The 288,358-nt window shown below is 33.5% G+C and overlaps 1 long non-coding RNA gene and 2 other non-coding genes across 3 annotated transcripts; 1 reads left to right on the top strand and 2 right to left on the bottom strand.

Annotated features, from left to right (window-relative positions):
• Nucleotides 1–64,724: 64,724 nt before the first annotated feature.
• LOC134472598 (uncharacterized) lies at nucleotides 64,725–213,425 on the bottom strand. Its single transcript, XR_010042483.1, has 3 exons — nucleotides 213,364–213,425; nucleotides 209,043–209,105; nucleotides 64,725–66,692 (listed from the first exon to the last, which is right to left on the bottom strand). It is a non-coding gene; the product is annotated as an uncharacterized LOC134472598 (long non-coding RNA).
• A 39,025-nt stretch (nucleotides 213,426–252,450) lies between these two features.
• Nucleotides 252,451–252,615, top strand: LOC111756629 (U1 spliceosomal RNA). The gene has a single exon (XR_002791059.1). It is a non-coding gene; the product is annotated as a U1 spliceosomal RNA (small nuclear RNA).
• Nucleotides 252,616–264,089: 11,474 nt separating this feature from the next.
• On the bottom strand, nucleotides 264,090–264,195 carry LOC111756616 (U6 spliceosomal RNA). The gene has a single exon (XR_002791047.1). It is a non-coding gene; the product is annotated as a U6 spliceosomal RNA (small nuclear RNA).
• Nucleotides 264,196–288,358: the final 24,163 nt, after the last annotated feature.

The following is a 288,358-nucleotide window of genomic DNA, read 5'->3' on the forward strand; positions in this document are numbered from 1 at the left end:
CTTTCTCTCAATAAATATATTCTACTCTTAACCTCCGTTGTTCCCAAAATTCATTCTTCGATTTTAGAGAACATGAGCTCATACTGCACATAGTAGGCAGAGATTTTCATTCCCCTATATCATTATGACTTTGTATAGAGTCTGAAAAAAGATAATGACAATTTCTATTTGAAACATGTAGAAAATTAGGCTAACTGACATTAAAGGGATTTTCCAAGTTATTATTTTCCAGATGGAGATTCAGATTTCTGTATTTGTCTTTTCAACTGCATAACTGGGAAAGAATATACATGGGGAAAAATAAAAGACAGGAGTGAATAAAAATCAAAGAAAAGTAGCTGAATGGGTTTAGGAAATTATAAAGGAACCATGAAACAGAACAATGAGAGTAATGAACCGATTGTGTTGTCATGTAAATAAATGCTAGAATTAGAGGTTATTGGGAAGATAAACGAACGTTGCTGAATTTGTTGGCTTTCTTTTGTGAAATAATAAGTGAGCATCATTGAGATGATAGAATGTTTAAGAAAGAAACCATGGAGTGATCATGATGGGTACAGATAACTTTTATACTGTAAAAGAGCATTTATATGTTTTGAATTCTGAGGGAAAATTTAGCGACTACTTTTGAAAAATATTTAACATAATAAACTGAATTTAGTTTACTTTAGTTCATTGCTAATCTAGTTGATTACTAAATACTGATACTAAAAGGCAGAAATTCCCACATAGGAGGTGCATAATGTGACCTCATTATGAAACTTTCTGTGAATTTATATAGAATCTCAAATGATCCTCAAAACCTACTACAAGCTTAATACAGAGTAACAAAGGTAGAAGATTTACAACTTTATCTTCAAATCTCATTACAAAGCTACGGAATGGCTTGGCATTTACATATAAAACCAATACCAAGCATCCAAATAAACTTCTGTATGTACATAGTGAAATAAGCAATCAGAATGGTGTGGCATTTACATATAAAACCAATACCAAGCATCCAAATAAACTTTTCTGTGTACATAGTCAAATAGTTTTCCACAAGAGCTCTCACATTGTTCAGTATGGAAAAGGACAATTTTTTAAACAAATTATTCCGGTAAAAGTGGTGTTTACACAAGAATGAATTTGGACTTACACCATATATAAAAATTAAATCAAAATGCACCAAAGGGTTAAATGTCTGGGATAAAACTATATATCAAGCAAAGTCTCATGATACCTATTTTGGATATTTGTTATGATAGCAAAGCAAATTGACAAAGGAAAAATGAAACATTAGGCTATAATAAAATTGAAAACTTTTCTGCATCAAAGGACATTATCAAAAGGCTGAGGAGGCAATCCTCTGAAAGGGAAAAAATATTTGTAAATTTGATATCGTATAAGTGATTTATATTCAGAACATATAAACTTTTATAGTTCAAAAATAAATGCAAAATGATGATATGGCCAATTAAAAACTAAACAAAGGATTTAAATATATATTTCTCTAAAAAGATATGAAAATAAGGGACATGAAAGTGGGCTCAACATTATTAGTCAGTAAGAAAATTAATGCAAGTTAAAACTGCAATGAGATATTACTTCATACCAATTAGAGCATGTGCTACCTTTTGTTTAAAAAAGAAATAAATTAATAAGCATTAATGAAGGAGTTAAGAAATTACAAAATGTGTTTTGCTGGTAGGAATGTAAAACGATACAGTCGTTGAAAACAGAACGGCATTCCTTCAATGTTAAACATAGAATTAGCATATTCTACATGCATTTCACTTCTGAATGCATACCCAAAAGAAAGGAAAGCAGGAGCTCAAGAAGGTAATGTTCACTGCAGCATTTATTCACAGGAGCCCAAAGACACAAATACCCTAAATGTCCACTGACAAGGGAACACACACACGCACACACACACAGAAAATGCGATACTGTTCAACCAAAGAGGGAAGGGAATTCCAACACATCAAGACATGGATGGAACAAGAAGACATTATATATGAGGTCCTAGAGATGAGAATTTTGTAATTCCTTGGAAAAGATATACTTAGCATAGTCAAATTTATAGAGACAGAAATGATTATGGTGATTTCCAGGCCTAGATATTAGTGGCTACAGAATTTGTTAGTTTGGGAGAAGGAAGAATTCAGGAGATTGTGATATGGTTGAATAGTGATGTGAATGTAATTAAAACTACCAAAATGTATATGTGAGAATGGTTAAAATGGAAACTTTTATATCATGTATACTATATCACAATTTAAAAAGACAAAAGTCTGACGATTAATAAAGTAAGTAGGTTTAGTTTAGAGTATTCTGGAGCAATAGAGAAGTAAAAAGTACAAAATGAACAAGTTTATTGAGTTGAGGACGTGGAAAAGAGCACACAAGCCATGGCGGCTGAGCTGTCTCCTTTGACCCAAAACAGAGAGGCAGAGGGTTACATGTCCCTTTTTGAGAGTGGCACATGGGGTGGGAATTGATGACATGTGAGGAACCGATTGGAATTCTCTGTGTGTGCGAACAGGATGGAGAGTTGCAGGTAGGGCTGAAGAAGAAGCAGGAAGTGGTAAGCATTCCCACTTTGCCCTCCACCACGTTAGACCACCGCCATCATTGCACAGCAATCTATACTAGGGCAAGAACCTTTCATTGAGTAGAAGAGATGCTGAACTCCAAAGCAGTTACAATGAGGGTCGCAGCAGACTGCAAAGGGAAATTTGGACTAAGATCTCTCCTTCCTATCCTTTCTCCCAGTACTTTGCGAACAGTGGCAAGAATTGTTTCACTACCCACATCACACAGATACTGGGTAGAAGCTGCACTAGAAAGAGGAATGCACCTGGATGAGCTTTCCTTCAGAGGCCAATTCTAACGGGGGCATTTCGATGAGAGTAATCAGCCACCAACATTTCCAGCGGTTGGAGGCTCTGAGTGCTTCAACACTCAAGGGCAAATTCGGGCAACACACCACACTACTCCTCTCGGTCTATACTTCTTGATGCCAGCCTTCTGCCATGGCTGAGGCATTGCTCCTTCATACTTAGCAATCTTCAGCAAGTCTCAAAGCTAACCCAGAGGTATGGTGAGTAGCCTCTGTTGCATTGAAATGGAGGTGAGCATCTCCGTATCCATAACCTTTTTCAAATCCAACCAAATACTGCCTATTTTGAGCCAGGACCCTCACAAACCAGTTATTTGCATATTTATATTCCTCTTGTAATGGGTTGCCTGGTTCTGCAGCTCTTTCAGTTCTAAAATGTATTATTACTTCCTATCATAAAGTAATGATAGTATTTATAATAACACCTATACATTTCCTCTATGTCATAGTTGTCTTCCCATTTCCTCTTTCAATGTTATTTTACAAAAATCATTCTTGATTGCTTGATTAGCCTGCAATATATGGAGAGTGAATCTTCTGCTGTTTGATAAGGAAATGGCAACAGTGTTTCTCAGTTTTATTATATGCTTTAAACACAAAGTGTAAAGTTTTATGCCATTCCACAGAACAAGAACCTGTGGTTGAAAACTGTTGATTTGAAAAGAATATAAAGCTAAGAAGTAATAGAGTAATAATTTGGTTGTAAAATCTGTAAATTTCCAAATTATTTACATATTAGTAACATTAATAAAGTTTATCATTAATGGAGCATTTTCTATGTCATGTATATTGTGAAAAACAATGTATTGTAAATTTCATACTTAAAACCCTACTAAAGTGAAATTATCTCTATTTTATACATGATAAAATTTTACCTCATAAAGGCAAATATCCCTAGCGCAAACACAGAGTACCCATTACCTTTAGTTTTTGAAAGTGTCTTGTCGTATAAAAGAGTCTCAGAAATCTTATGTGTTCTAAATTATCAAAAGATAGATTACATTAATGTACATACAGGTGATATATATACATATATACATACATAACATATATATATATATACACATATATACATACATAACATATATATATATATATATATATATATATATATATATTCCAAATTTATAGTTTACTTAAAATCCATGGGATATATATTATATATGGCATAGGTTTGGTTAAGAAATTGTTTGGTTGTATAAACTTATTTCTAAAATGTCTTTAATGCTGCTTTCTTGTAGAATCTTATTTAATTTAGTGTAAAATTTTATTTGAAGCTAAGTATTGGTGGTTGCTACAAATCAAATATTGTTCTTTTCAACTTTGTTTATAAAAGGACAGAAGTGCAAGAAGTAATATGAAATAAAAAGCACTATCACTGAAGTTATTCAGCAAGAGAGTTCAATACTTAGTTATCAATATTTTGAAAGTGATTTTAGAGTAACAGCTTTTAATCTAGATAATTACACTCTGGTGTTATACTAGAAACAGATAATAACAGTATTACCAGTTCTAAAAACATGTCATGTTTGGAAATAGTAGCAGAATTGTGTAACATTTGAAAGTGAAATTTGGTATTAGGTGATCTATAAAAATTGTTTCATTTTATCTTTTTGCAATAAATCGACTCCTATATTTTGGATTGAAATGACCTAGAAAAGATAATTCAATTGAAGAATAAGTTTGAATATTACCATTTGTAAAAAGTAGGGATAGATAACATACAAAACTTTGCCTGGATATTTCTGTATTTTCAATGCATTATGGATCTTTTCCAAATTTGTTGTCCCTACAGAAAAGATAATTCAATATATTAAAAAATCATGCAAATGTTCACGTCACATTACAATTATAAATGCTGTCAGTTGCTAATTAGGTCAATAAAAGAAAAATAAAGTGAATTATACCACAGTAGACAATCTAAACTAAGGAGCTGGTTTTATAACAAAAATTGCAAATGGGTCTAGTGTCCTGATAGGAAACAAAGGACATGCATGTGTGAGGAAACGTGAGCAGAAGTAGGACATGCAACAACTTGTTTATGAAGAATTTGTGTAGCTTCACCAAGCAACACACAAGCTATTATAACTTTATTGTTTCAGAAAATAAGCCTATTATACTCTGCAAATGAAGATACTGACATTTTTGCTGCATTGGTTGAAAAGATTAACAGTTCTCAAAGAACAGTACCAACTGTGCCAAATTAAATATATTAAATTGTGAAGGCTTAATGTTCTGTGTGCCCTCTACTGTAAATGCACGTACAGTGTAGCTTAAATGCCCTCAGTGACTCTGTCGAGATTGCAGTTCCATGCCAATTTTGGAAAAGCAATTTACATCCTTGCTAGTTGGTAATAAACCATTGCAAGATTTGTTTTTCTAAACTATTAATAAGAACATCTGATGTTGATGAAAAGTGAAAGAGGATATATTTACAACCCTAATTATTTTTACTTTAGTCACTCGTATGCTGGGACACCTTGGCATACTTAGGAAAACAAAAATACTGAGTTGACATATTTTTATAATTTTAGTACACAAAATATTTTTCTAATTGATCTTGAGTTCTGATGGTATTCTTCAACTTCTTTGCACTTGAATTTTGTTTATTTTCATATTTTCTTTTTGCTTAAAAAACTTGTCTTCTATATCAATGCAAATTCTATGGAATAAGTTATTGTACCTTTTCCAACTTCATTTAACTTAAAAAATTATTTTCTTTTACATAACTGTAGATTTCCTGGGGTCATAATTTATTTTACCTTTTCAAAATCATTTTCTTCATATACAAGAAATATTGAAATTGATACAAAAGCCACAATTTTGTCCTGAGATTTGAAACAATATTTTAAGGCTTATATTTCAACTTCATTTTGTTAACAGTAAAGGAAACATGTTGCTATTAAGATGCAACTCATGAATTTTTTCTTGTGAATTATGTTACTATAGCATTTTAGAGCATGTATATTAATTGTGTAGCGTACAAAAATACAAAACATGTTAAAATAATACAGCATGTGACAGTAATAATCTGTGTTTCACATTTGTGTTGCACACACTTCTGATGTTTAAGAAACAATACTTGAGAAGCAGACACGTTCTAGGCTTTCAGCAATCACATTGACTTGTTCAGTTCCCTTCTTGTCCCTTACTGACGACAATCAATCATCCTAACCAAACTCATCATTTTATCTCTGAAGACAAAGTTTGGCAGCATATTTTACTATCTCCACAAGAAACACACAATATCCCTAAAAGCTTCCCCTACTTACATTGATGAAAACACAAACCGTAAGGAAACCAGACTTCCTGATTCATAAGTAAGAAAACAGTGCAAACTTTGTGGGGGTTTTTCCAGTCTCTATGTGTGTGGTGGAGTGTGTAATCCTTCCTCTATTCAAGGAAGTCTTCTTTTGCAAATACAAGAACACATTTGTCTGAGTGCTTATATACACATAATTATCAGAGGTGAAATTTGTGCTTAGATTTAACAAGGTATCCTATGTAAATACAGTTTTATAGTTGATATTAGCAGACCATCATGTTATTGGCTTAAAATGGGCTGTTCATAAAGTTAAGAAGTAAGTTGGCTGACCTTAGAAAACATTGAGACCCTCAGTTTTTTGTAACCACTAATTGTAAGATGAAATGAAAGATAAGAAACTAAAAGAGGAGGAAGAGAACTGTGAACACCATGGGAAAGGAACTTTGCTGTCACCTTCTCAGGCTGGTAACAAAAAACATAAAAATAAGTTTAAGTTTCTCCGCAGAGAGGGATGTGATGGATGGCTCAAGCCACACTTTTATTACTTATCCTATTTGTAATGAGTTGTTTAAAACAACTCAGAAAAAAACAGGAAGTTCTGCACCACAAATATACCGATGTTTCTTTTCTCTTCATTTGTAGGGTCATTGATGTTATCACTAATTATTAAAAAGATATGAATCCAACCAAAATGAGGTATCATTCAACTCAGGTTAAAATGGCTATTGTCAAAAAGTAGAAAATAATCCTAGAAGAATGTGATGAGGAGTATTCTCATTCATTGGTAATAGAAATGAAAATTCGTATAAACATTCTGGAAAATAGAAGTTCCTCAAAAAACTAGAAATAAACAAGTGTGTTACCCAACAATCCCAACATGGAATATATATACAAAAAAATTAATGAAGTCAGCGTGTCACAGAGTCATTTGAACTTGCATGTTTATGGTAACACTACTCCCAGCAGTTAGGCTACAGAACCAACCCAAATATCCATCCATGGAAAAGCAGACAAAGAAAATATGTTACATGGAATTCTATTTAGCTATGAAAATAGTGAAATTATTTTATTTGTAGCAACATAGGTGGAACCAGAGGAGTACATTAAGTGAAATAAATCATGCACAAAAAGACCACACATAGTCTCTTTATATGTGAAAGCTAAAGAAATTGATGGCATAAAAAAAAAAAAAAAAAACCTCTTTCCCAGAGACTGGGATGGGTTTCCAGTTACACTGGAGAGAGACACTTGATCCACACAAGAGAAGGATAGTAAAGGAGGCATAATTTGTGAACTCTCCAGTAGTGTGCGCTGACTATGGTTGGCAACAATTAATTGATTATTTCAAAATCTCTAAACAAGGATTTGAAAAACAACTTTCAAAGTCTTTTGAAGAAGCACTTGCCACCATTAATCTATCATCTTGTATTAATTTTCTCATCTGTAAATCTAGTCTTTGAAATTCATCTGCTGTATTTCTGCTTAAGAAGAAAATGTGAACACATATCATCCCATGCTTAAGACGTCTACTGCTTCACCCTTGTATAAAGGAGGGAGAAAAAAGTTTTGGTAACCCTCAAAAAACTACTATAATTATCACATTTACTTTTAGTAAATTAAATTTTTGTGCTTTTAAAATATTTTACAACCCAGATTAAATAAGATTGGAAAGAATTGCTTTGTAAAATATTCTCCATGAAGACCACTGAAACTTTCTTTCTAAAATGAAAGGGATCACTGAAACTGATGTGCATTTCCACGGAGGGGAACTGACCATAGTTTCTACATGATCTGGGTTTCTCAGAGGAAGTCAGAAGGCTGTCATGCTGACAAGGCTCCCTGACTCTTCTGTGAAATAAGTTATGACTCTTCTGTACAAAAATTATCTCTAAATTTAAGTCTTGACTTCTGAAAATTAAGATTTTTTTAAATGTAACAAAGCAGTAATTCAAGACTATAGAAAAGTAATAGGGCCTGGAGATTTAGCTCAGCGGCATAAGTGCCTGCCCTGCAAGCAGGCAGTCGTGAGTTTGATCCCTGGTACCGATAAAAAGGAAAAAGAAAAAAAAAAAAAAAAAAAGAAAAGTAATAAATGCACTTTCAGAAATACAGAACCTGATTTATCATCAATAGCACATACAATTTTAATGAGGAGACGAATAAAGATGCAGTTCAGAAATAAGGAAAATGACCTTGTAAAGATGCAGAGATGCAAGAAGGAAAGTTTAAGAGAAGTTGGTGAACAATGAGGTAAACCTAAAACGTTTGCTCACAGTAACAAACCTACCTGCTACCTGTGTGCTCCACGGAATTTAACAAAAGAGAAAACTAACACATAGCAATGCAGTAGCATATGAAGAAACCTTGACTGAGAGCACTCACTCTAAAATTGACAACAGAGTTAAAATAAATCCAATAAATGATATTAGTACTGTATAAATGTGGTTTAAGAAAAAAAAATAAAATTCTCATTTAAAAATATACATGAATGTAACTGTCCCTCAAGTCACACTAAAATATCTTGATCAAGTTTTCTCTACTTAATATTCTCAATAATAAATATGATTTTGTTGTCTTTGCTTTGTTGTTGCTGAAACTTGGTCCTACTCACATTCCTCACATACTTTAACAGACTCTGAAATGGAATTTTTTATAGTGCCTTTTTCTAACATAATGAATTGTTTTTCTCTGTAAAGAAGATCACAGGTCCTACAAACACAATGTCTCATTCTAGCTAGTGCAGCTCCTGCAGGGAAGTATCAGTGTTATCTTCCAGATCAGCAGGATAAATCTGAATAGCACCAGCTGTGTATTGTCTGAGAAATATTGTTAGATAGTCTTGGAATGCCAAAATGTTGTTTAAAATACTTCCTTGGATCTCTTTTTCTCAACCACAGTTACTAAATAATCCACACCAAGTTTTAAAACTGTACTTTTAGAAATATTTAACAATGGGAAAATGCTATATAAGCATATATAAATATGAGTAAATTATTCATTGAAAACTACAACAGTCCTTCAATTTCATGAACATAAGTATGTCAAAAGATAAGACTTTGTGTACTTCTTTGTTTTGTTTGAAGCATTGTACCATCATTTTTTGAAAAACTTAACATAATGTGTAAAAATGTCTATAGTTCTCTCAGAGTAACTTGGTCTTTATTTACATATTAATATCTAGAACATTGCATGAGGTACAAGTATCATTTCATTCTTTCATCTTTCCAGTTATTAAGATATTACTATTTGTTCATGAATGAACTAGAGTTTTAACTCAGAAAACTTGATTCAGGATGTAGATGACAATAATATTCAGTTAGTCAAGTAAATTTCGAGTTTAGAAAAGCACATATTTTTAAAGTAGCTGGTCATATGATTAATTTTAAAAGAAGTGATATTTTAAAAGTCTCTTTTGGAGAAAATTGTTTTTTAGTCCAATCATCTCCCTCCATTTGTGGACAACCAGGGAAATGTTACACAAAGAGAAGGGATAATTCTTGATGAGCTTGATTTGTGTGCCATGGAGTTTGGAATGTTGATGTGATCTATTTTCATTCTCATTCAGAAAGTCAGTAAGACAAGAGAGATGCACTGTCGAAATTCTGTACTAGTTAAGCTTCTGTAGAGGAAGAAAATCAATGAGAGAGCGAGAGAGAGAGAGAGAGAGAGAGAGAGAGAGAGAGAGACAGAGACAGAGAGAGACAGAGACAGAGACACAGAAACAGAGAGACACTGATTTAGGCAAAGGGATTTATCAGTTAAGCAGATGGAATCAGAGGCTGGATAGTCTACAATGCACAATAGCTAGCTGCCTGAACAAAGAGCAAGAGGATCTAAGAAGCTGGAAGCCTCCAAAAAAGTGAGACAAAGGAAAGAGTGTTGGTCCAAGATTGAAGCACTAGAAGCTCCCAGGAGAGTCACTGGTATGAGTTCACCTTGAAAGGCTTAGAGATAGAGAAGTTGCAGTCTGAGGTCACAGGAAACAGCAGAGGGAAGGACAAACCCACTCCAATGTAAGCAAACTTTTATGCATATGCTGATTTCCTCTTTCTTCCATTTTTTGTTTTTTGTTTTTTCTGGACTTTGAGCCTATTGGATTGTGCCTCCCACAATCATGGCAGGTCTCCTCCCTCACTTTGTGGCCTTACATGATAATCATGTTTGCAAACAGCCTCAGCAAAATTATTCTGAAGTGTATTTTACTTATTCCTAGTTACCCTTAATCCAATCAAGCTGACAATTAAGTTAAGCACCACAGATTCTTTGGTAATGAGTACAGAATTGCCTCCAGAATCTGTCAAGGTGAGTATTTTCTGTGTATTTTGTCATGTGGGAGAGAGAAAATCAGCCTTGAGTTAATGTGAATCCGGCTCAAGAGAATTCTCTGCTATATAAAGAATAAACCAAAGCTTTGTTCTATGTAGGGAACTCCCAACATTCAGGTATTTGTGGGTAATGATATTAAGTGTAATGTTACTCATAGTCCCAAAGAGTCCAGGCATTGTGACTCCAACAATTCCAAGAAGCTCTAATTACACTAGCTAATGAATAAAAAAGGAAAAGAAGTCAGTAGAATAATCTGCCAGATCTATAGAATACCAAATCATTTTAGAACAGTATTAGGTGAAAATTTGTGTAAAAATCTATTCTATTACTTTGTTTATTCTAACTTCAAGGAATTCAAATGGGAAAGAAGATCTTGCCACATCTGTTCCAGACAACATATCACTGGCTGAAGCCAGTCACAATAAATACATAAATTAACTCACAGTTATGAATACTAGCTGGTTCATTATAATTGTGGATGTTTGAATGATTATAACTTAAAGTTCTCACTGGACATATTAGAGTGAACAAAAATTACAAGGTCCTTCCAAATTTTCCTTTAGCGATGAAAACATATTTCTCCTCATTTTTAATGTTAAAGAATAGTGGGAAAAAGTAATAAGCAAGCAAGCTAAAGGAATTCCACAGGTCTATTCAATATCTAAGTGCCACAGCATGAAGGCATTGTTTCTTTCACTCAGTGTAGGTTAGAATGTATTTTAAATGTTAAATCAATTTATTTTCCCTCTAAAGACAGAATGAAATGAGAAAGAAAAACTTGTTCTTTTTTTTTTTTTTTTTCATTCCGTCCTTCTCAGTATCACCATCTGGCAGTTATCCTGTGACAATTACTGGAGAGAAAAAAGTGGCTCTTATCCCAGCAGTCATTGAAGCACACAATAGATATTTAGAAGAAAGAGAATCCCCAATCATATTCAACGCAGATGGCAGAAATGTAAATGGCTGGACAGATCCTTACTTCTTTGTCTTCTGAGTTTCACAAGGCAAACAGCAGAGTTTGATCACTCTCCACTTTGAGTGCAGTGATTAGTCTGAAGCCGGGTCTCTGTGTCTTGACAATGCTGTCATTTGGGGCCCGATGACACTCTGCTGTGGGCCGCCTTGTGTGTCATAGGATATCTAGCAGCAATTCTGGTCTCTACCTTCAGGATTCTGGCAACACTCGATAGTGACAGCTGAAAATATAATCAGATACTGTCAAATATCAGTAAAATCGTCCCTGTCTTACAATGAACATGAAAACTACTGAAATAAAGTGAATCAGATCATATTTTAGAATCTTTATTTGACTCAAATTCAATTATTGAATTTAACTTCACATTTTTAAAATCCATGATAATTTGACACAAAAAGGCTTTTTTTTTTTTTTTTTTGTCTTTTTCGTTTTTATCGGTACCGGGGATCGAACTCACAACCGCCTGCTTGCAAGGCAGGTGCTTATGCCGCTGAGCTAAATCCCCAGCCCCGAAAAGGCTTTTCTTGGTAAATCAAATTTGGAATGACCTGATATACTAAGGGGTATTTGCAAACAAATTCATTTCCCTGAAGATATTAGAACTCTTCAAAGATAGAAAATCTTCATAACATTATTGAAATGTGTTAGATATGTTCATTTCCTTGATTGTAATGATGGTCTTGTATTTTCATGTACTCAAACTCATCAAAGTGTACAAATCAAATGTAGTGTAGTTTGTATATACCAAGTATACCTCAATAAGGCTATTTTTAAAGTTTAAACAAAGTGTCAAAAATTTTGAAAAATACAAAAACATCCTCATAAACTCACTAGTCACTGAAAGTTTAAAGGTATATATTAATTTTATACCTAATTTTACACAAATAATGGGAAAATATTAGTAATCCTAACATAGGTATAATATGGTCAAGACATCTTCCACAGTTTACGTTAATGTCACCAGAAAGGACATAATCTTTCCTGCTACAAGATTCTATTTCTAGTAAAAGCAGCCAAAATAATGTCTTGTACTACATGTTATTTAATCTTTTATACTATTCTGTTATTTAATATTTTATTAAAAATGGCTTGAATACACTGATTCAATGAGATAAGCATAGTTCTATTTTATGACTTAAAAATTCACACCATGTTATATATTTTGTTATAGACTCAACAAAATTAAACATTTAATGTTAAGAACAACTTTTAGCAACTAGATTCTCTTCCTGAAATGGATATAAAAACTGTCAGATCCCTGCCAAACTAGACAGCTATTTTGAGGACAGTCTTGTTTGGGTAACCATAAGCTCACCTCCCTGGTAAATGGTGGCGGTGTGGCAGGCTGTAGCCCTTCCGGGGGAGAATCACCAGTGTCTCCTGAGATCCACACCTTGTTAGAACTTAGGACCCTGGGAAACCAAGCAAGAAGCTCTCCTCCCTGGCAAGTGGCTGTGATATGGCAGAGTACGGCCCTGCCAGGAGGAGAACCACCAGTGTCTTCTGAGATCCACGCCATGTTGGAACTTACGAAGCTGGGAAACCAAGCAACCAGCCTGCCTCTCTGCTAAGCAATAGTGAACCTACCGGTACATGGTCTAGAGTCAAACATCCCACTTCCCTTAATCCCCTTCTTCTATACACCCGTTAGCAAATGGGAACCAGAAATCTGAGCATCTCCTGGAGGCTGACCATAGCAAATAAAGAGGATTTCCTTCTACCATCTCTTTGAAGGCAAATACTTTTATTACTGTTTTGCTCTATTCTGATTAATGGTACTGCTCTATTCAATATTCTGTTTTGATAAGTTCTATAATGTTCTGTATTTCACTTTATTTTTATATATGTGATTGAAAGAACAACTATTATAAATATAAAGAAATATACTGTGATACCTGTTACTGTTATCCCAGTAACCTGCTGTGAAGTTCTGTACCAATTTCACTGTATGATCTTAGTTGGCTATATTCTGTTGTATGTTATTACCTTCAAAATAAAATTAAACAAAAAAATCAAAAGAAAAGTAACTAAGAAAAAGAATTTTAAAAAGTGTAGATCTAGTAAAAATCATTATAATATTGATATAGTTTAGTGAAGATGAACAATCACTATTATATTTTGATATTTTTTTAATAGTGAAAAACCTCAAATATTCAATGAGGATCCTTTTTTAATAAACTGATTACTTCAAACTAGTAAGGAATATTCAATATAATTCAATTCAATATTCAATGTAATTGTATTTAAGTGCACATATTTCTCTGCAAACTCTTATTTCCTCAAGCGAGTCTCATATATTGTCAAACCTCTGTATATAAAAAGTTATGGCACAAGCAATGCACAGATGACATAGTTCTCTGTTCTAATTTCTAACACATGTACAAATAAGAGTTTTGACCTGTGTGTATACCTGCATTTGTGCAATATACATTTCTCTGCATAAAATAAAAACACATTGACTTGTAAATCAAGCCAATATATGAACCTGTTTGTAATCGCCTTTAATTTTTTGATCTACTACATACTATGAACAGTTAACTTATCACTAAATGTTATCATATGTGAAATTTTACATAAAGTTATGGAATTTTGAACTTATAGTATCTGTTTCCTATTGATTAGGGAAAAAACCCTTTCAGTCAAACTGATTTTAATAAGACCCTAATGTTAGTCATATTAAGCCATGGCTAAAAATAATTCCCAAATATTTGCCTCCTCTGGATGACTTTCCAATCATCACACATTGTGCTGAGCATGATACTATGATTGGGGAGATAAAATGCTGCTGCTTCAACAAAAATATTGAAAACTAAGCACTACATAAGTATAAGGGGGAATTTGAGGGACATTAGACATTTCAGGATTATTCCTATGAAACAATGTCCCTTAATACATGGACGATGTTCTTTTATAAACCAGAAAAATTGTTCATAGCTATTCCAGTCCCTATAAACCTCACCTAAATATCCCATATCAAACGCAAATATATGATCATTATACAAATTGTAACTAAAAATGAAGCAAATATTTTGATTTGGGGATGCTAACATACTTAAATGCACAATAGATCACTATGTAAATTAATGGAGAAGTCACTTTAAATGCTATAGATAATGAGGTAAATCTTGAAATAAAATAGAAAATAATTTTGTGTGAAGCATTATGATAGTCCAACAAAAGGACTGTGCAATAAACTAAACTCACTCTCATTAAGCAGATGAAAAATTTTGTCACCAGAGAAAGGCATTTTTATAGTGAAAAATGGAGGTTTAAATTAGACAATCAGCGTCCACCTCTATGACAAGTTTAAAGCTTATTTAATAAATTTCCAATGAAATATTTATAGATGGATACAAATTCTAATTAACCAAGGGGCATTTACAAAGGGAAACTAATAGAGATTCTAACCCATATATTTTTTCATTGATAAAAATAATTACATACATCCCATTGTATTTAGCAGAAAATACAATGGATATTAATGAGACTCTAAATGACATAATGTAATGAGGAAGATGAGCCATGGATTTCTCCTTGTATCACCATAATTTATAGTATTATTTTAGGCTTACTAATATCAGACCAAAACAATTTCTGCCTTTCAGACAAACAGTATTCAGAACAAAATAGTTTTAGAAATTAGAAGTTGAATTGGAGAAATGGTATATAGCTTTCACCATAATATTCCCATTTAGCTACAATCAGTATACTGAACAATATTAGCCCTAATTGCAGTATTTATTAATATGTATAAAAGAAGCCTGTACAGAACATAATTTTATCTTTTTATTAGTCCATCTTTGTGATACAAAATGAAGATTCATTGAAGGTAGTGGATGCATCTCCATGACGCATCTTAATTCTCTTTATGTCTTCTTTCTCTTCCACTCTCCTTCAGTGTTTAACTATGGATAAAAGATCTACCTTACCTCCAGCAAGAGTTGTTTTCACTTTAGTAAGACTCATATGAAAATCTCATAAAGTTCCACACACGCAAATGTTACTATTTGAAAAGATTACAACTTATTTTCTCCCATGATGCCTTCTTCTGGCCTAAGTATAAGAAGGACTGTGTCCTGCATTTTGGGCTCTCAGGTATCAGCGCTGCCAAGAGTGACTCTGTGGGTTAGAATAAATGTAATCACATACTGGTTTTTCTCCAGTTTTCCTCCCATCAATCAATGGGAACTGTTTGTGTATTGTTTGCCCAGAATTCTCTGGCTTCTTCAGTTTACATCATGTTATTCATAAGAATAGGAAGACCTTGAAGAAGATGTACAGGGTGGAGGTAGAATCTGATATGTATACACTCTTATTTGTAAATATTTCCAGGGATAACCTCTTTGAGGAGGTAATTTCCATAAGAAATTGGAATTAAAAGAAGAGGAGAGTCATGGGGATATTTGTAGAGTAAAAGATCTACTTGAGAGAACAACAAATTCAAGGAGCAAAAGGCTTGGACTTTTTGTTATTTTTAAGGAACAGTAAAAAACCCAGTGAAATTGCAGGTAATGAGCAAATATGAGTGGTATAAGAAACAAACAAACAAAAATTAGAAAAAAACAGCAATTGGGAAAGGAAATTTCTGGTAATAAATATTATAGACTGATAATGATGTACACTACTGTGAAGAAGGTATATTGTATTTCTCAGGTAAAAGAGTGTGTATTAATCAGCTCTCATTGCTACAATCAAATACTTGTCATCTACAAATTAACGGAGAGGTTTAACTTGCTCACCATTTCAGAGGTTTTAGTCCATGGTCTGCTGACTCCGTAGCAGGTCATCATGGCAGATGGGCATGACAGAGCAAAGCTGTTTGGGTCATGACAGCCAAAATACAGGGCAGTGGAACAGTACCAGAGAGAAAGTGGATAGATCCAGACAAAATCACTAATGCTGCTTCCTATCAGCTACCCAAACATACCCAAAAGCAAGCCATAGTAATTGTGAGGCATCTCTTAATTCAGTGAAATTTACAATAGGATTAAGAGCTGTTGAAAGAATTAGAGACAAGTGGAATTTTATTACTTTCTTTAAAGGAGTTTCTAGGTTCTGGGTGGACAAAATATAATAGTACAGGAAACAATTATGAATCAGAAGTTCAATAAAGGAGCTATAATGGGCCAAATGAGAACTGATGGTGGCTTTGGCTTCTGATAGACATGGTTAAGATATGGCAGAAAGTTGCAGATATTTTGAAGGCAAAGAATATTAGCTCTAGGAAAGAATGACTTAAAATATGTGGAAAATATTTAATGAGTTATAAAACTGACATCAAAACTACTGTACTCTTAGTCTTTGAATCAGAGACTTGAAAAACCAACATAATAAAAGAACAATATATTAAGACATACTTTAAAGTTCTATTTCAAGCTTATAGAGCCACAAAATATGGGGAAAATGTTAGAAAATTCTTGTTTAAAGTACGCAACTATGGATCCAGACTACCTCATGATACCGCTACCAATGCAGGGATATGTACAATGAATGCGTATATAGATACATCTTTTAATACCACAGAAAAACAAATTGCTATGTTTAGGAAACAAGCAGAGAATCCTTATGTTAGAGAATATTTCATGCAAAATATATTTCAAGCAATGCTTGAAAACACAATTTGAAATTGTTCAATGAAAAACTGAACCCAAGAAGTAGCCTTCAGCCAGAAATCACAACAAGAGCAACTTTGAATTTTAAATGGAGCCACTCTGTCTTGGAATCTGGAGCAAGAAAGAGAGGACGTGGTGTAGGTGGAAACATATGTCATCCGAGGGCAAGTTTAAATCTTCTGGTCCCAATTATCTCTGCAAACAGAAGAAAAAGACAGATGAGAAAACATATAATGGCTATTTGGGCAAGAGTTCTGAGGGGAACAGAGAAGTTTTTAAATCATGACTGAGCAGAATGTACAGGGGACCAAGAAAAGAAACCACACAAGTGAATTTCCAAGAACTCATAGCATGTACCATCTGGAATAAACCAAATATTAAATCTAGCCATTGTTTGTTATATTGGTTTGGTTTTATAGCAACCTGGCAAGTATTAAAATTCAAGTACAAAAATCCAATTTTGAGGATTTATGTATTTTTAAGGTCAAAATATTCTTCATAAGAACACACTTTGTTTGTTTTTGTTTAAGAGCTTTATGAGCCATGCATGGTGGCACATGCCTGGAATCCCAGCACTCAGGAGGTGGGAAGGAGGAGGACTGTCATGAGTTGGAGACCAGCCAGGGTTACATAGTGAATTTGGAAGCTAGCCTGAACTACACAGCAAAGACCTGCCAACCAACCAACAAACAAACAAGCAAGCAAGCAAGCAAGCAAAAGCTGAGTGAATTTAAGTTATTTAACTTTGTAAACTCTAAATTTCCTATTTACACTACTTTGACAAAACGTAATTCATTATGTTATGAGAAGTAAGTTAGATAAAACTAACTGGATTATTATCTGATAAGTGGTAGTAAAAAACTAGTAAGCACTATGTTTGTTATTATTGTTATTATTATTGACATTGTTATTATTGCTATTGAAAGTATATTTTTAAGTGGTAAAAGATAACATGTCAGTGAGAAGACCAGAATTATGCACAAATATTGCCAGACTGTTCATACATAGAGTCCTTGAAATAGAAAGCATAATACAAGGATGTCTCTTTGGTGAATAGAAAAACTAATAAAAGGAGTTTAATTTATCTGTACCTTTCCAAAATGTTAAGACATTTTTATATCATTGTTCTGCTCACTAAATAATGCGTTTTCTAAAGCTCTTGGATTTTTCACACAATTTCAGCAAACAATAAATGATTTTCTTTCAAATATATATTTTTTTTATTTCTTAGAAGGTAACAAAAAAGGCACAATTTACTCCTCCTGTATGGCTCTCTCTGTCTCCCTAAAATGAAGAATTCAAAACAAGATTTGACTCTCCAGTGTGACTTCCACATTTTAATGTTTTGAAGTGTGTACAGTGTCTTCTTTCCATGTATGCACTTCTTTAAAATGAGGGAATCACCATCTTCTACTTAAACATTACCTATGAATTGACAGTCTCTAATTGCATTTCCTAGAGGACCTGTAGTAACTCACTATTCCTAAAAATACTGTCTCTCAGAAATCTTATCAGGTCAAACACAAATGAGGAAAAAAATGATTGAACTTTTCTAGGAAATCTGCATTTTTCACTTCATTAGAATTTATGTTTCCAAGCTTGCTTTTATATAAATTTTAGAATACTCATGGTATGAAACAAAAAACTGTAAATCATATACTTTCTTTGTACCAGCCAGAATCTAATAATAGCTTGAAAACCCAGACAGCATTTTGCTTAAAATCTGTAAAAAGCTCCAAACTTCAAACTCTATATAATAATCCTAAGTAATCTTTGTAAATCACAGGCTGGTTCTCATCAGCGTCTCTCTCTGCATCTCTGGCATTGGGTTTAGGTTGATCTCTTAGATGCCTCAACATAAAGAAGGTCTTTTTCTCCTTAGAGAACAAGAACAAGTTGTTCGTTCCCTTGCGGGAAACTTAGTATCTTTATAAGTAGTATTGTTCTCGTGACTCAAGTGTTTTACTAAATGTCATCTCTTCAGAGAACACAACCTGTTCATATTGGTCTTCTCTATTATACTGCATGTCTCCAACCTGTTCTCCTAGGTACCACTTTTTACAATTGCATTATGTATTATTCAGGATTATTATCTACTAATACACACACACACACACACACACACACACACACACACACACACCACGGCCACAAAGGAGCAGTGACGAGATAGCAAAGATGCTCTTGTCCACTTATAGTCTAGTAACTCATATCCAAGGCACAAACAAAAATAGTTAAGACGAATGAGTATATAAAATATCACCCCTTCCCTTATCCATGTAAAGCATTTATATTGATTAGCAAATAGTATAAATAACTCCAGAAATATTTCTACAAATATCCTTCAATAATATTTGTGTTTATATTTTATTTTATTGTTTATGTAACTTTTCATCTTATGATCTAAATAAAATACCTGAATATGAGACTGGGGAGAAGGTAGGGAAATGTTTAAACTGTGCACAATATTTGATTACAATAACATGTATAAATCTTGTACCAGTGATAAAGTTTTTAAATTCAATTACAAATCTATAGGGAAAATATATTAAATATTATTCATTTACAGTTTAGAGTTGAACTTATTTTTTTTAATCTTCAAGAAAAGGCATAATATGGTTAGGTATGTTCAAAGAAAGCATTTTTGCAAATCTTCAATAAAAATAGTCAGTTTCTCCCTAAATATGTATCAAAATTTAAAAAACACATTACTTTGCAATGTTTAAAAGTTATTTTTTAAACTAATATGATATTTTTAGAATAAACAATGACACTTTTCTGAAAAAGTTTATATAAGCTATCAAGAAATACCCAATTTTGCCTTTGTTATGGGTGGTTTTGCCATTGAGAATGTTTTAACATATATTACTGATGGCTTTAATAATCACATGAGTTTTTTTTTAAAGTAAAAAAAAAATAGACTCCAAATATAGCTTTATGTTATTTCCCTTTGTCTTAACAAAGTCAACTTAATGTAAGTGAACTTTTCCTAAGTAAAAATAATTGTTAGAAAATAACATCATACTTTGCTACAGTGGTCAATTGTGAAGCTGTCAGATGTGTCCACTGAATGACTAAAATCACATGTGAAAAAATTTCTTATTGTTCATGTTCCTACTGAACAAAGAAAATCTGATGGATTGCAATCATTTACATAGCTAGAGAAGAGAAGAATATAAAAAAATCAAATGTATCATTTTAGTCTTCTAACTACAAAGCTATGAAAACTGAACTAAAATAAGAAAACCCTACACTCCATCTAGATTGTGTGCAGCAGCTGTGAATTCAGATTCCACACTTCATCTTTCATTTTGATGTGCATTCTTTTGATCCCCAGAAAGAAATATATTTATAATTTCGGAAAGAATTGCCTCAGAGGTAAGTGGCATCCAAATATTGTTCTGTGGAGATAAAAAATACACAATGTCAGTGGTATTTGGCTGTGGATTGATGATCCATTGTGCAACAATATAGAGACATCATTTCTATAAAACTTGTAATGTTATGGTTTAGGGACTATTTAACCTTTAGCACAAATCATTTTTATTTTCTCACTGGAATTTCAAGCACTTTATTCTATTATATTGTATTTCTTTTTTGTTTTGCCATTTTCTGCACTATGCCCACTGAAAATTCTGGCTTTGGTAAACCATAAACATGGAGAGAATTAGGAGCACAATTGTAAGATAAAATCAAGTAGGAAAAGGTGGAGACTTAATTTTTACAGAAGATGTATTTTTAATGCACAAGAACTTAAAAGTCCATAGTAACAAAATATTTTTAAGATTGAAATAAACTGACTGTATGCATTTTTTGCTGAGTTCTGCCATTTAAGTAGGCTGGGAAAAAAGATAAAGAAGTACACAATATGAAAAAGATTGGCAGCTGTGAGTATTATCTTGGTCATTTTCTCTGTTCAGTGTTGAATTGTTTTGTTTGATTTACTTGAAATCAAATCACTTGACAGTATGTGAAGAGAAGACAGAGAACTCTAACTGATCCTAAAAACAAGAGAAAGGGGAGAGTGAGAGAGATAATTTAATATCTTCAGTACTCTTAGTAACAAATTTTGAGATCTTATGTTATTGCATTACAAAGAGATACATACATTCCTTAAGTAGTTTTTCAGGTAGACTTGAACAAGGATCTGATATAACATGTCTTTTCTGCCCGCTCTGACAGAGGAAAGTTGGAAGTTGGTACACACTGCCAAAGAAAATGAGAAGAACAAAGTGTCATGAGTTCTGCGGGGATACAACCTCTCTCTTTCCTAGTGCACATTTGAATCAGTTCACTTCCAACATGATGATACTGCACATTTCAATTTCTGTATAATGGTGTTTGAGTGGAATCTGCAACTAAGGAGAGCCCTTTGGATACAGGAACAATGGCCATTTTATTCAAGAATAAGCTAAGATGTTAAGATTCCAAATTGCACAATAGGTGAAAAATATAAACCACATTAGTGACATGATTATCATGGGATTATATTTTCATCATTTTAAAGTGTGCCAATTCTTTCTGAGTAACAGTTTTATGTAACATAAATCAATGTTTAAAATCATTAACTTTGCTTGTTTAGAAAACAAATTTGAGGTGTGGTAATTTTCCGAAACCAGCTAATTAATTATTTTCAGGAGTCAGTTTTATCAAAAGAGACACAGAATTGGCAACTATTTGTTTAAGTCAAGTTGTTCGAAACTCATTCAAGGAAATTCTAAGTGAATTCTTTAATTAAATGCATGTCATGTTCAAATTTTTTCCATATATTGAGAAGAATCTAAATGAATATTAAATCATTTCTGCACATGGGAAATACAATAACCTCAATCTACTTAAAAAGGAAGTAAGACTGTGATCTCTCTTTTCATTTTTCTAGGTATCTCATCTCCCGAGATAAAATATTTGGAACTCATAAGTGGTATTTTAGTGGACAGTTATCATGTCTTTGTTTTGGAGAGTTTCTAGAAAGGCTCTCTTACATACATTTCCTTTTACAATAATATTGCAGTGTTCATAATAGTATGTATTATTTGATACAAATAAAAGATTAAAGATAAATTTAGCTATAAGCATTTAAATAAATATATACATTACTACATATATATCTATATAAATATACACATATGACAAACACATAAACATCTAAGATATGACTTTGGTTTGAGAACCAATTATTTCTCAGTTTCTGATAGCATCATTCAAGGGATTTTCCAACATAGCTTAGATGTCTTTTGGTCTCTGTTCAGGATTTGTTAGATGTATAGACTTTTTCAGTATTGAGTTTTTAATTACTAAGAAACAGTAGTACTTGCTTTTATTGAATTGTTCCCAAGGAGAAAAAGATATTTATGAACTAAGATATTTTCTTTCACAAAGTTTTGTATCATGTGTCTTATATTTATAAAGCTACTATAAAGATACATACAAAACTCAAGCATGCCAAAATTATTCCATTTAATGTTTAAAATTGAAGTGGGACAACATAAAACATCTTATAATTCTAACGTGACCCATTGAACCACATTATATGATTTTGTAGTATGAAGACCTTTCAATAAACTTTAAAGTCTGAAACTGTTTTACATTGTGTTTCTCAAATATATAATATTACATATCATTCATGCAGTTCTTTTTAGCTCCAAAAGGTCATTTCTGACAAAAAGTAAGAATTAGGTTTGTTCTTAACAAAAGTACAATTTCAGCTAAATCAACTACATATGATATATATTAGTTATAATTATTATTCAAATTTAATTCAAAAGATATTTATATTGGGAATAGTAATCTAGGGACCTTCATTTATTTCATATTTTCCTGTGATCTAAGAAGAATTTTTATCTTAGATGACATAAATTCATTGCCTTTTATACTTCAGAATATCTGCTTAATATCAAATGACAAATTGTCTAACATTCAGGTTATTCAGCAGATGGTTTTTGAAGCCAAGTGATCACATGTTAGTTGCTAGTTAGTGATGCACTTATAACATGAGTTCCACTTTAAATTATTAGTTATAACAATTTTGGTAAATGATGGTTTGAATGATGGTAACTACTATATTTCAAATAGCATTTAAGAATCATATCCACAATTGACTGATCATTAGGAAACATTACCTTTAGCCATTGATCTTGGTAATATTTAATTAAATACATGTGAATACATATGTGTACCCACACAAACACTTACAATTATTTACTGAGTTTGTCTTGGTCACACACCTTACTTCCACATGTTTCTTGTAACATCATAATTTCATTAATGCTGTTTCACTGATATAAAAAAGCAACAAATGAAAAGAGTACAAATCAGTTACATTTTATTCAATGTAAATTCAGTATGTTCAGCTGTATTTTTAATTATCTAGTTTTTTCTATATGTACATTTTATTTAATAAGAACATCTTCAAAAATTACCATTCTTAAAAGTATTGATCTATGACTTTTTTTTTTCATTTGGGGTATAACTGCCTTATGGAACAGCAAAGCCAGTGCATGTTAGTATCAAAAAATAAGCTACTGTGAAATTTCACTTTTTCCTTTCAGTTCATTAAGTTATTTATGACACATTTTTTACTCATTAAGTTGGTCTCTATTATTGAGGCTTGTTTTGAAATGGTGCTCTGAATATTTTAATGTACACTCATGTTATTTGTAAATCAAATGCAAAAAAATATTATTCAGAGCATTAAAAAATGTGGTCTTTCAATGCTTCTGAAACACCCATCCCTCATCACTTTTTGGTTTAACTTTTAAAAGTACAATTTTTAGAAAAACATGAAAAACTGTTATTTGTTTTTTTTTTAAAAGAAGATTTGCAAACAATACCATTTGGAAATTTTACTGAGTTTCAACATCAAATAAAAAAGGCAAGTGCAAGTCAACAGAATAATGACCAACTACGTAGTACCCAAAGATCACTTAGTTATTGCCAGAAAAAAAGTAGGCTTTCAGTATGAAGCACTTCCACTTTTTTTCAAACAAATCTAGACACTAAGGCTAAAGCCTTATTTATTTCCCATGATTTTTTAAATCTCTGTGAATAAAAAATAAACACATTTAAACAAGATTTGAAACACATTTAAATCAAGATCTGAAACATAAGACTCATAGGGGTAAACTCTACCAAAATAAGAGGCAACCACCTGTCTTAGATTTTTCCAAAATTGACTTGAATATTGGTTTTGGCAAAATAATTCATCCATTTTTGTTATGATTTTTGTTAATCAAGATAAAGACAAAAGTCTCAATTACATCTTAAAGTATGAAGTTACTCCATGACTTCATATGGGCATTAACAACTAATTTAGGCCAAAAATTCTGCAGTGCTAAGTTGTCCAAACTCGATCTTTGGACAGTGTCATAGTGTACCGCATAGTATAGCCTCTGGCATTTTAACAGCAAGGCCAAAAGAATCTCATTAAAAGTTAAATGCATTTGGTAAACATGCAGTATAACCAGTGCCAACTGGGAGATAGAAATCTGATGATTTTGCCAAACTGGTAGAATGATTTTGGTGAGTACATGGAAGAACATGAGAAAGACATTTCATTTCTCTCAGAAATAGTGTCCCCCAATGGTTATCTTACTAAGAAAAGTGAATAAAATAACATTACATATTACACATTCAAAGATAATAGTAAATAACGGAGTAAATTTATGTTAAATAGTATAAATATTTAAGCAACATATCTAACTTGTAGCATTTCAATATTTCCTTTTTCTCAGAAAACAAAATAAAATTCAAATGTTCAAACTAAAATAAGATCAAGCTTTACTAAAAGAATTCATTTTAGGAACTGGGGATTTAGCTCAGCTGCATAAGTGTTTGCCTTCCAAACGTGCAGTCATGAGTTCTATGCCCAGTACCAAAAATTAAAAATTAAAAATTAAAATTAAAAAAAGAAAATTAAAAAAAATTCTTTTTAAATTATCTCATATTATTGGTGGGTACTCTGTAAATTTCTGCTGATTCCTTTTTTTTTTTTTTAAGGAAAAAGAGAAAAACACAAAACAAAACAATGCGGTGTAAGGGTACAAGTAATACAGAACTACAAAAAAAAAAAAAAAAAAAAAAAAAAAAAAAAAAACAGTAAGCAATCACCAGTTAATAGATTACATATTATCATCTTAGAAATAGTTGCTCAAATTCCTTTTGAAAGGGTACAACTTAGAAGCATAGTATCAGATTTCAGCATTATTTTTTCAGCCTAAATACACTAATTTAATCCTTGCTTTATACTAGGTTTGGCTTAAAAGGAGAACCAACAGCATTAAGAGCTCAGCTTTATTATAACTTCTTTGAACCTTTCCAAGTTTGAAATTCCCTTTAAAATCAACATGTACAATGAACATATATATGCGGATAAAAATCACACAGAACCGTCAACTCCTTTTGAGTTACACAAAATGGTGGAGCAAAGGGATAAATTTTCTAATCACTTGGTATTTTTGTCCTTATAAAACATTTAACTGTAAATATATTTTATTACCAAAGACTGGGTGGCTGAGACTACTAACTGAAGATGAAAAGTTCAGTGAGCAGGAGAATGCCAATTTTTGTAAACCTTTCTCCTGAACAACCTTACTCACGATTCCTTTAGTGACAGTCACTCTTTAGCTGACTTATTCTTTCAATGAGTATTTATTGTGTACTCATAAAGAATAAACATTATGCTTATTTTATTTACAGTTAACAAAGCAGACTAAGATCTTTTCCTTGAGTAAATTTTATTTTGAAAAACAGAAAACATACATAACTGAAAAATATGTAAAGATCACACAGTAGTGAGTGCTGTTTAAAAAGTCAGACACAGTAAAGGTATTCAATGGTTGATACTAATCTCTAAAAATACTAGCTAAAGTATCCTTCCTTGAGTGATAGTACGAATCCTTCCTGAAAAGACATTTATATTTCTGTATTTTTCTATTCCCATTTCTTTAATCCCAGTAATAGGTCTTAAATTTTATGTTATGCAATATTAAGAAAAAGAAAACATTTTGAAGACTGAAAAACCTAGAGTATCGGCTTTTGTGTCACCGTATCACAATGTTTCATCATTATATTATGTGTACACCACAGAAAGAGACTACTAATTCCCTAGTATAAACTTACGTGTGGACTTTCATCCTAATAAAACATTTGTTTTTATTTAGTGAACACATTAAGATGGAGGAGATATTCTCACTTTTATTCCCTGTCATCAAATACTAAATCACTCTCTTGTGCATTCTGTTGGTTTAGCCAAGTAAAGATGATTTCTTGAAACTCAGGTTAAAATCCAAGGCTGTGGCTATTAGTCAAGTATAAAGCCTCCAGAGTGAGATTTTCCTCATCCTCACTACTAAACAGGCTAGACAAAAGTGATTTTTCACTTGAATAGTGCAGCTGGGACTGTTGCAGAATATTAACACCGAGAGCAAGTAAGTGGAAGGCTGAAAAGTATGTTTAGAGAAATACCGCATATCAGTGATTAATAAAATGCAAACATGAACCAGTAAAAACAATTACTTCAACACTATACACATTAAACATAAATAGGGAGAATTCCCAGCAAAATCTACATTTAGATTAGAGTTAGATTTAGTTTGGAGTTGGGTTTGGATTTTGATTTAAATATAGCTTTAGATTTAGATTTATATTTCAACTGAAATAACTGCATTTTGCAGGATTATGAGATAACTTAACCTTTATTTCTTTATTTTTTTCTCTAGCTAAACCTATATTCATCATCTTATAGAACTTTTTAAAAATTTGCATGACATATCTCTTAAAGAAAAAGGTACACATTTATCTCCTCATCATAAAAATTTAGCTTTATTTAAATATTAAGGCCATGAGAAAAATTTAAGTAATACATTTCTAACAACTCACATTTACGTAGAAGTGGAAATAAAAACTATATGGACACATACAAAAGCATAAAATATCCATATACAGCGAGGTGTGGTGGTGCACAACTGTAATCCCAGCACATAAGGCTAAGGCAGGAGGATCATTGCAAATTTGAGTCCAGCCTAGACTACAAAGTGAGCTCAAGGCCAGCCTAAACTACATAATGAGATTCTGTTTCAAAAAGACAAAAAAAAAAAAATTGTGTATTCTTATGCTGAGATAAACTCCAGATAGAATTAAAAAAAATTAAAAACTCAAGTCCAGAAGTATATAATCCACATACCAACCACTCTTAACATATACCTAGATGTGTAGGGGGAGTGAGTAGCTCAAGTTGCAAAAAAGAAGCCTTTAGAGGAAGTCTTTGTTTATTAATTAAATAAATTATAACATTCCAACAGGAATATAAAAGATGAACTAGCCACATCACCTTACACTCATTATTTTAAATAAATTCTCAGATGAGAATAAATACACAATACTTACAGCACCTGTATCTTAAATATGTATATCGCTTTTAACATAAGGAAATGGACGTATACCAGGAAAGGGACAAGTGGAAATTAGAAGACAATCATGACAGCTAAATATAGTGAGTACAGCATTTAAAAACAAATACTGATTATCATGAGGTAATTTGAACACAGTACAATCCTTATATTAATGATTCCTATTCTTGGTTTTTACTCCCCATCACTGCAGAGAAGGGGGAAATGGTTAATATTTTAATTTATTTTTATAAATTCTGAGACAGGGTATCTCTTAATTATCCGGACTTGTTATGAACATGTGATTCTCTTGCTTCTGGCTCCTGAGTAGCTGGATTACAGGCATCTGGCAGATGCATTTTTTACTTAACTTTCATTCATGTTAAATACAATTTTATTGCTAGTAATTGAGGTAAATCCTACACTAAATCTATAGCTCAGTATGCCCAAATAGTAGACCTAAGTTTAGTTGGTTATATATGAGGTGGAGGAGAGCTATAGTGTTACCAAAGAGATTTACTATTTCAAAAGCAAGGTATCACAAGAGGTACGAGACAGAATGGGAACAGAAATAATCATCTCACCTGTTCATAATTTATCTAACTGTCATTAATATTTTTAAAGGACTCAAGTAATTATGTCAAAGGACAGACCCACAAAATATGAACATTTCTAATAACTGTAGTTGATAACAAGTCAAGGGATTGATTTTATTCTGACCCCAAGGGACTTAATCTTTCAATTAGGCAAAATGGTCTCCTGGAACAAATTCTTCTCAATATATTTTAATTTTAGCAAATTTGCATGGCTGAATATACATACCTTGTAACTGTGAACCCTAGATGGAAGAATTGTGAATTCTTTGGTTAGTTCTTTCTAAAGATACTCCTCGATTTCTTATCATCTAGAGGCAAAAAAGGAAGGTTGTTTATTTATCAACTCATTTTTCACTCATACTACTAACAAGAATTAATCAGGCAGTGATTAAACTGTCTGGTCAAGCAGGTACCAGGCTGAGTACTGAAACGAGTAAAGTGACTAGAAAATACGCTTTTCTAGAAATTTCTATTTTTAGGCCTAAACTTCAAAGGGAGTTTTAACAACAATCTGGAAGTGAGGAGAAAAGTCAAGAAAATGAAGGAAGAAAGAAAAGGAGAGGAGGAGGGAGAAAGGAGAGAGGAGTAAAGGAGAAAGAAAAGAAAAGAGTAGGAAAAGAATCAAAGAAAAATGTCCTTCATTTTTCAAATCAAAGAAAACAGTCCTTCAGGCAAAGAATTCTTAACATTCGTCTCAAAGTAATGATTAAATACTTCACATCTATTCAGAAGGAAATATCATTTTATTATCAAAAATCATTTTTTAAATTTTAGAAATAATCAGCACTAATTTCTTCTAGAAATTTTGTGAGTAATATTACAGAAGGATAAATTTTCAAAAATGAAAAGGCTCATAAAGTGATTAAAATAGTCATTTGCATGTCATATATTAAGATTCAAATAATCCTTTCAAGTATTTTTTATTTTGATAAGTATCTTTGTCAATTTTAATATGTTGAACAAAATAGAACCATCTTTGAACCTAATCAAGAATAATAAAATCCTGAGGTAAAAAGTTTTTCCCTAAATTTGATGATTAAAGAAATGTGATCTAGGAAATTCTAAACACATTTTTATGAATTAAATTTAGAACTGTCCCACAAAAATTTTTGGAGAGATTTCAATAGTATCCCTTCAAAAGCATCTCTAGATTATACTAAAATGGTCTTTAAAAATTAGTCCATTTTAGACAGAACAAAGTGATCTATCTTAGTATTTACATTTTCTGTTATTTTTTTTTTACTTTTCTATCCATTTAGAAATGCTTCACATAAATAAATATTCACCTTCTTGAGTTATAGCTATTTATATTATCATCCACATCCATTTTAATCTTAAATGTTTCTAAGCATTTATACAAAGTAATATGGAGGACCTCTGAGAATTATTAACCTCTCAACATCCGGAATCTGAGTGTGACTTTAGCTAAACATGTCTGCCATTTTTAGAGTCTCTCTAAACTTAACTTATAGTTTTTCCTCAATGTTTCTTTAGAGAGCTTAGCCACCTAGTCAATTTTCCTTTTGAAAACCTGCCTCAATAGTTTGGAGGGAGGACATGTTAGAAGTATTCAGGTTATCAGGCTGGAGTATAGCTTGACAAGTTGTACACTCAACAAGGTTCATAACTCATCAAATTTTAATTTTTGGTTTTATATATTTTGTAATATTCCTCCTCTTCTAAGTTTTTAATATACTTCATGTTAGAAAAGGAGAAAAAGTAGAATTAGAGAGCATCTACCAGAGATTTTTTTAAAGTTACCTTTTTTTAAAAAGCGTTTCTCACTTAGTGGCTATTACATCAAATGCCATAATGGACAGAATTAACATGTCTATCATTGTCATTATGAATGCTGCTACTTGAAGCATAACTTACAACTGCAAGACTCTATTAAAATATTTTAAATGAAATATTGCATTGAAAAAGTCTCTAAAGTGTGTTATTAAATGGCTCTCATCATTTCATTTTCTGTGAACTTGACAAAAGAAAATTTGTTTCAATGACAGTAGTAGACTTTTACTATTCAAAAGCCACATTTCAAAATGCATAATAATTATAATTATAATTGGTCTAACTTATAATTGGTCTGGATTTTAGCTTTCATTTCTCAAGCTACTCATGCCTCCAAAGAAATTTAACTTGCAATTTTGTGTATAGATATGTCACAAAATGGGTGATTGATAACATCTTCACAAGATTATCTTACAACTAAATAACAGAGAACTTAATTTTGTAACAAAAGAGCTAAGGGATAGGATATTTTGCACATTGTTTTCCTATACCTACAGAAATTACATTGAGATTTTATTCATTTATTTAGATACCTGGAATCGAACTCACAACTTTATGTTTACCAGGCAGGTACTGTGCCGCTGATCTATATCCCTGGCTCCTACACTGAGAATTTAATATAACATTGCCAAACCCTATTGACCAACCCATTTTCTAAACATCATGCATGTTTGTTTGTGTGTGTGTGTGTTTGTGGCTTTAATTGCACTTAATAAATAATGTTATCTTGACCCAACAATGTTATATTTAGTAAGAAGAAACAGAATGCTAGAATACCACATAGACTTTCTTTGGAATTTTTTTTTCCTATCTATGGAGTAAAAGGATACGGCATTAAACCCAAAGAGAAACACAAGTGTGATCTCAAGTGGCTGCATTGTATTGATTATAGCAAAGATAGGAGAGAAAGTTCAAATGGCTCGCAATGCTTGGTCTTGATATAGATGCAACTTGCTGAGAAAGAAATGACTATGAGGTAATGGTGTCATAAATAATTGCTTAAATCATCTCAGTACTATAGAAGCTGAAATTTTGTAAAAGGAGAAAGGCTTATAAAGGTAAAAGCATAGTGAAAGAAAGCTCTTAACATAATTAAGGATTTTTTATTGGAGAGTAGATTTATACAATATGTGGATTTATTTTCTTTAATATGGAACACTGCACAAGTTTGTGTGACTTCTTTGCACTGGGTCCTGACTAATCCTCTCTGCATTGTTCAACTTTAGTATACGTGTTGCTGAAGGGAGCACACACTATGTGCTTTTAATTTGAAATACCTTCTCATTAATAATTACAGGTCAAAGCAGCCTTTACATTTTTTTATTTAAAGGAAAACAAAACAAAACAAAACAAGTATAAGGATACGTGTAATACAGATTTTCAAAAAAAAAAAAACAGTAAGTAAGAAATCACTGGTTAATAGATTACATATTGACATCTTAGAAATAGTTGTTCAAGTTACAGGATTAAAGGACAAAGTGGACATTCAAACAGTGAGACTACAAACAGTTGTGTTCAATGATCCAACAAAAACTTAGTAATAAGGTCATCCAACTTAACACACCTAAACACACTTGCAGTTGTATCCTTAAGAGCAATTCTTTTTTCTCTCTTTTTTACAACAACATTTACACATTTTGGGTTTTATTACTACCATTTTTTTTGAAAGAGAATAAAACCAAATATGACAAAACAAAGCAATCTGTCAAAAGAAAGGATGGACATAGCACGTGATGTAAAAACAGAATGCAAGATAATCAACAAAGGTTACCATAATCCTTCTTGCTACCTAAAAAAAAATGGCTTATATCATTATGTATAATAAAATTGAATAAAACAGTACAGAAAAAGACCAATAAAACCTAAACATTGGAGACATTATAGGACTTCACAAGAAGATAATGGTCAAACCAGAATGGGCATCATAGTGAATCTTATTGCCTTCAAAGTAGTTGCCTATACCCTCAAACTTGATACTGTTAAACAGAACAGAACAGAATAAAATCAATCAAAACAAGATGGTGGGAGAAATGCAGGACTTCAAATCAAGTTAATAGGAAATCAAAAAAGTTACTATAATATATCCTGCTAATTTTTTTTTATTTTTCCCTTAATTTAAAAAAATACTAAAATAAATAAATAAATAATTTGAAAAAAAGGGGGAGGTTGAGAAAAAAGAGGACATAACAACATAACACTACAGGTCAAAGTATAACAATTTCAGCAACCTAGTGCTTCACCACAAGATAGCCCAACTTAATAGTAGTAACCATAGTGTTTCTTTCTTGGAAATATTTGAGTATAACTTCGTACGCTATGGCTTCAAACATATCAAGGCAATGTGAAACCATTCAAGAGAATGAAAGTATTACAGGATATGTAGAACCAGCTAATAGAAAACAAACAATGGTTTCTATATTATCTCTTTGCCTATAAATTTTTTTTGTTTATACTATCACATATAATAAAATACAGTAAGATACAACATGATAAAACCAATGGAGACATAAGAACAACAGTTTGGTGGGACTTCAAAACAAGATCATATTAAAGCAGCATAGCTATTATGATGTCCTGTTTTTTTTTCAAAATAGCTGTTCATATCATCACAGGCAATAATATCAAACAGCCCAGAATAAAGCCATGCCAATTAATGAGTGAAAACTTTATAAGGCTTCAAAACCAAATAATGGGGTTCATGATTACCACATATTTTTATATATTTGAATTATTTCTTACAATAGGGAAACTATTCAGTATTCATATGTGTGTTTGATTTATTTCACTTATGAGTATGGTCTCAAGCTGCATCTATTTATTTATAAATATCTCAATGTGATCCTTCTTTATAGCTGAGTAGTACTCCATTGTATAAAAATACTACAACTTTTTTATCCATTCCTCAGTTGATGGACACTTATGTTGTTTCCAAGATCTGGCTATTACAAATTGTGCTGCTATAAACATAGGTGCACATATATCACTGTGGTATGATGCTTTCAGTTCTTCTGGGTATATGTCTAGAATTAGAATAGCTGAAACAAATGGTAGTTCCAATCCCAGCTTTTTGAGAAATCTTCAGACTAACCTCCACAATGGTTATACCAGTCTACACTCCCACTAACAGTGCAGTAGAGTTCCTTTTTCCCCACAGCCTCTCCAGTATTTGTTGTTGATGTTTTCTTGATCCTGGCCATTCTTTCAGGAGTGAGATGAAAGCTCAGTGTGGTTTTAATTTGCGTTTCTCTAATGGCTAATGATGATGAACATTTTTTATGTATTTAATTGCCATTTGTATTTCTTTATCTTAGAATTGTATATTCATCTCAGATGCCCATTTTTGGATTGGATCTTTGAATTTTGGGGGTCTGATTTTTTTTAATTCTTTATATGTTTTAGACAGAAGTCCTTTGTCTGAGGGAGAGTTCACTAAGATCTTTTCCCAGTTTGTGGGTTTTCTTTTCACTATGCTGGAGATTTCTTTTGATGGGCAGAAACTTTTTGATAAGAGGCGATCCCAGTTATTGATTCTGGGAAGTATTTCCTGTGTGGTTTGACTCTTGTTCATGAATTCTCTATATCCCCTATGTTTTCAAGTTTTCTACGCAATTTGTTTTCTAATAGATTTAGTATTTCTGTTTTAATATTCAGATCTTTGATCCATTTGATTTTAATTTAGTACATGGTGATAGGCTTGTGTCTAGTTTTAGTTTTCTGCATATGGACAACCAGTTTTTCCAACACCATTTATTAAAGAGACTGTCATTCTTCCGTGAAACTGTTTGGCTCCTTTATCAAAGATAAGGTGACTGAGTGTGTTTGTAGTTGTGGTTATATTTTCTAATCTATTCCATAGATCTTTGGCTCTGTTTTGATTCCAGTACCATGTTGATTTTACTACGGTTGCTTTGTAGTATAACTTCAAGTCAGGGATTGTGATGCCTCCTGCTTTGCCTTTGTTGCTTAGAACTGTTTTTGCTATTTTAGGTCTCTTCTCATTCCAGATGAATTTTAGGAGTGATTTCTCAAGATCTATGAGGTATGTTTATGGTATTTTTATTGGGATTGCATTGAATCTGTATAAGAGTTTTGGGAGAACGGCGATTTTCACAATATTTATTCTTCCTCTCCATGATCAAGGGATGTCTTTCCATTTTCTGAGATCCTCTTCAATTTCTCTTTTCAGTGTATGATAATTTTCCCTGCATCCTTTACATTTTTGTTACTAATTTTAACAGCTACATACAGAATTAAAGGGGCTGATGGAATATACACAATTAAATAGTATCCCATCTAATATTATATGATGAAATCGCAGAGTGCTTTTATAAATAGCTGGAAAGCTTTTAAATATAACACTTTTCTAAATATTGAAATCAATATCAACATGTACATTTAAGAAATAAAAGTCCAATAATAGACTTAATGAAGATCATTAAAACACACAGTATAATTTCTAAGATTTATTCCTGCCACTTTTAGGAATGTCTAATGTTAAAAACAGAGTGGAAAAATGAGATGTCATTTATAAACTCCATTTTCATTCTCCAAAATACTTCCTGTTATGGATTAATATCTGATGGTCCACCTAGCACCAGCTGAATTAAAGCAGCATGGGGCTGAGCGTAGATGGTCCTCCTGAGGAAAGTTACCGGCATAAATAGAGACATGGAAAAGATGAATGAGGCATGGATTTCTGTAAGTGTTGCTGTTTTGATCCATGGTTCTCCTGGAGCAGCTGTCTTGACTAACCTCCTCAGTGTGAGTCTGACCATTGTCATCAGAGGAGCTCAGCACCTTGTTGGTGAGAGTGGCTGTGGTTCACCTTGGAGGAGCTCTGGTCCCTACTTGAGCATTGCTTCCTGTCTCCAGAGGAGAAGACACGTGTCATTTAATCTCCCGGACAAATTCATTATGCTGGCTTTCTGCCATGTACTCAACTGTTCTTATCGTCAGAGGAGCTCTGGACCTCCTTGTCGCTGAGGATGGCTGTGGTGCTTTTCAGGACAGTTCTGGTATTTATTATGAGCATTACTTCTTGGCTCCAGTGTAGAGCCCTAAACCTACCAGGACAGCTCCTTCACCCCACTGGCGTAGACTTTCTAGCTTCCACCACTGACTTCGGCCCCCCCCCCCCCAGAGCAGATCTGTAAAACTGACTTGAGTCCTCTCATGGGCTCTAGACCTCCAGTTGGACTCTTAGGAGGCATTTCATGGGTCCTAGGTTTTCATCTGGACTCATGCAGGACATTGTTGTGGGATCCAGGCCCTTGGCTGAATATTTTGAATCTTTAGTGTTATGAACAGATTTTCTTCATTTTCTTGTATTTTACTCTGAGTGACCACCATAAAATAATATTATAAAATCTGTGTCCTGATTCTAATTGTTCTCCTCACAACCCCTCACTACAATACTTCCTGATTGTAATATATAACAGTTTTGTTCATCAAATTTAGTTCAACATTTTGAAATACTTCATTTCTTTTTAACTGGCAATCTAGGCAATAAAAAATATATAGAATCACATGCCTGCTAACTTATTTACATCTATCAATTCATTTAAACTTTCTGAAAAACTCTTGTTGTAGATCCACTTAGTTTTATATTTGAGGTAGCATAGCATAGAGAAGGTAAAAAATTTGCATGAATTTAATCCCATAGCTAGGAAATCCAAGCAGCTGTGGAGGATCACTGCAGGATGGCCCAGCGCTCACCATGGAGACCAGACTCCAGGGTGAAATCTAAAGCCACTCCCCATCCAGGTGACCTCTGACAAGTTGGTTATTTTGACTGTACCTCAGGTTTTCCCTCAGAAAACTAAGGTAAACCCCTGAAACCACTGCTGTTACAGATAGCAGTTATGTTGCTATTGTTCAAGCACAACAAAACAAATACAGAGTGTTTACTAAATAAATAAAAAGTTCTCTTTTTCAAAACTGGATTTTTCAAAAACTGATTTGGTTGCTACTTAGCAGTACTGCCTCCTCACTAGTTGCTCAGAGCTTTTTAATTTTCTCCAGTTAAAACTATCGTACCTTAAGTTGTAGAGGAGGCAATTTGCCAAATTATGCATGGCGTGGAACTGTTAAATTTTTAAAAAATGAAACTCAGTCGAAAAACAGTTAATATAACTCATAATGGCAGAAAACATGGAAAATTTTAATGCATAAGATTGACAGACCATGAACTATTAAGATACCAACTCAAGAAAGACTTTGAAAGTGAAAATCATTGTGTCTAAATTTACTTAAGAAACTGTAACACAATCTATAAAATTCTTCTTGAGTATGATTTTGTCAACTAGATTATTTTTCAAATAATTCTAACTTAAAATATTATTTTCCATACCAGATAGCAAAGTTCTATCATTCTACTTGAAATACTATCAAAATGCTATGAGTTATTTTTAACCTGAGATTAATATCTTTTATTTGCAAGAGGACCTCGTCCTTTAAATATTCTTAAAAGAAACTTGAGTTATTCTAATCATAAAAAAGAAGTAAAATAGTATTATTAAATATAATTTGAAAAGTTGCCAATAAATTAGGTTTAATTCCATTGTTTATCCAGATATTTATTTATTTGTATTATAGAAAATATATTTCATTGTCTAATATAGAGTGAATACACAATAATTTTTTATAAGAACCCTAAAATTCAGATGTTGTTGTAATTCTCCAGTTCTAACACATCAAACAGACCATCGGTGACTGGCTTGATATTTTTAAATCTCTTTGTCTACAGGTCTAAATAATATTAAACTATTAGTGATAGGTTATTCCTATTCATACTTAATTCTCTAATGGCATAGAAGATCTTGTAAATATTAAAGAACATGAAATTAAAATGAACTTCTTAATGTCATTTTACCGTGTAATGAAATTTTGATGTATTAGTGAACAAAATGTTCTAAGAAAATAACAGATGTGTTTAAATTCATTGAAATCATAATTTAAAAGCAATATTTCATACCAAAGAATAATATAAATATAATAAAAATAAATTTGAGACTATTCAGAAAAATATGCTCGCCCCTCACCTCTTTTCCTCTATCTGAGATGAGACCATGTTTGATCAAGTGGGCGATTTCTGGAGGACTCACTGTCTTCTCTAAATGAAAGAAGTGCCAACATCTTTAGCTGAGGAGACCATGGAACTTAAATTATTATCTCACTGTGAAATTTACAACTTTGTAGCTAGATAACCACATATTTTTATTTTGAAACCTAGAAGAAAAGGATATGTTATCCTCATCTTACAAAGTTTCAGCAGAAAAAAGACAAGGAAAGAAGTTCTAAATCACAGTTAGGGCAAATGATACAAACTAACCACATTATATACACATCTGAGAAACTAGAACAAGGTAAACCAGTAAGGCACCAATTACAAAAGAGCATTAACTACAAGTTAAAAGTATGACTCTAAGTTAAAATGTCATGATGAACAGTGAAAAATACTTTCAAAAGTAAAAATATTTAGAAAAATTTCATTCTATATCAAATATAAGAAACATATTCCAGAAATAACACTAAACAGAGAATTAAATCAGGTCTCACAGGGAAATAAGATGGTAATAACTAATAAGTCACTAAGTGTTATGAGTTATTTCTAGATGTTCCCCCACAAAGCTTCAGGTACAGATGTGTGGGGCTGAATGCATCTAAAATGTATTTCATTAATACATTTAATTAATACATTAATACTGCAATTAAGGTGTGTATGTTGAATTGTTCCACTTTTGGAATTTGCATATTCCTGAGTGTGACTGAACAAATTTACTGAAGACAGAAGCCCCAACCTGTGTATTGGGGGCACCACCCCGAAGTCTTGTAGCCTCAGTGGAATAAGAGGGAAAGATGGAAGGAAGCCACATGGAGTCGCTGCTGCTGCTGCTGCTGCTGCTGCTGCTGCTGACGATGATGCTGATCCTGATGCTGACGATGATGCTGATGCTGATGCTCACTGCCTTCTGTGTGCTCCGTATGACTATTTCTCTTCTGTGATGCTCCTCTGTCATTGCCATCATCCTTGAAGCCAGCCAACTATGGACTGAAAGCTCTGCAAACTGTGAGCTGCCGTAGAACTTTTCTCCTTTAACTTTGGGTGTTGAGTATTTTGTTTCAGCCTGCGAATGTCACCAACACAGACTGTGGTACCAGAGAAGTGGGCTTGTTGCTTTGGTATTATCTGGTCATGTATTTCAGGAGCCTCTGGAATTGCCATGCGGGAAGTCTGAAAAGATTTGAAGATGCTGGTTGAAGAGACAGTCCTGTAAAGCTGTAAGCTGAACTTGATGGGATTTTCTAGTCAGACCTTAGTAGATCAGAACGCTAAGAGAAACGTATCTGGTTAACGATCAGGCTCAGGTTTTAGTTAGGAACAAGGCCTCCACCGGCTGTTGGACTCCAGATTATGTGTGCTATTCTTTAACAAAAAATTGATCTGCCTTGTGCTCATATTCAAAGTCTTTGCCTGAGACTGAGATTGAGTGTGACAAACTAATTAATTTGGTAGAAGAAATTTCAAAGCAGTTTAATATAAAGCTTGTAGCATAGCTACCCTTGGGAACTTTTAGCCAGATCTATGTTGAGAATCAAGAAAAAAGCTCCAGCAAAATGATTCAAAAAGTTTTGAACTTGGCCAGAAAGAAAGATCCAGTACAATTATGACTGGTAAACATGAAGTACAAAACTTGGTTGCTGAAAAGCTACAGGATAACAGAAAGGGCAACCTGAACACATCACAAGAACCTACAGGAAAAATGAAACCATAAGTGGAAATCTTGATAGATTTTTTTCCAAATAACATGAACAAAGTAAAGTTTAGAAATAAGCTATTACAAAGCAAGAAATTGGTAAATTCTCTTAGTAGATTCAGCCTTCAAATGGAGAACATATTTATGGACCCACAAAACAAAATAAATATCATGTGATTATACACAATCTCTGATACAATAAATACTTAGGTAAGCCACATATTTAACCTACATAAAAACTAAGTTCATGTATTTTAAGTAACATTTAGGTTAAAAAACAATGAGTCAAAGTGAAACTTTTACTTTAAAAAGAACATTTCCTATTAAATATTTTATTATAGAAATACTATAATGATGAAGAATTTGAAAATCATGTTAGTAGAAAAGTATCTAATAAGCTAAATGAAGAGTGATAAAGAAGATAATACTAATAAAAATATTAATAAGAAAGCAACATAATTTTAACAATGTATATGAGAGAGAGACAGGAAGGATAGGAAGAGAAAGCCTTGTGAGAATCTATGAAAGTCAATCATGCCATTGACTCTACTGGAGTCAGCCTTTTTGCAGTGTGTGTGCATGTGTGTGTGAGTGTGTGCACAATACTGGATCATTATAAATGTGGTTTTTATTTTTTAATTAAAAAAAAGAAAAATACATATTTAGGAATAAATACCTCCAAAAAAAAAAAAAAAAACCAGACAGGAGTCAAATAGTTTCAACTGTAGTAGCAAGCAGAACAAGCCAGAGCAGCCCAGCAAACAGATACAATCTAGATAAATGTATTAATAAATTGTCAAGCCCTCACTTGGGGCTTAGAAGCACTGACATAGTAGTCAGAAAACAAGTTTACTTCCATACGTAGATTATTCTTCAGAGATTTCAATGAGGCCTCAAGAAAACTTAGGAGCAGGGCAAGAGGTTAGGAAAAAAATTAGGAGAGAAGAGAAACAGACATGCTTACAATCATGGTGGGAGAATCTTTTCATATTTCATATTTCATAGAAGATAGTAGTATCTGCTAGAAAAAAATAAAAATGTGTATATTGATGTATTAAATAAGATGATTAACAAATTTGATTTAACCAGAAACTTGGCCTTGACAAGTGTGTGTCTGTGACCCTGTAGTTCCACTCGGGAGAAACTGGAACTGGATGCACAGGTGTGCCACAGCATAGAAGGAAGATTATCAACAGCATCCAGGAGGACATACTCAAATTGCTCACAAATGCTTGATAATTAAGGTATAACACATTTACACTATCTAACCTTGAAAGATAATGAAAATGTGTTACCAATGATAATATGAATAAATATTCCAACATAAGACTAAGTAAACATTCCAGACACACAAGAATATCTAATATATGATGTCACTTAAGCTCATGAAAAATACAGTTAAACTGAAGTACTTAAGAATGAATGATTTCATAAATAAAAGTATAAGCAATGATTATCATGAAATTCCCCATACTGATTAAATTTGAGTGTCAGGTAGAGTAAAATTTTGAGTAAAACACGAGGTTTCTAGATGCTAACTGTGTGTGTGTCTTACCCTCAGTGATCATCAAGCATGTGCTGTACCTCTGGACATTATATTTTGTTTTATTCAGTCATTTTTATATGATGAAGTAATAAATAATTTTAAAATTATGCTTCACAAAACTGTACCAAATATGGCAAGGTATTAATAATAGTTAAATACCCTTGATGTACATAAAGGTGTTTACCATATTATTTTCATTATTTTTTGTTTGACACTTTCATACTAAAATGTTAAAACTGCACTTAGAGTGTAAATATATACAAATGTGTTATCTCTCTGACTACTTTGCCTGTTTTTAAGACTAATGATCAGAATTTATCAAGATCTATCTGAATCTTCTAGTAATGGTTCTAAAGCAGTATAATTGGCCAAAGAAGCTATTAAAAGAAAGTAATGAAATCTAACTAGAAATTTGTCAAACAAAAGATTCTAAAAGATCATTAATAAATGAAGAAATCCTTACCTAATGTCATATTCATTTACAGACTTTAAATGTGAATTAGTTATTAATTCAGGAAAGGCATTTCCTTGTAACTAAACCATTAAACACTTAAACAAATCCTTTAATAGATTTGGATTTAATATTAACATCTGGAGCATACATGTCCAGAGATTATCAATTAGTAAGCTATGTTGTACATCTAACACATGAACTTTGGTGGAAAAAGATTAATAAAAGTTCTAATTCTCATTATCAGAAAGTTTAAAAAATCCAGATTGTAAAAAAGGGCTTTTATGAAGAACAAGAAAATACTCTATTGCTTTTATTTCTATGAATCAACTTGTATCAAATTCTTTCAGCAGTAAAAAAGAAATTTGAACTATTCAGTTTCAGAAGTTCTTAATTTAATACTATATACAACTCAAGACATCTATCTAAGATAACTCAGAATGAGCAGTATGAGTCTTGCCATAAGGAAAGTCCTTGACTAAAACAAAACCTAGAACAATGATGTTTTTTTTTTTTAAATGTGTTTTACATCTCATAACTCAGTCACCCAAAATGTTCCATCTAAACTTATCTATGCCCAAACTCCAGATCACCATTCTCCAGGCCATCTTCTCCAACATCCTCTTTGGCAAAATGTTCTTATTCTACATCTAGTAACTTTGATATATAAACAAAGTCCTTGCATATCTTAAATGACTTCTGTCATGATCCAGGAGTCTCCACATAGGTAGGTATCCATATACACAACCCTGCAGAATATTTTAAAAGTGTCAATGACTGACAAAAGTGCCAGATCACTGACAACTGTGAACATTTATGTGAGTTGGTCTAAGGAATATTCTTTGGGATAACTGTTTACAGTTTCATTAGCTTTTACTGTTGTAGATACAAAAAGATTAAATATGTGCATATATAACTCACAGAGCTATTATCTTTAGTTAACCTATATGGCCTTTTCACACAACATACCACTTAAGTTTCAAGATATTTTTCTTGTTATCTTTTGCAGAAAAATAATTAGAAGAGAAAAATGTTTTAGTTTCTTCTGGTTTCTTCTGATATTAAGAAAAAGAGAAAACAATAGACATGAGAAGCAAGATAAACTACTAGTAAATAAAACTGTATGACCTCTCACCAGATAATGGGCACAGTAAAAAAGAAGACTTTCAAAGGATTTTTACATCAAATTAATTTTTAAAATGATCATATAATTGAAGTTGGCCTAGGTTGTATGAATTTTTATGGAATAAATAGTTACCACATATTTTCCATAGCATTTCAATATTTTCTCTTAATAACCTAAAATGGAAATGGCTAAAATATGTGTTTAAAATATTATTTTCCCATATATGTGTAGAAGACATAATACCAAAATTGAAAGAAAAGCTAAATTGTTAAAGAGAAGTTAGGAAAACACTGTTAGATATTACTCTTACTGAAATATTTGAATATTTATGTAGTCTGTATTCTCTGGCATTTTTAACTAAATAGGGTTTAATCATTCAAATATGCTAGATTTAAGTATTACAAAGATTCTCAATATCAAGGATATTGAGATATGTGTCTTTTACACAACAGTCTTCAATAAAGATGTTGTTTCTGTATTCACCTCATATTACTACATCATTCCTATACACGACAAAGAAAAAGAATTAAACACCATAATCGGTCTTGCATATACACTAATGAATATGACAGCAGTAATTAAAAAAAGTAATTGCATAGTCATTACAAAGATAGTATGTGTAATTTGAATATTATTTAAATAGTTGTAAGTATACAGAAATATTATTATTTCCTGTTACTGTCACAAGCAATTAGATAGAAATGTTATAGGCAGACAGACAGGGCTGGGCCCTCAAAGGAGCCAGAGCAGAAGTTCAAATACCTCACAGCCTTGGAAAAGACTTCTGCTGTGGGCCAGCTCTCAAGATCAAAGGCAAAGCAAATACAACCACATCCTAAGGACAGCCCAAATATTTCTCTGTCACCTCCTGAGGAAATCAGCATCCCCCACCTCAGGAAGAGTCACTGCTGTTAAGCATGTCGGTTTACTGTGTGACTTGCTCCCCCATTTGTTCCTGAATTTTAGGAACAATGGAGGTTAAGAGTAGGAATATTTATCGAGAGAAAGAAAGTTTTTCTCTGAGAGACAGAAGGGGTCCTGAGTGGTTTGCCCTGATTTAATCAATTTTATCTGAGTAATTAATCTTATTGGTTGACCACAGTTCTGTCCCACCTTATGCCACCTTGCAAGTTTCCATATTTCCCTACCCTGCACCCATTTACCTCATGATTTTACTCTACAAAAGTCTTAGAAAAGACAGAGTCCCTGGCAAGGGATCCCTCTCAGGACCCCTTCTGTCTCTCTGACCAAAGCTTTCTTTCTCGCAATAAATATATTCTGCTCTTAACCTCCGTTGTTCCTAAAATTCATTCTTAGTTTTAAAGAACATGAACTTATACTGGACATATAGTAGGTCAGGAGTTTCATTCCATAATATCATTATCTGTGTGACTTTAATTCTGTGTGACTCATTAGATAATAGTCATGACAAAAGGACAGCAAATTTTCAAATGTTCTGTAAACTCAGACTAATTCCAATAAATAAATAATTTTAAATATATAATTTAATTCATAGTTTAAATAAAGCTTGTTATCAAATCCTACTGTGGCTTAAACCTAGATCTGAACAATGATTTTTCTCTTTGTAAAAGAAAATGTCTTATATTGTTAATTTTAGCTAAACACATTTTTTTTTGGTAGGGGGATAATCGTACTCACAATCTCGTGCTTGCCAAGCAGGCACTTATGCCACTGAGCTAATTCCCAAGCCCTAAATACATTTTTATAACTAAAAAATTACCAAGCTTAGTTAATTATAATAAGAATTTTAGTGAACCTAGAAAAATTTAACATCCAATGCTCTTATATTCTTGAAATAGCAAAGAAATTGCCAAGTTCTAATATTTATGCCCGTTTACAATAAAACATTTATTAGTCTTTCCCACTTACCTGAGGAATCATTGATGAAAATTCAAAATGAGGCATGCTTCTTACCATTAAAAAATACAAAATCTCTAGCTATTATAATTTCAATAATAAAAAGCTTCAATAAAATTGTGCAATTTTTCTAATTATACTATCATCATCATCATTAAGAAATAAAGTTACTGTGTTCAAACAGGGGAATTACAATTGTATGATAGAGGAAGTATCCAAAGACCCATGTCTGTCTTCTTTTAAAGCTCAGACTGCCAGAAGGGATCATTGTTGTCTGTGAAAAAGGTTTTGCTACAATACTAGTGTGCTCATTACTGACAAGATGGAGTCAGAACAGCTGTCAGGTTATGCAACTACAATTCGCAGACTGGTAAAAGGACTGTCCCTGTCTTTGGTAGCAATGGCCACAGTGAATTCTTACACTGTATTGCATAATAAATCCATGCCTGCACCCTTTACTGTGTTGCATGAGGTAAGTGAATAGGGACCATGTTTTGCTGATCTCTATTCTATTCTCAGCTGCTGACACACTACCCTGAAAATATGCAACAGATAACAAATGGCTCCAGAGGGAACCAAATGAAAGAGAGAAATAGAGCAGACAAGCCTGCAGAAAAGAAGCTAAAATTTAAGGGTGAAAATTTATGTTTGTTAACACTGGAAGTTTTTAAAGCAAAACAACTTGTCATTCACACATGGATTCATGAGGGTCTCACTGTAAGCAAATAAATGAATTTAATGACACATTACTTAGCTCTTCAGTAGAATTTTAAATTAATTTAAATGTTAAAATTGTTTTTTATCACTTCCTTTTCAGAGTACAATTTTAAATAACATAAATAGCCTCTTATCAAATATCCCTTCTTTGACATATTAGAATTTCAATTGATTCTTGTAGACTACTAGCGAAATTATCTATCAATTATTCTTACGAAGTTGAATGGATAACTTCACCTTTGATACACTCTTCCAGTTCCAAACTCCAAAATGTTTCTTTATAGTCAGTTCTGAACAATCTCCATTTTGCTTAATTCAAAGTGTCTGGGAATAGAAACTTCTAACAGGAACTGGGAGGTGATTAACTGCAGTGGTAGCCACCTCGCATGGCCTGGCATGCACCTACCCTCTCTTTCCCGTGGTTTCTCATTAATATTGTACTAGGTTCAGCAAGAATCAGACTTGCTGGTAACAGGTTAACAGTCTCCCACAGGGAAAAAACATCTATTCAGCTGTCAGGTCTGTAACAGCAGGTTGCACGTTAAGTTATTGCGATCTTTCTTAACATCCTCTTTTTCCCACCAAGCCACACACAGGCAGCTGATGACACTGAAAGAGAATGTATCCTTTATAGTGAAAACCCATCACCCAAGTTCTCTCAGGAAGTGTCCAATTACCCTAGCAACATCGAAAATATCCTACCCAGGCAGTAACCTGCACAGAAGAAATTCTGAACTGAGATTTACGTGGCAAAATATTCCAAGACATATAGAGACATGAATTTTAGGATGCAAAGTTGTTATCATAATAATGGAAATTTCCTGTAAGTGCAAGCTGAAATACAAAATCATTTGCTAAAGGCTGACATAGTGCAGGAGCAAAATTAAACACACAGCCCCTCCTTAGAAGCTTCCTTGAAAAAATATTTGGGATGTCAAGAATGCCTCACTGACAGCATTTATAAAGGCATAAAATATTTTGAATCTCTCTCTCATTTACATAACTATCTTATCATCGATTTCTAAATTTGAGAGTTGATAGCTCTGATTCTTGCAAATGAAAAGATGTCCCAATAATCTTATCTTGTAACTCATCATAGCAGAGCTGATAGCCAAATTATGAACTTAGAAGTTGTTCCTTAAACTGATTATGTCTCTCATTTTTACTTCTAAGATGAAACAATATGTATCAGAAGTAGAAACTGATCAGAAAAGTAGAGGTACTAGTTAATCAAATTAAATTTGGGTTCTAGCATCACACCTAAACTATTAAGATCTTTTCTGAATTCACTTTTCCTTATTTTTTAAAAATATCTCAGTATTAAACTGTAAGTGAATTCAATGTATTTGAAACAGGGATAAAAACCCTTCAGGAATGTGCGGAGTAAACCAACCGTTTGATATAATTCCACAATAAATACATCTAAATTAAATTAAATTAAATTACCTAAACTGCACTAATCTTTTCATTTCTAGTCCCCAGACTGTCTTTGTGAAAACATTTCAGATATAACATTTGAAATACTCATAATATGTTTGTTAGTACCAGTGTTAAAAGCATTATCCAGTAATAAAACTTACATTCCTTTTGTTTGCTTAGAAATTACAACACAAAATAATGTTTTTCTAGGTAAATGTAAACTTTTATCACTGGCTTCAAAGATAAAAAGAATGATGATAACTTCTACAAATGTAAAGCTAATCCTTTCAAATGTCTATAAGTGGAATCAACAGCCATTTTTTGGGGGTGGTACTTGTTTCTTTTTTTTATTTAAAGAGAGAAGAAAAAAAAGAAAGGACATAAAAATAATGCAGTAAAAGGGTACAAATAATACAGTATTTCTAGAAAAAAATATGTACAGTACAAAATCACCAGTTAACAGGCTACACATTATCTTCCCATAAACAGTTGTCCATATCACTAAATTAAAGCATATAAAGTGAACATTCATACAGTGGAATTGGAGACAGTTCCGTTCAATGATCCAATAAAAGCTCAGTTATATGGTTTTCCATCCTACACTCTCGAACATACCTGTGGTTATATCCCTTAGTCCACCTTATTTTCCTCTCTTTTTTACAGTAACAATTAGACTTTTAGGGTTTTATTACTCTCACGGTTCTTATTACTTTTTTGAAGAGAATAAAACCAAATGTGACTAAGCAAAACAGAGTCAGAACAAAAGGGTGGGCATAGCACGTGATGCAAAAATAGAATACCAGGTGATCAAAAGTGGTTACCATTGTGCCTCTTGCTATTTTTAAATTGAGTTGTCTATATCATCAGGTATAATAGAATTGATCAAAACAATATGGAACAAAACCAATATGGTCTACACTGAGGACATTACAGGACTTCAAAAAAAAAAAAAAAACGGATGATAATCCATATTGGGCATCATAGTATATCTTATTGCCTTCAAAGTGATTGCCTATACCCTCAAACTTGATACTATCAAACAAAATAGAATATATAACAATCAGACAGAACAAGATGGGGAGAGCAATACCAGGGTTCAAGTCAGGTTAATAGGACAACAAAAAAGTTACTATATGTCCTGTTATTCTTTAATTTAGTTTTTCCTTAATTAAAAAAAATGGACAAAATAGATTAATTTAAAAATAGGGGAAGACTGAGATAAGAGAGGACATTGTAATAGAACAATGCAGGGCAGAACCGAGCAATTCAAGCATCATTGTGTTTCACCACCAGATAATCTAACATAATAGTAGTCACCATAGTGCCTCTTAGCCATTTTTAATGCTACTAAAACTGTTCTTTTCCCTACTAAAAGATTTTATAAGAAATGTTTCTTTATATAGCTTTTCAACAACCACAGCTACCTTACGTTGATGTAAAAATGAATCAAAAATTTAGAGGCGATCTTGTTAGTGATGATTCTAAAGCATCACAATATTTGTGCACCAATTAAATCACTTTAGTAAAAGATATAAAGTTGATTAATGCAGTAATGTCACCAGAAATGACATTATGATATCAAAAACCATCCTCCTCCATAAAACAATTTGAAATCTATAAAGCTCTTTAATATCTTTCTTATCATTTATTTTATTAGCACATATTTGCTTTACATAGTGATTATATTCCTTGAGGAACACTAGTACATGTTCATAATTTGTTTTTAATTCCCCTTCCTTTCCTTTCCATTCCCTTCATCTCTTGATCCCCTTCCCACTGGGGGGAAAAAAAAAGATCTCTTTCCCTAATTTCTAGTTCCTATATTTCATTTTAGTCTTAATTTTTATTTTGGGTTTCTCATGTAACAGAACCCATGTGATATATAAGCTTGTATGCCCTATGTATTTCACTTAGTATTACTATCAATTTTGGAACAAAAATTTTCCACAATCTAGAGAAAAGAAAATTAATCAAAGTTTTTAATAATCTAAAGAATAGTTCCTCAACAAAATCAGCTAAAAATAAACACTAGCATTTTAATTTGTCATATTTCACATCCTACCTTCAGATTAATGGTGGTCTTACAGGCAAGGAGCATGGGAAAGGAAAGTAAAAAGAATTACTGTGTGTCCTGTCAATGTACCAATCTCGTAAAATGAATATAAATCCTTAAGTAGTATGAATCACTCTATATTAATAAAGGTTTAAAGGTTAATAAGAAGAGCTAGGTGATAGTTTCGCTGTATCACTAGCAGTCTGATACCCTATCATGTCGGAGCAGGGACACACATTGAGACGATCCAAAACCCTATGTGCAGTGCATTATTGACATCTGAACTGTCTGATAGGTTCTAGAAACACGAACAGAGCTCATCTTACTTATTTGAACCGAGTCAAGCTTAATCACTGCAAGTAACTTTTTCCCTGAGGAATTTGCTGAAAATAGTGGCAAAAGTCTGAGACATTGATCAATAGTAGGCTGATAAATAAGGAATAAAGCTTCCAAGGCCCGTGGGAGATGGTCAGGGGCACTGACGTGCATGCCATGGACCCCCAAAAACGGAGAAGATAAATGAAGGACACTTAATCTTTGAAGAAGGGATGCTGGAAACTTCAAATTCATTAAAAAGACTTAATCTACATTCCAGAATTCAAATGCAAGTAAGATAATATTACACACACACACACACACAATCAATACTTTCTTCTTTTATTTAAGAGGTATATAAAACAGTCATTTTACATTATGAACATATAATATACAAAAATGTAAATTTCATTACAATCATAACATGAAAGTTGGTGAAATGAAGGTATATAGCAGACCAGGTCCACAGACTATTTGACTTTTGTGTTAATATGGAGTAGATATTTATAAATTAAGAATGTAATTGTCATCCACAACGTAACCACTAAGAAAACACAAAAATTTAGTTATAGAAAAGAAAAGTAAATTATAATTGTACAACAGAAAATATACATTTAACACAAGACAATATCAATAAAAAAGAAATAGAATTAAAAAGAAATAAACCACGTAAATGATGTGTAGCAAAATGAAAGATAAATAATATAATTAGCATCATATTACATTAAATGTAAATTAAGATAATCATAAGGTAGAAATTTTAAGAAGGTGGTTTTTAAAGCATTAGAAAGCATACTGTTTAAAACAGACACAGTTTAAACTTAAAATATAAAGAACAGTAAAAATAAAATAATAAAATCATACTACATGGACCAAGATCAGATAAAATATACTTTTATGTCAAAATTACAAGCACAGATAAACAGCTTCTGTACAATTATAAAATAAAGAAATGATGCAGTATAGTACTTGTAAACTTCAACAATCCACTCTTAGTAAAGAGTAAAAAATTTGACAAAAGATAAAACACAAATAGAATTTGGACAAAACTATAAACTAAGCAGATCTAACACACTGCTATATAACATTCGCCAATGATTTGTAGAACGTATTTTTCTACAATGGACATTGAATATTAGCCAGAATACATCTTATGTTAAACCATAAAATATCTGAATAAATTTAAAAAGATTGAAATTAAACCATATTTAAACCAGCAAAATCTAGTTAAATTAAATATGAATGATCATCAAAGATTTATCAATATATGCAATTTAATCACAAATCCATAAAACAAATAGGTAAAGAAAGAACTGACAAGGCACATTAGAAAATGCATACAAAAGAAGAAAAATGAAGACAATATCCTAAAACTTATGAGGTGAGGCTAAAGCAATATTTAGCTGGAGAATTTATGCCTATAAATTTATAACTATTTATATGAAGATATAAAAAACATCACTTTAGACTAATTTTTTATCAAAGTATAGTAAAACATAAAAGCAAAGAAAACTTAAATTAGGTAGAAAGAGGGAAACAATATGTTTAGACTAGAGATAAATTAAAGAAAATCAAGAAAACTAAAGTTGTATCTTTGAGAAATAAGTAAGTTTGAGAAATGTTCAGCTTGACTAAATATAAAGGTAGAAAAAGAGAGATGAATCAAGTTCCTAAATTTAGAATCAGAGAGGCCAAAAAAGAAAGGATTGGACAAAGTCTTAGCAAGGTAAAATTGACTAGAAGTGACTGAAAAAGAAATAATCTGCATAAATGTATATAATCAGTTAAGTGACTGAAACATATATAAAGAAACATCACCTATGGGATGGTCCAAAGAACAGGTGATTTCCATGGTGACTTCTAACATATTTTAACAATAATACTAACTCTTTACAAGCTATCCCTAAAATTTATAAAAGGAACATTTTCAAACACATTTTATGAGATCAATATTATCTTCATACCAAAACCAATCAATGGCATGATTAAAAAAAACCCTTACAAATATACTGTCAAAAACTTTCAATAAATACTAGTACACCTAACTTATATATCTCTGAAAGAATTTTACAATGAACATGTGAGTTTACCTCACACTCATAAAGTACCTTCAACCTGTGATAATCATTCAATATAATATATAACATTTACAGAATAAAGACAAAACTTCACAGTCACTTCCCTGAATGCAGAAAAACATTAGCCAAAACTCAATATGCTTTCATGACAATCTCTGAAGATGTACTAGAAAGGAGCTTCCTCAACTTATTACATTTTTTAAAAATTTAAAGTAAAATCAAAAGCAAAACATAAAATCCACATGGGCATTGATAGGATTATTTCCAGAAGATGAAAAATATTTCCAAAAGATGAGGAGTATAAAACAAAAGATGCCTTTATTCTGGGAACACGGGGAGAGAGGACTGGCGCGCTGGCCACTGGAATCTGGCAATCTCTCTCATGGGGACACGTGGCGTGGGGGAATATAAGTAGCCTAAGCTTAGGGCAGTGCCCTAAGGCTATTAGAGATTCACAAGTATTTCACTGGCACACCTGTGGCGCCAGGGGCAGATTCTGAAGGGTGGAGGGGGTATAGGGTTACAGGTAAATTTCTAGGGACGGGGGAGACAGGAGCTCCCTAATTCCAGCTGAGGCTTTTTCTGGCTACAGGGTCCGGTATGGGTCAACAACCCTTTCAGGCATTACACATACTAAAAACAATGGTAAAACAAATAATAAAGATAATGATAAAATACTTAAAATTTTCCCCTTAAAATCACAAACTAGAAGATACTTTTGTCCACTCTGTGTTTCCAATTCTGTTCAACATTATAAGAAAAAAAGGCAGCAATATTGCAAAATTAGACACTAAACTATCTTATTTCACACTCAAAATTCAATATCATTTGCTGGAAAAATCAAAGGAAAGAGAAACCAATAAAACTATGTATCAGTTTATCAAGGTTGAGAGACACAAGACCAATAATGCATAATCAGTGTTTTTATACTCTAATAGTAGGATAATTAAATGTTTTTATTTTTGTTTCAGATTCACTCACAGAACCTGAAAAAATAAAATACTTGAGAATAAACCTATCAAAAGAACTAGAAATCTTCACATGAAACTATAAAACATTTTTTACAAAAATTAAAGATGACTTAAATTTGAAAATATTTCTAGTTAATGGAACAACAGACTTAATACTGGAAAAGTACCACTACTTCCCAAATTAATCTACAGTCCAATGTAATCCCAAACATATCGCAGTCAGATTTTTTTCCTGCAGAAATTAACAAGTAGATCCTAAAATTTATATGTAAGTTAAATAAGTTCTGAATAGCCATAAACATCTTGATTTTGAAGAACAAATGGGGAGAACTCAGGTTCCTTAGGTTAAAATTTACAAATAGTTGGAATAATCATGAAAATGTGCTACTGCCATATTTCAGAAAAACATATCAGTGAAATAAAATTGAGTCAAAACATAAACCATAGTTAATTCAATTTTGTCAAAAGTGCAAGGAAAACAGAATAGAGATGCACTGATTTTTCCACTGTGGTGTACCAGACACCTACCATACAACACAGAGCTACTCAAATGGAATAAAAATTTAACTGTAGCAAAACTTCTTAGAAAACATACACATATTTTTCTGCCCTTAGATTAGGCAATGGTTTCTTAGATATGATAATAAAACCATGACATAAAAAGAAACAGGAAAAGGAAAATCCAGCTCAGGAAATGTTTCTAAAAAGTATACCTTGATTTAGTACAACTATTTTACAAATGTTTTATGTGCTTTGAGCTGTTAGAGTGTTTTGTTTTGTTTTGTTTTGTTTTTGTCTTTTTTCCTTTTTATTGGTACCAGGGATTGAACTCACGACTGCCTGCTCTCAAGGCAGGCGCTTATGCTGCTGAGTTAAACCCCCAGCCCCCTAGAGTGGTTTTTAATCTCAATATGTAACTAACTGTATGAGTTCTTCAAAGATAAATGAATGTGATGCTCAAAAAATGAAAGAGGGAAATAATTGAAATGCATTATGTACATGTGCCAGTTCCTTACGCTGAAAATAATCATTGTGCACTGCAGAAATATATTAATAAAAGTTAAAAAGGGGGGCTGGGGATTTAGCCCAGCGGCATAAGTGCCTGCCTTGCAAGCAGGCAATCGTGACTTCGATCCCTGGTACCGATTTAAAAAATAAATTAAAATAAATAAATAAATAAATAAAAAAGTGAGATCCTAGCCTGCTGAATTGGAGCCCAAAGAACAAAAACCCAGTTGGAAACTGATTAAAATAAATCAAGTTATAAATGAGTAAAAAATATTTGATGAGACCTTTCTCCAAAGAGAATATTCACATGGACAAAAAACAATGAAAAAAACCCTCAATATCATTGTAATAAGAAAAGTTCAAGCCAAAACCACAAGGATGCCATGGAGATATCTACTATGGTGGCAATAATCAAAAGGGGTGTCAAGTTTTAATAAAGATGGAGACACTGGAAGCCTTATTTAATGCTGTTGGAAATGTAAGACAGTACCTGTATTTTGAAAAATAACTTGCTGGTTCCTGAAAACTTAAATATAGTTCTCACATGACCTAGCAACCTCACTGGAGTATACAAAGATCTGAAATACTTGCATACACAACATGCACGTGTACACACACACACACACAAATATAACCTCATACATGACACTTCAGAGTAGTATTATTGGTCCTATCCAAAAATTTAAAAACTAAAATGTTCACCAATTGGTGAATGAAAAAGCAAAATGTAAGTATGTTGCTATGTAAGTATCTTTCTCCCAAAGTACTATGTGCTTATAGGTGGGGTTTTGAGGAGGTGAATGGTCCATGGGGGCATGGCACTGCTCACTGGATTAGTCCACTGACAAGTTTAAAGTTGAATTTTATGCTGGAAGATGAAGCTTGGTCACAGGAAGATGACCACTGGAGGCGTGGTTTGATAGGTTTTTTGAACTCCCTTCTCTCTTGGTCCCTTTTTGCTTCCTGGTGCTATGCTGTGAGCTGTTTCTCCGCTGATTTTCTGCCCTGCATTGAAGCCAGCCAATAATGGACAACAATGGGCTGCAACTTCTACAAACTGTGAGCCAAAATAAACTGTTTCTCCTTACAGTAGTGGGTGTCAGATAGCGTCTGTCAGCAAGACATTTTATATGTATGGCAACATTCATCCATAAAATTAACAAAGTACTAATTATACTGAAACATAGATGACCATTTGAAACCTTGAATATGTTACAGTAAGTGGAGAAAGAATTAGATACAAGAGCCATATATATGATTTCAATTAAAAGTCTAAAATGCAAAAGTCTATAAAGGTAGAAAATGAATAAGAAGGGATGAAAATGAGTAGTGGCTACACATGAAGATGAGGTAAATTTTGGGGTGATGAAAGTATTCTGTAATTAGTGCTGTCAACTGTATAAATTTATAAATACATTAAAAGTTTCTGAATTGCATGTTTTAAGTGAATGAATTCAATGGTATATAAATTATACCTAAATAAAAATTTAACTTCAGTGTTCATCATATTTAATCATCTTTTAAAATTAATCTGTAGTTGAGTATGTGTTAATTCTCTGTTTATCAAACATATATAAGATGGTGTGTTAACTTTACACAGAGCAAGAAGTGCTTACTAAAGTTGATTAAAGCATGCCATTATCTGCCACAGTAACTGTAATATTTCACACATCCAGTAATACAGCACAAATGTTTTAGTGCCCAATTGTGAGTGGTATCAAAATCTATGATTTCACATACTCTTCTATAATAAAATATCATTTGCATAGAGTTTGCTTGGCTTTCAAAAAGTCAGGCATATATCTCTTAATCAGATTGTCTAAGAGAAACAAATCCTCAGCTCTGTGACAGTCCCTGTGTTTAATAGGACAGCTTTTTTACCAGTACATCTTGTGGTGGCTTGTTATTAGCAACAGAACTTGGACACCACAGTTACTGGCTGCTTTCCTCTTTGTTGACCCTGGGTTTGTTTCTGTAGATACTGGGTATCTCTTTTGCCCCTGTACTGTGTGACCTGTGCCCACCTTGCTTTACATCTTTAATTAGAGCTTTCAGCTTATCTGATTCTTGGTTCCCTTTCTCTCCACTGCTTCATTTAAATATATCTACAGCCAGCAGCAGTGTTGAATTAATTTGATATTTCTCATTTCACATCTTTATCAAATTCAATTAGGTTTGTTCTGACCTTTTTGCCATTAGTGTAATATGAGACTCGATGAGACTCAAATAACTGTATATTGTACAGAGACGGAGGTTAATCACTACCTGTGATATAGAAGGAAAATATGCATCGATCACTCAATTATAAATTTGGAAGTAATGATGTTTTCCTTTAGTATTTTCTGAGTTCTCACTGCTTATGAAGAAAACAAATGCTTGGTCTTAAATTCTTTACAAATTTTAAAAATGGTATTAGTCTTGAATCAGTATACTTGTCTTTACACAAAAAAACGTAGTTTACATTTATACTTAAATTGTACTTTCAGTGTGAAGCTCAAAAAGGAATTAGTGTCATATGAATATTATACATGTAGTAACAGTTTTTTTATGCACGTTTGTGAAGAGAATACATGTGTGTCATTCCATTAAGCAAATTATCAAAAATGCTAGGGACAATTCATCTTTAGAGTACGATTTGCATCATGAAAAGCAAGCTGAGAAAACAAAACAAAAAAAAATACTATTCAATTTCAAAAGATTTTGAGTGATTATTTTTCAACCTGATTAACTGAGGAAAATGTTTTGTATTATTCATAATCGTTTGTTTTATTATAACCATGTATGTTAATTTTTCAGCTTTTCCATGGCACTTGTGCATCATGATCTACCCTAACCTCATAGCAATTCTGCAAAGCCGAACGTTTTTACAGTAACTTCTGTCAGTATTGGGAAATGTGAGAGAAATATATGAGTAAAAGTACACACATAAAAAACCCTATGATCAAAATTCTTGTGTATTTTCTTCACACATAATTAGTTTTAAACATGTGTAATAAGAACCACCTGTTTTAAAGTAACATCCCCTACCTGAAAATCTGAAATCAAAAATGCATCAAAATCTACCAATATGAGGCCATAAGTGGGAAATTTTCCATGTTATCCTGTGTGATAGGTCCTCTTCAAAATATAGAAACACTAAAATTATTGTGTAAAATTACCTACAAATTATACATAAAGTTTCTGTTAAACCAAATAACATGTCATGTTTAGACTTGAATCCAATCCACAAATGCCTCACTGTGTATATACAAATTTTGTAAATACCAAAATAATAATAATAATAATAATAATTTTAAAACATTTCCCTGTCCCATGCAATTCAGACAGGATACAGTCAAGCTGTATAATAAAATAAATTACTGTTCTTAAACATGTGAAAGCAAAAATTAGTATGTCTCAATCTCCTTTGAAGATTTTGCAATGCTTATATCTAAATAACTGTATTATTATATGATGGAAATTGAGTTTTGACACTAATGCTTGAAAAGCTTTTTGTTTTGAACATGTTAAAATGAGGATTAAAATAGCATACTAAATAATTTCCAATGCTTGAAATACAATAATAATCTATGTTTATTAATTTTGAGTTATCCATAAACCACAAAAACAAATAATGCTAGCAGATACTAGATTTATTGGAAAAATGACACATGATCTTTAATGTTTAAACTTTGCAAAATATTAACATCCTTTAACCCTATATTTATCTACTTACCATTAGTGTAGTGTTATCTGATAACATTAATGTAAACAATTCATTACTAACACTTTCTACTTAAAATATCCTTTGTCCTTGATTTAAAGCAACAGCCAATTTTTAGCTTTATTACTTAATGTCTACTTCTTATATTTTACTTGGATATCTTTTCTTATTTTCAAGTCAATCTGTCTGAAGAATTTTCATTATCATTTTCCCAAATTAATATCACTTCCATCTTATCCTTCTATCTTTCTGAACTCTTTGTTCCTCTCTTGCCACATACAAATCAATTCATCAAAAAAGTTTATTGCTCTTTTAGAGAAGAAATCTGTCTGGTTGCCATATGCAACATGTGACATATTTTATTCGGCCCATATATATTTTTAATTAGCTCATTTTTTCACTGTTATGGTTTTCATATGCTCATCATTAACAGAATGTTCTTTCCTTTGCTGGTTGATTTCAATTCTTAGAGAAAAAAAAATGTTTACCTAAGGTGGCATCATCTTTGAAGAGCCATAAGAGTTTTGACTAAATCAATAAAAATTCTTCCAAGAACAATTTTGGGTAGGTTGTCTTCAGAAAAATAAAAATAAAAAAAAAACAACCCTGTTATTGTTAATATTGTGAACTACATTAGCAATTTCAAATAGTGAAATTTTTGCTCAATTTAACTGTGGAACTAGCATTATTTCTTATGTGCATATACTTCAGGCCTATAGACATATTTGGACAGAAAGTTAAAGGACAGAAAAAAGATATTTTATACAACCAGGATCAAAAGAAAGCAGAAGGGGCTATTCTTATATCAGACAAAATTGATCTGATGTCAAAATTTGTTAAAATAGATAAAGAAGGATATTTTGTAATGATTAAATGTTGAATTCTTCAAGAAGACATAACAATTATAAAGAAAACATCAGAACTATTAAATTTGCAAATAAAATACTCAAGAAAGAAAACAGGCATATGATAAAATAATGCAGTATCCCAGTTCTAATAATAAATAAAACCACCAAAAGGTGAGCATTCTGAAATAGAAAATTTGAGCACTATCAGATCAATTGAGCTTAATGGACATATACTAAACACTGTACTCAACAACAGCAGAAAACATAAGAAACATGCTCTTGATAGATCTTATGTTAGGTTTTCCAACAAGTCTTCCAACATTTAAAAAAATTAAACTCATACAAAGTATCTTTTCTAGTCACATTGAAATTATATTAGAAATCAATAGCAGAAAGGGAGAGGACCACAGACACAAGCAAATTAAATGGTCCCTCCCTGAACAACCAATGGGTCAAAGGAAAAAATTACAGGGAAATGAAAAACTGTCCTCAGGCAAAATGAAAATTAAAACATATTGCAACAAAATATATGGAATTTAACCTAAAGCATTAGAAAAGATAAATGTGTAGCCAATAGTAAAAGATCTCAACCCGATACTCTAAGTTTATGTCTTAAGTGATTAGTAAACAATAACAAACTGAGTAGAAAAGAAGCATGAGGAAAGGAATGATAAAGAATTGAGAAGAGATAAAGCAAAATAGGGAATATATTAAACAAAGAAAATAAATAAAACCAAGAGTTTCATCTTTGGAAAACTCAGTAAAATGGTAAAACTGTTAGGTAAATGATCAGTAACAACAAAAAAAAGAATATTCAAATAATCAAAACATTTAATGAAAACACTACTTATTTTACAAAAATAAAAATGTCATAAGAAAGTACTCTGAACAATAATAGAACAGTTGGATCACATCATTAATCATTAAATGCAAAATGTTGTATTTCATGCTCATTAGGATGAGTATGATGAAAATGGAACTAGATGTTGGCAAGACTGTGAAGAAACTGGAATCAGAATGCTTTTACATGCAGTATTGAAAACAGTGTGATGGTCCCTTAAACACTGAAATAATATTCTCGTATTATTTAGCAATTCTGGTTTTATAAGATATTTGTAAATCCATGTTCATAGTAGCACGATTTGCCAAAGCCTAAAGGTGGAAGCAAACCAAGTGTCCACACGTAGGATATGGTCAAGCACATACCGTGAACTATTATTCAAACCTAAAAGGGAAGAGAGTTCTGAAAGATGCTTCAACACGGTTGAAACCTGACAAGAGTATCATAAATGAAAAAAAAGACAAATGTAAAATTCTACTTCTACAGGGTATCTAGAATACTGAAATTTGTAGTGGTGGGGAAAAGGTGGTTGCAGACCTAGAAAGAGAAGGATGGGAAGGATAATTTTCTGAGTAAGGGGTGACAGGTTGGGTAGACAAGGTCGTTCAGAGGTAGGTGTTAGTGACAGGTGCACAATACACAGGATGCAGTTCATGTCATTGAGTTGTACACTTACAATGTCTTAAAAATTATTTGGTATATTTTATCACAACAAAACAAACATTTATATCAAAGAATGAAAAGTAGAATTTAACTTTTATTTCATTTGCTTTTACTTTTATTAAGCACCTATTCTTGCATAATTAATATTACATAAAATTAAAAGGAACATGTTAGAAATGGAGATACCTCCAGAAGATCTTAAGCCCAGTGATACTTGTTCACCAGCTCTGAGGCATTTTCATTATCATAATAAATTATATAATCATTATGTAATTATCTATAATTATAACATCATGTAGCTATAATTATAACTAAATGAACATCTCCTAAGCAACTAAAATATGCCAGAGGCTATACAAAATGAAAATATATTTTATTGGCTTTGTCCCTTTCTAATTTTGGCTAGACTGTGTGCTTTCTTTATCTTTTGATGCCAAAAGAACGTACTCTTAGAGTATAAACTTTATCTAAGGTTTTCCTATTCTATATTCACTTTATAAACATTAAAAGTTTTCAGTGTATCTTAAAGTGGCCCACTTGAAAAAAGAGAGAGGCCGTCATACTAATTCTTATGCAATTTATTTAAAAAATTTCCCAAAGTATTTATACTTTTGGAACTGAAAATAGATGTCTTATTAAAATATTTTAAAATTACATAAGAAGAAAAACACAAAACCTTGAAGGCAAATAGAGGGAGTTTCGAAATGTGTGTAATGTGCTTTGATGAGGAGAATCAAAGGATTGCAGATTTAATCACATGCAGAACTTTAAAGTCTAATTATAGAAGTCCATCATCTGAAGCCAATGGCCAGAAAACTAATTCTGACTCGTAAATGTAACTGAATTGAAGTTCGTTTTGCACAAGAATGATCTGAGCCTCATAGAGACATGGTTGTCTCAGTACTTTGCTCCATTTACTTCGTTGGCAAAAAACTGAAGGGATATTTTTAAAAAGTTTGCAAGTCATCAATTAAAACTGCTTTGATGTACTTTCAGAAAGGAAGCCATCTAACCTAAAGCAACACAAATCAATAAAGCTACATGTATACACGTATGGTTTATATGCAGTAATGAGACTGTATTATTAAACTTAACTATAACTGATACACAAAGCCTTTGCAGATATTGATAGAAAATATAGAAATTTAAATTTTATATTCTTATTCTCCATATATGTAAAAGCGAGAAAAATGTATGCAATATGTATGTAATAAGGAAACCCAAAATATAATCTGGAAATCTGTAAGACAAGGACAATGACCATGTGGATGTGTTTTATTGAATCACAGAGAATTAATAATTAGGTAGAAATAGTTTAATGTATGTTCGTGTTTTCTGCATTGCTGAATATTATTAATCACAAAACATGAACACAGACAACAAAGAATTCTCATTGTTCTTTCATGGAAAACATAATAATTTGATAGAGTGAGAGAGGATTGTACCAACTGACATTTCACTCAGATTTTATTTAGATTCCACAGACTTTGATAAAGTGTTCCTAATTCATTCCTTTCTATTAGTTTTCGCCTGACATCTCAGCCTCGTTAGTAAAATCTGACATGTTTGTCACATAATCTGTATCTGTACAGTGAATAAATATCGAAGATATTTTCATGATAATATTTTGTTTGTAAGAAAAAATGAGTAGCTTTTTGTCTTTTGGTAACAGCATTCTATTACGCCCTTGAAAATGAATTTTGTATTCACATTGTCCTCACAATGTGAATATAATAATTAATTGCAGAGCCAGTATTAAGATGTCTGTGAGAAAAGATGGTAAGATTATCACTGTAAAAAGTGTGTATTTCAAACTACCTTTACCCAATAGTAGGAATAATAATGACAGCAAAATGTTACTCACTTCAATCTTAGAAGATGCAGAATTTCCTTTGTAAGCCGGTGCTGGATATTACTCTAATTTTACATGTTTACCCAGGATTACACTTTCATAATTAAAAGATTTTATCAGAACTGGTTTTAATTATATTTTAGAATTAAAATTTTAAAAATTATACAATAAAAATAAGTACAAAATTTATCCATCATTTTAATTTTATTAATATGGAGATAATATTTAGGGATTAGTTCTTCCAAGGACTCTTTCTCCCAACGACTATTGGTACATTTTGCATTTTTCCTGTTTACCTGGGAATGAATCCAATATTTATATTTTTCATAAATTTACTGTAAGCCAGCAAATTTTTTGTTCTGCAAATGCATATAATTAATTAAAAAGTAAATAAGTATTGAACTAAACAGTTTCTATAAAATGATCTGAATTAATCACACTTATAGCAAACAAAAAACAAAGAATAATACAATAAAAGACATGAAAATAACCCAAAATCGAGGCTATCTTGGTATACTTTTTTCTACCCATGTATATAAGGACTGCTGACATCACACTTTTAATTACTGCAAACTTGATTTGTAATATTGAGTCATTTAATTCCTTCCAATGTAACGGAACAAGTTACTGTGAAAGAAATTTTGCATATTTTCACTCAAATTTATGTCGTGTGTGTTTCTATTTTTTATCCTTTTAAAACAGTGTTATAATAGTTATTTAGATATGTATTTTGCTCTGTTATGTCGATTTAACAGATAACAGCATAATAGAGGCATACTAAAATATCTCAGTAGGTCTATTCAAAGTTTAAATTGGATTTTACATAATTTTGTGCTGTTTAACATATATAACTTTATATGCCATGGTCTTATATACTTTGGTTTTCATTTTTAATATGTATTGGATTTGCCAATAACCAAATACTAAGACAGGAATGAAAAAAATAAATTTTTCTCTAGAAGAAAAAAAAATGAATAAAAAGCAGCAAATACCCTTTGAGGAAAGGACACTACTAATGGCAAAAGAGCTTTTATTTTCACACTGATGGGGCTCGGTCTGCCTTCGTGCCCAGGGCTGGGAAACTTTAAAACAGTGATACTTTTTTTTTTCATTATGAAGCTAACATTATTATGTGATATATAGTGGAAAAACCACATTGCTCCAAATCTTTCCTTTAAAGACAGCTTCAGGCCTCAAATTTGAACTAATGGTGCCTGCAAATAGCAGCTCTGACCACGATTCGCTTGATAATTTTGCTTGAGTAAGCACTGTTAAAGAGACAGATCATCAAGATTCTTGAAAAGCTTCAAAATAATGGTGTGGACACTGGATATCCCATATTTTTAAGACTACTGCCTTGAAATAGATGCAGTAATTCTATGACATAGATACCACTCATTTAATTACAAAGATAAGATAACCTTTAAGAAGATAGAATCGACAGAAATATATGCATAATTACGCAAGGGTATTTATTAGGTATGCTTCCAAAATCAGAGGCAGGCCAGTCCTCAGTGGTGGTTGCTTGCTGAGGACCACAAGATGCATCAACCTGCTCGACCAGCAAGCCAGAAGGTGCAGAAAAGGGATCAAAGATGCGGCACCAGTCTAAGCTGAAGGCTTCAAAGTTCACTAAGGGTCGCTGGCATGCTGAGTCTTTACAGGAAGCCTAAAAAAACTGGAGACATTGTGACTGATAAGGAAATTCACTCAGGAAAACCAGAGCTTCAAACTGAGGACATTTCTTGCTCATTTTCTGTCACATAAACTGGAAACCTAATGGCTGGTACCACCCACAATCAGGGTGGGTCTTCTGTCCTCAATTTGCTGGTTTCCATGTCAGTCATCACAGGCACACCCAGAAGCATGTTTTCTTGATCTGGGAGGCATGTCTCAATCTATTCCAAGGGCCATCATAATTCAAGGTCACAGGAGCCTCTTTTGTAACATAGGTTTATAGAATTTGTTAATGAAAATGAAAAGTGAAAAAAATCTAAATAATAGATGTCCAATGAGAAAAAAAATAAATATTTTTTCTTCAGCAGTAAGAAAGCAAAATTATCAGTTTGAAAATAAGCAACAAATAAGTTTAGAAATACGCAGTCAAGATAAAGACGTCTTCAGAAGGAAATTTTCTTTAATTTTAGTGTTGGTATAAGCATAAACTGATCTTTAATTGAAAATTAAATAAAATGTACCATACTTTGGAATTCTCTGGATCAAAGCCTAAATAAAATGAAAATAGACGAATATAATTCCTCTAGGTATTAAAGTAGAAGTGAGATAAAGGGATAGAGAGACAGGCTAACCCATGCCTTCTGTTTTTATTTGTTTGTTGTATTTTTTGGAAATTGTGGTGCGGTTCCTTTACATGTTATCTAGAATACTGCTATTTTCATGGTTACAATGATTCAGCAGCCACAAGAGAGAGGATCTGGCTTGCGCAGCCTAAAGTATTTACTACTTTAAACTTGACATTAACAGTTTGCCAATATCTTGGCTGGAACATTATGAAAACATTCTTGGAGAAAATGAATCGTTAGAAATTTAAGTACAGATAAGAAAAATTTTAAAAAGACTTTGTTTTTGGTAAGTATTGTTCTAATTTTAAATTTTATTAGTAGATGTTTACAGTACATAATCATTATACTTATCATGGAGAATTCAATAACGATTTCACACAGTTTTACGTATGTTTACCAAATCTGTAAGAAGTAGGTATCATTTTTATGCAACCAATTAGGAAAGTGAGGTGGAAAGAAATTCAGTCTGTGAAATGTTGCTGAGCTGACGGCTATGGGATACTTTATTGGGGGTTGTATTGTTCACCTATGCCACATTAAAGGGAGGGCCATTTCTCCACAAATACAATGTATTTATAAGCTTATCTACAATCATTATCTAATAGAGGCAGCAAAATGTCCATTCCTTACAAACGTCAATTTTACAATTGGACATAAAACATAATGAAATGTTCTGTTATTACTGTATTTTCACAGTATGATGGTATCATCAGAGCATGAACATAGAAATTAACAAAGAGAATCCGAGAAGACAGTCCTTCATTTTGCCACATAAAGTTGCTAGTAATTTTTTGTGGAGACTACTTCTGTGTATACCTGATTTTTGTGGTGCCATTAAAAGGTAAACTTCGTGCCAGCATGAATAAAAGAGAATCTGATATGTGTCATATACATACGAGTTGCATCTTGAGCTGGTCTCAGTTTTATGTTAAAGGAATTTGGCTTGGTTACATTTTAACCTTTGCAATTCTATAATTCAATATTAAATATACAGATCAAATATCCACAGTAAATACAACTCTTTGGAGATAATATACATTTTCTAAAATAAATTCAATCCTCATATTATTAAGTCTTAATATTTTAAGATGAGCAACATTTTCACAAATCCTAACTAAAAATTCCAGGAACTTTATAGTAATGTAGCTTTTGAAACATTTATATACATCAATATTATATATCTGTGTCTGAAATACCTTTTTAAGTAAATATTTAAGATTAAAATTTGCAATTATTTCCTTTTCTTCAGTACATTTGAAAATACTGTTGCAGTCATAGACAGACATTTGCCAAGCAAATGTTAGAATAGACCTGAAAGCTCGTACAAGGTACCATGACTTAAGGAGACTTTATTTAATCTGGGCACTTTTACAGTGGGGTTGATATCTTGTGTGATTTTTGGGAGCAATGTAAAATTTAGATTGGTATAGTTGGAAAAAGGCAAGTGTATCCTAGGCACAAATCTTCTAGTGAAAAATCTCTGTAGAAACCCCAGAGTATTAAATATTAGGAACAATGAATCTTAGAGGAGGATGGACATTTGGGGCCACCCACCGTGAAGAGATAAAAAACAATTGTGTGACAGTAAGATCACTACAGGAGACTACTGAGAAAAAAAAAAAGCAAATGCAGAATATGTGGAGGATACCGATGTCAGAATGTGAGAAAGAATCGAGGAGAGAGCGTGAAAGTATAGAGAAACATGAAAGCTCATTGTGGAAAAAATAGCAGAATTGCAAAGTAGCCTTGACAAGGCCAAATGCTCCAGGGGAGTGAGGGAAAACCAGGCACACGTGAGCAGGTGACTGATTGTGTTAACTACAAGCCAAAATACATTAAAAAAAAAAAAAAAAAAAAAAAGCAGAATTGAGGGTCAGGCAGCACTTACAGAACAGTCCTGCAGTTGTTAATATCAAATGTGGAAGCAGGTATATGAAAAACAGAACAAGTCCTTAAAATGACCTTTCAGTTTCTGTATGTGTGCATTTGTGTGAAGTCTGTGAGACAGAGAATATTTGATTGTGTTCAGTAGTCAAATTGTTTCAGTTAAGGTTAAAGATGTAAGGGATGAGGGATAGCTGATGTCAGAAAATATTGGGTATAATTACTCCGGTTGAATCACTAGAGATAGACATAGCTGATAATGAAAAAATAAGAGCATACTGATGAAAATTTATTTTCTAATTATTTTTACTGGTACACTTTTGATATACATAAGGATCACATTCATCACAGTTTTCATTGCTAATTTACTAGACTTAGAATATTTTAATTTTCTATTTTAATTTTCTATTTGGGGAAGTTTCCACCATGATAAATGTAAATACTTGTCAAATTAATAAGAAACTTTAAGATAGAGGAAAACTATTTTTAATTATTTTTCACAAATGCAATAGCTATTCTCAAAATGTCTTTTGAAAATTTTAGTATCTAAAACTCTCCAAAGACAACCCCATCCAACAGTAACTAAAATAGCCAGGGATCTTTTAAAGAAAGTTAGAAGCACAAAAATCATTGTGGTGCACAAATTGAATTGCTTATCTATAGAAAAAATGATGAATTGCATGCTCACAAGTCCAGGCACTTTTGAAGTTTTCATGAGGAAGGTATAATTTTATTAGTAGTCAGACTTTATATTTTCCCCCCTATAAATTTCCACCTTGTTCTGAGATTTAAGTTTCTCTCTTCTCAGCCATACAACATCACCTGTTTGGACAAACAAGACTTTATCAAAAGTCTTAAACTGTCTAACTTTAAAATGAGATGATTTATATGTAAGTCCAGGTCCACAGAAACCTTTAAACATAAAGGGTCTAAACAATCTGATACTTTTGTATGGTATCACAGAAGCAATTTACTTCCCAATTGTGTCTTACTTTGTTGTCTTTGCAGCTCTTTTCACAATAATTTTTTTTCTTGTGAGAATGAACTTCTCACAGCAATTCAGTTCTGTTCCGGAAAGTGTCATGAGGCTGAAACCCATCAGTGGCAGCTGAGGTGGAGACAAAAAGCTTTCTCAGGTGTGAGCTTTATCATTCTCAAATTTGCTAATACCAGAGATTATAAATTCCTTTTTCTATATCTTTTTACTATTAGTACTATGCTGAGATTTTTCAAATGCTCTTTCCAGCTTTGAAAGAAGTCTTCTTTTTGATTTTGATAGCTCTTGCAAAATATTCACTTGAAAGACCTCTCAACTAACATTGTAAGCCCACTTACTCTTCGCATAATGTTCCTATTTGTTTCTTGTTCAGTTTGCCCCTTTCTGGTAGCATCTGGCAAGGATCTCTTTGTACACATTAGAGAAAAAGAGACACACTGGTAATTCCATACATTTTAATCACTCAAAAAGCAATTTCGATCATTCCTCTCTGTGACTAACTTGCAAAAGTGGGAAAAAATAAAAAGAAAAGAATAATAAAGTCAGACAAATGTATGCCAACAGTATTATACACATACCTTTTTTGTTTAGACATACAGTTCCCAAATAAGTGTTCCATATTGGTCATAGTTTGATTTAAGACATATCTGAGGTTCATCGTTTAGAAATTCTGTAGAGAGGATGAATCCGACCACTAAAATTCACATAGAATGGGATAATTTTGTTTTGTAAGGGGTATAGTGATAGAATGAGGTGCTGTTAAGAAAGGAAAGCATGAAGAGAAGAAAATTAAATTACATAAATCTTCCAGGTAGGTAAAATTTATGATACAATCAAATTGTGGTTTTACATATTTTACTTCTCCTTTATGGTTCACTTGGGTCTGTGAATGATCAGAGTGAATAGTACGTTTATGTCCACTGCTTAAAACACAGAGCATAATTTTACCATTTGGAGTTATTGCACAAATTTATAGTTGTAAATCTTTATGACATATTTTCAATTGTGTCTATGATTTATTTGATGCTTGGCCTACCATATAATATCAAATTACAACATTGTTCCTGTGAGGAAATATAAAAATTTTAGAACAATCTGCTCCACGTACAGGTTTCTATGAATGCACTGTGGCGTAAGGAGGGACTTCCCATTCCAGTTTTATGAACTCTACTTGGCATAGATTTATGATTGAAAGATAAAGTGTCTATGGATATTTAAGAGCTTATGCAAAGCAAATTTTAAAACATTAAGGTACATGGTTTTTTTTAAAACCCAATCTTGTGTCCAGATGTCCTCTTTGACATGTGCTCTGTTCTGTGCTGCTCTTCTGATTGGTCACTCGCTTCACCAAAAGGCCATTGCCGTCTTCCTTTATCACCTGAATAAATACACCTGTGCTGACAGCACTTCAGCTGAACCACTTCTTCAGAGTGCCGAACAATGTTGCATTCCTTAAATAAAAAGACAAACATTGTGTTAGATTGAATTAAAGACTCATTATAGTGTGTTTAGAAATAGTAATGCTCCCCACCACACACATCCACACACAGGCATAATGGTGGTTTATTTATACAATATACAATGGTAGATAAGACTTGTAAGAGATAAGATCCAGATTTTTCCGAGTCTATCAAACTTACACACACACCATGGAAAGTTAAATCTCAAAACAAAATAATGAACAAAAGTGTTGAAGCAAAAGTTTAAACATATTCAGAAGAGAGATCAAAACAGAAAACACTTTGGAATATTTATTTTTTAAAAGACTCCAATTATAGTACCGAGATATTATACTTTTATCATATAGAAAACTTCACTATATAGAAAACGAAAGAAAAAAGCATATTATTGTGCAAATATGTATATTCATTGGAGATAAATGACATAAAAAAATATGAGGTATAATTCCACTTATAAAGATGTTTTATCACAATTTCAAATATCTATATTCAAAACCGAGTGATCTACAGAGAAAAACATTCTCCCTCTGCCTTTGATGGTGAAATTATCATGACTACAATCCATTTATACTGATACAAAACTTTTTTCAAAATAATAATGCTCTCATAGTTTACCAACCAGAACTTCTAGACCTTTAGTACTACAACGTTATGCACATGTAACCCTTCTTGTATATGATGTCAACATTTCACTACCCATTTTATAACTTAAATAATTTAGGTAGTGAAGCAATAATAATATTTTCTATTCCTAGTACTCCTAGAACAGTGTAATGAAGCATATTATTCACTATTCAGTAGATGTTTTCCTGAAAGAGCGTTCTAGAAGGGTCTGCCGAAAAGAAATGCCACAAGTAACACAAGTAAATTTTTACACTCTAGCAGAACTATAAAAGTCTCAAGGGTAAAGTCAATTAGGAAAATTTACTCATATACTTACATCATAGATCTAAATTAGAATTGGATGCATTGATCAAACTTTCATGCTACTCATTCAATAAAAATATATTGAATGACTAACATTCCAAACACTGGAGATAAAATGAGAGGCAAACAGATACATTTTCTCATTTATGATATACTCTATGGATGTCATAAAGAAAAGCAGAAACCAAAATGCAGCAATGTTTTGTCAATGTTTGGGTAAGAGAAGAGTAAATTTTGGGATTGGGGGTGGGGTGAGATTGTAAGATGGTAAGAGACAGCAAGAAGCCTTGAAGTTTGAAGCATAAACACTAATGTGGGTAAGGAGGGTTAATGGGGTTAGTAAGAGATGAAAATTATGTCTTATGTTGTATTTTGGACTTTTTATGTGAGATAACGTTGCACAAATATTGTTTGAACCTATCACATTTCCTTATGATGGATCTGGGATTTTGAGATTTTTTTTCACTTTTCTTTTTCTGTATTTAAATAACTTTTGTGGTTGTTGCTACCCTAAGAATCATTGCAGGAATCTGATAGACTAGTCTTGAACTATAATTCATAATCATATATTCATTTCATAATGCATTTGACCTAAATAAAGTTTTTGCTCATTAAAGCATAAAAGTATTTCTGCTTCCCTAATTGTAAGAGATTTCAGAAGCCATGTTTCCAATAAATGACTCTTTCATTGTGAAAATACATTGATTAAAAATATAGTACAGCAAAGAAAACACTCAGGTAAAGAAGTATCAGCATATATTGATGAAAGAAAATACTAGGTGAAAATGCAGCAAGTATGCTGTAGAAATCTGAAAGGAATCTAACTGAAAGGCAAGACAAGTACAATTTCTATTGGTGTATAAAGTTTCAAGTGTTTATTCAATATCAGTCCTAACCCAAGCGTTTCGGCAGTTTACAATATAAGCTCTTCCTGATGCTTTTGTTGAATTGTGAAACCAATAGTTCTGTAAAAACTACAATTTAGTACATGCATGCACATGATTAATTTGTACAATCCCGTGAAACCAATGTATTCTGAACATGTCTAATGGATTTATATTTTGGTGTTCAATTTATTCCATTATTTTTGTCTTTTTTATTTAAAGAAAAAAAAAACAAATAAAAAGGGTAGAAACAATACAGAATTTCAGAAAAATAAACAGTAAGAAATCACCAGTCAATAAGTTACATACTATCATGTTAGAAATAGTTGTACAAGTTACAAAATTAAAGCATACAAAGTGATATTCAAACAATGACACTGCAAACAGTTCTGCTCAGTGATCCAACAAGAACTTAGTAATATGGTTATCAGTCCTACATACTTGTTTTTTATCTTAAAGAGGGTAAATTAAACATAACAACACAGAGCAGAACAGTTTATAAGGAAACAATTTAAAGAAACATAAATTTCAAAGCAAGTCCACTGGAGATCACTGTCTATCTTATTGTCTCTAGTTTTCTTCCAGATAGTTGTCCCCATCTTTATACTCATTGAATATATACTGAACATTATAGAACTAATCAGATCATTACAGGATGATGAAGACTTTTTAGGTTTTCAAGACCTGATTTTGAGAAAGTCAATAATGTCTACCATAATGTCTCTCAGTCTCTTCGTAGTAGCTGTCTTTATCATTACGTGTGCTGAAACTGAACAAAAGAGACTAGACTAATATCACTCTGAACAGTGAATGATAGTATTGCTAGATTTCATATCATAACGCTACAGAATTAGCACTGGGTTTCTTAGTGTCTCTTCCTCTTCAGAGCATCCGTTAATTACGTCATGTATTATATAATCTGTTCCCATAAATAGTTTAGAAATTCTTCTCATGTGTGAATCTCTATATGCATATCTATCCTTTCTGTATTATAGGGAAAAACAGATCAAAACAAGACAACAAAATAAATTCCTAGAAAAACATAAAATGAAAAAGTATATAGGACCACAATATTAGGTGATCTACAGTAGTTACTATGCTTTCTCTTGTCATTTTCAATAGACTTGTCCACATCATCAGGCATAATATAATTGAACATAATATTACATAGCTATTTTAATAAAAAAAAACTGTGAAGATATTGTAAGACTTGAAAACAGTTAATAATCAAAACCAGAAGGGATATCTTTTATATCTTGTCATCTTCAGAGTAGTTGTCTCCACTCCCAGACTTGATACTATCAAGGATACCAAATTTGAATAAAATCAGCCAAGGCAAAACAATGGTCTAACAAACCAGCTTCAAATGAGATCAGTCATAGTAAGACAATGTAAGTAATACAGGGTTTCAATGTAAGTTAATAGGAAATTAAGAATAGTTACCATGGTATAACCAGCTATTTTTGGGTTAGCTGTCTGTGCCCTCAAAACTAATATGAGTAGACAAACTGGAACAAAATATAAACAAACTAAACAGAGCAAAAAGACTACAGTGACTTTTAAATCCTGATATAGTGTTAAGGATTGATAACTAGTGGTCACCTTAACGCCAGCTGGATTACATCAGCATGCATTGAGAGAAGATGCTCCACCTGAGGAAAGTTGCCAGGATAACTAGGTGGAGAAGGGAGGCGTTGAGAGGGATTGAGGCGTTAAGGAGGCATTGTGGGTTCTCCTACGAGTTGCTGTCTGAGTTGTTGGTTCTCCTGGGGAAGCTTTGGTCCTCACATCGAGCATTGCTTCCTGGCTCCATAGGGGAAGACATGCGCTGCTTGGTCTCCAGGATGAACTCCTCACACTGCTTCCTGGCACGCACCCCACTGTGCTTGTCGTCGGAGCTCAGGGCCTCCCTGTCGCTGAGGGCAGCTGTGGTGCCTTTCAGGCTGGTCCTGCTTTTTGTTGTGAGTGTGACTTCTTGGCTCCAGCGTAGAACCCTCATCCCACTAGCACAGCTCCTTCATCCTGCTGGCATAGACTTTCTGGCTTCCACCGCTGACCCTTGCGTCTTCGCAGCATGGATCCGTGAAAGAGACTGGCTTGAGTCCTTCTTGTGGGCTCTGGACCTCCTGGGAGGCATTGTTCTGAGCTCTGGGTTTTATCTGGACTCGTGTGGGACATGTGCTGCGGGGTTTACACCCTTGACTAAATAATCTGTGTCTTTGGTGTTGTGGATAAATTTCCTGCATTTTCCAGTGTTAACTTCCGGTGACCATTATAAAAATATTATGAACTCCATGTCCTAATCCTAGTTGTTCTCTTTGTACAACATAGTATTAACAACGTCCTCTGCCTTCCTTTTTTAGACAATTCCTCCATTTTCCCTTTCTCAGGGGCTTTGTATATTTTAGGTCTCACTAGCTCTTTTAGTTTTTAGATTAGGGGGCCAACCTGTTATCTATGTGAGTGTTGTTAAACCTTTTTACCCCTGAGCTTGATCTTGAGCTGTACTTTTTACTTACTAAAGTCACAAGATTGTCCTTCCTCCAGCTGTGTAGTTCTATACTGCCCAAAAGTGTCATAGCTTCCTGTCCATTTGTGGCTCCTGGGTGAGTTGTCCCTATTTCTCTCTGGTTTCCTGTCACATATAGCATTGTTTTCTCATCTTTGACTCTCAGTTTATTAACCCTCTTTCAGGTTGAGTGTATCTCCTACTCAGAGCATCTCGATGGATCGCACCTCCTAATCTACTCTGCCTGTGTTTCTTTTCTTGTTAGTGTATCAGGGCTATCTGTATTAAATATTACAGCTTACCATCTCTGCTTCATTTGTGCTATTTTATTCTTCTGTCATTATTTGTCCACTTTTCTCCTTCATTCCACTGTCTGCCCCATTCACTGAGGCCTCTCAGTCACTGTTGCTGGAATCCTGGTATTTTTTTCCTCTCTCTCTCTCTCTGGAATGTCCTTCAGTATTTTTTGTAGGGTTGGATTGGTGGCCATGAACTCCCACAGTTCCCTCTTTTTGGGGCTCCCCATGTTGTATTATGTTGAGTTGTAAGTTGACTATCTCAGGGAGCTTCTGTAGCCAGCTATTATCTATTTGCCATCTTAGCTCTGCCTATTTTTGTCTTTTTAAAACATGAAATATTTTATAATTTTTGTAAATTTTATATCTAAAAATACACACAATCCTTTAATTTGATAAAATGTTAAAACATTGGAAAACAATGCTGGAAAACAGCAGGCTAGTGTCAGTGCAGGCCTAGGTAAAGCTCCAGTATACTCTTCCAAAAGTAAATTCTATGTGCTCTATGAGAGATTGGGGTTCACTGGGAATCACAGGATCACATCCTGCGAGTGCTGTATCAGGCAAAATCCAAAAGAAGGAGAAAGATAAGTTGATTAACTGAAACAACAAACCTTGGCCCTGAGAAGAAGTGGCTCAGAGAAGAGAAAGAACTTTCAGTTTCTCATCTCTGTATCAAGAAAGACGCAGCACATTCTGAGTTCTGGTTCTAGCTCAGGATCCCACCCATACAGGCAGAAGACATGATAATCGGAAACTGAACAGAGATGGAAGTGATAATTGCCATCCTGTGCATGAGAATTTGCGGAGGACCAGCTCTGAAAATCATAGAAACTCTGGCTCCTTTCTGTGCCTCATGGAAATGAGTACGTGGCCTGCTCAAGCAAAATCAAGGTAGAAACCCCTTCTGAGTAACTCCCTGTTCCTGCATATTGAAAACCTCTATTGTTTGTTATAAAGTCAAGATGTGACTACCTCAGCAACACCGGGAGGCTGGCTAACCTGCCTTGCAGTTATAGTAAGACTGGGAACACTGATTGTGGCACAGTAAACTAATGAGGTGAGAGCAAAGCCGGGAGAGACCCAAGCAGAGGGAAAGCTGGACTCGGAGTGTTCCTGGGGGCAAGGGATAGGAACACAGAGTGAGAGGGCTGAGTTCCAGCAAACATAGGTGGCCGCTGAAAACTCAGAGAGAGAAAGTTTGAGACTGTGGGCGCTCTTCACAAAGCAGCAGAATACTATACCTTAGAGCAGTCCCCGTGGGCCCAGCTCCTCAGATCTATGAGAAGCATCATGGACCTGAGACAGACAACTAGTCATCAGTCACTCACAGGACCACACACTGCAATGTAGGAGAACTCTGCTTACATAGGGTGCAATTCTGTTCCAGATATAAATATAGCATCTTTGTGGATGATTTGGTCCTACTATTCACTTCACACCCCAGTATGGATGACTGCAAGTCAATTATAAAATAAAAAAAAAAATTAGTTTAAAAACTGCTGAGCCTAGCCCAGTTCACTTCCACAATGACTGGAAAGTAGTGTTCACTGGGAATCACAGACTCAAATGTGAGAGGAAAGTGCTACAAGGCTGCCAATACCCACTTGAACTCAAAAGAAGAGCAATCTGGTTGAATTCATATTGCAATATAAATCAGCCCAGAGTTGATCCATCCATCCTTTCTCAGTTCTCTTTCCTTATCTCTCTCTCTATCCCACTCTGTTTTCTTTCTTTATTTCTTCCTTCCTTTCTTTCTTTCTTTCTTTCTTTCTTTCTTTCTTTCTTTCTTTCTTTCTTTTTTTTTTTTCTTCTGGTATTGCAAATTTAGTAATGCATGATGGGGGCCAGATAGTCAGTGCCTCAGGATGGACAGAGATCCAGATATTCCAAACCAACCACCATATTGGGTGTGTACAATGCAACTGGTGTATACAGTGACAGAAGGGTACCAGCAGAAGATTCATAGGTAGATAGCTCAGCAGACACAGGTTAGGACTAGGATGTCTCAAGAGGGCAATGATTTTATGCTAAAAAAGATCTTGCTCTGGAGTGTTCTTTTTATTGTAGTAGTTTTAGTTTAGTCTTAGTGGATGGAGAGGATGACCCAACCCAAGAGTTAATGGAAAGTCTCTCCCAAACCTTCATTTATTCCTTAGGAAAAGATACAAAATTAGCCAATGTGAAGTCATGATCTCCAATTTTATATATATATATTTTTTTTTCCAGTTTTATTCTGTTCTTCCTCCTTTTTTTCCTAAATGTATTCAGTGACTGATTATTTCTAAAGGAAAATAAAAACATCAATGTAAAATTATTTCTGCCTGTTTGTGGAAAATTCTTTTCAAACCTACTTCAACATGTTTTGTAAAAGGTAACAGGAGAGATTGCTTCGTTATCTGTCTTATTTGCCCACTAAATTAACCGTGCAAAGTTATAGAATTTAATGATGCATGAAATGACCAGAAAGAAGAGCATAGTTTTTTGTCTCATGTGTTTTAACTACACTGAGAAGATAAAATTAAAACCAGTCTTAGATCAATGAAAACCTGACTTTCCATATGGCAAGGACTAAAGATAGACTCCTATCTAGTACCCTGCACAAAACTAAAATCAAAGTGAATCAGAGATCTAAATATTAAAACAGAAATACTAAATACGTTGGAAGAGAGAATAGGTACAACAAAACCCTGATTGCATGGTAAATATTACAAAGAACGGACAACTGGAATCTCATTCTATTAAAAAGCTTTTTCACAGCAAAAGGAATTACCAATAAAATGAAAAGACAACCTATAAAGTGAAAAAAAATTAGCCAGTTATCCTTCAGACACAGCATTTATATCTAGAACATATAAAGAATTGAAAAAAATTAGACTCCTCCCAAATTTAAAGAGTAAACCCAAAAATGGGTATCTGAGATGAATATCTACTTCTCACAGAAATACAGATGATAAGCAGCTTTGTGAAACATTGTTGAATATCACTGGTCAATCAAAAGATGCAGATTTTTTAAAATGTTGAGATTCCATCTCACTCCAGAAAGAATAGTGACTTTCATTTTTATTTTTATTTTTATTTTCAAAAGAATAAAACCAAGCAAAATGAAACAGAGTAAAGTCAATCAAAACAAAACAAAATAGTGTAAGTGATACAGAACTTCAAAACAAAATGATAGGAAATAATGGTTACTGTATGGCCTCTTGTTGTCTTAAAATAACGCCCAAATTGGGTGAGGTGGCACATACTTATAATCCCAACACACAAGAGACTAAAGCAAGAGGATCAATGCAATTCAAGACCAGCCTGAATAGTTCAGCACAGCAAAACTCCATCTAAAAAAGACCGAAAAAAGTAGTTGCCCATACCTTCAGACATAGTAAAAATCAAACAAAACAGAACAAAATCAAATCAATGTAAACAAAATAATTAATGCAATAAAGGACTTCAAAGCAAGATAATAGTAAATCTAAAATGGCTACCATTTTAGATTATCTAATATATCTAATATATCTAATATCTTGCTATTTTTGAAATAGCTATCCATGTCATTGGGTATAATAAAAATAAACAAGAAAAAAATAGAATAAAACTCAACTCAATAAAACAATGAAACTGTTACAGGTCTTCAAAACAAGGTATAAGGGAATTAACAATGGCTACCACCTTCAGAAGGAGATTCTCCAGAGATGCTACACTGCATACTGTTATCCTGGCTTTAGACCTGAAAAGTAAGTGAAACACTATCATCGCAGCCTGTGTTTCTACAGATCAGTTGGCCACTCATTTTAGAAGAAGACATAAAAAGAAAACTGTGGGCCAGGAGGTTCATCAAAGGAGTGCAAGTATAGTACAAATAAACAGAAAACAATCAAAATAATATACCATGTTACAAGTATAAAAATAACATGATTATCACTGTAGAAAGGACACTTGCCAAAATTCAACACTTAATGATAAAAACTCTGATTAAAATATGTATTAATGGAACTTACTTTAAATCAACAAAAGCCAACCATGACAAACCCATGACAAATATCATAGTAAATAGGAAAAAAAAATGACAGAATTTTCCTAAAACTAGAAACAAAACAAGGTATCCATCCTCACCATTCTTCTTCAGTGTGGTATTTAGTTTTAGCTAAACAATCAAGTAAGAGAAAGAGATAAAATGGATACAGATAGGAAAGAAAGAATGTAATTTATCTATATTTGCCTATGATACATAACTTTAAATAAAATCCCCAAAAAAACTTGACTAAAAGACTTTTAGAGCGGGTAAACTGAATACAGTGGTAGGATATAAAATCACAGCAAAAATCAACAGATTTCTTGATTATTTTTCTCTCCTTACTGGGACAAAATACCACATACCCAGAATGAAGGAAGGAAAGGTTTATTTAGCTCACTGTTTGCAGAGGTTTCAGCCCATAATCAACTGACGCCAAGGCAGAATGCCATGGAATCAAGGCAACAATTCAACAGCCAGCAAAAGCAGCCAGTGCAAAAGGGGAGGCCAAGCAAGCCCCTTTTCCTCCTTTATATTGTAATCAGATTATGCACCTTGTGGGCAGATGTTGTACTCACATCTGCCGGCCCTCCTCTTACACAGGCTGAGGACATTACAAAGGAAAGACCCTAGCCATTGCTGAATCAGTTAGTTAAATATCTGACCTTCTAAAATTGACACAATGAATAGTATCCTAGAGTGGTAATCCCAGGATGTAGAGCTGCTGAGTTACTTAATCAAGCTTCCAGACTTCTCAACTTGATACAATGTATCAGTGATAAAAAGTGTTCTTATATACCAATAATGAGCCTAATGAGAAAGTAATCAGAAAAATCATGTATTCTCTGATAGTATCAAAAAATCTAAAATAGCCATATTACTAAAAATTTTAGATAAATGTAACGCAGTACTTATTACCATACTAAAAATATTCAGCAGATAACTCAAAAATACATTAAAATATAGATGGAACTAGATGAGATAAGAATTAACTAACGGTCTTAAGCAATATAAGCAAATTGGGAGGTATCAAAATTCCCAATTTCAAGTTATATTCTGAAGTTAAAATAGTAAAATATGTTTCTATAAAACAACCTGTATATCTTTAGACATATAGAGTATGTCTAATATATATCTAATTTGTAACCCAGGAGCTAAAACCATATACTGGGGAAAAGATAGCCTCTATAACAAACAGTACAGGGAAAACTATATAAAAATCTTTCACATTGTACTAAAATCAAATCAAAATTGAACAAATATGTAAACACAGAATTTTTGTAAGTGTTGGAAGAAAATATAGGGTAAACACTTGAGAAGCCATTGGCATAGACAAGAACTTCCTGCACAGAACCACAATAGCAAGAATCAACAAATGAGACCACATCAAGTTACAAAGCTTCTGAACAGTGAAGGAAACTATCAACAGAATGATGAGATAATCTACAGAATTGGAAAATAATCTTGCCAGCTACTCCTCCAACAGAGGGCCAACATCTAGAAAATTCCAAGAACTAAAAATGCTAATCCCCAAAATAAAGGCCATCCCTCAAAAACCAATGGGCAAATAAAATGAAGAGATATTTCTCAAAAAGAAGATATTTAAATGACAAATAATTACAATATGTTCATCATCTTTAGCTAGTAGGAAATTGTGAATCAAAACAACTCTGTGATTCTATCTTATCCTAGTCTGAAATACTATCATCAAAAGCATAAAAGTAATAAATGACAGTAAGGATGTTGAGAGCTAAGGAATACTTATACATTGCTGATGGGCATGTAAACTTGTAAACATGCTCTGGAAATAAAGATGGAGATTTCCCTAAAAATTAAAAATTGAAGTTCCACATTATCCAGGTATATATTTCCTGGGTTTATTCCTCAGTACCAAGGAAAGACATTATATTTACTGACCCACAACGTTCACTTTTATATTAGTGCAATTCACAATAGTCATGGTGTAAAAACAATGGACAAATGAATTTTAAAATGTGGTATATATATATATGATAAATTCAAAGATACCGGCCAATATTTTTCAAGCCAGATTTCAGAATACTAATGAAACAATAATGACTACTACTTGTATGCTATTCTCAATCTTAAATAAGAAATTAGGATTTCCTACAATAATGACAACAGGTAGTTAACTTTTTCTTTTATATTGTTATAGTTCAGGTATAAGAGACATCAGATAATGTCTCTTCAAAAATTTTGCCAAAACAAGTCACATTCAAGGAATCACAGACAATTTTAGGTTATTCCACAGAATGCTGGATTATAAACTTGATGTTGTAATTGGATGGAATTTTGGGAGAACTTGGGAGAGAAGAGAGCATATTTTTCCTATGGAAGGATGATAAGTAACTATGAGCAGGGACTGATCTATCATTGATTTTTGTGAACATCTGAAAACATCCGCTCTGCGTGTATCTGTCTTACAGCTGCGTATTTTTTCTCAATAAAAGGTAAAGTCAATTTCACCATGCCATGTGATCTTCTGGTTAGTCACTAACTTACTGATGCTCAGATACAAATTCATCCCCAGCACTGTCTCTACAATAGTCAACTAGAGCCAGGCATGAAGGTGCAGACCTATAATCCCAGCACTTGGGCTAATGATGCAGGAGGATCACTATGAGTTCAAGGCCAGCCTGGCCTATGTAAAAGATCCCTGTCTCAAAGAAAATTCTTCTGCACATTTGATTTCTCCTTAGAGTGAAATTGGTGTTTTATTTTTTTAAAAAGGCATTAAGAGGAAATTATAGGAATAAAAGGAATTTTCATCTGAGTTTGAATGTGGCACAGTTTCATTATTTCTTGTCCTTGCCTAATGGACTATGGGCAGTTACGAGAATGAGGACATGCTACAGGTCTCAGCCCCAGTCCTGTGCCCCAAATAGCAGAACTTTGTTGATCCCATGGCTCTAACCTAGACCTGATGATTTCTCACTGCCCTAGATGCAAGCACTACTTTTTTTGCACCTTGTGGTGAAAACATGACTCCCTCTTTGTGCGTAGCTGAGAGCCTTGGTTTTTACATGAGGGACAGTTGCTTTCCACAGCTACCTTCATGCAGCTCCTGCACACCCTCAGTCTCATTCCTGCTGAAACATCCTGTGCAACGACCACCAACTGGGCTCACCTGCACCTGGAGGGGTGTTTCCAGTGGCTCTTGTGACATGGAAACCACAAGCTTCAGGCTTCATACACACCACAGTCTTGTGAGCCCAACTGTATCTCTCATTTTCCTCAGTTCTCTTTTGCCCTTTTAAGTATTTTTCACGGCTTTCTCAACTGGAAGTTTGCATTCTCTTGAGGTTCTTCCCAACTCAGAAGTTTCCCATTTCCCACAGCATGCACTCCTACCACTACCAGCTCACCTTTACTTGCAAAGCTCAAAGTAAGAACCAGAGCTCCCCAAAAGTGAACCGCAGCCATTCTCAGTAGCAAGGTCCCGAGCTGCTCTGATGATAACAGCTGAATTCATACTAGGGGATCCAGTATGACAAGGTCCTCCAGGAAAACCAATGGCCCACTTAGAAGTACCCACAATGCTGCTGCTTCCTCCCCAGGTCTCCATTTTATAATGGTAAGCGTCCTCAAGTAGGCCATCCATGCGCAGCGCCATGCTTATTGAGTTCAACTGGTGTTTAAAGTGACCACCATTTACCAATCCACCACAACAATAATGGATACAATTACTCCGTTTTCTTTAACTTCATTTTTTTCTTTTTTTTTTTTTTTTTTTCATGTTGATGTGGATTGGACCTAGCTCCTTCCACTAAAATACCTGTATTTTCTATCTCGTTGTTCTATTGTCATTAAATCTCTCTCCTTCTCCTCTCCCTTACACACACTCTCTCTCTCTTTTTTCTTCTCAAATACCATATGTGAAGAACCTGGTAGACTTACACTGCTGTTTCTTCCATCACAGCATGTAAAGACATCAGTAGTCAAGACTCATCAAGTGGCTAAGCTGGTGAGAAATGTTAAAAAGTGTCTCGTGCGTGTTGTTACCATTTATAAATTTTTCTAGATAGCTGAGATTCCCTGAAAATGACAACCAGATAACTCTCACATAGTGGCCAGACTACTCATGGAATCTCTGAGTAGTATCTCAGAGCTCTAAATGAGGGAGATTCAAGATACTCAAAGAAAAGTTGTGCAGCTATTCATTATGATTACTTCTGGATGTTCCATAACTTCACTTCTATTGAAGTATAATGACCAAAGAATTCATCAAGGTAAGCCCTGGTCCATCAAGAAGGAAGTTAAAAGTCCACTCCTTATCTCAAAAATAGAGTAACCAAAAAATTGATAGCCATTGTTAAACTATATAAATGCAAATATTTTTAGAAAGTTAAGTATACATTTAGCAGGATTGCAAAATAGCAGTCTATTTATTTTCTTTTACTTTTTCTTTTTTATTTTATTGAGACAAAGTCCTTCTCTGCAATTCAGGCTGACCTTGGGCTAACTATATAGCCCAGCCTGTTATTCTAACTCACAATGACTCTCCTGGCTCAATCTCCCTAGTTCTGGGATTACAGGAGTGTACCACCATACCTGGCTGAGTCTATCTATTTTCAAAAGCTGGTTGAATCCTTTGGAGCTAATTACATGTTTTTTTTTGTTGTTGTTGTTGTTGTTGTTGTTGTTTTGTTTTTGTTTTTGTTTTTGTTTTTTGTGCCAGAGATTGAACTCATGACCACACACTTGCAAAACAGGCGCTTATGCTGCTGAGCTAAATACCTGGCCAATATGCACATTTTAACATGCAACTCATATATATATAAGATTTCATAAAAGTAAGCAGATTTTTTTCAAGAGATATGCAGTACAATGTTATGCGTATCACTGTTTAGCTTCAAAAATAAAAATACAAGCACAATCTTTAAAAGTAAAATTGTGAACAAATTTCCAATCTTGAAATACTTGTCTTAAAATCAGATTGTTACAATTTTAGTCTCCATGAATAGGATGCTTATTGAATTTTCTACCTTGAATCCGGCAGTGACTGTCTCTAATGTGATTTCATATGATTTTGGAGGCTAAGTCACAAAGTGACACAAAGTTGCTTTCTGAATTTAGGATGCTTATTCTACAACTCAGACACTATTCCACAGGAGACCCACACAGCATACTGAGAGACAACTGGATAGAAATTGAGCTCTGGATAAGCTCTAGCTACCAGATGTGCCAGTATACCAACCAGCTGAGTAAGTCTTCTCTAAAACTGAATCAATCTGATACCAGTGCGGCAGAGATAAACTGACCCAGGTTGTATTGTGAAAATTACAGGTTTGTGGCCAAAATAAAGATTGTGCTTGGTTTTAAATTACTATATTTTGAGGTGCTTTCATATTAAAACTCCTGGAATAGAATTTTTTTCAGTTTTTTAATTTTTATTAGCACATATTGTCAGTAAGTAATGACTATATTCCTCATAAAACTTGGCACATGTACATTACATATTTTGAATTTTTTTTAGCCTCTATGTCTGACTGGAATAACATTTAATACCAAGAGCCAGTGCAGGAAATTTGTGTCACTGATGTCGAGCTGAGAAAGTAGGTAAAAAACCTAAAGACTATGCTGAGAAAATTTGTAATGAGATTCTAAAAAATTCCAATGAGCCTATACATACTTAAAGAAAGGTAAATTTTATTAGAAGGGAGAGAGGGGAAAGCTCTTATGTTATGTGGAGTTAAAATTATTGGCAACATCATCATCTGAAAAAATGTGGAAAGTCAAAAAATTGTCATGGAACTTGATTACCTGGCCACGGAGATTTTCGGGTAAAATATTTAAAGTGCCACCTGTCAGTTTCTCGCTGCCCATGATACAATGTAAAGCAGACACACATAACGAAATATTTAAGTTGTAAATAGCCACAGCATGTTGCATTGTAAACTAAAATTGTTTCTCACTTTGAGCCTATCTCCATGATAGCATGGTCTCATATTACAAAAGATTTAGTCCAAGACCATGACACCCTACACTTAGGAATGATTCATAAATTTTTTCAGATAGAGAAAGGATTAAAAAGTCCTCACAGAATACTTTTCAAATTGTCTTCATGAAACAAGAGGGCCTCTAAGAATCTTACAGTATTATCTCATAAATTGAAGGTTTTATTTGATAGTTTGGAATATATAATATACATTGTATATGCAGTATGCATACGTGTTTGTACATAGATTTATGGTGCACAAATATTAACTGTTGCTTTAAACCAGTATTGTGCCTTTAACAAGGGTTCATGGGACAATAATAACTAGAACCTTATAATACATTTTTATAATGCAGTATTACAATGAAAATGAAAGCCATCACAAGTATGTAATATATGTGGATGAATCTTAAGATAAAATATGATTAAAAAGTATAAATTGAACTAATTCAATTATTAAGTTTTAAAAGTAAGACATTTATATTTAATTCATAATAGTGTTTTATCTTGGAGATAGTAAAGACAGAGGTAAATTTCTATTTGATAGCAATGTATTTGTTGATCTGAGTGCTGTTTATAGGGATATTTTCATGTGTTAAGTTTTTATCAAGTTGTATATTTGGATTTTTAACCTTTCAGTATTTGCACATTTTCAGTTAAAACATAATATATTATATTTTGATCTGTCAAATCCTGTCCTGGAAAAAAGAAAGATAAATAAGATTAAATTGCTCTATAATCCCTGCTTTGTATGGGCATATAAAGATCAATTTGTATTACATTACAATAATATAGTGATACTCAGGCTACATGCTTTAATCTGGAGAATACCCAGTGAAATAACAGAATGGTTAAAGACTAGTGTCTGAAAAAAATGAACAAACACTATATTAATCCCAGAGATAGAGAAAAAGTAGTAACAGCTAAGACAAAGATAACAAAAGCAAACTAAAAAAATATAAATCTTACACTGGTAATGTTACACCATAAAATGTAAAACATTTACATTTATATTTATAAATATTATGCTAGTAATATTTTAGCTCTAAGAGATGTAAATTAAATCAGATAAAATGAAAACATACAAAATGTAAAGTACCGTCCCTTATAATCTGGCCCGGCTTGTGAATTCCATCATTGTTCTCTAACTAGTGTCCTCATGATACAGGCTTGAGCAATGAACTGAAAAAGGCAGGAGGCTGACCATCTCTCTGACTCTCCCTGGCCTCACAGATTTCTCTGCCTCTTCTTGTGCCATGAACATGTTATTTTATTTACATTATGCTTCCATTTCCTCATCCTTAAAATGTAGATAGTAATAGTTTAAGCAACATAGTGTTTGGAGGTGGTTAATTAAAGCAAGTCCTTAAAAACTCTCAGGCTGCCAGGTATAATGGCACAGGACCAAGTTATTTTTAACACTATTATTTCTCTATATAAATACTGTCAAAGCTCAACAAAATTAACTATAGCTTTGAGTCTTAAATTTATGATTTTGATTCATTTCTAATTGTCCAGATATCCTTATCAAGGAATGTTTCTTTCTTTTCTCTAAATGTAGCGTTTACAATGCTGTATGTTATAAATTTCTTCATGCTTGCCTTGGAATCATATTGCGACTGAGTGGAACATAACTTGGGTAACATTTTCTTTCCCTCAAAACCTTGAAGATAGTGTTTAATCATTTTGTGGTTTTATCACTATGCAGAAGACTTTCACCTATTCCATGATATTTGTTGGTCTTGTGGTTCAATAGTTTAAGAAATATTTAGTTTATACAGCATCCTAGTTTTTGTTAAATTTAAGTTAGTGTGGTCCATTTCAATTATTTAATGATACATTCTATTCACCTACAAGATTATCCTTGGGCTTCAGATACCAATAGAACAAGTAGGCTTATATGGTCTTTAATTTGTCAGAGAGAATAAGCCTTGTTCAATTTTCCATGTGTCTTCCTTTTCTAATTCCCAGTAGTTTCCATTATTCCTAACTACACTATGGAGACAATAGTATGTTTGTTCCTCTGTACATTTGAGATATAATGATTACTTCCTCACGATTTTATAATTTTACCAGAATGACTTCTAGAGAAATAAGCTAATTTGAGCAATTATGACTCCTCTTTGTGTTCTAGAGGACTCAAAGAAATTAATCTTGTTTCATTCCTTGTTTTGGGTACATGATTTGATAGTGTTTTATCTATTTTATTTTTCTATTGCAATTTTGGTTTGTCTTGTTATTGTCACTTATTTATTAAATTTTACTAGATTTTGTTCATTTCATTAGGATTTGGGGAAAATATTTTTTCTGGACTGTGTTTTTTCTGGATTGTTGACTGATAGTGCAATCAGAGATAACTATATTTGGGGGAGTATTTAGAAATGAAGTAAACATAGAGAACTTTCAATGAGCACAAGAACTTTCAAGAAAAAGCCAATAAACTTCAAGAAATATATTATTCTAAGTAAGAAGTAAAAAATATGGAGGACATTTATGATTTTTATTATTAAATTAAAACCTATAATAAATATAAAAAGAAAAGAAGTCAAAATAAACGTGTAGACTGCTGTCACTTTGTAAAATTGTGAAATTATTGGGTTGATCATTGCTAATCTTATAACTTTAGTAAATTGTTGTTTTCTGATGGATATTGTTTAATTGTAGGGGAGAACAGTGTTTTCCTAAAGTGACAGGATTTTCTTAATAAATTCATAAGCATTTTTCATTGCTGATAGAAAAGCAAGTTGATCAACCAACACTGTAAATAAAATTTACATGTTTTAAAAACTAAGATTATAAGGATTCAGAAGCATGTTCAGAAAAAAATCAAGAAATCATGAAGCATTAAACTCTTCTGTATATATTAACCCTTCCACCAAATAGATATTTAACATATATTTTATTATAACTTGGCAATTGTTAATTGTACTTTGCATTTTATGGTTAGTATTCATAATTCTGGAAAATGTCAAACATAAAAACTGTTCTATGACTTGGTTTATTTTTTATTTATTTCTTTACCATTATGAAGGAGTATATGGCATTTCAATGCAGTAAACATATGAATTGTAGACCTAGCGGGGGCCATAAATATCATATATAATAAACTTTATTTTATAGATATAAAAAATCTCAAATATGTTCTCCCTTATACTTCTTTCATATACTTACTGATAAAAATTATGACTCTATGTAGAAATGAACTAATAGATATACTTCCAATTTTAAATATAACTTCATTTTGAATACCATGCAATAGAACAGCCAATTTTGAATAAATGTAAATGTTTTCAAAATTCTAGAATATTTTAATTTTTACACTATAAAAACAAATTAGGTCATTTATGAAAATGTTGAAAAGTAGTATTTTCAATATTTTCCAAATCCTCAGCTTCTAGATTTCTGGGTGGTATGCAACTGTACAATGTCCCTTGAGTCCAGTCAAGAACTAACCAACATTTAGAATCACAAAGAGAACCTGTGACTTGCACTGTAAAATTTTCACTTTATAGTATACTGAATTCGCTGTCAATACTGTGTTCGCAACTCTGCAGAAAAAGAGATAAAAGAGGAAGCTTAAAAGTAAAATGTTTAAATAAGACATTTCTTTCAGAAATCACTTTAATTTTTCTCAGTGAGAGAATGCAAGAGTTATATTCGGATCACAAGGTTCAGAAAGTAGAGAAAAATCTCAGCATTATAAGACAACCTATAGTATCTAGGAAACAGGAAATTTCATTTTGCATTGAGATGAATGTGAGCAGATGTCCAGTAAATTTCAACTGAATTTTGATTACAAACATTCTACGAGCTCATTAGGAGAGAGTTTCTATAATGATTTCATAGTCTTTAGTAAAGGTACTAAAAAAAGTACAGAGACTAAAAACTGTTGTAAAAGTAATAATATTTTTGATTATAACAATAACTGAGAGTGAGATAAGCCTCTTCTCTAGATTTTCAGTTCAGGAAAAAGGACTTCAGACAAAGGGGTTAAAAGTGAATTTTACCATACTGTGACTCTTTTTTGTTGAAATTGTAGCAGCAGAATTGTCATGGATTGCTGACACCAAACATAAATACCTCTTTTCTATAGATCTTACAGAAATATTCCTTTATATGTTAGCTTTTCTGAATTGCAATGTAAACCTTCCCTGCTTCTTTACTAGTAAATTTCTGTTCTCTTTCTTCTAACACTGTGTATTTAATATTTTAATCACTAAGTCATTGTTGTACAGCTTCACAAACTGAAGGAGTTATGACATTCTTGGACCTTCTATAACTGCTGGAAATAAATAATATCAAGATTATTTATTTTGCTTAATTTGTTAATTATGGTTTTCCCATTTTTATTTCATGAAATAATGGAAAGAAAAACATTAACATTCAAACTGCCAAAACTATCATTTCTCCTTTTAATAATTCATATACATCTAATATACACAGATGTATTGTTTCCTCTGGTTCCTCTGCCACTCACCATTTCCATTGTAAATGTTAAATATTCAATATTTTTAGCTCAGACAGTAAAATGGCTTAACCCACTTTTCTTATTCTGAATCTATAATACAATGATTCTTCTAGCATATAAAATATAACTTCTTATAAATTTATGTTTCTTTCCCTTCTCATTAAGTTGGTCAATTTTAAATATACCAGTACTTGTCTGGTAATAAAATTGTTTTCTCTTTCCTTCAATTAATTTGATATGTTGCTTACATTCTGATGCAATTCGGAACAAATTACTTAGGAGAGTATGAGAATCTAGAGGCCCAAGGACAAACTAGATAACCACGCTCCATCGTTCAGTCTGGATACACAAGAGGCAGAATGATGCAATTTATTGTTTATAAAACAAATAATATTTGATAATCTCCAAAGCAACTCTGAAAAACAGAGAAAATAAATGATGCATCCTTATTTTACAACGTGCAACCGAGTAGTGTTATGTCAAATAATTTAGACAGAGATGAAATAACAGAAATCTTTAAAGGAAAATAAATAGAAGGTCTGGTTATGAACCAAAATTAGAGTATGTGACTGGTTATTTATGTACCACATCTTGCTTAATACATGTGCTAATTTTATTTGATCCTCTGTGATCCAGAAGTTCAAGTCCTAAATTTTATACAAGGCTGCTGGATTTGAGAACAGAGGAATGTGTGTTAGAATTATTTCTTTTCTGTTTCTCCAGCAAATCTCTTCTGATTGCCCCCCATCAGCTTAGAAAATTAGCAAGTGTTCCTCCATTCTTTTCTCACTGATTTCTAGTAGCTGTTTTTGCTTCTTGATCCTTTAGAGTTGGGGATGGTGAGTCTCCCCAGTGGTGTTGCTAATCTTTGGCTAGCTCATATTCCCACTGTTTCTTTATCCCTGCCTAAATATTTATAAGTGGTATTTTTTATTAACTTCACCCTGTTTCTTGTCCAAACCCTGACTGATATACTGCTGTAGTACCAAATACTGATAATTACCAGTATATATAATGCTTAATGATTTTGGTTGCTTGTAATGAGGAACATACCTAAGAAAAGACTGTACTATAAATATAGTTCATTAGCAGATTTCAACCTAACCTGAAATTAATGAATATTTTATAATAAAGGACTGAGAAATAATTAAAACCAGGGCCTTAGATTTGCTATGCCTGAGTTAAAAATCATGTTATAAAAAGGTATAATCTTAAGCAAATAGGATAACTTATCTAGATTCAATTTCTTCATCTATAAAAAAACCAAACCAAAACTAAATACTGCAGAGTTCAGCTGTATCAAGTGAGTTACTTAATATCATATAGAATAAAATTTGAAACTGATAAACCAATAAAAAATAAATATTAAACATTTTATATGGAACAAAGAAAGATGCTTGGCTGCCATTCTTGAACTTCTATTATATGGTTATCTGTGAAGAGAAATTCTTAGATTGACTCAGTGAAACATTTCATACCAGATATGTAAGAGATCTATTCTGGGATTGACTCACACAACTATGGAGACTGAGATATGCCGCTAGCAGACGATTTGAGAGAGAAAGATATTACTATAATTCAGTCTCAACCCAAAGGCCAAGATATGGATATTTTAGGGTGCTGGTATAAATCTGGAAGTCCAAAACTTTAAGACACATTAGCTCTGATATTCTAGGGTAGGAGATGATAGTCATCCCAGCTCAAGAAGTAAAAGGAATTTGCCTATATTCTATTTTTTTTTTATTGTATAGGAGCCCTTAACCAATTAGATAATGCCTTCGCCTTTTGCAAATATAATATCAACTTTATTCAGTCTATAAATTCAAATACTAATTTCTTCCACACACACCCTAACAGACAAACTCAGAAAGAACTTTTAAGCTACTTGAACATTTCTTTTGCCAGTCAAGTTGACACACAAATTTAACCACCAGAAAACTAAACCAAATTCCATTTCTGAAAGACTATATGTGGTCATAAAAATTTAGAAAGGGCATATAAATATAGTAAATGTTATCACTACTGTATCAGTAACCCCTAACATCTCACCTGTGTGTATCAACATAATAGAATATACTTAATATAGACATCGCTCCCCTGTACCAGAAAACTATTTGTTTCCTAACTGCCCAATCAAGTTCAACCCTCTACAGGATCATCTGAAGTACTGGGCTCTTCAACAGATGTCAATCAATTACAGATAGGAGTTTGTTTTTATAAAATCCACAATGATTTCCCTATCCCTTGGATGGAATAAGTATGATGCGAAATCTATAGTCTTTCACAGAATTCTATAGTCAAATGAACCTCTAACTGACCCTGATGACATTTTTTTCAGCAATGACATAATTTAGAGTTTCTTTCTCTTTCCCAATTTACTTTACTCCTGTACCACTGTTTCCTGTTACCAACTTCTTTATATAATATAACCACTTTTGAGACCTTTGCTGAGGTTCTGATTTGGTGAGAGCCAATATTGCAACGGTGGGTTGAGCATAAATATAATTGTCTGGATGTTCATGAATGAAACTTTATGACTTAAAAATTAATAAACACTATTGGTTCAGTGTTACATTATCCACATACTTGAATAACTGGCTACTGGCATGGATAAAGAACAAAAACGGTTAGAGCTTTAAGAGTGACTGAGAGTTGAATATGGAGCAGTAGTTCCAGTGGAAATGTGTTTAAACTCAGGCTAAAGCCAAAATGAAATGGAAGAATCTTTCATCAGTGCTGTTGAATTCATGGATCTGACTGGATAATTCTTCTAAGAAGAGTGTTCGGATGAGCAAGAGTATTTTAAAACTTTTAGATAAAACATGAGTAGTTGGTAACTATCAAAGCAAAAATAGGTAAATTTGAAAAGGATTTTGAGGTTTTGTAAATGTATCAACTTCATAAAGAAGGTGAAGAGATGATAAGAGGAAATTACAAGAGTGCTTCTAAATATTTACTTTAATCACAATATTTTCATGAATTTTAAATTTCATGTTGCTCTACTTAAATTTCAGATGGAACATTGTAAAGCAAATTAGTTTTCATAGCAAAATAAGGTTTTAACATGAGATTTAGCTTTGATTCTTTTTAAGGTCAGAAGAAGGGGTGCTTGGATTGAACCCAGGGTCTTTGCACTGAGTTACATCTCTAGCTCTTTGTCTTCTTTTTTGTTTGTTTTGAGAAAGGATTTCTCTAAATTTTCCAGAAAACTAGCTGAAGTTCTTTGGCTGAAATTATCTTTCTTCCTCAGACCCTCATTCCTGGCTAGCTTTGAATTTTTTGCAAATAGAGCCACAAGTTTTTAGATTAAGTCAGAGAATACAGTACATTAAAAAGATTTTTAAAACAGTAATGAAAAATCTTTAAAAGTAGCAATGTTCTCTTAACATTTAGGAAAACTGAAGCTAGATGGTTAATATGAAATACTGATTTTTAGAGAGACAAAATATATTAGGGAAATGAAAGAAAAAATTAAATTTCAAAACGTAGAAAACACAAGAATGCTTCTAAATTAATAACAAAACAACAGTGAAAGTTTTTAATGAAATATAGCTAATTTAGGAAACAAAAATGTACTACCACAAAAGAAAAAACATTTATTTAAATGTCTTCTGGATGTTCTTTTCTGTTTTAAATGACTGCTGGGTGCTATTCACAAATACTTGATCTCTCTCTAAAGTAGAGCCTCTCCTGGGAAAGTGTTTAATTTACTTTCAAATCAACTCCCTTCAGGATAGTTGTTTATCTCCTATTTTGTTTCCCCAAAAGATAACTCAGCTTGGGTGACTATTTTTGCTAAATTACACATCTCCTTGGGCCTTGCTTGTTTATTTCTAAAGGGTCTTTCTCTAGGGTGATATATGGAACATTTGCTTTGTCTATAAAAGAAAACTGTGTTTTACTAATGAATACTGCATGCTAGCATGGAAAAACTATACACACAAAATAATTGATTTGTTGAATTTTTACATAAAATTTTTTGTGATTTAATTTGAATCTGTAGGTTTAACTTTTAAACTTGGTATTCTTTATGAAAACAAAAAATAATCAATTTTCTACTTTATAGTCTTACAAAAATTGTTTTCATATTAGAGTGAACAGCACTCTGCAAAAATAATAAGTCTACAAACAGAATTTCAAATGCTGATGGATCACATCTGAAACATTTGACAGAATTTATAATTATAAATTAAATGAAAAATACTAAATTAGTCTAAAAACTACACCTAAAAAGGTGTCCAAACAACTTGTACTACTCCATTTTATACAGAACGCATCTTATTAGGAAAATCATTTGGAGTTAATTAAATGATAAATGTATTATGCAATTTTGTAGATGACAGTCAAATTTTCTCTACTTATTTCATATTTTAATTCATCTCTATTACATATTTTACTTTATTTTTCTTGCAATCTAAAATCAAATGGAATAATCTAGGATCTTTCATCTACTGGAATATGTTCCTTTTATTTACATGATTGATTTTCAAATAACAGAAACTTTTTGACTTGATATCTTTTACCCTAAATTATAATTGATATTTACATATTGCTAAAATCCTGTATTCTGAACAAACACTTTAAAGTTAACATTTTAGGTGTATTGAGGCAGAAATCATATAAAATTAAAAACCAGTATTTTCATTTAATTTTCATTTATGGGTCAAATCTTATCTGTAACCTTCTTTTCTTCAGATCTCTTTGGTTTAACTGTTAAAACTTCCCAGAATATTCTGTCATTCTGTTCTGTAATTATACATATTTCAATTCTAGTAATCTTCAGACAGCTACTTCAGAATATGAACAAATTTTATGAGTTGAGAAAATATGCATTATCTGCACAAGTATTTTCTTACATATTCTTTCACTCACTAATTGAACTGTTTTCTCAATTAATGAACAAATATTAGTTCAGAGAGACAAAAGAACTTCCTTTATATGTTGGTAATAGTGAGGAAGCTAGTTTTTAAATTTTAACCACATTCATAACCATATTTTTAGAACACTCTGATGCCATTGTGTCTCCAATACAGAGTTCCTACAAATCTTTTATAAGCAGAAGTTTACAGTTGCCTCTTTGTGAAACTCTTATAGAAAGCTCCTATTTGGGGATAAGTGTGTAAATAGTCACGATACCACTAGGATATTCTCATAAACTGGAAAATTCCTTTGGGGAATTAATAACTAGGAAATTAATAACATTACCACATGGTACTATGCCTCATAAACTTTGGTGCACATATATTTTATAAGATTGAGTACCGAACTGTTAATACATCAAGAGCAGCTGAATTTTATTCCAGAATGCAAAGTTCAGTTAACATTTGGAAATCATGCACTTTACTTACATGAATATAAGAAGAATGAGAATCTTTATGCTCATCTCAGTAGGTTTTTTAAGGAAAATCATGTGACAAAATTCAGCATCCATGCATGGTAAAAACAAACAAAAATTCTTAGCACACGATGAACTGATAATATCTTCTTCAAACAGAGAGAGCGGCTTTGAAAAATATACACTTACTATTTTTAATAGTAGAAGGCTGTATGCTTTTCCCCTAGAATTGGCAATAAGTGAAGCTATCTATCCTCATATTTCACAGTCATACTGGACCTAGAAATCTTAATGCAACAAAGAAATTAAAATATGGAAGATATACAGTTTGGAGAAAAAGGAATAAAACTGTCTTTAGTCAAAAGCAACATAATCATCTATGTAGAAAATTCTAAGTAATAAAGTCCAAAGAAGAGCAAAAATTCTAATAAATATAGCAAGATATAATGACACATGGTCAATATTTTAAAGACAATTTTATTTCTGTATATAAGATGGGAAAATTAGATTAAAAATATGAATAACATAAAAAATATAAATATAATACTCAAAAGTCAATGCATTCAAGATCTACACCCTCTAATTTACACATTTTTGGAAGAAAAATTAAAATCAACTGAAAAAATAAAATAAAATTAAGAATTATTTTCCTCCAAATTGACTACCAGATTCAATGTCATCCTAACAACATTCTAATTGTTCAAATGGTGAATTTACCCTAATATTTACATGCAAATTCAGAGCAAAAAATTACCAAAGCAATTCTGGAAAGTGAACATTTGTATATTTTTATACTATTAGTAAAAAGATGAGTGTAAAAACCAGTGAAACTAAAGAGAGCCCCCCAAAAATAGAAGCATAAATATGCTGATCAATATTTGACAAATTTTGCTCCAATAATATGTATAAAAAGGATAATATTTCAGACAAAATTCATAAAACATGTGAAAAAACATCAACCTTACTCCTTCAGCAATGCCAATTATGACAAGAAATGACTCACTTAGGAAATTAACCTCAAGATTAGAACTAAAAGTTTAAACTTCCTAGAGGAAGACACAGGAAAAAAAATGTGATTTTAGGTTAGGAAGATAATTTTTTAAAAAGATAAAAAGAACAATACTATCCTCTTCACAAAAATAAAAATGGCTAACTTTGACCTATCAAAATTTTAAATTTGGCATCCAAATATCCCAGGAGGAGGAGTATATAAGTTATAAACTGGTTGAAAACAATCATAAAACATATATCTGACAAAGGGTTTGTATACAAGATATTTTTTAAAAAAATTTTTAATTAATAAGGCTATTTTCTTAGTTTTAAAAGGACACATTAGCAAAGAAAACATACAAGTGACCATTAAGTATAAGCAAAATGATCAGCACTATTAGTCATTTGTAAAATACTTAACAAAGAAGGGAAAGAGTTTGGTGGCTGATTTTGAAGTTTGACATTCAACTACTACCTAAGAGGTATTCATTTGAAGAAGAGAAATTATCCTGCAAAGACTTGAGCTAAGTAGGTCCAGGCGCATTGGTACATATCTGTAATCAAAATCCTTGGAAGGCTGAAGCAGGAGGAGTGCCTCAAATTCTAGCCCTGCCTGCGTTACACAGTAAGTTCAAGGCCATCCTGAACTACATGATGAGCCTGTCTCAAAAAAAAAAAAAAAAAGATTATATATAATATATAATCATATATATAATATATTAATGAAAAGCTATGATACAGTAAATCTCATTAACTGGTAAGTGGATAAACAAATATTGATATATACATACAACAGAACTTTAGTCAGCAATAAAAAGAAATGAACAACTCATACATAAATCATTAACACATACTAGTAAATTAGGAAAACATAAAAATCTGTTGTATGATTTCTTTTAGCTTAAATTCTAAAAGGCAATTCTGTTTGTTGGAATGATTTTAGGATGGGGTTGGAACTGAAAATTAACAGAAGAAACTTCTGGAGGTGACAAAGAACTTCATATGATCACTGTAGTGGCACATGAGTCGAAATTTGCCAAGCTGTAGTTTGTTTTGGTTTTGTTTTTGCTTTTGATTTTTGGCCACAATGCAATTCAAATCCAGGGACTTTGCACTGAGCTACATCTCTAGCTTTTATTATTATTATTTATTTATTTTTTATTTTGAGACAGGGTCTTGCTAAATTGCTAATTTCCCCAGGTTGGCTTGAATTCACAACTGTTCTGCCTAACCGCTCAGAGGGATTACAGATGTGTGCCACCCCACTAGGCTCCAAACTGTACTCTTAAAATGACTAAAATTTACTTTATTTAAACTATTCCTCAGTAAAACTGATTGAACATTTTATAAAATGAAAATTATTAAAATAATGTATTCTATGAGCTAAATAATTTTTTCCTTAATTTTATAAAATAAAATAATATCAAAACAAAAAATTAAGATAATGTGTCCAGTTTCCTACCTAACAGGCAAGACACCAAGTTTAATAGCTGAACATCTTAGGGCCCTGAGTGCAAAAACAACACGCCCTCCTTCCTGGTAAGCGGCTGTGATGGGAGCCAGTGGCAGGCTAGACAGGAAGAGAACCAGTCAAGGGCTCCCCAGAGCCTATGGTACACAGGCTGAGAATCAAACATCCCATTCTCCTCATAATCCCCAGTTAGTGACTGGGGGCCAGAGGTCTGAGCATCTCTTGGGAAGATGACCGTATGCAATATAGCAAATATGGGGGATTTCCTTCTACCATCTCTTGGAAGGCACATATTGTTTTCACTGTTTTGCTTTGTTCTGATTGTTTTACTCTATTCAATATTCTGCTTTGATAGGTTTTATAATGTTCTGCTTTTTTTTGGTTTGATTTTGCTATAACTGATTGAAAGGACAACTATCATGAAGATAATGAGAGACACTATGGTACCTGTTACTGTTATCCCAGTTTACTGCTGTGAAGTTCTGTACCAATTTCACTGCATTGTGTTGATTGACTTTGTTCTGTCTTGTTCTGTTGTATTTTACTACCTTCAAAATTAAAAAAAATAAATAAATAAAAATAAAATAACCGAATGTCATGCCAGAGGACTAATCCTGGAGCTGTCCAGTTTCAGATCAAGCACTGCAAAGTCTCTGGGGAACTCTTGTGACAGGTATTTGTCACCTGGACCTGGATGGCAAGGGAGAGGCTGCTCCTAGATGCTTCTGGTCGTTACCATCAGTATTCATTATACTGTATGCTAAGGATGTCAACCCAGAGCTCAGGGATCATTTTGCCTGACTTTCGGAAATGTACCCTGATTCTCTGTACTCACTCCGTAATCTCTCTCTCTATGAATCTGCAATTTTATCTATAATGATAATCATAGATTATTCTTTCTTTCACTTATTCTATTTCTATTATTGCAAATATAATACTAATTAATTACTTTCTAACATTTTAACAAAGCATACTACAACAAGTAATAATTATACATAATTACAGCCAGGCATGTTGACCCACATCTGTTATCCCAGCACTCAGGAGGCAGAGACAAGAAGATAGTCATGAATTCAAGGCTAGACTGGGCTACATAATGAGTTCAAGGCCAGCCTGAGCTACATAGTGAGACTCTGTCTCAAAAAATTCCTCATAATCTTGGTATTAATAATTATTTTGAAACGGATATGATACATGACTTTTTTCTTTCTGAAAGAAACAATAGAAATAGCTTATTTTTTGGTGAAAACATACAGAGTTTAGCAGTGAAAAAAATTATGAAGTTAGCTGTGGCGATTCTTCACTTCTCCATCACCACTGACTACTCTCCTTGCTCCTGTCCTACATTTGAAACAGACTGTTTCTCAGTCTCCTTCCCAAAAGGTTGCTCTTATCTAGTCTTCCAGTCTTTTGGTTTGAAAACGTTTCTAGCAATAACCTTTTACAGTCTACTTGGAAGTATATGATATGAAAGACTCAAAAGAGTGAATCTCAAAATATGCTTTTGAAGACCAGGGACAGGCAAGGATGGCTGGCTGACGGACTTCTTACCATTCCCCACAGACCCAGACCATCCTGGGTTCCAACCATTTTTAAAAGTGGCTTTGACACAGAATCACAGCTGTCATCAGGAAAATAACTAAAGGAGCTATTCTTTAATCATGTATGGTTGAGGAAAAAGAACTTCCAGATAGCATAATTCTCTCATTTGAAAATATTTACTATAGAATGAACCATGTACACTGACTGGAATAATTACAATAACTCAGTGCTATACAATAAAATTCGTAGATCTTTCATTACTCTGAGAATTGTAAATTACTGGATTCCCTACTATATCATATTGTAGAAAGTTTACATTTTCTTCTGTCAAATATCATATTGCATTATATTTCTTCATTATCATATATCCGTGGTTATAAAGTTATGTAACTTGTACACAGTGTCACTGCTAAGCACAGGACTTAAATTCCATCCTAAGTTTCTTTTTAAAAGTCTTACAAGATCTATTCTCTTGTAAAACAATCATTATTAGCATATTATTACTGAACTTCAAATATACATTTATTATTTAATATTGCTCAATTTATGATGTGTGATGGAAAAATAGAGTGATTATTAAAATTGTCTTCAATTTATTACTGTAAATGATGCACTGCTGTTCTTCCTCCCTCAAAATACTTTTGAACACACTTATCTCCTTCTTCTTGCCACTTTCTGAAGCAGTTCTGGCAGGACTGTAACATGCTATGATAGCTACATTTATCACCTAAATTGATTAAAAGTTTATCTTTCATGATCATTTTGACTCTGGGGAAAAGCCAGAAGTCAGACAGTCCTAGATGTGCTGAATATGGTGGAATAAATGTATTGTTCTTATGAACTATCTTTCCATTCGATTGCACTTAGAAGCTGCATTCACTCTATTTTTTATTATATCTTGTAAAGACACTACCAAAAGAAAGTTCCCAGAACTGCTTCAGAAAGCTACAAGAATAATTGGACAAGCGTGTTTGAAGTGTGTGTGTGTGAGGGGAGTGATTTGGAAGACTCTTGGCAATGTGTCTGTTACTGTAACGAATTCTTTGCATTTAATCATTCACCTGTATTTTTATCGTAATGACATAATGCATAACATGTGGCTGTATGTTATTTAACTGTATAACACATAAATGTAAGTATTTTATTTTAATACCACTATTTTAACAGTGTGCATGATTCAAACACGTTTTTTTAAAAGCCTATCTTGCAGAATGGGATATTTTTCATATATATAAAATACTTCTTTATAAATAAGATTCTCTCTCTATATATATATATCCAATTAACATTATTAAAACTTCATTTATTTCTTTATTCACACTCCTTAAGCTGTGTATTTGATATTGATTTAATTTCATGTTGATGCTATAGACTAATCTCCTGTGTCCAATTATTCCTTAATCTTTTTTTACTTACTGTTTAGTATTTTTATATTATTTCATATTTGGAGTATTTCAAGAGCAATGAGGGTGAAGAGGAAAAGACCATAGAAAAATTTTCAAACTATAAAATAAAAAAGAAATGCAGTCCTTTTTAGTATACAATTGATAATAATTAGAATAGACAGGTATCTTAGACTGTGTAAATCCAAATGATGTGATTTTGCTCTGAAAATTATGGACTTGAAAATACCGACATTGAGACTGAATTTTTTCAAAGGTAAAGCATGAATTTGATCATGAACTTGACAGGTACTATCCTAAAGGAGGTCTTTAAAAAGCAAATTAGTGATCTCTTTTCCCTTTCTAGTGGTGGAGTATCTACTTCAGATACCTTCATTATTGACCTTTTCTAACACGGTAGCCTGAGGAATAAACTATAGCACTGAATTTGCAAGGTACTGTGAACTATACTTTTCACCCTCGAAGCAGCTTTATTACGTCAGTTTAATTGTCATTATTTATCCTTTCTGATAATGAGCAAAGTTCTATATTTTCCCCCCTGGATAGTTAACATGTATTTGAAGTCATTTCTCCCTTAATCCAATTGCAGGATACTATTTAATATATTATCAACTGAGGTTAATTACTTGAAAACTATATAAAACTGCCTTTTTTCTCCATGCGTGGGGGTGTTTCTCTGACTCATTTTCCAAGAAAAAATAACATGAGGCAGAGAAGGAACATGCAGGTTGTTTCTTAGGTTGTTCCAGAGACTGAGAACAAGAGTTAAATAGCAAAAGAGACAGAGCAGGCACCTCTGCTGAGATCCTGACTGGCTGACGCGGCCTTTTAGAGAAGATACTGATCAGAGACGGATGCTATGCTCGAGAAAGGCAAGCAACATCACCTGTGTCCCTTCCACCGGAGATGACGTTCAGGAGTGCTCAGCTGTGAGTGCTCAGAGGCAGTGTGCCTCACAACTGGGAGAATCCACGCTTCCACTCAAAAGGGAAACTTAGGCCTTGCTCTGTAGGTCTCCCTGTAAGTCAAGCACTCTTAGCTGAAAACATCTCCTGGCTGTGCCCAGCCCTCTGAAATTACACTGCCCAGAACTGCTTACTCTGTCTAACCCAGGAGCAAGCTGTATGCTTTCTGTGGAATCACTTGTCACTGAGGCCATACCTGAGGGTACCTGGGAGCAAACGTACCCACCATTTACTATATGGCTGTTCCCTGCTAACAGTGATGTAACCATCTTTCAGATGATCTGGCCTTTATTTTGAACAACTAGGGCTTTCTTTGGGCAAAAATTCATTTTAGATAAGTTTTCCTTGAAAGGAAAAAAGCCTCTAGGACAGAAGAAATTCTGAAAAAATACTGTGCTGAGACAGTCATTTTAAAACATAAAGGTATATTTATGTTATAAGGAAATCTGTAAAAGAAAATACATTTTCAGGTATCAAAACCTGAATAAAACTTAGTTCAACGAAGATTACAAAAGTCTACCCTTTGTCGAGGTAATAAAATACTTTTGCATAATATAAGATTTTCTTGATTCATGAACTCAGTTCTCTCCACCATTCTGGTCATAAACCAAACTGGACAAGAAGCAAATCAGATTTCCCTAGAAAGTCACCATTGAACCTAAAAACTGATTTTGGTTCAGTAGTTTTACAATTTGGTTTGCTTCTAGAATCATGGAAAGAATTTAGTTCATGGACCACGGTGCTATTACCTGTTTTGAATCAATTCGGAGCATCAAGTTAGCCAGGACAGAGGACTTCCAGAGATGCTTCAAAACACAGTAAGAACAATGGTACAAATGTGTTCAAAATGAGGAGGTGTGAAGGGAATAAATAGCAAGGTGTCTTTTACTGTAATAATCTTTTTAAATTTAAAAATTACTGTATATTTTTATCAGACTCCTACACACATTAAACAAGTTCAGAAAATATTTCAATAAATGTGGCATTAACCAATTTATATTTTACTTCTCCCACTATTTTAACATTTTCTAATCACACTTAAATTTTTCACATGGTCAGTGATATAACTATCCTTTTATAACCACTTTCATTTTGGTATTCAAAAAATATGTAAATCCTTCAGCCATTAAATACTAGTTAATTCTTCTCATTGAATTTCTAACTTTACTTACTATTCATTTGCTAGAGATATCACAGAATGTTTATCAATAGAGTACTTACTATAAAGAAATAACTATATTTAGAAGAGGATAAAGAATCTTTGCAATGTTTAAAGAGTATTATGAGAGAACATTTAATTACACAGTAAGTGCTCCTCCTGGCTACATCTGTCATAATTGTGATTAATGCTTAATAAACAAGTGGGTATTGTAAGGAATTCATTGCCTTTCATTATAGGATTACATCTGGAAATGCAGGCAGTTAATCAATTCTAAGTGTATCAAATAACTTTACAAACAAAAGTTAATTTTATCTCTTAGTTTGTATTTATTAATTTGCATTCCAAGTAAAACTAGGATCCTTCTTGATGCATAGAACTTTCTTACTAAGTGATTTTATGAATTGAGTTGATAATTGTGATAGCTTGGACCCCGGAATAAAACCCAAGGAAGCAAGAAATTAAAATTTGGGGAGCAAAGGCTTTATTTTAGACCAGGCCTGGCGTCACAGTCTCCAGGAGCCAATTTGGAGACTGGGTGCCTCACAGCTAAAGGCAGTGATTTATAAAGCGAAAAACCACAGGAATGTTAAGGCTATTGACACAATTATACAATTAGGTTGTAGCTTGCAGCTGGACTTTACAGAACTCTCTGTATGTCCTGAAGTTAATCTTTATCTTTAAAGAATAGCAACGCAATTTTTGTGAAGAATAATACAATCCAATACAATCTAATGCAATTAACACAACTTATGACGGGCCACTGGGTAGGAAAGGAGGTTGTCAGGAACTATAACCTCAGGCCTTTGTTTTATGGCCCTTAGGAAAGTTAAAACTTAATCTAGTTAGATGTGAAGGGGGAAGGGGGAGGGGAAACAGCAGGCAGCGCTTATACAGAACAGGCTTCACGACGCGATAGTTGGGGGGGGCTTAGGTTATAACAATAATAGAAGCTCAGCAAAAATAACAGAAATTACAAAACTATCTTATGTTCAAATGCATTTTTTAAACGTACTGATGTGTTAAGAATAAAATGAATTAGCTTAGTTTTTAAGAATAGCACTCTTCATATGTTGTAGGGAATTATTAAAGGAGAGACAAAAATGAACAAAGATAAGCAGGGCAATACTATAATAGTTGTGTCTCAAAATTGCAGCATGTAAAGGTTTAAAGTCTACACTGGAATTATGAGTCTTGATTCAAAACTTAGAGGCTTTGCTGATATTGGGATGAGGAGTGGAGAATTTGTGATTTAAACATAATAATCAGGCGGTTTTACAACCACCCAACACTACCACTACCCCTAGATCTAAAAAAAGAATGCAAAAATTTTTAACCTAATTTCCATTCAAAAAGATCCCCAGAGCTTAGGCAAACTCTTGATTGTATGAAAGACATCTATTTCAATAAAAAGGAGGCTACAGGTGAACTTGCAGAATATTCAACTCCTTTCTGTTAATTGCAATAGACAATTTGGAGAAATGAAAATGCTGGAAAGAGCAAACCTTTCTCTGAACACCATTTTTAGCTACCACTGAAGTTACAATGAGAAAAGTTTAAGTCATATAGCAATATGTAAAAGCCAAATGACATGCTAGCATTTGGAAGGAACCTATCCCAGAAAGTTTTCAGAAAGCCCTTAAATTGCATATCCAGGTTCTGAAGCAAAAAATTTCCTGCAGAGGAATAAATCAAATTAAAGCAACTACATCAGGATGAAGTCGATTCTCAAAGCCAGGAACATGCAACAACGCTGAACTTTTATAAAACTTCAGAGGTCACATCCATGTATCTGAGTGACTATAAGGCTACTCTCTTATATCTTCAGGTGAAACACTAGTTCTCAATATTGTTAAGCCATTTAGAAGATGTAAATCTCATTTAATGTGCAATGGACTTTGGACAAAATAATCCAACAAGTGCAGTGCAAATTGGGGGCTTATTGAATTTATTTTAAATAGTCTTCTATAGATTAGTAAGGAAATATTAATATGTCTACCGAATATCAATGCAAGTACACACAGGCTTGCCACATCTTTAAGAAGGAGCTAGCAAGTGAGTGGAATAATGTATTTGAATGATTTTTACTACTCTTCTACAAAAGATGAAAAAAAATCCATTAGAGTAAATACCCACTCTGCATGAGTATGAGTTTCCCCAATCTAGAAGTAATGTGGGCCAGGTTCAGTGTCAGTGTAATCCCAGTACTTGTGAGATAAAGCCACAAAGACTGCAAATTCCAGCCCCGCCTGGTAAATGTAGCAAGAATCTTGTCTTAATATTAAAAAAATAAAAAGGGCTGGGAGTTTACATGTATAGCAGAGGGCTTTTGTGAACAATTCCCAGTATGAAATTAATCAATCAATTCAGTATGGTTCCCTCACTATTTTAGACAATGCTGCACCATTTAAAAAAGACTATGAGAAACAGTTATGAGCATTTGGCCTATAAAAACATTTAGGGGGAAAAAGTATTAATCTATAGAATTGAAAGATGTTCTTGATATTAGTACAATATTGAGTAGGTTCTTGTTCACAGTCATTTTCAAAAGAAAGGGTTCAGTTCTTTTCATGGTCTCAAAGCGATTAAGTGAGTGCAATACTTTCGAGGCATTCATCTAAAGAATAAATAGTGTTTAATGTCATTTACAATAAGGTTTTACAGGATGATATCGGAGATCAAGAGACCTGCATTCGGCTAAGACCTGCCCACCACCATTCTAACAATTCTTTTTTTGTTTGTTTTTTTGTTTGTTTTTTGTTTTGTCTTTTTCCTTTTTATTGGTACCGGGGATCGAACTCACGACTGCCTGCTTGCAAGGCAGGCGCTTATGCCGCTGAGCTAAATACCCAGCCCCCATTCTAACAATTCTTATTGGGCAGCTAATTTCTCTCTCTTTGACCTCAATTTTCTCACCGTTAAGACATGGACAGTGAGGTTACCTTAAAAGACATGTAATAAATTGTACTTCACTTATGCCTTGGTTGAGTTCAATTACATTCTCCTTAAAGTTACGTTAAATTCTAATACTATGTGAAGATTAAGGAAGAGATCAAGGAGTCATACAACTGTAAGCCAAGGGATATCAAAGAGAGATTGCCAGCAAGATTTCAAAAGCAACCAGGCAGGAACAGAAAAGATTCTTCTTGAAAACACCAAAATGAACTAACTAGACTAACATATTTATCTTGGATTTATAGCCTCCAGAACTTCAGAACAATAAATTTCAGCTGTCTAGGTCAGCAATCCCCAACATTGTGGCACTAGAGATTGGTATCCTAGAAGACACTATTTCCACAAATGAGGGGGCTTTGGAGTGATCCACATATCCCTTCCATTTACAACCCACAGGGTTGGAGCCCAAATAGGAATGTACTCCTCTGACAGGAGGCAGAGCTCTCAGAAGTAATGGAGTAATATGGGGTGGCCTTAAGTACAAATAAAGCTTACATCCATTGCCCCTCACCTCCTAATGTGCAGCCTGGTTACTAGTTCATGGCCCATAAATTGGGTGCCCTAGGTTAAATCATATGGGTTGTTCAGGCAGATAAGTTACCCTGAACCAGATGTACAGCTTTAACATAATTTAAATTGTAATTCTGTATGACTTGGAAATAAAAGACACTGGCCAGCATCTCTTCCTCACACTTCTTTATGTCTGTTGCCTTTCCTTTATGCTTGACTCTTTAATCTTGATTTCTTGCCAGTGTTGTTGCTGTCCATGAATACTGTGACAGTCATAAGACCTCACAGTAATTAAGGTGTTCTTAAATTTTCATGAGCAACTTGATACTGAAAGAGATAAACTATTAAGTGCATGCATGTTAATATATTAAAAGCATATATATCTTTAAAAATTCTGATTCAGCTTCAAGTGTACACCATGGCCTGTATAGTCTTTTGCTATTGTTTGAACAATGGATTCACCTAATGCCTTACTTTCTCATTGCTGAGAAACATGCAACATAAGGAGAAGTTTATTTTGGTTCACGTTTCCAGTCTATGGTGAGTTGGATTCAAGTAGAAACAGGAGAGCAGAGGAAAAGCCACTCTCTTCACCGCAGTGAGGAAACATAGAGCCTGCAGCGAGGACCTGGGGAGAGACCAGTTCCCTGATGGGGATGGCACCCCATAAGCAAGTCAGCTTCCAAACACATCAGCTTGTGGGAGACACCCCACATCTAAAAAAATAACACCTACACAAAACAGTACAAAAGTACAATGATTAAAACAGAAAGCAATATTACTGTTCTCAAACTTGGAAAGTGTCACTTGTGACCCTAAATGAAGTTGGTTATAGCAGTATTATGAAGGTTTGAAGTTTACTGTTGCTGACCTTATGGAAGCAGTAGTCCACTGATCTCGCTTTTATAGGGCTTAGTGACCATTCAACATCGTGATTTCTAACTGTTAGCTGTGGCTCTGACTCCTGCAGACACCATTTAGATATTACTTATTTAATTTTTCCTCCAGGACCTTATCTACCAGTCCTCTCAGAGTAGTAATTGTACAGATTTCTTCTTGGTTATTGGACATCCCATCCATCTGTCTTTCTCTGGTAATTTTCTTTGTGCTGTCCTTTAGTGACGTTCTGCAGCTTCTTATTGCTCCCCAGAGCCCGATGCTTGCTGCATAAAAGCATCTCCCGAATGTCCCACCCCGCCGCCCCCAGCATCCCTACATGCTTCGCTGGCCTGCGGCTCACTCAGTGCTCATGGCCGGTGGCTCAGTCATAATTAAGAGGGATCCATTCCTAGACAATGCACTGATTCACAAGATGCCAATGCGAAAATTGCCTGCCGCATACGTATGATTAGAGAAATCAATATTTTAAAAGGTTTATTTTAAATGATACTTTAAAATATATAGAACAAATTTAAAGGATGATATCAATTTCTAATCAAAAATCTTAATAAATACATGGTCAATATTTTGTGTCAAAAGAGATTATTTCCTTAATTTATGATCAATCAGAAAAACAATAATTAGAATAACTGATAAAAAGAAATTCAGTTTTATATTACAGATAAAGAAGATAGTTTATAAAAATAGGAAGAATTTAATGTTTTAGACAATTTTATAAATAAGGAAAAATATTGGAGATTTTACGTATCAAATATGACAATAATATGATAGAGGAATTATGTTGAATGAAAAAACTCTTAAGGTATTCATTCTACGTGACAAGAACTGAAAGAAAAGGCCAATGTAACAATCTCCTTTTATTTAGGGATAAAATAGTAGCATGACATACCTAAGAGAATTTTGTTATTGTGTGAGTTATTCAGTGTAAGCATAATCTGAATAATTTGTATCCATTTTCCTATTCTAACAGTATTTATATTAGTAATAGTATTAAAGTCACCGCTTGACTTCTCTGTTTTCTGGAAATACTGCAGTAGGGAGTTATGGTTATGGTAAGAAACTATGGTTATGTTATGGTAAGAACAGTAAGGTTAACTGTTCCTTGTTTTTCTAGGTAACAAAATGTTTATTTTGTGCTTAGGCCAAGTAGCAATGATAACTTGTGAGAACAAAATCTTCTCACCCAGTCCAAGTTACTGAATCATCTGAGCTAGCTGAAGCTTGGCTTGTAATCTTCAATTCTTTGTCCTTCTCGAAATAGGAAAGTATTGTATAACTACCCTATATCCTGTGACTTTATGTTTTTCCCCAAAGAATAGGGGTCTCTTTATCCCATATCAATACTGACTTGCTTTCACCAATAAAGCAGTGTATATAAAATATATGTTAGGTTCTATTCATGGCTTTAATTGTGCCAATGTGGCTTTATTTCTCTTCATTTAGATTGCATCTGGCATTCTAGAAAAATCTCAGCCTAGTCAGTGATTTGGAGATCCAAAGTGAGAGAAGCTAGAAAAGGCTTCAGTTTGATCTATATCTTGAAGCTTTAAAAGACACATCCTTTGATTTGCAGACATCAGAACCACTTCACAGCGTAACTCACTAAGATATTAGGAAGGCGTGTTTCACGCTACTATTGTAGCAGAAATCTGATTTCTAAATGAATCATGTCATTTTTTCACCCCTAGGAAGTGGCCAAATTACAAATAAATGTTTAACATTTTTGTGGACGTGAAGGAGAGGTGTGCATAAAGACAGGCGTGACTTCTTTCTTGTGTTCATCTGGATTAAGGAGTAAGACACACACCATGTAAAAGTTACCAGCTTACCAAAGGGAAAGATGTCCTACTTCATACCAATGTTTATTAGTTAAGAAAACAATGAATTCTACGGTTTAAGAATAAATGCTAATCACAAAGAAACCAATCACAAAGAAGATACCATGGTTTTATGGAGTATGGCATAGAACAGAGGTGAAAGAATCTCAGAGATTTCTCTGAGACATACTTGTGAATGGTACTGAGACAATAGACTAACCATATGGACGAAATGAAGTTGGGTCTCTGCCTCATTGTGTGAACTTTGAAATCTGACTCTATTTTTTATGCTTCTTTCCTTTTATTGATTGTAAAAATATTGTGCAAGTTTTTTATTGAAACTTTATAGAAATCTTGTGTTATGCCCATAATTTCATATGGAGTGTATTAGGACTAAATAATATAAATCCCAAATATTTATACAAATCTTACCATGGAGGTAAGCACAGTACCTAAAAGTTTTATGAAATTAGCTATCATTGGGGCTGGGGATTTAGCTCAGCAGCATAAGCACCTGCCTTGCAAGCAGGCTGTCGTGAGTTCGATCCCCGGTACCGGTAAAAAAAAAAAAGTGTAAAAAAAAAAGAAATTAGCTATTATTTTTGCCTTTTCAATGTTGACAATTTATATGCATTTTTATGAAACGGTAAGCTACAGAATTTTCATGTTTTGCTTAAAATCTGCACAATGCAAAAAGTATTAATTCATATTTTTCACAATATGCTTCATAATTTAAATGGCAAATATTAGAGATCACTACAAATATAGTGATCTATAAATAGTGATCTAATTATAGAAATTATTTCACAGTCTCCCTCTAGTCAGGCATACTTCCAATGTCATTTTGTTTTTTGTAATTTGATTAAATTTCCTGGTACAATTTAGATACATATGCAAGGATGACATTCATCACAGGGAATTTGTAGCTATACCTAATATACCTTTATTTGCATTTTGGTTTTTCTCTCATTTCCTTCCTGTCCCTTAACCCTTCTTCCCCTCCATATTTTCAAACCTTTGTTTCCATTTTATTCTTTTTTTCCTCTCATTTTTTCCTTCCTTCCTTTTCCATTCCTCTCTCCCTTGTTCCCCTTTCCTTTTGAACCATATTTTTGCTGTTTCACTGGGCCAGTGTTCACCTGCTCCTCTCTCCCTTTTCCTCCTGCCTAACAAGTGACCTCCGCGATGTGCTCCCTCTGCTCGTGCCAGGGGGTCCAAAGTTCACCTGCTCAGACCCAGGCTGACAGGTGAGCTTCCTCATCTCAGCCCATGCTCAACCGGGTAGAGAAACTGCAACCCAGCCTCCTCTGCTGGCTCTCTCAAGCCACTTCCAGACCTGCCTGGCAGCCACCGTCCCCACTGTGTGAATAGTAAATCATTTTCCATGAATGAAAAACAAGCTAAGGTAAAATTTGCAAAATACATGGACACATATAAAAGAGATATCAAAAAGAAGATGGATTAATTCCATTGCATTAGTATTCAAAACTTGTAAAAAATAACATTGAAATACAATTTTGATCTATTAAATGGCCAAATTAAAATCTGAAAATACGATCACTTGGAATCCTAAGCTGTTTATTCAAAGTATAAATCAATATGATTATGTTGAAAATGGAATAGAATCATTCTTTAAATTGAATACTCACTATGCTATTAAAACAAATCTCAATCCATAGGAATAGAAAATCCAGATTTATGGGGGATATAGATTATCTGTACAAGAATGTACACATCAGCATTCTTCATAATGAAAACCAAAGCAAGCAAATACTTTGAACAAAATTATCATTCAAGAAGGTTATTGTGTTATGCTGTAACACCATGCTGATGGGATTACACAGAGCCAAAAACATGATGACTCTTATTGTGGAATAGAGAATTTAAAAATTCTCATCTAGAAGACCAAGTAAAATGTGATTCAATTTCTATGTAGCGTAAAAGCAATTAAAACTAATAATGTTTTGTGTAGAAACATATACATATGCAATAAAATTCTGTTTTTCAGAAACAGTACAATATTATAACACAAAGTCTAGGGTAGTAATTATCTTTTCAGGGGACTAAGGACTGAGAAACAATCAAGGGAACATATTAATTCTGGCATTCTTAAATAAGTGACTCTGGAAATAATTATCCTTTCTTATTTTTAAAGATATATATATATATATATATATATATATATATCACAATAATTTAAAAACTGAGAAACACAAATTTGAAAAATCAAGTTATAAGATAGTGAACTTGATTTCTGCATTTTATGTTTTGCCAAAATAAATGAACCACTAAAGCATCTTTTGTTCATCTCACTGGATAATAAATGATCAAGTTAGAGTTCAAGCACATGGCACCAATGCATTATGTATAAGCAAATATCTGTGCCCTACTTAAAGCCAAACAAAATAAGCTAGAAAGCATATTGTGACAGAAAGCAAAATCAAAAGTTGTAAGTCGTTTTCACTTTACCCATGGTTAATCTCCTCAGGATGACAGACCATCTAAATGCTCTATGCTGTGACATCCTGTGAACAGTTTTATATTTTTTTTCCTCATTGAGTATCAGGGCAGCTATTCATCCTGCAAACACTGTTGTTCTCCATTTCATTGCTTTTCTTCAATGCTGGGTATCTGTTATCCTGTGGATTTTAGATATATGCACCCTATTCCTTTAAGTTTTTTTCAGTCTTTTGATTTGAAATTCACAATGAAAGATTCGTTTAGAAGACTAAACAATATACCTTTTTCTTGTTCTGAATCATCAGTTAAGGAATTCTTAAATATAATTACCTTTGTTTTAGACTTGCACGTGTACCTATGAGAGAGGAAGTATTCTATTGTTACTTTTTCCTGATTCAGTTTTCATACTGTGGTTCACTTTCTTTTGACATAATGACTATGTCTGGGGTTTTATTTCTGTTGTTTGTTTATTTTTTGTTTGTTCTTTGCTTGTGGTTTTGATTTTACTTCCCTTTATTTGGCTTTTCTATGAAACAGTAGTCTTTTCTCACATTTCCACTGACATTTCCATTCCCATTAGTAAGCCTATGGCAGAAAAACTACTGTGTCACAAAACTCTCAATCTTCTGAGAATCCATAAAGAGTGGATATATATCTGTATTACTGTGTGTGTGTGTTCTTATTTTCTGCTATATTTGTTTTTGTTCGGCATTAATTTACAAGACTGCACAGAAAAATGGACACATTTGTTCATTTTACTGCTTAAATATATGATACTATAAATTATTGAGAAAACCCAAACGTTTAGCCATAAAAACCTGAAACTCAGAATTTTAGCAGTTAACCAAAGGTCTAAACATCAACTAGAACTGCATGTCTATTTAGAGATTATCTAAGCCCCATATGGCTTTCTGGGAAAGGAAATGATGACTAGCAGGATCACTTATTCCCATCTGCCTCCAATGTATTGTTTCAGCAAAGGATTGGGGGAATTCTGACTTTTTTTTTAGGCTTGTATGTCAGTTCCCTTACAACCTGGTGTGCATGCAAATAGCCCCCACAGGTAATAACTGGACTAATCATTGTGATCATAACAACAACCATGGTGTACAACATTATCAGCATCTAATCTTTATTGTACTGATGATTCTTGAAATTGTAGGACACTGTTGAATAGAATTTGGAGGTCTTAAATAATAACAAAAGTCACCCATTGTTTTTCTACTCTGCATTATTATTACAGTATCTTTCCTCTTTATTTAAGCCTATAGGGATTTAATCCAGATTTGTCCCTCTGGCCTTGGCTTACATTCTTTTTTGCAAATGTGGCTATTATTTGGGGCCTCTATTAATAAGCTGTTTTAAATTTTTCATGTGGTGATATTATATAGCAACTTTGTTTAGATACAGCAGGAGCTTGATTTTATTTCATGAAACTATATTGAAATGTTACAAGACTCATAATGTCCATTGACATAGGGTATCTATGAAAGAAGCCAAAACCGAGTTAAGTGGAGAAACAGGATCATCACCATTGTTTCCCTGGCTTTTTAAAAAAATTTTATTTAAAAGGAAAAAGAGAAAAAAACAAAACAAAACAAAGTGGTGTAAGTATACAAGTAATACAGACTACAAAAAACAGTAAGAAATCACCAGTTAATAGATTACACATTATCATCTTAGAGATAGTTGCTCAAGTCACAGTATCAAAGCATACAAAATGGACATTCAAACAGTGAGACTGCAAACAGTTGTGTTCAATGATCCAACCAAAAACATTAATGTGGTCATCTGTTTAACACCCCTAAACACACTTGCAGTTGTATGCTTTAGAGCATTAGAAATCAAACATCAGCTTTACTTTTTTTTTTTTTTTTTTTTTTTTTTTTTTTTTTTTTTGTGCCAGGGATCGAACTCAAGACCTCCTGCTTGCCAAGCAGGCGCTTAAGCCACTGAGCTAAATCCCCAGCCCCCAAATAGTTTTGGTTTTTTTGTTTGTTTGTTTGTTTCATTTTTATCGGTACCGAGGATCGAACTCACGACCACCTGTTTGCAAGGCAGGTGCTTATGCCACTGAGCTAAATCCACAGCCCCTTGTTTTTTTTAAAACAAACATGGTTTGGAAATACTCTCACCTAAACCCTCTTGTTTTTAACTGTTAGAATTATATCTGAATATTTATAACAGATAATTTTAAAAATAACTGACAAATGCAAAATGGTTTATTATATCAAATAAAATGCTAGCCAGAATTTTAAAAATTCCACGCTTGATAATGCAGCCTACATTTTATCAGAGACTATCTGATTCCAGCATGTAACTTTCATCTGAGGTCATTTCAAAATCAAGAATGACTTATGAACCTCCAGCTTTTATATTGGCATTGAAGTCAAGAGGAAAACAAGATAAAAAAGCAGTTAAATATATGCACTTAATTATTTTTCTTTACCTACCCCTCAATTAACATGTCATTCTTCAATTCCAACTTACATTCTATTATAATGGGTCAGAATTCAGTCATGCCAAAGGAGAAATATTAGACCTAAGAAGAAAGGGAGATTATAACATTTGGCAGTCTTTTTTTTTTTTTTTTTTTTGTAAAGCTGAGCATTTTGCATTGTCAATAATGCAGATGTCCTCTTGGCATAGAAAACGGATGTGACAGGTGTTGGGAAGACAAAGTGTAACCTCTAGCACATCCCCCTAACATATTACTTTATTCTAGAGTGCTTATAACAATGGAACTTAGTGTCACTCTGTGGGAAAACATTTACTCATGGAACTACTATTGACTTAGTTTATCCTGTGGAATTTTAACCTTATGATCCACTTACTTAAAGGGAAGACTAAGACAATTTACTCCATTTAGAAGTTTGCTTTGAAGATTAAGAATTCATATATTCAAGGAAGTCTGAACTGTGTCTGCCATTTATAATGTATGAATGTGGTACATGGTTTTCTGATAACAAATATACTTTAAGGAGTTCTTGTAATCCCCATTGTAATTCTCATTCAATAAAACCCTAAGTACAATACACAGAGAATACCTAATTTACATTCAGAAGTTCATATTTAATTATATTTTAAGTTTAATAGAAGTATGTGAAGTTGTAGTTGTTACTTCTATTGCTTCTAGTTCTCAAGCCTGTACCACAAAGGTAGATGAAGAATTTTCAAACTTTTATGTCCAGTAAAGTTGATATCCACAGACATATTTTTCAAGCTTGGCAGGCTTTTCCCAAATGGTCTCACAGTGTATTGTACTGGGGAATTTATGCAAAGAGTGGCTCCCACTTTTGTGAGCTCAGAAATATTTAATAGGATCCTATAAGGAAATTAGTCAATTGTCTACCATTAATTAAATCCAGAAGATTCTATTTACAGTGACAACTAAAACAGGAATTGGAGGTCTCTTGTAACTAGACCCACAGAGGAAAAATAATCTTATTGGATTACTATATGCTTACCATTAAATTAAAATAATAAATAATTTTAATGTTTAAAGCCATCTCTACCAAGCCATGGCTTCAAGATGGAAACGGTAGTTGATATTGATTGAATTTCACTTTCTGATTCTTGAACACTATCTGAGTGTATATCTTTTTGAGTTTTCCTCCTTTATTGAGCCCTGTTTTGAAAGATATGTTCTTTCCTAACATATTCAGTAGAGTTCATCAATTTTTGAGAGGAATAAGTAAGTAATTCTGCTTTTTACTTCTATAGATTTTATATAATTTAACTTAAATTTTATCTTATTTGAATTTTTATGCTTTCAGTGAATGTTTGTAGCACATAATGATTACATTCATTTTGGGGATTTGATGCACATACACAACACATCTACTATGGTTTGTGTCTGGACGTCCACCAAAGTCTCATGAGGTCATGGTGGGTGGGTTTTTCAGAGATGGCTGGATGTCGAGTTTGTGACTGACCTTGATCTAATGCTGGCATTAAGGGTGTTAGTGTTATGCCCACCTTACAGCAGGCAGCCTGCCTACTATATAAGGGATGAAGAGACGTCCCCTTCCCTCTTCCTTGTGGCTTCTGGTGCCCTCTGTAATCATGAATGGTTGCCCTCTGCCATGCCAACCGGCCTTTAAGTCAGCTGATTATGGGATGAAACCTCTACAAACTGAGAAATAAATAAAACTTTCTTCCTTTAATTTTGAATGTTGAATATTTTGTCTCAGCAATGAAAAAAGTATTAAGACATCTTAATATTTTTTGATTCCCCAATATACTTACACAGGAGAGATTTTTTTTCCCTAGTTGATGGAGAACTTATCTATAGTTCATAATCAAACTCAAGGCATAATTATATACCAATATGTAAATTAAAAACTAGAGTTTATTGAAATATACTAAAGTTCTAACAGTAATTAGTAAATGAACTGGCATGGAACCAGACCACTCTTCTCCATACTCTCTCATGTAAATCAGTAATCTTACGATAGAGTTTTAAAATTGATTCTTTTTTCTACAGTTTATTGATCCCTCCATATCACTTCTCACCTAAACTTTTGTTATTTAACAAGTGTTTTTTTATCTGAAAGAAAACAGATAAACATAAGTGTATGATTTGACTAAAACATAATAAACTGAATGAACTTTTTACTGAATATTTGTTGGTAGATACCTCATAAAGGAAATTTATTAATAGCAATGCTTAGTGACAGATAATATTCCCTAAAAATAGTCACTTTCGTAATTGCTATTCCTTGCTTCTCTCTTCACCACTTCAAAAGCTTCTTCACCAGGAGATCTTATTTTCTTTGTTGCGCTATCAGATTCGCATTGTGGTAAGCCAGGTGGATGTACTAAGATGATGTAGTCTGTGTTCACACACATCAGTAGAATCAGACATGACTGAAAATTACGGACAGCCTAATTTGTCACATCTCAGTACCGTGGTCTCAGACTGGTAGTTAAGCAGCAGAACTGATATAGTCAAGATACTACTTATAGGGCCACGTAGGCAGAATTTACTGAATAAAATCAACAACATTTTTGGCCATATATTATTTTATCACTTGTACCTAGACTTAAAATATAGCCTGCACCCTAAAAACAAAGAGTGAAAGGTAAAGACGAATTCCCTAGAACCACTGAGGAAATTCCTAAGATTCCACAACCTTGTCTTTTATGTAAGAAAAGAAAGCTTTCAACATGCTATAAAAAGGATCATTTTTTAACAAAATCAGTAATGAGGAAATTACAAACACACGGTGAAGTACATTCCTTTATAATATAAATGAAATAAGTTTCTTAATGTGAAAACAAACGCATATTGAATATTTAGAATATACTGAACTAGGTATCTGTTTTCTGTATGAGAGTTGCTTGATATTCTCACACAATTATGGTATTACTAACAATGATTCCTTGATCCAGGAGTAGTTCCATCCTTTAAATAATATAATTTTAACTTCCTTTACTTTCCCTAGGTATGTTTAGTTCATCAGATTTTTCTTAAAATATATTTGCTGTAGTCAAGTACATGGCACCAGGTGTTACCTGTCTGATATTAAGGGAGCAGGATCATCATCAGTATAGTAATCTATTAATAGAGCAGAATATTTTTGTGGAGGATTACAAACTTAGACTCAAATAGATCTCTAAAAATCATTAGAGTAGCCAATGTTTACTGATTGCTTATGATGTTTGAAGTAATATCCTAGGTGCTAGTATTAAGCCCATTGTACTGATGAAAGAAATGAAACCACAAAAAAAAGTTAAAAGAAACTCATTGAAGGTAAACCAGCTGCTATGTGATGGGAAAAGATTTGTAGCTAGATAGTCTGGCATTAGAAACCCTACTATTAACTGGATATCAAAGGGTAGACACTGGGCCATCATCCTCATCAATATCTAGGATCAGAGCCGAAATGTGAATTGTTGAGCCTCACTGAAAATACACCACATCAGAAGCTCTACGGATAGGGTGCAACCAACTGTGTTTCAGAGAGCCCATCAGACAATTCTGTAAGACATTGAAGCTTGAGAGTCACTTTTGTATACTATAATTTTATGGGAACTTATAAATGCAAGGCACATTTAGTGTTATATCAAGACTACTAGAAATAAGAGGTAGCATTAATAAGGTGCAAACTATAAAAAGTCAGAAAATATATGAAGGGAAGTGTTAAGAAAGGGAGTTAAAAAAGATTTAAAATGCATTATTTGCGTGCTGCAACTCTCAATGATGAATGTAATCATTATGTACTATAAATGTATATTAATAAAAAGATATATTTTTACAGAAGGTTTACACATTAAAAGCAATAAACTTTCTAAAAGCAATTCACCTGCTATAACAATATCACTTCATCAAAATATTGTGTCAATGTAAAAAATTCTCCTTTTATAGTTAATGTCATTGTCTCTAATAAAAAATCTTACTCTAAACAGAAATGAAAGATTGCACCATGACCATTCCTGAGTCATTCATACTAATGTGTGCTAGATTGTCTGTGATTGGTTGTTCACAAAGTTCTTTACCTTTTAGTGCCTATATCCTCAGTGATCACAAAAACTCCACTGCTAAATTATATCTTCTAATCTTCCTGGGAGGAAAATATTTTATTTGTCATAGCCTTCTTAGGATTAAAAAAAAATCTTCATTTTCTTGAGGTACTTCAAGGAGTTTCTTATTAATCAAGCCAAGTTCAAGTAGAGAAGGATTGTATGTAACTTCTATGAGACTGTTTTTGAATCAATCATCATGATTTGGGGATTATTATTTTTATAGTATCTGTGAAATTATATTGTACCATTATCAGTCATACATTCAGTATTTATAACCATCACCAGTCAATTACATTTTATAAGTGCCACAAGTACAGAACTAGTTAAAATTTATCTAGATGCACTAATTGGCATTGTAATTTAATAAGACATTCTCATGGAGACTCATGTGTAGCTGCCAAAATGCTGCCTGTGGCAAGAATACAAGTCAATCAGTAATATCTATAATCTTACTTTTAGAGCCACTTGTTTGTTTAAAATTACTTAATCCAAAAATTGCACCAGAAAGGGAAAGTGGTGTAGTAAGTATACTGTTTGGTTTCAAAGGTGGGCAAATGTTATATACTAAATATATACAATGCTAAATATATATGCATATAATATATATGCATGTGTATTACACTAAACAATTTCAGTTATTTCCATTATTTTCTATTATTGTTGTAGATGTTGATGGTAAACTGGGACCTGTGGTTAATAAAAAGAAAACTTCGTGTTGCAATCAGAAGGTCCTGTTGTTTGCAACACACTATTTATATGACCTTGAAAGACTCATCCCAACAGCTTTGGGCTTTTCTGAAGACCATGGAAATGGCAGTGCTAATCCTTTTTTTTTTTTTTCTCTACCTCATAGGACAAATATGAATATTTAATGAAATTTGTAAGAAAAAGATCATATAAAATATGGAGCTCAATTTAAGGGAATAGTTGTCAATTTTCTAAATAGAATACAAACATATATTCATTCACTCTTCCTCAAAAATTAGAACAATACTTACATGTTTCCTTGTCTTGGTTTGTAGATTTTCTTTTTTAATATTGTAGAAAATATAAAGAATATTCAGATAACCATAAATAATAATACACATGATTTAAGTGTGTATAGGGTTTATATGTTCTTTTACAGATAAAGAAAAAGAATATTGACACCTAACAAAGACATATTTATAAGCAGATTTAAGGAATAAGAAAAGAGTAACTTCATTAACAATTGACTCAAAAATCAGAAGATAAAAATTATGTTGCAGATAAGGATTTTCAATTGGTGTCAAGTTGCAAAAGCCAGAATATATTTTTTGATGAAGATATTTTTGATGTGAAATTAAAAGTGAGAAAAAGTCAATTCCCTCTTCTTACAGATAGTGTGTTTTATCTATTTATATAAAATAAGTCAAAAAGTAACTTTCCTGTAATTCTTTGTTGTTTCTATCACTAGACCTTGCACTTAACTGAATTTCTATATTAGCAACATAAAAATTAAGCAAGTAATTTGAATGAATTTTTTTCTGGTGATGAATATCTCTTTCTTCACGTCTTCTTGTGGGAGTCCTCCTAAGCCATAGTTAGTCTAAGAAAGAAAATACTGAAATATATTTCATTCAAAATCATCACAAATTTCCAGTCTTTTCAGTCTGAAACCATACACCTCTCATCTCATTTTTACAAAGATATGCATTGACCTTGCCTTTGTGACATTGTTTGGATCATTACCTAAAAGTATTTCTTTGTGTATCAGTTGTGTAAATAAAAAAGTACTCCAAGAAAGAAAGAGTAACTCTCCTTAGGGAGCTGACAACATAATAGAAAGTTGTTTGTATTAAAAGTGCAATTCTAGCTGAGATTTTATTTTTAAAGGCCTAATAATCCAAATTATCACAAAGTTGAATTTACTCCCTGGTGGTATATTCACAAGGGCAATAAGTAACTTATTATTAGGTAAGTTTCCACTCAGCACATAGCCAAATATCTGTTGCTAATTGACTTAATTAATTAATATTTTTGTAGCAAGAAAAAAACATAATTTGAGTATTTGAAATTAAAAAGGCAAATTGCATTGGTTGTGTTAGAGGCTTGTGATTTGATACATCTACATTTCAAAAATGTCTGACTAGAAATACTGTATGGAGTTAAAATTGTTCATTACACAAAAACTTTGAATATAGTAGTAATAAAATTCAAGTTCATACTGTGTAGAAATAACATAAATCATGAAAATCACACCTTTTTTTGTTTTAATGTGGGCAGAGATCAAATATGAGACCTAATAGCTAGGTAAGACACCAAGAAATAACCCAGAGAAGGTGACAATTTTAAAGGGAATAGACACTAGCACAAATTAACCTTCACAGAGGAACAATTAGTTTTAGGCACTACCTATTTGGTACCCGTTATTTGTTCATTTATTCCTTTCTTGAAATAATTTTTCAGGTCTCTGTCTGAAAGTTTGGAACATAAAAATCTCTCAGGAGGATCAGCGGCGAGACAGTGTAAGATAGAAGTGAGATTCATCTTCCATAACAGTAGCTGCTTTCAACATCTAAATGCCATTTCTCATGTTCGGAATTATTATGTTACCTTCTAGCTGCTCAAGAGCTCTCTATTTAATACTGAACTACAACGTCCTCAAAATCAAAGAGACCATGAAATGTAGTGCTTAAGATACTTTGCTTGCAATTACATAGTAATAGGGTTAAATTTTCATGCCCCTTGCTAGCACTGTGAATTTTAAGAAACCAGTTAACTGAGTTTTTTCTCACTCTTTAAAATTTGGATATTAACTGCAAGTGAGGCTCACTTGAAAGAGTAGATAACAAATAACCTCGCGACTGATAGGTCCAGATGAATGAATTTCCAGAAGGAAGAGTCACTCTACAGTGAACTCAAGTAAAGTGAATATCAAAGAACAAATAAATCAGTGGAGATACCATTAGTATTAGCCAGTAATAGCAATTCAGAGGAGTAAATATTTAGAAATAAGATTAGAATAAGGTGAACCAAGGTACTACCCAAATGTTAGGCACTAGGGAAGGTGAACCTCACTTCTAAAAAGATTCAAAAACAAACTTAGGAACTGAGGGCCTAGAATGGTAACCAGAGGTAGAAATCATTGGCAACTTCACCTCTAGACTCTGAGATCCCCAGTATTTGAAACCACAAAAATTCACTTGCAAGTTATAAACATATTAGTATTCTCCAAAAGACCTAGGATTCAGGTAACAAAGAGAGAATTTCCAAAAAAGAAAGTTGATAGATAGTCTGAAGAAATAAAGTTCCACAGGGAATCACAGAAGAGAATAGGAATCTGAACAGAGACAAAGAGGCGTAGAATAAGCATGATGGTCTTGACAGTGAATGTAAGGTAAATACAGACCTGCAACTTTTCCTTGGCATTGTCTGTGAATATCAGAGACAAGAGTAGGTCCTAGTTCTAATGGAGAGCTTTTAGACCCATTTTAATCTTATATTAACCTCACGTTGGGGCATCTCAATAACAAATCAATATGGTTATTTTTGTGAAAACTGACTTTTGCTGAGTATTATCTCCAGTACTTATTTAATCATTAATAATAATAATACAGTCTGACTTTTCTATAAGTAGTTTACCTGTGAATCATAATGTGCCTGTTCTTCCACAAAATTTGAAATGCCTTAATGGTTTTAAGGTTTAACTAAAAACCTCCAGAGAAAATAATATACGCATTTTCCCACTTAGAATGGGGTTACACTTGGGTAATTCATTGCAAGTTGAAAATCTCATGACCCAAAAATGTATTTAATATACCAAACTTACAAAACAATGTAGCTTAGCATCATGATGAATTTTACCATCATCATGGGGAGACAGATTATTACACTGAGTGGGGCTCACTGCTGCTTTCCTGCACCATGAAAGATTATTTTACCACATTCTGTTAGCCCAAGAAAAGATCAAATTTCAAATATGGATTATAGTGACTGCCTGTTGCTTCCCTACCATTGCAAAGTCAAAAACTCATGAGTGAAACAAACCATCATTAATCACAGACTGTCTGTACAATATTTTTCTGTCTTTTCAAGTAGTGTTTATCCAAATTTGGTCATGAAAAAATAACACTTTCAAATTTATATTCCTCAAAATTTAATCCTTAGACAACCCATGTATCAAACTATTCTGGAGAATTCATTACAATGTACTTTTTATTAGTATGTTTTTTTCTGTATGTAATGTTTACATTCCTTGTATGCAGTTGGTATATATATATATATATATATATATATATATATATATATGATACATTTTGATTCTTACTTTCTTGTTCTTTCTCTCCCTTTTATTACCTCTCCCTTCATCTCTTCATTCCCTTCCCAACTGAAAAAAGTCTATGTTCCTATTTTCTATTATCTATCTTAGATAAAATATACATTGTTAATATCCACTGATTCAGAATTTCTGATCAAAAAACCTGATCAGATTAATAATTGCACCAATATTTCTAAAATCTTTTTTTGTAAAAAAAATTCTAGGTTTCTGTGGACAATCATAATAAATCTGTGGGGGGAAATATAGTAAGAAATATTTAAATCAGTGGTTATATTTAAAGGTTCTGGACCCAAGGATATCACACATCTAACATGTATAGTTAAGACAATGAAATCACGCTGTGCTTCAGTTTTAAAGTACTGCTATGAGTCATATATAGCATTAGAATAGAATTAGGACAGAGGTAAGGTGTTGGATGTTAGTGAATAAATGTTATTTAAAATAATGAGTCCTGAGAAACCCAGAAACTGGGAATCCAGTGGGGAGAGAGCAGCAGGGGGAATTTTTGTTGTGCATTCTCTATATTTAGAAACTACATGATCATCTCTTGTTTCAGATAAGACAAAGGCCAGTACTGAATGTGGAGTCAAAAGTGACCGGAAAGAAAGGGCAAGTGACCTTAGATCATGACCATACACGAGAGAGTTGATAGTTCAGAAGACGCAAAAGATGATCCTATGCTGGAAAATACTTCAAGGGCAAATGGTTTTTGTTCTTTTCAAGCCAGGGTTTCAAGATTTTAAACAAGTTTCAGTTTAACTTGAATGAAAATATTTTGGGAAACAGTTTACTGACTTACTTAAAAAAATCTCTAAGTAAGAAGGTCATTTTTATTAAACAGAAAATTCTCTGCAAATGTCTTTTCTTTAAGGAGGTTGAGGGCATTAATGTCAATACAGACCATCTATGGAAGACATTAAAATCATGTTTCTTGGGGTTGTTTTGAAAGCAAACTATCTTGAAAATTAGAATAATTATAGGCTAGAGGACAAGAAACAGAAATAATTCAACGGAAATTAGTCCAAGACATTACTAGACGTAAGGACAAAAAAATTAGATAGAATATGTCAAATCAGGTCACTAGCACTGTCAGATACAGTTGACATGTAAAGGGCAATAAGAGAGAAAAAAGATCAGTCGGAGAAACAGTTTCAACTCAATTTCAATCTAACTTCTTTTGCACAGTTTGAGACTCTTTTGTGAAGGTCATAACAGGTCTCTTTTTCTAGAACTCACAATCTCTGGGCTTCTCAAGTTACACTGAAGACAACTGGGCTCTTTGGTCTTCTGGAGTACGTGGCTAGGACATGATTTCACTCTTACATCACCAGATGCCTGCTTCAAAATCTGTTTCATTCATACTTTATTCTCTGCTTGGCTTCAGATCCCAAAACTTTGTTCTAATCATGGTTTTTTTTCTGGACAGAAGTTTACATTGATATAAATATTTTGATATTTAGCATCTCTGCCTAACCTTTTAATATGCTTCTGGATATAAGTATACTAGGAAAGAACAATTTAATCCTATTAATCCCACCCTGCAAGGATCCTAATTTCAATTGCTTATCTGCATTTCCATTACTTCTACATTAGTACAAAAACAACATGGTCTCATACCTCAACTAACTTACAAGCTTTCTGGGCAATCTCTTCTCTTACTTGGTTCTCCACAATTTATTAACAGGTTCGCCTATATAGCTCCTTGGATTTGTGATATGATACTTAGGATCCTTTTATACACATGAATTCTTTCATTTTTTTTTTCAAAAAATCATGAATAAGTGTTACTAGTATTCTCATTTAGAAATGTATGAAGTGTGCACAGATAGCAATTATTTGTATTTATACAGAGCAATGAGTCATTTATAAATTATAAAACAGAGATTAGCTATATTTTCCAAATGACTCTCATTGCCTTAGAATAAATCCATTCGATTTCTGCTTTACAAAATTCTATCTAGTCTTGTTTCTTCTTACCATTCATTTCATCTTGGTAAATTTTGGGGATATAAGTCAGTGTGAAGGTCCTGAGTTCAATCCCCAGTACAAATTAAAACAGATACAAAACTCAAATTAAATACTTTTCTTTGTCTTTGGTACTTTAGGCACAGAAAATTCCATGAATTCACAAAGACATAACTATGAAAATGCTTTTCCTTTGTCTTGGGACATCCTATCCTTGTTGTCCAAGTGTCCATGGCATAACTTATTACTAAAATTCAACTTTACTTTCTCCTAAAGTGAAGCTTTGCTTTACTTGTAGACCCGTCCTGTCCTACCAATATATTATTTGAGCACCAATCCTCAATAAGGAAGGCGTGTTTGATTATGGAGTACACTAGTAGATCTGTGGCACATAGAAAAATACCTTGGATCACAGTAAAGAAATAAATGGGCCAATTATTCTATCTTGTCTCATGAGAACTTTTTTTTTTTTTTTTTTTGTCTTTTCATCGGTACCGGGTATCGAACTCATGACTGCCTGCTTCCAAGGCAGGCGCTTATGCCTCTGAGCTAAATCCCCAGCCCAGAGAACTATTTCTTATCAATAGTTTTCTTGTCCTCATCACAATCCCTATGTGTTAGAATATAGACGCAACAGGAATGTCTACATGTATCTTGTTTATGATTTTATCCCTAATAAAAACTAAGTTCAAAAATTTCTTAAAGGACCAGAAACACTTAGAAAAAACTAGTGTGCTAAAATCAGTGCTGCAAAATAAATGAAGATTTTTTCCAAGCACTGGATGGATGCTGATAATATTTGCCTAATAACTACCACTGGCTGAGATTCATTAAGTTTTTAGAATCTTTTAGTCATCTTTGACAAACTGTGAGTGACAATAATGAAATTGAACTATGAAGCCTCTTCAGCATCGGCAGCAAAATAAGAATTGTATACTGTCTAGAAGGAATTTTAAAATTAATGCATTGGTAAATTTTTTCATGAAATAAGAACCCTGAATTCCAGACTAAATCTAAGTTTCACTTATTGCTAATTAAGGTTATGTAGAGACAGAGGCTTACTTAACTGTGAACGACATTCACTGGAAACCAAATTATTATGAGAACAGTTTGCAAAGTGTTTTATTAGAGATGTAAGCTGTGATTACAAAATATGGTCAATATTTAAATTTAAAAAGATGCTACCATATAGAAACGTTGCCATTAATGCCTCTCAAAATAATCCCCTCATTTAGAACACACTTTTCCCATGATTCTTGCCCCTTTCTGAATTACTCCTGGAAGAATTCTTCTATGAAGCCTTTGCTTGCACTGTCTTCTATTCCTCAATGTCTAGAGAAGTGATTTAAAAACATTCACCTCTCCTGAAGATTTTGACTTTGAAGAGGAGTCAGAAGTCAGACTGTGCCACATACAAAGAATCAAGAGGACAAGGACACACTGGAGTGTTTTTATTTGACAGAAATTTCCATAACATTTTCAGTCATCAGGACATCAAGGCAGCCAGCAAAGAAGATGTCCTTAACTGCTATCTAAAAGAGGCAAGAATCGTGGGATAAGTGTGGCCAAAGGAAGAGGGACTATTCTAAGAGAGATTAATGTCAGTGTGCCTTTCACTGTAATACAGTTTTAAATTCTTAATATTTGCCATATTTACTGATCATACCTCAAATAATCTTAAGGAAAATTATTATCAAAGTGTCTCTCAACACTAACAAGAATATGGACAATAACTCATAGGGACCTGCAAAACATGCCATTGTTTTAGATACAATCTCTGTATAGTTTTTTTTTTTTTTTCTTTGAGAGATTTACTATTTCATTAGATTCGCAAAGGACTGGCGGCATAAAAAAAGCTAAGAGTTCTCAGGTTGGGTTGGTATTGTGAAAAAAACTGAACAATATTCTGAGTCATTATAATGGTTAACATTTTTTAATTGAAAGAATATATTGAAGAAAAGAAAAAAAATTTAAAGACCAAAATTTAGAGATCATTTCATTATACTTGTTTTTTTTTTCATGAGAAAATTAGAGAACATAAAAATTATCTTGCTGACTGAGTGTGCAGTTCATGAATTAAAGCACGACAAGAACAAACAAGCAGAAAATAAAAAAAGAAGCAACAAAAGTTTTTAAAATAAGCTTGCCTAACAAATATTTAACTTCATGTGGCTGAATATTACATCATGTGAATTAAGCTTGTGAAAAAATAAAAATAATTTGTTGATGCAAGTAACTATAATATACAAATCAATTACAAAATAAATAAAATGATGATTTAACCATAATCAGAAGTGCTTCAGTACTACCAGAATCCATCTAATTCTTCACTTGAATAAATTTGCAAATATATTTGTAAAGCATTAAAATAAAAGAAATACTAAGAAACTTCAGTAGCTAAATAGCATTGACAGAAATTGAATTGTAGAACAAGAAATATTTATACATCCTAGTAAACTAATGTTAGAAATAAACTAAATACTTTTTTAAAATAATTTTTCTAATTATCTCTTATAAGTTCTAACAAGTTGATCGTAAGTCTTCAATGCTTAAATGTTTATCAATCCTGAGTCTAAATTTATGAAATAAATAAAATATAATACTCAACAAAAAATTTGTCTATTTTTAATAGTAATTGATTTTATACTTTTCAAAATAAGTATAATTAATAATAATTTTTTAAATAAGAGAAAAAAATTAATCTATTTAATGATTTTATCGACCATGTGCTTAGGTACTGCTCTAAGCTTTTGCAAATCACCACACATATCCAAATCCAGTCCAATGTCTGTTTCACCTGGTTGGGGGATGAGTAAAAGAGAATGATCAAGATGAAATATGTACAGGTACTAATTCCCCAAGGTAGATGTAATTCATATATGTCACAAACACAAATCAAGGAACGGTTTTTGCATGTTTAAAAGTAGTAAAGCAAGAAGACAAAAATGAAGAGCACGAAGAGTCAAGAGGAGGAGGGGGAGGAGGAGGAGGAGGAGGAGGAGGAGGAGGAGGAGGAGGAGGAGGAGGAGGAGGAGGAGGAGGAGGAGGAGGAGGAGGAGGAGGAGGAGGAGGAGGAGGAGGGGGAGGAGGAGGAGGAGGAGGAGGAGGGGGAGGAGGGGGAGGAGGAGGAGGGGGAGGAGGGGGAGGAGGAGGAGGAGGAGGGGGAGGGGGAGGAGGAGGAGGAGGAGGAGGGGGAGGAGGAGGAGGAGGAGGAGGAGGGGGAGGAGGAGGAGGAGGGGGAGGAGGGGGAGGAGGGGGAGGGGGAGGAGGGGGAGGAGGAGGAGGAGGAGGGGGAGGAGGAGGAGGAGGAGGAGGAGGAGGAGGAGAAGAAGAAGAAGAAGAAGAAGAAGAAGAAGAAGAAGAAGAAGAAACAATATACACCAAAAAATCGTATGTGCACTTCAAGCCTGAATATTTACTTACTTTTACAGAAAAATTTTACCTATCAATCTTTTGTTCTTTTAATTAAAGACATTATTTGATTTTACATAAAAGACAAAGAAATGAATCTAATGAATATTATAAGTATGATAGCCTTTACATAATGTTGAAATATTATTCAAGAAATGCAGTTACTTAAGACTTCACCTTGAAGAATAATATGTGCAGAAGTTATTGGATAAATTTTATTCTTTTTGAAAATGAAAAATTGATTTATTAATCATTCGGGAGCCTAATGTGGACCATACGATATGAGCAACTTGAAATTTAAAAAGACTGGGGAAGATATACATAATGCATAGCTAATGTCACTACAAAGTTTAGTGATCAGAGAAAGCATATAAAGATTCACACTTATAAAAGAAAATTCAAAAATTTGGAAAGATGGTTTTTAAATTCTAGAATCAAATTTGTTGCTTTCATTTGGATAAAGTATATGTTTATCTCACAGTTATTTATTGTTATTTAGCCAGTAAAATGAGAATACTTACCCAAATTCCTTTAATTTCTCTTTTCTACTAATATTGTTACAGTGAATAATATGAGTTTCCATTAGGATACTATTGCTTACCTTGATTTTTCTAGGCCATCTATTAGAAATAAAGTGGTCAAGTCCTGCTCAACAAAGAAAAATCTATATCTACACAGATGCACACAGCTCTGCTTCCTTTGTTCATCATTCTTAACTGCTGTCAACGTCCATAGACAGAATCTAGCAACACGCTAGCCCCTAAGTTACTTGACCACATCTCCAAGGAAATTTTTCCCCTCAGTTTTAAGTGAGCAACTAAATGCCTCATGCTTATATTTTTATCAACAAATAAATTTCATACATTTCCCCAGGCATGGAATTCACTAATGAATTCGTCTTCTATTTTCAGTCAAGTTATGAAAGGAGCACTCTCATTTTTTTACTTTTAAAATTTTCTCAGAATAGGTTAGACGATCTTTTTTTACTGTCCTTATCTGTCTCCTAAACTTATGTTATATTTTAAACTATTTTGATTTCATGGTCTGATAGACAGTTCAATTAACCACCTGCCATGCAGATTTATTTTTTTTTACCTGAAAATATTTTTCTTCTTTTTTTTTTTTTTTTCTTTTTTCTGGTACTGAGAATCGAACTCACTACCGCCTGCTTGCAAGGCAGGTGCTTATGCCGCTGAGCTAAATCCAGAGCCCCAAAAATCCCTGAATTGGTACCCCAGTTTGGCTAAGGTCATATTTTCTTCCCGATGTTCTGCCATCCTTTTTTGTACCTTTTGCCACATTTGTATGCAGCAAAATGTGATTGATAAATCATTTTGTGTGTGTGTGTGTGTGTGTAATATTAGGATCTGAAACCAGGGCCTCATGCATTCTAGGCAAATACTGTACCACTGAGCTATAGCTCCAGCCTATACCGGCGATTTTAATACAAATTAATATCCAGTATTATGAAGCAAGCCTCCAACACCACTTAGAAAACTTGTGTTAGTTTCCCTGGTCAAGTTGTCCTCCTTTTTTCAAAATGTCACAGCTCCTCATTTCTTCAGAAGCCTCCATATCACGGGCCTTTTAATTGTGTCTTTCCCACTGTGTCCTCACTTCCACTACTTGTTTTCCTTGGAACAATGTAAGATAAATATTCTTTGCTCATGTCTATATCCAGCACATCACATTTCTAGTTTTGCCCCTTTCCAACTAAACAAAGAATGTGCTTATATCCTTTCCACACATTATTAACGTTTTCCTGCAAGAGTACTGCAATCAATACTCTTCACAAAAGCAAAAGTAAGCTCTTAAAACAGTAGTCCTTCCAGGTTTACCTCCTGATTCTTTGACTTACTCCAATCAGATCTTTACCAGAACCATGCACTGAATCCGACCCTGTGAAGATCCCCCGGGAACTCTGCGATGTATCACATGCCACAGTTAAGCACTACTTCTGCCTAACGTATCTTCTATTTTGCTCTGACACACTGCTTTCTCCTTTCCAGTCCTCTATGCTGACTCCCCTCTTTGGGACATTTCAGTGTCATAGCCCTTAGCACAGAGTACTCGATCTAACCCTTCTTCCTACTCAGTATATTTTCTTATTCCCCAAATTTAAAAATATCTTTTCAATATTTAATGGATGAATGAGCAAGTTAATATGACATTTTACTAAAATTAATCAAAGTACCACTTGGGAGTCTTTGTCATAGGTTAAGATCTTAGGAAGAAAGTTTAGCTCAAGAAATGCTGGATAAATAATTCAGCAATAGACTTAGAAACTCAGCAGTCAAATGACCATAATACATACAATCTTGACTCTCAAGATTTAAATCTTCTCTGCTCATATGTGAAACTGTCTACCTGATGTCTCCATGTGGAAAACAAACAGACTTTCAAATTCTTAGGCTTAAAATAGAACTCGATGGCAGTTCTTTCCTTCTCCATATAATATTTAAAAATAAAGCAAATCTGCTTCACCTGCACTATTCCACATCTCAATAAATGGCACCACTATTTAATCAGGCCAAATAGATGAAAATATTCTTGCCATTTTTTTTTCCTCTTGTCCCAAATCAAGTGGTTCTGTTAGCTCTGTCTGTAGAATAAATGTCAAATCAGGGCATTCACAATCTCTAGAGCTTCTATATGACAACTCACATTAGCGTTAACACATTTTCAATTCTACTTTAGACATTTCATATCGATTAGATTTTCCTGCTCTAATACATTCCCAAGTTCTTTTGTTCAACCATAAGCTCTTTTAAATATGTATTGTAGGCCACATTACTGCCCTCCTCAAAATCTCAAAATCTTTCTATTACTTGCAAAACAGTAGCTTAGAATTTTATCAAGTTAGAGAAATCTGCGCTTGTTTTAAGTTCTACCTTTTTTCTCTTAATAATCCCACTCTCATCTTTATCATTTCAAACACATTGGCTTTTTTAATGTCCTCCAGACACACCAAAAATATATATGTCTTGCACCTGGGCACAGTTTCCTCTGATTTCATATGTCCTCCATAATAGCATTTTAAAAACACTCATTCCAACATTAGCCTATCTAAAATAGATGCATACATTCCTGTCTTTATATGTTACCTTGCTTTATAATATGTCTATATATCACTTTAGTTGTAAACTTACTTCATTACTTAGATCAGTTGGTTTTGTTGTTGTTTTTTTTTTAACCTACCTTTTATACTGGTTATAAATTTAATGGAGGCAATGATTTATTCCATGCCATATGCAGTGCAGCTCTTGAAACTGGGGGGAAGATGGCAGGGAATGAAAAAAGACAGGAATCAACTTGCAAAACCTGAGGTCAGGTGGAGCCCTCTCTCTTGATGGGAGAAAGGAACGTCCCATAATCTGGAGCACATGTATTTATATCATCAACATATGAATGAGTTCAAAGAGAGTTTAAGGACAAGGTAAGATCTGAGACAGGAAAAATGTTGAATCTGTAGCAGAACATGCTTCATGGGACAACAAGAGATTGGCAAAGGTCAAGTCACTCTGTGCCTTAGCTCCCTGAGCTATACACACTTCTCATGGGACCCTGCCAAACTCATAAGCTGTGATCTTCTCCAAGATACATGAGGTACACACAGATTTATCCCTAACAGTTCCAGTGTTTAAATTAGTGGGTAGCATAGAACATGTTTCAAACAATAGTACTGAAAGAAATACTTGGAATTACTTCAGGCATCCTAGGAAAACTTTAAAGTTATAGTATTTAAGTCTGATTTAGCTGAGAGTTCTTAGAGTTGAGCTGAGAACATGAATTGACCTCATATTAATCTTGATATATTTTGATCTTGATACATTTCAATTTTGATACATTTCTAGTATCCTGATTAATCCCAGAACTTTTACATGTATTAGCTAATACTTTAGATACTGAAATATTGACTGAGTATATAACTTAATAATGTCTCATTATGCAATAAATCATTAACTTTTAAGCATATTTTATTCTACTTCTTACACATATCTATTTGCATTATAGCATAATCATGTATGCCTAAATTTGCACAAATACATATAATTGAATGGAAGTTCTGCCAAATATTTATCCTTTCTGTGTAATATATTTATATATGTTTGATTTCATTTTATTACATTCTATGCTGATTTCATCATGTTTCCTTTTTAAAATCATCTTCTATGCTAAAGAATGATTTTCTGATTCATAAGTGGTTTTTAATTAAAACATTCTGTCCATACCATTATAGGTTATACTAGAATTTAATAAAAAAAGACAAGAAAATAATAACCAGAACATAAATTTTGTTTCTAAACCTGAAGAAGGTATTGTAAAAATGAGACCCATGTCACACCACTATGATCATAAATCCTTTAAGAGAATAGGTAAGAATAGGTAACACAGAATAATGATACCTTGCATAGTTTTGTTTTTATGAGAATTTAACTATACATTTTGTTTTTAGAGGACATAAAACAAATTCAGGTCAAGCAATCAGAGAATCTAATATGTTCCTGTTTCTAGCACATTTTTATCCATGTAGTTACCTCTAAATTATGTAGAAATACTTTACATTTTTTTTAGCTTAGTTTCAAGAAAACAAAGCAACAGAAGAGATGTTTTTTTACCACAGACTTTACAGGGCAAGGACACAGTGTAGGTGTGATGACTGGACAAAGCTTCCTTTGGCTTATTCAGAGCCTGAGAGCAGGACAGCTCTGCACAAACATGTGTAGTGTTCCGTGAGGTGTCAAAGTAAAATCTGTAGACCTTGAATATTAAATGCTCAGGTCAAAACAATCACCATCTGGATTTACCTACACCAGCTGTGGAAAAAATCTCAGTGATAAAAATTAGCCAAAAGTATAAAAGCATATTTTCAAAGTATAGAAAGTAGAGAATGATTTGACTGAAGAAGAAAATATAAATTTTATTCTGAAATAGAGTAGGGAGAAAGGTTGAGTGTCAGAGGAAAGCTATAGTTCTCCCTAAATTCTTTGCATATTTGTAAAGCAGACCTTTGTTGCAGCAGAAATGATGTTTTTGAAGGGCTGTTAATGTGAGAGATATTGGCTGAACTAAATCTATAACTTCAAGATTTAGAATTAGAAATGTGAGCTGATTTTCAACGTTTTTATCGGTATATTGTAAATTGCATCACTATTTTCTATATCTAATAGTAATTTACAAGTTTCTAAAAATTTATAAATATCAATTACTAAACACTAATTCTTTTCTTTTATAATTTTATTTTTTGTCTTTCAAAAAGTAGATACAATACACAGATAAAAGCAATTCAAAAATAAATGTTTTAATACCTAAAAAGAACAAAATCTGAGTTAAAAAAACACAAAAAAGACCTACAAACACACAAAAGCAGAGTAAAAATGATTATACACAAAAGTTTATCAAAAATTTTAAATAGTAAATATAGATCTAAATTTTTCTGATATTATAAAAAACAACCAGTTTTGGTTACATTTTATTTTCCATCAGCAGATGTCATCTATACATTTGATTGCATTTTTTCTAAGAGATTTAATCTATACATATCAATCTACAATCTACATATCAATGTAGATTTATATTTATTTTATTTATGCTGAAATAGATTATTCTATCTAATCCAAAATATTTGTATAAAAATTTTAAAACAACAGCAGCCAGAGAAACAGAATGCTTTTTATCCCGATAGTCCGTCTAGTGACAAATTATTTACAACATGAAGAAAACCACAAACTAATTGGAGGAACTGTAGCTTCTAGCAATTGATAAACTGAGTTATATCTTTAACATTAGGATCCTGGGAAGATGGCGGATTGATAGGTAGCAGGGTAGAGAGCCTCTCTGAGAAAAACTGCTCAAATGCTAGAATTTAACACCATGGAGAAGACCAGACAAAAGGTGAGGGATTCTCATGACCCAGGAAGACACTGAGGAAAAGGAAAAAGAAAAGAAAAGAAAAGAAAAGAAAAGAAAAGAAAAGAAAAGAAAAGAAAAGAAAAGAAAGAAAATAATGTGGACAAAAGGCTGGAACCAGACACGCTCTCACTGGAGCTGGTCTGCTCTGTGCTGAGTACATCTTGAGTCGGACAACTCATGCTCATGTTGAAGTTGCAGTAGTGCTGAAATAGGGGTTGGTTAGCCCAAAGCCCTTGGCAGGAGGATGCAGTGCAATGGAGAGCAGAAACAACATGGAACGCTAGTGGTGAATGCTAGGAATTCGGTCCATGGAGAGGGTGACTAGCTGGATGACATATTGGAACTGGGCAGGACCTGCAGTGTCATCAGTCAGCTGCTCCTGGCACAAAGAGGACTGGTAGGATCTGCTTGGGCTGGGTCATGCCCCTGGTAGAGACCCAAAAGCCAGGGGCAAAACTGTCCTGAACCTGTGATGTTTGCATGGCACAGACTAACATGCTAAAGACACTCACTGGTTGATTGGCTCAGAGGAGAGAGGCCAGCCCACATCCTCCACGTGTGCACCTCACAGAGCAACAGTAAATTGGAGAGGGCAGCAATACCCTAGCCAGCATGCTTCAGAAAAACCATAAGCAATACAGAAAGGGCCTGAGACTTCCACCATACACCTGTCTGAAAGAAACCAGAAACATGACAAGAGACAGACACAAGAAAAAGCCTCCAGCCACTGACCCAGGTAACATAAGTCTAGGGGAGATAAATACAGAAGAGATCACGGGCAGCAAACATACAATACCAGACACACCATCAGCAGACATAAATGCTTTCATGACCTCATAGACAAACTTAAAACTGAAATTCTAATTCAAGTGAAGCAAGAAACAAAAGGATTAATAAAAAATGCTAAGCACCTCTCAAGAAGATACAGATGGAAAAATGGAGGAACCTAAAAAAGGAAAGAAAACTTTGATGAAGAATATAAACAAAATCTAGAATCATGAAACACATCCAAAGAGATTACCAGGAAATTAAAAACTCCATTGAAACTTGGCAAAATTCCTTGACACAAACTAAAGTTAGACTTTCAAAACTTGATGGATTTGTAATGTGTGATCATGAAAAGAAAGTTGTCATAAAAATAAGAGGAAGTAACAATACAAAGGCTAGAGGATGACAGTAGATCTATAACTTAAGAATGAAAAATATGAGCGAAGAAGTAGGAGTAAACACAAATGAAATACAAAGTCTATTTACAGAAATACATTTTTTTTGTCTTTTTCCTTTTTATCGGTACCGGGGATCGAACTCATGACAGCCTGCTTGCAATACAGAAATAATAAAGGAAAACTTCCCAAGCATAGGAAAAGGAAATGACATTCAGATTTATGAGGCATACAGAACTCCAGCTAGCTACAACCAAAACAGATCTATATGCAGATATATAATAATCAAGATCCCAGAAATTCATCACAAGAATAGAATATGAAAAGTGGTCAGAGAAAAGAAACAGATTGCCTATAAAGGAATACCCATCAAAATCATGATAGACTTCTCAACACTATCCATCAAATCAGGAAAAGCTTGGAGTGAAATATTCCAAACCCTGAAATAACCTCCAACCCAGATTGATGTACCCTGGAAAACTGTCTCCCAAAATTAATGGAGAAACAAGATATTTCCATGACAAAGAGGAACTGTGGGAGTTCGTGACTACCCATGCAACCTTACAAAAAATATTGAAGGACATTCTAGAGGGAGAGAAAAAAATCATCAGGGTTCCAGCAACAGTGGCAAAGAGGCCTCAATGAATGAGGCAGACAGTGGAATGAAGGAGAAAAGTAGACAACCAACAGCAGAAAAATAGCACAGCATACAAGGGGCAGAGAAGACTGGCTATAATCTCTAACACAGATGGCCTTGATACACTAACAAAAAGAAACACAAGGATAGTAGTTTAGGAAATAGGGTCCATGCTCTGAATAGGAAATATAATCTATCTGAAAGAAGGTTAATAAACCAAAAATCAAAAATGAAGAAACAATGTTTTATGTGACAGAGAACTAGAGAGAAATAGTGAGAGCTCATCCAGCAGCTGTTGGAAAGTCATGATACTTTTCTGTAGTGGAGAACTACTCAGATTCAAGATAGGAAAACCTTGAGGCTTTAGTGGGTAAAGGAATACAGTTCAAGATCCAGCTCGGGGTAAAAAGATTCAGAACTACTTAGGATGATAGCAGGTTGCCCCCATGTCTAAAAACTAAAGGAGTCAGTGGGACCCAAAATGTACAAATCAGCCTGAGAAAGGAAAAGGGGAAGAACTGTCTAAGAAAGAAAGGCAGAGGACATTGTTAATAGTGTATCAGGATTTAAAAGCCACATTAGACGTATCGCTCTGTTTAGCTTGATTTTATTCTGTCTACTTGATTTTAGTCTGTCTACTTGTACTAGATTTGAGGTCACAGACAGCTATCTCAAAAATTACAGGATATTCTATTGTAACTACCCTTAATTTCCTATTAATTTAACCTGAAGCCTTGTATTACTTACACTGTCTTACTATGATTGATCTTATTTGAATATGGTTTGTTAGATGGCTTTTTTGTCTTGACTGATTTCATTCAAATTTAGTATAGTATCAATATGATAGTATCAATCTAAAAGCAGAAGCAACTACTCTGAAGATGACCAGATGCAATAGGATACCCATTCCAGTTTGATTATTAACTGCCTTTGAAGCCCTATAATGTCTCCAGTGTTTTGTTTTTATTAATATTGCTATGTAGTGCTATGTTCAATTATATTATTCCTGATAATATAGAAAATTCTATTGAAAATAACAAGAGACTTCATGGTAACTATTGTAGGCCACCTGGTATTGTGGTTTTATACATCTTTTTGTTTCATGTTTTTCTAGGACTTTGTTTTGCTGTCTTATATACAGAAAAGATAGGTATACATGTAGAGATTCATGCATGTGTAGAACTTCTAAACAGTTTGCAAGATTATATAATGCATGATGTAATGAAAAGATACTCTAAAGAAAAAGAGACACTAAGATACCAAGTGCTAATTTCATAGTGTCATGATATAAAATCTAGCAGTACTATTAGTGCTAATATCACTCTTTGCCCAGAGTGATATTAGTCTGTTTTCTTGTGTTTAATTTCAACATACATAAAGATATGGACAGCTATTTTGAAGAGAACGACAGAAATTATGGCAGCAATTGTTGACTTCCCTATTGTCTGGTCTTGAAGACCTAAAATGCCTTCATCATCCTGTTCTGATCAGTTTAGTTCTATTCTGTTCAGTATAAATTCACTGTGTGTGAAGATATAGACAACTATTTGGAACAAAACAAGAGATAATATGATAGACAGTGAAGATCTCTGGTGGTCTTGCTTTGAAATCTGTGCTTCTTAAATTGTTTTCTTATAATTGTTTTGTTATGTTCAATTTTACCCTCTTTAAAATAAAAAAAGAAATTTAAAAATTTAAATTAGTATAATTTCTCACACATTACATTATTGCAAATAAATGTTTTATTTTAAAATTTAATGCATGTTTAATTGCTAATATTTAATACTTCATGAAAAATGAGATAAGATCCAAAACTTTGGATGTCAGAATTAAAAAGTCATAATACTTTCATAGATTTCCTGAAATTGATATTAGTGGACAGCCAAGCAGAACAGGGAGAAATGATAACTCCGATTTGAGTGCGATCAAGTACTCTTTTTCCTCATCCTTTGGTTTATGCTTGAAATTCTAAATTAATACCATTTCTTTGATTTGTTTTTTAAAAATGCAAATAATCTGAAAGTGAGAAAAATTTCACATAATTTTAGCCATTAAGACTAATTGTAATTTATTGAAATTTTCCTCACTGGAAATTTAATTGGGGGAGTAGGGGTCATGGGGGACCCTGTATCCTATGTGGACCTAAGGGAAGTGCTAAGAGTTCAAATTAACTTTGCAGAGTCATAAAATTTAATGCATGGTGACTTTTTAAAAAATTTCTGAGATCAAATTTTGAAGTTATATAGGAATTGAAAAAATTTAAAGACCTAAAAATTTTAAAAACTTCTCTCTAGTTCTTAAAGATGGCATAATTCATGTATTATGTATAATATTATATACTTTTAAAAATAGTGATCCAGCATTATTGACTTACACAAACGGAGTGACTGTGTATGCTTGTTTTTCGATTAAAATAAACAGATTTTAAGGAATCAGGCAGAGATTAAATGTCAAGAAAACACATTTTATGGTGAATTATACTGATCCATCACTTTTACTTCTTAGGCTACAAAAGTGTTCATTAAAGTAACACAGCTGCTCTACTGATCCTTAATTCTTTTCTCAGGAGAGAGGGTATTTACATAACCTTTCGCTCTCTCTTTTAGTTTGGATAGTCCGTGCCAAGCAGAATTTACGTCATACTGGTGGCGTGCTTAAAGTCTAGAAGCTCCGCACTTGGAGTAAGGTGAGGTTCCCTTGTCATTTTCCAAAACCCTTTAAAATCCTATTGACAATTCCTTGTACTACTACAGCTAGGTATTAGGAAACCAATTAAATCTGAGTACATAAATATTATCTTCTGACTCAAAATCTTATCTGGTAGCTTGATAGGTTCTGATCCATTATTTAATGGATGCCAATATGAGTAGAAAATATGATTGTCAAAACTGTACATACCATGCATAGGCTGAGGTCCCTGTGCTTTAAATGACTGAAATTTGGAATCAAAAAACAGAAATGCTTTCATTGGGTGCAGGAATGACCATTACAGAGGCTAACCATTACAGTACGACACTCAGAACTTTAACTTATTCACTGCAACACGGCCTCTGTGTTTTTAAAAAGTGAATGACTATTTTAAGCATGATGGTCTTGCCACATAATAAGAGATAAATCTTAGAAACCAAAACGTCACTCATCTTACACCACTTACTCTAGAGCTAATCCTAAATGCATAGACCAAGAATGTGCAGCTTCAAAGGACTATCTTTAAAAAGAAAAACATTTCTATCTCACTAAATGCCCTCCTTCAAAAAGAGGTGATGATGAAGATAGATCTTTGTAACACAAGAGTGAGATCAAAGGCGGTCTCCATGTTCTCTGCAGAGACCTCATCAGACCATGTTCGGTAACACTACTATTTTGAATTGTGATCTTTGGCTAATTATTACAAACTTTCTATTTTATTTTCCTATCTATTGCATAACATGGTGACATAATATAAAATAATATTTGGGGCTGCTTTGAATGAGTACACATGCTTTTAAAAAACCATTATTGACATGTTAGGGGCTTCTGATTAAGTGCTAGCTATTACTACTGTATTTATGGTAGAGTGAAACAGTGAGGTTCTGATTTCAGCTGCTTATGTTAAGAAAATATTGTGTCTTCTATCTAGATATTCTCCCAAAGCCTCGTTCAGTCATAGGTGCAGTTCTTTGGAGGTAGCTGAATCTAGAGTGTTTGACAGTGAGATTAAGGATATGACACTAGGGTTAAGGGGGCCTCATCCTGGGCGTGAATGCTAACCACCCTAAGAGCAGTTAGCCTGGATGGAATATGAGAGACAGAAAGATGGCTGGTGATGCCATTTGCTGCTGCTGTTGCTTCTGCCTGCCCTACAATAGATTATTTCTTCTCTGTGATGCTCTTCTGGCATGTCATCCTGCCTTAGAACTAGTTGTCTATGGTCTGAAAGCTCTACAAACTGTAAGCTAAGTAAACCTTTCCTCCTATAATTTGTCAGTGTGAGGTATTTTTCTCTCAGCAACAATAACAACAGCAAAAATAACTAAGACAAAAAGTTTATACAGCTGTACAATTATATAGAATTTTGCCATACATTTAAAATAATATTCAGAATTATCTTTGGGGCCAATGGATAAAAGCAGTAAAGGAGATTCTTTGAATTCAAGCAGGTGTTACATAAGTAGCTTTCAGTTTACTAATTCTGTCAGATCTTCATATGTAAAGACTTCAGAGACCTAAAAATGTATTAGTACAAAGAAAAGCAGCAAGTATGCTAATAATACAGAATGAATTTCTAGTTGTTTTTTTTTTTTTTTTTTTTTGTCATTTAAAATAAAGAACCTGCGGTGAATGGCAAATATACTACATAGGAGTATACACTCTGTCAGTTTTAGAATACTGACTCAGTATAATATTCTGGTTCTTTTGCTTTCCAGGTTGATTTCCAAAATACTTCATTATTTTGTCAAACTCCTATATCATTATTTCAGTAAATCTTGCTGCTGCAGACAAGATTCAAAATTCAAAATCCATAAAACTTTAATAAAGAAGAAAAAATTAAGTCTAAAAACTGTTAATCAAATTAGAGACAATACAAACTTGTATGCATTTGAAAGAATGTCACTCCCAATGGTTATGAAAGATAAACCCTCTCCATATTAAATTTATATACTTTTAAAGAGCTAATTTAGGAGAGCAGTCAAAAATGAGTCTTAAATTCCAGTGGAGAGGAATCTTTTCCTGGGTAAACAGAGACTGACTGAATCCTCTATGGCTATGTGCATATGTGTAGCTCTCAGAATGAGTATAAGGGCAATAATATGAAATCAACCAACAGTATATGATCATGCAGAGGATCAGAATCTGGCAGAAAAAACACAAAACAAATAATTCATGTAATAAGTCACATACACAAACACACAGACACACACACACACACACACACACACACACACACAAAGGAGGGAGCTATCAAGCTATGAAAAGCCATACAGAAACATAAATGTGTATTTATAAGTGAAAGAAGTCAAGCTGAGAAGGCTTGAAGTACATGGACCTCCTAAATGTCTCTCTCCAAAAGTACAAATTAAAAACCAAGTAAAAACAGTAGTATCCAGGAATTAAGGGGAAAGGAAGGATGAGCACAGAGAGTCTTTAGAACAGTAAATATATCCTCAATTAGGGATACATGTTATCATACATTTAAATCCAGACCACTGGTGTTTAAACCACCTGAAGTAGACATTAAACTATGGGCTATGTATAATAAATATGTGTCAGTGTGGGTTCATCAGTTTAACACATGACAAGGGGTGTAGACAATTGGAAAGGAAGATTTGTAGGAGTAGGAGAAATCTGTTTCTTCCACTCCATTTCTCTGTAAATCCAAATTACTCAAAAATGTTGCTTGAATTTTAAAAAAAAGATTAATATTCCTAGAAATTTAATTCTTAGATGTTAACTAAAATGAGTTATCTGTTAGAACCCAGAAATCTGGGAATACAAGCTTCAAAGAAAAGTTTACATTTAGCATGACTCACATTTTGAACCATTGAGAAAATGCACCCAAGAGACCGAAACAGCTCCACAAAATGGGCACTTGGAAGTCTATTGTATATTAGAAGTGTTTGGAAAGTTTATCATAAAGTTCTCAAAACTACTTGACAAATTTGAAGGTAATGAGTTGCAGTTGAGCGGGCTATGTTTTTGCCCATCCCTATAAGAATAGTTTGAGATACTGAAGAGTGAGACCTCTAAGAGAAACACAAAACAAAACAAGCCCCACAAATGGAAAGCTCCAAGCGCCAAGTTGGTAGTCCAGGCTTGGTTTTGTGTTGATATGCTGAGAATTACTTGTTGTATGGTGTTATCTATATCTAGGATTAGAAAACAGTGAATTGTCTCAACAGTGAATGATTTAAGCAGCTCTGGAAAGCACTCAATTAAAATCAAAGAGTATGCAGATATTATCATAAGATGTAATATTATAAAGTATGGTATTATTCCAGGAAATCAAGGAAAAAGAATACAACAATAGAGACTCCAAATTAATATCACATCATTCCATGCAAGGCATTGAAGGAGCTGAACTGAGCTCACAAGTATGTTTAATGGTAGAATGTCTTTGAAGAATGCCAGGTGATATCACCCCTGGATGTGGTAGCAGAGGAACTTCACATTCAAAAATGTCAATGACAGAGTCAGAAATTAGTAGGGATGTTTTGGTGGTTGACACAGGTAGAGGGACATAGAGGAATTCCCCCTCCCCACCGCTAGAAGTTATATTTCAGATGGCTCAGTAGTTCCACAGAAAGAAGCAAAGTGATCAGTTAATAGAGTTGTAAGATTCAGCCATGAAGAGCTCAAAGAAGAATAAAAATTATAAATATATCACATAAAAAGGGAATAGGATTAATTTTAACATATAACTAGGTGTGGCTGGTATTATCTCAAATGTATAAAATTAGGTGAGTTCAACAATGACTTACTTATGCCACTGGCTGGCTGTATCCAAGGTCATGTGTCTACATATTCATAAATAAAAATCTTTACTATGTATGGGAGGACATAATCTCTTGTTGGAAAGAAGAGATTATTCAATTAGTGGATTGTATTCTATTAATAAGATTTAGGTAAGTTTTACTGTAGGAATCTGACTTTTTTCTAAAACCCTATCGTGGGGTTTAAGTTTAGGAAAGTCATCTTCTTGTTCTATTAAATAGTTTGCTTTCTTTAAAATAGAAGGTGAAAGGAGACTTCACACATTCTTGAGTCTTTTGAATCCTCTCCAGGCCAGTCTGGCTTCAGGAAGACTTCAGCTCAGCCCTCCATAATCATTTGGGATAAGGAATATCACAACACAACAGTGGAATTTTAGTGAAAGTTAATCTTTCAACTTTAGTATTTTGGGCAGCAAATAATCCAAACACAAGGGTGAAACAGTGGATTTCAAGTAGCAATTTTTTGGTCTTCCATCTTTAGCTGGTAAGGCTTTAATATGCCTTTTCATCTTACTGCAGAATCGATGAGCACACTGACCCTAGGACAAGATAGAATGTAGGTGGAAAACATCATACAGGGTCAATTGCTAGCCTGAGATGCAGAGTGGTTGGAGAGATGATCATAAACCACTTTAAAACATTTCAGAACCCTGTATCAAAATCAGCGCTGCATGCATCAGGAGAAATGGTTGGTACAGGGAAGAGAGGTCTTCTAGAGGAGTTAGTAAGATGCCCTTAACAGGCTGGCCATCAGATTTCCACAAAGAACAGCACATAGGGGCTGACCATGGTTTAACAACACACAGAATGACAAAGGTAAATATTAAGAGAATTTAATACATCTCAAAGGTAGAAGAAAGTCTATTTGAATTGATTTATGTTATTTCACACTTCTCTATAGAAGAAAGTAGTAGTATTTTCTCTTTCTCTGATTCCCATTTTGAAATTTCTTGTTGTTCTAAGCAAGGACAGTGGCATAATACATTCATTTATCCAGGCCTTTCGAGTCTGTAGCCCTTTTATAGAGCATTAGGAGTTTTAACCAGGATAGACTCTATGACCCTTGTGTCCAGGTGTGTAGTTTGCCTTCAGTCACGCACTGGTGGGACAGTTTTTGACTGTGGCAAGATTTCTTTTATTCTAAAATTTTTGTTGTCATCCCTGTACAAGGAAAAATTTAAAGGGCACATATGGTATTGAAATTTATACAATAGAGACAGAGAAATATGAGTAAAACAGAGATCCTGAAAAAGTGTAGTGGTAAATGTCATTTCAGATTTCTAGGACTTTTGGTCTCAGGCAGCTCTTAGTACAGGATAATAAATGAAGAGAAAGAGAAACAGCAAAGTGAAGAGTAAGAAACATTTAAGACAGATTAGAATCTATTTTTTCCTAAGATATATGCAGCCACTTCTATAAATTTTTTATTTACTTTGATGATTAAGTACTATTTAAATAAAAAACCAGAGATTTAGCTGTTGAATCATTTTCCAGAGACAGTGTTGGACATGTTCATCTTCATTAGATTCCACTATTTTGTATATTTTTGTCTTTTTATATCATATTAAGATGACAGTCTACTAATGATGCGTATTTGGTTAACTAAGAACAAGTGCCATATGGAGTAACTGACAATGTTTGGGATAATTGATTAGTAACCTCATTTCAATTGATGTAGTGTGTACACTGACTCTCTTCAGATTTAAACAGCCACACAAAAGGAAAAACAGGAAAGAACTTAGCAAACTAGCAATAGTTAGGAATTTATTATTTTTTAAGAGAGAAAAGAACTCATATGTGGTGATAGAAATGACCGTTATAATTTCTTTAGGGAGAAATTATCTTTTTGTTTCCTTTATTTTAAATAAAATCCCAATTTACCAGATTGTACATTATAGAAAATTTTTACTCATTCAGTGAGCATTCATTCCACAATTCATCTGTTCTGTAAATAAGATGGGAAAAGCATTCACATTTTTGTCCATTTAATGTATAAAGACCCTGTGGTGAACTGCACATTTACAGTACAGGAATATTTATTTGGTCATTTCCATAATACTAACTCACTATAGTACTTAGGTTCTTTAGCTTTTCTCACTCATTTTCAGAGTGCTTCATGATTTTACCATACCGTACATATTTCTTTGGTAAATCTTGCTGTTACAGGCAATCTTCAAAATTCAAAAGCCAAAAAATTTAGTAAAGAAGAAAATTGAATTCTAAGATACTGTTAATCAAGTCAAAGGCAATATAAACTGCTTGATACATTCTTTACTTTCAACTACTTATGCTTAAAATCATCAGTTTTCCCACAGTTACTAGTTAGAATTTCATCAAATATGCTGTGTAAAGAAGTTATTTAATTTTCCACTGCAGGGAAGGAGTTTTTGATGTGTTATTAAACATTTTATGGAAAAGTGTAAAAGTGTTTTCAATTATTTATAGAATTGAAATTCAGGCCTTGGAAACTGCTGGGATCACACACACACACACACACACACACACACACACATAATGTTATCAGCCCACTGAGTGCCATTCAATCATGAAGCACTACTACAACAACATCTCTGGTACAGCTGCTGGTGCTCATGCAACTTTTACTACAGTATAAAGTCATTTATTACATTTGCTTTATGATGCTAATGGATCGTGGTCTGTTACTTTATTGATCCCACTGTGATAAAGACTGAAATCTATGGTATTGTTCAAAGAAACTCTGTATACACTGCAGAGAGAGAGACCTAATAACGGCCTGTTGCATTAAAAATCACTTAAACTTAAAAGGTCCATAAAAATATTAGCAAGGGATATGAAAAAGGGCATGTTCTTGTGGTAGACATTAGCCATTTTTTCATTGTTCCCCATAGAGTTATTTTCAAATTGTTCTTTATCAAAATATACAAAGGATGATATCTGACTTTTTTCTTAATTACAATATCATTGTGTTAGAAGATTATATGCATGCAATCCACTAAGAGAAATAATAACTATATAATTCCTAAATAATCACATAAAGACAAACAAAGTCATTAAAAGATAATAATGTCCATGGGCCCAAAGGTACCCATAATTGATAATTACATCTTGTTCCAGTTGTCTATTCCTAACTCTCCCTTTGATACAATTGTACATAAAAAAATGCAGGTTTCTATGGAGAAAAAAATCAATTACAGTAATTAACTGCTACTGTGTGTTAAAGTTTATTCAGCAGTTGACACCTACAGCACTACTCATCTGGGGGAAAATTCATTCCCAGACTAGAGTCCTGCTGGTTAGCTCCTTGGCACTGGGAACCTCAGGCTCTCCAGTCATTCTCCGGTCATAATCAACAGATAACGTTTAAGGAAAAGTTTACCCATGCGTTTTTTAAAAGAATCATATCAAATCAATTTCCAATCTCAATCATTTTTGTCTAATTTAATTGTATTTGTATCTATCAACATGGGTTATAAAATTATTAATAAAAAGAGGATAGTAAAAAATTACTATCCTATTTTTACTAGGATTTTACTACAATTTTAATAATGGGTGTAAGTATTAATATACCACTTATATGACTCAATATGCAGTTGTGGGGCTGACTAGACCCTTAGCTTACTCTCAAACTTAAGTAAGAATTATAGTAGTTAGTTTCAATAAGACTTTTTTTTAGGAGTAACATAATATATCCCACAGTTTAGCTACCACAGATAGTGCCACAATGATATGGGAGTATTGATTTTTCTGTGATACTCATTTTAAGCATTCTTATATAAATAATCAGAACTAGGATTACTGGATCATTTGTTCAGTTTTTAATATGTTTGGTTTTTAATATTTTCAGTTTTTAATATGCTTTTGAATTAGAATATATTTCAGTCACGTTATAAAATCAAGCATTCTCTTTATAATTCTTTACTATAATTATTTTTTTTATTTTAAAGAAAAAATAAAAATAAAACAGTTTTCAAAACAGGTTAGTAAGAGAATTGCAAAAATTAATACAGTACATATTGTTGTCTTCATAGTAGTTATTCAGAGTACAAAACATAGGCATACTATCTTGTCCAAACAATATTAGCACAAAACTTTCTTTACAATTAACTAAGAGAAATTAGCCATCTAACCACATGGATTATCTTGTGTATAAATATATTTTCTTCTTTTTTCCCTTCCTTTCCCCCAATTACACTTTGTGTCTTCTATTAAATAGTTTCTACCCAATTCACAATATCTATTTTGCAATTTGGGCCTAATTTATTCATTCATTTTTTTCACACTACTGAGACAATATGATGTTTACACATATGGATCTGATTTATTTCACTTTTAAATAAGATCTTGAGTTGCATCCATTTAGCTATAAAAACGGGCCTAAGAATCGGCAGAGTAGAATAGAAGATTCAAATACAACTCCAAACACACACGGCCACCTTACCTTTGACAAAGGAGCCAAACATAATTTTCTGAAAGCAAAATAGCCTCTTTGATAAATGGCGCTGCAAAAACTGGCTTTCTGCATGCCAAAAATTAAAACTAGACCAATGTATTTCACCATGCACTAAACTAAAGTCGAAATGGATCAAAAAATCGCTAAATTTACTGCAAGAGAAAACAGGTCAAAATCTCAAAGACGTAGGTGTAGGCCAGGACTTCATGAACAAAACCCAGACTGCAAGGGATATTACAAAGAATCAACAAATGGAATCTCATCTTATTTAAAAGCTTTTTCACAACAAAAGAAATCACCAATAGAGTGAAAAGACAACCTACAAGGTGTGAAAAATTATATCAGTTGTCTCTCAGATGAAAGGCTTCTATAAATATAGATTGAAAAGAATCAGACACCCCCAAATTCAAAGACCCAATTCAAAACTGGGCATCTGAAATGCATATATACTTCTCAAATGAAGACATAAAAGTAGCAAATAAATACATGAAAAACTGTTCAACATCATTGGTCATTTGAGAAATGCAAAATAAAATATCTCTGAGACTCCATCTCATTCCAGAAAGAATGACTATCATCAAGAAGTCTATCAATAACAAATGCTGAAGAGGTTGTAAGGAAAAAGGAACACTTCTTCACTATTGGTGACAGTGTACAAGGCTGTACAACCACTGTCGAAATCAGTGTGGAGATTCCTCAAAAAACTAGAATTAGAGATCTCATTCCACCCCGCTGTTCCTCTTCTAGGTATTTTCCCAGAAGAATTAAAAGTATCATTCCACAGAGATATATTTTCACCTATGTTTATAGTATCACAGTTTATAAAAGCTAAATCTTGGAAACAGCTGAAATGCTCATCAACTAAGAAATGATTTTCAAAAATGTATGTAACAGAAGGTTTCTGCTGGAAAGGACTGCATCGGGTTTTGGACTCCAGATGATATATGTTATGACTTGAAAAAAAGTTTGTGTGTATTTTACTTATATCCAGAGATTTTACCTGAGACTAAGATTAAGGGCAGCAGACTAATTAATCTGGCAGAAATTTTAAGGCAATAGAATGTTGAGGTTGTAACAAGGCTAATTTTAGGGGATTTTAGCCAGATCTGTGTTAAGAATAAAGAGCAGAAGGCCCATCGAGATGATTAAAACATTGTAAGGATGCTTCAATAAAGAAATGAATCTCCAATGAAGCTGTGGACTGCCAAGACAGAGCTGATAAAAGCACAATTGCTGAGAAAGAACAGGAGAATAGAAAAGATGGCCTGAAGGCATCACAAAAAGCAGCAAGTTTCAAATCTCTGCAGCCTTAAAACTTCATAAATGTCAGACTTTAAGGTAAAAGCAAAGAGCACCATGTTCCGCGATGGCAACAACATAGAAAAATTTTCTTTTGTATTGGATTCAGATTTCCCAACAATCCCAGGCACTTGACTCATACAGTCAAAAGAGAAGGAAGCCTGGCTACTGTTTTAGATGGTAGCAGACTTCAGCATCATCCACAAAGCACTGGTTTTAGATGCACAGAGAATGTAAGAGTTTCAAGGTTAAAAAGTCTTCCACCTCAATTTTAGAAGGCCTGGGACACCAGGCAGTGTGCCCCTGAGAAGAAGGATGTGAAGCTGTCAGTGTGAGGCCAGAGGTGCAGTGGAGAATCCAGAAGTTTGTAAAAGCCAGGAACAAGGATCAGCTAAGGAAACCTGCAAGAAGGGAGCAAAACCAACCTACGAGAGAAGCTGTGGAATCTGTAACCACCAGAAGTGCCGTAGGGGTGGAATCATGAAATCCTCTGGAGGTCACAATTTGCCACAGACTGCTTTAGACGTTGGACACAGAATTTCAGGACTTAATGTTTGTTCTGCTGTATTTTGGACTTGCTTTAGCCCCAATCCTTTAGATACCCCTCTTTAGGCCTTTGGAATGGTAATGCTTATCTTGTACCATTGCGTGTTGGAAATGTTTAACTTTGTTTTCATTTGTATAGAGGCTTGCAGCTAAGAGTTTGTGTTTATATTTTGTATTTTTTGTGTTTATATTTAGTTGTAAAGCACTATTCACTGCTGGACATAGTCTTTTCTCATTGTGTATCCTTGGCAACTAAAGATCAGTGTACCTTAAAGATACAGTCTTATTTCTGAGCACCGTATTCAGTTCAGTTGGTATACTACATATGTCTGTCTTTGTGCTAGTACAATACTCTCTTTTTAAACATATTTAAGGCATACAACATTATGTTATAACATATATGTATAATAATAGCTGCAGTGAAATAAATCGATGTATTATGTCCATAATCTCATATATAGATTCACATTTTTTCTACTATGAAGCAAGAGTAGCTACAATATACAGCTATATAGCTACGATATCCTCTTAGCAAAAATATTAAAATAATATATATTTTTTTCATGGATTGCTGGAGAGAGTACCCAAGGCTTCATACATTATAAGCAACAAAACATCTACATTATTATCAATTATAACGTTCACATTGTACCTTAGTTATTATCAATTATAACGTTCACATTGTACCTTAGATCTTTCAAATTTTTCATAGTATATATTTGATACTTTCTATACCTTGAGCTACATCTCCTCATTCTTCCATCCCTCATGAAGACTCTTAAAAACAATCACTGCTTGATTCTGTATTTCTGTATATTTGGCCTCATCATTTGACATACATAAAATCACGCAATGTTTTTCTTACTCTAAGAAGGCCATTTTGTTAGCAGTTCCATTTGTGTTGTGGCAAATGGCCAGATGTCTTATATATACTAGAGGTGCTGTCTTCCTATCTGTCTACCTATTATTTGTCTATTTATCTATCATCCTTCTGTATATATCTATACATCTATATACACCACAGATCTTTTCCATTAGTCCATTAATGGACATCAACATTATTTCTTGGCTGTTGTGAATAATGCTGAAATGAATATAAGGATGCATTTATCTTTGTAAAAAGGTGTTTTTATTTCCAAAGAAAGATAGCTGGATCATATGCAATTTCAGTTATAACTTCTTTAGAAAACTCTATGTTTGTTTCTCTTAATGGATGAACCTATCCATATCCCCACGGAGGGCAAAGATTTCAGTTTTTTCATACATTTAGCAGGACTAGTTATCATTTATCAGTTTGATAACAGCTATCATAGTGAGGCTGATACAGTATCTCCTAGTGGTTTTTGATTTGTAGCTCCCTGATAACTAATGATATCAAGCATCTTTATGTTCCTGTTGGCTATTTTTATGCCTTTTTTGGAGAAATATCTATTCAAGTTTTCACTAATTTTTAAATTGGGATTTGTCTTCTTGCTCTTAAATTGTGGCAGTTCTTTCTAATTTCTGGATATTAATACCTTATCTAAACCATAGTACACAAATATATTTTCTCAATCTGTAGGAAATTGTTTCATTTTGTGGGTTGTTTCCATGTTTGACTTAGTCTTCCTAATATATTTTTTGTGTCTGTAGTTTGAGCTTTGAGGGTGATATAAAAAAAAATGACTGCCAACACCCATGTCAAGAAGATTTCCCCTTGTGATGTACGGCTTCAGGTATTACATTCAAACATTTTACCAATTTTAAATTGGTTCTTGTGAATGTAGTAAGATAAATGTCTATTTTTTTAATTGTGAAATTCAAAATTTCCCGCTGTATTCATTGTGCCTGTTTAGTGTCCCTTTGAAAACCTAGTTGGTCATAGATGTTAAGATTTGTGAATTCTCTTTCTCATTTACTACTCTATGCATCTGTCTTTAATGCCAGTGTGACATTTTCTGATTACCATGCAATGTAACATAAATTTAAATCAGAAAGTGTGATGCATCACTTTGATCTCTACCTCTTTGGAAATGATTTCCACATCATTTGTGGAACCATACAAAGATTTTGGATTTCATTTCCAAATATGTCACTGAGATTTTGATGAAATTGCATCAAATCAATATATCTTTTTAAACTGTGGGCATTTTAATAGTATTGAATCTTAGCATAAAATATTTCATTTCTTTTTATTAATCTTGTGTTCTGAATTGTAATTAAATCAACCCAAAGAGGAGGGAATGTTGGGTTTGATCATAGTCACGTTCACACAGCCTGTAACATAGTTATTAACAGATACTGTTTGAATTAGTTGAAAGAACAACTCAATGAATATTCATGCAATTTAAATTTTAAATATGACTCTTAGGACATGCTATGATGTAATATTTCCAAAAGCATTGTGATAGTTATTAGTATGTTACATTAAAACATGCATTTTCTGAATATTTCAAAGGATATTTCACTAGTTTTCAAAGATGACTCATGTACATACTGTTGGTAATTTTGTGGATTGTTGTAGTACATACAGAATGTAAAATACTTTAAAAAGATAAATATCTTCTATTATATGAATGTACTTGTTTTTACATTCATTTTATCCATTTATTTAGCAAAGAAAATTTATTAGGGAAGCCTGTAAACAATTGCCACAAATATTGTTCTTTTAATTTGTAGCACATCTTTTTATACGCTTATATAAAAATGAGCTTTTCTTCTCAAAAATAGAAGACATATTTTACTGTACTTACACATGTAACTTATTTTTATTATTAAACTAAGATACTGAGGATTCATATCTCGTAGCTCTTTTACACAGTCTTGCAAAGTATTAGTCTGTTAGTGAACCAGAAACTTCGCTTATTGTTTGGGTCAGAGCACATCAAAATATGTCAAAACCTTGGAGTTAGGAAAAACAGCAGCATTTTCAGGCTTACACATAGACTAGATGGAAGCAGCAATTTTAATAATCATCTTCCAACCTATTTATACATTGCACAGGAAAGTTCTCTATAAATGCATACAGGCATAGACAAAAATGAATTATGTATTTAAATATTCTAAAACATATTTGATTTTTTTTTTTTTGTCTTTTTCGTTTTTACCGGTACCAGGGATCGAACTCACGACTGCCTGCTTGCAAGGCAGGCGCTTATGCCGCTGAGCTAAATCCCCAGCCCCAACATATTTGATTTTTAATTCACACATATCCAACCTTGCACATAGTTTCCTTCTGTTTTGTGAAAAATGAGTCAAAGATGCCTTAGGAACACATAGAACACATAACAAAATATGTTTAATGACATATTATAATCCAAGACACTGAAGAAAATTAAGGAAAGGCAATACACAGCCCAATCCCAATCAAGATCTTGATGAAATCTATAACTCATTATTTAAAGGCTCCCACATGCTTATAACTACATTAAAATTGTGTAAGTTGTACTTTTATAAACTGGACCATATGTCATGTTTCACCATATGCTTCTTAGCAAACTATAGAATTCCTACTTTAGACAGAGCCCTGTGATATGATTTATTATCAAGAACAAGTCCTGGGTTCTTTCTATGTCTTTGCCAATGGCAATACCGTGCTAACACACTTGATATAAGTTCATAGAGTGGAATTAGATGTCTGTGGTTAACTGTACCCTTATAAAATACAATAAATTTCCAGAATTACAAGTAGCTGAGAATTACTAAGGATTAAATCCCCTGTATGAAACTAATTTGAGAAGCAGATGGCTCTATACAGTGTTGATGGCCCTTCAGTTTCTTTATTGCAAATAAAATACTTGCTAGATTTGGTAAAACAAAAGTAGAGTTCAGCTGTCTTATCAGTAAGTATTTTGATAAGGATGCTTAACCGGGCTTTAAGTGATATGATACAGTTTTAAAAAAGAAACTTTACATTTGTCATTTGCGCTGTTATTGAACATAATTTGTCCCGGTGGTGAAATACCAAATACATGGGCCCCAGGACAACTCGCTGTGAAAGAGTAAGTGAAATCCTTATGAGAATTTCCAGAAAAGGAGAGTCACTATGACACGGAAGGGAATGTGGTTAACTTCACTATCATGGAAATCAGCTTCCATGATCCGTCAGAATATGTAAACCACCATATAAGACTTTGATGAGATTATCTTAAATTATATCTGGAAATATGTAAACATAGTGCCTTGTCTGTCCAATCTGCAAAATTTATAATCTCTCTGACAGTTTACACTCCAATGATATTTTCAATGTAATTCCAATAATTCCACATAATTCTATGACAGTAATTCATGCTCTAGAAATCCCATATATTAAGGTACCTGTTTTATTCTCCCCTATTAGAGAGAGCCCTCTGAAGACAGAAACCATTTTTATTCTTTTGTATCCACAGTGCCCAGTATAAGGCTAAATATTTCTCTATTATTAGTCAACTAATCTTTAAAAAATACTAAATGAAATATAGCACTGAGTTTCTAACGCAAACATATAAATAAATCATAGGAAGAATAGAATAGACATAAACCCCTTCATTTGACATTTTACTTGTGGACTACAGAAACTCTCAGTCTCATAGACAGACTTAGAGTAATATCATATGTCAGGGGTCACAAAATAAAACTGCTACTTACAGGAAATATAAATTTATGGAGAAATGTCATTGCTTATTTTGCTATCAAGAATATTGCTTTCCTAAGTACACCTTTTTCTAAAACATTGCATGTGTCACATTTCAGGCTATAGATTTGGAACTCTAATATGAATGCCACTAAAAACAGTCATGTCATTTGAAAACAAGGTAAAATTTTTCAGAGAACAAACTTAAAATATAGTAAACACTTCTCAATAGGAATATTCTGAAGAAACATACTTTAAAAACTGCTAAATAGTCCATTAAATAAAGAGTAACCAAGCCAGTGAAGAAGGTTAGCTGACCAAAGAAGGAGTTACAGCAAACTGGATGACTCTAATCTCCCATAAAAAGAGAAAATTTTCAGATGCACTCAAACAACAATGCCCCAAACTTGTAGCTTACAAACCTCTTGTAAAAGTTTAATGAGATATATCATATGAGAATAATTTGTCTAAGTGTGTTGGCACACACCTATAATCCCAGCATTCAGGAGAGTAGGCAGGAGGATTGCCATGAGTTCAAGGCCAACCTGGATAACTCATGAACTTGAGGCCAGCATGAATTACACAGTGAGATGCTGTTTCAAAAGTAAATTATAGTAAGAAAGATTGTCTTTTACATAAAATACATCAGCTTGTCATAAAATGCAGTTCTATCAAGGTAATGGTTCTACATTTAAAATACATAATAAATCTTTGCATTTTACATTTATGAAGAAGATACATTCTTATTTAATTAAGTTATATACTTGAAATTTGTCGGTAAATATATTTCAAATCTGACATTGCAAATGCTTAGGGACTAAATGACTATTAAAATATGTACTGAAATCTGTTTATTATTATATCAAAAATAAAGGCAAAAACTATATCCCAAATTTGAAATTCTTGTATTTTTTAAATTTTAAATGAATAGAGGTTTGCACTGTTACTTTTGTCCTCATATAATTGAATTTTTTCCTTCATAGGACTTACCTCAATTTTTAATTATACTTTGTCTCCTGTGCTGCAGTAACAATAGGGAGAGCCAGATACATGCCTGCTTTACCTTCTTATTTGTTCCTAGCTGGAACCTAGCACAGTTCCTCAAACAAAGCATTTCTTAGTTCCTTACTGGTGAATGCAAAAATGCATCAGCATTCTCCGAGATTTATTGATTTTTCTAAAATAATAAAGCACATATTATTTACTCTGAGTGCACAAATCTCAAAAAACCAAAACTTCTGAAATGAGAGTATGAAACCAACTACATGAAAAGGAATGGAGAGGGTAGCAGGATTTCAGAGGCACTAGACACTACTGTGAGCCACAGATTGTGACAGATTAGTACAGGCAGCACCACGGGGGTTGGGAAACCTGCTTCGTTTCATCCACTTGAGTTTAGAAACAACACAGGGCCAATCATCTTCCCATTTTGCTAAGAGACGTAAAAATATGAAAAACCCAGGAAATTTCTGAAGCTGCAGGCCATCGCACATGCACATTAGATCTCCTGACCTGACATTCCGTAACTTTCTCTCCGCTCGGATCTTGTTAAATGTTCATACATATGGACTACATCTTTATACGTGTAATGTAATCAGCGTGAATCCTGGGAAGTGAATGCTCACTGGAAGCCCCGCAGCACCCTGTCAGTCACTCCTGACAATCTAGAGACCCCTGAGGACCCTGACTTTTCTACATGCTGTCCTTTTTTACTGTCTGTTGTCCCAGCACTGCTTTTCTGTTTGTGTCACATCGTGCCACAAATGCAAGTGCTTTTCTTTCACCATGTGATACACATTTGCAATTTCTTTGTTCCTTGTACACATGAGCCAGGCCACTATCTGCTGGGTCTATCCTACGGAATTAATCTCTCAGAAAATTTCTGCATAAGTGGAGAAGAGAATGACCCACAAAATACAAGCCAGAAATAAGGTGAGAAAGAGATGAGAGACTGAAGCAACACAAGGCCAAGTTACAGGGTGTGACAAAAGAAGAACAGGAAAAATCAAGTTTGGATTTTTAAATCCATTTTTCTTCTTTGTCTTTCAGGCATTACCTCTATTTGCTGTGCAGCATCAAATATTTTTAGTGTGCTGAAAGAATTTCACCACAGTGTAACAGGTGTATCCAGAAGATGTTTATGTCTTAACTCTTCTTTCATGATTTCATTCTTTGTTTTCTTTTTACCTAAGCATTTAATCGCCAACTTACTTAAAGTTCATTTAAATTTGCATTGAGGGTAGTTACATTGCTTTGTCATTATTGTTACTTTATTTTGTGGTGGAAAAACAATTTGTTAATTAAAATAACTGACCTGCTCACCCTTTATTCAAAGATTTATTAGTACAATGAGTTGGTTTACTATAGCCCAACTGATAAAATAATGCCAAGAGTATAATGACTCTCTTCAAGGAATGGAGCAGTGGTGTAAAGATGAAATAGGGAGCTCATATAAGAACAAATGCTGAACACCAACTTTAAGACATGAGACTATATTACACATCCGAGGTCAAAAAAGCCTACCTTGTAGCAGTAAATAACAAGTGGCTCTGTAGGTCAAACGTACTTCATTACTTGACTACAGCTAGTTGATATATATGAAATATTCTATCCTTAGTTGTCTATAAAAGGTCACACTTTAAAAGCATTGGTAATCATGTTAATCATTTTATTTCCCTGGAATGCTAGGTAAAGGGTATAAGGCCAGGCTCATGCTTTAATTTTTTCAGGCAAATTCTAGCTAAGATTATTAAAGTCTTACATTTGTTTTATTCCATATAAATGAATTTTTAACATTTCATTCCTTTCACAGAGAGGGAAATGATGTCAAATTACATAGAATTTCTGAGAAAGTGAAGAAGAATGTACAAATAAGGCATTTTGAAAGGCCTACCAAAGATTACCTTTTATTTTCTTGGAACCTGAGCTGGTATGTTATGTAGACTCTTTTGGAGCCAAGATTTTCTTTAAAAGCTCATGCCATGTGATTCTGTTTCAAGGAAGTCTGCACACTTTGCCACATTCAATTCAAAGCTCCAGTCACAATCTGTGAGTTTGAAACATAGAACCATGTGTGGCTTTAACAGATTGCCATTGTCAGCTCATAATACACACTGTTAAGGGTTCTACTGCAGTCTGTCCTGCCACTTATTTCCTGTTTAGTCTCTTGCAATCCCAGCTGCACTTTGATTCCTCCCGAAAGTACTCTCTGCCAAGCAGAGCAGGTCTTCTCCCTGGGCATGCACAACCTGATACAATACAAACTGTTTTCCTGCTCCAACCTGTGTGATTGAATGACATTAAATAAAGAGCTGATAGTGAGAACTCAGTATGAAGCTAGTCAGTCTCAGACTTTTCAGACATCAAAATACAAATGTGAATATTCCAGTGTACAAGAATTTCCTGCTGGGAATTGTAGGTTCCTGATAGAGAGCCGAACATGTAGAATTCCTTAGGTTTGAATCCCCACAATGAAAAAATAAAAGTATCCATTTCTATTGTCCTGCTTATACCTCTAAAAGCAACTAGAGAATCTTTGTTAGCTGTGAATTCTGTATTTGCAAATTCACCTAATTGTTAATGTTTAGTTAATGGATTTGTAAAATCTGTAGTGGTAGTTGATAGAATTGGATTCCCGGTCAGGGAACCATATGATAGAATAGTGGCACGGCTGAAAAGATAAGAAGTATGAAATATAAATGACCTTTATTTTAAGAATGCGGGGAGAGACCCCTGACCCTCCAGGGTGGGGCACAGTCCCCAGGGGCTGGCATTCTCTGTGGGGTTTGGCAATCTCTCCATCGGACACGTGGTGTGGGGCCATACATGGAGCTTAGGTTTGGGGTGGTGCCTGAGGGGCATTAGTGATGCGCAGGTAGCCCACTGGCATTCATTTCGTGCCACAGCTCAGTTCCTAGGGGTGGGGAAGATGGACCCCTTGGTTCTGCCTCCAAGGCTTAACTGGCTATAGTGTCTCGTCTGGGGCAAAATCCTTTCAGCAGTGCTCTCATGATCTTTCACAAACATGCACAGAGTGAAGAAAACCATGAAAATACCTCACATACACGTTCCTAGTAAGGTCAGAGTAAGTGATGCCACTCATACCTATTTCGGATCTCATACGGTACCATACACACACACACACACACACACACACACACACACATCACACATTTATACGCACATACATGTCGTTTCTCAGTGACACAAGTTTACTGCCGTACCTTCTTCATTTGCACAACTTTTATTACTGCTTCATTGTTTACACAGTCCTAAGCATTTTAAAGTACTGGTCAGAGTTTCTGTGTTGCCACACAAACTTCCTGGCTATGTATATAGTATTGTTTTGAGTTTAGTGTTTAATTAATTAAAATATTTTTTTGAGATGTTATTAAGCAAAAAGCTCCATAAAAAGATTATTTATTAATTGCTTAATTAAATATTAGGATATGAGGTTCACAGTAACCATGCATTTTTCCTAAAAGCCATAAGTTAGGAATTCACAAATATTTTGCTTAAAGAAATTGTATAGCACATTACTACCAAAACTAATTAGACTTCACTATAGAAGACATTTAAATATATCTTATAGTAAGATTCTTTAATTATTTTAGAGGAAAATTTAAAATGCTTTAAAACTTAGATTGGTTCAGAATGAGAAGGATTTTATATACGTTGTGTATAACACTTGTATTTCTTTTCTTTAGCAAATTGGAAATATTATTAAGGGCTTTCGTATAGGGCAGTTACAAGGAATAATCGAAACCTACAGTAAATGTTTAAATTTATTAAAAATTACAATAAAAATCACATTGCTATTAATTCCCTCAAAATCTCTCTTGCTTTGAACACACCCTTCCCATTATTCTTAACACTTTCTTCATCATTTCTGGAAATACTCTTTCGTGACTGTCTTTATGAAGTATGATAAAAATTTTTCAGGGAATAACACTGTCTGGTACCATCCAAGGAAAGTCAGATTTATAAAAATATTAGTGTGTCCTCATCCACCTTACTCATCAGATCTTGAGCCAGGCAACTTCTGATTTCTTGAGACAGTGTTTCATTACGTAGCCCAGGTTGGCCTTGATGTCCCTGCAGTCCTCCTGTCTCAGGTTCCCAAGTGCTGGGATTACAAGCCAGTCACCTGGCTGCCAGGTGACTCTGTCTCTCCCTTAAATGCAAAATGATCATGAAAGTTAGACTATTTACAAGTGCTTGGGGACATGAGGAAACCGTGATAGTAAAACTAAAGATACTCACCTAAAAGACTTTCAGAACTGCTTCATAAAATTATAAGAAAGATAAGATACATATTTTTTCAGCAAGGAATAGGATTTTGAAGGAAATTAATGACAATGTGCCTTTCAGTTTGATATATTTTATTCAAACATACACTTATTTTTATCATACAACATAACTCTCTAGAATCTACTCCAAAGCTAGAGACTTCACACAAGAAAACAAGAATCCAGGAATTGGAGAAATCAAAATTGAAAAGTATAAACCAAGTTTAGGTGAAGGGAACAGAGTGGGTTGAGATGTGGACTTATGTGAGGCTGGATTATTTGAAATGAAAGTCCGAATGACTGGGGAACATAAACCCCACCATCATCGAGGTTGATAAGTGGGCTGAAAATCATCATGGAATAAAGACCAAACTTTCAAATATATTGAATCTTTATTTTATGAAAAGCACAAATATCTTCCAATGTGAGGGAGCTCCTTAAAAAAAGAAGACTGGGCCTACAATAGTAGGAACATCAATATAATTAACACAATATAGTATATGAGACTCCCAGTTCATCGTGAATACTGATTTAGCACTATGTTTTATTGAAAAACTTCTAATACTAGAAATTATTCATCCAACACCCATACAATTCATGACTCCTGGTAGATATTAGTCTTGATGTGGTACGAAACAGTTTCATGGTTGTATTTGTTCTGTTTGAAGTTCTGAGAAAATAATAAAATTTGTTAATAGTGCTCTTATTACCATTATTTCTGCATGTGTAATAATATATGATGACTGCAGTTCCATCACTTACGGTAGAACAAAGTGATTTATGGTCATACCCAAGCCAGGTTTTGTACATTAAACATATTAACAAGAGCAGTCTTGCTTTGAGGACAATACCCTTTCATAGAATTATTTATCATAAAATTGGAGCTTTGAGATTGTGAAAAAATTGCCTATTTTAGTCACACAGTGCAGGCTTTCTGATAAACCTTAAATATGTTGAAATAAAATAATGGACCTAAAAGAAAAATAATGGACCTAATCATCTTTCCTGCAGAATAAAAATAGCCTTTCTAAAAAAAAATCAAGGGCATATGATTATGCTGCAAATAATGAAAATATTAATGATAATCTTTCTTAGAAGCCAGTTGTTCAATTACTAAGAGATCCTGCACATAAAACTATAAATTACATATTTTATAATAGTCCTTTAATGTCATCAATTTTTTTATTTGCTTCTCAAAATTTCTGAAAAGAAATCTCATCTTTGTTATAATTTTATGTATAATTATATAAAACTCACACTAATAAAAAATATATTTAGAAACAGAACTGAAAATATTTCGCCAAACAAGGTGTGATCTTTTTCAGAAGTCCAAATCATAAGATATATCAATATATAATTATTTCACATCTTCATGTGTTTTTCAGCTTTAACCAAATTTATCAGCTCTTATTTATTTAAGTGCATACACATGAAGAACTTTAATTCAAATGCAGTAAAGAAGAAATAAAGGATGTAAGGAATATTTTTATTAGTCTGGGCTATCTAGTACAAAGGGAGAAATATTCTTCCATGTGTAACATGCTTGTTTCTCTAGAGTCATGTCATGGAAATTGTGCTCAAATTCTTCATTAATTTATTCAAAAGTCACATTGCCCCTTTATAAAAGGTAGGCAGCATCCTCAAGGGCCAGTGAGTCTAACGCTCTCAGGGAAACACAAACACAAAACCATAGCCTTCCAAAGTGCACAGTCACTGGTTATCTGACTAAGGGAAAAAGCAAAATGAAATGTGTCTTGAAAGATAAGCAAGAGCTCAGCTGTTGAAGTGGAAGATATTCTGAAAGGAGAAAGTTCAATCACAAAAGGGAAGCTTTAAAAATGTTACATCCAGCTAGAAATACTACATGTAACTAAATGGAAGGAAATCTTACACAGAATATGTGTTTAATTATGAAGGGCCTAGACCATGATGTTGATTTCTAAGCTTCCTGCAGTCAGTGAGAAGTGAGCAAATGTTCCCTAGAGAGGACATCCCATTGCCAGGCTTTTCTTCTTGGGGAGGCAGAAGTAATGTCATTAACAAGGAAGAAATATTGGCAATACCTTGTTTGGAGAGAAAATCACATTTCTACTTCATTAGCACTGCAAACTTCTCCTATGTCTGAATAGCATTTGGTGACTATTTCCTGGGAGCTCTACAAAAGAGGACTGACACTCACCACCCCCTGTCTGAATTTTTGACTGTTACCTGTCTTGTCTTTTAGGTACTTGTCTTTTGTCAACTGACTTGTTACTCATTTTAACACACTTGCATACTCTCAGGTCCAATTCAGACATAGTTTACCTAAATTTTCTTATCATCATATGTCTCTCGTCCTAGAGAGAGGTGTTTTACTATACTATACCCTCAGTTTTTAATTGAAATTATAAAGAGGAATACAAATAGAGTAGAAATAACTTTAGTTAGAAGAAATACCAAACAAGTGGCACAGGAATTGGGGTCTGAGGAATTCTTGCCTATGTGCCTATGCCTACAAATGTAGAAGACCTGACAAAAAATTAAGGATTATCTGGCCTCTCCTGTAAGTACTAGAGAGAAAGGCTGGGGTGTTAAGTGCATGCTGACACACTGCAGGGAAAGTTAATACAGATGAGATCCTGTTGTTTACTCAAATATGTACCACAAATGGTGGGAGACAGATGAATCCTCTTTTGTGCCCAGATCTGAATGGTAAAGCCACAGTGCACCAGTGACTGGAGACTCTTTGTCAAAGGAAGAGAAGAGCCTCCTGGCCCCCCAACATTTTATCTATTCTATGTTTCTTTGTGTTTCATCCTCTGTTGCCCTTTGGTCAGGTACAAGCTCATAGGTTGGCCCCCTAGACGATAAGACACTGCAGTCCATCTGGAAACACTTCATGTACTGGTGCTCACCTACACAGGGAGAGTAGTGCTGCTTACCCTACAGTAGCTTTGGAATTTGACAGAGCCCTAAAAGACCTTCCAATGCTAGTGTTCTTTTGGCATATCTGGAGTTTTAGAAACCTAAATGAAAGATCTGAATGTTTTAGCTGCTGGTTCACCAACTCTCTGACACTGCAAACAGCAGGAGTATTTGCCTACATATACAGCTGCATAACAGGAAAACTTCAGAGACAAAGGAGAGTCAGAGACAAATGAGAAACAGAACTTCTAACAGAAAATAAATTGCACTTCTAAACCACTAAAGAAATTCAATAGATATATACTATAGAGGTATGAGATAATGTTTTCTAGGATTATACAATCTTGTAGAGAAAATTCCTTCCGGTCAGATGATGTCAACTTGTTAGGCTTGACTCAAGCATGGTTTTGCCAGTACCCAACCTGTTTTATCAGCAACCACATTTTTCTCAGCAAAACCTACAGCCCCAGCACAAGTGTTGCCCTTGGTAAACGCAGGACAGGATGTCCTGAAGAAGAGATAAGGCAGAGCACAATCTCTGCAGTGCCAGGACATCTGGTGACATCCACTAATTTGCCAGGAATGCTCTGAGAATTTTGACCACTGATATTCCTCAACCTCACAAGACGTCCCTTGCTGACTCCCAGAGAGGATTCCTCGCCTGATCTCCTCACCTGAATCCTCGTTTCCAAGTCCTATAAAAACCCTGCTTTTCTTTGCCCCCCAAAGAGATTTCTCGCCCTTCATCTGCCTGCACCAGATACATGAAATTCTGCGCCTCACTGCCTTCACAGGATTGTGTGTCTTTGACTCCCGTTGTTAGTCACATTACTTTACTTGAAAAGAGGAATGAACAGTCACAACTCCACTGGCTTCTATGAATTTGCCCACTGCCCCAAACTGCAACAATTATCTGTGGTGAAGTCTATATTTTGTGGTTAAATAGTTTTGTTGATTAGATAAATTTTGTTATCTGCTTTTCACAGTAAGAACTGTTAAATTTGTAAGCAGTTTTTAACAGTTGTATCTTGTGTTATTTTTCTAATGTGTATATTTATGCACACTATTGTGTGAACTGTTACACTGTAAGCAGTTTTCAGAACTCTAACTTGTGACATTTTACTAATGCATACATTTATGTATATTATAAAGAGCTGTTAATGTTATAAGTATTTATAAGGACTTTATCCTAAGTTTTAACAAATATTTGTAATTACAAATAAAAATGTGTCTCGAACATTACAGCTTTGAAGTCACTTTTCTTACATAAGTCACATGGCAGTTGGTGTGTCTTTTCAGAGTACAAAACACTTTACTTGGAAACGTGTAAATGGATTAGAATGTATGTAATTTTTTTAAATGAAATAGCCAAGGAAAAGAAAATGGATACATTGTATAATTCTATATAATGCATACTGTTTATTAGCCTTTTTACTAAATACTTCTTAGATTGCTACCTTCCACAAGATAGTAAATAAGATAAAACAGAGAACAAAATGATGAAAAATATATACTTTCTCATAAGAGAATTATAAATTAGGAAAGAAATAGACACATACAGAATTAATTTTAACTAAGTTAACTATGGAAAAATGGTATTATAGAGAGATAGAAACTAGTACAAATCAATTTTGAAATAGTTACTGGGCTCTAAACCACTATATTCTTACTTTGTCTGTAATAACTGGTATGATACATATTTCTTCTGCCTACCCTTCAAAATTTTCTTTTAACAATCCTGAATTCTATAAAGCAGAAATTTTCTTTTCTATGATTATTTTGTAAATTAAACTACAAGAACAAACCCTCAAATTCGGCAGCTTCACACACAAACTGTACAAGTCAAACAAACTCCGCAATATTCACCAAGACATTTTTTTTCCAGGTACTAGGAACCAGGTGGATGCTGAGCCCCCCATGTAGCAATAACACCACTTAGATAATGTGTCCTTCTAGACTGCAGTTGATTCTACCCTGATCTTGTATATTTTATTCTAGGAGGAATAATAATTTCTTTCATTCACACACACACACACACACACAAGAATTTATTATATAATAGAAGGAAGTAGTAATGATAATAACTGGCAGCATTCACCCTGTGGAGTTTTAAGAAGCTTGGCAAACAGCAGGGGTTTCAGTTGATAGGATCTAACATCCCAGTAGCTGAAAGATCTGGTAACACTAAGAGTAGATACTAATCTTGAAGGTATTCTACTATAGAACTGATATAAAAAGGATTAATATGCAGGGCTGGGGATTAAGTTCAGCAGGCATAAGCACCTACCTGGCAAGTGCAAGGCTGTGAGTTAATTCATGGTACCAAAAAAGAAAAAAAAAAAAAGTATTAATATTCTGGGAACTGGATTTAAGATATAATTCAGGCTATGTTCATGAGAAATTGCAGGAACCATCAAAAATTGCAGTTGAAATACTTGAATCAGTAAAGTTTGTTTCTTTAAAATATAACCTAAAGTCAAAATTTTTTCTAGGTCAAGAGAACAGGTTAATCTCTGACTTCTGGCCTGGTAAAAGACAGGCTGAGGAAAGGCAAAACAGGATCTGTGTTGTGGACTTAGGAAAAATACAAGATCTAAGAATCTAGCAAGTTGCTTGCAGGAAAATATAAAAGCAGTCAATGTATGAACCTGAAGAAGAAAAATACTCTCTATATATATTATATAATTTTCTATTATATATAAGCATATTCAATAAATGTGTCATTTCATAAAACTAATTTAGAATTATACTTTTCTCCTGAATAATTTGGTTTCATATTCATATATAAGATGATATAAATTAAATAAAAATTTGAGAGAAAAAATAAAATTATCTCAGGGAAAGTGAGGAAAAAGGAAAGGAAAGGAAAAAAATGTCTAAAATTATATAAACACACAGGATAGCTAAGATGATTGTGCTACAAACTATAAATTCTTGGAACAAAATAGTTAACATTCACAGGATTGGAACAATTGTGCATATTATTGTAGTGATCTGAGGAACTTTTGAAGATCATTATGTAAAATAACAACCCCAGATATGTTCCTACCACCTTGTTTTGAAGGTGGTGTTTTGAAGACAATATATTGTCTGTGTTCTGGGCTCTTTGCTATCGTTGTTAATACGCCTTTTTTATTTTGTGTTTTTCTAGGAATTTTCTTTGTTTTGATTTTCCCTCTAATACAGAAAGGAGAGGTATACATGTAGAGACTCATGCATGTATAGAACTTCTAAAAATTTTATGAAAATTGATAATATAATGCACAATGAAATGAACAGCTACTTTGAAGAAAAAGAGATACTAAGGAACCCAGTGCTAATTCCGTAGGGTCATGATGTGAAATCCAGCAATACTATTATTCTTTGTTCAGAGTGATTTTAGACTTTTTTTTTCAACATACATGAAGGTATGTACAGCTATTTTGAAGAGAATGAAAGACATTATGGCAGCCATTGTTGACTTCCCTGTTGTCTGGTCTTGAAGATTTAAAATGCCTTCATCATCCTGTTCTGCTCAGTTTTATACTATTTTGTTTTGTATGAGTTCATTGTATGTGAAGATATAGAGAACTATTTGAAAGAAAACAAGAGACTATGATACAGTGAAGATCCCCAGTTGTCTTCCTTTGAAATGTGTCTCTTACATTGTTATCTTATGATCTGTCTTGTTATGTTTAATTTTATCCTATTTAAAAATAAAATTTAAAAAAAGAAAATAAAATTATATACTTAACATTAACATGTTTTAGCTTAGTTAGTTCTAGAGATATTTCAAACATATACTCTTAGATAAAAGATAGATATCAAATAATATCCATCTGCCAAGTTCATTCTGGATGAGAAATAACAATATAGGAATGTCTATAGAGGTTTCACAAGGCATTTTGTGTATGCTAGTAGTTGATATGAGTCTTTCATGTTAATATTCTTGCTAACTACTTATTATCAAACCATGGATATCTGTATTTTCCTCCATCAGTCCTGCTGAAAAATGTGTAGTCCTGACGTCATTTCTACTCAATTTATTATGGTATACAGATTATAAATTAATAATTCCTACTGGACTCTGATGTTTCCAAAATTTTTGTAGCAACAAAAATGTCATTTGACCTTGTTGGTGAATTTTTCTAATTACTGTTCTCCTTTCCTTTAATTGTCTGCCTAAAAGCATTCATTTTTTTTTGTTCCCTCAGTATATTACAATTTGGAACATCTTTTTGTAAAAACTCTGCTTATTTCATAAGAAATTCCTTTAAAATCTGCAAATTTACAAAATGACTGAGAATTCATCGTTCATCTTACAATTCCTACTGCAGGTCAAACTCTCATCGACCTCTAGATACTAGACAGCTCATCTGTCTAGACATTCATGTTAGGCACACTTGTGCACTGACGCTGATGGTCCTGACACGGTGACAGAATTTTTCCACATTGCTGAGGGTTTTCACGCAATATACTACAGTGGTTGATGTTCCTTGCAGGAAATGTCCTGTCACTTTAATTAGTGAAACAGGTGATGCCTTACTGACATGTCAGCAAACACCTAAAACTAGAGACTTAAAATTAGAATTAATCACTGTCTCATGACTAAAACTAAGAATTCCATTTTGTCTCTTATTTTTAAGCCCAAATAAGCATCTCAAACAAAAGTATTTCTTAAGGTTTTTCTTGCTTTCATTGTCAGATGTTGCAAAAAAAAAAAAATCTCATTTTTGGGAATCTGTTGTTTGATATGTGGCTACTCTCACTGTTCAATCAGTACTTGAAATCGAACATTTGCATGTGAGCGTAAACATTTCTGCACGTGTGCATGTTTATGCGTAGTGTACACGTACCCGTGGGGCAGGACACTGTCCCGGCCAGGTGATCTCCTCCTCCTGCCTTTACCTCTGTACTGATTTCTGTGCACCCCATCTTGTCTCCTTGCTTTTCTCCACCAGTCCAAGCTTCTCACTAGAGGTAGAGTTAGTTTTTTAAGTATAGATTTCATTATGCCAATCTCTTCTTTCAAACCATGTGATGGTTTCCTTTGCTTTTAGGAAGATCTTTAATTTGTTCAGTTCTCTGGTCCACCTCTACACTCAGCTGGATATCATATGGGTTTCCCTCTGCACCAATGTGCCCAGGTAAACACAATGGCCCCATTCTCTCCTTTCTCAGGTTCTACGAACCTAATACTAATGTTCTTATCCATCTCTCATTCTCAATTCATATTCTTTTTGCTCAGAAAGATTTCCTCTCAGCCTTGACTTAATTACTTTAGATATTTCTCCCCTGAACCTGTAGTCTAGCAGACTCTTCCATTACATCCCAGTGTATTCCTCCAACAAAGCCCTTACACTACAGACACCGCACACTTGGTTCTCCACCATTTAGCAGAGTGTGTAAACACAGTAGGAGTTTCATGACTATTTATATGCACAGAAGTAATGAAAAAGAGAGAGAATTATGGAGAGACACTTAGTAAGCTAAATAAGATTTTGTGATTGGCTATAAAGAGGAAATTCTTTTACTTCTATAGAAAGTCACTAGACGAAGATTATGAAAATTATATTAGTTTTCCCTGAATGTGGAGTGTATTAACACTTGTATGCATGTGTATCAAAAAATACTGCAATGTTTTGAGATGTATTTTAATAACATCTATATGTTTTAAACTTTGAAAATTATTTTGCTTACTTTTATGTAAAGTCTTACTTTTAATATACTAAGATTGTTTAACTAGAACTTATTGTTTTCATAACTCCTTTCTTATTTTACATATTACCATTTAAGCTAAGTAAATTTAGAGAAAATACGATAGAATGATATGAAATATGATTAGAATGAGGGTCTACTGAAACTCTACACTTGTCTGTATATTTTTGAGTTCTACCTTTTATTTGTGAATGGCAAATGAAAAATATAATTGAACTCAACAACTAAAATCACCTTTTCCTTAATTAAAGATGATTTCTAGCTTCAGGAAGCTGAGGAGTTTTTCACACTGACTGCTGCCATAGAGATGGGTATTAGTTTTTGTTGGACCATAGTAGTATTTGGTGAAATATATATTGTTCTGAATGGACTCCAGGGTTATCTCTCAAGTAATAGAGCCACTGTCTTTTACTCTGAACCTTAAAATCTAAGTCTTGTAGATTTCCAGCACTTCTAGGCCTCTTAGGAAATGCTACGAGGATGCTTCTAGGCCCTAACACCTTAAATCATGATCCTAACCTACACCCTTTGCCTTTGCCAGTACAGACTAGAATCTTACTGCTTTCCAAGGACAACCCAAAATTGGAACAAAAGATCACTGCTGCTTTCAAATTCCCCAGTACCTTATTTTAGGTATAGTTGAATCCTATTAGTAAGAAACACTTTTGAATCCTGGCTTCTTCTTTTCCAACCAAACCCTATCTTGATCCAACCATTTTTTCTGCTAGGAAGATAAGAAAATATCTGATTGCACAATCTCTCGAATTCATTTACTTCTTATATTTGAAATATCTTGATTCAAAATTTCAAATTTTTTTTTGGTGCCAGAGATCTAACTCATGAAGTATGCTTGCAAGGCAAGTACTTATGCCACAGAGCTAAATCCCTGACCCAAAATTCAAACTTTTGATCCCATTATTTTGGATTCTGCTGAGACAAACCTCTCCTTTAGCTAAATGATATGCATGTGCTGAAGCTACCAAGGTAACTAAAAACACACATTTTCTTATAAATCAAGTTAATATTTGGCAAGGAAAAAAATTACTACACCTTTCCATTCTCTCCCATTGAATTGTCCTACTTTCTAATAGTTTCTAGTACTCTAAGCACAATGGAATTATAGATATAACTGAATATTTCCTTCAGTTTAGTTCACAGGAATCAGTGGAAGGCACAGCATTCTATCTCTGCCCAACTGTGAAGCATACCATTAAACAAACATCAGGCATCTTGATCCAAATATGCTTTGTGACATACAAAAACTATTTATTTAGTTTAGTTTTTGAAGTTTATCACATTTAAGTAATGTCAGAGAATTCTGCATGATTATTTTGAGATCTAAGATATTTTTATTCAAACCACAATTTTCTAGAAGGTTGAATTTAATTAGGAAGAACCCAGTTGTGAAGAAAATTCCATTTGACTTTTGACTTAGGTTAATATTTTTTGAGTTTGGCTTTTTCTCTCTGTACCAGACATTGATAAACTTGTCTACATCACACAAATCTTTTGTGTATAAGACAGTGGACTTTTAAGCCTTGTATGAAATATCTCTCTCGGTTCAAGGGCAACTACATATAAAACCATATTTTGCTCCCTGTGAACACATTCTGAAGAAATATGGTGTCATTTGTTGAAACTGATAGTATAAGATTTAAGTATATTCCTAATAAAGTTAAAGAATTAAATTCAAGCTATTTTCTATTTACATAGCATTTTGTCAAGCATGTTTCTATGTGTTATACCTATTTTTTTTCTTATATGTTTTTGTTTTTCCTCAAAAAAAATCTGATTTTTTTTAGAAACAGAAGTAGTTCATTAAAATTCACAGAGATAACTAGAAAAATGGGACCAAGTAGTATAAACAGAAGATTATCTGTTCTCCCATTAGAGAACATCACTAACAACACTTTTAATTGTCATTTTTAAAAACTGCTTCTTTTGTTATAAACACATTTTCATTCTTTCATTAAAATTTTACCAAATTTATCAATGCAATTAAATATTTCCTATTAAAATTTCTGTGATCTGCAAGTATATGTGACCCAAAATGCAAATGCTGAAATGCTAACCATCCAGCTGGTAGTATTAAAAGCAGTGCCTTTGGAAGGTTAATAATCATGAAGGTGAGCTTTGCTTGAATAACCTTCATACCATTATAAAAGGAAGCTTGAGAGAGATCCCATGACACCTTCTGTCCTGCAAGGATTTAGAAACAAGGTACCATCTATGAAGCAGGAAACAAAAGGACGCCATCTATGGAGTAGGAAGCAGTCTCTCCTCAGACTATGAATTTACCAGGACCTTGATCTCAGAATCTTTAGCCTCTAGAACTGTAAGAAAAGAACTTCTATTGTTCATAAGCTACTCAATCTGTAGCACTTTATTATAGCAGCCCAGATTGATAAAGCTAAAATTGGGTACCAAGGAGTTGTGGCACTGCTGTAACAAACACCTAAAACATGAACTGCCAGGCATGGTGGAGCACAGGAGCACACCTGAACCTCTACCTTCCTCAACGGTCAGTCAGGTAGAGTTCTTCAACCCAGAAGCTTATATTATTAATGCAAGTACAGTATAATTTCCACTTTTCCATCTGACCATTAATTAATGTAGCATTTGTTATTTTTGCCATTTCTTCCACTACAGAGTTACAACTTTTGTTAAACAGTTTTGTCATTTCTTTCTCTAAATAGTTGTAATGTTTTGTTGGATGAGTTTCATTTTAAACAGTTTTATTTGGGAAGTTGAGGAGAGAAGATGACAAGTTATTGCTTAAACTGGGAAATAGCAATTTAGAAAGTGCCTCAAATATAAATAAATAAATAAATAAATAAGCAGAGGTGTAGCTCAGTGTGGAAGCTCTGAATTCAATCTCTAGTACGGGGGGGTGGGGCTGAAGTGACTTAGAAACTAATAAATATTCGTTGGATGATGGGAATGATTCCTTTAAGTTATATGCTACAAAAAGCCTGTGATACTTTTTTACAGAGTGTGAGGGGCGATTCTAATAAGGATTCAAAAGAAAAAGAAAGTCTCAACCCTTTTACAGAAAGAGTGATCCTGAACCTAAGTGATCCTGAACAAGCCTTTGGTAGAAAGACAGACCAGTCAAGGCCCTTCTCATGAGAACTCAGACAGAAATGAGAAACACATTATTTGATAGTGAAAGAATGTCTATGCTTGCTACAATGTAGCAAAGAACTTAGATCAACTTGTTTTTTGTCTTAGTGCTTTGTGGAAGCTGCAATTTGTGAGCAATGAAATTAGATATTTAGCGGAGAAAATTTCTAAATATTGATGTAGCTTCCAGAGTACTGGCTTAGAGTAAGATGTAAGAAAAGTGAGCTGATTTAAAGATGAAATTATTCATCACAGGAGCAGTCAAATAGCAATTTGAAAAATTCTTAGTCTGTTTGCACTGGGAAAAAATGACAAAGGAGAACAAAAGTGTATACATATGACAGTTTGAGAAGGACATGAATCATCCATCTCAACAGAAACCGTGTGTTATACATCCAGATCACTGGAAGATCATTGTCATATATATGGATCAATTGTCCAAAACAATAGAACTGACTGTGATGGGATTCAATAGATCATCACATCTTTCCATCACAAGTCTAGAACACTAAGGTCTGCAGAGGAGGGAACCTCTAAAAAAGGTCATCTCTCCCAGGAGGAGTTTCTTCTAGCACTTCTGCCCCCCAACTGCAATGCAGTGCTTCTTAACTTATCAAGCACAGCACTGTGGAACTCAGTCAGCATTCTCTTTTCCCCAATAAAGCTCTAGAGGAAATGACAGCTAGAATAGAACAATGCCTGAGAGCACTGCAAAGCCACTCCCAAGAACCAGAGCAGAACAGTTCTCAGTGGGGCCATGGAAGCAAGCTTTGCAGCTGGAGAGCAGCTTCCCTCAGAATGAACTGTGTCTTTAATCTAGCTAATCACCTTAGATAACCTTCTACCTTGTGAGAACACAGCAAGGCAGTGTCTTCTATGAAGCAGAAAATAGGTCCTCACCAAACCCTAAATCTGTTAGCACATCGATGTTGGACTCGAGCTAAAGAACTCTTAACACATTTTTATTATTTATAAATTACTCAGTTTATAGTGGTTTCTTGTAAGAGTCTAAACAGATAAAGATAGCACTATGTACTAAATGGATAACAATCTTCCCATTATAACTTATTTAACTATTTTCTTATTAGAAATTTCAGTTATTTCTTTAGCCTTGTTAAATTTCAAACGATATACAAAAGTACCACATTGTAGATTATTCCATATACAGCATATCTAGAAGTGAATTAGCATACTATAAGCTGTGAATCACCCCTCAGAATGTGACCCAAAGCAGATAATTAAAGGTGATTCTAACCCATCTGCAGGAGATTGTTAGGACTGAGGATTGTGAACCTCTGCCCTCTTCAGTGCTGAACCAGGTAGAGTTCTTGAACCCAGAAGCTCATGGTTATTAATGCAAGGCCAGTATAATTTCCTCTTTTGCATCTGACCATTATTTAATACAGTGTTTTTCATTTTTGCCATTTTTCCCACTACATAGTTGCAACTTTTGTTAAACAGTTTTGCCATTTCTTTCACTAAACAGTAACAAATATTTGTCAGACAGTTTTGTTTAAACCTGTATTATTGGTGTCTCCACATTCTTCCGAGTTATACTCAGTTCATTCTCTCTATTTTGTACAAATATATTAAATACAAAGTTTTTGTACCTAAGAACAGGATCACTTTAAAATTTATTACAGGTACCTGAATAAAAATTATGAGCTTCTAAATGACTTTAACATTAATTTCATGACTAAAACTCTTCATATTTATTTTGGTTGGAAATTGTCCTCGACCACCCTAGATAAAATCCAAAATAACAAGGAGCCAACTGACAAGGATTTTCTTTCTTTACAGTAAAGCAAGTGTAAAAGTAGGTGATATGTGTCCACAATAGCGACTCCAATGTCATCAACAGTCTAAATTTATTCTACCATGTTTCTCTGCTGTATTACTGTATGACTTTCTCCTCACCTTTAAATTTCCTTTTTGTCAGCTTTCTCATTACTGAATGCAAAATCTGACCCTCACAACTTTCAGGAGGAATGGTTTAATCTAGATCATGGTTTGGGGGGATTCAGTCCACAATCCACTGGCAGCAAGGCAAGAACATCACAGTGGGAAGGTTGTAATGAAATAAAACTGCTCAGTCCAGAGCAATCAAATGGGAAAACACAGGCCCCAAGAATGAGTGAGCGTCCTAATGTGTCTCTTGTAACCACTAGAAACACCCTGGAACATAATCTTAATCTGCCAGATGTTTATTAATTGAATGAAACTGAACAGTCCGGATTATCTGCCACAAACACCTAATAAATTACCAGTTGTGTATCTGCTACATAGACATTTGGAAGAAGAAAGAGGAAAAAGCAAAAAAGATACAACAAACAGGTAGTTGCCTTCTGGAATATTTTAGATGACTATCTTTATACCACTTCGTGTACATCTCATTGGTCAGAAACTACTTTTGTGTTCACAGCAGGTGCAATGCAGGCTGAGAAATGTAATATTTTTTGGATTCATGTACAGTAAAAATGAACTGTTGATAACTGTTACTAACAAAAAACAAGAGCATTGCTTACTAGATAAACAACTACCAGTCTAAAGTTTTTCTCTTTTGTTGGGGTAATTACATAAAGTGTCAAAAAGATATCTTCAAGAGCTCGGTAACATTTTGTGACAGTTCCCTACCACATACTCAGTAAATTTTATATCTTACTTATTTTCCAGATTTTGAACTAACCTTTGCAAATTATTAATTTAACATCTTCCCGCTCATATTGTGATCCCCATTATTATAGTTAAAATTCTTGATAAGTATATTTTCACTAACAATGTATTTTGTATTAAAATATAACCATATTCCATCTCTTTCTCTTAAAATCAACCTTCTCTTTAATTCATGTAATCAAATTTTATTTATTTTTATTAATAAACTTATCTAGTCCCTTGTTAAACATTATGTAAATTATAAATTATTTCACAAATGAGGTAACTAATAAATATTTGAATTTCATTCATAACTATATGCAAGACTAAATTAATATGATTTTGAAAGCCTTAAATTTGATTTCATAGGGCATATAACTGCTTTTCTGTTGCCTTATTTTTACTGTTTGGAGTTTTATGTTTCTCACTTTGCTCATTGTTTGCTCTACATCTAAGACTCTCAAAAAATATGCTTGGTTTGTGTTTATTTTTTCATTGATTTTGAGGTACATATCATGATTTTACTTTTACTAGTACGTTTCATAAAAACATATACTTGACATGCATTAACTTTTATTTTTAGTGTTAATCAGTACTTTTTCTATGGGAAAATTGGGGATAACTTTATAGGTGTGTACAACTACTCTATTAAAATGGTTTTTATGTAATAAAAGTAACAGTTTGATTAATAGAAATATTTAACATTTTAATTTATTTCTACTTTCTTAATTCCATAATCAAATCAAATACTTCCATAATCAAACCATATACTTTTTTGTTGTTTTCCCATATGGATGAGTGGTTATTTTAAAAAGTTCTTGCTAGATTTTCTTTTCCCTTTAAGATTTATAAATAGTATAATATTTTTAAGTTTAAAATTACAAAGGGAATGACTAGCATTTGTTTTAGGTAATTTTATTTTTACACTGAGTATTGCTTATATTAAATATATTTCTTAGGTTAGAATTTGTATCATACTGATGCACACTTGTGCATGCTGGAAGATTTTTTTGACATGTTCTATAGTTTCTTTTCAAAGCTACTATTGCATTTCTAGTTTCTTTTAACTACCTATACCAACAGAAAATGAGGCAGATGTATTCGGATGTCATAACAATATTTTTCATTAACCTATCATTTGCAATAACAGAGTTTGGGATCTAAAGATCATTATGTTCAGTTACATAAACCAGCCACAGAAAAACAAGAATTGTATGATCTCACTCATAGGAGGGCCTAGAAGAGCTGATCTCCTAGAAATAAAAAACAGAATCATGGCTACCAGAGACTGAGGAGAACAGGGAGGAAGGAAAGATGGGGAAGGGTGATGAATGAGTAGAAGTTACAGTTAGACAAGAAGGCTTGGTGAGTGATGGCACAAAACAGTCACAGTAGGGTACATATAAACAACAAGTATGTATCATGTACCTCATCAAACTAGAAGAAAAGACTCTGAATATCTTTTACTATAAAGAAATGAATATTTGGAGAGATACTTTTAAATTTGATTTAAACATCATACAATAGATTCAGTTTGAAAAAACTGCTATATATAAAATTTCAATGTGGTATATATAATTTCTCTGTAATATATAATTTCTACATAATATACATAATTTCTATGGTTTTATACTAGTCAAAAATTAGTGTTTAAAGAGCTTGTCATATATAAGCATGGTAAATTTAGGTTGTCTTAGTTCAGATGTGCTGTTTTGTGTAACTGGACTTCATCATCACTTTGCATTTTTAATTCCATTTCTTTTTACTGTTGCTGTTCTGGCATATACTGGGATCCCCAGTAGCACGCGGTGATAGAAGTTAACGTGTGTTCTAGTACAGTGAATTATGTGAGGGGCTGACATTTCATGCAAACTATGGTACTTTGAACTAGAGATATGGGAGAACATTTCATGGATCATATATTTGTAATTATAATGTGAAAAATGTAATTCACTTTGTCATACTATCAGCCATTAGCCAAAACTCATAGCAAGAACGCTGAATTTTCTTCCTACTGCCTTCCAAGACAATGTTCAGAGGACAGAGAATTTAATCCAGGATATCTTGCTGGTTCCGTTTTTCAATTTATTAACATTTATTATTTTGAAAAGTAATAAATCATATAGATTGGAAGTATAGATACAAGAATCAGGTTGACATTGAAGCAGGGTATTTTTAAACTTGGTTCAAATTCTTCACTTATAAAATAGAGAAAATAACAATTTCATGGGGTTATTTTCAGTATTAAATCTTGTATCTTAGATAAAACATTTAAAACAGCTTTTCTCATAGCCTGTAAAAGCATCAAAAGTCTTCACAAATTAATCTAATGCTTACTCAGTGCTGTTGAGGTGATGATTGGTTATAGTCTTTATTCGTGTTCATGGGTAACTGTATACAACTAGGAAAGATTGCCAAGATAAGTAGCTAGATAAAAGTCTAAACCAGAAATAAAAATTTCCCTTTGGTTACTTCAGTGATGTAAACTAATTTCACATGCACATGTCACTAAGTGCTGTAATTGGGGGTGGTGCAGAGAACAATTAGAATCAGGACATGGAATTTATGATATTGTTTATGATGGTCACCCACAGTTAACATAAGAAAAAGCAGGAAATCTATCAACAACACTAAAGACATAGAGGGCCTGAATGCCATTGCAATGTTCTATATGAGTCCAGATGAAAATCTTGAACCTATGACAATGCCTCCCATGAGTCCAAATGGAGGTCTAGAGCCCACTAGAAGGACTCACACCAATCTGTTTTACAGATCTGCTCTGGGAAGGCCCAAAGATCAGCAATGGAAGCTAGAAAGTCTATGCCAGTGGAGTAAAGGAGCTGTGCTGGTAGGTTGAGTGTTCTACACTGGACCCAAGAAGTCACACTCAAAACAAAGACCAGGGCTGTTATGAAAAGCACCACAGCCATCCTCAGCAACATGGAGGCCCCTAGCTCCTCCGACGATAAGCACATGCCAGGAAGTCAGCGTGATGAGTTCTTCCTGGAGATTAAGCAGCACATGTCTTCCCCTCCAGAGCCAGGAAGCAAGTAAGGACTAGAGCTTCTCCAGGAGAAACAATGGCTCAAAAAGTAACACGCAGGAAAACCCATGATGCCTCAATGCCTCCTTTTTCACATCTCTATTTATGCTAGCAACTTTCCTCAGGTGAAACATCTACACTCAACACCATGGTGATTTAATTCCTCTGGTATAAAATTGACCACCAGTTTTTAATCCGTAACACCAAGAAATCAGATAATCCATTTCATGTTTTTGTTTGCTTAATACAATTCTCAAACCCGTGGTCACACTGCTTGTTCCTACCACTGGATGTAAGCAACCTGGTAAAAAACAGCCTGACTTACCTTCAGAATTTTATAAAGATTTAATTCAGTTTTTGATGTAGTCTGCCATCTCATCAATAAAGAAATGTTTGATGAAGGAATAAGTGTTAAAATGTAATTGATTTAGTCAGGTTCCATTTTTACTTTTCTTGAGCTTAAAAATATGCAACCTAAAACTAATAAAGAGAATAATACAGTGAATTTAAATGAATTAGCTTAATTTTGGAAGGATCTAAAGCAAACGTATGAATTTCATTTCTCTTAGAATGTACAAGAATTAAAATTAAAAGGAATAAATTCTTGGAAAACATGTTTCCTTAATTCAACAGATGGATTTTTTTTACTTTTTCTGATAAAAGAAATTAACAAAATAAATGTATACTTTAATTTTTGCATTTTCTTGCACTTTGGTTAAAGAACTTAAAGTCCCTTGTGGCCTCTTTAGATGTATTAACTATAAAGATTTTATTTTATTATTTTCTTTTTCTTGCCAGTAGAACACATCCAACTGTGTATTTTTAGATTATAGAGATCCATTAGCTTCATTTAAATATATTAATGGTATACAAGCGTGACTAAAATATATTTTGAATATGAAAATGTAATTTTTTATTTTAATTTATTTTAAATTTATTTTTTTAAATTTTAAATTAAATTTATTTTAAAATAACACATTGGCATTAACTTCTCTCACACAATTATACCATTAATCTAGCCACTTTCTAAAATAATTATGGGAAGTCTTCTTTCATAAGTGGCCTTACAAAGTGTGATTAAAAAAATAGTAAATGTTTCTATGGGCCATGAAATGAAAAATCAGGCTCATAAAAATACTACCATGTGTCCTTATTTACTTATAATTATGTGTATTCATCTGCCTTATTCACAGGGTCTAGTACTCATGTTTTGAATCCAAGACATGGAAAGCCACAACAATATAACTAGACACTCACAAAAAAGGACTTTCAGAAAGTAGCAAGAATGACAGGATAAATGTGTTTGAATCATAGGGGAGTATTTTGAAGGATATGAATGGCATGTGTCTTTTCCTGTAACAATACTGTAATAATTTTTAAATTTAAATTTTCATTATATATTTAGATCATAACTCATAATATTATAACAGAGACATTTCAACCTACTCTCCCTACATACCACCGACAAATGATTGGTACACACTAAGCTAAAAGTATTTATGCATCGTATTGTGAAATTATGATAACTTTGTTTTTGAGATTACAAAAATTTTAAAATTACTAAAAATTAATTTCTTTATTTAGCCAAAGGCCATAAAATTAATAACTCATTATTCTTGATGTTTTCACTATATTTTTGTAATAATTTAACTCAAAATTAAATATTTTAAATTAAAATGGGAGCAAATATAAAGATTATTTTCTTCAAAAATTTAATTAGGTATGTTAGGTTAGTTATCACAGTTTATTTCAAAGCCATTATATTTTACCTGCATTTAATTTGCCTGCCATAAGAAATATATTTTTCTTTCAAAACTAGCTTGGATAAGACTGTATTATTAAGTCTTAAATTTAATAGAAGTATTTAGTGACTTTATTTTGACTATTCAAACAAAATATAAACGAAGCCACAGGAAAGATAAATTTGTACATAAATTCATGACTAAAACATTTTCAAAGAGCTTGTTCATTTTCAATGCTATCTCACTCAAAATGAAAGAAAAATAATTATTTAAAGATACTTTAGTATTTGAAACTAGCAAGACTTTAAACAAAAGTATTACTGCTAATGCTCGCAAGTTTAGGTGAGACAGAGCAGTCATTGGTAACAGGGATTTGCTTGATGCTATCTGTCTTGGAAATTTATTTACCAATATTTATTAGTAGCCTGAGAAAACTAAGAATTCAGTCAGTGATTTAAATAAATATACAATAACATCAGTATAGTGTAAAATATCTAGATAATCTTAAATATCCAAGATATTAAAGTGTTTAAACTATATTATAGATTTATTGCAGTAGAAAGTCATGTTTGTATACATAAGAGATTTAATGTCCATATTATTTGACCTATGAATCCTGCTACACATTTACTATAGTTGAAATGATGTGTAGAAAAAGATTTATATAAAATATTTATTATAGTATTATTTATGATACCTAAGAGATATTTTTAGATGCATATGTGTATATAATATACACATCTATATAATAGAAACCAACAGTTTAGTCCATAATTTCAAAAATACTGTATTTTACTGGAAGGGAAAAGTTTACAAAGAATGATAAAATACAAGGAACAAGACAGCTTCTACAGTATTAATCAAATCTTGTATAAAAGATATATAAGTATACAGAAGCAATAAAGAAGCTCAAACAAAAATACTGTGAATTAAAACACTAAAAACCCAGTTTTATTTATTTATTCCCCACTGCATGTATTTTTCTTTTTAATTCTATGCACTTCCATGTTTTTTATGATGAATACTGTTTTGGCCATATGTGGTGTAAATTATGCTTGGTTTGTTGAGTAAAAGAAAACTGAGCATAATGGTTTGTGTATTTTGTTTTAAAAGAATATGAAATGTATACTTTGACAGCTGATATTAAATTGGATGGATATTAGAATTACAAAAATCATTGCAAGATGCAATCTGTTGTTTCTACATTTAGTAATAGGAATTCTTTTGCAAAAGAATTTGTTCATTTCCTCCTATTTATTTATTTAGTCAGTCATTTGGCTTTATCAGTATGGATTCTGATAAATATTTTTAGGGGCTTATAATCAAACAAAGTTGAAGTTTATTTTTTGATCAAATTGTTACATTTTGGCTAGAGGAGATATTTTTAGGAATAGTTCCTGAGTCTTTCTGACATGCCCTTATCCTTTGTTTAATTTCAGTTTTAACATTATTCACTTTCTGGCAATATAAGTCCATGTTGTATATGTTTTACCTCAGTACTAGAATTTGCAACTTTCCAATGAGTTACTTTTTAGTGTATAATAATATTTAACAGCCATTACCGTGGTTTTCATTGTTACTAGGGCATCACAATATATAGGAATGCTATTATAAAAATAAAAGCAGGCAAGATACCTAAACATTAAAATTACTCTTCAAATTTTGAGAAATTTGCATTACCAAAAGATTTATTAATTCTAATTTTTAAAACAGCCATAAATTCACCTTTATCCATTTCTTGGAAAGATGGAGTTTACCCCACACAAACAACACAAGTGTGGGCTGGTTAGATTAGACTATGGAAAGATGAGCGTATGGAAAGAAAAATACAGTCTTTCAACTAGAGAAACCAGGGCGACACTTCCTGAACCAAAAGTCAAGGCTAATATCGCCAAAACTCTACCATGCTTGGTATCAGCCTTCATATGGTAATAACACCTTCTTCTATTCTTCCCCAAAATCTGTAGCTCAGTTATAACCATGAGCACATCAGGCAAGGCCCTACTGAGGAACATTAGACAAAAAATTCTGACTCCCAGGCTTCAGAAGTGATCAAAGACAAGGAAAGAGAGTATCACAGAGATGTACACATACCCATGATTGTAGAAGTACAATTCATAATAGCTAAACCTGCAAATAGCCTGCGTGTCTATCAACAGATAAATGAATAAGGAAAATGTGTTGGTTACACACAATGGAGTACTACTCCTCCAAAAAGAAGAAAAAAAACTTGAATTATTTGTATAAAAATGTACACTTTTTGAGACTATGATGTTAGATGAAGTAACACAGACATACTTCTTCAATAGCACATGGTTTCTCTCATATGAATTATATATGTCTGTATGAATGATGCATAATAGGCCAAAAAGAGAGAAAAAAAGAGACTGTGATCTAGTGTAGGCAATGCATATAAAAGTGTATTTTAATTTAGTATAATTATTTTACACGTTTCATTTGATCTTGGGCTGTTAGTGTGAGTTGCAGTCTGTATGTATGATAATTAACTGTATAAGTGCATGTAAGATAAATAAATGAGTCTGATGCTAGAAAAATAAAAATGTGGGAGGGAATGGGGAAAGGGGACTAAAGCACGTAATGAACATATACCAATTTCCTGAATGTAATCCTTAGGTCCTGCAAACATATACTAATTTAAAAAAATGAAAACAGATAAGATATTTCTAAAACAAAATTGAAAAAGTATAATAAAACATCATAAACTAGAAAAGAATAAGGAGATATGAAGATTTATAACCACATGCTATTGTAGACTAAATCTTGGAACAGAAATAAAAGACATTAAAAAATAGTGAAATCCAAGTAATGCTAACTATCTAATGAAAAATTCGTAATGAATGCTAATTTACAAATTCTTGCCAATGGACCATGTGGACTATAGGAAGGTAAGGAAAAAATTACTAGGTTAAGCTATGTCAAGGGCATATGTTAACTGTCCACTATTACTGAAATTCTTCTTTTAGTCTGAAAACATTTTGAAATAAAATGCAAAGTGCCAAGTCTGAATATAGTCCAATTTGCAAGAGTGTTAACTAATACAATGCCATATATGTGTCATCCAATACCAGGGTGACTCTAACAAAGATATTACTTCATTATTATTTTGAAATAATTAAAAAGTGTTTGAAAATATAAATTGGGGTTATGTTCTATGAAATTTGAAATTGGGAAGGAAATATTACATTTAATTATGAGCAATAGGGAATCTTAGACAAAAAAATGAAAGTGTTTCTGAGTATAAGAATTGCCACTAACACATGGAGATGTTATCTAAAGGAAACAAGTATTTTTGATCTATTTTCTGCAGCCCAACTTGGAAGGTATAATAAGATTAAATATTGTTTTATAGAAAGTGATGCCTTGCTAAAATACTAAGTCATCAGTCATGTATGTGTCTGAGACTAGAATCTGACTTTGATTTCTCTTTTATCCCTGTGTTGACTCGCTCAATATTTTTTACTTTGAAGGCTCTCAATAAGTCCTTTCTGTTTTTTCAGATTCTTTTATTCTGTCTTTGATATATCGAGCTCTACTGAACAGCAGTGAAGAATAGAAAAATAGATGTAGCTCTTCTGAAGTCTCTGCTCACTTAATTGTTCAACTATATTTTAAAAGGAAATGTGCATCCATCAGAAAGGAAGGAGAAAGAAAATATTTTTTCTGGTAAGACCTGTGTCCATGTGACTGATTAGAAAAATTTTCCCCCTGAATCTGACTTCAAATGGTAGACCTTGCAAGCATTTTTCCCATTTGAAAGAATTAGAAAACTTCATCAGTGCTTTTAAAGTCTTTCTGAAAGCTTGTCTTGTAAATTTGGCTAAACTACACATGGTCTTATGAAAATCAGGGCAATATTACAACATAAATATTTCAGACCTCAAAGTGCACACTGTTCTGATTAAGTGGGATTGGAGAACATCGTACATCTGAAGTAAAATATGAATTCAATAGTTAATATTCAACTTTTTATATCATTATTGAAACAATCTGTTATCCTATTCAGCGAGGGTTTGAATTTGTTAGGGGGAATTATTCTGTGTATGATACTATGTATAGAGTAAAGATCAGTAACCTGATTATGAAAACCTCTATATTAAAATCTTCATTAAACAAAGTTCTATATTTATTCTTTCGTAGGTCCATGAAGATGGGGCACAGAATGTTTTAATGCTTATAAAAAGTGTTTATCAATGACAAAGAATGTTGACTCCAAAAAATCACTTAAAAAATCAAACTTCAAAAGCTTTTAGGAAAAATATACAGAAAACCAGAAGGCTTGCCTATAATTAATGCAGTCCTAAAATGTAAAACTAAAAAAACACAATCAAAAAATTTTATGCATATACAAATATATGCATAAAAAATCATGTCAGAAATGCAATTTTACGGAAAAACTCACATTGTAAAACATATTTTACAATATTTAATCCATTATAAAATATGTGATATAAACAGATGTATATCAATTAATCAATAACTCATAAGCAAAGAGTTACATTCTCCAAAAAGGAAGTAAGTATTAAGCACATTGAAGTATTTCAATAAAATACGTATACCAAAATGGAAAAACAAAAAATTACCTAATTTAGAAACAACAGAGTAGAAATATGGGAAGTCAATTCTACTTTCAAAATATGTGCACTATTTGCCAAAATGTTCATGTGGTACGCATTTAAATCAGCTATCCTGCATCTTTGTCTCTCCTTTCTTTCCTCCCCTTGCTTAATAGTCTAACTCCCATGCAGAAAATCATTTTGCATTTGGCAAACTCTGGGCTTAAGCTGCTTTGGCATGCTTCTAAGGGACGCAGTCCAAACCTCCTTACCATGAAGACAACTCTGCCTATAAAAAGATGATTGTGCTTCCTGCTTCCATCTTCCTTAGACTCTGTAAACAATGAAGAGGAAGCTGGTAAAAGTTAAAATAACACAATCTCCTTGGCAGAAGTCCCTGTGTGTAAACATAGGCAGAATCAAAAGGTAGCTTAAGTATCTTCCATTGAAGAGCATCCAGAAACCTCTTAATACTCATTATCAAATAAATATGTCTACAACTTTGTGTAAAGCCTAAAATTATCATATCAATGTTTTTAGTAAAAAGCTTTATCAAACTTTGAATTCAATAAATAAAATTAAAAGTGTATACTTTGAACAATAAAAATCTATATAACTTTTTAAATAGTTTCACCTGTATTTGCAGATACTACTCAGAAAAAATTCTATGAATAATTATTATATTTAAAAAATTTTTAAAGTAAAGAACACACTGTCGTTCAGTGCCTTTGAATATTACCTCTCACTTCAAACATTCTTATCTCATTGTTCTTGCTACTTTCTAAGGTAGTTTTGAAGTCCTTTTCTGCAAATGTCTTTTATTGTGCTGTTATGGTTGCATCAATTTATACTGAATCTATTCAAAATGCTTCCTTTCATGGTCATTTTGAATTTGAGGAAGAGCCAGAAGTCACACAGTGCCAGATCAGATGAGTAACGTGAATGAGGAGACAGCATCGTGTTTTTATTTGTTAGAAACTCCCATAAATATTTAGAATCGATTCAGGATGTGGAAGCAGCCATGACAAGAACAAAGACATTCATGAAAGAGAATTTCCAGAATATCTTCTGAGAGCAACAAGTATGATGGGGTAGTGAGTTTGAAGCCAGGAAAATATTTTGAGACTGACTGATGACAATTACTGTAACATTCTTTTAAGTTTATGCATTCTCCATATTTTCGGGTCACACCTCATAGAAAAAAGATAATGAACCAAAAGAGTTTTGGAATGCAGCCAAATCCTGGTGTGCAAACCATGCAATGTGTGCATTAATTGTTTTAGGTGATGGCTATACAACCAGGGTGACTTCAGGACAGCTATGTAATACAGAATGAACTGAAATGAGGCAGTGTTATCAAGGGTTTGTGTATGTTCAATGTTTATCCCCAAAGTAAAGTGCAAATCTGCAAGACACTGTACTGACATGAAGCATTATAATGATGACAGTGTGAGTCACAGGTAAGACAGTATGCAGCTTGAGGAATAGAGCTTTTATTAGTAACTGTGCAATAAAAAGATATACTTTACATGTAGTATGAAATACTTAATAGCTATATGGAAGTCATTTCAGTTATGGAGATATTACAGTAGCAACAATAATTATCTTTTTAATATATACTGAATAAAAGCTTAAGCAAGCTCACAGAATTCAGCACACCAAGTAATTGGTAGAAAGACCTTATGGACTTTATTAGTATGAACCTAGAACTAGAAATACAGAACACACGCAGCACCTAATTCCTAAAAGAAGAGCTGTTTCTTGAACTGTAGCACACACTGAACTAATTTCACTTTTATGTAAGCCTTATAACTGGCTGACTCAGGAGTCAGAGGGTGGAGAGATCTTAAAAGAAACATGATCCTGAATCAATGTGGATTTCTCTGGACTGACTGTCACAAATTGACTCAAAGAGAGTGAACAAAGAGAACTTATTTTGATCCAGTACATTGGTAGTAGTATCAGTAAAAACACACTCTTACAAAATCAAATAATGTACTCATGGGTCATATCAACCCACATTCTAACCCCCATCAAAAGTTCACGGTTCTGTTGGAACACATACTGGTAAACAGTGCTCTATCTGTTAGACAGGAAAAGAGAAATCATATAATTGTTGTAAAATATGTTTTAAAATGATTTATTCTTGAAGTTCCATTGTTTGTTATATGATAACTCTGGAGGTAATAATGAGATTGGTAGGGGACGCTTCAGTGCCTGCTGGGTTAACAAAATAGGTATCATATTGAATGCATATTACTATTAGCTATTCCACAAAGGAGTATACGAGGAACATACAGAGTAGTAGAAAGTCATTATGAAATAAAGTTATAGATGTTTTAGATGGTGAACTATTTTATTTGGAAGAATATGTTATAAACCACTTGACAAAAAAGAGCAAGTAGGCTATAAAACTGACTGAGAAAATAAAAAAAGTATAAAAAGGCCAGAGTGAAAGTAAGTAATGAACAGATTTTAGTACCAAGACCTTGACTGGAGCCCATTAAGAAGTTGAAATGATATTGGAGGTACATTTGTAGAGCTAATATTATGAAGTATTCCAACACAGTATGTAATTCTTCGGGTATAAAAGAAATTAGCTGAACACAATATTAAGAGACAAAAGATAAAAATAACTGATCAGAAAACAGGAGATAGAAGAATTAATGGCAATCATGGTTGAAAGTCAGAAAATTTTCAGCCAATTACTTTCATAGATGTTGAATGACATATACTCACAGATATGGATATGCACATTAAAAGGGGTATATAAAATGTTAGTGACAAGAAGATTCGCTTTCTATAAGTAAAAATCACGCACAATTTAATTACAGACAATATAGGCCTTGTTAAATATCTATCTGACCAGAGAAAAGTGAAAAAGTAAACATTAAAGCTAAAAATAATTTTAAAGATTAAAGTAAGGGAATTCAAAGACATCAAGATAAGCCATGACAGTCATTTAAATTATCACCAGACAACAAAGAGTAAGCAACAGAACCAGATTTCTGTGTCTGCTTAGCAACACACAAATCATCTCTCAGACTGCTTTGATCCACTAAATAAGTTCTTTGCCAAGAATGAACAACACCTCGACTGTTCATTGAAAAGAACTAAATCTACGCACTATAAACCATCAGAACAAGTGGTCACACCAGGAGATGAAGTGATATAGCAGACTTTAACTACACTGTCCACTATTCATCGCACCATGTAACTACATAGTCTGAACGTACGAGACTGATATACAGGCACAGCTTCTAAAACAAGTCCCCTGGCTCGCTCTTCCAGCTACAGTGCTATGTGTCAGGCCCTCCAACATAAATATATGGAGCACTCTTTGAGTACAGCATAACTTTTATCAGTCTTCCTGCTCACTGAAACCTATTAATTGCTGTGCATAAATTCTCATCGGTAGTATAACCTGTCACGCATGCGCGGTGCCTGGATAGGCCTGAAGGCAGCTCCCCCCAGGGAACGCTGTTATCTCAAATGCAGTTAGAAATAAAAGTAGTTCAAGGATAACTGCCCACTTTGAGGCTTTCAAATATCATTTCATACTCAATTGAGCTAAAAAAAAATGCACAAACACACACACAAAATCAAGGCATTGGCTCAAACTTCAGAGTGTAAAAAAGTCAGCAGCAAGGAATTTTATCAGTATAAAACATGGACGTGTGCTATCTGGATTGCATTCCCAACAGCTCACGAGTACATATAGAACATTAACAGGAAAAGTCCCTGGGTTGGTTATGTTGGGCATGGAAGGGAAGAAAAGCATTTATAGCATTCCTATGATGTGTTAGGCAGTGTACCATCCATCAGGTATACCACACCTCCCTTTATCCTCTGGATACCAAGGTAGATACTTGCCTATTTTATCGGTAAGAAAGATAAAATTAGAGAAATGTAAACTGCTAATTCTGCCAACTGGCAGAAAATAAAACCAGTCCAGCTTAGGTGTAGTTCTATGTCGGCCTCAGTCCCCCATTCTTTATGTTGTCAGCCATCACGTTGCTTCACTGCAAATCTGTTTCCCCACCTCATTTTGTGATCACACACGCACACACACACACACACACACACACACACTCTTCTGTCCTTTAAAATGTTACTTTGAAGATAGTATGCTATAACTAAAGTGTGCTGCTTATTTTCTGTGTTGGAGAGTCTAACACACAGCACTGTGGCTGGAAGCAGAGCTAGGGGATTTGTTTTAGAAGATACCCTGAAAACAACAAGGAGAAAAAAACCATAACCAGAGATGATAACAGACAATAATGACTGATATTCCAATTCTTCAACATACTTAATGAGTATGACTGTGGTGGTTTAGATCTAACTGGTTCTCCAAAATTGTTAAAATTGTCATGCTCTTGGAAGGTGATTAGATTATGGTAATGCAATACCCATCAGTTCAGCAGTTAAATATCCTGTTAGGAGGTAGGGTTCTCTGTCTCTGTCTCTCTGTCTTTCTCTCTCTGTCTCTCTCTCTCTCTCTCTCTCTGTCTCTCTCTCTCTCTCTCTGTCTCTCTCTCTCTCTCTCTCTCTCTCTCTCTCTCTCTCTCTCTCTCTCTCTCCTCTCTCTACCTTTCTTCCTCCCTTCCTCTATCTTTCCTTCTCCCTTCCCCACTTTGCATTCTGGCCACCATGAGATGAGGAAAGCTGTCCTCCATCGTGCCCTCCACCTTGCTATCCATGGACTAAACCCATAAGCCAAAATCAACCTCATCTCCTTTAAATTTCAGGTGTTGGTTCTTTTGTCCTAGAAATAAGAATATTACTGATTCTCATACAGAAGTCTGAAACTGAGAGATTTTAATAGGGCCATTTCCTAAAATCTTACACATGAGGAGAACAAGACTTAAGTCTTTTTTTCTCCACTTTGAATCAACAAATATGTCAGTAGAGCCATAAAAAACAGCTAACCATCTGAATTCAATTAAATATCATTTTATAACTTTCAAATTTTAGCAGAAACTACAAAAGAGATTGGACAACTGTTAACAAAAATACTTAGCAAACATTGGAAATGTGCCATGTACTCCATATTAAATAATGAATCTAAGTAAGGTATAAAGTTATAGACCCATAAGGACCAGAAAGGCCAGAATTTGACACCATGAAAGCACATGATGCTCGTGTAAAGATGTACAATATAGAGGAATCTAAACATAGCTCTCTACTCTGATGGTCTTGATGTCTCTGCCAATAAAATATGAAAAATGTACTTCAAGAAAACAGTAATCATAATTAAATCAAAAATAATATACAATTTCATACAAAAAACTGAATTTTAAAGCCAGAGGACATATTTGGGATCTAAAAATTGCTTGAATAAAATTATCATGTTTAATTAAAGGGAACAGCATAAATGAAGAAGGGAAATAAGATGTCTCTAATATCTACATTAGTTTCAGAGTTACTTTATGAAACTGTGAACTGTGCAATTAAAACTGCAAATTTAGTAACAACACAACCTTACATAAATAAAAACACAAGAAAATGATTGCAAGAAATATATGAATTTTATAATTTAATAAATTACATATAGTTTAATGTACAGATTAATAAAATAATGAGTTATAAAATATATATTTTTGAGAAAGGTTTGATATAATTACAGCAAGCAATGTAGAGTAGCTTAAAAAAATTAGTGATGTTTGAAACTGCACCTCTCAAAAATGAAAAAAAAAAATCCATGCTGCAAAAGTCAATTTTAGATATAGCATGACAAGATTAATGAATATTAACATAACTGGTAAAGCTTTATTTCTGGGTCTCTCTATGATGGAGTTTCCAGCATAGATTGTCAGCTTAATTAGTGGATTCTTGTAAGATCTACCCTCACTAATAGTTGAAGGCACCATCCACCTGGCTGAGGACCCAGACAGAACCAAAAGGCAGAGAAAAGCCTGAGGGCATTCAGGGCTGGATCTTAGACCTCAGGTGCTGCAGTTTTTAAACTCAAAGGCTTGCACCAGCACTACCGAGTTTCTCAAGTTTTTGGCCTCAACTGAGAACACGGTCAGATCCTCTGGTTCTGAGGTCTTTGGAGTTAGACTCCAGTGTCTTCTCACTTCCCTGACTCTCCAACTTGCTTAGCCTCCATATAATTAGGACTCAGTTCCCCTCATTAAATACTCATTCCGGCTTTCCTATTATTTTATCGGCTCTGTTTTCCTACCGAGCCCTCACATCTTCATTAATGGGGATGACCCTGTTACCCATTAGAAACATGAATTTTGTCTGTTGCTTCTGGGCCTCCACTTGTCACCAAGAGAAATCTCCCTGGAATAACCTTGATCTCCTGAATGGTTACTATGGCATCCAATAAGGGTTGAATTTAGCTATGGAGAAAAGCAAAGTGAAATGATCTGTAATCTTGGTTTAATTAAATCTGCTTTGAGAGGCACCTGGCTAATCAGCTCCAGCCCTGCAACTGAGAAGTTTCATTTTGAGAACCACAGGTTAGTGCCACTATACCTAACTTCTTTAGGCAGATAAAGGTGGTTTCCATAAGCTTTATGTTGTGCTAACTAAAGTTAAATATGGATATAAAATGTCAGCACAGGTGCCTGAATAATTTCATAGTCTGATTAAATTTTATTATATGAAAGTTTGTATTTCAAAAGCATACACTTTTCTAATCTGAAATAGGTCACTGAACCCACAGACTTCAGTTACATGGTCTGTGAACATATAGTATGATAGGAGCCTCTGCTCTTTACAGTCAGAGACTCAGTTCTCTGTTGCAGTTTTATAATTGCAGATGAGTAGCTATTTCCTAGCGCTACAAAAATACTAGAAAATTAGAAAAGAAACCCATGTCAAACTGGTTCGGTAGGGCTTGAAATGCTGGAATTTTAAATGTATCACTGTGGCTCAAATAGATAAGATTTGTATATCTTCAAATAAAGAGGAAAATATAAATGGGAATACATTAGATACCTAAAAGTAAGACACTATCTGTTTCACAGTCATTAAAGATGAAAATTCAAAGAGCCTCCTCCATCCGGAGCTCAAAGGCCACATGGGGGAAGGAGAATAACATGACCAGTGTCACTCAGCTGACTAAAGGTACAGATAAATACACATCATTGCTTGGATGTATATGCGCATTGACTTTTTGCTCTCAAGCAACTGTCCATTCTATTTTTTCATCTAAAAATTGAAAACAATTTAATCACCCCAAGAATCATTTCTTTTCTGTTATTTGCAAGAACATCATTATCATTACCAAACTAGGTGGTTTCCAAAAGTGGCCCATTAGAAGATGTTACCAATGAACTATGAATCCCTCACCATTGTCATCTAAAGCCACTTACCTGATAGACTATACTCTGGTATAAAGAAAATATGCAAATGTTCCATTAAGTTCCATGATACAGTTCTTGAGTAGGTAGCAATACTAAGTGAGATAAGTGGACTATTGTAAGATATCCTCCAAGATTTTTGCCCCTTGATGGACACATCCTATGTAATTCTTCAATAAAAGAATGAATGGAAATTCGTATATGGATTTTAGTTTCATAATTAGGTTATTTTATGACAAGTTAAAGAAATTTTGGAGAAATAATCAAGGTTCTCTAGTCAATTAATCATATTGATTATCATAAGTATCCAGAGTGAGCCTACCTCAATCAGCTAATCCCTTACAAAAATTGAGCAGTTCCTGAAAGAGACCTGAAGCACGGGAGAAACTCTGCTATTCACATTAAAAAAATAAATATATGTAAGAGGACTCATGGAAGAGTCATAAACCAGTGATTGGAGATTGTTCTCTAGCTGTTCAGTGGGACCCAGCAAGCAGGAAAACAGATTCTAGTTTTAACTGCTTGTAAATGGATTCTTTTGTCAACAAATCACCTTAAGAAGAGAAAACTGCTGGACATGTAATAGCATCCAGCCTTAGAGAAGAGCACAGTTCACCTTGATGCTTTGAATTTAGCCTGTGAAATATGAATAGAAAACAATCATGCCATATCCAGACTTCTGACCTAGATAATGAGGACGTACTGCATATACTATTTCACTACAAAGTAAAAACTACTATGTTATGAGACTTCTTCCCTTCATATCTTTAAACCCATAATAGCTTCCCATGAAGAGTGGAGTTTGATGAAATCCAGATAATAAAGGAAATAATGGTCGAAGTCTTCTGTCTTACTGTAAGTCCAGTGAATCTTAATGAGCCAAATATCCCCTCAGATATAATTGGGATAAATATACTTGACAGCTGTCATAATTCAAATGAGCATACTGACCGTGGATTGAGCCACTAAAATAAGAAAGATCAAGAAGGAACCCCTGGATTTAGAACCTAAATCCATCAAAAGCAGTAATACATGATGTAGTTTAGCGGCATCCTCTGGCAAGTCTTGCAGTTGCCAATGTGGCCCTGTTGACTTTAGTTTTCTAATCATTTCATAAACCATACTAATGGGAAATAATAAGGAATTAGAATAAGTTTATTTCATTTTGCTTTAAGTGAGGTATTTACTGAAAGAAAACAACAAGACCTCTGTAACAGTATATGACAGCAAATGATGAGCACAAACATTCAATCTCCATAAGGCAATTCAGTATGATGTAGAAAGGGCAGTGTATTCACAGTCTAGCTTCACTATCATGTTAATTCCTATTTTCTCAAATTTAGTTAGTAGAAGCTCAACATCTTATTCCACACAATTTCACGTTGGCTCACTGTACAGTACGTTGGTTCAGGGAATCACAGCAAATACTCAAAAGTGGAGATAAAAAAGTGAAGTTACTCAGCGGTCTTGCATATTGATGATGTTTTTAGGGGTCCAGTGATTTTGAATACTTCAAAGTATACTACCTCCAATGTAAAGGATAAACAAGAGTTCTACACTGGTGAGCCATTCAAAATTTGCAGATGTGTCATATTCCACATTTATAATACTATGATTCAATTAAAGGGTGGCTTTTGTTTCAAATGGGACCTAAAACAAGAGAATAACAGTTTAGGTGCAGATAGTATTGCAAATTTCATGCCATTTGGGCTGAATGACTTGAAAGAGCCATGGATACCGTGAATATATCTAGTAAAAATGAATTGAAAGGTCTCTGTCAAGCCTACAATAAAAGCCACAATAAAAACTGTTACGATTCTAAAGCAAAGGGCTCATATTTGCAGCACACAAGCAAGTTTTTTGGTAAATAGCTCCTAATATATATTTAGGTCCTAACAACCTGCGATTGACTATGGAACACAGTGTCTAAAGCACCAGCTCTGTCTTGTGATAGCAATAGTTTTCCAATTTATAAGATCAGTTGGACACAGCACAAGTCTTTTGTGCAATGAAAATGACACATTGATGATCCCTAACAAAGTAGATCCAAATGTCCAAATAAGTTTAAAAATAGGACATGGAAGATTTCTACACCTTTTAACATTTGGATTAACATATTTCTCAGCTCAATTTATGAGTTTAACAGCATATAGGGACAAGGACTTCAGATACAATTCACAGATGGTAGAGAGAGCAGCTTAATATGTCTGTTTTGCTGACAAATGCTGCTAATATAGACACATGAAGCGACAGCATTAAAAACAATGAAAAGAAAACCTTACCAATCACTAGGGTTTTACACTGCATTACTGTATCCTGAAGTCAAGACTGCATGAATGCATAGCATAAAGAAAACACGTAAATGAAATCCTAGGCAGTGGCCAATGTCTTAGCTGTTAGGTCTTGGTTTTCAAAATGGTTAGTGGAACAAACATGTAGAAGAACATTTTGGGGATAAACTATAGAATATACAACATTTGTATCTCATGTCAATATTTACCCGAAAGGATCATCCTCCAGAAACAAAATATTCTTTCTGACGAGCAAAATGATTTTTTCTGGGGTTTTCTGTAGCCTCTAACCTCCACCATTCCGGGTCTCATGTTTTGGGCTCACAAGTGAAGTGGTAATGGTGGCAGAGACAAAGACTTGCACGAACATCATAGCACAAGTTCCTTCTCAGAGGTCTGGGATACTTAACATCACTCATAAATACAGCGCAATCCACAGGTGTACTGTGCTCACAATAGACCTCAGTGCCCGAGGTATCTAGGGCTGTCGTTGCAACCTACTAGGAACAAAAAAGCTGAAACCTAGAAATGTCCTTAAGTTAATTCTGTGCCTGAGGACAGCCGTGAATAAGAAATCACAGCATTTATAACGTGATAGGAGATGAAGTCACCGAAAGGTGAAATTTTGCCCTTTTGCTCCCTCTAGAAAATTGAAACATTCAGCAAGACCAAGGGAAGCCTAGCAATGGTGACAGAAATGTCAGTTACAGCTCCTGAACTAACCACAGCAACAAGGACTCCAGCTTGTTTCATTTATGCCCCATTAGAAGAAAATCTTTCAAGCAGTGGCTCGCTATCGTCTTGTAGACCTGATAGCCAAGCAGGCACACTGAGGGATCTGAGCAATGTAGAAGGCAGATGCAACGCAGACAAAAGATTTTGTTGATTATTGTTCCTTGGCCTGGCACGCCTTTCTTCTGTAGTTGGAAAGGATGATGTTACGCAAGCTGATCCTCTAACTAAAAGCACACCACAACACTTCGCTACTCAACTCCTTTCAGATTTTTGTCTTAGAATCATCTGCAGAGCTTAGGTTTCTGAAAAATAGAAATAGTAGAGAAGAGATAACCAATACCCCAGGGGCATCTCTAAACAAATACATGATGGTTGCAGGAGGATAAATGTTTCCATCCTTAGGTAGGTAATTTTAAGAAACATTTTATATGGTTCTCAAATATCCCTGAAAATTTAATCCTCGCAGCCAACACCAATGAAACAGACAAACTCTTGGCTTTCTTACTCCCTCTTACTTACTGGAGCTCAAAAAGCAACACAATCCTTTGTCTCTCACTATGTTTTCAGAAATAAAACGAAAGTATTATACTTAGTATAAAGCTCCTGTATACTAAGAATAATTCATATATATTTATAATATTGGTATTACTAACTAGTAGTATACAGAAGTATATTATCTATGTATATTAGCATATATAAATAAGATTACTAAATGAGCTATGATTTTAATCAAAGATTATATTGAAATTTATGCTAAAATACATCTGCCCATTAGAAGCATTAAAGTATACAATTATCCATTTGCTGAGCTGACATTTGTCAGGCTGACATTTAATATTGTCACAAGCAGGCAAACAGTCCTACTGAGTCTTTCCTAGGGTATCAAAGGAAGTTTCTGCAGGTAGAGACATTTTAATTAGACTTTGATTTAACAAAAATTGTGGATCACAAAAAGAAGTGCTTCAAATAATAGCGAGTATCCAGACTGCACACAACTCTGTACGGTTCTAATCTGAGAATTTTGATCATCTGCAAATTTATCAGAGCACCCACAAATTTGAGATTTCAAGCACTATAAATTATCTTCTTTCTATTCACTGCCTTCTAGAGTTTGTAAATAGGCTCATTTCCCTTTATGGAAAGCAGCAGTATTTTGCTGTTGCTCTTAATAGTTTCAGTTTTTGGTGATCTGTACATAGAGATATAAAAACAGTGTTAGCCAAAATTTTGTGATATTATGTAACTCTATGTAATTTATACATGCATTCTGGCATTTAATTCACAGTATACTTATGAAATAATTTATGCTCATGTGAAGAAGTTAAGCTAAAAGGATGCAAAATATTTTATTCACAGTCACAAGCAGTAATAATTCAAAACTAAAAATCCCAGCTATCTCTCTCCAAACTATTTATACTTAACAGACAAGTATTTTAGCATATATGTATATTTAAAAAGTTTTTTAAAAAGTATATTTGTGCCCATGTAATTTTCATCTATTCCTCATTAAAAAATCTTTGTACTAAGGCAGTTTTCACAATTTTAGATTATATGTCCATTAGCATTGTTTCCTTAGCAAAAGAAGCATATAACCCTTGTAACTGAATAGGATTTTTCTTCTAAATGATCATTATGGTAGTAATTTTGCTACACAGTTTTTGAACACAGTTTATACCAAATTTGTGTTTGAACACTGAAAATTTTGAGAACTGGCTGTCTTTTTTTCCATAAGAAATAATAGAAAACAAAATAATTGATTCTAAGTCCATAATTTATTTTTTCCAGGATTTTAACAATTTTCACAGTGATTTCCTTCTTTAACTCTATCATGTTTCTCAGTTTTCCTCTTAGCTTTACTGCTGGTACTACTAACTTTCTTTGGAGCCACATTTATAGTATTTTATGTAAATAAAAGCATAGGAAAAAACCAGTGACAACTGTTGTAACACATTAACAAAGAAGTATAGGTACTTAGGGTGACAGCATGCTTATCCCTTTGTACGACATGCAGACTTCTCTCAGCACATACGTGTTTCTTAAAGTCAGATTTTTGGTTCAAATGTGGACCAGAGTTATACACACTGAGCAAATGTTTTGTTGAAATTCACTGTTCAAGTAATAGAAAGTCGGAGTTTTGAGCCATTTAACAAGCGAGATATCACTGACCTGTGCTATCACATCAACATATATTTTTAGACTTCAAGACCTTTATCATCAAATTATTGTAAAATGCCTATGACAAAACAGTGAAATTCCTCACAGTGACACTACATTTTAACTGCCAACTTCCATTCCATCAAAACTAGTTATACTTGACCGTAAATATCATCTTGTCCGTTTTTTGTTGTTGTTGAAAGTCATGCTATCTCAGTTATAATTAAGCTGTAGGATGTAGGTCTTTTCTATCTCTGTGACACACATTAGGAAGTTAGGAACTAGTTCTTCTGAAATTGAAGAAATTAAGAAAAACAATCTGGAGTTTTAAAAAAAATTGAAGGCATTCATTTATGAGGGAAACACTAAACAAGATAGCTTGTTTATTGAAGAAAGATAAAAATAGTAATGTTTTTGAAAGTTACAAATGCGATTCAAGAGAGAGAACTATTTGTCATGTTGGCTTTTTGGCTATCCATGGGAATACAGTGACACCTCGAAGTGCCAAAAATATTTTCCTCCATTTTCAATGCTGTAGAACCTGCTGACCTTAGAAGGACAATTTCTGCTAAAGAAGTAAAGCCAGCTTGCTGATATATGAGGTGTCAATTTTCTACAAACGTATTTAAGCCTTTAATGATTCCATAGAATTATTCTGCTAATATTCACTATAATTTACATTTAACAAGTTTGACTAGAATGTTTTGTATTGGAAGAAATAAGTCAGTTTACACCAATCCTAATTCTACCACAGGACAATATTGTACTTGACTCTCATAGGGCTATTAAATAGTCTTAACAACTCTTCGAAGAAAGCAGTGTAGCTCAATGCAGGAGGGGGTGGAGGAGAGCTACTGGGAGTGTTTAAACAAACCATGTGGTGACTTATAAAACTGAGTACTGGCATCAAATATGAGGAAATCCCCGAATTTGTGTCAAGCACTTGAAAAGCAGACAATGACAAATAAATAAATAAAACCTTTGAGAATGAAAATCATGGTGAGTTTTAGTTTTCCCTTAACAAAAACAAAATAAATAAGACATGGACCAACAAATAGTTTGCATATGTTGTTGAAAGAGGATTCCAATTATTCAAAAGAAGAAAAATGTAAGTGCTATATGAAAATTAATGAAATTTTGAAACAATAAATACCTATTTAAATTCCCAGTGCCTTTAAGAAATATGATACAGTTTTATTGAAATTTATTTGCAAAAACGTGCTCAGAAAGAGAATGCACTGTGGGTTTTGGGAGGATAACAGGGTTCCACATAAAAATTATATATAGCAGTTCAGTTAAACCACATGGAAAAAGTAGTCATTTGGATTATAATCTTCCTTAGTTGATTGTATTTGAATATGCACAAATATCTACTTTCTTAAATCATAACTTGTTCTTTTCTTACAATAATTTTTCCACTGAGGTGTAATTTTCTTCATGATTGATAAAATATTTTACCAACATAATGCCAAGTTTTACTCATGACATATTTCAGATCTCTTTTTTTTGTTTGTTTGTTTTTTTTGTCTTTTTCCTTTTTATTGGTACTGGGGATCAAACTCACGACTGCCTGCTTGCAAGGCAGGAGCTTATGCCGCTGAGCTAAATCCCCAGCCCCAATATTTCAGATCTCTTTACACAGTGAGCAATCTATGGTACCAGGAATACTCAAAGCATTCTTCTTGGATCATAAATCAGAATTATTTAATTTTTAAAAGCTAACTGATATGTGAAAGAGTTATTTCAGTTTGCCACACTGAACTTGTCAGCCCCTTTATATAGATAATGCATATGAAAAGATAATGTTCTAGACATTATTGTACAAAGGTTTAAATTGTCAATGAAGATGAGAAAACCTATGTTTCTTTGATTCATAATTCTTCATTTTGATTTTGTGACTACATACTTATTTAATCTTACAAATGTAAATGATGGTTTTCTAGGAGGAATCTGGTGGCAAGGTCATTAGACTGCTGTATGGATTTAACATGACCCTTTAGGAAATCTGCAAATCTCACATGTGTTTAAATGAAATTCTTCATGAAGAGCAAATTGCTTCTTATCTACAGATAAATGCAAGTGAAATCTCAAGCCTTCAAATGTACATTATGCCACTGAGCTATTTTATAAATTACGAACCTACAAACTTACTTTGCAAGTAAATTCAAATGAAGATACTATAATTAAGTCTTTTATAATACTTTACATTTCATAAAACCAGAAATATTTACAATGTACTTATTGTACTAGTTATTTACAGAAAACAAGATTGTCTAATTATATGAGCTTTTATAACTATGATGAGCAAAGAGAAAACTATTAATTTGTTTTTGTATGGAAAAGAATTCTATGGAAGATATTACATAAATGTCAATCTTAATGTAAATGTTTTAATCTCACAGATGTATTTAGAACATTTACCTCATTAAGACTTTAAATTTTTCATACCTTGACAAAATTTCAAGGGCATTTTTATGATTAACCTATCAATATCAAATTGGTCGTGGGCATATAATTTTCTCATGTAATTTTAACTATCTTTAAAACTTATATACAAGGTAGCTGAGCATGAAAGATGCACTGGAGAAATCACAGGTGTATATTTGGGTATTAGTTATGACCGTTTTGAAAATGTCATCAATCTTTCTAGCAAGCATTCTTGTGTTTTAGAAGAGCTGGTTACATGCATAGACCTGATACAAAGAAATCAAATAAATGTATATATTCCACTTAAATTTTAAAATTTTAATTTATTTACATAGTACTGTCAGTATGCCTCAATGTTTTGGTAAAAAATAATTCTGAATATATGTGAAACATAACAACTAGTCTGACAGGTTTACAAGCCTTTTGAGGCTAATCAGTTAATGAGGTCATTATCTTCCACACGGATGAGTAATAGAAGGGCAAGAAAATACAGAAGCACTGAGCTACCATCCCAGCTTGCTCACTCCACACACAGAGTGCTAATAGTACACAAATGATTTAACACTGACATCATCTTCATTTCCACGGTAAATTATTAAATCATTTTCCATCAGTATGAGAGTATAGAAAGCTTTCAGGTTGACCCTGAATAAAAGAATTTCCAGCAAATTATATTTTGCAGGTTATGGTAATAACACTTGCCAACCTTTAGAAAATATTGAGGTTACCAAGGAGTTGGGCAGAAAATCACTCAAAGATTCATTTGTTTCTGTAAACGAGGACCTACACAGGTGTGTGGATAGTGTTTCCATTTCCAATTACACAAAGGCCACAAGGTGAATGGCATACAGCCGTGGCTCCAGGAAGAGACAATGAAGACATAAAGAGCTCTCTGTTAAGTAGCTATGTCACCTCGGGAAAGACATCTGCCTCCATACATCTGTTTTCTTTGGTACAGTGACCTGAAAATTTCATGCTGTCCAACTTCAGAGGCATATTGCAAGCTTTAAGTGAAATAGAAACGGAAATACATTTTCTAGGTTATAACCAGGCTTCACTGCAGTAGTTTGGGAAAATATGTTGTCACTTTCATTCAGTTGCACTTTGATTTCCCCCATTTTCTCATCTGTATAATGGAAAGTTTGCAAAGGAGCCAGTGGTCTCTTTTACCTCTAGATTTCTGAATTTCTATCACCCTATGAGTCATTTTTGTGAGAATAAATTTTCTTTTTTTTTTTTTTTCCCGTTTGGTACTAAAGGTTAAACTCATGGCTTTGTGTTGCCAGGCAAGTGCTGTACCGCTGAGCTATATCCCTGGCACAAAGAAATTTTCATAGAGAAAAAATCTAGACACTGTCAAATGCCATAAACTGCAAGCACATTTATTTTATACTGGCAATTATAGACTTAACAAATAACTGCTATTAAAATATATGTCCTATGCATATATGTAATATATGCATATATGCATCATATATACTATTAACAAATTATGATATTGAGACAAGTATGTATTTTCATAAATATATACTTGAAATGTTATATATAGTTTGGATAGAAAAGAATTATATTTAATAAAATGATAAAAATACTCTCTAAATCTTCTCAGTGTTTATTCAGATTATAAGGTTATTTAAAGAAAAGCTAAAGCCTAATTGGAATCTTTTCAATACTTAAGAGACAAGTGATTCAGTGTATCTAATTCCCTAACTTTCCAGCTCTCCTAACAAAAGATACTCTTCAAAATGAGCAGAAAATATCTTCATAGATTGCTGTAAGAAAAATCAACAACCCTATTTCAAAAGCAATGTAGAGATTTCCAAAATTTGCTCCAGAGGAAACCAGAGGCATTTAGAAGCATCACAGTTTGGAACAAATATATTGCTTTCTAGATCACATTCTAAATGAAAACATCCCAAGTTAACACAACAGGCAAAACTTGTATAAACCAGACAGAACATACAAAATCACACACATATGTCATTGTATATGGCCTCAATTTGCTTTGTTTTCGAGGTTTAAATAATACTTGAAATTTCAGATAGTACATCATATTAACCATAATTGCATCAAGTATAAATCCTGCTATAAGTTCTCCAGTATGCAAACCACTATGTAAATAATAAGTTATGATCATCTATTGGTTAAGGTCCTCTGGAGAAACAGAATTGATTACATAAATAGTTTTTAAGGGGATTTATTAGATAAGCTCACAGTGTCAGAGGCAAAAGATTCCACAAGGAGCATACGCTTGCTACAGTGCAGGAGGACCCAGGAGCTCATTCAGACTGAGAATCTGGAAGCTGTGGAATAAAAAGACGAAAAATACGACACTAGTCTGAGAGCAAAAGCCGGGAAGCTCCCCGAAGAGTCACCAGTATGAGTCTTCTCTGCCATGCTTAAGAAACTAGAGTCTGACTTCCATAGTGATAAAGAATGCTTCAAAACTGTGGCAACCTCCTTCTTTCCTTTTAATTCCTTTTTTTTTTTCCCCCATCAGCCACGCATAATTAGAGTGGATCTTCCCTTCTCAGTTTTCAGGTCTACGTAACAAAATCTCTGGGAAAAGTGCACAAGTATGATTTACTAATCTGGCAGGAACTTCTCAGTCCAGCCTGGTTAATATAGCACAATGAACACCACAATTATTGACCTATCTCAAGTGTTTCAGGCTGTTAGTGATTCCTGTCCTGCGTGCTACTCAGCCGATGCAGGCAGTAAGGCACAGTTTTTGTTGTCTCATTGTCTTCACATTAAGTAACATTTCACATACTTCAAAGAAAAATTGGTTATTATAAATGGAAGTTAGCAAAGAAATAAAAAGGGTCATGTTGGAAGTCAAACTAGAATCAATGTAAATGGTACCATGGAAGAAATAAGCCCCAAAAGCATGCACATTGAAGGTTCCAAGATGTGGTGGTCAGCACTCTGAAAGTGGGGACACTTGGTCCATTCAAGAGACTGGAGATACGTAGCCAGAGAAACATCATATAGGTGAACCATCAGCGTACATAAGAAAAGGGCTAGGATAAGAGGAGAGTGTTTGAGACTAAACTGTTATACAACACAAATACAATACTCAAAGCTGATATAAACTCAAAAGAACACACTGCAGATACAGGAGCACACTTTCTCTGTGCTGTAAGTTAAATGATAAAAATAGTGTTTCACTATTAAAAACTACTGCTCATAGATATCTTTAAAACATAAAAATATTAATTCTCAAAAATCAAATTATAGTATATTAAATAATCTACTTCAACCATTTTTATTTTTCTATACATTTGTCTATGTGGGTTTCATATCTGCAGATAAGCCCATGGAAGTCATGGAATGATCATGAGTTTTTTGTTTTCTCTCTCTCTCTCTTTGGTACCAGAAATTGAACTCAGGACCTCGCACTTGCCAGGCAGGCACCATGCTACTGAGCTATACCCCCAGCCCTTTTCCATTATTAAAAGCACTCTTCACTTCCACTTTGCATGGTAATTTTTATGATTTAGCATAACTATTCAAAGCAAGGATTAGAGTGAAATACATCAAGCTTCTAAGGCTTTGCAAGGAAGGTAACATGAAGAGGTTTAGGGGAAATTTAGAAATTAATATTTATGCAAATTCCATTCCAAATTATTTCTTTAGCACTGGTTGTCATAATGTAGATAAATCCATAGTTAATATCTATCTCTATGAAAATTTTTTGATTCTATCTTCAAGGTGACACCAAAAGTGAATTTAAGGAGGTTATTTTTAGCTCTCCATATGGTTGACTTAATGCCATTCTAGACATTAAAAGACACATTAGTTTTTTAGCTAGGATGTTTTTGTAACAGAGTAGGTTTGAGGTCTCTCACACTTGGTGATTTAAATGCTAAATACATTTTTTTGCCTTTTAAAAATGTCATTTTTTCAGTTTATTTTCCAATTGTTATATCTTATACACATGAATGCATTATTTTTATATTTTTTGTTTTCAAGAAAACATTTATGATGTGTCCTTTTAATACTCTTAGCTAATATTTTTATATTTTAATTATTCCTAAAAATTTCTAGAAACCTTGGCATGCCCTACGTTTTAATTTTTTCATTGCTAAGACAAAATACCCAATCGTCAAAATTAAAGGAAAAAAGGTTTAATTGGTTCACAATTTGTTTCAGTCCACAGTTGGCTGGCTCCAAGGCAAGGTAGCATGGCAGAGAACATCATGAAGGATAAACAGTCCATGGCAGGCATGAAGATAGCATAAGCAGAGATCAACAAGCTTTCTGTCCCTATATTTCATCCAGGCTACCAGCCCTTAGGACAGATAGCATTCACAACCAGTGTAGGAAACCCTTAATCCTACCCAGAATTATGTCCAACCAATAAGTGGGATAATTAATCACCAACTTTCATCCAGTAACACACACTCTAGACCTAGCTACCTCTGAGAGACTTTGGGGGGACATCTAGACACAAACCATAACACCCCATAAAAGTACTATGCTAATTAGTAGAAAGATGTCTATAGTTTCTTCATTAAGATTTGTTTTTATTCGACTGAGGGTTCTTCCTGATTACAACTTTTCTTATAGGTTTGGTACTTCTCATGATTCTTGAATTTTTATTTGTACTGTATATCCTATTTACAAAATTATGGCTTTTTATTTTATAATGAATTAAAAGTATTAATTAAAGCATCCAGGCTATATAATCTATATCTTCGATTTTAAATAAAAATGTTTGTCATGTATTGCCAATTTATATTTATACCTTCTGTGAAACAATTTATTTTGAGAAAGTTTATTGTGTAAAGCTTTTGTTGCAGCTTGTTTATGTATTAGAACTAAAACAATATATATTAAAAGATATTGTACAACTATATTACACAGATATTGTACAGATGTATTAAAAGACATTGTACAGATAGTTATGATTTTATGAACCATATAGGGGACAAACATTGTAATATATAACTCAGTTCAACAAAGGTGGCTATCTGAATTGTTCCTGGCATATTTCAGGCTGTTTTTAACCTCAGGAAGAAACATCAAATCCTCCTATAACTCTTTCTGAAACCTATTATCAAGTGAAAAAAAATTCCTCGCTGACTTCCTTATCTTATGATGGGGCTTTGACACTTGAATCAACTAATAATTGTAGCTGTTCACAGAAAAGGTCAGTTTTGACAAATGGCCTCTTGCACGTGGTGAAAACACTCTTTCACTGTCAGGCTAAGGTTTGACTCAATAAATGCAGTTATACAATAAGAAGATGTTTGGATGGACCTCACTACACACACAGGACTTTCGAAAAAAGAAGAGGGTCTCGTTTTAATCTTAAATTATATTCCTAATGGCTAAAACATAAATTGGCATGAAACATCATAGGATAGAATAATATAAATAAGGCACTGCAGCAATCTAAAGTAAGTCTCAGCTGGCATCCAAGCAAGGGTACTAGGAAGGATAAAGGGCAGGGTAGATGAGCGCTTGCACAGAATCTCCCTACGGAAGCTATTAGCAAAAGTCACCCGCAAATGAATGTTCAAAGTTATGATCTTCCTCATAAATGATTGGTTAAAGGGATGTCATTCAATTTTTTTTTTAATTTTATTTAAGGAACAAAAGAAAAAAACAAAAAGGGTACAAGTTATACAAAATTTCAGAAAAAATAAACAGTAGGAAATCACTAGTTAATAGATTACATATTGTCATCTTAAGAATAGTTGTTCATTACAAAATTAAAGCATATAAAGTGGACATTCAAACAGTGAGACTGCAAACAGTTCTGTTCAATGATCCAACAAAAACTCAGTAATGTGGTTATCTATCTTATACACTTAAATATACATGCAGTTATATCCTTTAGAGCACTTTCTTTTCCTCTCTTTTGTACAATGACAATTACACATTTTGGGTTTTATTACTCCCATGGTTCTTGAGAATAAAACCAAATGTGACATAACAAAACAGAGTCAGTCAAATCAAAAGGATGGACATAATACATACTTTAAAAACAAAATACAAGGTGATCAACAGTGGTTACCATAATGCCTCTTGCTATCTTAAAAAGAATTGCCTATATCATCAGTTATAATAAAATTGAACAAAGCAGTAAAGGGCAAAACCAATAAAACCAAAACATTGGAGACCTTACAGGACTTCAAAAGAAGATAATCAGTCAAACCAGAATGGGCGTCAAAAATGAATCTTATTATCTTCACAATTGTTGCCTATACTCTCAAACTTGGTAATATAAAGCAAAGCAAAATAGGGGAAAATCAGTCAAAACAAGATGGTGAGAGCAATACAGGGTTTCAAATCAAGTTAATAGGAAATCAAAGTGGGTTACTATAATATATCCTGCTATATTTTTATTTTTCACTTAATTAAAAAGAAAAATAAAAAGTAAATAATAAAAAAGGAGATTGAGATAAAAGAAGACATAACAAAACAGCACAGGTGAAAACATAATCATTTAAGCAAAATAGTGTTTCACCACCAGATATCCCGACATAAAAGTAGTTACCATAGCGTCTCTTTCCTTGAATTTCACATTGATGTATTTTTTTACTTAAAATTGAAAAATTAATCTCATATGTCTTCTTTGCTGGACTTTGAATAAATTCAGCAATTCATTGATATTTAATTACCTACTTATATCACTGAAGCTAGTTGAAGTACTTTTAGGGCTAATTATACAACCAAAATAGTAACATGATATTTTAGGAGGAAATTTTGATAATAAAAAAGAAAAGCAGCTAATTTATGATACAGTTGTCTGAGAAATACAGACATGTATTCTATGATCAAGGTTACAAAATATATGTTTATTTGCATACCTACTGTGTGCTTAGCACTGTTGAGTTATTTATGAAATAAGACGGAATAAAAAAATGGTCATGATTATCAAAAAGCTAACAATGAGTGTACACAAAAACTTAGAATAATGACAAAATGCATAAAAAATGATGCAATGCCAGGACAATTCAGTAATTCAAAGACATGAAGACTGAAAAGAAAAGAGAAAAAAAAAGAACTTCATAGAGAACATCTACTCTTGCCATCCAAATTTTCTAAAACTTCCTCTTAAGTAGGCTTTGGCTTACAGTAGATAAATATTCCACTGAAAATAAACACTAGAATAAACTATAGAATATTCATCCAATAAGAACTCAGGACTTACAATAAAGATAAAGCAATTATTCTACAAAATACCTAAATCTATTAAAATTGAATAGTCAAGAAAGAAGCTCAAAAGCTGCCAGTATTTACTAAAGCCATCAAGTGAAAGACAAAAACTCAAGACAGAAGAGGAAGCGATATAATACACACTGCTATCAAATCAAGAATGAGAACTTTTATGTTTGACCTAGACAACCGTATCAGATACTAACACAGAGTGATGCAAAGTTGATGACAACAAAGTAGAAATTTAGAAATATGTAGTTTCAGCATATTAGAATCAGATTTATGATTTAAATTAACATGAAAAACAAAATTACAAAAGGCTTAAGGAAACAATAGCTTATAAGGCTGTAAAAGAGACACAAAGACATGCGAGCACCTGTGGTAGACAACTTCAGAGACAGGACACACAAAACTGACAATGGCACACCAGAGTAAAACTTAAGGAAAATTAAAGGTTTATCTGCAGGGGAGACAGAGAACAGTATGTGCATGACCATTTAAAACTATAGAATTAGGAATCAGTTTGGTTTAGTTCATAATAAATGAAAATTACTATTTAAGAAACTTGCGTAGTTATGAAAGATTCAGATTTTAGGCATAATACAGTATTAAATAAAAATGTAAGTCATACAATATGTAATGTTGATATTTTGTGCCAAATGGTATAATATTCCTAAATGGAGAGTCCCAAACTTCTGTTGACTTTATGAAAAATGTCATTTTCTGAATGGCTTTTGTCTTTCTTCCTTTATTTATCTACACAAAATTAAACAGTGATATTTTGTTTTGTTACAGTGTAATATAAGCATGACAGTGACATACAACCATTTTATAAATGTTTTGTAAACTCTTGATGTTTTGATGTTTTGTAAGAATAAAGCAATCATATGATACAGAATTATATTCTATTGACAAGAAAGAGATGTATTCAATTTATAAGGTTCTTCAGAGGAAGATTTAAAATTTTTACCGTAAACCATAAATCTCCATGCTTTATATATTGGTAGGAAACTTTTAGGGCATGTAGGTGTATTCCTTAAAGTATTGTTTGGGAAATATATTAAACTATAGTGAAAAAAACCGAGACGCTCACAAGTACATTTCCTGGTTTTAAGATCAAGGCAGATCTTATGCTCACATAGGACTGGGAAGCCCAGCATACACCAGATGGAACTGTTACCACTAAATAACATATTCTCTTGATTACTGTACTTTAAAATATGTGAGAGTGATTATAAATCTAATTCTAATTCAATGAATGCCATCAACAGATTGTATGATGGGTCATTTTCTCTGCAGGGTGTAAAAGAATTACCAAGAAAGTTGACAGGCAAAGCATATTAGAAAATAATTTTGTAAATTTGATTAATGGCACTTTCAAGTTGACATTTATTTTAAAATAATATTTTCTGTACATATGGTGACATGGGAAACCCAGATCACCCCCAGAGAGACCATAATGAAGATAAGCATCTTCTAAAAAAAAGTCGATATTGATGTTTTACATAAAAGTGTAGATGAATAAAAACAAACCTGTTAGTGAAAAAGGCACTTTTCATCACCAGCAAGTCAGTGCATATAGCAAGCTTATGCATCCTATATGCAATCGTTCTTAAAATTGAGGGGCAGGGCCCTTCAGTGCCCTTCAAAGGAGACCCCACAGTTCCTAGGCAGCCTCAGTGGACAGCCAGTGCCACTGAAGTGGGTGAATCTTCTCCCTCTAGGCCCATGACAGAGGGAGACTGGATATTGTTCATCAACAAATACTGACCCATATTCTGTGTCATGCAGATTCCACTATGTGTTGCATTGATAACTGGTGGTCAACTCATAACACCAGCTGAACTGAATCAGCATGGTGCCGATGGATGGCCCACCTGAGGATGGTTGCCAACAAGAAAGAGAGAAATGGACAGGAAGATGTTAGTACTGTTGGATCCCCATGGTTGTTTGGTTCTCCTGTTGCTGCAGATTCTCCAGGAGTTTTTAGAGCTTCTTTCCTGCTACAAACTTGGCTGTTTTCAACAGAGGAGGAGGTTGCGACCCTGCATTGCTGAGACTGGCTGTGGTTCACAGGTGGGAGGGCTCCTCTGGTCCTTATGTTGAGCACTACTTCCTGGCTCCAGAGGAGAAGACAGTATGCTATTCAAAAAGCGTGTTGTGCTGGCTCCCTGATATGAACTCAGCTACCTTCATCATTGGAGGAATTCTAACCTCATTGAGGATGGCTGTGGTACTTTTTGTAGGGAGCTCTGCTTCTTACTTTGAGAGTTATTGCCTGGTTCCAGTGCAGAATCCTCAGCCTACTGGAACAGCTTCATCCTGCTGGTGCAGACTTTCTAGCTTCCACCACTGATCTTGGGGCCTTCCCAGTACAGACCCATTAAGCAGACTTCCATGAGTCATTGTCGTGGACTCTAGGACTCCAGTTGAACTGATGAGAGGCACTTGCATAGGATCTAGGTCTTCAGCTTAACTCATGCAGCACATTGCAATGGGATCCACGTCCTTGGCCGGATACTCTAGGTCTTTGGTATGTGGACAGATTTCTCATACTCTTTTGTATTTGATTTAAATAATCTTGGGTGACTGTTATAAATAATACTATAAATTATGTGTCCTGTATTGTCTTGTCCTTCTTGCAAACCCCTGACTACAACAAACTACTAAACCCTAACTGTACATACAGCAACCACAGTCCTTAGATTCATTTGTCCAAAGCTCTGAACATCATTGGTTACAATTATGCAATTTGTTTCCATGATTAGGCATCAGGGTAATCTGAGGATTACCAGAGAATCTAAGAAAAGAGGAAGCTTTCTTTCTGCATAGTGATGATGATTCCACTGCTTCAAGCTCTGGTCAGTGATTTCAGATATACATACAATACAAGCCATGGTATAATTTTAAGTTTCCAGTAACACATTAAAAAGTGAAAAGCAATATGTGAAATTCATTTTCCATCAACATACGTTATAACCTAAGCATATTTGTGTATGTATATAGCCCATATATGCAGGAGTCATTAAGTATTTTACACTTATAGCACAGGTATGATTGATGAGTTCTATAGCAAGATATGGCTGATAACTATCATTTTGATTGCGTACATTATGATGTATCTAATATCTATGGTCTTTTATTCATTTTCTTATGATGTTTCATCAAAAGCAGATTACATAATCAGCTAAAACCTTGAAAAGAAATATCAGTAGGAAAGTTTTCTAAAAGCAAAAATTGTAGCTAGTTACTGGGTCAAGATGAGTGTGGCAATATACAAAAATATCTATCAAAATTCAGATGATTTGCCCACACCATAATTCTAAAACACATTTAGATGATTTATTATGTTTCACTTTTCATCAACAATAGCAATGAAATGATTCTCTGTAATTTATCTTATTAATTTAGCACTGGAAGTACAATAGCCATTTTAGATCAAATCACTTTTAAGACATGTTCCTCAATCTTGGCCTGTGTACAAGAATAAATTTCCTTCTGCTTGCTTCATTTTTAATATTTAGTAGTACGTTTGTAGCACATAATGATCACATTCTTTTTGAGGAGTTAGAACATGAACAGGACACGTTATTCTTTTTTCAAAGCAAACAGTGCTACAAGCTCTCCTCCTTTTCTCCTCCCATCCCTGGCCCCTTTCCCATTTGCAAAAGATCTATCTTCCTATTTTCGATTACATATCTTTTACTTTACTCTTTATTTATATATTCAGCTTCTGTCATAAGGGAAATTACAAGACATTTAAGCTTGTGTGTCTGATTTATCTCACTTATCAATATGGTCTCAAGATATATCCATTATTTGTACAAATGTCTCAAGTTTATCTATCTTATGCCAGAGTAATGTTCCACCGTTTTTTAAATAGCACATTGTCTTTACCAATTCATCTTTTGAAAGGTAAATAATTTGCATCTTAGTTTTATCTGTTATGACTTGTACTGCTAAAAACACGGTAGAAATGTATTACTATAATATGATGTCTTTAACTGCTTCAAAATGATACCTAGTATGCATGGGTTGGATGCAATTTGTAGTTTTAGTCTTTGGAGGACTCACCATAGTTATTTCCATACTGATTGCACTAATTTAGATTCCCACCAGCAATAGAAAAGGGTTCCTTTTCCCCCTCATCTTTGCCACCATTTATTATTTCTTTTTTAATAATTTTTATTTTTTTAATTTTATTTAAAGAAAAAAACAACAAAACAGAAAAGGGTATAAATAATACATAATTTCAAAAAATAAACAGTAAGAAATCACTACTTGATAAATAACATATTCTCCTCTTAGAGCCAGTTGTTCAAGTTACAAAAGTAAAGCGTACAAAGTGGACATTTAAACAGTGAGACTGCAAACAGTTCTGTTCAACTATCCAATAAAAAACTTAGTAATATGGTTATCAGTCCTACATACTTAAACATACAATACTCATTTCTTGAGTTCTTATTGAAAACAATTCTTTCTGAGGTAAGATGGAATCTCAAAGTTTGTGTGCTTTGAGACAAAGTCTCACTATGTAGTTCAGACTGGTCCTGAACTCACTATGTAGCCCAGGTTGTCCTCAAATTCATGGCAATCCTCTTGACTCAGCCTCCTAAGTGCTTGGACTATAGGTATGTGCCACCACATTACCTTTCAATTGTGTTTTAATTTGTATTTCCTAATGGACAGAGATGTTAAATATTTTTTTTTTTTCATTTAACGTGCCTTTTTTTTTTTTGTCTTTTTCCTTTTTATCAGTACCGGGGATCGAACTCACGACTGCCCTCTTGCAAGGCAAACACTTATGCCGCTGAGCTAAATCCCCAGCCTCTCCACTTGCCCATTTTTCAATTGGATCTTTCATTTTAGGGTATTTAATTTTTAGGTCATTTAAATAATCTAGATATTAGTACTCACCAAGGAATAGGGACAAATTTTTTCCCATTCTATAGATTGTTTCTTTACTTTGTTTCTTGTTTCTTTATTGTATAGAAACTTTTAAAAATATTATTTGATTCCTTCTGTTGATTCTTGGTATTATTTCTTATGCAACTGGTGTTCTGTTCAGAAAGTCCTTGCAAATGACTGCTTTTTTCCATTATTATCATAAATGCTGCATCAAATTTTCTCCTGTAATCATCAAGTATTTCTTTGTAGATTCACTTATGATACTTGTATCATTTTCCTTTCCTGCAAATCTTAAAAATAAAGCCCTTAGAATGCAATGCAAACTTCTTACATTCAATCTTGCCATTGCATACACTAGAGTGGTAAAATATTTTATTGATGATGCATTAACACTTGAATTTCATGCACTTAATTAACTTTAATCTAAAACTGAAGATTCAAAAGCAAAGTAAAAATCGAAAAAATGAGTTTTTTTTCATTTATCTGTATTTAAAACTAGTTTCTTTTATCTAGAGTACATCTCCACTCTTTCTTTGACAGCCTAACTTGGGTTTATCATGTTTAGATGTTTTATGTATGTTATATACACTTTAAAAAATAAATCCCAAATGCTCAAACTCAACATCAAAATCTTAAAAATATACACTCAAACTACTTTTAAACCTTGCATTTATAATTCAACACAAAACTATTTCCATTAACTCTCCCTAAAGCAATTCACAATTTTCAGCTTTTAATATTTGATACCAGACATTTTCAATCATCGAATACTCTACATTCTTCACCCGTTTAACGGCGTCAAATTTTCACTCATCCTTCAAGTCCACATCAAATATTTCTTCAAGGAAAAATTTCCCAGAACACTTCAGCATAGCACAATTTTTTTTTTATCTTTGATTCCTTGCAGTATACACAAGTACTTAAAGGTTATTTTAATTTGGTTAAGTTGAGCAAAAATAACTAAAGAAACAAGAGCACAAATATGCACTACCTAACTTTATTCAATTGCATATGTTATTAGAAGAAGTGAGGATTGTTTCATAAGACTGAAGGAAAAGCTGAACAACCATAGTGAGCCAGATATGAATATTTAAGGACTGCTACAAAACTTAGAGACATTTCAACAGAAAACAACATTTATGAATGTCTTAACCTTCTCATTGTATGAGTTGAACTTCAATGCCTCAAGAGAAACACTGGTCAAGACCTCCAGTTCTTCCACTATAAGCGGTGTACAAATAAGAGATCTAACGGTGTGCACCCATTGAACCACAATGGAAAAAGCAAACTTCCAGATATAGCATCTCCCCAAGCAGAAAGAAATGCTGCTCTTCCAGGACTCCTGGACAGCATGTCAAAATGGCAAAAACAGTAAGAAATAACTGAATCCAGTAGATAACACATTAATATGTTAAACAGTTACTTTTCCTTGATAGTTACTAAACTTCTCCTAGAATAAGTTATATTTCTCATTAAAGTAAATATTTTCGAGAAGTTTCATGCTTGTTAATAAGACTTTAAAGCATTCTATATTTCAGGACTTATTCTCTTATACATTCCCTACTATGAAAATTGGCAGGTAATTTTACTATAATGTGAATAATTATGTTATTCCATGTATGTGTAAATATGTTGATAATATATATTCATATATATGTATATATATACATATATATATATGCTTATATTCTCGCTTTTTCACATCTCAATGAAGTTCAGTTCATCAAGCATATATGCTTATTTTGTAAAGGAATTGTACCAAATTCTAGGGACCAAAGATAAAAACAATGTTGTCCCTGCTTTCATGTCTGGGACTTTTATGTTTTATAGTTTGAGAAAAATAATTACCATAATAAATCATAATCTCTCAACAAGTAAAATTCTTCTGATTAATTCTTGAATTTACAATGCCCAGGAAGTTGAAGAATATTTTCTTTAAACCAACAGGGATAAAAGAAAAATTCTCATAAAAGCAAATATCTAAAACCTATTTCTTTAGTCTTCATGTAAAAAAGAAACTGGGAATTATTTCTTTATTTGCATTGTTTTATGTATGCAGTTAACTATAAATAATCCTGTTTATAATTATATTTTCAGAAACAAAACATTCACAAATAATATTCAGCATGTAATTTCTTTCAGTGTTAGTTTTTTTCTTGATTTCTAACTTTTTTGAAGCCATTTCTAAACAAGTATATGCAAAAACACTTTGTCTTTTCATTGAACTATATTTATTTAACTAGTAGTTATTGAGTACTCACTGTGTATAAGTCAAATGCTAAGATTTTTTGGGACCAGAAGCTGGAGAAATATATCATATATCCTAACTAGTTGAATTTTCCATGGAGAAGTGTTAGTTTCATCACTATGACAAATATCTGAGATCTTGAGTTATAAAGAGAAGAGTTTTACTTTGGCTCATGGCTTCACAGTTACTAGTTTGTGACCAGTTGGCCCCTATTTTTAACCCAGAAAAGCCAGCACATCACATGATAGAGCAAAACCTCCACCTCATGGCCAAGAAGTAGGCAGGTTCCCACTGTCCCGTCTAAGACACACCCTCAATGTCCTTCCACCAGGTTCCATCCCTCTTACCTCCCCATCTCCACAGTCTAGGAATCAGACCTTTTTTCACAAAGATTGTTGGATGACATTGATTAAGATGATGACAAGATGATAAATTATATCCACAAATGCTTTTGTTCTACTGAGTACTTGAAAATGGTTGTAAGCAGTTAAAGAAACTGCAAGAGAGTTCAGGTATTATGCATATTCTATATATTATGAATAGGAAAATTTCCTCAGCAACAGTATTAGAGGAGCCAGGATTAAGACCTTCATTCACTCCTCCTAGCACTGCCTCTGCTCTGTCTTCTCCTCTCACATCTAGTCATTCCTTAGAATCATGGCTTGCATCATCACTGACTCTGTTCTTGTTGCCATGAAAACTTCAGTATCTTTAACATTCTAAGATCAGCTTATTCAAATTAAATTTACTTCACTTGTAATAGTTTCAAAGCACCATGCTAAGAAATGTCATTACAAACAGTCTCTGCACTTAAGGAATTCAGAAACAAATAACTGAAAACAGTCACAGAAGACTTTGGACAGTATGCTGTAAGAACAGTAGTGAATTGTGTGCACAGCTATCTGTGATCCAAGCAGACTGCACAGTGTGAAGAAGTGACCTCCAGAGAAGGTTACAATAACCAGGACAAATACTGGGTGTTCAAGTGGAACATCATACTTAAGAATAGTGCTGTAGAAATAGGAAACATTAAAATGTAAAAAAAAAAAAATCCATATGACTCTTATTTTTTAAAACTCACACTGTTGTTACTATATAAATATTGACATCAACTACTAGTGTTAAATATCTCCTTTCAATCTCCAGTTTAAAAAATATTGCTAGTTTAATATTTTCTAAATCTCTGTAAGATTTCTGGCAGAAAAATAAAAGAATGTAGATCACCTGATTACTGATAAGAATTTACATGTGAATTATGAGTTAGTAATGCATGATTTTTCTCAATAATTTTTTGTTAACAATAAAAAGCCTAGAATTTTTGCTGGAGAGTGAAAAGAATGCACAAAACTCCATGAATAACACTGAATTTTTAGTTGACTGGAAGAAGAGAAGGTTGATCTTTTACATCAAGCTTTTGAACCCGCAGGTTCAAAATACACTGCCCTACTGTCTATGTCTATAGTAGCTACTTTCTACTACAATATATTAGTTATATTCAAAAACCATAAACATAATTTCACTTGACCACTCATCATGATTTTAAAAAAAATAAATTACAAATGCTCAATATATAATCCATTTATCTTAAGGAATAAATTTAAATAAATACCTACTTAAAGTACCAATTTATTAGAAGTAAGGGTCTCTAATTTATTTGGCAAGCATAACTCAGTGTTTAAGTATGGCTAATGTGTTCTAATAGTGAATATTTTGAATCATTAAATTTGAATTTCATAAAATTCATTTTAATCCTAGTAATATAAGCAAAAAAATAACAATTTTATAGTGAGATAACGTATCAGCGTGCTTCAGGATGCTACCAGATCTCATATTTCTTTTTACCAATGGAATGATAGCAATTGTTGCAGGAATAATCATTCTTCTTGGGACCTTTCATCACTTCACAAGTACTGGACAGATACATAAGCATTGCCATGGTAGCAATAATTAATATATGTAAGCAGGGAGACATTTGTGTTTGCAACATGAAGAACAGACTCCAGTATAAAAACTCAATACGAAAGCTATAGAGACATGTCAGTTACCTATAAATATGCAACAAATTACCCCAAAATTTAAAACTGTAAATGATAATAATCATTACTACTCAGTTTCAGCTGTGCATGTATTCAAGAAAGACCTAGCAAGATACTTCTCCATAATGTCTGTAATATAGATAGCAAAATTCAAACCCAGGCCTAAAAGTATTTAAAAGCTAATTCCCTCACATATTTGATCACGATTCCGATACTTACCTATATTTTGAGCTGGGACTGTCACCAAAAGCATGAGTTCTCTACGTGAAAACGGCAGAACTTCTAAGAAAAAGAAAGAAGCCAGGTAACAATGATAGTTACATCTCAATAGTCACACCACATCACTATACCACATTTTATTGGTCAAAGAAGACCCATATGCCTGAGGACATCTGTCAATAAAACAGACCAGCACCACAGTGTAAGCAGAGCAATTAGCAAATATAATGAGGGTGTATATGGTGCGCAGTCACAGGAAAATGATCTTCAGACATGGTAACAGAAGTTCAGGATGTTATTTTCATGGCATTCTGAATTGGAGCATGGATTATTTTGCATGGAAAATATACTAGAAGTAATATAAAATAGTTTTACCACCATTAATGCTCTGTGACCAACTTGTCATCTGGAGCAGGAATACTTTTACATGGCTTGACATCTGCTGCCATTCATAATAATACAGTTTCTACCATATATATACATATATGTACAATAGAAGCTATTATATACATTATATATTTATACAGTATATATTATATATTCATAAATGATGGAAACTGTTATATAAACATGTATATATGTATATATGTTGTATATAGTATGTGATATATATGTGTGTGTGTGTGTGTGTGTGTGTGTGTGTGTGTGTGTGTGATTCCTGAAATTCTCAGGGCTTACATTAAATTACCTGAAAATTGTGAAGAACCTCGAAATTCAGATATAGTCAGAAAAATGTGTATTTTTATAGTTTAAAATCCTAGATATGCTGTCTCCCATAGTTATATCATTTACTGCAATAAAGTACTGTACTGATGAAGTCTTAAAGCTGAAGAGCATTTGGTGGCATCTTGGGGAATCTTAGGGCTTTAACGTCAAAATCAAGAACATTGGAGACACTACACGGGGCACAGCAGCCAGTAGCAGGGAGGACTGAATAACGCTCTGGGATTGGCTACATGCAAACCTCCCACCACAAAAAATTAATAATAATAATAATAATAATAATATCTGCAGTTTCCAGAAAAATGCAGAGACTTCCATGCACAATTATTAATTCCGTTCTCAGGAAAAGTCCTGGAGGGACTGCGAACTCAGACCCATTCATTCTGAACACTCCTGACTTTGTGTAGTTTATTCATATTTCTTGCCAACTACTTCAGGAGCAGAATGTGAACTTGTAGTTCAATGAAATCCTACATATGCACTGTTGTGTTTGCTCTTCTCCCTCAGCTCTCTCCTTCTCATGCCAGAATTCCATTTCTACATGCCACAATGAATAGTACTGTAATCTATTCATCATGGGTGAAAGTTTAATGGAATGTGTGACTTGCACCAGTAAATCTATATTCCCAAACCACACATCCCAACAGAATCCTAGGATAGTATTAGTGTTTTTAAGTGAGAAACTGCTACTAAAAGTGCTAAGAACGTAAGAACTAGTTATTGCTGGAATATCGTGCAGTTACTATGACCCCGAAAACAGTGTCTCCAAAATTGACTAAAGCAGCCACTCTCTGGATTAGCGATTGGTGAATATGAAACCCTTTTATGTGGATTAATGTTTCTAACACCTGTCCTTGGTCTATCATAAACAACCATCACAGTCAAATTAGCATCACTTAGCAGTGCTGTATACTGACACAATTATTTAAAAGTTTCCTATCCTCTTGTCAGAAAGATCTCTGTGACACTGACTTATCAATACTCTGCAAAAATGTTCTGTGACTTAATGTTGATAACAATAAGCCTCCAGATGATAATATAGCTAGCTTAGAAAATATCTCATGTCTTTAAGGATCACTTATTTAAAAAGTATATGTAAATGATTAAAAATAATTACAATTATCAATTTGCACCAAAAAAGGCATATCAGGGCTTATGTTCCTAACACAGAAAGCTATTAAATTTGACTTTCATATTAAATTGCAATATATATCCCCAGAGAATAGTAATTGAGTGAAAGGTGTCAAAATGATAGTCTTTGGATTCAAGATCCTGTGTGCACATGGGTACCATTTTAACAGCTCTACTGTTCTTCAATATCAAAAATATAATATGCATTAATATCAGGAAAAATAAGTTTGAAAGAGAATTTAAAAAGTATCTTCCTTAAAGAGAATATAATTGTATAAAATACAAAAATTTTCACTGTATGTATAAATCTGTTCATTTTTGTTCTGTAAAATTTCTACCTTCAGTCCTGTCATCAAATTTGCTGTCTTTTAAGATAGATATATAAATAGGTTCCTCATATATGGAATTAGGTAAAGAAGTGATAAAGGTATATTAATTTAAGTTAGCCGCATTATGAAATTCAAAATATGGCCTTGTACAACCTTTGAAATGTAACCAGTAGGACCAAGATCTTATATCTGCAGGTAACTGACTTGGCCACTTCCAATTACTGCACTTGTTTAAAACTTTAAGAAGAACTGGAAGCCTACAAATACTTTTAGGAATCTATAAAACCAACATTGGGAGCTTAAGGTAGCAAGTATTGGTCTAAGTATTGTAATAAGTGCAATTTAACAAATTTTTATTAAACTAGCTTTATGCATAGTATATAATACTCTCTACAAAATTTAAATTAGTTCAGAGGCTTCACATTACATTATTTTAGATATGTCAAAACAGATTTACATCTTTACAACAGAAGATTCAATTAATTTATAATCTTTTATTAAATATTACAATTAATTATAAACTTAGTCCTGGATATAAACAAATCTAGGCACACAGTCCAATATTTCTTTTGAAGCTCAGTTTTTAACAAGACAAAATATTACTTATTTAAAAAGTATTGGAGATATAAATATATTCTCACTCATGCTAAAGCTGAAGACACCCAGTTATCTTCATAACTAAATTCAATGTGATCTAACCCCAGCCATATTAATAATTAAATGAAATTTAATGACATACATTATAATTAAAAGGAAGATTGTAGAATGGATTAAAATACAATTCCAACTTTTTAAATTAAAAGCAAAGTACTTTGTATATTAACAACTAAAGTTATAACTAAAACAATGTATGAACACCATGTTTAACAAATCAAATTAAAGCTGCTGTAGTTAAAAGGAGAAAAACAGATTACAGAATAAAGAATATAACCAAGCATAAATAAATCCCTGTCATAATGATAAAAAAGTGAATTCATCACTAAGAGCGCTTCAAAGTACATGGACCAAAAAGCTGTATAGAAATGGAAAAAGAATTGCAGATGTGGTGCCACACACCTGTAATCCCAGCATTTGGAGGCTGAGACAGGAGAATTGCTGTAAATTGGAAGCCAGTCTGGACAACATAGTGAGTTCAAGACCGGGCAGGAATACATAGGGAGAGCCTGTCTCTAACCACTGCCCCCCCCAATATATTTTACTATCTCTATCTTATAACATCATTCTGTAAACTCAGATATTCACAATAATATTCAGGAGGCTGGAGGATTAGCAATGCTAAGTGTTGTCAAGTATGTGAACAAATTAATGGTGGCAATGTAAAATAACAGAAACATTTGTAAGGCATTAACAAAAAATAACATACTTATCCTATAATTCAGCCTTTCCACTCCTGGGTATTTAGTAAAGAGGGAAGGGTGTTCATCCACACAAAATTGATAGATACACACTTTCTGATTTATAGATGATTAAAAAATGAGAACAACCTAATATCTATCACCATGTGAACGGATAAATAAATGTTAGTATATACATTGAATGAAAGGTTATTCACTTTAAGAATTAACTATTCATATACACAAATACTGAGATCAATCACAACATCATTGTGCTGTGTAAGAAGCCAGACTTTATTATATAAACTTCTAAAACGATGTCTAATGTATAGAGAAAGAAGACAATCAGTGGAAATAGAAAGGGACATGGAAAGTGCTGTACAGAGACATGAGAAATTCTGGGGACTTTAGATATACACACTTGCTTGATTATAGGGATAGATTGAGGGGATATATGTATTTTAAATTCTGTCACATTTTGTATTTAAAAGTACAGATGTTAGATATCAACTATATTCCATAACTGAAAAGATATATTTCTTTTCTGCTTAAATCAGCAGAGCGTTTTCTGTTGCTTTATCTTATATTTGAATAGCAAGGCATAATTTCTTCGCACAATCTTTTTCTCCATTTCTATGTCTTTCATTAACATTAAGGCAACTTCCGACTGGGCTTCCTTCCATTTTGTCCTGCTGTTACAAAATGCGCGTGCCCATACAGAGAGAGATTATTTAATTAAGAAAAAATATATATTTCTCACAGTTCTGACAGTTCTGGAGCCCAGCAAGTCCAAGATTCACGTACCAGCAAGTTCCCTGTTTGGTGAGGCTCTCTTTTCTCCATCCAGGATTCTGCCTGGAGCATTGTTTCCCAGGGGCTAGGAGGGAGCATCTTCACAAGCAGATGCTTATGTAGATGATTTCCCTCACTGAGGTCCTTTCTCTGCGACCTGATTCAGGACAGTGGCCTCATTGTGCAGTAGTCTCCAAAAGTCCACGCAGCACTATAGACTCCTCTTTTTTAAAATTCTGGACTTTAACAATTTCTAATGATGGAGAGGTTTCTACTTCGTGCAATTGGTTAATTTCCTTAGGAGGAAACGCAGAATAGCTTTCTAAAGAGAAAAGAAAAGTCATTTTTAAAGCTCTCTGTTGGTGATATAATTTTGGTTGAATTTCTGTACTTGCTTTTCTGTAGTTCTTATTTTGCAATCAAAATATTGGCTTTCTGACAGATGCTTTGAGCTTTAAATCCATTATTTTGTTTCATTCACTGTCTGCTAGACTATTTAAATAAACTTAAAAGCTGTGAAGCAGACTATCTTGATATGGGGAAGGTGGTCAGGTATAGAGTGGGAAGAGGAAGGGAAAAAGGGACAGAGAGGATGGTAAAAATTGTCAAGATTTGATTTTATATGTACCAATTTACCAAAATGAATAGAAATGTTATGTCACAATAAATGTTATGTCACACACACGGCCAGAGAGAGAGAAAGACAGAGACAGAGACATAGACACAGAGAGACAGAGATTTTAAGGCAGACTTTATTCAAAGGAACCCTAAAGAAAGGTACAGAGATCAACACAGGGTCATTTGAAAGACTAAACACTATTTCATGCTTTCTCTGGTCTTCACTATTGTTAGTTTTCACCATTCTTGACTTATTCCATTTTCCAAGAAAATCTTGACCTGTTTTGTCTTAGTGTTGTCCAGGTAGTCTGCACAGTGCATTATTTTATCATTTCTTTTCCTAATTTTTGAAGGCAAATTCAGTTTTCAAGCACTCCCTGAAATTCAGAAAGCTGCTTTACAGAGTTTGTGCCCAGTGTAATCCCATATCATTTTTAACCCTCATAGACATAGGAAGAACCAGAAACAAGTTACATTTCAAAACCTGATACTTTTATTTGAAAATTTTAAGCACATAAAAATAAAAAATATACAATACCCACCATCTAAGATATCAAAAATATATCTGAATTCCCTTATATACCACAACCATTCAAATCTCATATCTTGTATATGCCAGAAATAAAAGTTATCCAGAATTATCCAGGCACAATTTTTATATTCACCTAACTGATATATATCAACCTAAATATTAAGTAGCATTGTTTCCTACAGTATTAAGCTTTATGTAAAAAAATTCCACTTATTATGTTGCAAGTAACATAACATATTTGGTTGTGATTATTCACTGGAAATTACCAAGACTTGAGTCAATGTTGCGTCCCTATTGAATATATGTTTACATCTACCCAAGCCCCACTATAGTAACTTTCCAAAAATAACTTTTTAAAGGATGAAGGCTTTTTTGACTTATTTCCTTTTGGGGGACCTGTTCTACTCAGGTGAAGTAGAATCAGGTGAAATAGAATACTAACTCTCTTAGTATGCTTCTTTGGCCAAATGGAGGTAAGAATTTTCCAGCCAGTATGTGGTCATAGTAAATGGGTTGCAGCCTGGTGCCAGAAACAATATAGGCTTATGCAAATGTGATTTATGGAAACACTTTGACTATATTCTGACATGGGGAAATGTAGGACATCATGGCCCTAAATGGTCCTATACATAGAAAATTCATTTCCAATTTTTAATTTCACCTGCACTTGAGGACACATCTCTTGTTCCCTATTTGGTCATTATAACGCAAGGTTTGGTTTATACAATTGGCAAAAAAAAAAAAAAAAAAAAAAAGAACTTATAGCTTCAGCTGTCAGATCTGAAAGATCTGTATGATCTGTATGGCGGTATTAGCATCAAGTTTCTAGGTAGTTATTATGTATTATGCCATATTGCTAGAAATAATACTCTATGCCTAGAAGGTTTTTTTTTTATATTTTCTTTGATAATTACTCAAATATTTTAAATCATTAAATTTTCTTTCTCACAAATAGTTATTTCAAGTGACTATATGACCTAGTAAAAGTTATATTATAAATAGTGATTAACAATGCCTTGGAGATTATGTGTACTATGGCAGACACATTATTTATCAACAATTAAGTTATACACTATAGATATAATAATGTAAAGGTGGAATTACTAATATTCTAATAAAGAAATTTTGGTCTCATTTGATTTGCATTTCCAATTGCCAAGAAAAATCATCCTTTCTACTGAATTTGTGATGAACTGACCCTTTCATTGTCATTAATGCTAAACACATTCTCTTGAAAAAGTACAAGCTAACATCTTCCTACAATGTGTTCATCACTACAATCAAAAGGAGGTGAATTTACTATTTTTAAAGTTTTTTGTTTTTTTTTTTAAATCGGTACCAGGGATCAAACTCACGACTGCCTGCATATAAGGCAGGCGCTTATGCCACTGAGCTAAATCCCCAGGCCCAATTTATTATTTTTAAATAAAGATTAATAATATTTTATTTTCACTGCACTCTGTCCATATCAAGAAAAATATTACTACTTACGAGTCATCACAGCCAGATATTTCAGTCTAATTTTTTGATGGTAAATTTATGAAAATACAGACATGTGCTTAATTTCTTTTTTTAAAAAATGATGTATGATTGATAAATCTGAATTAGACCAGCAGCAGCTATAGAATGGTGATAAAGTCAGAGCAACTACATTAGTAACAGATAAAATCGTCAATTGAAATCAGTGATGGCTGAAATCAAAGAGGAAAGGATTGGCAAGTTTAAAGTGACACAGCACATGTAGGATTCCTCAGTTGGCACAAGATGGGGCTTGGTCAAATTAACAAATGACAATCTATAATTCCAGGTGACTATAATTTCCTGAAACTGTTTAACTCTGTGTAAGGTCAGATGTTCTGCAAAAGAGAACATAGAATAAACAATTATATCCAAACTACTGGAAGTTTTCAAATGTATTAGAGACACTTTCTGGTTGTTTGTTTGCGTGTTTGTTTGGTTTTGGTTTTGATTTTTGACACAAAGTCTCAGTACGTAGTTTAGGCCAGCTATGAACTCACTTAAGTAGCCTGGATTGACCTTAAACTTGAAGCAAAACTCATCTCAGCCTCCCAAGTGCTGGGATTACATGTGTACACCACCATTTCCAGCTTAGAAACACTTACCCTGATTTAAGTATTAACAATTTTCACAACAAACCTTGCAAATTGAAAGATCTGGATACACCTCATCCCAGACAGAGTACTTTATTTCTAAAGTGTTTGTTCCACTGAGTTTGACACTTTCTCAAATCTTTATATAAATATATATATAAATCAGGTGCTGAAATCTGCAAATAAAATTCATATAAAATCTATAAACTGCTATAACCTTAAGATACTATCTGTATAAAACTTATACATATGTGCAATATCTATAGATTTCTCTAACCTCCATTCTACACCTGAGAAATTAATGTAGACTAGAAAGTCTTGCTTCAAAGTCAGTGCTCAAGATTTGTGGGTAATTTGCAAGGGATCACTTTGCAAGAAGTTGCAATAATTTAGATGTTATAGTTGATTTAGTGCTAATTTTCTCTTCATCCTTCTGTACTAAGACCTATGCTCCACATTTCAGTCATAAGAAAGTAAAGTTCATATTAAGTATTCCATACATTTAACCTGCATAATATATTCTCAGCTAATTCAGATGGGATACTTCTTTCAACAGCAGCCCCTTAACTTAGGTACCAGTTAGAGACCACTATCCATAAAAGCAAAAATGTAAGATTTGTTGGGACAAAGCATTGCATTTTTAACACTAAAATACTTCTCTTAGTGAGTGCTGCCACCTATCAACTCATGAATTCATGGATACATGGACAAGAGCTGTTAAAACATTTTTGTAATGAGGGGATAAAATTGGTGGCAGCAGTATCAAGTTTGATAATGTTTAGTTTATAAAGTCATTTTGACAACTATTCTCAGTGTGTCAGGCTTATGTTGGGTCACTGCCTGCCTTTACTGGAAGGAGTCGTGCCACATTGACAATTACTCCTAACTTTCAGCTACAAAAAGTTTGTTTTCACTGAATGGGAGCCAAAGATTGAGAATAGAATCAAACTTTTACAATTCCCAGTCTTCAATGCAAATAGGCTGGGAGGCCAGGTAAAATATTACAACTACCTGGGAACAAGCTGCTGTAGAACATCTATGGTCCAAATCTCAAACCAATTAATCAGATATCTCTTGATTCCAAAAGTTCCTCATATGAACCGCTTTTAACCTGCAGCCATGATGGAGAAGCTGCCAGATAGAGAGGTTGAGTCAATATTTAAAATCTTTGAGGTCTACTCCACCAAGATAGTAGACCTTTCCATATAAATTTACACTCATAGAAAATGCTAAACTCGTCTTACCCTTTCAGTGCTGTTTAACGCCACTGCCTCTTTTATGGGAGACAGTTGTATAAATTCAGAGTATTTGAAATGAGTACTTTGAAGAATTACTATCTGTGATCACTTGAAAACAAATGAATGTTTAAAATGATTGTTTCCTCCATCCTTCCTCTTACATTAAAAGTGACAAAAAAATCTTAAAATAGATTTTTCAAATACAGCATGTTTCTCTGTAAACTATGTTTCCTAATTATAGCTACTACAATGGAGTTTTTATTTTAATTGAATGTTTCATTACGACAAAGGATTCAACCTGCAGAGCTATCCTTCTCGAAATTATTAGTCTGAAGAAAATATTCTGGATATTTTACAAGGCTCAAAATGATGCATACTATAACCCATTGAATAGTGCTCCCTAAAAAATAGTTTCTGTAAATAATATTCACTTCCATGAATGAATGGAGAGGTGTTCCTTTTAAACATCATGTTTCTGAACAAATCTTCTTGTCCTTGCCTAATTAAACTTCAAATATGATTCTGAGTTTGGAAACACACACACACACACACACACACACACACACACACACACACACACTTTCATATTCATTTTCAGCTCGAGTTAAAATATGGAACTATGTTATTCCACTAGCAAAAATGAGCTTGACCTAAAGCATTCATTCAACAGCTCAGCTAGACCCTTGTAACCAACACCACTTACTTAAAAAATGAATAGCTAAAGGCAATGTAGTTTTTATAGTATTAATTTTTTGACAGAGAAGACAGACTTCTTCAAATCTATGTTGTGGGGTGAGGTGGGTCATTAGCATACAAGGGAACCTAATATAGGGCCATATTAAGTTCTCAAGGGAACCTAATTGAGGCTCTAATAGAGGTCCTCAGGAAAATTAGGTTTAGACACTGATTTTTTGGCTTGAAAACTGACTATAGGCACCTCTGTAAAAGGAATTTGGATGTCTTCATTCAAGGAATCTCACATTCCTATATTAGTTTTCTATTGCTACTGCAACAAATAAATTGGCTTAAAACCACACAAATTACTTACCATACAATTGGGCAGGACAACATTCTCCCTGAAGGTAGGAGAAAACTTATTTTCTCCTTATCTTTATCACATGAATAAAGACTAACCTCTTGTCCCAGCACCTTTAGCTTAATTAACTTGTAAAGTTCTTTTCACTATGTAAATCAATGCAGTCACATGTTCCAGAGGTTATGATGAAAACATTTTGGAGGGTCATTAGTAAACATATCATAATTTCCATCACAAAGTCACACTCTGTGCATTTTTTCTGTTTATTCTTGGTATTCAGATTCTGGAGATGCAAATTCGAGAATTACAAATACATGTACTGTTATGCAATGAGCTATGTGAATAATGGTATAGAATGGTACTAGGCACATGATAATATAGGTATCCAGTGACTTATAATATTAGCACAGTGGTAAACACTAATTTGTAAAGTCCTGCACATCAAAAGACACTAAAGTTACCTGAGTATATACTGGATGCCAAACATTCTATAGAATTTTCGCTTACATAATTACATTATTGTGATGATGCTTCCTGAAAATTATTATTTCTATTTCTTTGATGAGAAAATTAAAATTAGAAATGTTAAGCACTTTTACATGCCCATATACATAAAACAATGATAGAGATGGAATTACAGTTTATCTGACATTTAAGGCCGTACTTTTGCTATTTTTATGGCTTCGGGGCCACCATTAATTATTTCAACTGCTTTAAACATTTCTTGAATGTGAGCAACAACTTAATCAGCAAAATCGATTAATTTGAATATCTCATTTCTAAGTGTCCTTCCAGGATTAACATTTTATAACTATTTTGTACTCCTTGGGTTCACTTTTTCCCATGTAAAACTTTTTAGTTGATCTTATTCACAACTAGAATTTAAAATTATGACTGAATTAACTACTTGACTAAATTAACAATATGAACAACTCCAAGCTTTTTAATTTTACTGAGTCATTATTTAGATGAATCTAAACAACTTCTTTAAGAAATAAGCCAGAAATAGAATACAACGTCCTTAATACTAACTCCCATTATCAGCAGAAAGCCTGATGAATCTTGCTTGATTTTAAATCTTCTTTTAAACCATAAGTGATGCATTAATTTAGTAGAATGGAGCTATAAAATTTGGCTTCTTTACACATCTTAATATAACAAATATTTATTTGACATTTCCTATATGCCAAATATTTCATTATCTACTTGGTACATCCAGGCTCATTGAACTCATATGACTTGCTCTTCTTTACTGGTGAAATAGCTGAATGAAATAGAATTTAAGTAATTTGGCCAAGATCTCAAGCTATGATGTGAAAGGTTGGGATTCATGTCCTTGGCTGTATGGCCAGTGTTAGTTCTGCTGCACATTCCATTTCAGCTCCTAACAGTATACAAGCATAATGAATGATGTGAGGTCATACCAACAGCAGAATTAGGAAAATCTATGTTTCTGCCCTAAATTCCGGTTCAGTTTGTGAGTAAAGGTGGTCATTATGTAAGGAAAAGATATGCATCTTTTTTCTCTCTTTATTTATCCAACTTCCAGTGAAAGAAAAACTCTTTCCTTTTTGCTTTTTCTGTAAGACAATTTTAGTATGATAATTTAGTTGAACAATAATATCTAATTGTTAGAAACATGTACTGACAGAGGGTTTTCCTGAAAAACTGGCTAATATTATAATCTATCACTGATGATTCTGACATTTTGGATATTTATGTTACTTTTGTTCCATGTAACTGAATTTTTCCACCTCATGACAGGCAGTGTTTTCTGATATTTACTTGCTTCTTTTAATATTTAAAAGTAATATGTACAAAGTGTACCAATTTAATTGTGAATTTTAATGATTCTTGACAAATTTATACAGCCATGTAACCACCACGAAAATCAAGATATAGCATACTTCTATTAATTCAAAAATTATTTTATGCATTTTCCTGATCAATTCCTCTGTTTCTAGTCTGAGGCAACCACTAATGTATATTCGTTCAATTGGTTTCTTCTGTGTATTTTGTGCATTATGTCAATTGGTTTCTTTATGAATGTAATGTAATGCAATGTAATGTGTAATCTGTGAATTGGTTTCTTCATGAATGTAATCTAAGAAAAACTATATAACATGTACTCTTTTATGAGCAGCTTCTTTAGTCCAGTAAAATGCTTTTTAAAACTCAGGCTGTGGCATGCATCAGTAGTTATTTCATTTTTATTGCTGAGTAGTATTTCATTTGCAAGTTACTTTGAAGGACTTACGCTTTCATTAATGAGAGCATATATTGGACTTCATTAGATTGATTCAGAAATACTTACTATAAAATTATATTTTACCCACAGAAACCAGAAAATTAATTACTATGTCTAAACTACAGCATTTAAAAATCCATTTAATTATTTTCTTAAGGCATGTTTCCGTTGCTAATAAGCTATAGAATCTATATACTAATATGATTCCTGTCAAACAAAGATTAATTTTTTGGTACTGGGAATTAATTTTAACACTTACTTAGAATTAACTCCATTAGGGTTTTTAACTTAAGAAATTTTGAAATAAAGCAAAAAAAGGTTAATCCTGTGATATTTACAGTGATATTACAGAATACTCTAAATATTGTTTAGACATTATAAAACATATAGCATTTATGCAAAGATCAGTTATATAAATATATATCAAGACATTTGATCTTTTTTTGATACTAGAAATTAAAATTTAATGTGCTGTGGCTGATTTTATTTGTTGATGTTCAGTGCATTTTGCACCACTGAAAACTTTCTTGTACATACAGAGATGTAAATCTTGAATTTGCCCTGGAGAGTCTTTCTTATAGACAAATTCTGCAAGAATTTCTCATATGACCTTGGAATGAGAAACGACTTCATTCTCAAGTGGCAGCTGCAAGTACATGCATAGGTGTCAGCAATTTGCTGACATGTACAGAAGCCTGTGCATCTTGGATGCGCTGCTGAAAATCATCAGTGTGATCACATATAAGAGCATTGAGGTAACAATTTGCTGAACTTCCACCGGTATTTTTTTTTTTTTAGAATGAACCATCTTCTTTTGAGAGTACAATGATCTTTATTTTTATTAGCACATTTGTAATATATAATGTTTACATTTCTTGTGGGGAATTGATACATGTGCATAATAACTCATTTCCTTTTTTCATTCACTTTCTCATCTCTCCCTCCCACCAGCCATACATCCCTCCATTCCCTTTGCCTTTGTACATGTCTGAAATACATAATGTTTGCATTCCTTGTGCATGAAGAACAAAATAAAAGATAATAGAAAGTGGTAAGGTTATGATTCTACACTTTTTCACTTTTCCCACATTTCAATGATTTTGTTAGCCTCTAAATTTCCTGTGTCAAAATTCTTCCTGTGAGTAGAAAGCAGAAATCTCACAACCATCCTAATATGCAGAAGGAAAAAAACATCTACAAAAGCTTATTTTTATTTTATTTTAACTCATCAGAGAGCTTGGAGTGATAAGACAATAATAACTGAATATTAAACAATGAGAGCCCCTAATAGCAGAGATACAAAAATAAACTGTTTTCCCTTTGGCAGGGCATGAGGGAAAGCAGTGGTTGCCATAGAAGCAGGTAAGAAGAAAGGTGAAAATTTTAATATGATTAGTGAATCAGTTAAAAATATAACTGGGATTCTTATGCTTACACACACACACACACACACACACACACACACACACACACGATTTCATATTACTGCAAGTAATATGGTCCATATTGTCCAGCCTCATTTTTTTTATGGTACTGGGAATCAAACACAGGATCTTGTGCTTGCCAGGCAAGCACTTGTGCCCCTGAGCTGTAATTGTGGCCTTCACCAGCTTCATTTTCTGACTTAAAAGACAAAAAGACAGGATACAGGATCAGTGTACTACTTCAGTGATAGGAAAAAAAGATGCAGTCAGCCACAAAACATTTCAGAAAATCCTTGTCTCTTGTAAGAGAAAAGGTATAAACCATCATTGGAGGAGAAACAATCTATCTCAATTCCAGCACCACTAAGTAACCATTAAAAGCAAAATCTGGAGATGACCTTGCAGGACCTGGAAACTCCAGGCAGCAGTGCACACAGAGCCATGTTAGACCCAGGCACCTCCCGTGATTCCCACCATCCCAGCGACCCAGGAACTCCAGCCAATGCTATATCCGAGCCCCTCCTGCAACTCCTGCCATCCCAGTAGACCACCTAGGAACTACAATCAGCAGTGCATAGGGGCCCAGATTAGACCCAGGCCCATCCCATGACCCCTGACATTTGGGCAGACAATCTTGCAGGGCCCAGGAACTCCTGCCAGTTGCACAGGCAAGTCAGGCCAAAACCGGGCCCATCATGTGTCCCCACAATCCTGGCCACCTACATCAGGACCTAGGAATTCCAGCCTATGACATGTGCCCCCAAATCCCACTGCTGCCATCGAGGCCCAGCCCCACCTACTGGACCCAGTATTGCTGTTGAACTTCAGCTCCCACACCTCCCTCCCAGAACCTTGGACTGCAGTGCATTAACTGCAGTGCAGTATCAAGGGAGACTCAGTAAGAAGAACTCAGCAGCCTTCTATCAGTGAGGTGAGTTTACCCCTAAAATAGGAATAGAGTTTTCAACCTTCAGTGGATAAACAGGAGCAACAGAGAATCCCCCTCCAGAAGTAGGCCATAGGCGAGCTTGGCAAGTGGGCGGCCTCAGGTACATTGAGGTGGCTGCCAATAAGGCCTCCCCCATCTGAAGAAAATTAAGGAGGCCTGTGGAATACCCAAAAACACAGTAGGGTCCCACCTGAGACAAACACTATAAAGAGGGAGGTCTGCTGACTCTGAACAATCTGAAGACATAATAACCGCAGAAACTAGGGATTGATTTCCATCAGTACACCTAGGCTTGTAAGCCTAGGAAGAACATAGGACTCACCCAACAGGCCCTTCATGGGGAATTCAGGTGACTGTCCCACCTCTTCATTGTGGGACCCAGCAATTGAAGAAACATCAACCTTACAGTAGGACACCAAGATACACACTATCAACAATTACCACTAGTGGGACCGAAGGACCAAAAATTAACCTGAAAGAGGAAAATGGCAAAATTAAAAACAAAATACAATCTCAAACATCTAGTCCACCAGGAGCAAGTACAGGTGACACTGAAATAGAGGACTTCAAAAGTTCTTTATAACACACACACACACACACACACACACACACACGTGATATAAAGAGACAACTCCATGAGACTATATAGGAAATGAAACAACAACCATAGTAAAGGAGTTGCTCAGCACAGCTAGAGAAGAAATAGATTTAAAAAAAAAAAAGTACAGGAATATGAGAAACTGATTGAAACCTTGAATGAACAATACAGAAAACAAGCAGAATTCATGATTCAAACACAAAGAGACATCCAAAAAATGAAAAATTCTATTGAAAGTTGGCAAAATCATTTAAACAAAGCTGAGGACAGAATTTTGGACCTGGAGGAAAGGATCCGAATTAGCGATCATGAAAGGATAGAACTTTTAAAAATAACAAAGCAGCATGAAATGACAATTCAGCAGCTTCAAGATCATGCCAAGAGAAAAAATATAACACTAATAGGCATCAGTGAAGATGCAGGAGTCAATGCAAATAATATAACTAAAATATTCACAGAAGTAATAGCAGAAAATTTCCCAAACATGGGGAAAAATGTGATATGCAGATAAGTGAGGCATACAGAATGCCAAGCAATAACAACCAACATAAATCTACACCCTGAAATATAATAATTGAAGCCTCAGACATACAGCATAACAACAGAATACTAAAAGCTGTTAGAGCAAAGACACAACCCATCTATCAAGAAAAGCCCATTAGAATCATGGCAGATTTTTCAGCACAAACTCTCAAATTAAGATGAGCTTGGAGTGAGGTATTTCAAGCCCTGAAAAAAAAAAAAAAAAAAAAAAAAAAAAAACTTTCAACCCAGACTGATGTACCCAGAAAAACTTTCATGCAAATTTAATGGAGAAACAACATATTTCCATGACAAAGAACAACTGAAGAAATTCATGTCCACCAAACCAACCCTAAAAAGAGCATTGAAAGACATACTAGATAGAAATAAAAATGACCACAATCCCAAGGACAACAACAACAAAAAAGAAACCACCTGGTAGGCATAGCAATTAAACAAGGGCGAAAAGCAGAAAGCAAATAGCTGGAACATAAGATGGCAAACTCAAGCCAGTACATATCAGTGATATCCATAAATGTAAATGGCCTCAATTCACCTGTCAAAAGAAATAGGTTGACAGAATGGTTCAAGAAACATGATCCCACAATATGCTGTATGTAAGAAACATATCTGACCCTAAAGGAAACTCAAGATTAAAAGCCAAAGAATGGAAAACAGTATTCTATGCAACAGGAACCCTGAAAAAAGCAGGGGTAACTATTCTATTTGCAGACAATGTGAACTTCAAAACTAAAATGATTAAAGATATAAAGAAGGTCACAACATACTCAGTAGAAAAAATCAAGAGGAAGAACTAACAATTATAAATATATATGCCCCAAATACAAGAGCACCCAACTATATAAGACAAATACTAATGGATATGAAAAATTAAATACACAAGAACACAGTTATAACAGGAGACCTTAGTACACCATTGTCACAGAGAGATAGATCAACTACACAAAAAGTCAGCAAAGAAATAATAGAACTGAATCATACATGTGAGCAATGGGGCTTAGTGGAAGTTTACAGAGTGTAGCACCCAACCACATCAGAATACACGTTCTGCTCAGGTTCACATGGAACATTCTCCAAAATAGACCGTATATTATCCCATGAAACATTCTTAAGTAAATACAAACCTGCTGAAATTATTTCATGTGTAATATCTAACCATAGCACACTGAAATTGGAAATTAATGACAAGAAATTGCCTAACCTGCAAAAATAGATGGAAATTAAATAACAACCTTCTGAAAAGTCAATGGGTACAGATGAAATTAAATAAGAAATAAAGCAATACATAAAATTCAATGAAATGTGAAAACAACATAATGTAATCTGTTGGATGTCGTGAAAGCAGTCTTGAGAGGGAAATATATAGCAAATAAATTGTCATATCAAGAAAACCAAATGAGCACAAACAAACAACCTAATGCTTCATCTCAAGCTTCTGGAAATGAAGAGTAAGTTAAACCCAAAGCTCATAGAAGAGAGGAAATTGTAAAGATTAGAGAAAAAAATCGATGCAATTAAAACTTAAAAAAATACAAGGAATTAATGAATCAAACAGCTGGTTTTTTGAGAGAATAAACAAAATTGACAAACCTCTAGCTAACCTTAAAAAGAAAAAGAAAGAAAAAAAAAACTTTATGCAATAAGGACCAAAAAGGGAGAAATTACTACAGATGATATGGAAATTCAAAACATCATGAATACCTACTTTGAAAATCTCTACTCACATAGGATGGAAAACAGAGAGATAAGTACAGATTTCTAGAAACATATGAACTACCAAAGTTCAACCAAGAGGACATAGTAATTTTGAATAACCCAGTATCAGCTATTGAAATTAAAAGCATAATAAAATACTTACCAACGAAGGAAAGTCCAGGTCCTGATGGATTCATGGCTGAATTCTAGAAGAAATCTAGAGAAAAGGTGATGCCAATACTCCTTAAACTCTTCAATGAAATAGATAAGGAAGCAATCCTCCCTAAATCATGCCTGGAGGCTAGTATTATCTGATAAAAAAAACCAGAGAAAGACCCAACCAAAAAGGAGAGCTATAGGCCAATCTCACTAATGAACATTGATGCAAAGATTCTCAATAAAATATTGCCAAATAGAATGCAGCAATCATCAAGAAGATTATACATCATGACCAAGTGGAATTCATTCCAGAAATGCAGGGATGGTTTAACATACTCAAATCAATAAAAGTAGTACACTATATTGACAGAGCCAAAAACAAAAACAACATGGTCACCTCATTAGATGTCGAAAAATCTTTTGATAAAGTCCAACACATGTTCATGATTTTAAAAAACCCTCAGAAACTCAGAATACATACTGTCTACCTCAATCTTATAAAGGCCATCTATGTCAACATTATACTAAATGGACAAAAACTGAAAGCTTTCATTCTAAAATCAGGAACAAGACAAGGATGTCCATATTACCACTCCTATTCAATATGTTCTGAAAACAATAGACAGGGCAATCAGACAAAAGAGAGAAATAAAAGGAATAAAGACAAGAAAGGAAGAAATTAAAACTATCCCAATTTGTAGATGACATGATACTCTATATAGAAGACCAAAAAACTCCATTAAAACACTACTAGAGGTAATAAACAAATTCAACAATGTATCTGGATACAAAGTTAATGCTCAAAAATCAATTGCATTCCTGTACACAAACAAAAAACTCACCAAGGGAGAAATTATGGAAATTTCACCTTTCACAATAAAATCTAAAAAAGTGAAATACTTAGGAATCAACTTAACTAAGAATGTAAAAAAAAATTATATGCTGAAAATTATGCTATGCTAAAAAAGGAGATTTGAGAGAATATTAGAAAATGGAAGGCTATTCCTTGCTTTTTGATAGGAAGAACCAACCCTGTGAAAATGGCTATCCTCCCAAAACTGTTATGCAGATATAATGCAATCTCAATCAAAATACCATTAATATACCTCACACATCTAGACAAAACACTTCCAAAATTCATTTAGAAACAGAATAAACCTAGAATAGCAGTGGCAATTCTAGGCACAAAAGCAAGCAAGAGGCTTCTCAATTCCTTACTTTAAACTATATTACAAAGCCACAGTGATAAAATCAGCATGGTACTGGCAAAGAAATAGACCTGAGGATAAATGGAACAGATTAGAATATGCAAACACAACTACAAAGACACTCAGCCACCTGATATTTGACAAAGGTGCTAAACATGTTCATTGGAAAATGGATAGCTCTTTAATAAATGGTGTTGGAAAGATTGGCTCTCCACATGCTGAAGGTTGAAAGTAGACCCATGCCTGTCACCATGCACAAAACTAAACTCTAAATGGATCAAAGGTCTAAATATTGAAACAGAAACACTAAATCTACTGGAAGACAAGGTAGGTAGAAATCTTAGAGTCATAGGGGTAGGCAGAGAATTCATGAACAAAATGCAAACAGCATGGAAAACACTTCAAAGAATCAACAACTGGGATCTCATATTATTGAAAAGCTTCTGCACTTCAAAAGTAATCACTAACAGAGTAAAAATAAAACCCATAGAATGGGAAAGAATTATAGCCAGCAACCCCTGAGACAAAGGACTTATATCCAAAACATATAAAGCATTGAAAAACATCAAGCCCTTCAAATTCAAATATTCTCTCCAGAAATGGGCATCTGAGATGAACACACATTTTTAAGATGGAGATAAACAAATAGCAAATAAATAATGAAGAAATGTTCTCCATCACTAGTCATTTGAGAAATACAAATTAAAACAGCATTGAGATTTCATCTCACTCCAGAAAGAAATCAACTGATGACAAATGTTGGTAAGGCTGTGGAGAAAAAGAATCACTGCTCCATTGTGGGTGGAAGTGTAGACTGGTGCAGCCACTATGAAATCATTATGGAGATTTCTCAGAAGACTAGGATTGGAAGTTCCATTCAATCCAGCTATTCCCTTACTGAAAAACTGAAAAAGTTATGTCACAGTGATATATGTGCACCCATGTTCATAGCAGCACAATTTTTAATGGTTAAATCTTGGAAACAACCGAGATGCCCATCAACTGAAGAGTGGATGAAAAAGAAGTGGTATTTTTATACCACAAAATATTATTCAACTTTAAAAATGATCTTGGGGCTGGGGATTTAGCTCAGTGGCTTAAACGCCTGCCTTGCAAGCAGACAGTTGTCAGTTCGGTCCCCGGTACCGATTAAAAGGAAAAAGACAAAAAAACAAAACAAAACAAAACAAAATGATGATCTTGAGGACTTCATAGGTAAATGGAGGCAATCTGAGACTATCCTCCTAAGTGAAATAAATAATACTTATAGATATAGCACATGGTGTCTCTAATGTAAAAAGTAATAAGAACTGTAGGAGTAATAAAACTCAAAATGTGTAACTGCCATTGTAAAAAATCAGAGGAAAAGATACTGCTCTAAATGATACAACTGCATGTTTAAGTGTGTAAGACAGATAACCATATTACTAAGTTTTTATTCGATCATTGAGCAGAACTGTTTGCAGTCTCACTGTTTGAATGTCCATTTTATACTTTCATTTTTTAATTTGAACAATTATTTCAAAGATAACAGTATATAATTTATCAACTAGTGATTTCTTAGTGGTTTTTTGAAGTTCTGTATCATTTCTACCCTTTTTTCTGTTTTGCTTCTTTTTTTCTCTTTAAATAATTTTTTAAATGCAAAAACTCTTTACCAGGGATATGGATAGAGAGCCTTCCTTCCCACCCTTGAAAGAGTCACTACTATTTTTGACATGGTGAAAGAAACATTCAGAACCCCATATGAAACCAAAAATTAAAAATGAATAAATAAATAAATAAATAAATAAATAAATAAATAGTATAGGCCTTACATTCTTCAAAAGTACAGAATGTGCATGTCAAAACCCATAAAGGGACAGGAAACCATCTCCTGCCCCAAAAAATACAGAAGAAAAGGAATATTTGGTATAAGTTTGACAAATGTGGGAGGAGTGAAGATGGCAAGAAGTTGAAAAGTTCTTGTCCTTGAAACTAAGTGAAAAAGCCTTACCTTCAACACACATTTGACCAGGAAACTGCCTGCCCCCACAATAAGCTTAGCACTAGTAATAAATGAAAACAATCTACTGCTGGATACAAAGGAACTACCATATTAGCTCATTTTTATAGATGATATTTGACATTTCATTAAAGAATTGAGCCATAAAATAGAGGTAAGTTGGGTGTGGATAGATCAAGAGACAAAGTCATCAGTACAATGAGTTGCAAAGTTGATTCAGTAATAGAAAACCAGAAATGACCCAGTGAGGGAAGCTTTCAGGAAGGAAATATAATGTTAGAAGATCAAGAGGAAAAGATGAACTTCATACATGAGCCAATGGGAAAATCCAGTAGAGAATGGTAACTCAAAAAGAAAAATGTAGATACTAGAGGTAATAATCAATAAAATAATACTTGGAGAATTGTTTCAATAAGATTTTCAAATGTTTACAGCACTGATGAGGGAAAGCAGTAAACTTAAACACATGTCAAAACTAATTACTTAAACACAAAAAGAATAAAAAAAATTTAAAACATGCACATTTCTAAGTCAGTATGAAATTGAGATACCAGAAGAAAATGAGGAAAAATGGTCCAGAATAAAAGCTTTGCAATTTTCATGAATACTGATTAATATGATATTCAAGATATTACCAACAAGAAAAAGGTCCCCCTTAGGTTTTAAAAATTTAAAAGAAAAACCCACAAATTCACCTGGATATCTAATTGTCAATCCACTGAGAACAAAAGGCAACACTTTTAAGAAGTCAAAAGAAAATAGCAAACAAAGGAAGAAAAATAATAAATTATAGCAAATTTCTCAGCAGAAACTGGAAATTAACACGAGAGACATTTTTCACCAGCTATCACAAAAGACAGTCAACTCAATTTTACACTCATCAAAACTACTATTCTTTTATTCTGAGGAGGTTTCCAATCTGTATTTATTTATTTATATTTTAAAATGAAAACAGAATAAAAACCATGATATAGAATTTCAAATAATATAATAGGAGATTAGCAAATGTTAATGTATTGTTTATGGTTATCTTCAAAGTAATTGTTCAAATTACAGGGTATAGACATTAAAAATGATCGTATGAAAGTACAAACTGTTCTTGATGAATTAACAGATTAGTAGTGTAATTATCTATCTTGTATATATATATACAAATATATGTAAATATATATGTACACACATTATATATACATATATGTATATATATGTGTGTATATATATATGTGTGTGTATATATATATATATATATATATATAAAACATCTGTTCCCTTCTTTTGTCTCTCCTTTCCCTCATTCCAGTTGTTCTTTCCTTTTCAGCAGTTTCTTCCTCTTTCACTTTCACAATGTTTATTGTACATTTTGGATGCTATTTTTTCCCGCAGTTTTTTACACTACAAAAGCAATACAGTGTTTGCACATGAGTCTGATTTATTTCACTTATGAGTATGGTCTCAAGTTGCATCATTTATCTATAAAAGTCTCAAGTTTGTCCTTCATTATATCTGAGTAATATCCCATTGTATAAAAATGCCACTTTTTTTATCTATTCCACAGTTGATGGACATTTGGGCAACTGTTTTCCAGATTTAGCTACTACAAATCATGCACTATAAGCATGAGTGCACATGTATCGCTAGAGTATGATGTTTTTAATTCTTCTGGCAAGATATCTAGAAGGGGAATAGCTGGGTTGAATGGGATCTCCAACCCCAGTTTTTTGAGAAATTGCCACACAAAATACAATTCTAAGATTAAGGTAAAATGAGTTTTTAACCATACTAAAACTGGAATATTTCATTGACCTGACTTGTTATAAATGATAAATGAAGTATTTGAAGCAAAATAATAGGAAGACAAAATAACACCTTGGGCCACTCCCTAAGTAGAAGCTTTAAAAAGTGGAATCGTGGATCCAGACATTTAGAACAGACATACTCTATAACTTACAAACCTTAACATCACTCTCAAAACCCACATAACTAGGATTCTGAAAATAGAAATCTGTAAAACCATGGAATTTCTCTTCATCTCCAAATAGTCAGCTAAATTCAAAACCCTAATTCTAAAGGAATTTCAAAGTTTAAAGCAATAATGAAAGAACTGAAGACAAATACAGTGAATATCTGTATTATATCTCTACTTAGCTTTCCATTAGCCCGATGTATCTTTAAAAAATTACAAAACAATCCAATACAGGGGTACACACCTGTGCAGAAGAATCACACATTCAACACAGCTTGGGAAGCTGTAAGAACTTGCCTCACAAAAAGGCAGCTAAATATAGTGGCACAAGGTGTAACACCAGCTGCCTGGGAATCTGATACAAAAGAAGCTACCAAGTTTTTGTCATAGAGTCATGTGAATTTACCTTGTTTGTGTAAATATCATTATGGACTTCATACTATTTGGACATACTGACCATGTGCTGACTTGACCAGTTGATCAGAAAGTGATGCCTGTTTTATTTTATTTTGTAAAAACAATATTTTTATCAAACAGTAGAAATCAAAAGCACATCAAAGATTAAAAAATTTAGAAACACTTGTGTGAAGTTGTCTGAATATATTGAAACTTTCTCAATAACTATACATAAAAATTAAGGGGTTTTCACTATGAAAAAACTACAATGTTCTGAATTAGGATGGTTACATATGTTAGTACACCAATTTGATTGTATTTGTCAAATAAACTATAATGCTTCCAACTTTTGTAGCTATAACACTCTGGTTTGAGATGAATGTGTATAAGTTAGTGTGGTATACAGGTTAAACCTATTTATCAAATAAATAGGAATGCTGCTGATTTTTGTGAGTTCAACAAGAATAAGTGTAGGTCACTGCAAATTACTAATCTAATTGAGCTTTATGAAGCAGATCAATGATTTTCCTAGTGTGTGTGACAGATATGATTGGTGTATGCATCCTGTGATAAGCTGTGGTAACATAAACATTATTACAAGACAGGAAAAATCATGCTTCCCTCTTCAAGAATTTATTTTAGACAACAGCTTCTGGCTAACTGTTAGACACTGATAGAGACAGAACACCTAGCTTTGTAAACTATTATGATGTGAATTGGCTGCCAGAAAATACAGAGAATTTGATCTCTAAATGCATAAGTATTCCATTATTCAGTATCACTCTCATATAAAAGCTCAAGGTAAAGCTCTGTTTGAAGATAAAAGAAAATATATAAACCTCCAGACTCCAACGCTACTATACTGCTATGACCACCTATCCCCTAATACAAACTTAAGTCTTCATATGGAATTCTGTTACGGTTTAAACATGGTGTCCTCCAAAGGTTGCATGCATTCAGAGTTGTGGCTTTGGGAATATAATTGGAAAATGGGGATGTATTGTAGCCAGGAGCTGCAAGGAGAACAATTACATACAGGACACAAAATTTATAGCATTATTTTATGCTGGGCACCCAAAGTTAAATACCAGGAAATGCAGGAAATCTTTCCACAAAACTAATGACCTAGAAAATCCAGCTGAGGCCTTGGATCCTATAGCAATGTTCTGTATGAGTCCAGCTGAAGACCAAGTATCCATGTGAAAGCCTCAGATGAATCCAGCTGGAGGCCCAGAGCCCACAACAACTCATGAAAGTCTATTTCACGGAACTATGCTGGAAAGGACCAAAGGTCACCTGTGGAATCCTCAAGAGAGTCATTTACACATAGCACCACGCTGATTTAATTCAGCTGATGTTAAGTTGACCACCAGGTTTTAATCCATAATAGGATGCTATATGCATCAGCAGATTATCCACTGATGAGTTTCACAGCTACATGTGCCAACAGGCTGAGGGATTTGTGCCAGTAGGCTGAAGGCTTTACACTGAAGCCAAAAGGTGATGCTCAAAATAAGGCCTAGGGCTCTCCCAAAAAGTATCATAACTGTTCTCAATGACAGTGAGGTCCCGAGCTCCTCCGACAATGAGAAGAGCTGAGTACATGTCAGGAGGCCAGCATGACAAACTTCTCCTTGAGATTAGACAGCACACATTTTCTCCTCTGGTGCTAGGAAGCAATGCTCAAATTAAGTACCAGAGCTCCTACAAATTGAACTGAAACCATTCTCAGTGACAAGGTCCTGGGCTCCTCTGATAATGGTCAAATTCGTATTGGGGAAACTAGCCATGATGAGCTCCTTCAGGAGAACCAATAGCTCCAAACAACAGCACTTAGGAGAACATACAATGCCACACTCTTCCTCTCAGTCTGTTTTTATGCTACCAACTTTCCTCAGGTGAGTCAATTACATGTAGCACCACACTGATTTAATTCAGCTGGTGTTAAGTTGACCACCAGTTTCTAAACCATAACAGAATGCTATATTCATCAACAGATTATCCACTGATGAGTTTCACAGTTAAATGTGCTGTTAGGAGGTGGGCCAGTTTGGAAAAAGCATGTCACTAAGCGGTGTGCCTTTTGAGGACATACAGTATGTCTCTGTCCCTGGGTACTCCTTTGTCTCTCTCTGTTTCCTGCCTGCCATGATTTGAACAGCTGCACCTGGCATGCCTTTCTTCTATGCCATTTATGCCTTGATTATATGATTTCACTTTAACTCTAAGACACTACTAACTTTCAGCTTGCTAACCAATTCACTCACCGTATACCAATGGTGGACTGAACCCACTGGAAGCTGGAAGCCAGATAAACCTCTCCATCTGTAAATTGTATCAGGTATTTTGTCCCTGAAGCAGGAAAGTAACTAATGCACACTCTTTTTGATAATTTAAAAGATAAATTTAAAAACCTTGAGCTTTACTTGTAGTAGAGCGACAATAATAAACAAATGTATTCTAAACCAAAACTAGTTGTTCATTCAAAGTTATATTTCTGGGTGACAATATATAAGCAAATGTCAAAACATAACTAAAAGTTTTAGAATTAGCCTGATGCATGGATTGGAGGTAATGGCTTCCCTGAGTGTTACAAACTTGGAAAGTATGTATTAAATAGATGAATACAAGCCATATGGGTTGATAAGAGCTGAAGGTAAGATGTTTAATTGTCATAAAACTGATAATCAAAGTACATATGCTACAGATCAAACTCTGTGTGATCATGTAGACAAAACAATCTATTAAGTGGGGATTAGTTCTATTTTTCAGGTGACCAGGTTCTCACTTAAGTAGGACATAAAAAATATATCCATGGCAGCAGAGATAAAATAATTGCATTTAATAAGGCTTGTATTAGTGGGACTTATTTGGCTATCCTTACTACTGCAGATCCAACATTCCCACAACAGACAGATCTTCATTGATCCCTAATAGGGCACCAATCCCTGATGGAAAAGACAGCCAATTGGTCGCAAATTAAGATTGATCATATTGGGATTCTTCTATCATGGGAGAAGCAGTAACTCGTCCTCAGTTAAATGAACACTTAATGCTAATATGTAGCTGCATTCTCTCTACTAACTTTGCCAGCATGACCATCTCCATATTTGTTTAATTCCATATTCTTCATCATGACACTTCACTCAGCATTGCTTTTGGTAAGAGAATTACTTTTTAATAAATAATTTTGGCAATGGCCTCTAGTCTATATGACTCATATTTCTGTTGTCTCTCTTAAAGTAATATAGCATAAAAGGTTATGTTCTCTCCAAAATTCCTTTTACAACTTAATCTACAATACAACAGTGTTGATAAATGGGCCGTTTAAGATATAACTAGGCTGTGGGACTCTGCCTTCAAAAACTGGACAAATGACTTCTAAAAGAGGTGGAGGTGACTCTTTTGGGTAATTTTTTTTCCCTTTTAACACTTAAAGTATATGATGTCACAGAGTGCATTCCCTTCAAAGGAAGTGGTTTTCAAGGTATCATCTTGGCCTCGGGAGATCTGGGTCTTCCCAGATACTCACTTAATCAGTGACTTGTTCTCGGACTTTGCAAATTTCTTAATTTGATCCATGAATCTTTGTCATTAAAATACTAAACTTTCTCTTTTTGGTACCGGAGATTGAACTCATGACTTTAAGCTTGCCAGACAGATGATTATGCTATTGAGCTAAATCCTTGGCCCAAAATACAAATTTTTAATTCAAAAGTAATGTTTTAAAGCTATAACAATAGGCTAAAGGCTGGAACTGTTATCAGGTATGAGGCAATACTATAGAAAATATCTTTAAAAAAGTTTTTTTAAATTTCATTCTGTTAGAACTTGTCTGCAGTATACAATGAATGCATTCATTGTTTGGAGTTGGTCTATGTAATAATCTCTTAATTCTTTATACTGCTCCCCTTTCCCCCACCTCCATCCATATCTTGGTCACTTTCCCTTTTGCAAAAGATCTGTGGAAGTGGCTCTGGAATTGGACAACAGGCAGAGACATACTAGAAAGATCATTCTGGTTGGAGCACAAAAGAATGAGAAAGCCTGAATTTCCTTAGAGATTGAGTGGTCATGGTCAGAATATTGGTAAAAATGTGAACAGTAAAAGCAATTCTGATGAGGTTTTAAATGGAAATAAATAGCAAGATGTTGGATACTTGGTGAAAGCCATGCTTGTTTTAAAATGACAAGGAATTTGGCTGAATTGTATGGGAGTCATAATGCTTTGTAAGAAGTGCAAAGCAGGATTCATGAATGGCATACTCTGATACCCAGTGAAAGAAATACCTAAGCCAAATGCAGAAGGTGCTACATGGCTTTTCTTGAGTGCTTATGATACATTATACATAAAAAAGATACACTATGACTTAAAAAGAGAACTAAATTAAAAGCAAAATGTACACATAATTGAGTAATAAAAGTATACTTAACCAATGAGTTTTTAGTGTAGTTTAATTGATAAGTTTGTAAATTACACACTTTACTACAGCTTGTTTTTTTTATCAAAAAGGAAGAAAAGCATTCATCATCTTACAGTGACTAAAATGTTTTATGATAATAGTTTCTATAAAAGTTGAATTTTGGAGAAGATGTTTATGTATTGTGGTAAAAAAAACTTAATATGAAATTTTCTGTTATAACTACTTCTAAGTATACAACCGAGTAGTGTTATGTTACTTTCATATGCATACTAATGCAAAAGAATTTTTAAAAATATTAAATAAATTAAAAATATTTAAAAAGATAGAATGTACCATTAAAAGAGAAGCAGAACTTAAAGACATGGAACAGTCTTACTCTGCCAATTTGTAAAGAGTTTAGTAGAGAACATCAATGATGTGACCAAGAAATTGTTTATTAAAGAGTTTAATATGAAAGAAGGTTCGAAGATGATATTAAAAAAAAAAAAAAAAAACAGAAAACAGGACATGGGGTAAAGCATTTGCCTGCTTTCCTAGCATGTGTGATGCACTGGGTTTGATCTCCAGCAACACAAAATCAAAAGAAATACAGAAGTACAGAAAAGGAAAGGGAAAGGAAGAAGAAAATAGAAGAATAGTAGACACAATTTGCAGATGGTCAGGGTTGTATTATCATGGGCTGTGGGAAAAAAGTTTGTCAAAGGAGCAAGCTGGAGCAAGAAATAGAAAGAACCAGGAAGGAAGCTAGGTCCTGCCTGTGAGCCAGGCGACATGCAGGTTGGGGAGAAAAGAATAGCCCCCTCCAAGAGGAGCCAGCTGAGTCATAGGAATGGCATCATTTGATTGACTTTGCAAGCCTAAAGCCAGTAATGTGAGCAACTATTTAGAAGACAACAATACGTTATACAGTAATTATAGATTTCCTGCTGCCTGATCATTATTTCAATTTGTTTTATTGTTCTGTTTTATTCCCTTTAAAATTAAATTTTAAAAGTTATTAATCTTTTATTAACAGCTAAAGTAGAAACTATGTACTGATAATGAGGGGATATATTTAGATTAGCATAATTTATTGATACTTTATTTTACGTTTGAGTTCTGTGGACAAATACTTATAAAATACATATTGGAATATATTTTCTCAAACTTGTAATTCTTTTGTTTTTCTTTTTAAAAATAAATTAAGGACACTATTTTCACACACACACACACACACACACACACACACACGCACACACACATGCACACACACACACAAAGAGCAACCTGAAGAAACCGTGTAACTTTAGCATTCACTGCCCCATGTTATATGTGCCTTTGCTCCTTGCTTTCTGACTCAGCACTCTGCAGTCACCCTTGGCTATGGTTCAAGTGGGCCCAGTTGCAACTAGCACCGGCCCCTAGAAGATGATGGCTATAAACCATGGAGGCATGTATGCAATGAAAACTCTGCAAGCATGCAAAATGAAGAGCTCTGGAGACCACCTCAATTTCAGAGCATCCCTAAAAGAACTGTGGGGCCCAGGCAGAGAAGATCTTCCAAGATAAAACTAGTAGGATTCTCACTAAGGCAATGTCCAGTTGAATCATGGGTGTCTGGTCCACTAGAGAGAATCCTCAGCAGGGCAATTCCTGATGAAATAATGCAACTACTGTACATGCCCTTAATAAGAAAATGCTTAGGGAAGTCAAAAGGGTATTGCATGCCCCAAATTTAAGACCTACAGAATTACTGGAGTTTTAGAACATCCTGGGAGTTCCTGGAACCTGACTCCAACCCAGAAAAGCTACTACATGTGATATTCCCAGCAATGCCATGGAGGAAGAACTCTCTAAGGTCTTGGAGGCCCAAGCCCTGCCCCAGTGTGACCAGAAAGCGGCACAAGAGACAAGGAAGATTACTTTCAAGTTTTAAGCTTTAGTGTTCTTCCACTTATTTTGTTAAGGATTCACTTATGAGCACTGGACCAGCATGGTGGGTCCTGAGCAGGCCTGCAAGAGTCTCTCCACTCCCAGCCTTGCTTGGCAGACCCTGGAGTTCTAAGCAAGCAAGTGGGCACCATCGGTTCCAGAGGTTGAGTGGCCTGGGGTAAGTCCCCCCACACACACTTTTCCCCGGGGCCAGCTAGTTTGGGACCCTCGCTCAGGCCTGGACAAAGAACTTCCCGGCTCCTGGGGGCACTAGACCAGCAAGGCAGGTCCTGAGCAGGCATACAGTGGCCTCCCCACTTCCAGCCGTGCTTGGCAGACACTGGAGTTCTAAGCAAGCAAGCAGGCACCATCAGCTCCAGAGGCTGGGCTTGAGCCATTTGCCCCACATCCAGTGGGGAACTGGGTGGCCAGAGTCCCAGTATCTGTGGGCATAGAAGACGATCTCCAACAGACCCTGTGGAAGCCTTGGAATAACACTTGAAACATTTGAAATATAGAAATATAGGAAAATGACAAAATGAAAGACCAAAGTACAGTTTCAAACCCCCAGCCCATCCCAAGAAACCTTAGGAGTGATGTACATAGAAGAAAATATATGCCTTACACCTCAAATATCAGACATAATAGCAACTGAAATAAGCGACTCTGGGAAGCTTTAAAGGAATTCCGAATCAAAATAATCTCCCAGATAAAAGAGGAAATGATAAAAGAAATGAAGGAGATTCTGAACATATATAAAGAAGACACAGTTTAAAAATTGGAGGAAGTAAACAAAAAGATAGAATCCAGATGAGCAATATAAGAAACAAACAGAATACATAGAGCAGATGCACAGAGATATACAAGAAATCAAAAATTCCATTCAAAGCCGTAAAAACCACCTCAATGAAAGTGAAGATTGAATTTCAGATCTCGAGGACAAGATTGCAGCTAGTGAACAGGAAAGGAAAGATTTTTTTAAAAATAACAAGGAATCAGGAAATTAACAATTCAACCACTGCAAGATGACTCAAATAAAAACAACATAATATTGATGGGGATTAATGAAAAAGAAGGGGACAATATAAAGGATATCAAGAGGATATTTAGAGAAGTAATAGCTGAAAATTTCCCAAACATGAGGTCGGAAACCGATATCAGGATAGGGTAAAGCATATAGAACTCCAAATAGTCATAGCCAAAATAAAACTACACCCAGACATATAATAATCACCATCCAAAAAATCCAACATAAGAATAGAATATTAAAAGCTGTCAGAGAGAAAAGACAGGACACTTATAAAGGAAAACCTATCAGAATAACAGCAGACTTCTCAGCACAAACAATAAAGTCAAGAACATGGAGTGAAGTATTCCAGATCCTAAAGGAAAATGATTTCCAACCTAGACTGATGTACCCTGAAAAACTGTCCTTCAAAATCAATGGAGATATTATTGTCTGTGATGATATAAACAGCTATTTTTAAGAAAATAAGACATCATTATAGCTAGTGCTGATTTAATATCATCTTGTTTCATATATAGGAACTATTTGACTTGGAATCACCAAAATCTTTAGTATCATTTGTAGCTGACTTAGATGTTTTGAGTTTAGATTTCTGAGTAGATGGTAAAATGGAAAATACTATGGGATTACTAGAATGGAATGACTGCATATTAAATATGAAAAATACATAAATTTGAGAGCCATCTGTGGAATTCTATAATTCAAATGTTTGTTCTTCCTCCATAACTCATTTTGAAATTTAATCCCCAGAACAAAAGGGCTGAGAGATGAACATTTATTAGATTACTGAGTCATAAGGGGTTTACATTTGTAGGTTATATTATGCATTATCAAAGAACTGAGGGCAGTAGATAGTTCTTTTTGCCCTTCTGACTTCTTCCCCATATAAGGACACAGTGATGCTCTTCTACAGAGGAAGTTGCTTTGCAGAGGACACCTTGGAATCAGTAGTCCTGCTCTTATGAGACCATACACCTATCATTGTATTAAATTTGTACTTTCCAGCTTTCATAACTATATTCAATAAATGTATGCTGTTTATAAGTTACCAAAACTACAGTACTTTTTTATAGAGTATGAGAAAACTAAAACACGTAGCAGACAAATGTAACTGAATAAAACAGTGGAGTGGAAGACTTGATTTTATTAATAGTGAACTAGAAAACTGGAAGATTTTTTACTCAATGTGAAGGCAATTATGAATACAATAATTAAAGTAGTTCCCAGAAAAATCAAATAGAATCAATAATAAAACTATAAGGCTGATATATGGAATACACTGGATATTACTGATATAATTCAAGTATTTAGAGGCACTCTGCACAGCATCTCTTTTTAAAACAGCTCAAAAATTTTGTAATATTTGAAGACTTTTGGAAATAAAATTTCAAGAATTAGATAAACTACGCTAATTATGAAACAATAATTTATAGTTGATATTGTATCTAAGGAGTAAATATAAATAGAAGTAAACAAGCCCATACAGAGATTAGAGTGCCTCTTTGAGTTATACCAGGGTCCAAAGCAATTTCATATGCTGAAACTGAATTTCTTTGACTATATATTTCTAATGTCAACAAGTTTCTGAAGAGGTTAAAAATTCTTTCTGAAATAATATTATAACAACTAACACCTTAAAAATTATTTCTAAAAATGATATTCAAAATAAAATGATCAGCACACAATAAAAAATATCTAGGTTATATATATATATATATATATATATGAATATTATATAAAATTAAGTAGACATAAACTGCCAATAGCACTATGTATGTGTGTGTGTATGTTTGTGCATGTGTTCTGATTAATAATATATTACTCTGGAAATAGAAAGCAAGTTTAAGTATTTCACAATTTACTTTGCCAATTTATTTCACAAAAAAACCAAAGATTTTTTATTTGATGCTTTATGTTATTATTAAAAAAGAAAAATTAAAACTTCTACATGAGTTATATAACAACTAAAATTACATATTCACAAGCTAATTATAAAACAGTGACATAAGTAAAGAAACTTCTTTTTAAAACTTACAAATAGATATTAAAAAAAAAACTACAGCAATGAAGCCCAAGCCAGGCCTGGTGGTACATGTTTATAATGTGAGCTAATTGGGAGCCTAATCATTACCTGGAAACTATTAGGCAATTAGACTTTTCTCATTTAACTTGTTAATATTGGATATTATGTTATAAAAACAGAAATACAATTATTACACTGATGAAAAATTAAGGAACCTTCTTAAAGAGGTCCAGTTTTATTTTTCCTCTTTCAGATTAGGAACAAGCTAAAGATGCCTGACAACCTACTTCTATTCTCATTGTAAGAGAGGACTTAGTTAATTGAGCAAAATTCTTAAAAATTATTTGTAAGGTTTCTAAAGAAAGATAAATAAATGTTTTTACTTGTAGAATGGTAAAAAGTTATGATTTTTAATGAGAAAGATTCTTATGAAAGGTTCTTATGTTGAGGATATGATCCCCAATTCAGCCATGTTTAAAAGTGGCAACTAGGAAAGTAATTCTAAGTTCTCCCTGCACTTCCCAGATTCTTTTCATCCGAGGTTCCTGGTATGTCCTTCTGCTGACACCATGCAGCATGTTAAGAGCAGAGAAAAAAGAAGCAACTATGACTGGATGGCAAATGCGAGACATCAGGTGAGCATGAGCACATCACAGATGTATGATGTTACCCATGATTTGGAGTCCTATGTTCTGATACACACCAAACACTGCTACAGAGAAGTCAGATCATGAATGGCAGAGTACAGAGCTTTAGCAATCAGGAAATCTTTCTTGAACTCACTCCAGAATGTAGAGATATTTGTAAACAAATTTAATTGTTGCTAAAATAAAATTAAAACATTCTTACATACACTGTGTTTCTGATTTGGGGATTAGGGAAATAATTTTCTAAAGGAAATAGAAATTACAGGGCCAGGGATATAGCTCAGTGGCACAGTGTCTGCTTAGCAACAGTAAGATCTTGAGTTCAATTCCCAGCACAAACAAATAAAACACCAAAAAAGCAATAATGGAAACAGACAAAATAACTGATTTTTAATTATTAAAAGTCTGAAGTTTTTGCATTCTTACTGTATTCATCTGTTTTCTATCATTGTAATGATATATCTGCAGTGATATGCTTATAAATAGCCAATGTTATTTTGGATCACAGGTCTGGAGTTTCCAGTCCAAAATTGGGTGGCCCCTTTGCTTTAGGTCTTTAATGAGTATGGCACATCATTGTAGGAGAGGCACAAGGCAGAGCAAACCATCAAGCCAAGAAGAAAACAAGAACAGATAGAAGAAGCAAGGGTTCTGTGATCTCTTTGGAGGCTATACCCACAATGACCCGAGGATATTCCAAAATGGATGACCTCCTAAAATTCTCACCACTTCCAAAAAGCACCATTCATGGGACCAAATCTTTAACACACAGACTTCTGGGGGGCCCTCACCCATACCATAAAACATTATAAAATATGATTTTCAATCTGTAAAAAAATGAATTTCTTCTTTAGAAAAATGAACAAGCAGTAATTGTCATATTCACCTAGAAAGTACAAGCTGTTAATGTGAAATATATATTATTATATTCAGCTTTACTAGTAATCAAACAAATTGAGGTAATGAGATATCCATTTCTCTTAAAAATATTTTCAAATTTCCAAAAAGCCTATTATTCTTTGCATTATCAAGAATTTTTTGAACCTATCATGAGTGAATGCTGAGTCAATGCTTCATGAGCAAAGTACAGGGTAACATACTTACACCAAAATTAATAATTTCAACTAATTATATAACTCAAAGTCATACTTCAACTATTTGAATTACATGGAATAATGCAAAATAAGAATTTAAACTATAATCCGTACTGTAAATACATTCAGATTCACAATCAAACACCTGGCTTATACAGAGACCTGCAAGTATATTATTAAAATATAGTGAAAGAATCTTTCTCTAGACTGATTTTCAAATAATCATGGTTCAGCGATATCATTTTAAAGGCATCCATCTTTAGCTTTACTGCAGAAGAGAAGGTAGTTTAAGAAACTGAATGTGATGAGATGAACTTTCAAAACAAAGTGTAATTTACAATATAAACTGTGCACAAAAATCCAACAAGAATTAATCTAACATGCCTTGCATTTTAAAGTAGGAGAAAAAAAAATCTTAGTTTCTTTATGGCGATGTCCTAAGGGGCAATGCTTATTGAAACTCATTTCTTGATTTGGTTTAATTTTTAATTGAATGGCTTAATGTGCTAAAAATGAAAAGATGGATACTGTAACAAATGCGGCATTTCCAAACTTTTCCACTCAACTTAAATGTTTTAATGTGTGGGAAATGGAGTGGATAACCTGATTAGTCACACAACTAAATAGAAATCTGTGTTGTACCAAAGGAAACCTCAAGGATACAGAACAATTAGCCCTTTGGATGAACATATTAATCTATATAACCTCATCCATGCCATCTCAAACTTCCTAAACTCTGAATTGTTTCTGGGTCAGACTATATAGTACAGTATTTTGAAAGGGAACTTAACAATTAATCCCTTTGGTTTATTGTTCGCTGTAGAGAGAAAATGCAATTAGAATTTTAGGTGAGTACATTTAATGAAATAAAGTCAGCATAATAATGATATAAGAAAATCAGACCTCTATTCAGTTTCATAATTTCTAAGCTTTATTTTATACATGTACATTTCCTTTACAGAAAAAGCTAAAGCAGATTTTTAAAATGTGAAATAGGTTTTATCATTTTGTGTAGGTTCATAATAGCCTAAATTATACACATTTTCAATATTGGATAATTCAGGTAATTTCTCTGTTTTGCTCAGCCTGAAGCTCATGATGTCTCTGATTTTTCTCAGTACAATTCAAAGACAATAAATATCTAGGTTATCAGATAGTTTTATTGTGTCAGCATTCAGGTAGTAGCAAGTAAATTAGTTTTTCTAAAGTTTAAAATTATTTATCAGGTTAGAAACATTCTTTGTTACTCTATGCCTTTTTACCATTCTTTTTCTAATATAAGAAGTCACGTGAAATGATTATTTGGATTGTTCTTTAAGTTTTCCTCTATTATAAAGTCAGATGTTATAGAGGTTGAGAAAAATCAAGTACGATTTATAATCATGAAATTTCATTAATATCTGAGTTTGCTGAAACTTCTAAGTAAGATGAAAATGAAGAAGCATTTTACATTTTCCTTTTACTCTTCTACTCAACAAACTTTAGATGTAAATAAAAATAGTAAAAGGAATATATTCTAAAATAAGTGAGTACTGAGTTTTGTAGCCATTTATATAAAAATTTAAAATAGGAGTACTGAAATCAATTTATATCTATTTAAAAATAACTCTGCAATGGCTCTGAATTTTATCTTTTGTAACTAATGATAAAAGTCAACATTTAAAGATTTCACTTGTAGAATGCATTCATAGCAGATGCAATGTCGTTTCAAGCAGTTTTGTGTTCCTAAAATTATGGAAATATCATGTTGCTTTTATGTTGCATTTTATAGAAGTTAAGGAAGGATAATTTTAATTTTGGAGGCTGAAGCTAATCATAAGTATATTTTAACATGAGCTGGTCAAATTTATACATGCATATATATATATATATATATATATATAGAGAGAGAGAGAGAGAGAGAGAGGGAGAGAGAGAGATTTCATTGTACTAGACTAGTCACAGTGAGAATCATGGGCCTCATAGAAGTAGAGAGAATTGTTTTCTCTGTTGTTCTTTTACATTCTAAAATATATACACTCATCTATTCATGTTATATGTAAAGAATTTAACTACAGATAGTATATATAACATATTTGATATATTTATCTATTTATAAGTAGTAAAATAAGTATTAAATAAGCACACTTACTAGTCATAGTTTTGTGTGTGTGCGTGCGTGTGCGTGCGTGTGTGTGTGTGTGTGTGTGTGTGTGTGTGTGTAGTTATAAGCATTCTCCCCAATGCAGGCACACTCTAGTTATCACCAGAGATTATTTTTCAAATTTTATTTACCTTACCTTCCAGTGGGTTTTAAGCCTAAATTACATACACCTTGCTATAAAGCCTAGGAATATAATCTATTCAAATGTATATGATTCATTTAATAGTAATGTTTTTTTATTGTACGGAAAAAAGGCAAAGCAAAATTTCATAACAAGATAATAGGAGAATAGCAATAGTTAATACATTAGAAGTTGTATCTTTGAAATATTTGGTCAGGGTACAAGATATGGGCATTAACATTTCTGCAATTGATATTAGCACAAATTTCCTTGTAAATTAACCAAGAGACACCACTGAATGATATTTTCCCTGTTCCCTACTATCCTTCCTCTTTTCCTAGTTTATTTTTCTTTTGAAACATGTTTTTCACTATATCTATTGTGCATTTTAGTTTCTCACCCCAGGGAGACAATATGATGTCTACACATGTTAGTCTGACATTTCACTTATGATGATTGTCTCAAATTACATCCATTTACCTATAAAATTCTCAAAATTTCCTTCTTTATGATTGGTTAGTACTCCATTGTATAAAAACATCATCTCTTTTTAGTCTATTTTTTCAGTAAATGGGCATTTGGGCTGTTTCCAAGATTTAGCTACTACAAACTATGCTGCTACAAATATGGGTGCACTTATATCCCTGTGGTAAAATGCTTTTAATTCTTACTAGAAGAGGCCCAGAAGGGAAGGAATTGGGTCACATGGAACTTCTAATTTTAGTATTTGAGGAATCTTCATACTGATTTCCACAGTGGTTGCAGTCTATACTCCTGCCAACAATGAATAAAATTTCCTTTTTTCCCAAACCCTGCCAATATTTGTCATTGGTTATTTCTTTTTGATTGTCATTCTTTGTGGGGTAAGATAGAATTTCAGTATCATTTTAATTTGTGTTTCTTGAATGACAAGTGATATTGCACATGTTTTATTATATTTATTTGACATTTATATTTCTGCATCTGATAAGTATGTATACACCCCAGATGCTCATTTTTGGATTGGGTCTTTAAATGGGGGTTTGAATTTTGTTCAATTCTTTATATGTTCTACATATAAATCCTTTATCTGAAGGACAATTGACTAGATTTTTTGTATTCTGTGAGTTGTCTTTCACTTTGTTGGTGATTTCTTTTGCTGTACAAAAACCTTTTAGAAAGATGAGATCCCAGCTGTAGATAATGTGAGGGATCTCCCGTGCAGCCTGGGTTTCCTCATGTACTCTCTACTTGCACCTATGTCTTCAACATTCCTACCCCCTCTGTGCCAAAAGATTTATGTATCTGTTCTAATATTTACATCCTTGATCCATTCTGATTATAGTTTAGTACATGGTGATAGTCATGGGTCTAGGTATAGTATTCAGTATGTAGAGAGCAAGTTTTTCTAGCACATTTAAAGAGGCTAGCTTTCTTCAGGAAAACACATTTGGCCACTTTGTCAAACATAAGGTGGCTGAATGGCTGATTGACATTAGCATTCAAGATCTCTTCTGGTTTCTTTTAGGAATATTTTCTCTAATTCTGTGAGGTATGCTAATAGTATTTTTATTGGGGTTAGATCCAATCTATGTAACAATTTTGGGAGTATGACCATTTTCAGTATGGTGAATCATCCTATTTATCAGCAAGACCTGTCCATTCATTTTCCCATATCCTCTTCAATCTCCTTTTTCAGAGTAGTGAAATTTTCAACACATAGATTTTTCACATTCTTCATTAGATTGATTCCTAAATATTCCATTTTTTTTCGGACGCTCCTGTGAAAAATATTGTTTCCCTAATTTCTCTCTCAGTGATTGTGCTGTTTGTGTACAGGAATGCATTTGATATTTGAGTGTTGACTCTGTATCCAGCAATGCTACTATATTTGCTTATTAAACCTAGAACTCTTTTAGTGTAGTTTTTGGGGTCTTGTATGTAAAGTATCATGTCATCTGAAAATTTAATTTCTTTTACTATCATTATTTAATTTAATTTTTCCCTAAAATTACTCATTTTATTTCTCACTCTTGTTTAATTGCTTTGCCTAGTGTTTCCAGGACTATAGTGAATAGGAGTGTCGATCATGGACATCTTTGTCTTGTTCCTGATTTAGAGTGAAAGCTTTCAGTTTTTGTCCACTTCGTGTGATACTGGTTATTGGTTTGTCATAGATGGCTTTTATGAGGTTAAGATATAGACCATATATTTTGACTTACTGTAGGGTTTTTATCTTTAATGAGTGTTGGACTTTATCAAAAGCTTTTTCCGCATCTCTTGAGATGATCATGTGATTTTGGCTTTGGCTCTGTTAATATGGTATATTACATTTATTGATTTGTTTTGAGTCATCCCTGCATTCCTGGGATGAATCTCATTTGGTCATGATGTATAATCATGATAATTTGCTGCATTTTGTTTGATAGTATTTTATAGATAATATTTGCATTATGTTCATTAGGGAGATTGGCTTATATTTCTCCTTTTTAGTTGGATCTTACTCTGGTTTTGGTATCTGAGTAATACCGGCCTCTAGGAATGAGTTATGGAGTATTTCTTCCCTTTCAATTGATTTGAGAAGTATTGGCATTAAATCTAATCTAAATTTCTTATATAATTCTGCAGCAAATCCATCCAGACCTTGACTTTTCTTTGTTAGCAAATTTTCAATTATATTTTCAATTTAATTGATTGATATTGGATTGTTCAGAATTTTTATATCCTCTTTATTCAGCTTTGATAATCTACATATCTAGGAATCCATCCATTTGTTCTGTATTTTCCATCCTATGAGAGTAAAGATTTTCAAAATAGGTATTGATGTTCTTCTAAATTTCCAAAGGATCTGTGTTGATTTCACACTTTTCATCCCTCATTACATAAATTTGAGTCTTTTCTTTCCTTTCTTTCATAAGATTGGCTTAGTGATTATCAATTTTATTTATTCTTTCAATAATCCAGATTTTCAATTTATTAATTCTTTTTATTGATATCTTAGTTTTGATAGAGTTAATTACTACTCGGATCTTTAAAATTTCCTCCTCTTTATGGGTTTTGGGTTTGACTTGCTCTTCTTTTTCTAGAAGCCCAAGCTGCAAAACTAAGTCATTTATGAGTATTCATTCCATTTTCCTAATCTAAGAATTAATTACTACATATGTTTCTTTTAGAACTGCTTTCACGTGTCTCACACGTTCCAGTATGCTGTATCTGCATTTTCATTTGATTGTAGATATTGTTTTATCTCTTCTTTAATTTCATCTGTGATGTGTCGGTTGCCCAGGGGGGCTGTTACTGAATTTCCAAATATTTATGGAGTTTTTGAGGTTTCTTTTTCCATTAATTTCCTATTTCATTGCACTATCATCAGATAATATGTAAGGAATAATTTCAGTTCCTTTACCCAGTGGTTCATAATATTATAGCATAATTATAATAGTATGCTTTTACTTTTTCAAACCTAGTTTCTTTCCCATTGTTTCTTAATCTTTGATATTATTTTTTTACTTTAAAAAAGGATAAAATTAAACAGAACAAAATGGATCAGAAGCAAAACAATATAAGTGAAACAGATTTCAAAGTAAGACAACAGGAGATCTAACATGGCTACCATGTCTCTTGTTTTCCACTAAATGGTTGTCTATATCTTCACACACAATGAATTCATACAAAACAAAATAGTATTAAGCTGATCAGAACAGAGAAATGAAGGCATTACAGGCCTTCAAAACCAGACAATAGGAAAATCAACAATGGCTGCCATAATGTCTCTTGTTCTCTTCAAAAGAGCTATCCATACCTTCATGTATGCTGAACTTAATTATACAAAACAGACTAAAACCACTCTGAACAAAGAATACAAGCAATACAGGATTTTACAGCATGATGATACAGAATCAGCAATGGATACCATAATGTCTGTTTTTCTTCAAAGTAACTATTCATTTCACCACATACAATATAATTGTTCTCATAACTATTCAGGAGAAGTTCTAGGCATGTATAAGCCTCTAAATGTATACCTATACTTTCTGAATTATAGCGGAAAACAAAACAAAACATTACTAGAAAAATAAGAAACAAAAAAGACAAATAAATAACAGTAGCAAAGAGCCCAAAACAATGACAATATAGGCTTTCAAAACACAGTAGTAGGAACAGAAATAAGGCTGATATTTTACATGATCTTCAAGAGTTCCTCAGGTCACCTGACACAAGCATGAACAACAGTTCCAATCCTATGAATATTAACTGCTTTGTTCTTAGAACTTACAGAATTTGTAGTATAACCATCTTAGCTGTTCTAAGTGTGTTTATACCAATTTAGATATTTTTTCTTTTCTCTTTCTTTTTCTTTTTCCTCCTTTTACCTGAGATATTATTTCCCCATTTAATCAGACTTACCCTTTCACTATATTTATTGTCGACTTTGTATCTTACGTACTCTTACCATTTCTTACACTAGGGAGACAATAACTGTACAGCACTTACCCATCTGAGTTTGATTTATTTCACTATGGTCTCAAGTTGCATCCACTTATAAATATTTCAATGTGATCATTCCTTATAGCTGAGTAGTACTCCATAAAAATACCACATCTTTTTATCCATTCCTCAGTTGATGGACATTTAGGTTTTTTCCAAGATCTGGTTAATACAAACTGTGCTGCTATAAACATGGGTTAGTTTTTATAAACTGATGGTTTTCAACAATAAGAGTCAGGATTACTACGATTGCAGGAGCAGAGTCTTCTTAACATGACACCTTGTATTATCAGTTTTCAACCTAAGAAGCATCCAGTCATTGAAAATTACTTACATGAACTTATCAAAGGAGAAAATATTGTTAAGGATTTATGCACCAGCAGGAGAATATGGAGGTGGGGGTAGAGTAGAAAAAAAAAATCATGATAGGGTAAGAAGTGCCTGAAGGGCAGCAGGCTTAAGTGGGACTCCATGGGCCATTCTCAATTGGTCAGTCCCTGAATGTGGACAAGGGGAAAGATTGAGGATCACACATCATGTCAGGAGTATGTGAGGAGAAAGAAACAAATGCTTGAAATTTGCCACAGAATATGCTTCTTTTGGCCTACATGCATCTCTGTTGGCATCAAAAGATCAGTGCAGAAAATTATATGTAATATATAGCTGAGGTACAGTGAAATCAACCCCACCTAGGGTATCACAGTCAGAATTGTTCAGCACAAATGAATAGGCAGGGTGGCAAATGACAGGAGGACAGCTGTACTGCGTGCTGTGGACTGCTAGAAGTACCTGTCACGTATACTGTGCACAAGTTCTGGGTAGTACGGATAATTTTATAATTGCTCAAAACCCTAGTACCTCATACAAATCATTGAACAATTCTTCACTTTTCTCTTGTGATATGAAAATAGCAAAGCCTATACCCCAGATCTATTGAGAGAACTTTATATATATATATATATATATATATATATATATATATATATACATTTAAAGGATTTCTGTTTCTCCTTAACTCTTTCATAAGATATTAAATGCATTCTGTTCAGTATACAGTGATGAAGAAAACAAAAACATCTCTATAGCACACAGTCTACAGGGAGAAGACATACAATTGAAATTAACAAACAGTAAAACCAAAGATAGTAACAGATTTAAACAAGGAGTTATGATAGAAATTAAGTTAGCACTAGTTTATACTGTCAAGTAAAGATTATGATAAGAAGGGTGTTACCAGGTTCATGTAAGAGTGATGAGTACAGTGGACATCAAGAACACCATCTGCAAAGATCCCAAATTGCCCTTTACAGAGATGCCGTTGAAGAAACAAAAGAAGAGCAGGAGAACCACAGTACTATGTGGTTAACTTAGAATGAATGATGCCTGATCTATGTTATGTGTTCAGTATATAATCCTTGCCATTCACATGAATCAGGAGGTACCTAGAAAATACTCCTGGCACAAGAGATTTATCATTGTATAAAACAATAGCCATGATACACACACACACACACACACACACACACACACACACACGCATGAGCAAAACTACCAGGTAACAGCAGATAACCAAAGCCGGAATGATTGATAGTAGCTAACAACTTTCATCGTAAACTCCAGGCTCAAGTCACACATAGGACATCATGAAGAATATCAGTTTTTCCCAGTTTACTACAGGTCATCATTGGCTTTCTTCTTTTAAAACAATATTTATTACTTTAAGTTTATTAATACAATTTATTTATGCATGATATATTTGCACAACATAGATCCTGTAGCTCATATATCTCTTGATTCTACATTTTTTTTCCTTTTCCCTCCCCTCCCATGACCACTCCACACTGACTTTCTTGCCACCTGAAACATAATGTGAAGAAGGAGCCTCATCAGGCTTCAGCAGCCATCAGGAAGGCTGGGCTCACAGTGCACTGCCAATCAGAGCATTAGCGCCTCCTTCACAGCTGGTTGGAGAATGTCACTGTGCATAGGGGATGCTGCTCTGAGATGTTCTCCTTGATATTATCAAATAAAGTCCAAGGCCTGAAGCAGCAAGGTTTTTGAAAAAAGTGTGTTTGAAATGATTGAGATCAAAGAAAAGTATCTAGAAGTTGACGTTATGAGACTTACAATATTGCACAATCTGTATAATAGTCATACAAATAAATACTCGATATTGATTTTTGTTGTCTTTAACTTCATTTCTTAATGCAAAGCCATTTATTCCTTTGTTGTGTTTCTTTTAGGCATTCTTTTTAACGTGCATTTATAATATAAATGGTAGTGAGTAATCATCATGTGACTTCTCTGTAAATTGCTTTGTTTTTGACTATGTGAATGACATATTCAGTCTCAAAAATAAATTAAAAGTAATATCTTAAGCCAAAGCATGGTTGCATATGTCTATAATGCCAGCATTTAGAAGGCTGCAGCAAGATGAAGAACTTGACTTTGGCTATAACACGAGTGCAAGTCCAACTAAACTACACAGCAAGACTTTATATCAAAAATAAAACAAAAAACTACTTACTAGGCGGGGGGGGGGGAGATTCCGCAATCACGAAGGTGGTCTTCCAGGGCAAAGCTCATCCATTGCACTGCGGACTTGCTGACCCCTGCCATTTCTCCTAATGTGGAAAACTTGACTGCCTAATTTATGATAGTGAGGGAGTACATCACGCCCCATCTAAAATAAATAAATAAACAAAAACAAAAAATCTAGAGCAAATTTTCAGCCAAAATGATTAATAAGATGATTATTATCAAATCTATTCTCATTTATATCCTGTTTTAGATGAAATATTTAAAATAATATTTAAAAGTGTCTTCTATTTAACTTAGTCTATAAGCTATTTATTATGTTAAATACTAGCTTGATACCAAAGTTAAAAAACAAAATGTAATTAAATACATCAAGCAAAATATCTTTTTATTTTGCATAAGAGAATATCCAGAGGTTGGCCATACTTAAAACTACTGTTTGCAGTTACACAGATTTTCTATCATATACTTTATACAGATTTTTAACTATTCAAATTGAAAAGGAAATTTTTGATTTTATCTCAAAATATTAGAATATATTTGATGTAAACCAAATCAGTTTATAATGTACTTAATACAAAGTATATAACAATAATCTTTGAGCCCATGCATTGTGAAAGTATTGAAATTTCTGTATAGCTAAAATACCATGAGTAAGGACCTAAATAATATTATTAGTCCCTTAATAAAATGTTTAAAATAAATGCTATGAAATTTTATGACCATGCACAAATTGATAATCAGTCACAACTCTTAAGAATTTTGTGTCTACCTTTACAGGCATGAGTTTCTTAACTATCAACTAAACAACTTGAGTCACAATTATCTTAGGTTAGAGGACTATAAAGTAAATGTCTCCTATATATTCATTATTAGTTTAATAAGACAAGCCATACTTTTAAAGATGAGCTTTTTTCCACTAAACTAAATTCAGAATGAATCAAGAATCTAAATATTAAAACAGAAGTGCTAAATTTACTGGAAGAGAAAAGAGGTAGAAATCTTTTTTAAACTTTTTAAAGAAAAAAACAGGTAAAAAGAGTATAAACAATAAAGAATTTCAGAAAAATAAACACTAAGAAATCACCATTCGATAAGTTACATACCGTCATCTTAGAAATAGTTGCTTGAGTTACAAAATTAAAGCATATAAAGTGATATTCAAACAATGACACTGCAAACAGTTCTGCTCAGTGATCCAACAAGAACTTAGTAATATGGTTATCAGTCTTACACACTTGTTTTTTTTTTCCTTAAATAGGGTAAGATTAAATATAGCAAAACAGAACAAAACAGTTTATAAGGAAACAATTTAAAGAAACATAGATTTCAAAGCAAGTCCACTGGAAATCTTCACTGTCTATCTTATTGTCTCTAGTTTTCTTCCAAATAGTTGTCCCTATCTTCACACACATTGAATATACACTGGACATTATAGAACTAATCAGATCATTACAGGATGATGAATGCTTTTTAGGTCCTCAAGACCTAATGTTGGGGAAATTAATAATGTCTACCACAATGTTTCTCAGTGTCTTCACAGTAACTGTCTTTATCTTTACCTATGCTAAAATTGAACATGAGACTAGACTAATATCACTCTGAACAGTGAATGATAAAATTGCTAGATTTCATATCAGAGCGCTACATAATTAGCACTGGGTTTCTTAGTATCTCTTCTTCTTCAGAGCATTCGTTCATTACATCATGTATTATATAATCTGTTTCCATAAATAATTTAGAAATTCTTCTCATGTGTGACTCATGTCACATGTATATCTATCCTTTCTGTATTATAGGGAAAAACAGATCAAAACAAGACAACAAAATAAATTCCTAGAAAAACATGAAATGAAAAAGACATAAAGGACCACAATACTAGGTGATCTACAGTAGTTACTATGCCTTTTCTTGTTATTTTCAATAGAATTGTCCACATCAACAGGCATAATATAATTGAACATAACATTACATAGCTATTTTATTAAAAACACAACTTTGAAGATATTGTAGGAAATGAAAGCAGTCAATAATCAAAACCGGAATGGATATCTTTTACATCTTATCATCTTCAGAGTAGTTGTCTCCATTCGCAGACTTAATACTATCAAGGATACCATATTTGAATGAATCAGTCAAGGCGTGGTCTAATGAAACAGCTTAAAATAAGATCAGTCATAATAAGACATTGTAAGTGATACAAGTTTTCAGTTTAAGTTAATAGGAAATTAAGGATAGTTACCATAGTATAACCTATTTTTGAGTTAGCTGTCTGTGTCCTCAAATCTAATATGAGTAGACAGAAGAAAATATATTCAAACCAAACAGAGCAATAAGACTACTGTGACTTTTAAATCCATATACACTATCAACAATGTCCTCTGCTTTCCTTTTTTAGACAATTCCTCCCTTTCCCCTTTCTCATGGTGCTTTGTATATTTTGGGTCCCACTAACTCTTTTAGTTTTTTAGATTAGGGGGCCAACCTGTTATCTATCTGAGTGTAGCTAAACCTTTTTACCCCTGAACTTAACCTTGAGCTGTACTCCTTTACTTACTAAAGTTACAAGGTTTTCCTTCCTTCAAGCTGTGTAGTTCTACACTGCCCAAAAGTATAGCTTTCCAATCTCTCTGCGGCTGCTGGACGAGTTGTCCCTATTTCTCTCTGGTTTCCTGTCACATATAGCATTGTTTTGTCATCTTTGGCTCTCAGTTTATTAACCCTCTTTCAGGTTGGGTGTATCTCCTATTCAGAGCATCTCAATGGATCCTGCCTCCTAGTCTACTCTGCCTGTGTTTCTTTTTTTTCTTAGTGTATCAGAGCTATCTATATTAAAGATTATAGCTTACTATCTCTGCCTCATATCTGCTATTTTATTCTTCTGTCATTATTTGTCCACTTTACTCCTTCATTCCACTGTCTTCCTGGTTCACTGAAGCCTCTCTGTCACTGTCGCTGGAATCCTGGTATTTTTTTCCTCTCTCTCTCTGCAATGTCCTTCAGTATTTGTTGTAGGGTTGGGTTGGTGGCCATGAACTCCCACAGTTCCTCCTTGTCTTGGAAATATCTTATTTCTCCATTAGTTTTGAGAGAGAGTTTTTCTAGGTAATGTAAGTCTCAGTTGGAGGTTATTTTCTTTCAGGGCTTGGACTATTTCCCACCAGGTTCTACTCAATTTGAGAGTTTGTATTGTAAGTCTGTCTTTATTTTGATAATTTTTCCTTTAGAGGTAATCTGCTACTTTTTTCTGGCTGCTTTTAATTACTGTTCTTGTGGTGGATTTCTGGAATCTTGATTATTACATGTCTGGGTGTAGATCTGTTTTGGTTGTACGTGGCTGGAGTTCTGTATGCTTCTTTTGTCTGGATATCATTTCTTTTTCCTGTGCTCGGGAAGTTTTCCTTAATTATATCTGTGAATATTCTTTGCAGTTCATTTGTAGCTACTCCTGCTTCTTGGCTCACAGTTTTTATTCTTAAGTTATAAATTCTCTTGTCATCTTTCTAGCCTTTGTATTGTTTCTTCCTGGTTCCTTGTTATTTTTAAGAGATCTTTTCTTTCATGCTCACACACCGTAAATCTCTCTTCAAGTTTCAAAAGGCTAACTTTAGTTTCTGTCAAGGCATTTTGCCAGCTTTCGGTGGAGTTTTTATTTTCCTGGTAGTCTCTTTGGATCTGTTTCACATATTCTAGATTTTGTTTATATCCTTCGTGAATTTTTTTTTTTTTTTTTTTGGTCTTTTTCGTTTTTATCGGTACCAGGGATTGAACTCATGACTGCGCTTTCAAGGCAGGCACTTATGCTGCTGAGCTAAACCCCCAGCCCCAATATCCTTCATGAAATGTTTCTCTTCCTTTTCTGAGATGCTCCATTCTTCCACCTGTATTCTCTTGGTATGAGTTTATCATTTCTTTAATTAATCTTTTTATATCTTACCTCACTTTGATCAGAAGTAGAGTTTTAAATTCATCTATGAGGTCATGAAGGTATTTCTTTATGTCCGCTGATGATGCTATATCTAATATATCATGATTACTGCAATATTTTTCTTCTGTATTTATCTCTCCTGGGCTTATTTTTCCAGGATCAGCAGCTAGAAGTTTTTTTTTTTGTTTTGTTTTGTTTTGTTTTCTATCTCTTGTCATGTTTCTGGTTTCTTTCAGACAGGTGTGTCCAGGGAGTCTCTGGCCCTCTCAGTATTGCTTAGGGTCTTTCCGAAGCATACTGACTGGGGTTTTGCTGCCCTCCCCAAACTGCTGTCACCTGAGATATCTTAAACTTCCTCCCAGTAGCTTGGGATGGTGCAGGTACACTCACCCCAGGCTGCCCAGTGCAGAGTTCAGGGTGCAGGCAGGCAGGCCCAATTCCCCAAAGCTGGTCAAACATGGCAGGAAACTGGAAAGTTCTGGTTCTGTATTTTTTATTATTGTCTGGTGTTTTCAGAAACAGCTTCTCTGGGCTCTGTTCATAGCAGGGGCTCTGTGGGGATCTGATCGTGCGGGACTGGCAGCAGTGAAGACACACTCACCTGCCCAGTGACCTTGGGGGTGCTCCAGCAGTGGGAGCCTGCTCAGCGCTGGTGCAGTGGGCTCAGGTCCTTGCATTAGTGGCAAGTGCGAAGGTAGGGATATGTCCCAGAAGGTCCGGTTCCATGTCAGTGACGCCACAACATGCCCTTTCTCCTCATGCCCTCCAGAATGGGGCCTAAATCTGGGGAGGTGGCAGAGGTAGTGGTGGTGATGGCGGCAGCGGCTGTAGCTCTGGGGGGCTCCAGTAACGTGGGCCTGGCATCAGCAAAGACACACTCACCCACTTGGGGACCTCGGGTGTGCTCCGGTAGTGGAGGCCTGCTCAACACCAATGCCACAGGCTCAGGTCCTCATGCAAGCAGCAAGTGCAAAGGTGGAAATGCATCCCAGCAGATCCAGTCCCATGCCTGTGGTGGTGCAACATGCCCTTATCCTCATGCCCTCCAGGATGCGGCCTTGATCTGGGAAGGCAGCAGAAGGGGCAGAGGCAGTGGCAACTCCGTGGGGCTCTGGTTGCACAGGTCTGTTTCTTCTTGGGACAAGAGAATTCCTCTACCTCTGTTTGGGGCTACTCATGTTGTGTCCTAAGTTGAAAAATATGGGAGCTTCCAGCAAGCAGGTGAGTGCAGACTATCCACGGAGCCCAGCCTATTTGGGACTCCTGCACCTTCTGGGTGCAGAGCAAGGGCTGGGCGGATCTGGGGTGCCTGCATCCGCCTCCCTGTGTGTCTGGAGGACTGTGGATATCTCAGCAAGCAGGCGAGCATCACCAGTTCCAGAGGCCCCGCTGCCCAGACTGTTTGGGAACCTCCAGGCTTCTGGATGCAATGCAGTGGCTAAGTGGGTCTGAGGCATCTACACCCGCCTCCCCATTCTGGCTGTGCTTGGAGAACTGTGGAGCTTGCAGCAAGCAGGCAGGCGCACAGTGTCCCTGGAGCCCAGCTTATCTGGAACTACGGAGTTCTAAACAGGCAGAAGAGGATCATTGGTCCTAGAGGCCCAGTGGCTTGGGGGAACTGGGTGCCAGAGTCCCAGGAGCTGCGAACATAGAACTGGATTTCCAACAGACCGAGGAAGCTTTCAAATAAACACTTGATACACAGAAATATAGGGAAATGACAAAACAAAAGACCAAATTAAAACCTCAAACTTCCAGCCCATCTCAAGAAACCCTAAGAGCAATGTATATAGAAAAAAATATACGCTATTCACCTCAAATATCAGACATAATAGCTACTGAAATTAACAAGCAACTCCAGGAAGCTTTAAAGGAATTTAAATTCGAAATCATCTCCCAGGTAAAAGAAGAAATGATAAAAGAAATGAAAGAGATTCTGAATATATCTAAAGAAAACACAGTTAAAAAACTGGAGGAACTAAACAAAAAGATAGAATCCCTAGATGAGCAATATAAGAAACAGAATACATAATGCAGATGCACAGAGATATACAGGAAATAAAAAACTCCACTGAAAGCTTTAAAAACCACCTCAATGAAAGTGAAGATAGAATTTCAGACCTTGAAGACAGTATTGCAGCTAGTGAACAGGAAAGGAAAGATCTTTTAAAAATAACAAAGAATCAGGAAATAATAATTCAACAACTACAAGATGATGCAAAGAAAAACAAAATAAAATTGATAGGGATTAATGAAAAAGAAGAGGACAACATAAAGGATGTCAAGAGGATATTTAGAGAAGTAATAGCTGAAAATTTCCCAAGCATGAGATCAGAAGCCGACATCAGGTTCAGTGAAGCCTATAGAACTCCAAATAGGCATAACCAAAATAAAACTACACCCAGACATATAATAATCACCATCCCAGAAATCCAACACAAGAATAGATTATTAAGAGCTGTCAGAGAGGGGCTGGGAATTTAGCTCAGCAGCATAAGCACCTGCCTTGTAAGCAAGGGGTTGTGAGTTCAATCCCTGGTACCGATAAAAAAATGAAAAAGACCAAAAAAAAAAAAAAAAAAAAAAGAGCTGTCAGAGAGAAAAGACAGATCACTTATAAAGGAAAACCTATCAAAATCACAGCAGACTTCTCAGCACAAACAATAAAATCAAGAAGAGCATGGAGTGAAGCATTCCAGATCCTAAAGAAAATGATTTCCAACTTAGACTGATGTACCCTGAAAAATTTTAATTCAAAGTTGATGGTGAAATATGATACTTCCATGAAAAAGAACAGCTGAAGAAATTCATGAACACCAAGCTAACCCTACAAAAAATATTGAGAGACAGTTTAGATACACAAAGGAAAAAATCACTAAGCAAACAGATAATTAAACAGAACAGAAATATAAAGATGCAACAGCAGAGAGATAACATGTCAACAACCAGCTTTTAACAGTTATAACCATTAATGTAAATGGTCTCAATGCACCAATCAAAAGAAACAGACTAGCAGAATAGATCAAGAAACAAAATCCAACCATATGCTGTTTACGGTAACTCATCTGACCCAGAAGGATACTCAGAGACTGAAAGTCAAAGGATGGAAAACAATACTTCACGCAACAGGAATCCAAAAAAAAGCAGGAGTAGCCATTCTGTTTGCAGACAATGTGAACTTTAAACCAACAACGACCATAAAGGACAAAGAAGGTCAGTACATATTCGTTAGGGGAAAACTCCAAGAGGAAGAGATAACTATCTTAAATATATATGCACCAAACTCCAGAGCACTCAGTTATATAAAACAACTATTAACAGAAATGAAAACTCAAAGTATCAGTAACACAGTTGTAACAGGAGACCTTAATATGCCATTGACACCAAGGGACAGATCAACCAGACAGAAAATGAGCAAAGAAATAACATAACTGAATCACACCTGTGAACAAATGGATTTGATAGACATATAAAGAATGTTCCACCCAACGACATCAGAATACACATTCTTCTCAGCAGTACATGGATCATTCTCTAAAATAGACCATATATTAGCTCACAGAACATATTTGAACAAATGCAAAAGAGTTGAAATCATCCCTGGCATGTTATCAGATCATAGCGCTCTGAAATTGGAGATTAATGATAAAAGATACTGCAGAAATCCCACAAACATATGGAAAGTGAATAACACACTCTTGAGTAATCAGTGGGTCACAGAAGAAATTAAAGGAGAAATTAAACAATACCTACAAGAAAAGGAAAATGCAGATACAACTTACCGGAATCTGTGGGATGCAATGAAAGTCGTCCTCAGAAGAAAATTTATTGCACAGAGTTCCCACATCAGGAAAACAGAACGAATACAGATAAATAACCTGATGCTATACCTCAAACAGCTAGAAAAAGAAGGGCAAGTCAAGCCTAAAGCCAAAAGAAGAGAAGAAATTATAAAAATCAGAGCAGAAATCAATGCAATAGAGACTATGAAAACAATCCAAAGAATCAATGAATCAAAGAGTTGGCTCTTTGAAAAAATAAATAAAATTGATAAGCCCCTAGCCAACCTTATTAAAGAAGGGGAAGAAAAAGCTCAAATTCTTGCAAAGAACTGAAAAAGATGAAATCACTGCAGACTCTACAGAAATACAAAAGATCATCAACACCTATTTTGAAAACCTCTACTCTCAAAGGTTTGATAACATAGAGAAATAGAAAGATTCTTAGAAACATATGAAGTACCAAAGCTAGATCAAGAGGATGTAAAACTGCTGAATAACCCAATCTCTATCAATGAAATTGAAAATGTAATTAAGTCCTTACCTACAAAGAAGAGCCTAGGCCCAGATGGATTCACTGCAGAATTCTACAAGAAATACAAAGAAGACCTAATGCCTACACTCCTCAAACTATTCAATGAAATTGAAAGGGAAGCAATCCTTCCTAAGTCATTCCTGTAAGCAAGTATTACTCTAGTACCAAAACCTGAGAAAGACCCAACTAAAAAAGAGAACTATAGACAGATTTCCTTAATGAACACAGACGCAAAAATCCTCAATAAAATTTTGGCAAATAGGATGCAGCAAATCATCAAGAAGATTATACACCATGACCAAGTGGGATTCATCCCAGGAATGCAGGGATGGCTCAACATGCATAAATCAATAAATGTAACCCACCATATCAATAAAGCCAAAAGTAAGAATCACATGATCATTTCTATAGATGCAGAAAAAGCCTTTGATAAGGTCCAACATTCATTCATGATAAGAACTTTACAGAAAATTGGAATAGATGGTCTTTACCTCAATATAATAAAGGCCATTTATGACAAACCAACAGCCAGAATCATACTAAATGGCCAAAACTTGAAAGCCTTTACTTTAAAATCAGGCACAAGACAAGGATGGCCTTTATCACCATTTATATTTAATATAGTACTGGAAGTACTAGCCAGAGCACTTAGGCAAGAGAGAGAGAGAGAGAGAGAGAGAGAGAGAGAGATAAAAGGGGTAAAGATAGGAAAAGAAGAAGTTAAATTGTCATTATTTGCAGATGACATGATACTCTACATATAAGACCCCTAAACTCCATTTAAAGACTCTTAGATATAATAAATAAATTCGGTAATGTAGCTGGATACAAAATCAATACCCAGAAATCAATAGCATTCCTATACAGTAACAACAAAATCACAGAGAGGGAAATAAGAGAAACCACACTCTTCACACTAGCAAGCAAAAAAATGAAATTTTTAGGAATTACTCTTATGAAAGAAGTGAAAGACCTATACAGGGAAAATTATAATACACTGAAAAAAGAAATTGAAGATTATCATCCCAATCCCTAACTTGAAGTTATACTACAAGCAACAGTAGTGAAATCAACATGGTACTGGAATCAAAACAGAGCCCAAGATCAATGGAATAATTAGAAGATACAACCACAACTACAAACACACTCAACCACCTTATCTTTGATAAAGGAGTCAAGAAGGTTCACTGGAAGAACGACAGTCTCTTTAATAAATGGTGCTGGAAAAACTGGCTCTCCATTTGTCGAAAACTAAAGCTAGACCCATGCCTATCACTGTGTACTAAATTAAAATCTAAATGGATCAAAGATCTGAATATTAAAACAGAAACACTAAATCTATTGGGAGAAAAATTGGGTAGAAACCTTGAAAACATAGGGGTAGGTAGAGAATTCATGAATAGGACTAAAACCACAGGGAAATACTTCCCAGAATCAATCACTGGGACCACTTCTTATTAAAAAGTTTCTGCATGTCAAAAAAAATCTCCAGCATAGTGAAAAGTAAACCCACAAACTGGGAAAAGATCTTAGTGAACTCCCCCTCAGACAAGGGACTTTTGTCTAAAACATATAAAGAAGTAAAAAAACTCAGACCCACAAAATTCAAAGATCCAATCCAAAAATGGGCATCTGAGATGATGCACACTTCCTAGATGAAGAAATACAAATGGCAAATAAATACATGCAAAAATGTTCATCATCATTGGTCATTAGAGAAATGCAAATTAAAACCACACTGAGATTCCATCTCACTCCTGAAAGAATGGCCAGGATCAAGAAAACCAACAACAACAAATGCTGGAGAGGCTGTGGGGAAAAAGGAAAAAGAGATGTGGGAGTGTAGACTGGTACAACCTTTGTGGAGGTCAGTCTGGAGATTTTTCAAGCTGGGATTGGAAGTCCCATTTGTTCCAGCTATTCCACTTCTAGGCATATTCCCAGAAGAACTGAAAGCACCATACCACATGATATATGCACACGTATGTTTATAGCAGCACAATTTGTAATCGCCAGATCTTGGAAACCACCCAAGTGTCCATCAACTGAGGAATGGATAAAAAAGTTGTGGTATTTCTATACAATGGAGTATTACTCAGCTATAAAGAAGGATCACATTGAGATATTTATCAATAATTGGGCGCAGCTTGAGACCATACTCACAAGTAAAATAAATCAATCTCGCATGTGTGAATACCGAATAGTTTCCCTAATGTAAGTAATGATTCAAATATATAAAAATATGTGGTAATCATGATTCCCCATTATGTGACCTTGAAGCCTTATAAAGTTTTCACTTATTAATTGGAATGGCTTTATTCTGGGCTGCTTGTTATGGAAATATTTGAAGCTATAGTATATGAAGTTATATTCAAATATTTAAAGGAAAAAGACACACTATGGTAACTACTATTAAGTCGGGTTATTTGGTGGTGAAGCACTAGGTTGCTGAAACAGTCGTGCTTTGACCTGTATTGTTATGTTGTTATGTCCTCCTTTATCTCAATCTATCCCTTATTCATTAAAAAATATTTAGTTATTTTTTATGATTTTTTTAATTAAGAGGAAAAATCAAAACAATTAGCAGGATATATTATAGTAACTTTTTTGATTTCCTATTAACTTGATTTGAAGTCCTATAATACTCCCACTATCTTGTTTTGACTGATTAGACTCTGTTCCATTCTGTATGATAGTATCAAGTTTGGGGTTATAGTCAACTACTTTGAAGGCAATGAGATTCACTAAGATGCCCATTCTGGTTTGACTGTTATCTCCTTTGGAAGTCCTGTAATGTTTACAATGTTTAAGTTTTATTGGTCTTGTTCTCTACTGTTTTGTTCAACTTTATAATACCTAATGAGATAGACAATTCTTCTTAAGGAAGCAGGAGGCATTATGGTAACCACTGTTGATAACCTTGTACTCTGTTTTTACATCATGTGCTATGTCTATCCTTGGTTTTGACTGACAGCTTTGTTTTGCCATATTTAACTTTATTCTCTTCCAAAAAAAAGTCATAAGAACTAAGGAGTAATAAAATCCAAAATGTGTAAATTTTGTTGTAAAAAAGAGAGGGAAAAAAAGTGCTCTAAAAGATACAACAGCAAGTGTGTTTAGGGGTGTTAAATAGATGACCATATTAATGGTTTTGGTTGGATCATTGAACACAGCTGTTTGCAGTCTCACTGTTTGAATGTCCACTTTGTATGCTTTGATACTGTGACTTGAGCAACTATTTCTAAGATGATAATGTGTGATCTATTAACTGGTGGTTTCTTACTGTTTTTTTTTTTGTCTGTATTACTTGTACCCTTACACCACTTTGTCTTGTTTTGTTTTTTCTCTTTTTCCTTTTAAATAAAATTTAAAAAAAAGAAAAATATGGAACATTTCACAAATTTGCATATCATCCTTGCGCAAGGGTCATGACAATCTTCTCTGTATTGTTCCAATTTTAGTATATGTGCTGCCAAAGTGAGACAATAGGTAGAAATCTTGTCACAATTATAAGCAGAGATCATGAACAAAACCCAAACTACACAGCAAAACAAAGCATCCTTTTATTGGTCAAAGGATGCAACTCGTGGCCACACTCACAAGTGAAATAACTCAGACTCACATGTGTAAGCATGATATTGTCTCCCTAATGTGAGTAATTGAGTGAATAATTAAAATTCAATATGTAAGGGTCAGGGATTTAGCTCAGCGGCACAGTCACCTGCCTGGCAAGCATGAGGTCATGAGTTTGATCCCCAGTACAGAAAAAAAAAAAAAAAAAAAAAAAGAATGATTTAATATGTACAATAGATACTGTTAATTGGGAAGAGCTGTTCAAAAGAAAAGAGAACCTGTGATATGGGAAAGGAATTAAGGGAAAAGGAAAAATTAAATATATATACAACATAGTTAAGACAGTTATACAGTTAGTTTGTCTTAGTTTTTTGAAAGAAAAAGTTTGAGCTAATGCTGATTGGACAGTGTTACATGCCATAAGTATCTGCAATGTATTAATTAGTATAACTCTCTTACTAGCCTGTATAGAAACTCTTTTATTTTTTTTGTCTTTACAATACAAAGATGCCTTTATTCCATGTTTTCCTGATAAATGTGGCTGACAAATGTCCTTTGGTTTGATTATACATTTTTCTGTAGTTGTAATATTCCAACAATAAGAGAAACAATATTATGCAATTGATTTGCTTATATTGTAAAACTGTAATTGTGTTCAACAATTTTCTTTAGTACACTAGAACATTAGTTTATGTTTTATCTGTGTGTGCGTGCACGCACACTCATGAATGTATAGTTTTCAATATGAACTTTTCCACCAGTTGCTTAATTTAAGTTAATACACAACCATGATTTATTCAAAGTATATAGTCTATGTAGAAGTGACTGGTCAAATAATGTAGCTATCAACTGAATTCTTTATTATCTAAGGCAAAGCACCTCTAACAACATTTGAAGGGCTTCAATTTTAAACATGCTGCTCATCATTGTTTCCACTGCCATGTCCTTTTTTTTAAGTTGTTAAAACATTTTGAGATGAATTTGCAAGCAAAAACAGTATTTTAAAAGTCTGCACTGTGTAACCAAGGTTATAGGCATGAATTTTTAGGAGAGAAATATTTGATTTATGAGTGTAGTACCTCATAAAATTTTTCATAAATGGCCTCAGGGAATTATTTATGTATAATTTCACCAAATAACATATTTTTCTTTTTTGTAAACATTTCTAACAATATAAGATATAGGACAAGCTCTATTAACAAAAGTTTGTTAAGGAAAATAATAAAATAACACACAAACAAATATTTAAAATTACATATGAGTTAAACATATTGTGTGCATTGTGTGTAAGTAATGAAATTTTTTAGAGTCATCTTAATTTACAAAAGGTCTTTCTGGCCAACTGTGATGGTGCATGCCTCTCATCACAGCATTCAGGAGGGTGAGGCAGGAGAATTGCTATGAGGTTGATGCCAACCTGTGTTACAAAGTGAGTTCAGGGCCAGCCTGTACTGCATAGAGAAACCTTGTCTCAAAAAGATTCCACTGCAAAGAAAACCTCTTTCTCTTCCAAATAATAATAATTTAGGCTTCCTTTAATTGATCACTGACATATAAATGTAATTGGTATATTCACTCTCCAAGTGCCTCAAGGTCATCTGCCACCACCACACCCTCTTTCAAATAGCCAGTCTCTGCATTAAACACACTATTTGAACTAAAGTTCAAATAGCCAGGGATATAGTTCAGTGGCACAAGTGCCTGCCTGGCAAGTATCAGATTGTGAGTTTGATTCCCAGTACCAAAACTAAAAAATAAAATAAAATCCAAATCAGGCTTTGAATTTTTTGCCTCTTTCAATTCAATATCAATATCAATATCAATATCAATATTCAATATCAATGGTAAAAACACCATTTAAGTCAAAATAAAGAATAACCTCCCAAATCAAACTTTTGCTTTCTATTAACCCATACCTTTTAAGGACAACCACAGATTAAATTTTAGCAATTCTTTTCAAGTTAATGGAACCATTTATTGCATACTGATTTATTCTGATTTTTTTTTTTTGTTCACTGTATCTCTGAGACTGGATGCAGAGTGCAATCGCTGAAGCATATTGTTTATTTTTCACTGCTGTACAGGAAGTTTCTCAGCCTCAATACCAATTATATTTTGAACTGTACAATTTTTCATTATTCAGGACCATCCTATTCATGGTAAGATGTTTTAGAGCATCCCTATTCTTTATTGATTAGACATGCCTGTCACTCATTTTTCTTCTTGCCTTTTTCATCTCTGTAGAAATCTATATTCTACTCTCATTTGTGCTCTATGAAAGAAAAGGTGATTTTTATTCTATTTTGAAGATTTTGTCTTTATTCTTCTATTAGCAATTTCATATAAGGCACTTGCCTTGATTTTTCTTTGAATTTCTTCTCAATGAATTCATCAATTCTTGAATTATAGGTTTTTTTTATCTTTGCCCATGTTGGAAAATTATATGCAATATTATTTCAAATACTGCTCAGTCATATTTTTCTCTTAACTGTTGATTGCATTCTCTACATTTTAAAAAGATTTTCAGGTTTTCACATCCTATTTCTATTTGGATTACAGGTATTCTGGCTTTTTTTCAGAAATTTTCCCTTTTGCCACGTTTAACACATTCATAATGCTAGCTTCTTAATTCATACGTTTGGTTTTTATAGTGTTCCAATTCCAAAATTTTAAATTAACCTAAATTTCCTAGATTTATAGTAAGTCTCCATCCTTTTGTTTGATTTTTGAACTTAATAATCACTGGTTTTAAGTGACTTATAAATAAGCAGAAAATCCAGGTCATATATAAATATTCATTTTTATTGTTTGTTTATTAATCTTGATTTTCATCTATTTAAAAAATATTTCATTTTTATTAAAGACATTGTATGTGAAAATGATTCTTTAACTGCTACTTTTGTTCAAAATAAGACTAATTTTCTTACTTCACAACTAGCATGCATACTTTCATGAATCATACTGATCCAATCAACCAAAGACACAGACTTTTCAAAAATTGGACTTTTTTTTTTGGTCAGTTCTTACTGGAGGACATAGACCAAGCCTTAGAAAATATGTTTTCTGTGATCTTCCAAATAATCTGAGAATTCTGGGGAATTATCTAGCTTGTTAATATTTGTACATTTTATATAAAACTAGGATTTTATATAAAACTAGGATCATTAAAATATTTGATCACTTGTACAGATTCCAACCTATACATTGCTACTTGCTTCTCAGTGTCTCTTCCTTAATACCATAGAGTTTAGGAAGTGATACTTCATGGAATCTCGCTCAGTTTTCTGAAGTTATTGTTTTTCTCTTTACATTCAATTCTTGGGAAGTCTGAAGACAAATTCTGTCTTCATCTTTAGAAATGGTAAAATGCAGAGTAAGTTACTTCAGTTATGACAGACTGTTTCCCTGGACTTCAGAATCTGGTTCCTGTTTCATAACACATCCAGGGGTTTGCTTTTTGTACTAATTCAGCTTTTATATTTGTTTAGAGAATTAGTTTAATTCAAGTTATTTCGTTATTATTTACAATGAGAGCTACTGAATTATGAGCTTTTTCCCTCTTGAATAAATGTGATCACCTTGAATTCTGATAAATATTTGGTAATTACCTCTATCTATAGATAATTTTGACTGTACTGAATTTCTAACATTTTTCTCTGCGATTATGGGGATGACTTTATCACACCCTAATGTTAGACAAATAAAAATAATGCCAGATCAAATTTAACTTAAAAAGTGTAGTGTAGTGTAGTAGCACATAGCTAAAACCTTCCTGAAACTGAGTCAGGAGGAGGGATAGCTCAAAGGCCAACCCGTAAAACTCTTTGAAACCCTGTCTCAAAAAAGAGTTGTTTTCATCTATCAGTGTTTAAATAATTGTGATCTTTTTAGTATAATGGACCAAAATATCTTCACTCTTGCAGCAGTTCTGAGTTTCATGATTACTAATTCCATATTTGCTATTACAATTTTCAACATCTATGTAAGGTCATTTTATTTTAAAATACCCAAATATGCTTATGCATAACACATGATATTTGGGCATTTTTAGGATTCTTTATTGACACTGTATTATGCATATGTTAAAAATCTGGGCATAAGTAATCCTGAAAGTAAATAGGACACTAAATTGCTCTGAACAAGGTGATTTAAAATTTACTATCCAAAAAGCACTTGAGATACCAATAACTCAGCCGGCTCAAGATATAATCACACAGTGGAACTTTATATCCCATATGTTAGGTTCACTGAACAACAAAGGTGCATTAGTGTCCACTGTGCAGAGCAATCCAATGTTAATTTTTGACTCTCAATCAATAGAATCTGCTGAGTCCGTCATAGTAAATATGAGATTTTCAAAGAATTGCCCAGAGAAATCAGCCCATGAGAGATTTTTTTTCTCCAATGCTGACTTTGTTATCAAACAAATGTTCGTTTTAAAATGAGAGAAGATGTAGTGTTGAGGGTATAAAAACGTAGATTAGTCTACTTACAATTGCACTGGATTTCATTCCTATTCATTACTGTGAAATAGGAATGGAAGTTTATGAGGGTCTGTAAGACAGATCAGCACTTTAAATCGCATCTGTTCAGTTATACTGCAAGCTGATGTCTTATTAAAAGCAAACAGCAGCATACTTTAGAGCCAAAAATTATTATAAGACCGTCACACCACAAAAAATATGAAACAAATAAAATAAGATACAGCAAATACAACTACTTATTAAGCATGAAAATGATCCTCTTCTGGGATTATTTGGGTGCAATGTAAGAAGCATTTCATTCCTCAGTTGTCACTCCTGCAGTAAACACTAAATTATAGTCATGTTTCCGAGAAATACATAGAGATCGCATCTTAGAGGAGGAACTAAGGGAAGTATTACAGACTAGTATTTTTTGAGAATGAAAAGAAAATATAGTAAAACAAGATATAAGTAAAAATATTGACTCATGAGGTTGTAAGTCAAAACTAAGGGTAGAGGTTATATGTGTAATTTTGGCATAGACTCAGAGAATTTCTTTTAAGAAACCTTTGCTACTTATTTTCCAAGCAAACAGGCAGCATAGGAGGCCCCATATAGCCTTACTTCAAAGTATAAGAGAGACTTTAATAAAGGGTAAAGGGGGGTGATTTTCATTTGATAATGTCCCAAACTTGAAAAATGTATCATTTTATCTTTCACTGAAGATAATCTAATTCAGCTACTGTTATATTAAACAATTATTACTGAAATTCTTGTGATTTTTAACGTAGTAAATTTTACTTTAACAAGACATTCAATTATTAATTATTGGAAGGTGTTGAGTTAATTAAAATAAGTGACCAGAGTAACATGTGAGTAGGTGAATAAATGAGTAGTTAATTCCTCAAATGCAATGATCTTATGAACTACATAGATCAACATCTGTGGTCAAATGTGTATAGAGAGGTATAACTGCCATGAAATATCTGGGTATTCCTCTTCTGGTCATTTAAAGAAGAGCCAATTTTATTTGGATTATCTCCATTCATCCTTAGGATTAATCTTCCTATTGCTAAATTTAAGCTTGTTTTAAATTCAGATCATTAAAAAAAATTGCTAGAACACTAGATTAGTGGAATTTCATAGACATAGTCTGGAATAACACTAGAAATATCTACATTAGGGAAATCACATTTGATAGAGCTAACTCCACGTTCTTCCATTGCTAAAAATAAAGGGAATTTAGTGGAAAAACACTCTCACAAAGAGAGATATCTCATACTAACTTTAAAGTTCAGTGGAGAATGCCTACTACTAGTTCATTTATCTCAGTGTAACTATTCATTATGAGCCAGTCATTAAATATTTATTAAATACCTACTAAATTTCTTACTTTCTCTTCTTTTATAGATGATTTGATCTTAAATCTTTTTTTTTTCTACCAGTGATCAAACTTGTGACCTTACATTTGCCTGGCAGGCACTTACTCCACTGAGCTAAAACCCCAGTCCTATAGATGGTTTGATCACCAAAATATTTCATTTATCTTGTTCCATACTCACTTTTATTCATTTCAAATTGATTGATAAGTTCTGACCAAATTTGCATAATATATTTGCTTCCCTCTCTTGAAAACAAGTAACATTGTTTTACGTAATACAAAAATACCGACTAATATGTTTGCCTTACTCTACCTGAGTTATTATAAAAAAATACCAAGACTTGGTGGTTCAAACAATAGAGATTTATTGCTCAGGTGCAGGAAAGTTACAGAGGAAGGAAAGTCTAAGATGAGAGTGGAGAAATGTGATCCATCCTGCAAATCGGTCAGTGGGCCTCGCCTGGAGACGGGACGGAGATGGAGGGCTGGGCAAGAGAAAAGAGAGACTGAGACAAGGCAGGATTCCATTCAAGTACCATTTATTCTTAAAATGGCTACAACTTATATAGGGTGGAGGTGGGCCAATGGGGCAGGAAGAGGGCACGGAGTGTTATCTGATAGGTCATTGTCACATCCGAATATATGATGTAATCAGGACAGGATTATGGGAGATGTAGGCTGAAGCAGGTAGTTGCTCACGGCATGTGCACTGTAGGCAAGGGGAGGATCATGGGAAATGTAGGCTGACACACAAAATGCCCTCAGGTGGGAGGGGCAGGGCAGCAGCAGCCATTCTGAGCAGCTCCCTACAGAAATGCAACTTGCAGATTTGTGGCCAGCTTCTTAGCGTGTGCTCACAGGGCCCTGCTGGGTGACTGACTTTGAGGACACACAAAGCTCTCTGTCTTCCTGTAAGGTCACTAATCTTATCATGAAAGATCAACAGTAGAAACATAATAAAACTTAATTACTTCTCAAAGGCCTTACTTCCAACCACATGATAAAGTAAAAGTTGGTATTTACTTCAATTTATAGATTAAAAAAAAACTAAAGATTGGTGTCACTTTTGGAAAATCATGCAGAGGAGATGTGCTAGAAGTCTCCAACTCCAGAGATCATAGCACTTACATTTGCATTATATAAAGTCGAATCTCTCAGGGTGGTTTTAAAAATAAAATATACCAGTAAGTAATGAACACTTTTGGTGATAGATTCATCTTTTCTTTTTACTTCCCCTAACCTAGATTTGGAATATGATTTTTTTCTGTCTTTTTCCTTTTTTATCAGTACCTGGGATCGAGATATGATTGTTTTAAAAGATGTAATTAGGAGCAGTGGAGGACAAGGGACATTTACTGAAATTTTCTAAACATTTTTCTTGTGTCTCAAAAAAAATAACTGGAAGCAATAGGGAAGCTAAATAATGTCTCCCATAAAAAATCTATTATAGCACTCCACTGGATTTTAATGCTTGCTCTAAAAAATTATTGATATGTTCAATCGCTTCCTTTTAATTTCCCAAATAACTTCCTGAGAATTTAGGTGAGGTAGATAATAAAAATGATAATAAGTGATACATGAAAGGTGATGAAGTTTAAATTTAAGAACATATTTTTTAAACCCTTCTAATAAACACTGACTCTTTTAAAGCTGCTTTTTAGTTTCTTGGACAGAAACAAGATGACAGAATTAATACAGATTCAAAATAGATACAAATTTGTAATGATGTTATGTAAAATATAGCCAGTAGTGTCTTTGCTCTGTGTTTTTGATGTTTCCAACATTGGTGACCTAAAAATATTGTGACTTTTCCCATGTCTGTTGTTGATACATGATTTCCAAATTTAAAACTAGATCAATGCCATGGGATCCAGACCCTCAGCTGGATTCCTTGGATCTCTAATGCATGGACAGATCTTCTCTACTGTTCTGCACTTGACTTTTGGGGTGAATATGATAGAATAATTCTATAAATTATGTATTCTGTATTAAATCTATTCCCTTGAAAACCCTGACTATAACAAAATTAGTACCAAGAAGCAGGGTCATTGCTGTGATGTTGCCTGGCCATGTGATTTAATTGCCTTAGGAATTAATTTGGAAAGATTTTTGAGAGACTGGCCAAAGAAGAAGCCTCCATATGCTTTAAACTATATGGGTGACTCTAGTCAGAGGTTGGAAAATCAGGGTGCTGATGGAAAGGCTGTAGGTTAGGATGAAGCTCAGGAGGCTATCTTTAAGCAGGTCTGCACTGGCTGCTGGATCTCAGTGGTGTATATTATGCAGCAAGTAACTCAAATATAAGGTAAAACGGCATTAGCTTACCTCTCATTAGCATAAAATTCATATCACTGCGTATTTCAATGTTTCACATATATTCTACTTTTTAAACATTCGTTTATTTATGTGGAACCTGGAATTCTGTAACACCACAAATAAAATGTTATCATTATCAAGTTTATTGTTTTCCAAAGATGCTAAAGTTTATTTACATACCCCACCTTTGCAATTAAAATAAACTCTTCCCTATTTTATGCCATTGTACACAATTTCTTTGAGTTTAAAATCAATGAAATCTCTCTGATTAATTAGTGTCCTATTCATTATTTAAGAGTTAGAATTTTAAGTTTGCTTAATGTATATTTTAAAGTAGAAGAGTGCTAACATACAAGTTAAAACTGATATTAGCTTTTTTATAATTAGATGGCAATGCCTTATTTGAACATCTTTAGAAGTATTCAAAAGTCTAAGAGAAGAAATCTAAAACAAAGACTAATTTAAATCCCCAAAAATGCTTTAAGTAGAATTCCTATATAACATAGGTTGATTTACATTTTACAGTGTGCATACATATGTGTATATGTAAAAATACATTTATTCTACCAAAGAAAATGTAGTGAAAGTGTGAATTTCAAATTCTTGAATAATGTTTCCCTTCTGGGTAAAGATTATGACATATAAATCTACCTCTCTACTGTTTTGAAAAATATATTTTTATGCACCAGTTGTGTCATTTTTTACACAACAACTTCAAGCCAAGAATCAGTGGTCACAGGGCAGGAAAGGAAGACAGCCACTGTCAGTCAAGAATTCTAGTGATATACATGCATAAAGGACAGTGAACCCATTTTATCAGATGTGTCTTCTCCTTGTATAGAATTATTTTATCCAGACTACCAGGAGTAGGGCACTGCCAAAGTAAACAGGGGACTGGTTTAGTAATCACCTGCCCTTACTCATAGCACCTTTAGTCCTAGCATTACACCATGACTCAATCACATACTCTAGATTCAGTCACCTCTGCCCCATCTATGTCTGCATGAGGTTTTGGAGGGACATCACAACATAAATTATAACACCATATATCTAATATATTTTAACTGCTTCTATCACAATATACATCGGAGATCTGATCCCTTCTTGATAGTTGCACAGCAACAGTCTTTAGCTACACCACCATCATAATTTGCCTGGATTATTTGAAAATAATCCAAATTGGCCTCCTTGCCATGGCCTTCACCGTAACAGTCAGTCCTTCTCAAACATAATTTTAATGTCATTCCTCTGATTTGATCACAATTGTCCAGCAGCTGTTCTTGAAAATGAAGGCCTTTTCAAGGGCTACAGGAATCTATTCTAACCAACTTCCATTATATCTCTGATTTCTGGTGCTACTCTCTTAATTACTAACAAACAATGGTAATTGCTCACATATATAAAACAATAGATTAGTTAATTTAGCTATCTATCTATATCTATTTAGATTTAGATCTATATAAGGTATATAATATTATATATAATATAATACAGATAGATTTAGATCCATAGATACATTTATATATCTATATAATATATATGAATATATAGCTATTCATATAAAGGTATATATTGATACATTAATATATAAATATATCTATATATAAATATATCTACATATAAATATATCTACATATATATATACAATATATGTATAGATATATTTACATATATATTGATATATATTTATGTCTATAGATATAGATATGTATCAGAATGAAAGGACCAAAATGTCTGTGTTTTCCATTATTTCTCATACTTTTTCCTTCCTTATTTTTTCTTTTAAGAAAAATACCAAAATTTCATAACAAGATGATAGAACAACACTAGTTAATACATTGCATATTACTATCTTTAAAGTAGTTACTCAGAGTACAAGTATTTGGACATGAAAAATTCTCCAATAGACATTAGCACAAACCTCCCTTTTCTATGAACTAAAAGCCACTAATAATGTAACTAACTTGTATTTTTCTCTTTCCCATCCTTCCTTTTCCCTACACCCATCCTACTTTTTTGTTCTTTAACAATTTCTCCCCATTTCCCAATATCTATTGTATATTTTAGACTTATTTACTCATTCAGTTTTTCACACCACAGAGACAATACAATGTTTACACATGTGAGTCTGATATATTTCACTGAGCATAGTCAAATTACATCCATTTACCCGAAAAAAAAATCTTAAGTTTATCCTTCTTTATGGCTGAGTAATACTTCATTATATAAAAAATACCATATCTCTATTATCCATTCCTCCATTGATGGACATTTGACTTGTTTCCAGGATTCAGCTACTATAAACTGTGCTGCTATAAACATTGGTGCACATATATTACTGTGGTATGGAGTTTTTAATTCTTCTGGGAAAATACCCAGTAGGGGAGGACATAGGTTGAATGAGACTTCTAGTCCTAGGTTTTGAAGAATCTCCATAATGATTCTTACAGTTGGTTGCACCAGTCCTCAAGTAGGGAAGGATTTCTTTTTCCCCACACCATTTAAAGCATTTGTCATTGGTTGATTTCTTGATGATGGTTATGCTTTCTGTGCTGAGATGGAATCTCAATGATGTTTTAATTTGCATCTCCAATGATATTGAAATTTTTCACATATCTTTTTGACATTTGTATTTCTTCATCTGAGAAGTATAAATTCATCTCAAATGCCCATGCTTGGATCAAGTCTTTGAATTTTGGGATCTGTTTTTGTTTTCAGTTCTTAGATTGAAGACTTTTATCTGAGGGACAGATTTTTTTCCCACCCTATGGATTGTCTTTTCACCTTGTTGGTAATTTATTTTGATGCACAAAAGCTTTTTAATAAGATAAGGTCCCAGTTGTTAATTCTTTGAAGTATTTCCTATGTAGTTTGGGTTTTGTTGATGACTTTTTGCCTACACCTGTATCTTAAGGATTTCTACCTACTTTCTCTTCCAGTAGATTGTTTCTCTTTTTAATATTTAAATCCTTGATCCATTTTGACTTTAATGTAGTGCACAGTAATAGACATGTGTCTAGTGTTAGCTTCAGCATGTAGAGAGACATTTTTTCTAGCACCATTTATTAAAAAGTCTGTCTTTCCTACAGTGAAGTTATTCGGCCACTCTGCCAAATATAAGGTATTTGTATAGTTGTACCTGTATCTTCTAATCAGTCCACTGATTCTCAGGTCTGTTTTTGCTTTTTCTCCAGTGCCATGTGATTTTATTACAGTAGCTTTGCAATATAATTTCAAATCAAGGATTGTAATATCTCCTGCCTGCTGGTGTTGCCCAAAATAGCTTTTACTATTCTAGGTCTCTTCTGGTTCCAAATGAATTTTGGGAATATTTTCTGTATCTCTGTGAGATATATGAATGCTATTTTGATTGGGATTGCATTAAATCTGTGTAATAATTTTGAGAGTATGGCTATTTTCACTGTTTTGTTTTTTCCCTATCCATGAGCATTGAATGTCTTTCCATTTTCTGTTGATCTCCTTTTCCAGAGTACTGTAATTTTCAATGTATAGATCCTTCACTTCTTTTGTTAAATTGGTTCCAAAGTATTTAACTTTTCGAAGATATTCTTTAATGCCTTCTGTTTGAGTATAGGTAAGAATCTTATGCAACTCTATGAATAGTCATTTCTATTTTCTGGAAGGCCATGTAGGTAAGTAAAACATTAAAATGATTTTCAAAAAGTGATTAAAGACTATTTTTATTTTGTCTTTACTATGACATTGCAGAAAACAAGACTGGTAATGGAAAATAAGAAGGAAGAAAGGAAAGAAAGAAGGGATAGAGGGAGGGGAAGAAGGGGTAAATATTAAGAGGAAGAAGAAGAAAATAGAAGAAAAGAGGAAATAAAATTGAAGGTCTCAACATCAATGGAATTGTATGCCAATAAAAAAATTATTTTGTAAAGTATTCTATTATTTGTAACACAGACTAACAACTCATTTTGAGATGTATTACAGTCACATAATTATCCTAAGTAATTAAAAAGCCACATATATGCAAAGCACATTAAATTATATCAGATACTTAAATACTGGTATATACTTTCTTAAGGAACTCTTAATGAGTATTATTGTGAGAGTAACTAATGTACTGAAATAATTTATCTACAAGCAGAACTTAAGTAGAGTTTGCCAATATAGTTATAAATGATTTTTATCCAGAATTCAATATAGATGTGTCATTCATTTGCAAATTTAAACTACTGATAGAATCCTTTTCTTAGTGCTTGAGATGGAATTCAATCCTGTCCTACCATGCCTGCAGGCTATTAATTAATTTCACATTTATCATTACTAAAATATTTATTACCTTTTATTGAATATTTTAATGAAAAATATCTATGTGACACAAGTAAATATTATCAAAAGTGCAATAGGGCAATAAGAGTCATATAATCAAAAATGCAATGCATTTGTCATTTCTTTGAAGAATCCAATAAAGCTAGAGACATGCACTAGTGAATTAAATACTCTTTAGTTTATTTGTGTAAAAAAGAGAAACTATAAAGCAAAAATGATAATATTCTGATAGTTATCATTAGATGCTTAAAAAGTTCTTACAATATCTATATATCTGCAAGCACAACATATGTGCCACTTATGGAAAATATGACAGTGAAAGATAAATTTAGGAAAAGGTCACATATCTGATAACATATACTGGGCAAATTAGTTCAGACCATAGGATAAATTGATCACATAAATCTCTAGCAAAATATATTAATAGTTACAGTAAAATCCAATAACACAAAATTAGCATACTTATGCCTCAGGGTACATTCGATGTCTAACAGATTCCATTTTCCAGAAACTGTTTCAGCCTGTGTTTTCCTTCGGTATTTTTTTTAAAACATTCATTTTTTAAAAATAAAACTCTTTTGATCACTACAAACTTTGTATTATAAAAGTACAAAATTTGTCTTGAATTGACATTTGGACACACAGAGAGAAAAAATCAAGTTTTACTTACCTTTTCATAACTTTCATTTTAAATATATATATATATATATATATATATATATGAATATAATTTTTCATTCAGGCTATAATCATTCCATATATATGCATGTCCACTAAATGAAATAATATAATGAGGATATTTTATGAACTACAAAGTTGTTCTGTGTAAACCACTTAAAACAGGGACACTGTAAGAAGCAGCTGGTCAATCAAACAGTGTTTTAATTTAAAATTTTGATGAATGGATCTTTGATATTTTTTAGAATACTCTCTTACTTATATATTAAGTTATCTGATATGATTCCCAAGTAATTAAATTTATCTCATCAAGCAAATATTCTAATCATGTATTAGCATAATATTACCATTAATTTATTATCCATGAACTGATTTAAATTGTTAAAGTTAATCTTTAGAATATTTTCATGCTTATGTTTTTAATATAATGACAAGTCATTCATTTATGATAGCTTTTATATATGTGTGTGATAGTGAAATGTATGATGTATGATAGTGAAATACAGAAGTGATGATACGAAAATTGAGAAAAGGTTAAGTAATGAGGAGCGATGTATCATTTTGGATACTAAAATGAAATACAAGCTATAAGATAATTAAAATAGTATTGAAAAGAACAATACAGTTTCAGAATTTCATACAATAATATCTTGGTATAATATCAGATTTAACAAGCAAATTAATATAACACAAGAAACTGCCTAAAACAAATCTTCATGTTTGTAAACATCAACTTTGAGTTGGAGGCTTATAACCAACCAATGAGGAAGGAAAATATTGATCAATAAATAATGTGAGCAACATAGTTTCAAACAGACAAAAAAATTAAGTACATTATTAAGGACACGAGGCTCCAAGGTCCCACAGCCTGACTGAACCATTCCCAGCAACCTTATTTCCATGCAGAGAACAGAGGACTCCTGAGCAAAGTTCCAGCATGCTTGCACTAGCTCATTGAGAGCTTTGAACCATCATTCCCAGTTAGAGCAAATGAGGTGATGACCAACACATCCAGGAGACACTTTGGAACATCACTCAAGATCAGGAAATATAGGAAAATGACAAAACAAGAGACAAAAATGACAAACAAAAGACAGATCTCCAGCCCATTCCAAGAAAGTGTAGGAGCCAAGTACATAGAAGAAAATACAAGCCAAATAAAGAAACAACTCCAGGAAGCTATAATAGAACTCAAATCAGAAATAATCTCCCAGGTAAAAGAAGAAATGATAAATGTAATGAAAGAAATGCTGAACACATCTAAAGAAGACATAGTTAAAAAATTAGAGGAACAATGCAAAAAGATCGAAACCCTTAATGAACAATACAAGAAACAAACAGAATACATGCAGCAGATTCAATACTTGAAATCAAAAATTGCATTGAAAGTTGGCAAAACCACATCAACAAAAGTGAAGACAGATTTCAGACCTCAAACACAAGATTGAAGCTATTGAACAGAAAAGTAAGATCTTTTAAAAATAACAAGGAATCAGGAAATAACAATTCAACAGTTGTGAGATGCTGCAAAGAAAAACAATGTAAGATTGATAGGGATAAATGAAAAAGAAGGGGACAACTCAATTGATATCAAGAGGTTATTTACAGGAATAACAACTGAAAATTTTCCAAACATGAGAGTGCAAACTGACATACAGATCAGTGAAGCATATCAGTGAAGCACATACATATCAGTGAAGCATAGAACTCCAAATAGCTATAACCAAAATAAAATTACACCCAGACATATAATAATCACCATCCTAGAAATTAAACATAAGAATAGAATGTTAAAAGCTGTTAGAAAGAAAAGAAAGATCACCTATAAAGGAAAATCTATCAGAATCACAGCTGACATCTCAACACAAACAATGAAGCCAAGAAGAGCATGGAGTGAGGTTTTTCAGATCCTAAAGGAAAATGACTTCCAACCCAGACTAATGTACCCTGAAAAAACTGTCCTTCGAACTGGATGGAGAAATAAGATACTTCCACTACAAAGAACAGCTGAAGAATTTCATAATTATAAAACCAACCCTACAAAGAATACTGAAAGACAGTATTTCCTAGATAGACATAGGGAAAAAAAAACACTAAGCAAGGCAATTAAGTAGAGTGGAAAGGTAAAGAAGCAACAGCAAAAAGATAACATGTCAACAATAAATCAATATATAACTGTTATAACTATTGATGTAAATGGCCTCAATTCACTCAATTCTCAATTTAAAACAAACAGACTGGCAGAATGGATCAAGAAACAACATCCAACCATATGTTGTCTACAATAAACTCATCTAAACCAAAAGAAAACTCATAGACAGAAAGTCAAAGGATGGAAAACAATATTTCAGGCAACAAGAACCTCCCCCCAAAAAAGCAGGGTAGGTATTCTGTTTGCAGACAATGTGAACTTCAAACCAAGAATGATCCAAAGAGATAAAGAAGGTCACTACATACTAGTTAGGGGAAAAGTTCAAATTGAAGAGTTAACAAACTTAAATACGTATGCACCAAATTTATGAGCACCAAGCTATATGAAACAAGTATTAACAGAAATGAAAAATCAAATAGGCAATAACACAATTATAACAGAAGAACTTAACATGCCATTGACACAAAGGGATAAATCAATCTGACAGAAAATCAGCAAAGAAATAACAGAACTGAATCAACCTGGGAAAAAATGGACTTGATAAACATATACAGAATGTTCCATCCAACAACATCAGAATATACATTTTTCTCAGCGGTACATAGGACATTCTCTAAAATATATCATATAATAGCCCACAGAACATACTTAAGTAAATGCAAATGAATTGAAATTATCCCATGCATGTTATTGGATCATAGTGCCATGAAACTAGAAATTAATGATAAAAGAAACTGCAAAAGCATCACAAACACATGGAAATTGAATAATACATTCTTGAGCAATCAGTGGTTCACAAGAAATTAAAGAAAAAGTTAAATAACATCTACAAGCAAATCAATATACAAATACAACTTACTAGAATCTGTGAGATGCAATGAAAGCAGTCCCCAGAGGAAAATTTATTGCAGTTAATTCCCACATCATGATGCTACACCTCAAACATCTAGAAAAAGAAGAGCAAGTCAAGCCCAAAGCCAAAAGAAGAGAGGAAATTATAAAAATCAGAGCAGAAATCAATGCAATAGAGACTAAGAAAACAATCCAAAGAATCAATGAATCAAAGAGTTGGTTCTTTGAAAGAATAAATAAAATTGATAAACCCTGAGCCAACCTTATTTTAAAAAAGAAAGAAAAACTCAAATTCATGCAATAAGGAATGAAAAGGGTGAAATCACTACAGACTCTGTGGAAATACAAATGATCATCAACAGCTATTTTGAAAGCCTCTACTTTCATAGGTTCAATAACACAGAAGAAATGGACAGATTCCTAGAAACATATGAACTACAAAAGCTGCATCAAGAAGATTTAAAACTCCTGAATAACCCAATTTCTATTAATGAAACTGAAAGTGTAATTAAATCCTTACCAAAAAAGAAGAGCTGAGGCCCAGATGGATTCACTGTGGAATTCAACAAGAAATACAAAGAAGACTTAATACTGACACTCCAAAGTATTTAATGAAATAGAAAGGGAAGCAATTCTTCCTAAGTCATTTCTGGGAGCAAGTAGTACTCTAGTAACAAAATTGAGAAAGATCCAACTAAAATCAAGAACTACAGGCCAATCTCCATAATGAACATAGATGCAAAAATCCTCAATAAAATATTGACAAATAGACTGCAGCAAATCATCAAGAATTATAAACCCTAGTTAAGTGGGATTTATCCAAGGAATGCAGGGATGGTTCAACATATGTAAATCAATAAATGTAATCCACCAAATCATAGAGCCAAAAATAAGAATCACATGATCATTTCTATAGATGCAGAAAAGCTTTTGATAAGGTCCAACACTTATTCATGATAAAAAAAAACTTACAGAAAATTGGAAGAGATGGTCTTTACCATTTTTTACCATCTATTTACCATATGATAAAAGCCCTTTATGACAAACCAACAGCCAGCATCATATTAAATGGCCAAACACTGAAAGCCTTTACCTTAACATAAGGCACAAGACAAAAATGTCCATTATCACTGCTCCTACTCAACATAGTACTGGAAATACTAGCCTGACTAATTAGAAAAGAGAGAAAAATAAAGGAGCAAGGATAGGAAAAGAGGAAGTTAAATTATCGTTATTTGCAAATGACATGATACTCTACACCAAAGACCCACAAAACTGCATTGAAACACTCCTAGATATAATAAATAAATTTAGTAATGTAGCTAGATACTTAGTCAACACTCAAAAACCAATAGCATTTCTATATACTAACAACAAAATCACTGAAAGAGAATTATTAGAAGTGACAAACTTCCCAACAGTGTCCAAAAAAATGAAATACTTAGGAATTAATTTAATGAAAGAAATGAAAGATCTATTCAGGGAAAATTATAATACCCTGAAAAAAGAAGTTAAAGAGGAACTCAGAGATGGAAAGACATTTCTTGTTCATGGATAAGAAGAATAAATACTGTGGAAATGGCCATTCTTCCAAAATTGTTATACAGATTCAATGCAATCCCAATCAAAATACCATTTGTATACCTCATAGAACTAGAGAAATAACTACTAAGATTCATGTGAAACCAGAAGAGGCTTAGAATAGAAAAGACAGTTCTAAGAAGCAAAGACAAGGCAGAAGGTATCACAATCCCTGACTTGAAGTTAATCTACAAAGCAACTGTAATAAAATTAATATGGTACTGGAATAAAAACAGACCTAAAGATCAATGGAATAGATTAGAAGATACAACTCTAACTACAAACACTTTCAGTCACTTTATCTTTGATAAAGGGGCCAAACATGTTCACTGGAAGAACAATAGTCTCTTTAATAAGTGGTGCTAGAAAAATTAGCTTTCCATATGAAGAAAACTAAAACTAGATCCCTGCCTATCACCATTAACCAAACTAAAGTCTAAATGGATCAAAAATCTATTAAAACAGAAACAGTGAATCTGTTGGAAGACAAAGTAGGTAAAAATCTGAAGACATAAGGGTAGATAGAAAATTCATGAACAAGAACCAACCCACATGGGAAATACGTCCCAGAATCAATAACTGGGATCACACTTTGTTAAAGATCTTCTGCATGTCAAAAGAAATATCCAGCCTAGTGAAAAGAAAATGAACAAATTGGGGCAAAAAATCTTAGTGAACTAACCCTCAGACAAAGGACTTCTGTCTAAAACATATAAATACTTAAAAAAAAAAAAATAAGACCCCCAAGTTCAAAGACCCAATCCAAAAATAGTCATCTGAGATGAATGCACAGTTCTCAGATGAAGAAATACAAATTTCAAATAAATATATGAAAAAATGTTCAGCATCATTAGTCATTAGAGAAGTGCAAGTTAAAACAACACAAAGGTTCCATTTCACTCCAGAAAGAATGGCCAGGATAGAGAAAACTACCAACAACAAATGCTGGAGAGGCTTCGGGGAAAAAGGAACTCTCCTGCACTGTTGGTGGGAGTGCAGACTGGTGCAACAATTGTGGAGGTCAATCTGGAGATTCCTCAAAAACCTGAGATTGAAGGTCCCATTTTACCCCGCTATTCCTCTTCGGGGCATATACTCAGAAGAACTGAAAACATTATACCACAGTGATATATGTGCACCCATGTTTATAGCAGCACAATTAGTAATAGACAGATCTTGAAACAACCTATGTGCCCATTAATTGAGGAGTGAATTTTAAAAATATGGTATTTTTATACAATGGAGTACCACTCAGCTATAAAGAATGATCACATTGATATATTTTTTTTTTTTAAATTTTATTTAAAAGAAAAAACAAAACAGTGTAAGGGTACAAGTAATACAGAACCACTAAAAAAACAGTAAGAAATCACCAGCCAATAGATTACACATTATCATCTTAGAGATAGTTTTTCAAGTCACAGGATCAAAGCATACAAAGTGGACATTCAAACACTGAGACTGCAAACAGTTGCGTTCAATGATCCAATCAAAAACATTAATATGGTCATCTATGTAACACACCTAAACACACTTGCAGTTGTATCCTTTAGAGCACTTTTTTTCCTCTCTTTATTATAACAAAATTTACACATTTTGGGTTTTATTACTCCGATAGTTCTTATTACTTTTTTGGAAGAGAATAAAATCAAATATGACAAAACAAAGCTGTCAGTCAAAACCAAGGATAGACATAGATGTAAAACAGATGTAAAACATGATGTAAAAACAGAGTACAAGATTATCAACAGTGGTTACCATAAATGCCTCTTGCTTCCTTAAGAAGAACTGTCTATCTCGTTAGGTATTATAAAGTTGAACAAAACAGTAGAGAACAAGACCAATAAAATCTAAACATTGTAAATGTTACAGGACTTCAAAAGAGGATAATAGTCAAACCAGAAAGGGCATCATAGTGAATCTGATTGCCTTCAAAGTAGTTGCCTATACCCTCAAACCTGATACTATTATACAGAACAAAACAGAATCTAATCAGTCAAAACAAAATAGTGGGAATATTACAGGACTTCAAATCAAGTTAATAGGAAATCAAAAAAAGTTACTATAATATATCCTAATTTTTTTAATTTGTTCCCCTTAATTTAAAAAGTAAGAAAAAAATAATTAAATATTTTTTAATGAATAAAGGAGAGATTGAGATAAAAGAGGACATAACAACATAACAATACAGGTCAAATCATGACAGTTTCAGCAAACTAGTGCTTCACCACCAAATAATCCGACTTAATAGTAGTTACCATAGTGTCTTTTTCCTTGAAATATTTGAATATGTTTGTATAGTATCAAGCATATCAAGACAGTGTAAAACCATTCAAGTGGATGTAAGTATTGTAGGGTATTTAGAACCAGCTAACAGAAAACAAACAATGGTTTCTATATTATCTCTTTGCCTATAACAATTTTTGTTTATACTATCACATATAATAAAATCCAGCAAGATACAACACGATAAAACCAATGGAGACAGAAGAGCCATAGTTTGGTGGGGCTTCAAAACAAGATCGTATTAAATCAGCACTAGCTGTTACGATGTCTTGTTTTCTTCAAAATAGCTGTTCATTTCATCACAGGCAATAATACCAAGCAACCCAGAATAAAGCCATTCCAATTAATAAGTGAAAACTTTATGAGGCTTCAAGGCCACATAATGGGGAATCATGATTACCACATAAATTTATATATTTGAATCATTTCCTGCACTAGGGAAACTATTCGGTATTCACACATGTGAGTTTGATTTATTTCACTTATGAGTATAGTTTCAAGCTGTGCCATTTATTGATAAATGTCTCAGTGTGATCCTTCTTTATAGCTGAGTAAGTACTCCATTGTATAGAATTACCACAACTTTTTTATCCATTCCTCAGCTGATGGATACCTGGGTTGTTTCCAAGATCAGACGATTATAAATTGTGCTGCTAGTATACGTGCGCATATATCACTGTGGTAATATGGTGGTAATATATGTGGTAATATATGTGCGCATATATCACTGTGGTATGATGCTTTCAGTTCTTCTGGGAATATCCCTAGAAGTGGAATAGCTGGAACAAATGGGACTTCCAATCCCAGCTTTTTGAGAAATCTCCAGACTGATCTCCACAAATGTTGTACCAATCTACACTCCCACTATCAGTGCAGCAGAGTTCCTTTTTCCCCACAGCCTCTCCAGCATTTGTTGTTGGTTTTCTTGACCCTGGCCATTCTTTCAGGAGTGAGAAGGAATCTCAGTGTGGTTTTAATCTGCATTTCCGTGATGACCAATGATGATGAACATTTTTTCATGTATTTATTTGCCGTTTGTATTTCTTCATCTGAGAAGTGTGTATTCATCTCAGATGCCCATTTTTGGATTGGGTCTTTGAATTTTAGGGGCTGAGTTTTTTTTAATTCTTTATATATTTTAGACAAAAGTCCCTTGTCTAAGGGGGAGTTCACTAAGATCTTTTCCCAGTTTGTGCGTTTTCTTTTCACTGTGCTGGAGATTTTTTTTCACATGCAGAAACTTTTAATAAGAGGTGGCCCCAGATATTGACTCTGGGAAGTATTTCCTGTGTGGTTTGAGTCTTGTTCATGAATTTTCTACCTTCCCCTATGTCTTCAAGTTTTCTACCCAGTGTGTCTCCCAATAGATTTAGTGTTTCTGTTTTAATATTCAGATCTTTGATCCATTTAGATTTTAATTTAGTACATGGTGATAGGCATGGGTCTAGTTTTAGTTTTCAGCAAATGGAGAGCCAGTTTTTCCAACACCACTTATTAAAGAGATTATCATTCTTCCAGTGAACCTTCTTGACTCCTTTATCAAAGATAAGGTGGTTGAGTGTGTTTGTAGTTGTGGTTGTATCTTCTAATTATTCCATTGATCTTGAGCTCTGTTTTGATTCCAGTACCATGTTGATTTTACTACTGTTGATTTGTAGTATAACTTCAAGTCAGGGATTGTGATGCCTCCTGCCTTGCCTTTGCTGCTTAGAATTGCCTTTGCTATTCTAGGTCTCTTCTGGTTACAGATGAATTTTAGGAGTGATTTCTCTAGATCTATAAGGTATGTTGATGGTATTTTTATTGGGATTGCATGGAATCTGTATAACAATTTTGGATAATGGCCATTTTCACAATGTTTGTTCTTCCTATCCATGAGCTAGGGATGTCTTTCCATTTTCTGAGATCATCTTCAGTTTCTTTTTTCCGTGTATTATAATTTTCCCTGTATAGATCTTCCACTTCTTTCATAAGAGTAATTCCTAAATTTTTCATTTTTTTGCTTGCTAGTGTGAAGTGTGAATTCTCTTATTTCTCTCTCTCTGTGATTTTGTTGTTAGTGTATAGGAATGCTATTGATTTCTGAGTATTTGTATCCAGCTACTTTACAGAATTTATTTATTATATCTAAGAGTCTTTCAATGGAGTTTGGGGGGTCTTCTATATAGAGTATCATGTCATCTGCAAACAATGATAATTTAACTTCTTCTTTTCCTATCTTTACCCCTTTAGTTTCTCTCTCTTGTCTAATTAATCTGGCTAGTACTGCCTGTACTATATTAAATAGAAGTGGTGATAAAGGACACCCTTGTCTTGTGCCTGATTTTAAAGTAAAGGCTTTCAGTTTTTGGTCATTTACTATGATACTGGCTGTTGGTTTGTCATAGATTGCCTTAATTATATTGAGGTAAAGACCATCTATTCCAATTTTCTGTAAAGTTCCTATCATAAATGAAGTTTGGACCTTACCAAAAACTTTTTCTACATCTATGGAAATGATCTCGTGATTCTTACTTTTGGCTTTATTGATATGGCAGATTACATTTTTTTAAATTTTTATGTATGTTGATCCATCCTTGCAGGTCAGGGATGAATCCCACTTGATCATGGTGTATAATATTCTTGATGAATTGCTGCATCCTACTTGCCAGTATTTTATTGAGGATTTTTACATCTGTGTTCATTAGGGAGATTGGTCTATAGTTCTCTTTTCAGTTGAGTATTTCTCAGGTTTTGGTATTAGAGTAATATTTGCTTCCAGGAATGACTTAGGAAAGTTACATCCCTATCAGTTTCATTGAATTTTGAGGAGTGTCAGCATTAAGTCTTCTTTGTATTTCTTGTAAAATTCTGCAGTGTATCCATCTGGGCCTGGGCTCTTATTTGCAGGTAAGGACTTAATTTCATTGATAGAGATTGGGTTATTCAGCAATTTTACATCATCTTGATCTAGCTTTGGTACTTCATATATTTCTAAGAATCTGTCTATTTCTTCTGTGTTATCAAACCTTTAAGAGTAGAGGTTTTCAAAATAGGTGTTGATCTTCTGCATTTCTATAGACTCTGTAGTGATTTCACCTTTTCATTTCTTATTGCATAAATTAGAGCTTTTTCTTCCCTTTTTTAAATAAGATTGGCTAGGGGCTTATCGATTCTATTTATTCTTTCAAAGTACCAACTTTTTGATTCATTGATTCTTTGGATTGTTTTCTTAGTCTCTATTGCATTGATTTCTGCTCTGATTTTTATAATTTCCTCTCTCCTTTTGGCTTTGGGGTGACTTGCTCTTCTTTTTTTAGCTGTTTGAGGTGTAGCATCAGGTTATTTGTATTCATTCTGTTTTCCTGATGTGGGAACTCAGTGCAATAAATTTTCCTCTGAGGACGACTTTCATTGCATCCCACAGATTCCGGTAAGTTGTATCTGCATTTTCATTTTCTTGCAGGTATTGTTTAATTTCTCCTTTAATTTCTTCTGTGACCCACTGATTACTCAAGAGTGTGTTATTCGTTTCCATATGTTTGTGGGAATTTTGCAGTATCTTTTATCATTAATCTCCAATTTCAGAGCGCTATGATCCGATAACATGCAAGGGATGATTTCAACTCTTTTGCATTTGTTTAAATATGTTCTGTGAGCTAATATATGGTCCATTTTAGAAAATGATCCATGTACTGCTGAGAAGAATGTGTATTCTGATGTCGTTGGGTGGAACATTCTTTATATGTCTATCAAGTCCATTTTTTCACAGGCGTGATTCAGTTATGTTATTTCTTTGCTCATTTTCTGTCTGGTTGATCTGTCTCTTGGCGTCAATGGCATATTAAGGTCTCCTGTTAGAATTGTGTTACTGATACTTTGAGTTTTCATTTCTGTTAGTAGTTGTTTTACATAACTGAGTGCTCTGGAGTTTGGTGCATATATATTTAAGATAGTTATCTCTTCCTCTTGGAGTTTTCCCCTAATGAGTATGTACTGACCTTCTTTGTCCTTTATGGTCATTGTTGGTTTAAAGTTCACGTTGTCTGCAAGCAGAATGGCTACTCTTGCTTTTTTTTTAGAT

Source organism: Cavia porcellus, unplaced genomic scaffold, assembly GCF_034190915.1.
Source record: "Cavia porcellus strain 051 isolate PalLab524CR breed Dunkin Hartley unplaced genomic scaffold, mCavPor4.1 scaffold_24, whole genome shotgun sequence".
Taxonomy (NCBI): domain Eukaryota; kingdom Metazoa; phylum Chordata; class Mammalia; order Rodentia; family Caviidae; genus Cavia; species Cavia porcellus.